We start from the raw sequence: 288,358 nt of genomic DNA on the forward strand, positions 1-288,358 counted from the left end.
GCCTATAATCCCAGCACTTTGGGAGGCCAAGACGGGAGAATCGCTTGAGCCCAGGAGTTCAAGACCAGCCTGGGCAACACAGTGGGACACTTTCTCTACAAAAAAATAAAAATAAAAAAATTAGCCTGGCGTGGTGGCTTGCATCTGTAGTCTCAGCTGCCTGAGAGGCTGAGAGGGAAGCTTTACTAGGACCCGGGAGGTCAAGGGTGCAGTGAGCCATGATTGTGTCACTGCACTCCAGGTTGAGCAAAAGTATGAGACCCTGCCTCAAAAAAATAATAATTACAGGCATGAGCCACCGCACCCAGCCAAAAAAAAGTAATATTTTAATAAAGTTCAGTTTAAATGGGTGTTCCAGGACCTGGAGGAGGGAGTGCCCCATAACAAGTTTTCTGATTCAGTGAAACTGGCTTTCTGGGCTGGGCGTGGTAACTCACGCCTGTAATCCCAGCACTTTGGGAGGCGGAGGCAGGAGGATCACGAGGTCAGGAGTTCGAGACCAGCGTGGCCAACATGGTGAATCCCCATCTCTACTAAAACTACAAAAAAATCAGCCAGGCATGGTGGCGGGCACCTATAATCCCAGCTACTTGGGAGGCTGAGGCAGGAGAATCGCTTGCACCCAGGAGGCAGAGGTTGCAGTGAGCTGAGATAGCACCATCGCACTCCAGCCTGGGTGACTGAATGAAACTCCAACTCAGAAAAAAAAAAAAAAAAAACTGGCTTCCTATTCACGTTTATTGAGAAGAGACCAGGGGAAAGAAGGCTGGGTGCAGGTGAGGACGCCTGCTTTCCAGCCCCCCATCTGCCTGTCCTGAATGGGCAGCCTCTTGTCTGAAACTGAGAGGGGGACGTCCAGGAGTTCCAAGAGTTGCACTGGGACTCCGTACCCATCGGTGGCCTGCCTCTGTGGCCCTCACCTGGCTCAAACCAAATCATTTGCTGCTAAGCCCCATTCCGTTTTTTGCCCAATTTCTAGTATGCATTTCTTTACTAAAGAATATAAAGTGAGAAGTTCTGCTGGTTGAAAAAGAAATTCCAGGCCAGGCACAGTAGCTCTCACCTGAAATCCCAACATTCGGAAGGCCGAGGCAGAAGGATCGCTTGAGGCCAGAAGTTCAAGACCAACCTGGGCAACATAGTGAAACAAAATATACAAAAACAAAAGTAAATTAAAAAAAAAAAAAAAATCCAAATACAACATGAAATAAAATGCCGTGTTGTAATTGGGAATGTGGAGCTTCCAAGGAATAGGAGATAACAGGCACTCTTCCTTTACTTTTTCTTTCTTTCTTTCTTTCTTTTTTTTTTTTTTGAGATAGAGTCTAGCTCTGTTGCCCAGGCTGGAGTGCAGTGGCGCGATCCTGGCTCATTGCAAGCTCTGCCTCCCGGGTTCACAGCATTCTCCTGCCTCAGCCTCCCGAGTAGCTGGGACTACATGCACCCGCCACCATGCCCGGCTAATTCTTTGTATTTTTAGTAGAGAAGGGGTTTCACCGTGTTAGCCAGGATGGTCTTGATCTCCTGACCTCATGATCCAACCACCTCGGCCTCCTAAAGTGCTAGGATTACTGGCGTGAGCCACTGCACCCAGCTGAAATTTTTTATATGTATAAAAGTAGCCAAGGTGGTACTTAGGGTGGAACAGTAGGATTTCAGCTGCCCCACAATGTTTACCAACACCCAGATTCATCCCAAACAGACACACAGCACTAATGAGAACAGCAGGGGCAAGCAATGCAGAGTGCAGCCTAGGAAGCCGTTCCAGCATGCTGGTTGCACCTTTGCTTCTCCTATACAGAAATTCTGGAACTGCCTTTTGGGGTGGGAAATAATGAGTTTTTGCATGCCTAAATTTTACTTCATTTTGTCCTCAACATCTACTAAGAAGCCATGGTTTTCTTCAGACAGTGGAATCTCTTTCTTTCTTTCCTTCCTTCCTTCCTTCCTTCCTTCCTTCCTTCCTTCCTTCCTTCCTTCCTTCCTTTCTTTTTTTTGAGACGGAGTTTCACTCTTATTGCCAAGGCTGGAGTGCAATGGCTCGATCCTGGCTCACCGCAACCTCCGCCTCCCAGGTTCAAGCGATTCTCCTGCCTCAGCCTCCTGAGTAGCTAATATTACAGGCATGCATCACCACACCCGACTGATTTTGTATTTTTTGTAGAGACAGGGTTGCTCCAGATTGGTCAGGCTGGTCTCGAACTCCCGACTTCAGGTGATCTCCCAGCCCCGGCCTCCCAAAATGCTGGGATTACAGGCATGAGCCACCACGCCTGGCCAAAGACAGTGGAATCCATTTCTTTTGAGGATAGTAGTTGGGGTTTCGCCCACTATAAACAGGACGCTGCCCATGCATATAAGAATGAGGAAATGAAAAAGGGCACAGCTGTGGCACAAGCAGCCTTGCAGTTTCTCTCCCCCTTCACTCCCTGCTTTGAGTTGCAGCCTTTTCTGCCTATTTCAACCATCCACAGGAAAGTGAGTGCCCTTTCTCCTCCAGCCCACCTGAGCCTCTACTGCTACTTCAATCTGGCGTGTTGCTTATTTACTGTTGAACATCTGTCACCTATTTCACAGGCATCTATGGAGGAACCAAATGAGTTCTTGGCCTCCCATTTTGAATCCAAAGCCCTGAACCCCAAATACTTTCTGTTTGTTTTTTGTTTGTTTGTTTTTGAGATGCAGTCTCGCTCTGTTGCCCAGGCTGGAGTGCAGTGGAGTGATCTCGGCTCACTGAAACCTCTGCCTCCTGGATTTCAGCGATTCTCCTGCCTCAGCCTCCTGAGTAGCTGAGACTATAGGCGTACGCCATCATACCTGTCTAATTTTTGTATTTTTTAGTAGAGACGGAGTTTCACCATATTGGCCAGGCTAGTCTCGAACTACTGACCACCTCAGCCTCCCAATGTGCTGGAATTACGACATGAGCCACTGCGCCTGGCCCTTCTGTTTTTTTATTTCTTAAGACATGGTCTCACTCTGTTGCACAAGCTAGAGTACAGTGGCATAAACACGGCTCACTGCAGCCTTGAACTCTAGGTCTCAAACGATCCTCTCACCTCAGTCTCCAGAGTAGCTGGGACTACAGTGTGTGCCACCACACCCAACTAATTGTTTTTAAATTAAATTAAATTTTTTTTAATAGAGACAGGGTCTCATTATATTGCTCAGGCTGGTCTTCAACTCCTGGACTCAAGTGATCCTCCTGCCTCTGCCTCCAAAGGTGCTGAGATTACAGGCATGAGCCACCACACCCAGCCCCTATCTAATTTTTTTATTTTTTGTAGTGATGGGGGGTGGTCTCCATATATTGCCCAGGTTGGTCTCAAACTAACTGAAGGGAGAGAGCCGGGAAGGCCAGCAGCATAGTGCTATACGGCATGTCCACAGACAGGTACAATAGATGCAAGGAGCCTCAAGGGCGTATAATAAAGTCACTAGGAAGGAATACATTTTGTTGTTGTTGTTGTTGTTTTTTGAAACGGAGTCTTGCTCTGTCTCCCAAGCTAGAGTGCAGTGGCATGATCTTAGCTCACTGCAAGCTCCACCTCCTGGGTTCATGCCTCAACCTCCTGAGTAGCTGGGACTACAGGCGCCCGCCACCACGCCTGGCTAGTTTTTTGTTAACCAGGATGGTCTCGATCTCCTGACCTTGTGATCCACCCGTCACGGCCTCCCAGAGTGTTGGGATTACAGGCGTGAGCCACCGTGCCCTGCCTGCATTTTGTTTTTTTTTGTTGTTGTTTCTTGTTTGTTTGTTTTTTGAGACAGAGTCTCCTCCTGTCGCCCAGGCTGAAGTGCAGTGGCGCGATCTCATCTCACTGTTAGCTCAGCCTCCCAGGTTCAAGGGGTTCTCCTGCCTCAGCCTCCTGAGTATCTGGGATTACAGGCGCCTGCCACCACGCCTGACTAATTTTTTGTATTTTTAGTAGAGATGGGGTTTCACCATGTTGGCCAGGCTGATCTTGAACTCCTGACCTCGTGATCTGCCCATCTTGGCCTCCCAAAGTACTGTGATTACAGGCGTGATCCACCACGCCCAGCAGGAATGCATTTTGATCATACATTCCCTTTGTTTTTAATATTAAATTTACACAATATAATTTTTTTTTTTTTTTTGAGACGGAGTCTTGCTCTGTCGCCCAGGCTGGAGTGCAGTGGCCGCATCTCAGCTCACTGCAAGCTCCGCCTCCTGGGTTCACGCCATTCTCCTGCCTCAGCCTCCGGAGTAGCTGGGACTACAGGCGCCTGCCACCTCGCCCGGCTAGTTTTTTGTATTTTTAGTAGAGACGGGGTTTCACCATGTTAGCCAGGATGGTCTTGATCTCCTGACCTTGTGATCCGCCCGTCTCGGCCTCCCAAAGTGCTGGGATTACAGGCTTGAGCCACCGCACCCGGCCTACACAATATAATTTTTTTTTTTTTTTTTTTTTTTTTTGAGACGGAGTCTTGCTCTGCTGCCCAGGCTGGAGTGCAGTGGCCGGCTCTCAGCTCACTGCAAGCTCCGCCTCCCGGGTTCACGCCATTCTCCTGTCTCAGCCTCCCGAGTAGCTGGGACTACAGGCGCCCGCCTCGTCGCCCGGCTAGTTTTTTGTATTTTTTAGTAGAGACGGGGTTTCACCGTATTAGCCAGGATGGTCTCGATCTCCTGACCTCATGATCCGCCCGTCTCGGCCTCCCAAAGTGCTGGGATTACAGGCTTGAGCCACCGCGCCCGGCCCCACAATATAATTTTTAATATTGACTGCGTTTCACAAAGCGCCTACAAAATTCCTGGAAATTTGTCCTTTGGCTTACGCTAGGGGCCCCAGCATATCCCTGAGATTGTTTAGCTGTTCTGATGATAGATGCATGAATGCTTTCCTGTTTGAGGCTATTATCAATAAAACCGTAATGAACATTTCTGTCCAAGTCTTTGCATGGATATATGATTGCAATCCTCTTTGGTACAATTTGCTGAGTGATAAGAGAGATGTGTAGTTTTTTTGTTGTTTGTTTTGGTTTTGTTTTGTTTTTTCAGATAGAGTCTCGCTCTGCTGCCCAGGCTGGAGTGCAGTTGCATGACATCAGCTCACTGCCAGCTCTGTCTCTTGGATGCAAGCAATTCTCCACCCTCAGCTTCCCGAGTAACTGGGATTACAGGTGCCCATGTTAATTTTTGTATTTTTATCAGAGATGGGGATTCACCATATTGGCCAGGCTGGTCTCGAATTTTTGACCTTTGTTTTAAGACAGAGACTTGCTTTGTCACCCAGGCTGGAGTGCAGTAGCACCATCACAGCTCACTGCAGTCTCCACCCCCTGGGCTTGACAATCCTCTCTCCTTACTCACCCCCTACCAGTAGCTGGGACTACAGAGTACAACACCACATCCAGCTAATTTTTGTTTTGTTTTTTGGAGACAGAGTCTCACTGTTCTGTGTCACCCAGGCTGGAGTGCAGTGATGTGATCTCGGCTCACTGCAACCTCTGCCTCTTGGATTCAAGCGATTCTTCTGCCTCAGCCTCCCCAGTAACTGGGACTACAGGCGCGTGGCACCACTCCTGGCTAATTTTTGTATTATTAGTAGAGATGGGTTTCACCATGTTGGCCAGGCTGGTCTCGAACTCCTGACCTCAGGTGTTCCACCCACCTCGGCCTCCCAAAGTGCTGGGATTACAGTTGTGAGTCGCCGCACCCAGCCTGTATTATTATTATTATTTTTTTGTAGAAACGGGGCTCTTGATATATTACCCAGGGTGATTTCAAACTCTTGGGCTCAAACAATCCGCCCACCTTGGTCTCCCAAAGTGTTGGAATTACAGGCTTACAGGCGTAAGACACTGCACCTGGCCAATGTTTGTTTGTTTATGTATTTTTTTAGAGACAGAGTCTCGCTCTGTCACCCAGGCTGGAGTGCAGTGGCGTGATCTTGGCTCACTACAACCTCTGCCTCCCGGGTTCAAGCGATGCTCCTGCCTCAGCCTCCTGAGTAGCTGGGATTACAGGTGGCCACCACAACGTCCAGCTAATTTTTGTATTTTTAGTAGAGACGAGGTTTCACCACGTTGGCCAGGCTGGTCTGGAACTCCTGACCTCAGGTGATCTGCACGCCTCCGCCTCCCAAACTGCTGGGATTACAGGCTTCAGCCACCACACCAGGCCGGATGTTTAGTTTCTTTATTTTTATTTTTATTTTTTTGAGACGGAGTCTTGCTCTGTCACCCAGGCTGGAGTGCAATGGCGCGATCTCAGCTCACTGCAAGCTTCGCCTCCCGGGTTCACGCCATTCTCCTGCCTCAGCCTCCCGAGTAGCTGGGACTACAGGCGCCCACCACTTCTCCTGCCGTCCCTCCCAGCTTCTCCCTCACCTCCCCTTTTCCCTAGTTTATAACACAGGAGAGAAGGGGGAAAGCAAAGTTGGAAAGAAACAAAAGTAAGATAAATAGCTAGATGACCTTGGTGTCACCACCTGGCCCTTGTGGTTAAAATAATAATAATAATAATAATAATAATAATAATAACAACAACAACAACAACAACAACCACTCCTGACCAAAACTACTGGTGTTATATGTAAATTCCAGACATTGTATGAGAAAGCACTATAAAACTTTTTGTTCTACTAGCTGATGTATGTAGCCCCAGTCACGTTCCTCACATTTACTTGACTTATCATGCCCTTTTCACGTGGACCCCTTAGAATTGTAAGCCCTTAAAAGGGCTAGGAATTTCTTTTTTGGGGAGCTCGGCTCTTAAGACGCGAGTCTGCCGACGCTCCTGGCCGAATAAAAAAACCTCTTCCTTCTTTAATCCAGTGTTTGAGGAGTTTTGTCTGCAGTTCGTCCTGCTGTAGGACAACAGGCACCTGCCACCACGCCCGGCTAATTTTTTTTTTTTTTTTTTTGTATTTTTAGTAGAGATGGGGTTTCACCGTGTTAGCCAGGATGGTCTCGATCTGACATCATGATCTGCCTGCCTCCTCTTCGGATGTTTCGTTTCATAAGAAATGATTACAACTTCATCCAAAGTGATTATACCATTTTATACTCCCATCAAAAATATATGATATTTTCTTCTTCTTCTTATTATTATTATTTTGAGACGGAGTCCCACTCTGTTGCCAGGCTGGGGTGCAGTGGCGTGATCTCGGCTCACTGCAACCTCTGTCTTCCGGGTTCAAGCGATTCTTCTGCCTCAGCCTCCCGAGTAGCTGGGACTATAGGCACGTGCCACCAGGCCTGCTTAATTTTTTTGTATTTTCAGTAGAGACGGGGTTTCACCGTGTTAGCCAGGATGGTCTCCATCTCCCGACCTCGTGATCCGCCCACCTCAGCCTCCAAAAGTGCTGGGATTACAGGTGTGAGCCACCACGCCTGGCTGAGATTTCTATTTTTTAATTTAATTTTAGAGTAGGTAATATATATATTCACATGGTGCAAAAATTAAAAAAAAAAAAACCCAAACATGGAAATTATCTTTCTCACCTCTGTCCCCTATCTGCTCAGGGCCCACTTTTTTTTCCCAGTCCTATCACAGATAACCGTTACTGGTAGATTTTTGTCTACTTTTTGGTATTTCTGTAAATATGACAATATTCTGTAAATGTAAATAAATACAGATATATTTTTTCATTTCTACCTTTTTACGTAACATTCTTACACGCAGTTTCATACTTGGTTTTTTTCATTGAAAAGTCTACCTTGGAGATATTTTCATTTCGGTACATACAAAGTTTCCCCATTTCTTTTTCAAGTTATACGCTATTTCACTGCATGATGAACCAGAGTTTACTCAGTCATTTCCCTAGGTGCAGACACTAGGGTTTGTTTCCAGTATTTTGCTACTATGCACAATGCTGCAATTAATAGGCGTGAACTCATTTCATTTCACACATCTATGAGTATCTCTGTAGGCAAACTGCCAGACGTGCAGTTGTTGAATAAAACATTGTGTATTCATTTTGACACACATCATCAGATGATCCCCTTTCCCATCCAGCAATGTCTGAGTGCCAGCTTCCTGGCAGCCTTATCAATAGCATTGTCAATTTTTTGGATGCTTGCCAATCACAGTGAACACTGCTGTCTCAAAGAGTTTTAACTTGCATTGGTCCTTATAGAAGTGAAATGGGATATTTTTCATATGACTAACAGCCAGGCTTAGTCCTTTGCTGTGAACTCTAATTTTTCCATTGGGTGGTAGGGCTTTTTGTTGTTGACTTCTGGAAGCTTTTGGAATATTAAAGAGATTAGCTTTGTCTATTACATGAGTTGGGACTATTTCTTCCTTGTTAATCATTTATCTTTTGACTTTGCTTATGGTGCTTTTTGCCGACCAAAGCTTTTGATAGTCATGACTTCTGGATTTCAAGTAATACGTAGAAAGGCCTTCTTTACTCCAATACTAAAAAGGAATTTCCCCATGTTTTCTTCTTGTCCTTTTATGATTCCATGGTTACACATTTATATCTTTTTTTCTTTTTTTTTTTTTTTGTGAGACGGATCTTGCTCTGTCGCCCAGGCTGGAGTGCAGCGGCACAATCTCAGCTCACTGCAACCTCCGCCTTCCGGATTCAAGAGATTCTCCTGCCTCAGACTGCTGAGCAGCTGGGATTACAGATGTGTGCCACCACCCCCAGCTAATTTTTGTATTTTTAGTAGAAACGCTTTTTCACTATGTTGGCCAGGCTGGTCTTGAACTCCTGACCTCGTGATCTGCCCACCTCGGCCTCCCATAGTGCTGGGATTACAGGCATGAGCCTCGGCGCCTGGCTGTTTTTATTTTATAAACGACTGAAAAAAGACCAGAGCCAGGCCTCCTCCCTTCCGTCACTAATCTTTATTGCAATAACTCCCTCCTTTGTCATCCTGTACCTAGCTCAGACCAGACGACACCCCAAACACAAACACTAAGACACACACCTCTTTAATATGAAATAATAAACATACCTCCCCCCGAGAGACCCCTTGAACTAATCAAACCATTGTAACTATATACTAAGCCTTACATAAAAATACTAACATTTGGCCGGGCGCAGTGGCTCACACCAGTAATCCCAGCACTTTGGGAGGCTGACGTGGGTGGCTGACCTGAGGTCAGGAGTTCGAGACTAACCTGACCAACATGGAGAAACCCCGTCTCTACCAATAACACAAAAATTAGCCAGGTGTGGTGGCGGGCGCCTGGAATCTCAGTTACTCGGGAGCCTGAGGAAAGGGAATCGCTTCAACCCGGGAGGCGGAGGTTGCAGTGAGCCAGATCGCGCCATTGCACTCCAGCCTGGGTGACAGAGCGAAACTCCGTCTCAAAAAAAAAAACTAACATTCTAGTACACCTTTCCTGAACTCTGTCTATATAAATGATTCCGCACTTCTACACTTGAAACTGACTTGCATTCTCTAAAATCTGCACTCCTGAGCGGGCGCCCGCAGCCTCAGCACTGGCAAAGGCTCCGTGATCCGAGCTCCGCCCCGCTCCGACCCCCGGGGGATATGCTCGACTCCCGGGTGCGGCCTGAGCGGCCCGCGCCCTGGCGTCCGGGCACACACAAGGGTTTCTGCGGCGCGGGTCTATCTCAAAATATAAATCAAATACTTTTTTCACAGAGAGTGAAAGCAAAAACTACAGCTACACCCGATCCGTTCGCCAACTGGGGCGAGCCCGCTCCGCGCGCCCCCGCGCTCGTCCATCCGGGCGTCTCGAGGGCGCCGGCGGGAGCGCGCACGCTGTGCAGTCACGTGCCTGGCGCGCCCCCGTCGCGGCGATCTCGGGCGGAAGTGAGGTAGACGACTCCGGTGGCTGCGCAGCGTCGGCGGGGAGCGCGGGCTGCGGAGAGGCGGGCCGGGCCAAGCGGAGCCGAGCTAGCGGGAGCGCGGCGCCGGGGAGGCGGCGGAGACGCGGGGCTCGGAGGGTCAGCCTCTTATCGTAGCCGGTCTCCTCGGCGCGCCCTCCCTCGTTTCGCCCCACGGCCAAGCCCGCCGCGGGCCGGCGTGCGCTGGTCACTGAGGCCCAGGTCGCCGCCGCGGCGCGGTGAGTGGGGGCGGGCGGCGGGCGACTGCGCGTCCAGGCCGGAAGTGCGGCGCTTTGTGCGGCCGTCTCGGGGCGGTGCCAAGGTCGGCCCGCGGCTCGGGGTCGCTTGGCGTCTGGACCGGCCTGGGGTGCGCTTTGTCCCGCGGGCAAGGCCGGGCGGGGGCCGGGGGCGGAGCTCGGCCGGACACGTACGCGGGCAGGTGCGGTCCTGGCGGCGCGGGCCTGCCGCCTAGGTGGCCGAGGTGGCTTCGCGGCGCGGGGCGTTCTCCTAAAGGTCGGGGTCACAGCCGTCAGGAATGCGAGCGTGAAACACGGGGGCAGAGCGCTGTGACAATAGTCATTTCCTACGTGTAACTACTCACTTTGTCTACCCACGAAGTAAAGATAATTTTTTTTTTTTTTTTTTTTTGCTTGGCGGAATCTGAGCGTTCTCTTTCCAGCTTGAAAAGGCACGATTTAAATTACAGGCTTTTAAGATTTCCTTCAGAAAGGACGTTTCGTGGCCCATCCTGGGTTAACTTTGAAAAAAGAGTGCAGTGCGCCTTTACGACGTCCACAAATAAGGGTATTTCTGTTTTATAGTGTTTGTAAACATGAAATTTGCATCTCATGGGCTGTTTGAGTTAATGTTTAATCATTAAAGTAAAACATAAGAATATTTTGCAGTGTTTTCGCATGCCAGGAAACTTTACAAATAAAAAGGTTTATATAGTTTCCACTCCTTAAACTTTCAGGTCATCCTTGTGTAATTTGAGATCAGTTTTCTCAAATACTGTGGATGAAAGATTCTAGATTAAATAAAACTTTTTGGTTTTGGCAATAACAGGAACACATTTTTAAGCTTTTGTAGATAAAGAAGGAGTGGGTTATTTTTGCTTTGACAGCCAAGATTTGAACAGTGTAAGGCTATTCTAATTTTGAAGCTAGTGTTGCAGAAATTGTGAAAATCTTGCTTCTCTTTGTCTTTACAAAGCCGGCTTACTTTGGTGGAGTGTTGGCATATGTTACTCATGTAACATTTTGGAATGTTTCTGAATACAAGAAAGCTTTAAAGTGAGTTAAAATTAGTTGTGATTTTGACTAAATGAAAGTTAAGGTCTGGTAGAAGGCGGCCTGTAGACTTTTAAGAGTTGGAGCCTGCTTTCTTTGGGTTCTCCTGGATGTTCCCTGTGCAGCATTCACTAGAAATGCCCAAGCAGGTAGTTCTCTTCTGACTCGTGCACTTAGGCGTAGTGCCTAAGTGTGTGTAAGTTAAGTGCCTGGAACCTAGAAGGCGGGAGTAAGCAGCGCAGGTCGTCTTATCAGATCTTAATATATTTGTTAGGAAATGAGAGCAGTGTAATGCTGTAGAAGTAGAGGATTAGAATTGAAAAAAATCTACAGTGCGTTTTAAAATGATTTTTTAATAGGTTCCGTAGTTTAAAGGGAAATTATACCAAAGTTGTCTTATTTAGACAGTTTTTTTTCCTGGATCAATTGAGCACGTTTTTTTTTTTTTTTTAGACGGAGTCACCCTCTGTCGCCCAGGCTGGAGTATAGTGGTGGGATCTCCTCTCACTTCAAGCTTCCCCTCCCAGATTCACGCCGTTCTCTTGCCTCAGCCTCCCAAGTAGCTGAGACTACAGGCGCCCGCCACAACGCCCGGCTCATTTTTTTGTATTTTTTTTAGTGGAGACGGGGTTTTACCGTGTTAGCCAGGATGGTCTTGATATCCTGACCTCATGATTTGCCCGCCTTGGCCTCCCAAAGTGCTGGGATTACAGGCATGAGCCACCGCGCCAGGCCAAGCACAATTTTAAAAGAACAGTACACCACTGTAACAGAGTAATACTTTTTTCGTGTCTTGTGTTCCAGTCTGTTAAGTCTGTCTGATTGTACTGTGTAGAAATACATGAATTTCTCCCAGTCAGATGCAGACCCAAACCTTGATAATGAAGGTAAAGTTTGGGGGAGAGTAGAGAACTTCTCTTTTCTCTCTCTTTTTTTTTTTGTGAGACAGAGTGCAATGGCGTGATCTCGACTCACTGCAGCCTCCTCCTCCCGGGCTCAAGGGATTCTCCTGTCTCAGCCTCCCGAGTAGTTGGGATTACAGGCACACACCACTGCGCCCAGCTAATTTTTGTATTTTTAGGAGAGACAGGGTTTTACCGTGTTACCCAGTCTGGTCTTGAACTGTTGACCTCAGGTGGTCCACCCACATTGGTCTCCCAAAGTGCTGGAGCCTCCGCCCCTGGCCTATATGCTCTTTTTATTTTATGTTATGTTATGTTATTTTATTTTATTTTGTTATTTTATGTTATGTTATTTTATTTTATTTTTTTGAGACAGTTTTGCTCTGTTGCCCAGGCTGGAGTGCAGTGGTGTGATCTCGGCTCACTGCAACCTTCTCCTCCCGGGTTAAAGTGATTCTCCTGCCTCAGCCTCCCAAATAGCTGAGATTACAGGCGCATGCCACCATGCCCAGGTAATGTTTGTGTTTTTAGTAGAGATGGGGTCTCAGCTCACTATGTTGGCCAGGCTGGTCTTGAACTTCTGACCTCAAGTGATCCACCCGCGTCGGCTTCCCAAAGTGCTGAGATTACAGATGTGAGCCACTGCATCCAGCCTCTTTTTTAAAAATGTATTTTTGGCCAGGCGTGGTGGCTCACCCCTGTAATCCCTGCACTTTGCGAGGCCAAGGCCAGCAGATCACGAGGTCAGGTGATCGAGAACATCCTGGCTAACACGGTGAAACCCTGTCTCTACAAAAAATACAAAAATATTAGCCGGGCGTGGTGGCGGGTGGCTGTAGTCCCAGCTACTTGGGAGGCTGAGGCAGGAGAATGGTGTGAACCCGGGAGGCGGAGCTTGCAGCAAGCTGAGATTGTGCCGTTGTACTCCAGCCTGGGCGACAGAGTGAGACTCCATCTCAAACAAACCAAAAACATATATATGATATATATATTAAATTTTTATAGGGATGGGAGTCTCACTATATTGCCCAGGCTCATCTCAAACTTCTGAGCTCAAGCAGTCCTGCTTCAGCTTCCCAAAGCACTGGTGTTACAGGCACTTGCCACCACATCTACAAGCTCTTGATGTCAGACATTACTGAGACTTTCCAATATTGGTGTTTCTGAGTATTATATCTTGTATATTGGTGTTTCTGAGAGTGAATTTAAACTTCTTGAAATTAGGTTTGTAGATATAAAATTTTAAAGGCCTCTTATTGTAGTATTTCATTCTTAGTGCTCTGTGTGGGAACTTTGTTTAGAGATGATATGTTTCCAAACTAGGAAAAAATAGTGTAGTGATAGGTCTGTCTTGTCTTTTTTTTTTTTTTTTTTTTTTGAGACAGAGCCTCACTGTTGCCCAGGCTGGAGTGCAGTGGCATGATCTTGGCTCACTGAAACCTCTGCCTCCTGGGTTCAAGTGATTCTCCTGCCTCAGCCTCCCAAGTAGGTGGGACTACAGGTATGTGCCACCAGGCCGGCTAAGTTTTGTATTTGTAGTAGAGACAGTGTTTTACCATGTTGGCCAGGCTGGTCTGGAACTCCTGACGTCGTAATCTGCCTGCCTTGGCCTCCCAAAGTGCTGGGATTACAGGCGTGAGCCACCGCGCCCAGCCAGGTCTTTCATTTTAAAGACAGACTTTTCTTCTGATTATTATTTGATTTTCAAGTTAGGAATTTTTGCTGTCATCTTTTTAAAAGTAATCTGACATTTGTCTATTCTAATGCAGGTGTCAAACCACCCATAGGAATTGTGACAGTTGAGTCATTTCAAATGGGAAACTAAAAATGTGGTAAGCTCGGCCCGGTGCGGTGGCTCACGCCTGTATTCCCAGCACTTTGAGAGGCCAAGACAGGCGGATCGCCTGAGGTTGGAAGTTCGAGACCAACCTGACTAACATGGAGAAACCCTGTCTCTACTAAAAGTACAGAATTAGCTGGGTATGGTGGCACGTGCCTGTAATCCCAGCTACTCAGGAGGCTGAGGCAGGAGAATCGCTTGAACCTGGGAGTCAAAGGTTGCAGTGAGCCAAGATCACGCCATTGCACTCCAGCCTGGGAAACGAAAGTGAAAACTCCGTCTCAAAAAAAAAAAGGTGGTAAGCTCTAGATCCAGCCTTGGGTTTGGGTTTCTTAGTCCACACCAAATCAGACTGGAAAGTTGGTGGTTACAGGAAGATTTTAGTGGCACTAAAATTTCAGGTAGATTGGTGATGATGTGTTTTTTCTTTAGTTTTGCGTTATGCAAAATTGAAAATGCAGCAATACAGTGCACAACCTTATATCCGACATCTTGATGTAAAGATTATTAGCATTTTGTTGTATTTGCTCTTTATAGAAATATTTTAAATCATAGATGTATCATTTTCAATTTTATGTACTTTATTGTGTCTCTACAAGTTTATGTATTTGTACATAATCACAGTACTGTTAACAGGCTTAAACATAATTGTTTCGTACCAGCTGATACCCAGTATTTAGTCGTGTCCCAGATATCTTTAAACTCTGTTTACAGTTGTTTCAGTCTAAATCAAGAGTCCAACCAAAATTCATCTATTGCCTTTATATCTAAGTCTATTTTAATCTAGAACTATCTAGCTTTCCTCCTCTCCCTCCCCTTTTCCCCCCCACTGTTGCCTTATTGAAGAAACTGGGTCATTTGTCCTTTGGAATGTCCCACTTTTGGGGTTTATCTGATTGCTTCATGGTGTCATTCAGCATATTTCCTCCTACTCCTGCCTTTCTTGTAAACTGCAAGTTAGATGTAAAGGTTCCATTTGATTTTTTTTGTTTTCTTCAGATGGAGTCTCGCTCTGTGGCCCCAGCTGGAGTGCAGTGGTGCGATTTCAGCTCACTGCAACCTCTACCTTCCAGGTTCAAGCATTCTCATGCCTCAGCCTCCCGAGTGGCTGGGATTACAGGTGTGTACCAACACACCCAGCTAATTTTTGTATTTTTAGCAGAGACGGGGTTTCGCCATGTTGCCCAAGCTGGTCTCGAACGCCTGGCCTCAAGCGATCCACCCTTGTCGGCCTCCCAAAGTGCTGGGATTGCGGGGATGTGCCACTGCAACTAGCTGAGTAGAGTTTTATTATTATTGTTCTAGGCTATAAGTCACGTCATTATGGAAGGAGAGCTTCCTAACATCCTTCAGTACTTCATTTGGATTTGCAGTTTTTGGCTGTTAGGAATAATGCTGTTACAAATGTTCACGTCCAACTGCAGGCGTAGCATGTGTTTTCACTTCTCTTGGGTATAGCCCTAGGAGTGGAATTGTGGGGTCATGTGCTAATTCTGTTTACCTGTGCGGCTCAGGAGCTTCCTTGCCTACCAGAGGGCGTCTCCACTCAGCCCATAGTTAAGGGTCTCCATCTGGTGGTTGTAACCTAAGCTGTGTCTCCACAATCATCTATTACTGATTCCCTACATAGAGCTTTTTTTTTTTTTTTTTTTTTTGTGAGGCGGAGTCTCGCTCTGTCGCCCAGGCTGGAGTGCAGTGGCGCGATCTCGGCTCACTGCAAGCTCCACCTCCTGGGTTCACGCCATTCTCCTGCCTCAGCCTCCCGAGTAGCTGGGACTACAGGCGCCCGCCACCACGCCCGGCTAATTTTTTGTATTTTTAGTAGAGACGGGGTTTCACCATGGTCTCGATCTCCTGACCTTGTGATCCGCCCGCCTCGGCCTCCCAAAGTGCTGGGATTACAGGCGTGAGCCACCACGCCCGGCCCCTACATAGAGCTTAAGCTCCAAACAAACTCAATTGCCTAATGTTCCTAAAATGCGTCTTGCTTTTTCTCATTTCTGTGGCTGATTTGTTCCTATCCGTTGTTGACTGGAAATGATGCCCTTTAATTATTATTATTTTTTGAGATGGAGTCTTGCTCCGTTGCCAGGCTGGAGTGCAGTGGCACAATCTCAGCTCACTGCACCCTCTGCCTCCCAGGTTCAAGTGATTCTCCTGCCTCAGCCTCCTGTGTAGCTGGGATTACAGGCACCTGCCAACACACCTGGCTAATTTTTGTTGTATTTTTAGTAGAGATGGGGTTTCACCATGTTGGCTAGACTGGTCTCCAACTCCTGACCTCAAGTGATCTTCCCAACTTGGCCTCCCAAAGTACTGGGATTACAGGCATGAGCCACTGTGCCGGCCTCATGCTGCCCTTTAATCAAGTTTTTCCTATTTCTTCCCTCCCCCATAGAATTTTTGCTCTCCCCTCTCAGCCCTCAGAACACTTTATTCTCTTGTGACTCTTAACATTTGTTGCCTTGTATCATACTTTTAGGCCGGGCGTGGTGACTCATGCCTGTAATCCCAACACTTTGGGAGGCCGAGGCGGGTGCATCACGAGGTCAGGAGATGGAGACCATCCTGGCTAACATGGTGAAACCCCGTCTCTACTAAAAATACAAAAAATTAGCTGGGTGTGGTGGTGGGCGCCTATAGTCCCAGCCACTCGGTAGGCTGAGGCAGGAGAATGGCGTGAACTTGGGAGGCAGAGCTTGCAGTGAGCCGAGATCCGGCCACTGCACTCCAGCCTGGGTGACAGAGCGAGACTCCGTCTGAAAAAAAAAAAGTATTTGTACTTTTAATTTTATGTGTATGTCTCCACTGTCCAGTACAATAGCTGTCACCTACATAGGACTATTGAAGTTAATTAAAGTAAAAATTCAGTTACCATATTTAGTACAGACACTTTTTTTTTTTTTTTGAGACAGAGTCTCGCTCTGTTACCCAGGCTGGAGTGCAGTGGCCGGATCTCAGCTCACTACAAGCTCTGCCCCCCGGGTTTACGCCATTCTCCTGCTTCAGCCTCCCGAGTAGCTGGGACTACAGGCGCCCACCACCACGCCCGGTTAATTTTTTGTATTTTTTTTTTTAGTAGAGATGGGGTTTCCCCATGTTAGTCAGGATGGTCTTGATCTCCTGACCTCGTGATCCGCCCGTCTCGGCTTCCCAAAGTACTGGGATTACAGGCTTGAGCCACGGCGCCCGGCCCAGACACGTTTTCATCTATGTTTTTGAGATAGGGTCTTGCTCCACTGTCTGAGGTATATGATTATAGCACACTGCAGCCTTGAACTCCCAGACTCAACTGATCTCAAATAGCTGGGACCACATGTGTGCACCACCACATCCAGCTAATCTTTTTACTTTTTGTAGAGACAGGGTCTTGCCATCTTGCCAGGGCTTGTTTCCATCTTTGTGAACAGTTCTGTTAGACATTGCTTTTCTAGATTGTAAAACTCAGAAGAGATTGTGACTTGCCCTTTTGTTTTATCTCTGGCCTTTGTGTAGTGCTTTGCTTATCTGGAATTCAATTAAGAAATAAAATTGGCCGGACGCGGTGGCTCAAGCCTGTAATCCCAGCACTTTGGGAGGCCGAGACGGGCGGATCACGAGGTCAGGAGATCGAGACCATCCTGGCTAACACGGTGAAACCCCGTCTCTACTAAAAAATACAAAAAACTAGCCGGGCGAGGTGGCGGGCGCTTGTAGTCCCAGCTATTCCGGAGGCTGAGGCAGGAGAATGGTGTAAACCCGGGAGGCGGAGCTTGCAGTGAGCTGAGATCCGGCCACTGCACTCCAGCCTGGGTGACAGAGCCAGACTCCGTCTCAAAAAAAAAAAAAAAAAAAGAAATAAAATTAACTCCTGGCACAGAAGAAAGAAATAACATTTGGGAAATACTTGCTTCTTGGGAGATGATAGTTGAAGCAGAGAAGTAGGTGAAATATTTGCAGACCTCCACAATTTCTTTGTTGCACATCTGCCAAGCATGGGTTAAAAGTACAGGGGAATAGGGATTGACAGTTGCTAGTTTGTTTATTCCTAAACTATAGAGTAAGACACACAAGTGATTCTCCTGCTTACCTGCTATGCCTTTGTATACTTGTTTTCTCCCTACTCTGAACTGTAGGCCTGCACTGTCCAGTATAGTAACCCCTAGCCACATGTGACTACTTACGTTGAAGTTAAATAAAGCTAAAAGATCCAGTCTCACACTAACCTTATTTTTCAGGTGCTCAGCACTCTTGGCAGGCGGCTCCTGTAGGGGACAGCACAGATAGAGAAGGATGTGGTCATTGTACAAAGTTTTGTTGGTCATTGCTGGTCAAGACCTATCACGTAGCTGTAGCTGTGAACGACATGACAATTTTGGCATTTGGCTTTGGTTTTGAAGCTTAAAAAAATTAGACAGTTCAGGTAATGAGTGTTTTAGTTACTAAAGTTGGCAGTTTATTCCTAATTTAATCCAGAACTTCCTGTTACAGAGGCTAAGGATGTGACCTAGTATTTTCTTCTTAGTACAGGATTGCTTGGTTGTGAGTATTCTAAATGAGTCAAATGAGCTGAAAATTTGAAGTGGTTTCTTTTTGTATTTTGTCTTTGTAATGGATTTTGACAGCTAGAGTGTTCTGAAAGGCATTTGTTTTTTAGAAAGTTGGTAGGTAGGTGCACCTATTTTGTACCAGGTGTTATTGATGCTGGAGACAATTGCCTTTAAGCAGAACCAGGTGCATGTTCCCTACTTGTTTTGGCTACATTCTAAATGGGAATGTGGAGAAGGCAGACCTAAAATGCACATTTTATGTTTTGTTACTCATTACCTATTTTTCAGAGATGGAAGCTTGCTATATTGCCCAGGCTGGTCTTGAACTCCTGGCCTCAAGTGATCCTCCCACAGTGCTGGGAATAACAGGCGTGAGCCATTGTACTCAGCCTAAAAATAGACTTTTTTTAGGTCTAGCAGTTTTAGGTTTACAGCAAAATTGAGCAGAAGGTAGAGATGTACAGCAAAATTGAGCAGAAGGTACAGAGAGTTCCCATATAGCCCCCTACCCCACACATGCTGTTTTAAATCTTAAAGATCATCTTAATCTTTATAACCACATGCATCAGTGAATGATTTACCAGATGAGAAATAGTGAAAGCTCACACTCTAATACACTGCATTTTTAGGCGGCCAGGGCGGGAGGATCACTGGAACTCAGGAGTTCAAGACCAGACTGAGCGACGGGGCGAGACTCTATCTCTACTAAAAATGAGCCAGATGTGGCGATGCACACCTGTAGTCCTGGCTACTCTGGATGCTGAGGTGGGAAGATCACTTAAGCTTGGGTGATCAAGTCTGAAGTGAGCTATGACTGACAGAGCGAGACCACGTTTAAAAAATAAATAAATGAAGTTAAATAATACACTGGATAAGATTCAGAGGAGCTTACTAGAGAGTTGAATGGGAATCAATTCCCAACAATACTTCTATTGGGGAAGGGATAGAGTCCTGGTTGTGGCTGTACAAGTTATTGAACTTGTCAGGAAAAAGAAATATTTATGGATGATAAAACATTGAATGGATTAATAGAGTTGCTGGGCTGTAACCAATTAGTCTTTATTAGGAAAAAAAATTTAACAAGTTTTTAAAGAAATACAGGAAACTGGCCGGGCGCGGTGGCTCAAGCCTGTAATCCCAGCACTTTGGGAGGCCGAGACGGGCGGATCACGAGGTCAGGAGATCGAGACCATCCTGGCGAACATGGTGAAACCTCATCTCTACTAAAAAATACAAAAAACTAGCCAGGCGAGGTGGCGGGCGCCTGTAGTCCCAGCTACTAGGGAGGCTGAGGCGGGAGAATGGCGTAAACCCGGGAGGCGGAGCTTGCAGTGAGCTGAGATCCGGCCACTGCACTCCAGCCTGGGCGACAGAGCGAGACTCCGTCTCAAAAAAAAAAAAAAAAAAAAAAAAAAAAAGAAATACAGGAAACTAGGAAACTAGTGTGGCATGGTGGCACACACCTGTAGTCCCATCTACTCAGGAAGCTGAGGTGGGTGGATCTCTTGGGCCCAGGAGTTTAAAACCAGCCTGGGCAACATGATGAAACCTCATCTCTATTAAAAAAACAAAACAAAACACAAAACTTAGCCAGGTATGGTGGCACCACACCTGTAGTCCCAGCTACTAGGGAGGCTGAGGTGGGATAATCACTTGAACCCAGGAGGTCAAGGTTGCAGTGAGCTGAGATTGTGCCACTGCACTCCAGCCTGGGCAACAGAGCAAGACCCTGTTTTGGGGTGGGGTAGGGGGCGGGGGAAGAAATACAGTCCCAGCACTGTGGGAGGCTGAGGTGGGCGGATCATGAGGTCAAGAGATGAGACTATCCTGGCTAACATGGTAAAACCCTGTCTCTACTAAAAATACAAAAGTTAGCTGGGTGTGGTGGCGCACGCTTGTAGTCCCAGCTATGTGGGAGGCTGAGGCAGGAGAATCACTTAAACCTGGGAGGTAGAGTTGCAGTGAGCTGAGATTGTGCCTCCAGCCTGACGACAGAGCGAGACTCCGTCTGGGAAAAAAAAAATAATAATAATAGTAAATAAATACAGGAAACTGCAAAAGGAACACTAAATCCGCTCCCATCTAGAGTCAGTGACTGTTCATATTTTTATATATTTCCTTTGAGACTTTTTTTCTGTTTGTGCAGGGATGCACATCTTTATACACATAGGTGTTTATTTGGGATCATACTGTGTAGTGCAGGATGCAGTGTAATACCCTACTTTGTTTTCACTTAACATTGTATTATTCTGTTTTTAAACATTTCTTGAAAAGCAGCTGCCTGATACTTGATGTCCTGGATATATCTTGGTTAACTATCCTCTGTTAGAAGAACATTTTGGTTACTTGTAGAATTTTCCGCTTATTTTTTTTGCGACAAAGTCTCGTTCTGTAGCCCACCTTGGAGTGCAGTGGCACGAGCTTGGCTCACTGCCATTTCTACCTCCTGGATTCAAGTGATTCTTGTGCCTCGGGCTCCCAGGTAGCTGGGATTACAGGTGTGTGTCACCACAGTTGGCTAATTTTTGTGTTGTTTTGTTTTTGTTTTGTTTTGTTTTTGAGATGGAGTCTTGCTCTGTAGCCAGGCTGGAGTGCAGTGGTGCAATCTTGGCACACTGCAACCTCCAACTACCTGGTTCAAGCGATTCTCCTGCCTTAGCCTCTTGAGTAGCTGGATTACAGGCGTGCACCACCACGCCCAGCTAGTTTTTGTATTTTTAGTAGAGATGGGTTTTCACCATGTTGGCCAGGATGGTCTTGATCTCCTGACCTAGTGATCCCTCCACCTCGGCCTCCCAAAGTGCTGAGATTACAGGCATGAGCTACCATGCCCGGCCAATTTTTGTATTTTTAGTAGAGGTGGGGTTTCACCATGTTGGCCAGGCTGGTCTCAAACTCCTGACCTCAGGTGATCTGCCCACCTCGGCCTCCCAAAGTGCTGGGATTACAGTTGTGCGCCACCGTACCTGGCCTTTCCCCTTGTTTTTAGTGAACATAGAGCTAACAATTTTTATTCCTTAGCTTCTGATGGACTGAGGAGAAGTGTGAAAAAAAGTTTATCATGCCCTGGTTTGGCACCCATTAGGACATTGAGTGTCCCTTTTTTGTTCTCTGCTGGTTGTGGACAGCGTGAATGTACTGTTTTATAAGCAGCACAGAGAAAGGACTCTAGCTGCCTGCTTTTTTGGGACTGGTACTAGAGAACAATCAGAGAGCAAAAGTGCTTGGCTAAATCGCCTTTTTTTTCTTTTAGTTTTTGCAATCATGAATCCTGTTTATAGTCCTGGATCTTCTGGGGTTCCCTATGCAAATGCCAAAGGAATTGGTTATCCAGGTAAGCAAATACAATTTTGTTTTCATTTTTGAACTTTGACTACTTGGTATATTTTCATGTCACTTTTTCTATTGACAAACGTAGCTCAAAGTGGCTTAGACAAGAAAGAAAATACCTGGAAGTAAAAAATCAAGTGGTAGGACTGGATTTGGTCAAAACTTGATCTAGTGGCTCCAGCAGTTGGGACCAGAATCTAGTTTCTCTACCTCCTGGTCTCAGCTTCACTTTCTCACTGTTAACTTAGTGTTGGTCACAGGTCCCATTCCTTCTCATTGTGGTCTCTGAAGTTCAGGCCCCTCCCAGTAGTCCCTCACTAAGAGCCTCTTTACCTTCACCCTACAGGAAAGCCCAATGGTGCTGCTTGTTCTTTATTCAAACCGGTTCTGGGCTTTGTTCTGATTAAACTCAGCGTCCATCCCTGGGCCACAAAGGGGAGTCTGCTGATTGACTTAGGCCTGATCCCCATCCCTTTGGTGGAGTCAGCTGGTCAAATATGGACTGCAAGTGAGGGTTGCAAGGAAATGGATATTGAGGGAACAAGAGCTGGTTGGTCAAAAATAATAAATGGTTGTTCGCTTTGGTGACTTTGCACAAGGAGTAGTTCTTTGTAATGATACAGCCTCAGTTTGGGTTTTGGTAATATGATAGAAGAGATAACCCCAAAACTTTGTTGCTGTAAGACTCTCAGAAAATGAAATAAAACATTTTACAAATGTATAACTGAACTTGCAGGAGGTAAGAGAGATAGCTGGGGTCAAACGTGAAAGCCCTGTGAAACTCAGCTCACCTGGCCTTTGAACTAATGTCCTGCCTGTCCTGGGGACATGTGCTATTTGTGGGTTTTAGCAACCCACGTGGGGGTAGAGATTGAGTCTTAGGACCCCTGCAACAGGGAATGGAAGTGAGACTTCTTATCAATCATTCTCGTCCCTCTGGAGAGGGATACTTCCCAGCAAAGAGATAGACTAAACAGTCTAGTCGTCCAGTGGCCCCATAAGGAAGTTTGTATGCTTGGGCTCTGAGAAGGGGGAGATCTTTACTAAGACTTTGTAAGCATTCGGAGATGTTTGGGGCTCTAGCTTGTGTTATACTCCCCAGGGGTTCGTTCAGAAGTTGAGAAATCAACATAAAAATAGTCTCCAGGCTTCCTTACTCCTGGAGCATCTGACAGCAGCGAATGCAGAACTGCTGTGGGGGCATATGTTCACAACCCAGGTTGCGTGGGCTTCCTGCAGGCAAAGTTCTGCCTGCTAGCATGGGATGCCTCCCATCAAGTAAGAGGCACCACCCGTGACAGACTGCAGGAGAAGAACCATCAGGTAGAAACTATGTCACACAGACAAATTTAGAAGAATTGTAGATAAAAAAGAAAGAATCAGAAACATAAGAGGGGAACAAGATGCTGGGAAAAAAGAACTAGCTGGAACTTTAAGAAATGAAACAAAATGGCATATGAACAAGTTTCAGGTTAATGTCAAGACAAAACACTTGTTAAGAGAGAACAAACCAGAATGCAACATAAGGAAAGGCAGGAAAACAACAGTAAAGAAACACTGGAGCTCTTCTCCGGAAGGACTGAGTAGAGAAACCGTAAGAAAAGGAGTGACAGGCCGGGCACGGTGGCTCACGCCTGTAATCCCAGCACTTTGGGAGGCCAAGGCGGGTAGATCACGAGGTCAGGAGATGGAGACCATCCTGGCTAACATGGTGAAACCCTGTCTTTACTAAAAATACAAAAACATTAGCCAGGCGTGGTGGCGGGAGCCAGTCGTCCCAGCTGCTCAGGAGGCTGAGGCAGGAGAATGGTGAGAACCCGGGAGGTGGAGCTTGCAGTGAGCAGAGATCGTGCCACTGCACTCCAGCCTGGGCAACAGAGCAAGACTCCGTCTCAAAAAAAAAGAAAAAAAGCAGTGACAGAATTTTCCAGAATTGATGAAAGATAATTTAGTGATGAGCTGTGTCAACACCAGTTTAAAGAGTATTTTAAATAGCTAAGGAGGATCCTGAGTGCAGCTGGAGCCAGAGGAATGGCCAAAACCAATGGCATTAGCACACCCTTATGGTTCTCATCAATACAATAAGACAAGGATTGCCTCTTGTAATCACCAGTTTTGTGCAAAGCTGTGAGGATGCTGAGGTATGTGCATTTTGCTCCTGCTGTTTGGTTAGTCAAAAGCAGGGATTGGTAAATTAGATAAAGGTCTAGATAAAAATATTTTACGCTTTGTGGATCATACCATCTCTGTCATCACAACCACTCAACTCTGCCTTCGTAGCACAAAAGCAGCTGTAGATAATACTGAGCATGTAAGGGCGTGCGTGTTCCAGTGAAACCGCGACAACAGGCAGTGTGCTGAAATTGCCCTGTGGGCTGTCATTTACTGACCGGTCAAGAGAATTGGAGTAAAACACTTTTTTAGGCTTTTTTAATTTTTGGTTTACAAAACACGTTTAAAGGAAGATTTCTGTAATTTTGAAACTTCACTGCCAAAAGCTAAGAAGATATGAGAAAGGAAAATGCTTTTATGCAACTTTGTACTCTTACTGGCTAATGGAGAGTCTGGTCTATAACTTTTCTTTTTGTTTACATTTAATGGAAAAAAGTAACTCTTCCTCAAAAGGCTTTCTTCCTTTTTATTTTTTTGAGATAGAGTTTCTCTGCCCGTGGCCAGCCTGTTCATTTAATTCTTCATTAACTTATAAAGAGTTCTTTTATAGCTGGGCGTGGTGGCTCATGCCTGTAATCCCAGTAATTTGAGAGGCCGGGGCAGGCGAATCACCTGAGGTCAGGAGTTGAAGACCAGCCTGGTCAACATAGTGAAACCCTGTCTCTACTAGAAATACAAAAAATTAGCCTGCCTTAGCCTCGGGAGGCTGAGGCAGGAGAATCGCTTGAACCTGGGATCGGAGGTTGCAGTGAGCCAAGATAGCATCGTCACACTCTAGGCAACAAAAGCGAAACTCTGTCTCAAAAAAAAAATTATTTTAGTATTCTTTTAGTGCTTATTATAAAGATTTTACCGCTTTTATTTTTATTTATTTATTTTTTGAGACAGTGTCACTCGACATCGCCCAGGCTGGAGTGCAGTAGCACGATCTCAGCTCACTGCAGCCTCCATCTCCTGGGTTCAAGTGATTCTTCCAGACTTTGTGCCGTGAAGTCAGATGAGGGTAACAGGACCTAGTGCGTGATACCCTTAGCACCCTTATTACTCTTGCTAAGTAATTACGTGATTGAGAGTTTGGAATGAAACTTCCAGAAATGTTGTAATTGAAGCTGGGCACTGTGGCTTACGCCTGTAATCCCAGCACTTTGGGAGGCCAAGGTAGGTGGATCATGAGGTCAGGAGTTCAAGACCAGCCTGGTCAACATGGTGAAACCCTGTCTCTACTAAAAATACAAAAATTAGCCGGGTGTGGTGGTAGACACCTGTAATCCCAGCTACTCAGAAGGCTGAGGCAGGAGAATTGCTTGAAACGGAGGTTGCAGTGAGCCGAGATCGTGTCACTGCACTCTAGCCTGGGCAACAAGAGTGAAACTCTGTCCCCCCCAAAATAAAAAATAAAATATGTAATTGTGACCTATCAAAATTCTGAGGGAAAGCCAGGCGCAGTTCTCACACCTGTAATCCCAGCGCTTTGGGAGGCTGAGGTGGGTGGATCACCTGAAGTCAGGAGTTTGAGACTAGCCTGGCTGATGTGATGAAACCCCGTCTCTACTAAAAATACAAAAATTAGGTGTGTTGGCATGCACCCGTAAGCTCCTCGGAAGGCTGAGGCAGGAGAATTGCTTGAACCTGGGAGACAGAGGTAGCAGTGAGCCAAGATCGTGCCATTGCACTCCAGCCTGGGTGACGAAAGTGAAACTCTGTCTCAAGAGACAACAACAAAAAACAAAGTTCTATGGGAAGAAGAGAACTAGAGACACACTGTTGGCCACACATAGTGCTCTCGGGGCTGCTTAAGTTAGTCTGTAGCATTCTGGGGACGAAGGTAAGAGCGATGGCTTTGCAGGAGCTCTGGTGATTGTGCGTCACTGCTTCAGTTGATGACATGAGATTGTTCTGTATTTTTCTTCAGCTGGTTTTCCCATGGGCTATGCAGCAGCAGCTCCTGCCTATTCTCCTAACATGTATCCTGGAGCGAATCCTACCTTCCAAACAGGTACGTGCTGGGTGATAAAATGCTTTGTTCATACAGCTGGGAGAGAAAGGTCAAGGGATGGATTTGAGAAGGGTGGGTATAGAATTAGGACTTGGTTGAGTTGATGTCTCAAGTTCATTAAATTAGCCTGTTGATAAGTGCAACAAAAGCTTAATTCTCACTGCACTGAAGCTTTATATGCTGTGTTTCTCATGTCCTCCCACAAGGCAAATCTGTAATCACTAGATTGTTAGAGTTAACTCTGCCAGAGCATCTGTTCGTGAAGTAGTATCACCTACTAGAAACTGAAGATTCTTGCCATCCTAACAGGTGGAATTTCCATGTTGATGTTTTTAGAGATAATTTTTATTTGACTACTTTAGCACTCTGATCATATTTTTTAAAAAATATTATTTTCCATGTAAGGTATATATGAATATTTTTAGATTTTAGAAATCACTGTTACTATTGAAAGTGGAATTGGTTTGGGTCTGAATCTTGAGGAGATTGGTTATTTAGTGGGATTTCCTCCTAGGAGCCTGCACTCTCCGGTGTTGGTTCCTTTTGGACTTTCTTCACCCGCAGCAGTGGTGGTGCACACTCTGATCTGAGGCTGTGGTGTGGCCTTAGTCCTGGGACTGCTGGGGCAGCTTTGTCCCTCACACTAGCTTCACACAGTTAACTCTGACAGAGGAGGACACAATAGCAGTGTCCTTTCCCCAAATTCTTCCAGTTTTGTGAATCGTAAAATTCTGCCTTTATGTTCTGTCCTTACATCCATCTCTTCCTTTCCATTTCCACTGTGACCACCCTTGTTCAGCCTGTAGTTCACAGCCTGAAAAAACCTTCCTGAATTGGTCATCATGCTCCCAAGCTTTCTCTCCCTGGTTAGTGTTCTTCCCATTTAAACCAGAGTGATGCTCCCAGGTGAATTTTTCTCAGTGGTTTCCCATGACTATAAGACACAGTTAGGCCAAGAGTCTCGACTTTCAGTCCCTGGCTGTTTGCCACATTGGCCCATTTTTTCCCTTTAGAGTGGTTTTCCTTTTGTGTTTTGCCTTGAAAGAACCATCCGTCTCGTAGTGTGTATCCGTAGTTCATTCCTTTTTCTTGTTAGGTAGTATTTTGTTGTATGGAAATAAATACTTCAGTTTGCTTATCCATGTACCATGTGATGAACGTTTGGGTTATTTGCAGTTTTGGGTTATTAGAAATGAAAATGCTGGCCGGGCGCGGTGGCTCAAGCCTGTAATCCCAGCACTTTGGGAGGCCGAGACGGGTGGATCACGAGGTCAGGAGATCGAGACCATCCTGGCTAACATGGTGAAACCCCGTCTCTGCTAAAAAAATACAAAAAAAAAAAAAACTAGCCGGGCGAGGTGGCGGGCGCCTGTAGTCCCAGATACTCCGGAGGCTGAGGCAGGAGAATGGCGTAAACCCAGGAGGCGGAGCTTGCAGTGAGCTGAGATCCGGCCACTGCACTCCAGCCCGGGCGACAGAGTGAGACTCCGTCTCAAAAAAAAAAAAGAAAATGCTGTTAATATTTATATGCAGTTTATTGTGTGAACATATGCTTTGATTTCTCTTGAGTAATAAATACAGAGGATTCGAGTGGCTGGTTGTTATGGCAGGTGTGTATTTAACTTTGTGAGGAACTGCCAAACTGTCTTCCAAAATGGTGGTACCATTTTACATTCCTGCCAGCAGTGTTGGTGAGTTGCAGTTCCTCCACATCCTTAACAACACTTGGTGTGGTCAGTCTTTTTAATTCTAGCCATTCTAGTGAATGTGTAGCGGTATCTTTTCATGTGCGTGTTTGCCTTCTATATGTCTTTGGTGAAGAATTTGTATACAGTTTTTACTGTATGTCGGTTACTGTTTTCTTATCGTTGAGTTTTGAGAGTTCTTACCAGATATATGCATGTTTTTTCCCAGTCTGTGGCTTTTTCATTCTTCTAACAGTGTCTTTCAAAGAGCAGAGGTTTTAAAAGTTTGGGCCAGGTGCGGTGGCTCACGTCTGTAATCCCAGCAATTTGGGAGGCCGAGGCGGGTGGATCACGAGGTCAGGAGTTTGAGACCAGCCTGGCCAACATGGTGGAACCCTGTCTCTACTAAAAATACAAAAATTAGCTGGGCTTGGAGGTGCGCTCCTGTAATCCCAGCTACTCAGGAGGCTGAGGCAGAAGAATTGCTTCAACCCAGGAGGCAGAGGTTGCAGTGAGCTGAGATCATGCCATTGCACTCCAGCCTGGGCGACAGGGTGAGACTCCATCTCAAAAAAAAAGTTTGATGAGGGTTAGTCGTTTTATGGATCATGCTTTTTGGTACCATACTTAACAAACTTGTGTAACTTGGCTGGGCGCAGTGGCTCACGGCTGTCATCCCAGCACTTTGGGAGGCCGAGGCCTGCTGATCATGAGGTCAGGAGATCGAGACCGTCCTGGCTAACACGGTGAAACCCCCTCTTTACTAAAAATACAAAAAATTAGCTGGGCATGGTGGTGGGCGCCTGTAGTTCCAGCTACTTGGGAGGCTGAGGCAGGAGCATGGTGAGAACCGGGGAGGCGGAGCTTGCAGTGAGCTGAGATCACGCCACTGCACTCCTGCCTGGTCTACAGGGTGGCGAGACTCTGTCTCAAAAAAGAAAAGAAAGAAACCTGTGTAACCTAACTTCACAAATATTTTCTTCTTTTTTCTTGTAGAAGTTTTACACTTGTAGGTTTTTCATTTATGTCTGTGACCCATTTGGAGTTAATTTTTGTGTGTGATGGTAGGAATGGATTGAAGTATCCTCGGCATACGTATGAATGTGGCATGTGATGATCATGCTGTAGACCACCATAACATAAGTTACTCTTTTGGGATTTTCAGAGGTAGCCCACTTTTACTCATATCTTCATGGAGGCACAAATCAGTGTGAAAATGTACTTAAAACTTTCAACTTTTTTATTTTATGAGAAGAACCTTGAGTTTATTTCAGGCTGACAAAGCTGTTCTTGCCAAAAATGTGCAGCACTGCCTCGCAGAGGCAGGATGGTGTTTGGAGGCCGAGTGCTGCTGACAACTTCCCGCCTTGGGTGCCTCTGGGGGCTACCCTGTGGAACATGTGCCACCCATCTCATTATTATTTTGGGACGAGGTCTTGCTCTGTCGCCCAGGCTGCAGTGCAGTGGTGCAATCACACCTCACTGCGCCCTCAACTTTCCAGGCTCAAGCAGTGCTCCTCCTTCAGCCTCCCGAGTAGCTGGGATTACAGGTGCACACCACCACACCCGGCTAATTTTTCTATTTTTTGTAGAGATGGGTCTCACTGTGTTGCCTAGACTGGTCCCAGACTCCTGGGCTTAAGTGATCCTCCTGCCTCAGCCTCCCAAAGTGCTGGGATATTATAGCCATGAGCTACCATGCCCAGCTTGTCACCCATCTTCTTGAACATCTCTCCTTTCTCATAGGGAGGTAAGGCCTGTGTTGTCCCTTTTCCAAGACTGCTCTCAAATTGTTCTGTAATCCAGAAGCAGGGACAGGCAGGTAGCAACTCCAGCTGCCCAAATGGCCTGCCTTGTTGAGAGGGGCATCCGCTGACGGGTGCCAGGCAGTTGTTGGGTGCCAGACTGCTGGCGCACCAGTGCCAGATCTTCTGGTCTTGTAGGAGAAGCTGTGAAATTGGTGAATGAAAAATACAAGGCAGCCAGGCACGGTGGTTCATGCCTGTAATCCTAGCACTTTGGGATGCCAAGGTGGGCAGATCACTTGAGGCCAGGAAATCAAGACCAGCCTGGCCAATATGGTGAGACCCCGTCTCTACTAAAAATACAAAAATTAGCCGAGTGTAGTGGCACACACTTGTAGTCCCAGCTGTTCGGAAGGCTGAGGCAGGAGAATCAGTTGAACCTGGGAGGCAGAGGTTGCAGTGAGCCAAGATCGCGCCACTGCACTCCAGCCTGGGTGACAGAGCGAGACTCTGTCTCAAAAATAAAAAAAAGAAAAAAGAAAGTCTTTCTGATGTCCCACAAGTGCTGTTGGCCATCTGACCTGAGTCTGGATCACAGCTGTGTGCCCATCTTTTTCTGGGATCCTCTCTGTTTTCATGTCTTAAGTGTTTGTTTTTAAGAAACGGGGGTCTTGTGATTTCACCCAAGGTGAAGTCCAGTGGTACAGTTACAGTGTTTTTCTGCTAAGTTCAGGGGATCTTCCCAACACAGCCTCCCAAACTGTTGGGATTACAGGCATAAACCACCATACCCAGCCTCATGTTTTGAATTTTTTAATTCCCTTTTCAGTGAGCCTATCCCTGTTTCTGGTGAGCAAACCAAAATTATCAGTATAAAAAATTTAAAAGAGAAGTTTTTCTCCCTTCCTGCTGCTTTCTCTCTCTCTCTCTCTCTTTGTGTGTGTGTGTGTGTGTGTGTGTGTGTGTGTGTGTGAGATAGGATCTCACTTTGTTGCCTAGGCTGCAGTGCAGTGGCATGAACTTGGCTCACGGCCAAATGATCCTCCTGCCCCAGCTTCCCAAGTACCTGGAACCTTAGGCACAAGTCACCCCACCTAGATAATTTTAAAAAAATTTTTGTAGAGATGGGGTCTCACTGTATTGCCCAGGCTGGTTTCAAATTCCTGAGTTCAAGCAATCTTCTCACCTTGACCTCCCAAAGTGTTGGGATTACAGGAGTGAGCCACTGTACCCGGCCCCTGCTGCTTTGTTGATCTGCCTCTTGGTTCTCTTGCCATCCAGTTTGTACCCAGTGTTGACTTGTGGTTTCAACGCTGTATATGTGGAGTTTGGCTTCCAGAGCACTTTTGTAATCCAAATGCCACATATTTCTTAGCCCTCTTCCAATTGTAACATAAGAGGAATCTGAGAACCTTGTGATGAGATGTCTTCTGCTGAAGAATTCTGTTTTTTGGAATCTGGAAATGGAGAAGGTGTCATTCATTTTGTCTGCCTGAACAAGGCTGTGTATGCACACATCAAGAGTGGTGATATGGTTTGGCTGTGTCCCCACCCACATCTCATCTTGAACTGTAGCTCCCATAATCCCCACGTGTCATTGGAGGGACCTGGTGGGAGGTAATTGAATCATGGGGGTGGATTTTTTCTGTGCTGTTCCCATGATACTAAGTCTCAAGAGATCTGATGGTTTTATAAAGGGCAGTTCCCCTGCACACGCTCTCTTGCCTGCCGCTGTGTAAGGTGTGCCTTTGCTCTTCCTTTGCCTTACACCATGATTGTGAGGCCTCCCAGCCATGTGGAACTGTGAGTCCATTAAACCTCTTTCCTTTATAAATTACCCAGTCTCGGGTATTACTTTATTAGTAGTGTGAGAATGAATTAATACAACTGGGCTGTCCATTTTTGGAATCAGAGCTTTGGTTTGTGGAGTTAGCTGGATGTGGCTTATACTCCTGGCTGTGTCACTCCCTGGGTAAGTTGTTTAACTTCACCTTTGGCATTGGAATAATGGATAAATAACTCCTTGATTTGTTACGGGAGGATTTCAGTGCCAAGCCTACGATCAGGCACAGATGTCAGCTGGGCCAGCACACTGAGGCCTCTGTTCTGCTCCCACTTAGAGTCACAGGGACCTATAACTAGTATTTGTAATGAGGATCTGAAATTGTCAAAACAGTCTGTTCTTTGTAATAAGCTCTACACACAAGGTGGTTTAGATATTTATTACATTAGCACTTATTTTAAATGATACAAATGTTGGCTGGGTGCCATGGCTCATGCCTGTAATCCCAGCACTTTGGGAGGCTGAGGCGGGCGGTTCACAAGGTCAAGAGATCGAGACCATCCTGGCTAACACGGTGAAACCCCGTCTCTACTAAAAATAAAAGAATTAGCCAGGTGTGGTCGCGGGCACCTGTAGTCCCAGCTACTTGGGAGGCTGAGGCAGGAGAATCACTTGAACCCGGGAGGCGGAGTGATTCTTCTGCCTCAGCCTCCTGAGAAACTGGAATTACAGGCGCTCTCCACCACGCTGGCTAATTTTTGTATTTTTAGTAGAGACGGGGTTTCTCCATGTGTGTCAGGCTGGTCTTGAACTCCTGACCTCAGGTGATCCACCCACCTAAGCCTCCCAAAGTGCTGGGATTACAGACATGAGCCCCCATGCCTGGCGTTTCTTTTCTTTTTGAACTCAGAATTATAGCCATAAAATGAAACCCTTGGTTTGTTTAAAAATTAAACTTCACGCATGGCAGCCAAGCAGGAGAGAATAGCCTTTGGAATATTAATAGGCTGTGAGATCTTGTTGAGCCTATTTCTTTCTGTCTTAAAGGTTTACATTCACTTAGGTGAAAGATTGCAGCGCTCCAAAAGGCTTTTTAAAATGAACAGTAGCAATTCCCTGCTCCCTTGTGGGAGCCCCCACATTTCACTCCCCATGGACACTCTAGCTCTTTAACTCTGTAAAGCTGCTTTTGTTCGTGATTTCCGTGCTTCCACATGACGTGTCTCTGCTGTTCTCTGCTTCTTTTCGTAAAGTGGCACTGCTTTACTGACTTCTCACTTTGCTGCCCCTACCTTCCTTCACAGGTCTGTTATTGTGGTCACATCAGCATTGTTGACAGCTCTGTCCTCTATGTGGCAATCCTGTTGTCCTGTGTGTGCTCTGTTGCAATTCCTTCTGCATCTACTGTGATTTCCCTGGAATTAATACTGTACTTACCTGGTGTGTTTGATTAGGTTTCTGTGACCATAGCATTAATTAAACCTCCAGCTACCCCCGATGTGTTGAGATCTCTTCTTAGCAATTTCCGATACCTGTGTGTTGTGTTTTCCTGGTGAGCTCTGAAGCCCTCCCTTCCTCTCTCTTACCTGGACTGGTTGTCCTCTGGGCCAGACCCTGGGGGGTCACTCTTCCTCATCATCCCAGGGCTTGCTTTTTCCTTTCCCTTCTGCCTGAGTTCTTTTCTTTTTTCCTAGTTTACTCTGGCTTTGGCGGGGGATTTTCTTCAGTAAGCACCTGGGAGAGTATGGAAAAGTCACAATTTTGAGCTTTTCCATGTCTGCAAACATTTTATTCTGCATGCACACTTGGTTGATCGTTTGTCTGGATATAGAATTCTAGAGTAGCAGTTATTTCCCCCCAGAATTTTCAGGAGGCCTTTGCTCAATAGCTTTCCAGCTTCCACCACTGCTGCTGAGAATTGGGATACCTTGTTGGTGCCTGATTAAGTGTAACATTGTTTTTTCTTTGCTACTCTGTAGGATTTTTGCCTCTAGTGTTCAGAAATTTCATGATGCTGTGTTTTGGTGCAGATCTTTTCTCCTCACATGTACTTTAGGCTTCTGAATTTTTAAAATTTTCTAAATAAATGTCTTTTTTACTCAAAAATTATTATAAAAATCTGTGTGGTACACAGTACTTTTGGAAACAAAAAATGACCTATTTAAATAAAAAGTTTCTGGTTCCCGAACAGTTGGCATTCTAAAGTCAGTGACCCTGTGCATGTCCTTCCTGAGGGCCCAGCCAGGGTCGTTCGCAGGTTTGGTAAAAGTGGAAGGAGGGAGCTTCTGCTCTTCTCGCCGCATGGCTTGCGTCAGCACAGACGGGCTTCTTGGGGAGGGAGAATCTGGAAAGCTGTTGTTTTGGAGAGACCTAGCACTGAATGAATTTGATATTTCAGGGGGCAGTGTATAGTTTTGGGTATGATGAGGTAATTGTGTATATTTGTTTATTTGAAGTTTGTGAAGTTCCTGTTGAATTACTATGGAGGGATATGGTGGACTTAGTGCTGAATGAAAAAAAAACTTAAGGAAGGTGACAAGCACACACTAAGTCTTTATTTTTAATTAAAATTTTGTTTTTACTTAGTTTTTAAAAATTTTTTAAATTATTGGTTTTTAGAGACAGGGTCTTGCTCAGTCGCCCAGGCTGGAGTGTGGTTGTACAATCATAGCTCACTGTAACCCAGAGTTGCTGGACTCAATGAGCGATCCTCCTGCCTTGGCCTCCTAGGTCGCTGAGACTACAGGTACACCGCACCATGCCTGGCTAATTTTTATTTTGTAGAGACGAGGTCTTGCTATGCTGCCCAGGCCAGTCTCAGAACTCTTGGAATCAGGTTATCTTCCCATCTTGGCCTCCTAAAGTGTTGAGATTACAGGTGTGCACCATAGCTCTTGGCCCCACACTAAGTCTTAAATTGATAGGGAGACCTGTTTGTCTTACTTGAAATGCACTTTTCTTAAATGCTGGCTAGAAAATGGTGTAACATTCATGCCTAAACCAAGACCAAAGTTTCCTGGTGAGCGTTAGAACATAGCCGCATAGTCATAAGAAAAAACAGTAAGATAATATATATTAAAAACCATTGGTCTGATTAGAAGTAGTTGACTTTTTTCAACATTTTATTGTAAAACATTTCCGATATCACAGAAAAGCTGCAGAAATTTCAGTGATCATCTGTATATGGATGCTAAGATTCTACGATTAAACTTTTTAAAGTCAACTTTTACAAGTAACATTTTACTTGTATCACACACACGTTACTCCATCCATCCTTCAGTCCATCTTAATTTTTGATGGTTTTCATTTCAGAGTAAGTTGTGGGCCTCAGTATACCTCACCTCAGTAACTTGAGCATGCACATCATTAATATTTGTTTAGTTCCTTTTTGGTTTTGGTTTTAAGTAAAATGTGCATGTGTGAAATGCACAGGTTTAGCATCCCATGCATTGCATGCTGAGTTGCATATGCATGCTTCCTTCTTGGAGCAGTCGCTCCTTTTGCTTCAGCAAAACCTGCATGTAAGGTAGGTGTTGTAAGACACCTTGGGTAGGCCGGATGCAGTGGATCACTTGAGATCAGGACTTTGAGACCAGCCTGGCCAACATGGGTGAATCCCGTCTCTACTAAAAACACAAAAATTAGCTGAGCATGGTGGTGCACGCTTGTAATCCCAGCTACTCGGGAGGCTGAGGTAGGAGAATCACTTGAACCTGGGAGGCAGAGATTGCAGTGAGCTGAGATCGCACCGCTGCACTCCCACCTGGGCAGCAGAGCGAAACTCCGTCTCAAAACAAAAACAAAAAAGACACCGTGGGTGATTGAATTGGGAAACCTAGGGCTAGCTGGAGGGATTTCTGCAGCGGGAGGCTTTCAGTAGAAGAAAAGGAAGACATCATAGGTGGGCCTCTCGACTGTGTGTCCTAAGGAAATGAAGCCTGAGAAAGGACTTCACCTTTTTTCAGTGGATGTGGTGGGCCAGATGAGCGCTTCTGACTCAGAGACTCCCTCTTTGGAGGGAGGTGTTCTCAGATTTTCCTTACTTTGATTTTATACTCTCTATTAGAGGTTCGTTCAGGTTGGCAGCTTGCATCTTCTCTTCACTCTGAGCTCTTTCTGCAGTTCGAACAGTGACGAAAAGGTCAAGGACTTTCTTATTAGCAATGTTGATGGATGTAGGTCGTGAGTTTATTGCTTGTTTTAACAACTTCTAACAGCTGTTCCTTTTTCTTCTCATTCTTTCTTTAGTGAATCAGTTATCAAATAGAACTGTAACTTCTTGTTGCACGTTGGCTGTATAGATTGAACATGTCCAGTGGCATGGTTTGACTGTTTTTTTTCCAGCCTATGCCTTACTGCCAGGCCATCTTCCAGATCAGCATCTTTCAGACTGCTATAGAACCCTTCTGCTGATGGCCTTTTTAAAGGCTGGGCAAAATTTTGTATTCTTCTTCTTCTTCTTCTTCTTCTTCTTCTTTTTTTTTTTTTTCTTGAGACAGGATCTCTCTCTGTTGCCCAGGCTGGAGTGCATTGGCGCAATCTCTGCTCACTACAACCTCCACCTCCCGGGTCCAGGTGATTCTCCCACCTCAGCTTCCCGAGTGGCTGGGACTACAGTCATGTGCCACCAAGCCTGGCTAACATTTGTATTTTTAGTAGAGACGGGGTTTCACCATGTTGGCCAGGCTGGTTTCAAACTCCCGACCTCAGGTGATCCACCCGCCTCAGCCTCCCATAGTGCTGGGATTACAGGCATGAGCCACTGTGCCTGACTATAATTCATCTTCTAGGGGTGCATTTGGGTATGGTGATCCATGGACCCTTCAGCTAGCTTCCTTACTGGTTCTTTTACCTCATACATGACTGTTATTTCCATGGAGATTTCTGGCTAGTGTACACTCTCTCAGTTGTGTGTCAGCATCTGAAAGTACTGTATACTCTTCACCTTGCGTATTTTTACTTTTTTTTAATTTTGGAGACAAGGTTTTGCCAGCTTGGCCAGGCTTGTCTCAACTCCTAGGCTCATGTGATACACCTGCCTCGGCCTCCCAAAGTGCTGGGATGGCAGGCGTGAGCCACCTTAATTATTATTAAAACAGTTAGCCAGGCACGGTGGCTCACACCTGTCATCCAGCACTTTGGGAGGCTGAGGTGGGTGGATCATGAGGTCAGGAGATCAAGACCATCCTGGCTAACACGGTGAAACCCAGTCTCTACCAACAACAAAAAAAAATTAGGCAGGCGTGGTGGCGGGTGCCTGTAGTTCCAGCTAGTTCGGAGGCTGAGGCAGGAGAATGGCGTGAACCTGGGAGGCGGAGCTTGCAGTGAGCAGAGATTGTGCCACTGCACTCCAGCCTGGGCGACAGAGTGAGACGGGTCTCAAAAAAAAAAAAAAAAAATTATGTATACCGAAAAGTCGAGCGGACAGTACAGTGAATGTCCACGGTACCCACCACCTAGATTCCCCGGTGATCTTTTCCCATATTTACCTTATGTAAGGATGAGTGTTGTGTGGTTTTTCTTTTCTTCTTGTGGAACCGATTCAGAATCTTTTGTGTCTTGTCCAGTAGACTTGAGTGGAGCCCTCCCTAACGTGAGTGAGGAGTGCTTCTGCATGCCCGCACTTAAAAACAGCAGTTCTCTAATTTTAAAAGTAGTTCAAATTTACATTTGCCCAGTTGTGCCCTAAGTTTTAAAAAACGTTTGAGCAGGACATGGTGGCTCACACCTGTAATCCCAGCACTTTTGGGAGGCCGAGGCGGGTGGATCACGAGGTCAGGAGGTAGAGACCATGGTGAAACCCCATCTCTCCTAAAAATACAAAAAAAATGAGCCAGGCATGGTGGTGGGTGCCTTTAGTCCCAGCTAGTCGGGAGGCTGGGGCAGGAGAATGGTGTGAACCTGGGAGGCAGAGCTTGCGGTGAGCTGAGGTCGTGCCACTGCACTCCAGTCTGGGCAACAAGAGCGAGACTCCATCAAAAAAAAAAAAAAAAATTCCTGCTCACACATCACCTGGCTTTAGCACAAGTACATGGGAATGTAATTCCCACCTACACATCACCTGGCTTCAGCAGTTACCAGCTTTTGCCTCATCTTTTTCATCTGGGCCCCTGCCACTTTCCTCTATATTATTTTGAATCAAATCTCAGATATTATGTTCGTCAGCTTTTTAAATATTATCTTTAAAGGATAAATAAGAACTGTGTTGGCCGGGCGCGGTGGCTCAAGCCTATAATCCCAGCACTTTGGGAGGCCGAGGTGGGCGGATCACAAGGTCAGGAGATCGAGACCATCCTGGCTAATACGATGAAACCCCGTCTCTTCTAAAAAATACAAAAAAAAAAAAAAAAAAAAAAAAACTAGCCGGGCGAGGTGGCGGGCGCCTGTAGTCCCAGCTACTCGGGAGGCTGAGGCAGGAGAATGGCGTGAACCCGGGAGGCGGAGCTTGCAGTGAGCTGAGATCCGGCCACTGCACTCCAGCTTGGGCGACAGAGTGAGACTCCGTCTCAAAAAAAAAAAAAAAAAAAGAACTGTGTCATTGTCACACCTAAAAAATATTTTTTTATTACTACCAAGATTGTAAACAGTGTTCGTATTTCCAGTTATCTGTCATGAATGTTTTTAGTTGTATGAAGAAAGGGAACCCGTGGGTTTGTTCATTTAAACGGTCGGAAGTTTGGAATGAGATTCCCAACTTGGAAGTCTAGCATCAGTTCTCAGGATGTGACACTCAGGGTAGCTCTGTGTTTTGGCACTTTTATAAAAAATTCTCATCTTGGTCAGATAAGAGTTTGTTGACTTCTAGGAGAATCTCTTTTCAGGCTAGTGGAAATACGAGGCAGAAACTGGGATTAAGCTGGACAGTGGGGATCCCATTCGGCAGTGTCCTCCTTTGGGTACAGCTGAAGGTTCCTGCTGGTGTCTGGCTGCTGCATGGCAGTGGGCAATGAAGGAGGTGTTGTGGCTGGGGGGAAGGGAGCCATCCAGGATGACCCTTGACCTCCTTCATCCCCACAGTTCTTTCATTTGAGACAGCCTTGCGCCCCCCCCCCGCCCCCCCGCCCCTCTCTGAGCTGACTCCTCATTGCTTGCCAAGACTGCATAAAATGTTGCTATGTTGGTGGTTTGTTTTCCTGTGATTTTTTTTCTCCCGAGGCCAAGCACCTTATGGAGAGGGCTGGATCTGTCCTGATCATCTCCGCTGTGACAGGGCATGGCCCCATGTTGATGGTGAATAGCCTCTCTGTGATGGTGTAATGCCTCAGTCACCATGACTAGTCACATGTGTGCACGCCTCACACCATGCTTCCTTTTTCCACTCCTTCCCTAAGTTAGCTAGTGACTTAGGGGGAATTGGACTGTCGCAGGTCTCTTCCTGGGAGTATCAGTACATGGCTAGACAAACACTACCTTTTCCTTTATAATTCTTTGATGGCGTTCACGCTACCTTTTTCTTTTTAATTAAAGAAAATGTTATACAACCTTGTTGTGGTGTAATTGACATACAACTAAGCGTACAGATTTAAAGCTTCAGTTTGATGAGTTTTAACATGTATACACCTGTGAAGCTTTCCTTTTCACTTTCCGTTTTTAGCCTTCTTAAAGACGAGAGGAGCAGCCAGAGAAGGGAACTCTGTAACTGCTCTTGTCTTGAAACTTGCTTTTCCAAATCCTAGTGGAAAATCTGTGTATTCTGCTTTCCTTTGGCTAAGCACCAGTATTAAAAGTTGTTGTATTCAAATTTTGGCAGTGTTTCTATTTACGGTTAACATCGCAGTGAGTGAATTTCAAAATATAGGGAGCCCTGGAGGAATCTTTTCTTTCTTCAGATGGAGACTAGCTGAGGTTGGGAGTTGCCTGGTTTGGGTCGAAGGGTCAGGACTCTGGATGCAGACAGATCTGGGTGTGAACACCCACTTTGCTGTGCAGGACAGGACCACCTATTGTTTGGCCTGCCGCAGATCTCGGCCGCAGCACCTCCCACTGTGAGACCTGGAAGGGCCTACAGGGGAGTCTGAGAAGGCTGACGCTGAGGCCTTCGTGTTACTTAATTGATACAGTGTGCAGTATTTAGGTGGAAAAGCCCAGACTTCACCACTGTGCAGTATATCCATGTCACAGAATTTCTCTGGCACCTGAACCAAAAGGCTCCAGACTGGTGAATTTCCTAGGGGGGCAGTCATTCTCTTTCCCTTTCAGATTAAAATATACAGACCAAGTACATATATATACAGGCTCACACCTGAAATCCCAGTACTTTGGGAGGCTGAGGCAGGAGGATCATTTGAGGTCAGGAGTTCGAGAGTATCCTGGCCAACATGGCAAAATCCCATCTCTACTAAAAATTACAAAAATTAGCTGGGTGTGGTGGCACATGCCTGCAGTCCCAGCTACTCGGGTGGCTGGGGCATGAGAATTGCTTGAACCCAGGAGGCAGAGGCTGCAGTGAGCTGAGATTGCACCACTACACTCCAGCCTAGGGAATAGAGCAAGACTCCATCTCAAAAAAACAAAAAAACAAAAAAACCACACGTACATATTGCTAAACACAGCCCAATTGTGTAAAATGTTTTAAAAATTATTTTTTATTATTACTATTTTTTTGAGACAGGATCTTACTTTGTTGCCCAGGCAGAATGCAGTGGCATAATTACAGCTCACTGCAGCCTTGACCTCTGGCTCAGGTGATCCAAAATTCTTTATACTCAGCTCATTTCTGAAAACTTGAGTATAATTTATGCACAAAACACCCACATATTAAGTGCTCGACTGGGTGGGTTTTGACAGTTGTACATGCCCATGGAACCACCACTCCAAATAAAACATGGAACACTTTGATCATCCGAGAAGGCTTTCTTCGCCCTCTCCCCTCTCTGATTTCCGTCACTGTAGGTAAGTTTCTTTGTTGTTAGGGAATAAATGGAATCGTTGCTATATGTGCCGTTCTGTTTCTGGCTTCTTTGGAAAGCTCAGCATGGTGTGAGATTCATCCATGTTTTTTCCTTTTGATTGCTGAGTCATGTTTATAGAGATATATCATGATTTATCCTTTCTCCAGTTGATGAAGATTTGCATTATTTCCCATTTTTGGCTATTAGAAATAAGATCGAACACTTTTACAAGTCTGTCGTGGACCTGTGTTTTCATTTTTCTAGGGGAAATATTTGGGAGTGGATTGCTGGATGTTGGGGGACGTGTGCCTGGCTTGCAAAGTTGTGCTGTCTGACACGGACAGCGTGTGAGTGCTCCACCCCTCCTGCTCTCACCCATGGGAATTTGAGATGCCATAAGCACTTGTATGGACGTTTGATTTACATAGTACAAGTTAGTCCTTTTCAGTGTACAGTTTGGTGTGTTTGGACAATCGTACACAGCTGTGTGGCCGCCACCACATTTGGGTAAATGCACTCTTTTGGAAAGGTTCTCGCTTGCCCCTCTGGCTCCTGCACCATTGCTGGGGTTTTGATGACTGTGGATTAGGTTGGTCTTTCCTAGAGCTTCTGTCAGTACATGCATCCAGCATGTGTCCCTGTATCTGGCTTCTTTGACATGGTGTGGCTTTGCGATTCATCCATGTGCTTATATGGATCAGCAGTTTGTCCCTTTGCTTGCTCAGTAGGATTTGTATGGATGCACCACAGTGTGTTTACCCATCTGTCTCCTGGTGGGCGTTTGGGCCATTGCCAGCTTTTGATCATTGTGAATATAGCTGCTGTGAACATAGCTGTCCAGAGACCCTCTCCCTCCCCAGAGACCAAACCCCTCTTCTCTGTTGGGATCAGGAAGGGACACCTAACTGCTTATTCAGCAAACTGAATCACTTTACTAGATCGGGCCTCTTTATCTGCTTCTGGAGGTGGGTTGGTGGCCAGCAGTTTGCAGGGCTTTGGGGAAGGGCTGTCTTGGTGCCAGCTGCTCCTCGCTGTTGGCTAAGAGTGCCTTCCTCTTGAGTCTGCTCAGTCATCCTCCACTTCAGCTTGCCAGGCTTTAGCATGCTGTCTTCTCTTCCGTTCTTGGTGAGTTTTATGTCTTTTTTCTCTTAATCTGCTTTATTGTCATTTTCATGTCATTTTATGTGGGGACAAAAGCAAGTATGTATGTTCAGCCTTCTCTCTTGACCCAGAGGGCTTTTTACCATAGAGTGCTTAGCCTGTCCTGGTGTTGGGCAAGCATCTCCTGTTTTTGCCGTAACAAACACCACTATGATGAGCAGGCTTACAGTGAGGTCTCTGTGCGTAGATCGATGTGTATTGCTTTCAGACAGGCTTCTAGAAGTGGAATTGTGGGATTAAAAGGCATATATACTTTGGATGCCAAATTTAGCGCCAGGAAGGCCATACCAATTTAAATTCCAGCAGGACAAGACAGTTTTATTTCCTGTCCTGTGTGAGCATTCCATCTGTAGAACGTTCTCCTTTGGTATTTTTTCCTCCTCCCCAACACCCTGCCGCCACACACACATGCATGCACAGACGCACACAAAGTAAGAAATGAAGTCAGAACTTAGTGGAGGAGAGTGGGGGCGGCAGTGGCAGCAGGCCTGGCGAGTTGCGTGGGGCTGACACGCAGCTTGGCTCCTCCCTGCATGTGTCTCTCCCTGTGCCTGGACCGGCTTGGGTGAACTCAGGCCATTGCCTTGTTTGTTCCAGGTTACACTCCTGGCACACCTTACAAAGTGTCCTGTTCCCCCACCAGCGGGGCTGTGCCGCCGTACTCCTCCTCCCCGAACCCCTACCAGACTGCTGTGTACCCCGTGCGAAGTGCCTACCCGCAGCAGAGCCCGTACGCACAGGTATGCTTTGGGTATACACTGTCGTGTGGGAAGGGTTGATACCAACTGAGCACTCATCCTTTGGCCCTGGGACCCTGTGTCAGTTGTCTGTCTTCTCCCCACAGCAAGGCACGTACTACACACAGCCGCTGTATGCAGCACCTCCTCATGTCATCCACCACACCACGGTGGTGCAGCCCAACGGCATGCCGGCAACGGTGTACCCTGCTCCCATCCCCCCTCCTAGAGGCAACGGGGTCACCATGGGCATGGTGGCTGGGACCACCATGGCCATGTCAGCAGGTAAGTCCTTGTTCCTGCAGTGTCTGCCTTGTGGTGTCCCATAGAGGTGGGGCAGGGGAGAGCTCACAAATCCTCTGACCCTTGGCTCTAGGTTTTCATAGCTATAGTTGTGTGGAAGGACAGAAGATTCTTTGGGGAAGAAACAGCAGGTTATCTTTTATTTTGCCCTCCTGAGTGACCTCTTGTGGAGGCCTCTCTGAATGTGATGGGCTCACTTTGTTGGTGAACTGAGCCATTTGGCAGTGCAGGATGTGTCCCCGTCTCCTCCCACCCCCATGACTATGTAAGACCTGAGCAGAAGGAGGACACTGTGTCCTGGGGTGGCTGGCCCTCTTCCTTTCCCTTGAGGGGAGCTTGTCTTTGAAGGTCATTTGTCTTCATGGGCATGTTTTCATGCGTCTAGGAGAGCTGGTCTTCCGTTGATAGAAGGAACAGCCGCCTATAGAAATCCTTCGGCATTCATCTGTTGTACTTTACTTCCCAAGGCCTCCTCTAAGAAAAATAAACCATGGAGATATGAGGCTCCTGTCTAGGATGGGCACATCTCTGTGGAAGCTCTGGGGGCTTGATCTGATGTCTAGGGATTGGGTGACCACCCAATCCATATGACCACCCATATGGATTCACTTCCTGGTCTGTGGGTCAGTATGGCCACCTTTAGGTCATGCCCACACAAAAGTGTACTGTTTTCTCCCTGTTTTTCTGGACTTGACTTCAGTGTAAGGAGGTTATGCCAGAGAGCAGCATTCTGGGATATTATGTGTGCTTCAACCTAGACTCTGATTTGGTTTTCCTCATACTTATCTGTCAAGTAACAGAAAACTGGGCATAGACAGAAACTGCTGGTTTGAGGCACAGGGAGGGAGGGCAGCGGGCACCGGGTTGGGTGTGGGCCAGGTGAGTGAAGGCCGCTGTGTTGGAGGTGCTGCTGGTCCATAAACGAACTCAGGTAGTTGCTGAGTTTCTGCAGTTGTAGGAAAAATAGATTTTTCTTAAAGCACTCAGAAGTTCATGTAGTTTAGAATCATCATTTCTTGTTTTATTTATTTATTTTTAATATTTCTTCAAGACAGGGTCTCACCCTGTTGGCCAGGATGGAGTGCAATGGTGTGATCTCAGCTCACTGCAACCTCCGCCTCCTGGGTTCAAATGATTCTCCCTCCTCACCCTTCCCAGTAGCTGGGACTACAGGCGCCCACCACCACACCCAGCTAATTTTTTTTGTACTTTTTGGTAGAGATGGGATTTCACCGTGTTGGCCAGGCTGGTCTTGAACTCCTGACCTCAGGTGATCCACCCGCCTCGGCCTCCCAGAGTGCTATGCTTACAGGCATGAGTCACTGTTCCCAGCCTCTTGTTTTTTATTTGTTTTTACCATCTTAACTTTTTTTGTTGTTGAGACAGGGTCTTGCCCTGTTGCCTAGGCTTGAGTGCAGTGCACTGTAGTCTGGAACTCTCAGGCTCAAGCCATCCTCCCAACTTAGCCTCCTGAGTAGCTGGGACTATGAGTGTGCTACCACACCTGGCTAATTTTACAACATTTTTTGTAGAGCTGGGAGCTCACTATGTTGCGTGGGCGCATCTCAAACTCCTGAGCTTAAGCTATTCTCCTGCCCCAGCCTCCCAGAGTACTGGGATTAGGTGATGTGAGCCCTGTGCCAAGCCCATCTTAACCGTTTTTAAGTACGGTGCAGTAGTGTTAAGTATATTCACATTGTTGTGAAACAGAGCTCCAGAACTTCTTTATCCTGCAAATCTGAAACTCCTGTACTTATTAAACGCTAACTCCCCATTCTACTTTCTTTCTGTCTCTGAATTTGACTAGGTATTTCATCTAAGTGGAATCATAAAATATTTGTCTTGTAGTGACTGGCTTCTTTCTTTTAGAATTATGTTCTTAAGGTTCACCTATATTGTAGTATGTGTCAGAATCTCCTTCCTTGTTAAGGCTGAATTATACTCATTTGTTTATCATCTGACGTATAAAAATTATTGGGTGTGCTTTATGAAGGGGACACACAAAAGACTTTTATGAACATATTGTCTGGAAGCTTGCTGTGTGGAGACAATTTTTGGGTGGAAGATTATCTAATGAGAGTCTGACAGTATCTGGGTCAAGACTATCCCTCTTCCTGTATACCTTTCTCCTTGCAAAGAGTCCAGGCTTGTGTGCGTGTTGGGCACTGCGGAGCTGTGCAGGAGGTCGGCCTCATGTCATGTGCTGCTCTTTCTTCCAGGTACCCTGCTGACTGCTCACTCCCCAACTCCTGTCGCCCCCCACCCAGTCACTGTGCCCACATACCGGGCCCCAGGAACACCCACTTACAGCTATGTGCCCCCTCAGTGGTGATCACCTGCAAATGTAAGTGACCAGTGAAGGCTGGGCCAGCCTTTGATGAAAGGGCATTTCCATGGGACAGTGGCACATTTACCATGTATTTAAGCACTAATGAGGAAAGTGTGCCTGACCCTGCATCCAGAGGCAATGCAGTGTTTAAATTTTTTGTTTTTATTGAGACATTACAGAGTAGAAGAAAGAAGGAACCATTGATTACCTGCTGTTGACACTGTCCGTGTTGAGCCTTCCCTGGAATGTGCTGTAACCCCCCACCTGCCTGCTGCAGGAAATAGGGCTCTAGTTGTAATTGGGGATCTCTGGGAAGGAAGTGAGAACCAGGTCCAGCAGTTTTGCCCATTGCTGCCCTTTCCGACCGTGGTGGACCTCGTCCTACTTGAGATTTTGGAGTAGCAGTGCTGGAACAGCTCTGTGTGACTGAGTGTCTGTCTTCCTTTCTGCAGGTTTGAGGACGGAGCTGTGCAGTCACATTATTGGGGATTCCACAGCTGGTGCTGCAGGCCTTGCGCCTCCAACCAGGACTTTCTTCTTAATGCTCTCGACACTTAGCTAAACACGACTATATCCCGGCCCAGCAGGCCCCAGCGCCGTTAGTCTCCAGCTGACTCTGTGGGTTGGTCTTAAAGCAAATTCTGTTTTGTGGACTGCCTGGCAATTTTTTAGCTAACTGTAATGATAAAAGGGAGTATTAATCTATTCTGAATCATATCTAGTTGAATGCATGTTTAAAAAAACAAACACAAAAAGCTTGCTCAATCTACCTGCAGTGACTGATGCAAAACCATCATATGCAAAATCCAAAGGAATGGAAACGTATTTTACAACTTGTATCACTAATGCACTGTTGTAATGTTCGCAAAGTCTTCAAGTTATAAGTGTTAAAGTGAATTTCTTCATAGAGCATCTGAAATATCTTAGATGATTCTTCAACCTTTTGGGGTTGATGTGGGTTGCCAGTTAGGGATGTGGACATTTTAGTTTTCAGCAACCTGTTTCTTTGGCACTGACTGAGGGAGTTGCGAGGTTTGTGAGAGGGTGGGGAAGCCACAGCTGCTTGGGCGCAGCCGGTTCATGGGCATCCCTTTGAGTGTAGGCTTGGTGGAGTCAGTGGGACAGGGATGTGCTTATAGCTCACCATGAAAGATCATAGTAGCGTGGCCAGTACAATTTGGGGCAACGGGGGTGGTTTCTGTGTCGGCAAAGCAGTTTCTCTGCTATCTAAATTTTCATTACAGTTCTCTTACAGAGAGACGATGTTTTTATGTATCTTTATTGGAAAAGTTCTATGTAAAACTAAATTATTTTCCTGGGATGGAAGAAATGTGAAAGAGAAACAGCCATGCTTGCAGGAGGTATTGTCCTCTGCTTTATTTAGCTTAGAAAATCATTCCATTTTTTTCCCCCTGGAGAAATGTTTGAATCAGTTGAAAACAGGTAGGCATTGCTGTTTTTCCCCTACAAAGGACAAAGGTTTCAGCTGTATGTTATGAAGAAAGTGGTATATTTAAGAATGACTTAAAAGGGAACAAAACTTTATTTAAAATTCCTCCAATTTCTTCTAGAAAGGCAGGGCCGTGGATATGTCTGGAAATGTAGAAACCTGTAGCTGCTACTGGGATCACCCACCTGATGGTGGTGACTGGTCTGCTGAGGCGGGCTGGAGGGGACGCTTAGAGATGGGGTGAGGGGGAGTCCAGTGTCTGTTGTCTGCGAGCTTCTCCTGCCATCTCTTTTGCAGCTGAGGGCCCTTGGCACGAAGCAAGCATGAACAGCAGAGAGGGCCAGGCAGTGCTGGAGTGTGTTTGCTTGCAGGGTTTATTGTGGGAGAGGAATTGGAGTTTAGAATCTGAACCTTGTACATAAGAAATCAAGAGGCTTCCCCCCACCCCGCCCCCAAAATATGCCCACCCTGTATCCATGAGAGTGCGTGTCTGTTCTCAGTGAGGGTCAGAGTCGGGGTGGGGGATGTAAGGCCTGGGTCCCTTTCAGTGGCTTCTGGGGAAGGAGCGTGCATCGTCTTCCCAGTGAGGTGGTGGTTGAGTGCTATGGGCTCTGGTGGGGAGGGGGCTCTGCTCCTCCTCTTTCGCTGGTATCTGGGTCAGGGCACTGGCGCCCAGTGAGGATGCCCACTAGCATTCTGCCCCAGTTGGTTGGTGGGGGGACACCTGACCACTGAGCCTTTGGTAACCTTATTTTTTATAGTAAGTACTCATACTTTTCTTTTTCACATCTTATTTTATAAGAAATTTAGGAATATTTTTGCATGGATCATTGTAAACAGCAGATTCTTGATTCCTGATGTCTATGAACATAGAATGTTTACTGAGAAGTACTTTCAAATGCTTCACGAGCGCTTACTCCGTCTTAGTGTCTGTGTGGGGGGCAGACGCTCGCCGCTAGTGTGTGTGTGTGTGTGTGTGGCAGATGCTCACCGCAGGCACGCGGTTTGGGCCCCTTACTGCAAGTCTCTGTTGCTAATTCCATCTGTTTAGTGGATGGTTGGCGGAATTAGTAGGTTCTAAGGGTTCCAGGGGTTCAGCTGACCAAGTAGCAGAGAAGTCTTTTTTCCCAATTGAGTGCTAATAGATTAGGATAAAATACTAACAATTTTAGTGTATGCTTTTGAAAAGGTCCACACAACAAAAATGGAAACATACACTCACAGCTCCTGTGAGGGCTGGAGTCTCGGGGTTCGGGAGGAGGGTAGAAGTTAACAGGCATCTCCTCAGGCTTGCTTGGGACTTGGCACACACAGGATGAGTGTTTTTACCAGCGCCGAATTAAATGGTGTTTTAAAGAGTGGGCAGCACCCCCCCACACGCCATTTACATCAGCTTCATAAACACTTTTCTTCCCCCCTATAACTTAACCTTTTTTCCCTTTTGTGAAGTTCAGAGGCTTTATGAAATAAGTTTGCACTGCACATCTGTGCAGAAATCTTTTTGACTTTGAAACTATCAGGACATCAGCTGTCAAATACAAAAGGTAAGAATCTGGACTTAGGGAATAGTCACAAAACTGTCATAGGTTGTAATTTTATCAACATTTGCTTCTAGTAAAATTAAAGTTAATTAAAAAATAGAACTTGGGTCAAAATTCTGTTACAGAGCTGCATAATTTGTCCCCAAGCGTATGGTGGAGCATTCTGAGAAATTTGCTTTTTGTGTGTTTGACATTCCTAATTTGGGAGTCCTTCAGCTGAGTTACTGTTCTTTTAGAAGTTGAGACAGGCAAGCAAAGGACTTCATTCATGTAAACATGGACATCATGATGGCTGTTTAAGAAATATTTGTTCTGCACCTTCTCCCCTGAGGCGTGGAAGTGTGTTCCATCATCTGTTAGCTGCTGCAGTTTCTCTGCTCATGGAAGTCTTGTTTGGATCTGTGCTGGGGGCTGAGCATTTAGTGTGAGCCAGTGACCCATGAACTTGCCGCTCTGAGAGCCAGAGTCAGTGCCAGTCATGGGAATGGGCATGAAGGCACTTCCAGAACCGTTTATCTCTCTCGTGAGCCATCTGTTAAGAACATTCTTCTTGGTGTGGTTTGTAGGCCTAGCTGTCGCTATTCCAGGAAACTGTCTTGAGTGCTATGCAAATGTGTTCACAGGAGATAGGGGTGGTCCTGAGCCTTGGGCTGGGTGCCTGGTCAGTGAGTGTCCTGCCCTTCCCCAGCTGGGCTCCTTCTGGTGGCATCATCTGACTGTGATGAATGAGGTCTAGAAAATAATTTGCATGTGTCTTGGGGACACAACAGTAACCAGAGGAAATACATTATTACAGCAACTTGCAGTGTCCTAATACCTGTCAGTGTTGGCCCCTGTAAGGGATGTAAGGCATCTGTGAGTACCAGTGAGTGCTGGTGAAAGGCCGCCAGGTACCAGTTATGTAAGTATTGGTGTCTGCTTTAAAAAAGGAGATCCAGCCTTCACCTGTCCTTTTTAAACATTTGAGAACAGTATTACTACTCGGAGCAGCTGGGCCCCCTTCACCTTACCCGACAGCTGACTGTTGGATGTGTCCATGGTCACCAGTTTGGCTGTTGCCCGGACAGGACAGGACCTGCAGTGGGCACGGCAGCAGGTGGCGGGGGTGTGGCTTGAGGTGGGCGGCAGCATCGGGTCCTCGTCTCTGGTGCTTTCTGCGAGAGTCTCTAAAGCAGAATATGGTTGGCCTGGGGGAAGGCAGAGCACGTATTTCCCCCCCCAGTACCTGTGCATTTGTAAGTCTTCCCTCTGGGCTTTCTGAAGGGCAGCAGACTCTTGAGTATACTGCAGAGGACATGCTCTATCAGTAGGTCATGAGGGCTCCAGGGGCTCAACTGACCAAGGAACACAGAAGTGGGGGGTGTGGCCATTTTGGGTAGGAAACTGCATGTTTTGGGAAGTTTGTGTCTTTCTCCTACTCCCCATTATTTGAAGAATACAGAGCCTGTAGGAATGGCCTTATTTTGGTCCACAGGACTAATGTGAAGTCACTGGGGAAGGGGAGACAGAGGAGGAGCGGCGTCTGTGTAGGGACCCCGGGCCTGCAGAAGGGCGGTGTGCTCCCAGGACTGGCATGACAGGTGTCTCCTCCTCACCACAGGCTGTGCCCATGAGTCCCTGTGCAGACCAGTGGGCAAGGCAGCTGGGGCCAGATCTCGGGCCAGCCGTTTGTGCTCCTGGCAGGGTTGCTGTGCTGGCCACATGGAGAGGACCCTTGAGAGCCTCATGGATTGTAACTAAAGAAGAAACGGTTCCTTTTTGTTTTTTTTTAATGATTTTTAAATACCATTTTTACACCGTTCTCTCGGTACTTTTTTTTAAGCGGAGTCAGCATTGTCTTCCAGTGTTAAAGGCATCCCTCACTTCTGCATTGAACTTACGTGTCCATGCCAAGGAATGGAATTTCCATCCTGAGCCAGTTCAATTAGGTGTCAATTGATACTATTTTAATTTTTTATGCAATCTGATGAGTAGATGAGCTCAGATTTAAAAATCTCAAAAGCACGTTTATTGTAACAAGAATTGTTATGTATTAATACTGCAGTTTTCAATAAAGATTGACTTGTGTTGCATATTGTGGTTTTCATGATTTCTCCATGTGGGTTTTGTCTAGAGGTAGCATGACTTGACTGGGAGGTGCTGGGGCTTCTCTCAAGTTGGGAGATTGCCAGGGGTTTTGAGAAGAAGGCCACCATGGCGTCGAGCCCCAGTGACCTTGGCAGTGCTGAAGAGTGTGGTGGAGGCAGCAGGTTGCAGGGGACCATTTTCCCAAGTGGGACAGGGAGGGAAGCAGCAGCATGCTCCCCTTCTGGCTTCTGTGGTCAGGGTCCTCCTGGGAAGACGTGTTCTTCATTTCATCAGGGATGCTGAGGCCCAGAAAGATGACTGACTACTCAGCCAGCAACTCATGTGGGCCAGCTCCAGTCAAACACAGGGAAGCAGTGGTTTCTGGGTCTATGAGTGCGAGGGAGGGCAGAGCTACCTGTATCCCCCACCAGCATGGCCTGGCCCTGCTCTCCTTCCCCATTGCTGCCAGCTCTACCTTAGCCTGTCTCCACTAAAGCCCTGAGGGTGTGATCTGCGACAGGTGAGCCCCCACCCCACCTTTAGAGGCTGCTGGGCTCATTCCTCCTCTTTAGGGAAAGGCCTAGGATAGTGATGGTTAACAGCCACAGGAAAATGCAGGCACACCCACAGAAAACGGGCTGGCAGCCAGGTTACTTTTCATAAATTTATTTACGAAATTAAATGTGGTTTCTGGCTTGGAGGAGGAGTAGTGCAAGAGTGACTGTCCATGCTGCTGAATCCTGTGGGCTCCGCGCCCGCTCACCAGGTACTGGCTCTGCTCCTGGCGCCCCTTGGCAGGACGGGGCCGCCTCTCCACACACCCGCTGCCTGGGCTGTGGGTCAGTCCTGCGTGCTGAGCCACAGAATTCAGTCTCGTATGGCTTCTCACGCTCACGAGGGTAAGGCAATCTTCTGTGTCATTAACAAGAATCAATTCTTTTTCTCCATTGTTAGAAAAACAAGATGACAGAATCCAAACAAAACCAGGAATGAGGTGGTTCTGGAGCCACCGCACAGCAGCAGGCAGACTGGCCACACTCCCAACTGGGAGTCTGCAGCCGACTGCACCGTCTTGTCCTTTCCACTACACACACACAAGTGAAGAGGGTGTCCGGCAGCCAGCGGTGTCTGGAGGGGCTGGGACGCGAAGGGCGGGCTCCGGGCCTGACACAAGGGTGTGGAATTCCTGGTTCCTGCCCTCCCAAGTGGCAAGCTGCCTGGCACCACTGGCTGGGCTGGGGACTTGGAAGGAGAACTAGAGGGCAGGGGGGCACAAGGCCTGGCATTGCAGGCCACAGAAGGTCAGAGAGTCCTGCCCAGAGGAAACGAGAAGAGGGAGGATTAGGTTTCCAGAGAAGAGGGTCCCAGGCAGGTAGCGCCTTCTCCCCAGCTGGGCCTGGGCTGAGCTGTGGTTTCCCCACTCCAGCACTGAGGCCCTGCACAGGTCCAGAGGGCGGATGGGGCCCAAGCTGCAGGGGGTGTGGTGCGTGCCGGGTCTGCCCCCTTGCTGGTCTCTTCACGGCACCAGCAACAGGGAAAAAAAAAAACAGAGGAGTACAGACCTGGCACGTCCTGGTGGTACAAGAACCTCCCCAGCCCAGCCCTGCTCACTTTCAAGCAGAGGAAAGCCAGGTGGAGTGGGCCTTGGGGACGAACAACGGGGCCACTGGCAGGAAGGCCCGGCAGGTGCCCTCAGGCGGGGACCACCTCACTTGCGGAAGGGCGCCAGCCGGCTGATGCTGTGCCAGAAGGTAGATGGCTTCCGCCTGGGCTCCGCCAGCACCAGGACCTGCTGCTGGAGCCGGCTGCTGGGCAGGGCTGGGTGCTTCTGGCGCATCAGGTAGCAGGGCCGGCCAACGGCTGAACAGGGAGAGACAGCAGAGGGTCATGGGTCCCCAGGGCAGAGTGCCCCCCCAGCTGTTGGGGGTAGCATGGGATCTGTCCCAGGGCTCTGCTTCCGAGCAGTTTTGCCACACGGGACTTGCTCCTGGAGAGCTGACCACATTAAGAGCCCAGGCTGCCAGGGGCCTCTGGCCTGGGCCTGGCCTCCTGCAGCAGCCTGAAGGGGGGTGGCCTGTGCAAAGGCATGGAATGTTTCAGGGGCATGGTTCTCTGTAGAAATGGGGAGATCAGCTCCATCCTTACCCTGACCCCAGATGCGTGTCAGGAAGGAGCCCTGCGGAAACAAGCATCATCCCCGATGGCCCTGATCTGGGGGAGCCAAGGTGTTGAGAGTAAGAATGTCAACCATATACTGAGCCAAGCTTCCCCAGTGGCCCCTTATATTACCAACCTTTGGGAACAAACAGCTTCAAACGGCAGGGGGTCCCCCTCAGGCCTGGTGGCTTGGCTTTGTGGGTCAGAGAAGGGAATGTGAGCAGGGTAAGGGCTGGGCAGCTGGGAAGGTGGGGCTGCTGTTCGCCTACCTTTGGGCTTCCCTGTGACCTGCTGTTTGCTGGCGTTCAGCATGGCCTGCTTCCTCTGCAGTTCAGTGATGGAGAAGCCTGAGGAAGGGGCACAGGTGAGGGCGCTGCCCCGGTCCTCCTTGCACTGCACTTCCCGGCCCCAGGTGCAGTTCTCTGCACATCTGCACCTTCCTGGTGCCCGGGGTCTCATCATGTCCTGGGCACTGAGTACTGGCCACAGCAGGGACTGTTCCCCATTCTGCAGTCAGCCTGCCTTGGCCAACCAGGGCAGAGGGCATGCTCTGGTGCCCTGTCCTGGCAGAAAACGAAGATCCCCGAGTCCTTCCTCTGCCTGCCCATCTCTCACCTTCACTCCGTGTCTAGTGGCTCTTCCACTGCAGTGGAGGCTCCTTCCCAGACCAAGAGCTGACCTGATCACTGTGGCGGGTCATGTGGCGTCCAGTGGACAGGAGGGAAGTTACAGTGGGGAGACGTCTGCACGCATGGGGCAGGGGAGGCTTCTGAGGCCAGTACCCACAGCCCACTCCGAGGCTCCCAGGCTTTTGCTGGCTGGAAAGGGGTCCCCCAGGTCCCAGCAACCCAGGGCACTGAGCAGGACCCCGTTCTATGGAGTGTGTGCACATGTGAGCGTGTGTAGTGAAGCAGCTCCCCAAAAGTCAGCAGACCCATGCCTTGGGGCCGAACTCGGAGGAACTGGATCATGGGGTACGGTCAGGTAACCCTGCCATTTGAGGTGATGAAGGCAAAGCCTTATGCTGACTGGGACCTAGAAGTGCCTGGAGCCTTGCTACAGCTTGCAGCCTGAGAGGGCTGAGTGGCGTCCTGACCGCCAGGCAGCCAGGCAGGCCGGAGTGCTGGTGGGCCCTGGGGGCGGGGCAAGGCCCAGCAGGGTCTCGTACCTGTCTCCTGGTCCAGCTGCACCTGCTCCCTCTCCCTGGCAAAGGCCTTGAGCCAGCGCTGCTTCTGCTCGGGCTTCCTGGTGCACAGCAGGTGGCTGTCCCCTGTGGCGCCACAGTGCAGCCGGAAGGCGTTCTTGATGCTCACATGGAGGTCTCTGTCCTTCCCGTCCTCCAGGTCCACCACCTCCAGGCCATCCATGTCCAGCCGGCCCTTGTAGTACAACACGTCGCGGCGCAGCAGGTCCTGCCAGATGCTGGCCTCAGCCCTGGCTGCTGAACCGCTCCCCTGACCATTTCATGGCCGCTCCCACCTCCTCTCCCCAGCCACAGGAGGGGCTGCTGGCGATGCCTCCACCTCCCCAGCAGATAGTGAGATCCTGAGGGCAGAGCAGGCCTGCTGCAGCCCACAGCCATGCTGAGCCATGAGTGGAGAGGCCTTGCTCCTTGAATGCGCAGGTACTGACTAGCCCGGGGTTGGCCCTGTCTTTGAAGTGGGGAGACTAAGACAGTGGCTCACACCACACGCAGGAAAGAGCACCCACGGACAAGGAGGGCTTCATGGACACGAGGCCACTGGACCATGTTTTGAAAGAGGAGCAGAAGCCAGCAGCGTAGAGGAAGCTGGGAGGTGGCTCGAGCAGGGGACTCCGGGGTTGGAGAGAGAGGATGTGGAGGTTTGCAGGGAGAGAAGAGGTTGCTTGAGGAGCAAGCAGCGGCCAGGTCAGGAAAGACCATGCTTTCAGCACCACTCAGCCTGGTCAGACTGTGAAAGCTGCCTGCTGCTCCTGGGCCACCAGGCTCACCTGCAGAGAGCCACCCCATCCCAGCCCCAAGGGTCTGGCCAGGCTCCCCGTGTATGGTCTGGCTGGCACCTGTCTTCTGGGCAGCTGCTCCCAGCCCTCAGCTCCCCTCCCTCCACTTGCTCAACTTGGGGCAGCAGGGCAGAGCAGCTCTGGTACCTTCTTACAGTAGATGAGCTGGTGGTCAAAGAGAAAGAACATTCTCTGCTGGCTCTTGGCTTGAGGCTGTGTAACTCGAGTCAGCTCCCCCGAGTAGATTAGTTCTGAGCTCCTGACCAAGAGATCTTCTCCCTGGGAAGATCCCAAGGAGAACCATGAGCCTAGCATACCCAACCGTGGGCTCCACTTCCTGCCCCCATCATGGGTGGGGCACCTTCCCCTGGTCTTGCCTGCAGCACCCACCTGGCCAGGCCACGGTGGGAGGGGAAGAGGTGGCACGTCTGGCCTGTGAGTTGGCTGTCCTGGCAAAATAGGAGCCGCCTGTCACCAGCGGCCTCTGGTGGCTCTTGGGCACTGGAAGTGTGGCTAATCCACGTTAGATGTGGTGTCAGTGTAAGATACACATTGATTTTGACGACTTCGTATGAAATAATGTAAAATCTTTCATTAGTGATATTTTAGTTGATTACAAGTTGAAATGCTATTTTGGAGATAAATGAAACCTTATTAAAATTAAATTCACTTGTTTCTTTTTTTCCCCTTTTAAAGATGGCTACTATGTAGTATACAATTCCACATGTGGCTCACATGCTGGTTTGATTGGACGGTGCTGCCCTAGAGAAGAATGAGGCGTCTGCGATTCACCTCCCAGGCCAGCCTTTGAGATCTCTAAGGAGGCCCCTTCCCAGTTAAATGCATTGAGTACCCGAAGGTCCATCATCCACCCTTGGGCTTCATACTTTTAGACTAAGCCCTGCCCTGGTCTCATTCCTCCTTGAAAATGCAAGCCCCCGCTGGGAGTGGTTGGCGGTGGCCTGTTTGGGATGAGTGACTCTGGAGGGCCCTGAGCCAGGGCTGGGCCTCACAACTGACTGCCCCTATTGCTCAGTCCCGCCCCAGGGCTTCTGATTCACTGTGTCCAGGGTGGGGCCATGGAATCTGTATTTTCATAATGTTCTGTGGCTGATACTGATTGATTTCCAGGCCATTTCTCTCCCTGATAGCTGGTGCCTGGTGGTGGCAGCACCCATGTGGGTAGGAAGCCCTCGGGAACAGATCAGGAGGTGGCAGATTGGCAGATGCAAGTGGGGGTGGGTGGAGGGGGACAGGAACATCATCATTAGTTCTAAGGCAAGATTGGCAGATGCAAGGGGAAACGTGCAAGTCAGACAAACAGAACCAGGAGGCTCTGATGGGTGGCGATGCATTTTTGGTCACGCTGTGTCGGGCCTGCAGCCTTCTGTTAGGAGTCCCAGAAGTGAACTAAAGCAGGGATCTGGCCTGTCCCATGAAGGCAGAGGAATAGAACACTTCTGAGGAACACCCTTCCTCTGTTGAGGGCTTCTCCTGGGCTGGCTGGCTGCTCATGGGAGGAGTTTCACATAGAAAAGAGGCCACCAGGTGCCAGAGACTGCTAGGGAAGGCCGCACTGAAGGTCCAGAGCCCACGCTGGGGACGGGCTTTCCCCCCATGGGCACCTGTTGCTAGCTCCCAGGAGCGCAGCTCCCTGCTTCAGCTCTCTTGTAGATTTCTCAGGGGCAAGCATGATTTTAAAGCAAGGGGCCAAGACCTCCTGGAATTTTCTGCACCCCCGGGCCCTCACCTCCCAGTCCTCTATGGCGCTCTGCCACTGAGCAATCTTGTCGATGTTCTCAAGTCTCCGCTTCCGCTCGTTGATGAGCTGAGCCACATTCTTCATGGCATGCAAGGCAGCTTCAACGTCCTTGAAGTCCCTGGGGCAGAACAGAGATGGAAGGCTGCTGCAGGCTGGAGGCAGAGAAAGGGTGAGGACCCCTGCAGCCCCCATGTGTGGAGCTGCTTTCCTCTGGGGCTATGCCCTCTGACCACATCCTACTGTCAGATACACAGCCCCTCTCTTCTCCATAAATGGCAGGCACAGAGCAGAGCTTAATATCCTATTGGCATCCTCTTCCCTCATTGCAAGGAGCTCATCAGAACAGGGCTAGTTTTCTGTGTGTTGCCCCAGAGCCTGCAGCAGTGCACAGCACATTGCTAATGCTCAAACTGGCTGACTGGAGGCATGCAGAGGCGTGGGCTGCCTCCCTGCCTCAGTGCCCTCCTACCTGTGCTGGGGGTGCGTGTATTTGAGCAGCTCGGCCAGCTGCAGAGGGTACTTGCAGATCTTCTGCACTGGAGTCAGCAGGAAGCCATCCAGGGAGATGTCAATCATTTTTTGCAGCAGCCGGCAGGCCTCGAAGAAGTAGACGTACTTGCTGAGCTTGGTGAGCCGGGAGAGTTCCACGCAGGCGTTGGGGTGGTTATTGCAGTACTCCGAGTAGATCTGGAAGTCGGCTTGCTGAGGAGCACAGCTGGACGTTAGCAGAGCTCTCTGCTGCTCCCCCAGGCAATCCAGCCGCATGTCTGGGAAGGGCAAGAGCCTCTACATTTCCTTCAGGAGCTGGGCTGGGGGCTAGAGGGAACCCAGGCTCTGTGTACCTATTTCCCTGGGGCATAAGTTACATGGAGTCACACCCAGGGGTGGGAATGGTGAGAATATGAGCAAGTGTCCCCGGCTGCACGTTAGCCTTCTGGGTGAAATCCATGATAACAAGGACGCGATAACAATGCCAAAAGCGGCGGTGGTAGGGGAGTGGGATGGGACAGGCATCCTCTGCTCACCCTCACTCGACTGCCCAAGAGGGCCAAAACAAGGCCCTTCTCTACCAGGTGAGGCTAGGTGTCCACTTAGAGCGGCCCAGTGAACCTTGGTAAATGCCAGCCAGCACCTGCCGCCTAAGCAAGCTGTAAATTCTGTGTGAGAAACCCCAGAGCTCACTGTGAACAGCCCCTGCGGCGCTCAGCCCTCCTATCGGTCAAAGCAAGTCCTTCCTGGGGGACGCCTCAGCTCTCTGCTCCCAGCAGGAGCGTTCCCTGACTTGGTTTCCCCACCCAGAAGTAGAGACCCTCCTAAAACTGTCCTGAAGGTGCAGGCGGCCAGGCCGATAGAGGCCTGGAGCCGGGGCCCAGGCGTTGTGATAGGTTTTGGGACCAGCCACCTGCCGCGGCCTCTGTGAGGGCAGCGCCCAGGGAGGGGCCGGGGGCTCACATGCTCCAGGAAGCAGGCACCCAGCTCGCTCAGGTGCGGGCGTTCGCGGTTGAACCTCTGCTCCAGGGCCTTCACGAAGGCCTTCTGGCAGCGGTAGATGTCCTCGATGTTCCCGAAGATGGTGCGCAGCTGCTCCTCGCTGAACATGTCTGCGCGCTTGCGGCACTGCCGGACGTAGCCCTGCGGGCGCCCGCGATCAGGCCTCCCCCGACTGGCCCCTGCCCCGTCCGGCCCCTGCGCCCACCCGCCGGTCGGGCCTCACCTCGCAGATGTCGCGCAGGTGCTTGATGTAGTCCCGCTCGGTGCTGAGAATCTCGTTGATGACGTTGGTCCGCATCTGGTCCTTGCTACTCTGCGCCTCTGCCCCGCCGGCCTCCGCCCCGCCGTCCCTGGCCCGAGGGGCCTCGTCGTCCGCGGGCTCGTCCTGGTTCACCCGCAGCTGCAGGCCACGCGCGACCGGTCAGTGCCCCGCATCCCTCGGAGCAGCGCCCCGCGCTCTGCGCCGCCGCGGCGAGAACCGGGTCTCGGAGCCCCGCAGGGTGCACGGGGCGCGGGGCGGAGGGCTGGCCGGCCAACTCCCCCCACCAAGCCGCCCACTCGAGTCCTGGACCCAGAGATGGCGGCTCCGACGCCCGCAGCCGCTGCCAGTGTGATCCGAACCCCGCTTTGGCCTCCTTCCTAGACCCTGCTTGTGCCCGGCACAGAGGCTGGAGCGCTCGCTGCAGTTCCTGAACCAGCGCCTGCCAATCCCCGCGGGCACAGGCAGGGGGATGGGTGGCGCGCCCCTGGCTGTCTAACCTGTAACTTGGGGAAAGGCTCGGGGTGCCGAGTGGACAGTTTCCCAGGGGGTCTGGGGCAGGAGGAGCATCTGAACACCAGGGCCTGAGACCTCCCCGCCGGGGGCCCTCAGCTTGGATGCCCTCAGCCAGGCCTTTTGGAGACTGCACCTGGATTCCTTCCTTGAAGACCGGAGACCCCCTTAGATGGAATCCGGGTCCCCTCTCTGCTATCTCCAGGGCTAATAACTTTACCGTGCCTCAACTTCCTCAGGTGTAAGTCATGGTTCCCACTCCCGGGGCTGTGTGTGAGGTGAGCAGTCCCCTATCAGGGCTCTTCAGGGCTTGGGAAATGTCTAGCATCTGGAGTTGTGGGGGTATCGCAGAGGGGTGCCTAGTGTCTGCACACACTCATTTCTGAACTGCTCTCCTCTCTGGTCGCCCAGGGCTCACCAGAAGAGGGGAGGGAGCAGGAGTAGTGGCTCTTGAGGAGGAGGAAGGTTGTGACACTGCGCCCCGACACCCACCACCCAGCGCTCTGCACCTTGGATGCCAGAGCTGTTGTGGGCTTGGATTTCTCTGCAGAACCAGGTAGCTTTTTATGGGCCCAACTTGGGAGAAGCTGAGGCTGGAACCATACCCGAACGAAGCTGGCTGGAAACCAGCCCTCGCAGTCAGCGGCCCGGCCCCACCACCACGCTCTGTTGGTGGCATCCATCACTTCGATGACATCCCCAGCTTTGAAACCCAGCTCCTGGTCGTCCATGGTGACATGGTCCCAGAGTGCTTCAGCGCAGACCACACTGCCATCGCTGATGAGCTGCCGAGAGAGCCACGGGCAGGCGGGTCAGTCGGGGTGGCTGCCTGGGCCTCCCTGCTCTCTGTCTCCACTCCCTCAGCAGCCCTAGGAAGAGGGGATTCTGACTCCTTTACAGAGGAGCAGACAAGGCTGCCTGTGACAGGAGCAGGGCTTTCCTGGGGCAGGGGCTGTGTTCTCGGCACGTCTAGATTATCAAGGCTCAGTGATGGAGCCAGAAGTGAACTGACCACAGAATCTGATCCTGTCGCTAGGACTGTCAACTGCTCCCTGTTAGTATTCCCAACCCAGCACTCCTGGGGGCTGCAAGGCTGTAGGAGGGAGGGGCTGAGGGCTGCAAGGCTGCAAGAAGGAGGGGCTGGGTGATGCAAGGCTCCAGGAGGGAGGGGCTGAGGGCTGCAAGGCTGTCGGAGGGAGGGGCTGGGCCCTACAAAGCTGCAGGAGGGAGGGGTTGAGGGCTGCAAGGCTGCAAGAAGGAGGGGCTGGGTGATGCAAGGCTGCAGGAGGGAGGGGCTGGGGAGGGGCTTGGGGTTGGTACCCTCCTGTGGGCTTCTTGTGGATGAGCATTGCCTGTGAGGTCAGCCACCAACCACAATGCCCCTTCATCCAGGTAGACAGTGCCCTGCCATTGGAGTGATTGGAGCTTGTTTGCTGTGTGTTGTTCAACACTTGCAGAACCAACCTCATGGCACCCCTGCTCCCACCCCAAGCCCCAGAGATGCCAACACCAGCTGATCAATGCCCCTTCTTAGAGCTCTAGGTCCCAAGCCCTGGGATCCTAAGTTTGAGTTATTCCAACCTCTTTCATTAATTTCCCAGGTTCCAGGAGAAGTAGGAACGTTTTGCAGCTGCTACCTCTGTGACAGGCACTTCGGGACTGCTCTTGTGCAGTGTTGCCCAGTCAACCACACTATACCTAGCTGACCATTCACATGCTTCTCTCTGTTCAAATAACCAGCATGGTGCCTTGCTCCAGAGTGGTGTGGACTGAGACATGGGAGCCACGCTCCCCTGCCCCTCCCAGGCAGCCCTCGCACGCCATGAGGCTCACCCCTGCTTTCTCCTAACATGGGATCTGTTTCTGCTCCCTGAATGATGAGCACTTCTAGGGCCTTAGGGGAGGAAAGGAGGAGTGGGCTGGGGCCTCACAGGAGGTGAGGTCCATGCCCCTCCCTGCTGGAACCAGGTGTTGGCACTGGCTGTCATAGCTGTGGGCCTGGCTAGGCGGTCGAGGATGGGAATGTCACAAATAGGCCCTCCTCTGAGCTGCCCCTATCCCAGGAGCTCTCCCTTCACTTCACTGGGTGCTCCCTAAGCACGGTGTGAATCCTCACCTCAACATGGAAACCAAGAGTGGGGCCAGTCCTGTGTTCCAGCTAAGAGGCCTCTGCCTGAGTGGGCAGGGTGAGGGCTGGGGCTGGCCACTGGAGCACTGAAGCCCCAGAGCCCATCGTGGGGTCCCAGGCACAGAGCCCTGGGTTATTCGTGGGGGCAGCAGGCCTCCACAGGGCCCCACTGCTCTCATTCCCAGCCACAAAGACCTTCTGCAGGTGGCCTCCAGATCATGAGCTGCCACTGCCACTCAGATGGGATAAGACAGGAGGACTCAGGTGACCACATGGTAGGAGCCTGCCTGCCATGGCGGGGAGCTGGCTCACCCCACTGAGGCCCTGAAGGATGAGGCCCCAGGGAAAGAAGGAAGCAGACACAGCGGCCTGGGGACGCCAGTGAGAACATGAGCTGTAGGTGACATGGCCCTGACCTGGGGTCTGTGACACAGGCTGTGAGGAAGTGACCCGACACACTCAACACGGCTCATTTTCCCATCGCTTCACTTCTCAGGAGGTTCCTGCCTGATATTAACCAGGTGAGGTGTCACCCTCTGTCCCTAGGTTCCCTTAAATGAGCCCTGAGCAAAAGCCTGGTGCCTCCATTCCCCTTTCCTTTATGCTGCCCGTCCCTGCAGGTGGAACTGGATCCTGCATAGGTGGCCTCCCACATAGCTGCCAGGGAAGGTCACCAGGCGTCGGGCAGGAGAAGAGCTTCACAGAGAGACCAGCTTCCAGGCACCATTAGGGACAAGCCCCACTTCTGTCCTGCCTAGTCACCTGGAAGACCTTGGGCAGGAGAGGAGGAGGTGTTAATTGCCTTTGTTGCACCCTGGCAGAGGGAGCGTGCCCTGAGCAAGCTCTCCCATCACCTGTGCCTCCCACCAATGTAAGGATCTCAGCCCCGGGTGGCAGAGCTTCTGCATCGCCTCATACTCGGGGGGTACTCTAATTTAGAGTTAGGAGGAATGTAAACTGTGTTGTCGCCAAGACAAAATGTGGCTCTGTGAGGTCAGAGACAGTTTTGTAGGACATCAGAGTCATGCTCCACCTCTCATGCCGCTGGGCTGGGTGCGTTTCTGGGCAGAGGCCCTTTTTGGTGCTGGTAGCCAAGCACCTGAGCCTGACACAAGCCAGGCAGGCCCAAGGGGCAAGGAGTCCAGGCTGCCTCTCTGCCTGCAGGAAGCAGAGACTGACTTTGAGACACAGCAGGGCTGTGAAACTGGCTGTTCTATTGCGGGGGAAGGTCCCAATGGAGGCGCACATTTGAGACTAAAACAGCCCAGGGCAGGGAGCGGGACCCCCTCCTGTGCGTCTGAGGTTCTGACCGCCTCCAGAAGAGCAGTGCTGCCACGCTCTGCCTCCAGCTGCTTCCTGTGACCGCCACTGCCCTCCCCACCCTGCCCACCTACCAGACGCGCAGGGTGGGGGCGGCTGTGAACACCCGCAGGCTGTGCAGCAGGGGTGGGGGCTTCAGAGGGCCCACGTGCAAGGGGGGCAGCTGGGGCTCTGCCCGTGGGGAGACTGACACCACGTATTTTAAGGCCTAAAACGGGAAAAACAACTGCAGGTAACATGCGCAGCGGTGCCCAGGCGTCTTCCACACACCTGAATCCACCCACAAAGATGCAAGCGCGGGTCGCTCACCCAGCGGTCACATGCACTCTGTTTCCAGACAAGCAGCCTGCGAGCCCCAGCTGAACCCGCATCCTCGGTTACACGCAGAGACGCGCCATTTTGGCCTCCCCCTCCCCCCGGAGCCCCCAGCCCCGACAAAGCACAGAGGACAGAAGGACCCTGTGACACACGTGCCACCACGCCCCTCAGGCACCCGCTCGGCGACACCCCCGGACCAGGCCCTGGTAGTGAGCACATGGGGTGGAAGGGAGGCCTCCCTCCGCGACCAGTGCGGAGGCCGCGGGTGGCAACGGCTGGAGGGCCGTCTCCCGCCACTCACCCGGCGCTGTCCCCCGCGGCGCCCTGCGTGGCCGCTCAGCGAAAGGCCAGTAGGAAGATCAGCACGACGTTGATGAGGACCAAGAGCGCCAGCACGGCGGAGACCACCACGCGCTGGGCGCCGGGGGGCAGGTTGCAGCGCAGCAGGGCACGCAGGGCGTTCCCGGGCGCCGCGGGGCCGCGCCGGGGCTGCGGGGCCCTCGCCATGGCGCCCGGCCTCCCGCTCCCTGCAGCCCCGAGATCCCGCCGCGCAGGCCGAGCAGGTGGCCCGCAGCGCCCGGGGAGAGGCGGGGCGCCTGCGCTCGCGGGCCTGGGGCTCCTCCTGAGAAGCCGGCGCCGTGCGCGCGGCGCCTCCCAGGCCCGGAGCCCTGGCAACCCTGGCAACCAAGCCGGCTGTGCGGGCGGGGGCGGCGGCGGCGGGCTCGAGAGGCTCGGAGGGGCCGCGGCGGCTCCGGCTTGCGCTGCGCTCCGCCCTTGGCACCTCCTTGGAAAGGGTCAGGAATCTCCACGCCGGCACAGCAGTCCTGGCCCTGGGCTGGTCAGTGGCACAGATGGCCACGCGGGCGCTCGGGGATGCGCCGGGACCTCCCCGTTTCAGAGATACAGAGGCTAAAACGCCTGGCACCCGCACCTTGGGGAGGGATGTGCCAGGGACTCTGATTCCTTACAAGGGTTGGCCGCAGCCCCCCACTTCACAGATGAGTAAACGCGGCTCTGAAAGGTCAGGGATTCTGCTCAGTCATAAAATCGCACAGGAATGCAGCAGGATTTAAACCCCGGTCGGAGCGATCCACGCTGAGGGGCTCCGCTTCACTGACCGCGGCGTCCGAGCAGCATTGTGCTCCTTTGGAAAAGCCAGGCGTCCAGGGCTTCCTCTGCCTCCACTCAACACAGCCTGCAACCTTAACCCTGTAGGTTTCAAAGCTCTTGTGCAAGAGCTCTCATTCTATCCCTTAGAATGACAGTTCAGGTACAGTCAGTGTGTTCTTCTGAGAGACAAGAAGACTGCAGGGGAGAGGGCTAAACACTCCGCTCAGTGCTGTGAATCCTGGAGCAAGAAAAGTCCCTGAAGGCCAGGGAGGGGCGCACAGTGGGAACGTGTGCAGAGACTGGTGTTCCCATGGGAGTGACTTTGTATGCTCTGATCTCTGTGTGTGGCCAGCTCTTGGCAACCCCTGGCAAGGATAGGTGAGTGTACCCTGAATGTCAGCATCCTGTTGAAGACTATCAAGCAGACAGGATGCCGTGTGTGTGTGCATGTGTACACAAGGGGTACCTGTGTGTGCATGTGCGTAGGTACCTCTGTGTAAGGGGATACATCTGTGTGTGGGGGGTTTCCATGCATGTGCACATGTACCCATGTGGGTGCCCACGTGTGCGCAGAGGAGCGTCAGGGATGGGTCCAGAGAGGCTGTGCGCCTCCCTCACATCAGAAGCTTCAGCCTGAGCCCATCTGTCTGCTGTACTGCTCCTGCCGAGTTCTTTAGAAAACGCTGGTCTCAAGGTTTGCTCCCCCAAGCTCTCAGGAGAATTGGGGGGGGGGGTCAGAAGACATCTAAAGTCTTGCTGGTACCCCCAAATCCCAGCACTCCTCTGGCAAGATGGTGATGTGTCCTCTCATGGGGTGTGGCTCAGAACCCCTCATGTGTGGAGGCTTCACTGTGCACCTGTGGTCTCTGAACCGCTGGCCACCCAGGGGGTACATGTCCTCTGGGCCCTGGGCACAGTGAGTCAGTGAGCTGGATGGCCAGCACAGGTACTGAGTGCTGGAGGGTCTATAGCAGCCTGCTCGCCACTGGGCCAGGCCTGGGCAGGCACGGTTTGGTTCTTCAGCCCTAGCTGGGTGCTGGGCACATCCTCTGCCCCACACACAACAGGGCAGCCTGGGGAGGACTGAAGGTGGCTGAAGCAGCCTTGACTGAGGACTGAGTAGGGTCCTTTTCCCTGCCCAGGGGCCCTCAGCCTCTATATCCCAGAGAGCTGGGTTTATGGCAGGAATGGCAATGGTAACAGCTTTCCTATGTGAGTTTCATGACCAAAAACCTAACAGAAAAACTTGAAGGCAGACAGGGTGCAGTAACTCACAGCTGTAATCCCAGCACTTTGCAAAGCCGAGGTGGACAGATCGCTTGAGCTCAGGAGTTCGAGACCAGCCTGGGCAACATAGTGAAACCCCATCTCTATAAAAGATACACATATTAGCCAGGAGTGGTGGCGTGTGCCTGTAGTCCCAGCTACGAGAAAGGCTAAGGTGGAAGGATCACTTGAGCCTGGGAGGTGAAGGTTGCAATGAGCCAAGATTAGGCCTCTGCACTCCAGCCTGGGTGACAGAGTGAGACCCTGTCTCAAAAAAAAAAAAAAAAAAAAGGAAAAGAAAAGAAAAAGCTTCAAGACAAATGCCTAGGCCCTTGAGGAGTTTGACAGACAGCTCCCGCCAGGGAGAGGAGTGTCCCCACTAGGCTGGTGGCAGGACTGATGTGCAAGCAGAAGGGAGACATAGGTGTCTGGTGCAGATGAGGGCTGAACCCCCAGTGCTGTGGCTTTGGGAGTACAAAGGGAAGAGGAAAGCCACTTTGGAGGGGCTGGCCAACAGGTGACCTTGCAACCCTGTGCAAAAGTGGCAGCAGTGGCCCCAAGGGACTGTGAGCTGCTCCTGCCTTGTCTCATGGAGCACCTAAGCCCGGCCTGTTGTCCAGCCTAATGAGGATGAGCACGAGGTATCTGCAGCACTGACAGCCATCAGCCTCCTCCCTGGGGCTCAGGAGGGGGAATAAGAGCCAGGTCAGGCCTGGGGAGGGATGTCCAGTGGTACGGGAACCCAGGGAAGACAAAGACACCTGGGGCAAGTCAGGGTGATTCCATGAGGCGTGGCCAAAAGCTGGCCTCATGTCCTATAGCATCCTCGGGGTATCTCACGGACAATGCCAGGAGAGCAAGGGCAGTGACCCTGCCCTGGGGACATCTGTCCCCAGGCCCAACCTGGCTCTTGTTTTCCCTCCTCAGCCCCACAAAGGAGCCTGATGCCTATCAGTGCCCCAGACACCTCGTGCTCATCCTCACCAGGCTGGAAGACAAGCTGGGCTTAGGCACTCCATGAGGTGGAGCAGGAGCAGCTCACAGGATGCTGCAAGACATGAGCCAGGGGACAGGCTGCCGCCCACAGGTGCCAGTGGGCAGTGGGAGACCCCAGACCTCCCCAGCAGGAGCCAGGCCATCCTCTCCCCTGGACACATCATGGCTCACACTTGCAGCACTGCCCACACGGTGGTGGGTGGTCACTCTCACCGACAGGCACTTCTGGCTTTAGCTTCGGAAAAAGTCCAGAGGACTTAGGATAGCCTCAGGCCTGACTGCAGGGGCGCAGTGCAGCCCAAGAGGGCCAACGGGGAGGGCGAGGAACTGGGCAGACAGGCCCAGGCCTGGGCCATGGCCTTGGGAGTAGGCCCTAGAGGGGCCAGTGCTGGAAGAAGAGAGTACACTCCTGGGTACTGAAGACAGTCAGCATCTGTGTTCCTTAATTTGCCTGGCAGGGACTGGACACTCACGCGGGGCAGGGCACAAGTAACTCAAGGAATGCAGAAGGAACGAGACATTGCACCTGTTTGCACATTCCTCCGGCCCATACGGGAAAACGCAGGGGCCCACACAGACACAGCCTGCGGGCAGCCCCCTGCAGGCAGGACCACGGCTTCCGCACAGGTGCATCCTAGGGCCTGGTGCCTCCCTGACACAAGTACTCACTACACACCTGTTACATGTATGTAACACACATCCACATCCTTTATGTACAGCACGTGCACACGCATCTGTTTGTGTATGCTTTATATGCTTTATGCTTATAAAGCTCAGTCCTCATGTACCTGGAAAGCAAACTGCCTTGCGGCTCTGCCCCAAGTGGGCCGCTCTCCAGGCCAGAGGGTTTGCGTTTGTTCTGCTTAGGAGATTGCAAGGTGGTTTCTCCTTCTGAGGGAGGCATCCGGCTAAATTGCGACCCTTTCTTGTTGACGCTGATGTCAAACATCTTAGATATTCCTCGTCCAAAGCATCTTAGAATGAACAACTTGTCAAGGAACTGAGAGCCCAAAAAGATAAGAAAGGGTCACAATTGAGCCCCTATATATTCTTAGGAAACAGAAGGGAATGTGTGATTTCAGGGCAAGCCGAATATTATTTAGTAAGGACTTTTCTCTGACACCTGTTGCTTTGCTCATCTCTAGATATTAAAGTCACACCAACCCCCAGCAAAGCTTCTGGCTGAGCCTGCGGGAGGGCTGCCCTGAAGGCCTGGGAACTGGCCTGTCACGGGACATTCACTGCTTATCTTTCCAGTTTCTGATGAGTGAGTCCACTTATTGCTTCCGGCGGCTCCGAACAGGCAGGCACCACCTTTTCTGAGTCTGCGGTGCAAGCCAGGCACAGCGAGGGCTCCAGCCTCACATCCGCTCACAAAACACAGAGATGGCCTTGCTGCAGTGCTGTGCTGGACCCAGAGAGGCCTCCAAGCCCAGGCCTGCCCTTCTTACTGCCTTTCTCAGGATCGCCTTTCTACATGAGGATCTGGAAGCACTGGTAGCCTTCATGAGGCATGTGGATGCCATCTGGGACAGGAGCCAGCCTCCCCAGCACCAGCCCGCGGCATCGCTGGAGACGGGCTCCCTCTGCCTGACTTCCTGCTCTCCTCTGTAAAGTGCTCTCCTCTTCCCCAGGGGGAAGGACACGCACCCTAAACGTTAAGGCATACCAGCAACACCCTGTCTGCTCAGCAACCTCCAACGCCAGGAGAGACCTCTGAACCCAAAGAACCAAACAGGCACTTACACAATCCAAATCTAAATTGCCCGACTTTCCCTCAGAAAGAACAGAACCTCATTTTGGGGTTTTTTTTTTTTCAGAGAAGTCCTGGCTCTTGGCCTTTGTCGGCCAAAGCATCTTAGAATGAACAACTTGTCAAGGAACTCAGAGCCCAAAAAAACACCTCCTTGCCAGCAGCAAGATGTGACAGTCCATAATTTTACCCTCAGGTAGGAGACACACAACTATGAAACGCAAACACAAGATCAACGCAGCCATAAGGCCAGCCCTGGAGTCCCCACCTCTCTGGAGTCCCTGAGTGCTTTGGTTGCGATGGTCATCCTTGTGGTTGGAGATGCACTGAGTGACAGCCCACCCTGCCGGGTGTGTGCAGTCAGTTGCTATCAGCCCTGCACAGCCTCATGCCATCTGGTGTCACAGCCATGTGAACCAGCTCAAACGGTCACTGCTCAGTGCTCCATGCCCTACATCTGACAGACCCCCTCGGGGTCCCCCTGCTGGGACCGAGCCCCAAGATGGAGGAGGCAGCCTGAGTCTTCCAGAAAAAGCACAACCGGCCAAGCGTGGTGGCTCACGCCTGTAATCCCAGCACTTTGGGAGGCCAAGGCAGGCAGATCACCTGAGCTCAAGAGTTTGAGATCAGCCTGGCGAATTTGGCGAAACTCCTTCTCTACTGAAAGTACAAAGATTAGCCGGGCATGGTGGCAGGCACCTGTAATCCCAGCTACTTGGGAGGCTGAGGCAGGAGAATCGCTTGAACCTGGGAGGCAGAGGTTGCAGTGAGCCAAGACCATCGTGCCACTGCACTCCAGTCTGGGCGACAAGAGTGGGACTCCATCACTTAAAAAAAAAAAAAAAAAGAAAAGCACAACTATTTCTTGTGAATTCTGCTTCAGGTGACATGATTTCAGAACATCTTCCATCCCAAATAGCTTACGAGAGTCACTTAAAGAGAAAGGTTTTGTCGGGAAAGCTTGTTTACATGTTTATTCTTTATGCATCATGGGTTTTGAGTAGCGCATTATTTAATGACCATTTTATTTGCATTTGCATTTGTATTTTTGAGATGGAGTCTCGCTCTGTTGCCCAGGCTGGAATGCAGTGGCACCATCTTGGCTCACTGCAACCTTTGCCTCCCAGACTTAAGCTATTCTCCTGCCTCAGCCTCCTAAGTAGCTGGGATTACAGGTGCCCACCACCATGCCTGGCTAACTTTTGTATTTTTAGTAGAGATGGGGTTTCACCGTGTTGGCCAGGGTGTTCTCGAACTCCTGATCTCAGGTGATCCAGCTGTCTCAGCCTCCCAAAGTGCTGAAATTACAGGCGACAGCCACCGTGCCTGGCCTTAATGACTGTTTTAAATCATCATCTAGAGCTGGGCCTCTGGGAGGAGTTCGTGGGCCTTTGATTCCACTCCTCTGTCCAGTGGGTAAGGAGGACACCACCCTCCTCACTGGCTTCTGAGAAGCCCCCCAGCTCATTCATTCACAGAAAAGTCTAACTCTTCCAAAATTGATCCCTTCTTAAGGAAAAACCTGAGTGCTATAAGATCCTGAGTTGTCAGAGTCCAGTTTTAATGAAGCAGAAACACACCAGTACCTCCTGACTGGAGAACACGGCATTTGCTATGGGCATGTGCTTGTGCTGGTCATCTGGTTACACTTCCATGACGTTCAACAACACCCTCCAGTTAAGTAAAAGAGGCTGAGAAAGTAGGAGGGTGAGTGAGAAAGAGGCGTGTTAAAGCATCACGATTTCGCTCTCATTGGGAATGCAAAGGGAGAACTCAGATGGGAACCAGTTTTGCCTGGATGAGGATTCTCACGGATTTCTTCTGCTTCAGTAGGAATAGCAAAAACACAGCAACTCGCATGCAGTTGTCATAGCAACAGCAATACTTCTGAACTCCTGTTGTCAGGAGAGAAAATAGTTTTTCCCTCGCCTTGTTCCCAGCCTGCCCAAATGGCTGGTTGCAGGGTCAGGGGCTGGAGTGACTGGAGAAGCCCTGACCTCCCTTCTACTAAGTAGGACTCCTCTGGCTGGGATGGCTCTTGGCAGCTGCTCACTAGGACAGCCCCATGAGGCGGACCAGCATGCTGGCATTGCATCTGCTCTGTGGGCCCCAGGAGGGCACAGGGAGTCCTGTGTTGGACAAACCGTGCTCTTGACACCACATCCCAAAGTGAGGACCACAGGCTGAAACTGCGCTGTGCATGGCCAACACCACTAGCATCTGCATGGAACGTGGACTGTGGGCATCTGGCTTGCATGAGCGTGCTGGAGTCCAGCTTGTAGCCCCAGCCTGTCCCTCCCTCTGCCCGCGCAGCCCTGACCCTACCTCATTGATAGCCAGCTGCTCACCACCCCCTCCAGGGTGGCTGTAGTGGTGGCCGGAGCTGTGCAGGTCATCATACAGGTCCTCCTCGCTCCCCACTTCATCAGCGCGGACAGCTGTGTCCAGAGCTCCATCAGGCATGGCTGGAAGGAGAGACAGCAGCTGGGCAAAGGGGGCTGGGCTGGGAGGGCTGAGGGGAGAACATGTGGAGAAGGAGCCCAGTGGGTTCAGGACAAACGCTCCTTCTGCAGGGGGAGGATGCAGGTTGCAGGGCTAGGTTCTCAAACCATCCTTGCCGCAAACATGTGGTCTGGGTGAAAGAATGCACCATCTCACTCACACCACCAACATTAGTCACCCATCACCCAGTCTACAGCAACTCGGCTGACAAGGGAACACAGTATTCACCATCACACAGCTCGAGAGCCCCTTAGGTTGTATTCAGTGACAAACCATTTTCCATTGTGTTGGCTACAGTATAGGCCCTTAGGAAAAATGTTAACATTTTGTTATCCAATATATATGTGTGTATTCAAAGAAAATATACAGTTCTGTACATGCAAATATGGTTTGAAATTTAATACAATGAACAGTCCTGGTACCCATTACTCTACTTAGGAAAAACACCAGAAACTTGACCTTCCACATCCTGTATACTCCACTGAGTCCCATTCCCATCTCCTTCCTGTAGAGATATTCAAGAGTTAGAACTTTTAATAAATTATTCCCATGCCTTTGTCTTAGCATTTAACTCTGTCAGTTATGCTAGGTTTTGACCTTGTCTAAAGGGAGCCAGCAAATCCACTCTTCTCTGGCTGGCTGTTTTTACTCAACTGTGTGTGTAGCTGTGATTGTTTCATTTTCACTGCTGCAGAGTCTTGTGTTGTACGAGTCTTTCACATTGTGTGTGTTGGCTGTAGTGCTGGAGCAGGGTATGTCCTGTGCTGTTGCAGTGGTGCTGCTGGACGGTGTCTGCACGCCTCCTGGGTGTGCGTCAGAGGGTTTCTCTAGGACATTGTTTCTCAACCCTGCTTTCGTGACAGCCCCGCTAAGGAGCACATTATTTTCCTAATCCCTCCCTGCCCCTATGAAATCAATATCACAAATGTATTGTGTATTGCTTATGCAATGTGGCATTCTGGAGAGCCATAAACCATCATAATAGCTAACATATTTGCCCAGTTGGGCAAAATCGTCACCCCTGGTGTGAATTCACACTGCTGAGTGTAGACGCCCAGGTGTGTGTGGCCCTGCTGGGTCCTAGGCACACCAAATAGTTTCCCAGAACCTGAAAGCGGTACAAGAATGTTCCATCCCTCCACATCCCAGCCAGTTCTTGAGATTGGCATTATGAGACATTTAAATTCTTGGGTCTAATGGGTATGAAATGGTATCTTACTCTGATTTTAATTGACATTTCAGATTACTAACGAGTTGACCTTTTATCTATGGGCCATTTATATTTCCCTTTAATGTGAAGTGTTTATGAGTTTTACCCATTTGTCTATTGAATTGCTTATCTTTAACATACCACTGACATAAAATATGTATGTATTCATGTATGTATGTATGTATACACACACATTCCTTCCCTCACTTCTAGATACCTCTGTCTCTCAGATGTGTCACAACTATCTCCTCCCAGTTTGTGGCTTGTTACTATTTTTAAGGGGCCTTTTGATGAACAGAAGTCCTTAATTTTAATATAGACAAATTTGTCAATCTAGTCCTATTTGGTGTATGTTTTCTGTGTCTAGGAAATTCTTTCCAACCTCAGTCATAATGATATTCTTCTCTGTTATCTTTTCATGTTTTATAGCTTTCTTTTGACACATATGCTGTTAATCCACCTGGAAATGATTTTTGTGGTATAGAGGTTGGAATCCAATTTCTTTCTTCTGTAAGGATAATCAATGGTCTCGGCACCATTCATGGAATGGGCAGTCCTTTCCCATGGACCTACAATGTCTGCTCTGTCCTTGAGTTTCTAGATAGTTGGGTCTGCATCTGGACTCTCTTCTTGCAAGAGGCACAATAATGGTCTCCAAAAGATGAAAAGATGGAATCTTCAGAGCCTGTGAATATGTTATGTTACGTGAGGAATTAAAGAGGAATTAAGGTTGCAGATGAAACCAGGGCTGCTAATCAGCTGACCTCAAAATAGGAAGATTATCTTGGATTATCCACTTGGGCCCAACACAGGTGAAAATATGAACTCTGAAGACTCATTTCAGGCACTTCCTCCTCCGTGAGAGTCATGTTATGACTCTTATCTTGTTCTCAGGGAGCTTGAGCAGACAACCCTCATGGCAGGAAACACATCCCTGTACACTGTGTTGGTCTGACTCCCCCCAGCTATACTCTGAGCTCCTTGAAAGCAGGAGCCATGACTTATTCGTTAATGTCAACGTTTAGGAAATGTTAAGTAAATAAATGAGTAAACAGATGGATGGAAGAAACAGATAAATGGTGATGAAACAGACAAAGAAACCGATGGAAGGATGAACACTTGAACAGATGGAAGCCGGGAGGATGACTGGGGTGGCAAATGGCAAGTTCCTCAAAGGTGGAGCCCAAAGGCCTGGCAGCGCCAACATCAGGAACACAGTTAAAACTCCACATGTGTCCCCAGAACTGACCTGGGATATGGTTTGGATTTGTGTCCCTGCCCAAATCTCATGTTGAATTAAAGGTGTGGCCTGGTGGGAGCTAACTGGATCATGGGGGCAGATTCCCCCCTTGCTGTTCTCGTGATAGTGGATGAGTTCTCATGAGATCTGATCGTTTAAAAGTGTGTGGCACTTGCCGCTTCACTCACTCTCTCCTGCTGCCATGTGGAGAAGGTGGTGCTTCCCCTTAGCCTTCTGCCATGATCTAAGTTTCCTGAGGCCTCCCTGTCATGCTTCCTGTGAAGCCTGTGGAACTCTGAGCCAATTAAACCTCTTTTTTTCAGATTACCCAGTCTCAGGTAATGTTTTATAGTACTGTGAGAATGGACTAATACACTCTGTCTCCGACCTGGAGGCAGTGGCCAGAGTCCAGCTTGCAAGCAGGAGCCAAGGGCCTTCTCCTAACCTTGTACATAGCTACAAGTCCCTCGGAACACTCATGATTTTTATTTCATTTTATGTTTAAAAACTTTTATTATGAAAAGTTTCAAAAGTGCACAAAAGGAGAAAAAATAGTATAAGGAACCCTATATATTCATTGTCCAGCTTCAACAATTCTCAACATGTGGCCACTTTTGTTTCATCATCTAATTCCACTCCCCACTAGATGGTTTTTAGGGCAAATCTAAGATACAATATAATTTCATCTGTAAACACCATAGCATATGTTTCTGAAACATAAGGATCCCATCTCTCTTTCTTTAAAAAACGTAACCACGATACACATCTAAAACAAACCAATCCATCAAAAGTTGTCAAATTGTCATACCTTCTCCCCTAGGGCCTTAAAATTCATTTTATTGGCTGGGTGCAGTGGCTTACGCCTGCAATCCCAGCACTTTGGGAGGCTGAGGTAGGCAGATCACGAGGTCAGGAGATCAAGACCAGCCTGGCCAGCATGGTGAAACCCTGTCTCTACTAAAAATACAAAAAATTAGGCAGGCATGGTGGCACACACCTGTAGTCCTAGCTACTTGGGAGGCTGAGGCAGGAGAACTGCTTGAACCCAACAGGCGGAGGTTGCAGTCAGCAGAGATTGCTCCACTGCACTCCAGCCTGGGCAACAGAGTGAGATTCTGTCTCAAAAAAACACCCAAAAAACAAAACAAAAAACCGTTTTATTGTGAAATGATTTTAGAGTCACAGGGTATACCACTATAGTACACAGGGCACTGTGCACTCTCCACCCAGTTTCCGTTAATGGTCTAGCTTTTGTAAGTCCAGTATGATCTCGCAGCCAAGAACCTGACGTTCGTACAATGTGTGTGCATAAGCGTATGGCACTGTCACCAGTGCAGATCTGCATAGCCACCACAGCAACCTGTACGTAGGCTTTTGAGGTTGGCTTTTTCACTCAGCCAAATGCCCTGCACTCTATCCCAGCTGCTATGTGTATTCATACTTCATTCCTTTTTACTGCTGAGTCATATTCCATGTCATTCCATGGCATTCCATGGCATTCCATGCCAGTGTTGGTTTAACCATTCACCTGTTTAAGGATATGTGGATTGTTTCCAACTATTGCTATTACGAATGCAGCTGCTATGATAATTCACGAGCAGGGGTTTGTGTGAACATGTTTTCATTTCTGTGAGATAAATGCCCAGGAGTGTAATTACTGGGTGAGACGGTAGTTGACTACTTAGTTTTTAAGAAACTGCCAAACTATTTTCCAGAGTGGCTGTGCCATTTTACATTCCTGTTACTCTCGATGTCTAAGAGTTCAGTTTCTCTGAATCTTCAGGAGTACTTGATATTGTCACTATTTTATATTTGAGGCATTCTGATAGGTGTGTAGTGATATCTCATCATGGTGTCAGTTTTCATTTCCTGAAAGGCTGATGATGTTGAACATCTTTTCATGTGCTTACTTGCCATATATCCTCTTTGGTGAAATATCTCATTATGTCTTTTGCCCCCCCCCCTTTTTTTTTTTGAGACAGAGTGTTGCTCTGTCACCCAGGCTGGAGTGCAGTGGCCTGATCTTGGCTCACTGTAAGCTCCGCCTCCTGGGTTCACGCCATTCTACTGCCTCAGCCTCCTGGGTAGCTGGGACTACAGGCGCCTGAAACCACGCCCGGCTAATTTTTTGTATTTTTACTAGAGACAGGGTTTCACTGTGTTAGCCAGGATGGTCTCCATCCTCATGATCTGCCCGCCTCGACCTCTCAAAGCGCTGGGATTATAGGCATGAGCTACTGCGGCCGGCCATCTTTTGCCCCCTTTTTTTTTTTTTTTTTAAGAGATGGTGTCTTGCTTTGTTGCCTGGGCTGGAGTGCAGGGGCACAATCATGGCTCACTGCAGCCTCAAACTCCTGAGCTCAAGGGATCCTCTCACCTCAACCTCCTGAGTAGCTGGTACTACAGGTTCACACCACCACACTCAGCTAATTTTCTGAAAAAATTTTCATAGAGACGGTGTTTCACTATGTTGCTCAGGCTAGTCATGAGCTCCTGGCCTCAAATGATCCTCCTGCCTCAGCATCCCAAAGTGCTGAGATTACAAGTGTAAGCCACCATGCCTTGCCCTCTTTTGCCTATTTACTAATCGGTGTTTTTTTTTGTTTGTTTGTTTGTTTTGAGACGGAGTCTCGCTCTGTCGCCCAGGCTGGAGTGCAGTGGCCGGATCTCAGCTCACTGCAAGTTCCGCCTCCCGGGTTTATGCCATTCTCCTGCCTCAGCCTCCCGAGTAGCTGGGACTACAGGCGCCTGCCACCTCGCCCGGCTAGTTTTTTGTATTTTTTAGTAGAGACGGGGTTTCACTGTGTTAGCCAGGATGGTCTTGATCTCCTGACCTCGTGATCTGCCCGTCTCGGCCTCCCAAAGTGCTGGGATTACAGGCTTGAGCCACCGCGCCCGGCCACTACTCGGTGTTTTAATGTTGAACTGTGAAAGTTCTTTTTTTTTTTTTTTTTTTTCCCAGACAGGGTCTCACCATGTTGCTCAGGCTGGTCTGGAACTCCTGGGCTCAAGTGATCCTCCCACCTCAGTTCCCCAGTAGCTGGGATCACAGGCTTGTGCTACCACATCTGGCTCTGAGAGTTCTTTATATATTTGAGTTATTTGTCAGGTATGAGGTTTGCGAGTATTTTCTCTCAGTCTGTAGCTTGTCTTTTCATTGCCTTAGCTAGAGTTTTCATAGTGCCAAAGTTTGAAATTGTTATAATGTTCAGTTTCTCAAATTTTCCTTTTATGAGTCATGCTTTTGGTGTCATGTCTAAGAACTCTTTGCCAAACCCTAGTTCTCAAGGATTTTCTCTTAATGTTTTCTTCTAAAAGTTTTACATGGAAATCTATAATTCATTTTGTGTATGGTTTTTTTTTTTTTTTTTGTATAATGTGTGAAGCTTAGGTCAAGGCTCATTTTCATCACCTATGGATGGTCTAATGGTATTATTTCTGGCATCATTTGTGAAAAGAGTATCATTTTTCCACTGAATTGCTTTTGTACCTTTGTAAAAAATCAAAAGTTTTGATGAGCAAAGTAAGGACATTACTACCTATTTTACAGAAATAAAAATGATTATAAGAGAATACCATGAACTGTTGTATGCTAACAAATTAAATAAACCAGATGAAATGGAAAATTTCTAGAAACACATAATATACCAAAACTGACTCAAGAAGAAATAGGAAATCAGAATAGATCTATAATTGGTAGAGAAATTGAAGACTAATAAAAAAATCGTCCAATAAAGAAAAGTCCAGGGCCAGATGGCTTCTACCATCTGGTGGTGAATTCTACCAAATATTTAAAGTATAATCAAACCAATTCTCCTCAAGTTCTTCCAAAAATATTAAAGAGGAAGGAATACTTCCCAACTCATTGTAACATCAGTATTGCTTTGATAATAAACCCAGACAAAGAAACTACAAGAAAACTATAGACTAATATCCCTTATGAATATAGATGCAAAAATCCTCAACAAAATACTAGGAAATGGAATTCAACAGCATATTGAAAGGATTATATATCAGGACCAAATGGAATTTATTTCTGGAATGCAAGGATGGGTCAATGTAGGAGAGCAAATCAATATAATATACTAAATTAACAGAATGAAGGAAAAATACATGATTATCTTCATCTATGCAGAAAAAGCATTGACCATGTTTTTGTGATAAAACATTCAATAAACTAGAAATAGAAGGAAAAGTCCTCAATGTGATAAAAGCCACATATGAAAATCTCACAGCTAACATCATAATCAATGATGGAAGATGGAAAGTTGTATCCCTAAGATGAGGAATGAGACGAGGATGCCTGCTTTCTCCACTTCTATTCAACATAGTACTGTAAGTCCTGGTGAGAGCAGTCAAGAAAAAGAAATAAAGGACATCCACATTGAAAAGGAAAAATAAAATTATCTGTTTGCAGATGACACCTTTTTATATGTAGCATACCTTAAAGAATCCACAATAAAATTATTAAAGCTAATAAAATTCATCAAAGCTACAGAATATAAATTAACACAAAAAATCAGTTTTATTTCTGTATATTTGCAGTGAGTAATCTGAAAAGGAAACTTTTAAAAATTTCATTACAATAGCATTAAAAAGAATAACATACTGGCAGGTCGTGGTGGCTCACACCTGTAATCCCAGCACTTTGGGAGGCCAAGGCAGGCGAATCACGAGGTCAGGAGATCGAGACCATCCTGGCTAACACGGTGAAACCCCGTCTCTACTAAAAATACAAAAAACTAGCCGGGCGAGGTGGCGGGCGCCTGTAGTCCCAGCTACTTGGGAGGCTGAGGCAGAAGAATGGCGTGAACCCGGAAGGCGGAGCTTGCAGTGAGCTGAGATCGCACCACTGCACTCCAGCCTGGGCGACAGAGCGAGACACCATCTCAAAAAACAAAAACAAAAACAAAAACAAAAAACCAGAGAATAAAAGACTTAGGAATAAACTTAACCAAGGAGGCCAAAGATACGTAGACTAAAAGCTACAAAACATTGCAGAAAAAAATGAAAGAAAATCTAAAAAAAAAAAAAAAAAAAAAAGACGTCCCATGTTTATAAATTGAAAGTCTTAATATTTTTAAGACGACAGTACCACCTAAAGCAATCTGCGTATTCAATACATTCCTATAAAAATCCAATGACTTTTTTTTTTCTGAGACAGAGTTTCACTCTTGTTGCCAGGCTGCAGTGCAATGGCGTGATCTCAGCTCACTGCAACCTCCGCCTCCTGGGTTCAAGTGATTCTCCTGCCTCAGCCTCCCAAGTAGCTGTGATTACAGGCATGTGCCACCACACCTGGATAATTTTGTATTTTTAGTAGAGACAGGATTTCTCCATGTTGGTAAGGCTGGTCTCGAACTCCTGACTTCAGGTGATCTGTCCACCTCAGCCTCCCAAAATGCTAGGATTACAGGTGTGAGCCACCGTACCCAGCCCCAATGGCATTTTTGTACACACATAGAAAAATTCATCATTAAAATTCATATGGAATCTCAAGGGATCCTGACTAGCCAAAATTATTTTGGAAAAAAAAAAAAAAAAAGTTGGAGGACCCACATTTCCTGATTTCAAAACTTACTTCAAAGTCACAATAATCAAATAATGTGGAAATGGCATAAGGATAGATACATAGTCCAATGGAACTGAATAGAGGATCCAGAAATAAACCCTCCCACATATGGTCAATTGATTTTCGACAAAGGTGCTAAGACCGTGAGGGAAAAGACAGTCTTTACAGCAAACAGTATTGGGAGGCTGGATATCCAAATGCAAAATAATGAAGTTAAACCGTTACCTAACACATATAAAAATTAACTCAAAATGGACAAAGGCCTAAATATAAGAGTTAAAACTATAAGACGCTTAGAAGAAAACAGGGGAAAGCTTTACAGCAGTGAATCTGTGAATAATTTCTTGGATATAAGACCAAAACCACAGGCAACAGGAAAAAAATAGATAAATTGAACTACATCAAAATTTAAATCTTTTGTGCATTAAAGGACAGTATCAAGAGAGAAAAGGCAACCCATGGAATGGAAGAAAATATCTGCAAATCATATATCTGATAGGGGAATAACATCCAGAAAATATTTTTGAAAACCTCCTACAACTTGAAAAACAAAACAAACAAAAACCTCAAAACCTAGCCCAACTCAAAAATAGGCAAAGGACTTGAATAGACATTTCTTCAAAGAAGACATACAAATGGTCAATAGCGTATAAATAAGGACATACGACATCACTCATCATCAGGGAAATGCAAATAAAAATCACGGTGGTATGCCAGTTCCTCCTTAGTACGGTCATTATAAAAACAACAACAACAAAATATAGAAATAACAATGGCATGTGGATTATACCACAATTGTTTAAACAACTGGTTGGTTGTACTTGTTTGGCACTATTTCTGCATCTTCTATTCTGTCCCATTGATCAATGTGTCCATCCTCCTCTCATACCAAATGATCTTGTTTTCTGTGGCTATAAAATAATTCTTGAAATTTGGTAGAGTGGTTCCTCTTACTTAATTCCTGTTTTTCAGAGATGTTTTAGCTATTCTTTTTTGTTTCTTCCCCTGGCCTCCTGTTTTAGCTATTCTTGTTCCTTTGCCTTTCCATATAAATTTTAGAATAATCTTGTCTATAGCTAGAAAAAAATCCTTCTGGGATTTTGATAGGAATTACATTAAACCTATGTATCAACCTGGAGACAACTGAAACCTTTGCTCTGTTGAGCCCTCCCATCCATGAACACAGAATCTCTCTCCATATTTACATCCTCTTTGATTTCTTTCAATTCTCCACTATTTTAAAGCAAGTCCCAGACATCATGTAATCTGATCTGTAAATAGCACAGTATATGTCTTAAAAGGCAAGGCATCTCTTTCCCTTCCTCTCCCTCTCTGTCTTGCTGCTACACTTTCTTTTCTGGGGTATTTTAAAAGCAATGGTCTCTCTAGGGGAATAAAACAGATTTCTTGTAGGAGTCACTACTTTTCTTGGCTTTTTAGTAGTCCCAGCTGGGGTCTCAGCAGTTCACAAAATGATTGCTCATCTAGCCAATTTGCAGCCTGGGAGAAAAGAAAAGCGAGTTTCAACATGAGTCTCCCGGTACTTTTACTCGTCATTCTACATTCCAGCTCCCAGAACAGGGTGTGGGATTGAGGAGGTGTTTCCTGAGGGTTTCAGAACTGCATGAACGAAGGTTGAGCAGGCATTCGTGGGAGAGGGAGTGAAGGTGAAGGTGTGCAAAGGACTTCGCGACTGAAGCCAGGAGACTCAGGCTCTGTGCAAACAGCCAGTGGGAGAGCCAGTCACTTGTCTGCTTAGAACGGGCTCAAACTCTCTTACAACGCAAGGCTACTTGCTTTGTGGGTCTCACACAGCTAATTCATAGGAAAGCGTTAAAGGATGGGACCATGGTGTCTGCAGGTGAATAAAGGAACAAAAACAACATGGCCCAGCAACACAAAGGCCAGTCTTGATTTTGGGTTTTAAATTTTTATATCAGAAGACAAGTCAGCAGTCTCTGATCCATTCTGAAATTCCAACAGTGTTTAGACAGCAGAGCAGCTAAGAGCTCTAGATTCTAGAGAAATGCTCAGTGAGGGTGCCTTTGCCTCTGATGAACAGCAGCCAAACAATTCTCTGCTTCCCCTTACAAGGGAAGGCAGGTAGCTCTGCCCACCCAGGGAGAGAGGCGGAGGAATGTCCTCCGAATGCATCTCTTTCCCATGCTGACCTACTGCCCTGGAAGTCAGTGGTTCTCAAAGTGTGGTCCCCAGACCAGAAGCAGCACTTAGGGAACTTGGTAGAGATGCAAATTCTTGAGACTCCTCCCCAGACCCACTAAATCAGAAACTCTGGGGTGGGGCCCCCAGGTTGTATCTGCATAGCCCTCTAGATGACCCTGGTGCCTGCTCAACTTTGAGATCTACTGCTGTCCATCAAAAGCCATTAACAAAGTGAGTACTGACTTACTGAGCTCTGCTCCAGCAAATGCAGGCAATGCAGTCTTTGACATGGCCTTGGGGCCCTTTGAGAAATTTCTCTAAAGAGTCTGGCATACGGTCTTGGAGTAGAAACAGGAATCTGGGCATGGGGGGCACTGGGTGGTGTGCAGGCGGCCCGGCTGTTCATCCAGCACCAAACAGTCAGGGGCTTCCAGTTTACATCTGTGCATTGGTTCACTGCTTTCTGAATTCAATCAAATGTATTTATCCAGAGTCCACTCGGTATATGCCACAGATACACGTGTTCTGAGGATGCAATGTGAAGAAGGTGTTGGGGGTCTGGCAGGAAAATAAGGGAGTTAAACAAATAATGTTGCATGGTGATGCTAGGAAACCACAGGCACAGGAGGTCCAACCAGGCCTGGGAGATCCCAGTGGGATCTTGGGAGGGGCTGGCGTAGCAACGGGGGTGAAGAGTGTTCCAGGAAACAGGGACAGCATCCAGCACCAGAAGCAAGAGGGTGGGGTTGCTCCCAGTCATGGAAGAACTGCAGAGTGGCTGGAGTAGAATGAGAAGCGGGAAGGAGGGTGAGAGGTGAGGCTCCCGGGGAGCCCTGGCATGCACGTGGTCCCTGCCCGAGCAAAACAGCAGGTGCGGCTCCCTGGTGGGTCTGCACTGCGGGACTGGGATATGTGTCCAGGTGTGGCCCCACGGGGGCCTCTCACTTCATCCTTGTGACATAAACAAGGAAGTCGAAATGATGTGTCCATTCTACAGATGAGGAAGCTGGGTCCCAAAGAAGTGAAGTTTCTCCACACAGCTCACAAGGAGCCAAACCTTGCCGGCCAGCCAGGTCACTGGGCTGTCTGCACTGGACTGAGGTTGTTTATATTTTTAGTAGAGACGGGGTTTCGCCATGTTAGCTAGGCTGGTCTTGAACTCCTGACCTCAGGTGATCTGCCCACCTTGGCCTCCCAAAGTGCTGGGATTACAGGCGTGAGCCACTTGCACCCAAGCCAGCTTTTGTTTTTTAAAAAGATTATTTTTGATAGACTTGAAAGAACAGCTTTAGATGTACAGAACAACTGGTCAGCCAGCACAAAGTTCCCAGGCACCCACAGCAGGGCTCCCCGACCATAAGGTCTCACGCTAGCAGGCACATTCATCACACGGATGGAGCAACACTGACTCTGATAGTCACTGATGTCCAGATTTTGTTCAGATGTCCTTAGTTTCTCCCAAATGGCCTTTTTCTGTTTCAGGATCCAATACTACATTTAGTCATCTCAGCTCCAGATTTTTAATTTTTAGGTTGTACAGAAGGCTCACTGAAAGCCTCAGCTTTGGAGACCTTTGTTCCTTTGGCAGCTGGAAACTTGGAGCCATCTACAGTCGCAAGCGCGAATGCACTCCGCTGTGGAGACCTGCCTCTGGCCCCTGCTGGGAGAAACTGAACTTCTCTCGGGCTCCTTCATCTCCCAGTTCTCTTCCTGGTGGGGGGAAAATAACTTTTTCTGAGAATGTACAACCCTCCTTCTGCTGTGTGTATGGCTCCAGCCTACCTGGGAGGCAGGTATCATTAGGTGCGCTGCACAGATATAGGCCCTGCAGCTCACACACACGTGAGACACACTGAGGTCTCTCAGGCAACCCGCAGCCAGGGCAGGGGAAAACTGAGCCCCGTCTCTCAATGCCCACCCCTCTCCACACCTTTCCTGCCCGGGGTCTCTAGCTGTTCTGCCTATACAAGGAGGACCCCTTGCTGCCTCTACCCTCCCTCCAAGGGCCCCTGGCTATTTGGTGCTGTCACGCCATCTCACTGAAGGTAAGAGGAGCCTTTAGCCAAGAAAAGCAGGGACTCCTACAAGAAATCTGTTTCAATCCCCACCTCAGGGAGACCACTGCTTTTAAAATACCAGGGAAGAAAGTGTGGCACAGAGAGATAGACCTTCTGTTTTAAGACATATACTATGCTATTTACAGATCAAATTACATGATGTCTGGGACTTGCTTTAAAATAATGGAGCACTAAAGGAAATCAAAGAGGATCTAAATATGGAGAGAGAGTCTGTGTTCATGGATGGGAGAGCTCAACAGGATAAAGATTTCAGTGGCTTCCAAATGGATGCATAGGTTTAGTGCAATTCCTATCAAAATCCCAGCGGGACTTTTTCTCACCTGGGAAATCAGTCAAAGGTCAGGTCTTCATGTACAAATAAGACTTTGTGGTCACAATTACTTTAAAAAGTAATTACACAAAACATGGCTGCATCATGCTTTAGCAGTAAGTGAAGCATGGTTTCTGACACATGGTGGCATTATGTCAGGCAAATGTGAGGTGCCAGGGATGTGAACAGCTGTTCCTCTAAGTTTAGGTTGCTGCAATATTCAGGTAATCATTTCATTCTTCACTGAACAGAACCAGTCTGCAACTCAACACTTTAGATCATAGACTTTTGGAGTACAAACCCAAGGAATGCAGTATCGTTACCAAATTACAAGTTTTGGCAAAATCAGTACAACACTGTATATAATATAATGAAGTTATGTCACATATTCTGTTAATGAAAATTTTCATTATTTTCACCCTAATGCTCTGCAATAAAATAAATCATGTCACGATTAACACTTTTCATTACAAAAATTATTTAAATAACAAACAAAACACCATCATTGTTAGTGGTAGATTATAGCTGAGCTAGTTATTTAAAACAAACGAGGCCAGGTGTGGCAGCTCATGCCTGTAATCCCAGCACTTTGGGAGGCCTAGGCGGGCGGGTCACTTGAGCTCAGGAGTTTGAGACCAGTCTGGCCAACACGGTGAAACCCCGTATCTACTAAAAATACAAAAATTAGCTGGGTGTGGCGGCAGGTGCCTGTAATCCCAGCTGCTTGGGAGGCTGAGGTAGGAAAATTGCTTTAATCCAGGAGGTGGAGGTTGCAGTGAGCCAAGATCACACCACTGCACTCCAGCCTGGGCAACAGAGCAAGACTCCGTCTCAAAATCAATCAATCAATCAATCAAAAATATCAAGACTTCTAAAATGGTACAGTTTCCCCCTTCTGCTGTGCAAGCCACTTAAGGTAAATGGATCAGGACAATCATGCTTGAGAAACTCTAACGTTTGAACTAACAGGGGTTGGGGATGTCGTTACCGGTTTTAGGTTGAAGTAACCATCTAAGCATTGTCAGGCCTTCAGCACACCATTTGGTCTTTTATGCTAGCTGGTCTCGATATCCAGCACACGATCTAGCTGACCACTTTGTTAGTAGACCTGTACTTCTCTTCAGTTTGGATTAAAATTCATGCAGATTTTCTTCAGCATATTATTTTAAAGAAGTGCCTAATAGATAATTACACCTTTTAAGTACAAATACAAATAAATCTATTGCCAGGTTGGTAAGAGCTGGGCACCTTACGTTGTATCTACTCCTGACAACCACGCCTCTATCCACAATGCAGTGTGCCCTGTGCCTCCTCCTCTGAAGCTGGCCATTCTTTGGGCTTGGCATGTAATATCTGAAGATGTCACGGTTGTCATTATTCCTAGGTAACTGCTGAGGTGAATCTTTTCACAGTAATTAGGGTTTCTTGAACCAGAATAGTTTTCCTGGATTTTGAAGGTGTGGTTTTTACATAAATCTCTCATCTCGTACGTGTAAAGAAAATATTGGTAGACTTCCTTTCCACTGTGCTCTCCACAGAGGCAATTGCTGAATGTCCTGGCACACAGCCGGGCGCGGTGGCTCATGCCTCTAATCCCAGCACTTTGGGAGGCCGAGGTGGGTGGATCACCTGAGGTCAGGAGTTCCAGACCAGCCTGGCCAACGTGGCAAAACCCCATTTCTACTAAAAGTACAAAAACTCACAGGGGTTGCTGGCATGTGCCTATAATCCCGGCTACTCAGGAGGCTGAGACATGAGAATCACTGTGACCCAGGAGGAGGAGGTTGCAGTGAGCCTAGATCGCACCACTGCACTCCAGCCTGGGCAAAAGAGCAAGGTCCATATTACCAAAAAAAAAAAAAAAAAAAAAGAAAAGAAAAGAAAAAAAAAAGGTTCTGGCACAAATGCCTTGGTTCTTGCTCTAGAAATATGTGATTTCACAGTGAAAGGCATCCCCACTCTGAGGCCTGTGGCTCACAACTTCAGTATCTTCTGTCTGACACGGCCAGGCTTGTGTTTACTTTTGGGTATTTGACATTTCTGCACTGTAGTCACTGAAAAGGCTTCCTATGGGTGGTCAAAGGAAGCTCTAGGCAAAGAAGTGACACCTGTCCCCTGCCACGCCAAGTGCCTCCTAGGCCCCTCTGCTGAGATGCATGATAAGCATCTCAAGGTTAATACGCCCCAAGGAGAACTCCTGATCACCCACCCAAACCTGCTCAGTCACAGGCATCCTGATCTCAGTAGCAGACAACTGCATTCTTTCAGTAGCTCAGAACAAAAATCTTGGCAAGGATAATTTTGGTTATCCTTGACACCTGTCGTTCTCTCAGTTCACATCCATATTTATCATCAAGTCTCTCAGCTAGCCCTACTTTATTATCCAGAATCCAACCACTTTTCATCTGTCCACCACCAACCTCCAGTGCAGGCCCCGTATCTGCCCCCCTCCGCCCCCGCACTTCACAGAGTGACACAAGAACCTCCAGCTGGTCTTCCCTCTGCACAATATCCAGAGTGGTCCTTGGTAAACTACAATAAATCACATCATTTCTCTGCCTGAGATCTGCCTCAAGTGACAAAGTCCTTACCACAGCGTCCAAAGCTTGCTGCCCATCTGGCCTCATTTCCTCTCTCTCCACCCCATCCCCGTCAGCTCCGATGGGCTCCTGACCAATCTCAGTTAACCAGTTTTGAGAGAAGCCACCAGGAACCACCAATGGGGGGATTGATAGCATGAAATGCTGTCCAAAGTGGCTGATACGGAAGCACATGCTTGAAGGCCTGACATTCACGGGAGCTTAAGTCCTAAAATATTGCTGGAAACATGCAGGCTTCCCAGAAATTGCATTTTTTTTTTCTCTTCTGCTACCATCCTTTTTCCTACCAACCTTGACACTGTCTATTCAAACGAATACATCCTTTAAGACAGATAAAACAAATTTGCTAAAGGCTACTTTTCTCCCTTTGTCAAATATTTCCCATAAAATTCCTAGGTATGGGCTTGAACACTGGTGAAACTTCGGAAAATCTGAGGGTGGGTGAAGGGGCTACGGTTGTGATAAAGGAGGCTGAAAAGGTCAGCTGTGCTAAAATGCCTGGACTATTTTGTTTTACTGTCAAGAAAATGTAATCTAAACCTTTTGGATTCAGGTTCAACAAACATTTTTGTTTATTTCTCTGTTGTGGAACTGTGTTATTTGACTTCATTTCACAGAAGAGAAATTGTGCAGCATGGAAAGGCTTTACCAGCTCAGAGAGAAAATGGCAGCAGAATTCAGACACAGCCCTAAGCCCTGTGGCTTCAAACCTGTGTAGTTTCCAACACACACACATCTGTGCTCTGATAATTGACCTATCTCTTTTTTCCTAAAACCATTAACTTGAAAATACCGTCCATTCTGGATCTGCTTTAAATACATCAACACGAGTTTGATTTCTAAAGTGGAAATACCTCTGCAACGCTAAGATGTAGAGCTCTGTAAGGACGCGGCTTTAGCTTCCCTTCATTATGTCCCACGTGCACAACAAAGTAGCTCCAGCCACAACAGAGACACTTGCTCTTCCTCACCCACAGCATCTAAAGCTTGCTGCCCACCTAACTTCATTTCCTCTCTCCACCCCACCCCCCCAGCTCTGGTGGGCTCCTGACCAATCTCAGTTAACCAGTTTTGAGGGAAGCGACCAGGAACCACCGATTAGTAGCATGCAGTGCTGTCCAAAGTGGCTGATACAGAAGCACATGCTGACGCTTCGACAGAGGCCATTAGGGTCATCCAAAACCTAATTTCACGTCAGAGAATGTAAAAAAAAATCCCTCTTAATCACTCAATGAATAAAATATTTATTTTATCTTAAGGGTTTCTAATAATAGTGGAATGGCTACTATCAAACTCCGTGCAGATATTTATACCCACTGGGAAAAAAGTACCAAAAAACTGCTATCTGATGGCACTGGAGAATGAACCAAAGCAGGCAGAACCACGGGAGTACTCCTGGCTGAGTTTCCTGCCCTTACAGCTTTCTGCCCCAAGGGTGGCTAAACACAGACAGACACCTGCAGTCACAGTGTCACTGAATGAACAGTTGGAACAAAGATTTTAGGGTGATCTCAGAAGCATCAATAAGGAGGACAATCTCAGAACAAAGAGCTACAGAGGGAAGTTATAGACAAAACTCTGTGTGGAGCTCTGCCCAAATCTCTGGCTGACCCCTGGACTCTGAAGGCATGGGGGATACTCCAAGCAGCCTAGCAGAGGCTACAAAACCTGAACGTAGAATGTGAAGTTTTAATTCAACCACATTACCTTCCTGCTAAAAGGTCGGAAAAACAAACAAACAAACAAAAAACCCCAAAAAACTCTTCAGAGAAACAACAGAATCCAAAGACTCTATAAACTATTCAATAGCCAAGATACAATCCAAATTTACTAGACATATGAAGAAAAGGAAAACGTGGCCAGTACCCAAGAGAAAAGTCAAGCAGTGGAAACCAGTGCTTAGGCAATGCAGGTGTCTGAAGTGATAGATACACTATTATAATAACGCTCAAAAATATACAGAAGCACATACTCCTAAAGCACGAAGAAATAGGAGATGGCAAAGAAATGGACACTACAACGAAGAATCAAATGGAAATTCCAGAACTGGAGAATATAGTATCAAAATAAACATATTTACTAAATGGGCTGAACTGCAGATTGGAAATACCAGAAGAAATAGCAGCTTGAAGACAGACCAATAGAAATGATCCAATTTGAAAAAGAGAAAAAAGGCCAGGCGCGGTGGCTCACACCTGTAATCCCAGCACTTTGGGAGGCCGAGGCAGGCGGATCACAAGGTCAGGAGATCAAGACCATCCTGGTTAACACGGTGAAACCCCATCTCTACTAAAAATGCAAAAAATTAGCCGGGCGTGGCGGCGGGCACATGTAGTCCCAGCTACTTGGGAGGCTGAGGCAGGAGAATGGTGTGAACCCGGAAGACGGAGCTTGCAGTGAGCCGAGATCGCACCACTGCACTCCAGCCTGGGCGACAGAGTGACACTCTGTCTCAAAAAAAAAAAAGAAAAAGAAAAAGAGAAAAAAGAGTTGGAAAATAATGAACAGCAACTTAGTGACTTGGGAAAATACTATGGCCTAACATACATGAGGAGAGAGTGAATGAAGCAGAAACAATTCTGAACACATAATGACTAACAATTTTACAAATGTGGTAAAAGAATAAATATACAGATTCAAGGAGATCACTGAATCCCAAGCAGAATACAGAGAAACATAACAAGACAGACCTTTGTTGAATGACAGTTGACTGTAATGAAAGACAGAGACAGTGTGACAACATCTTTGAATTGCTGAAAGAAAAAAACTGTCAACTCAGAATTCTACATCAACAAAAATATTTTGCAAGAATAAAAGTGAAATAAAGACATCTTCAGAAAAATGAAAGAAGGGGGTGCGCGTCCCTGGTGGTGACCCACAGGACACCACCACCACATCTGTCGTCCAAAAAAAGAAAAATGAAAGCTAAGAGAATCACTGACCAGCAGATGATTACTACAAAAAATGTTAAGTGAAGTTCCTCGGGCAGAAGTGAAATGACGACAAATGGAAATTCTAATCTTCAAGATGAAATGATAAGCACCAGAAGTGTTAAACTGCGGGTATGTATAACACACTATTTTAAAATTAATTTCTTTAAAAATATACAGCAATTTAAAGCAAAAATTATAACACTATATTGTGGGGTTTATAGTACATGTGGATGAGCATATAAATGACAGCTCTATCCATAAAACAAGAAAGGGATAAATGAAATTAGACACATGTAAGATTCTTACATTTTATATATAAAGTGGGAAATATTACTTTTAGTAGACTATGAAAAGCTAAAGATGTATACATATGTATATATAAAATCATCTTCAGAGCAACCATTACAAAATAACACAAAGGAATAGTGACAAGCCAATAATAAATTAAGATAGGATTTTTTTTAAAAAAAGAACCAATTCACCCAAAAGAAAACAGAAAAGGAGATAAAGAGTAACACAAAGAACATGTGACAGAGAAAGAGGAAAATGGCAAATGTAAGCCCAACTATATCAATAATCACATTAAAACTTAATGGACTAAATACTCCATTTAAAAGAAAGAGACTGTTGTGATGGTAACGTTCTATTTCTTGATCTGGATGTTGGTTGCACAAGAATATTCACTTTGTGAAAATTCATCAAAACGTACACTTATTATTGGTGCACTTTTAAGCATGCATATTATACTTCAGGAAAAATTTTACAAAGAACAAACATGTTGATCCAATTGTTTTACTTTTAAAGTTTTATCCTAAGAAAGCAAGTACTCAGAAAAGCACACAATACGTATTTACAAGTATACAGATTCCAACATTGATTCTAATAGAAAAACATTACAGACAAACAAATTGAACATTATTAGGGGACTACTAAAATTAAGGTGCATTTATATAATGAAACACCACGCAGCCAATTCAAAAGAGTAAGTTAGGGGCCGAGTGTGGTGGCTCACACTTGTAATCCCAACACTTTGGGAGCCTGAGGCGGGTAGATCACCTGAGGTCAGGAATTTGAGACTAGCCTGGCCAACATGGCAAAACCCTGTCTCTACTAAAAATACACAGATTAGCCAGGTGTGGTGGCGCGTGCCTGTAATCACAGCTACTTGGGAGGCTGAGGCATGAGAATCACTTGAACCCGGGAAGCGGAGGTTGCAGTGAACCGAGATCGCCACACTGCACTCCAGCCTGGGGGATAGAGTGAGACTCTGTCTCCAAAAAAAAAAAAAAAAATGAATAATTTAGCTTTATATTTATCAAAACTAAAGTCACTAAAAGCGTATTATTAAATTAAAAAGTAGCTTACAAACCAGGATGTAGAGTGTGATCTTATTTATGAAAAATAATAATAAGACAAACAATGAAAAGGCATAGATATACAAAAGGTTATGTGCCAAATAGTTAACAGTATCCATTTTGGGATGGTAGGATTTCAGGTGAATTTAACTCTAATTATTTTCTGTTATGTTGGATTTGCTAAGATGAATATATTATCTTCAGAATCAGAAAAAGCAACAAACACGTTTATATTTTAAAATAATATCTGTGAAGAATGAATAAAAAAATAGAGGAAAATATCCTAGCCTATAAAAAGTAAGAAGAGCTTAAAAACTTGAATGAAAAAGTAATAACTATGTATTGGAAGGTACCAGAAAGATATTAAAGAAAGAGGAAACTGCAGGGCTATGACGGAGGAGAGGAGAGACAGACAGGGGCATAAATTCAGCATTTGGACCACTTTCCCCTTAGGCATTGGCTGACTCCAATCACAAGGATGGAGAAGCTGAGGGGCTCCTTGGAATAGACAAAGAGACTGGGGACAGTCAGCGATCACAATGGTGCCCACCATCTACAGTGTAGACATCTTCCACATAAAGGACTGAGAACACAGTAAGTCCTTACATTAATGTTACTGTAGTCTCCATGACAAACATCTTTACTCTTTGCTGGATCCCTTCAATTAGAATTTCTTCTGCAAGTTCACTGCAATTTACTACACCCTGTGCCTTGTATTTTGGTGGAAGATGTATGTCATTTTGATAGTCTTGCCTCAATCTTAAGCCACAGGGCGACCAATTTGACTTACAGTCCACTTCCCAATCCCTTACAAGTACCCAGCTGTGTTCAGCGGGACCATCTGGGCTATTTTTAGCCCCATTTTATCCTTCAAACTTAGCCAATGACTTGGCATTTTGCTTCCTTTCTTGACTTGGACTTGGTCTTTCAGCCTCTCTTGAGACCAATCCCAGCACCTAGGTGTTAGTGGTTTGATGGGTGGCGTCACCCAATCTGCTCTTTGGTTAATAGTCCCACTCCCCAGTCCAAGCAAGACCAGAGGGATAGAGCACAGGACCCCAAAAGCATAAAAGATGCCTATGTAAGTGCCAAGATTCTACTCTGGAAGGATTTCCTGTTGGGAAAATGGTGGGAATCTAGCATTAAAATGCAAATTAGCTTCCCATTCCCTAACTGGTGAATAGTAGACAAATGGCTCCCTGAAAGCATTCCCTAATGGCTGACAGTCCCTCATCATCTACTCAGTGACTGACAGCCAGCCAGCTCCTGGGCCATACGACACCCACGGGCAGGGGTGCATATATTATTTTCCTATTGCTGCTGAAACAAATTACTCTGCATTTAGAGGCTTAATAGCACATACATTTGTTATCTCCGTTTCTGTAGGTCAAAAGGTCGGGCACAGTGTGGCTCAGTGGATTCTCTGCTTGGAGCCACAGAGAGTCTAAATTATGGTGTCATCAGGGCTGTGTCCCTTTCTGGAGGCTCTGCGGCCGAATCAACTTGCAGTCTCATTCAGATTACAGGCAGATGTAGTTCCAGAGGGCTGTCAACGGAGGTCCCCGGGTGGCTGAATTGCCTTGTGATGCCCAGGGGAGATAACCATCTTCCAAGGAGGACCAAGTGGTGGGGAACAGGTCTCCTCCCCACAATGGTGGGTTGAGTTCTTTGGCTTTCAGTCTCTCTTAGCTCCTCTCCTGGCTTCTTCCGCTGCTTTTAAGGGCTCATATGATTATGCTGGGTCTACCCAGATAGTCCAGAACAATCTCCTTACGTTAAGGTCAGCTGATTAGTGACCTCAGTCCTATCTGTGAAGTCCCTTGCAGGAAGTTCCCAGATTTGTGTCTGGCTAACCAGTGGGCAGAAGTTTTGGGAGCATCCTGAGAGTTCTGTCTACTACAGACACTCCTTCCAGACCTTTTGCCAGGAAGCTGCCCAGCACTGTGGGTCCCCGTGGTCCAGGGCGCATCTCCCTCCAGCGCCCACGCAGCCTGGCCCCTGGGGCGCTGGGCGCTCCCGCCCCTCCCCTTCCACCTGAGGGCACAGGCCAGCTCCCCTGCATCTTCTGCACACCGCGGAGTATGTGGCCAAGCCCCTGGGACTGGGAGGACTCGGGTGGCCTGGGAAGCATCCCCAGGGTCCCAGCTTTTCTTACCATATAGAAATCTCACTCACAGATCTCAGATGCAAGTAAATGGTGCCCGGAGACGCACTCCAACACAAAACAGGACTGGGCAGGCTCCCACATCAGGAGAAAGCTGGGACTTGGAGCCTCGTGGGAGCCTGCGGATGGCAGGGAGTGGCTGTTGTGGGACTGCCCTGCTGCTGGAGGGCAGCCCTGTGTGGACACCCCCATGTCATCAGTAGCTCACCGGGGAGGGCTCACCCTGACTGCGTGTCCTGATTCCTACCTGGATGTGAGGAACGAGGCCAAGCCCTCTTCAGGCTGATGTTGTATCCCTCACAGGACACAGTCAAGTCAATTCTGCCCCCAGAGCATGACAGAGATCAGCCCACTGCCAACTGCGGATGGCTTCTAGCCCCATCCCCTCCCCCTCTTGCCCCACAACTGCAAAATCAATGCAAACCCCAGGCAAGGGGTAGCAGGACTCTCACCCTGGCTCCCCCGTCACCACAATACAGCCCTCAGCCACACTCAGCCACCCAGAGCCCCTTTGCTGCAGCTGTTCCGGCTGGGCTGCAGTCTGCCCTGCTCTGACAGAAAGCCCCAGGGCACCAGCCACAAGCTTTCCACACCCTCCTGGTGTGTGTGTGGTGTTATCCTTCTCCACATCCAAACCAAACTCTGGAGGAGGGAATGGGGTTGCTCCTGTCCCTGCCATGGGGCAGCCACGAAGCCAGCTGAAGGCTATTTGCCCATGCCAGACACAGGAGTAAATAAAACAGCAGAGATGTGGCTGCCAGAAGAGCTCAACCAAAGTGTGTGTGTCCCCAGAGCAGACCATTCTTCATCCTCTCCATCATTCACAGAGATCTGGACCTGGGTTCTGTGAGGCTGCGCTACGAGACACCTCACGCCCTAGAGCGGGGGCTGAGGCTGGCAGGTGCTCACGGCCAGGTCAGGCCTGGAAGGACCGTTGAGGCCAGGCTGAGAGTGTGACAAGGAGGGCCGCACTCTGCCACCAAGTGGGCTTGGCCACCCACTCACCTCCCGGTGACTGTCTCCTTACTTTGGGGAAAAGACAATTAGGGAGTGGAAAGACTTCTGAATGTGGTTAAAAAACTGACAGAGAGGGCTGGGCGTGATGGCTCATGCCTGTAAACCCAGCACTTTGGGAGGCCAAGGCAGGCAGATCACGAGGTCAGGAGATCGAGACCATCCTGGCTCACACGGTGACACTCTGTCTCTACTAAAAATACAAAAAATTAGCCAGGCGTGGTGGTGGGCGCCTGTAGTCCCCGCTACTCAGGAGGCTGAGGCAGGAGAATGGTGTGAACCCAGGAGGCAGAGCTTGCAGTGAGCCGAGATCACGCCACTGCACTTCAGCCTGGGGGACAGAGTGAGACTCCATCTCAAAAAAAAAAAAACCCAAAACAAAACAAAACAAAACAAAAACACACAAACTAACAGAGATTCCTTGATTCCACAGGGATATGCAGGGCCTGCACCACACTGGCCCAGCTTCCTCCCTTTCTTTTCTTTCCCAGAGGTTGGTCTGGCGTCCCCAGGGTGTGCAGGGGCTCTGCGAAGGGACTGAAAATCCTTCTATCCTCATCTCTCCCCACCAAAGATGCTCCTTTGGCTGTTGAAGGCTTTGGATTTTTCTAAAAAGTCCTGTTTGGGTGAAAACTTGTGAGGGATCCCTATATAAATATTTCCAGGTCATTACCCAGTTACCCTAGTTAAGTTCTTTCTAATTAAGGCCATCGATTTCAGAAAAGCCTACTTCCCAGAAGACTGATCTGAAGTCATTAGCTGACTGACATATCTAGGCTATGTTGTCAGATGTCATCTTCGCCTTGGCATTTCTGCATTTCAGGCTCGGTCTAGCAACTGCCATCACATACTACCCAAAGCAAGGCAGACTAAATGAGATCAGAAAGGATTATCCCAATCTTAACAGGAGTGTCACTAAGACTGCAAGGTAGGCTGACCTCATGTACTGCGGGGCCATCCTCTTCCTCATTGACAGGCAAGTATGGACAGAGAAGCTTCCAGATTTTTACCCACCGGCCCACAGACAACTCAGCCTGGTGCTTCTGGGGACCCAGCAAATTGTGCCTTCCCATCAACTGGTGCTTAATGAGCATCTCTGCCTTGGACAGAACTCTGCTTAGAGAAGATGCAGGGAATACTGCAGAAATGAGGAAAGATGTGTCTCACCATCAAGAAGGAAGAAACGAATCCACCGAGTGGTCATCATGCACCAGAAGCATTCATGTAGATCATTTCACTTAATACAGAAACAGTGTGGAACAGGAATGGCCATTGTTTTATAAATCAGGAACTGAGGTGCTCTAGAGGGTGGTGTGTGTTATGGCATGACCAGGACTTCTGGGGACAGAGTGCATGTGGGACAGTCTTCCACTGCCCTGGCCTCGTCATGGCTCCGAGAGTTGATGCCTGAGGTAGAACAGCAAATGCCTCATCGTCAAGGCTGCTGTTACTAATGCTGTTGATACCAGAGGCACTGCGGGGCCCCCGAGAGCAGCCAGGGGCGCTGCGGGACCTCTGAGAGCAGGGATCTTTGCTTGTTGCCCTCTTGTCCCCACAGCCTCTATCCTAGTGTCTTGCATAAAATTGGGGTGCAAAAATATCTATTCAGCAAATGTAGTAATTAAAAGCCATCCCTGTTTATTCATTAAAATAGTTCCCCTTAGGTGACTACATACAAAACCATAGGGCTAGGGTGCTCATTCTACGAACTCAGAAGTATAAACCAACAATGTTGAAAAACTAATATAGGAAGTTCATTCAGACTGTCCGTTCCAGCAGAGGAGGCTGATTTTACAAAGAGCAGTGAGCTCTCCCCTGCCCTGGCCCCCACAGCTTTTTGAAAATTTTTATTTCTAATTTTGAGACCGAGTCTTGCTCTGTTGCCCAGGCTGGAGTGCAGTGGCGCGATCTCGGCTCACTGCAAGTTCGGCCTCCCGGGTTCTCGCGATTCTCCTGCCTCAGCCTCCCGAGTAGCTGGGACTACAGGCGCTGCCACCATGCTCAGCTAATTTTTTTTGTATTTCTAGTAGAGACGGAAGTTCACGGTGTTAGCCAGGATGGTCTCAATCTCCTGACCTCGAGATCCACCCACCTCGGCCTCTGACAGTGCTGGGACTACAGGCACCCGTCACCACGCCCGACTAATTTTTTTGTATTTTCAGTAGAGACGGGAGTTCACCGTGTTAGCCAGGATGGTCTCGATCTCCTGACCTCATCATCCGCCTGCCTTGGCCTCCGACAGTGCTGGGATTACAGGTGTGAGCCACCGTGCCCTGCCTCCCACAGTTTTTAAGTGTCTAACTCGAGGAGTAAAGAGATTAGCTACATATTAATCTTTTCAAAAATTATTTTAAGCATTAAAGTTTTTAAATTTTGAAACATTTTAAAGTCAGCAAGCTCCATGAAGACAGGGCATTGCATGCACCCTGTTCACCACTGTACTCCAAGCATCTGGAACCGAGCCCTGCAGCCAGTAGATTCTCAGTATTTGTTCAATAAATGTAAACTAAACATACAAAAAGGTACAGAAAATAGAAAAGAAAGTATCCCAGTGTAGCCATCCCAGAGATTAAACAAATGCCAGCATTTTGGCATATATGCTACTTATCTCCCAAAATATTACCAGTACAGCTGAAACCTCGCCCCTCATGTTGCACCCCCAGCTTCCTCTCCAGAGGCAAATTTGTGCTTAAATTGTTCTGTACTATTCTCACGCATTTTCCATAACCTTACTAAATATGCACATATCCTAAGGTGTACTGTTATGTACTATTGTGTCTTGTAGATTTACACAAATATGATCGTCCTACATGTATCCTTCTGAAGGCTGCTGTTTCCACATTTCTTGGGTATAACTTCGAAGCATCAGCACATAGCTGCCTGCTACGCGTACACGGAAGAGTTTATCTAGGACACAGAGAGAATCATGTTCGACTTTACTAGATATTGTCAAACTAACCTCTGAAGTATCTATATAAATTTAGACTCCCCGTTTATAAGAATTCTGGACCCTGTACATCCTCACCAATACTTGGCATTCACGCAACGTGGCTGCCAATGTGAAGGGTATGGAATGCTTTCTCTTGTTGCTTTTCTTTTTCTCTTGTTGCTTTTCCTGATTGGCAGTTAGGTGGAACATTTGTTCACGTATTCATTGATTATTCAGGTCATCTTCTAGGAACTGCCCATTGGCATCACATGCCCAGTGTTATGTTATTCATCTTCCTGTTATCCATCTTCAGCTCCTTTTTTTTTTTTTTGAGACAGAGTTTCACTCTGTCGCCCACGCTGGAGTGCAGTGGTGCAACCTTGGCTCACTGCAACTTCCGCCTCCTGGGTTCAAGAGCTTCTCTTGCCTCAGCCTCCCGAGTAACTGGGATTACAGGCATGCACTGCCACGCCCAGCTAAATTTTGTATTTTTGTAGAGATGGGGTTTTGCCATGTTGGCCAGGCTGGTCTCAAACTCCTGACTTCAAGTGATCTACTGTCTCGGCCTCCCAAAGTGCTGGGATCACAGGATGAGCCATTGTGCCTGGCCTCATCTTCAAGTCTTTTTTTTTTTTTTGAGATGGAGTCTCACTCTGTTGCCCAGGCTGGAGTACAACGGCATGATCTCAGCTCACTGCAACCTCCACCTCCTGGGTTCAAGCGATTCTCCTGTCTCAGCCTCCTGAGTAGCTGGGACTACAGGCGCGTGCTGCTGCACCAGGCTAATTTTTTGTATTTTAGTAGAGACAGGGTTTCACCACACTGGCCAGGCTGGTCTCGAACTCCTGACCTCAGGTGATCCACCCGCCTCGGCCTCCCAAAGTGCTAGGATTAGAGACGTGAGCCACCATGCCCGGCCAGATCTTCAGTTCTTAATATGCTCTTTACACCAATCCTTTGTCACTTGTAAGATATGGTAAATATATTTCCTAGTCTGTGACTTAGCCTACTAAGCCCACCACTACTCCTCAGTCTGCGAGAAGGCACACTGTTTACATAATTTTTTGAAGCACAGGTTTACATTTTAATGTTATCAAATTTATTAATCTTTTCCTTTATAGTGGGCTTTTTCTTTTGGATTTGTCTTTCTCTACTTATTTTAAAGCTTACATATTTTAAGCTTTATACATTTCCCTTGAATTATGACTGTGGCTTGCTTCAGTTTCCCATTCAATTCTAAATTTCTAAATCTGAAAACCTAGATAAAATAAGTCAACTTCTAAAAATGTACATAAAATGGTAAAATTGGCATAAGAGAAAATTTGAGTGAACAAACAAAGACTTAAGATATTAAATGGTGGCCGGGCGCGGTGGCTCAAGCCTGTAATCCCAGCACTTTGGGAGGCCGAGACGGGCGGATCACAAGGTCAGGAGATCGAGACCATCCTGGCTAACCCGGTGAAACCCTGTCTCTACTAAAAAATATAAAAAACTAGCCGGGCGAGGTGGCAGCGCCTGTAGTCCCAGCTACTTGGGAGGCTGAGGCAGGAGAATGGCGTGAACCCGGGAGGCGGAGCTTGCAGTGAGCTGAGATCCGGCCACTGCACTCCAGCCTGGGCGACAGAGCGAGACTCCATCTCAAAAAAAAAAAAAAAAAGAAAGAAAGAAATTAAATGGTAGTTGAAAAAACACCCTTCCCTGCCTAAATCTCTTGGCTCAGATGGTTTTGTACAGAGGCCATCACTCTTTGAAAGAATCATTCATTCACATCTTTACGAGTTGCTTCAGAAAACTGAAAAAGAACAAAACAATGTCCAACCTGAGGCTAGTGCAACCTTGATTCCAAAACAAGATAAAAGAAACGCAGCAAAAAAAGTCAGATTCCCATCTCACGTATGAAAGTAGATACAGGCCGGGTGCGGTGGCTCAACCCTGTAATCCCAGCACTTTGGGAGGCCGAGGCGGGCGGGTCACGAGGTCAGGAGATCGAGACCATCCTGGCTAACACGGTGAAACCCCGTCTCTACTAAAAAATACAAAAAAATTAGCCGGGCGAGGTGGCGGGCGCCTGTAGTCCCAGCTACTTGGGAGGCTGAGGCAGGAGAATGGCGCGAACCCAGGAGGCGGAGCTTGCAGTGAGCCGAGATCCGGCCACCGCACTCCAGCCTGGGCGACAAAGCGAGACTCCGTCTCAAAAAAAAAAAAAAAAAAAAAAAAAAGAAAGTAGATACAAAATCCTGAACAAAGTATTAGTGAATCAAATACAACAGTGCATTGAAAGTAATGTATCATACTTAAATAGGGGTTGATCCAGAAATTCAAGGTTGGGTCCCCATGAGATCAATGAAGTTCACCACAATGATACTCAAAAGGGGAAATAAATTATAAGACATTACAATGAGTGCTGAAAAAGCATCTTAAAAAATTTTAATGCTTCATTACAAGAAACACCTTTTAGCAAAAGAGAATTTTCTTCTTTTTTATCTTTTTATTTAAAACATTTAAAACATTTTATTATGGAAATTCCTAAATACAGGTAGTTCTGCTATAAGAGAATATGTTCTTTAAAAGCACTGTGCTGGCTGGGAGCAGTGGCTCACATCTGTAATCCCAACATTTTGGGAGGCCGAGGCAGGTGGATCACCTGAGGTCAAGAGTTCAAGACCAGCCTGGCCAACATGGTGAAACCCTGCCTCTACTAAAAATACAAACATTAGTGGTAAGTGTGGTGGTGTGCACCTGTGGTCCCAGCTACTCAGGAGGCTGAGGCAGGGGAATCGCTTGAACCCAAGAGGCAGAGGTTGCAGTGAGCCGAGATTGTGCCACTGCACTCCAGCCTGGGCGACAAGAGCAAAACTCCATCTCAAAAAACCAAAACAAAACAACAAAAAAGCACCATGCCATGTAAAATCATGCAACAAAAAACGCAAGATTTAGGAAAAATGGGGTTAGGGAAACAACACTCAAAATCTTGGTTAGTAACACATCCACAAAAAGATAGGAGTTTATTCAAAATGGTAGCACATTAAGAGAATGAAAAGAAAAGCCACAGACTGGGAGAGAAGATTTACAAAACACGTATGATAAAGACCTGGTATCAAAAATACACAAAGAACTCTTAAAACTAGATTATGGCCGGGCACGGTGGCTCAAGCCTGTAATCCCAGCACTTTGGGAGGCTAAGGTGGGTGGATCACGAGGTCAGGAGATTAAGACCATCCTGGCTAACACGGTGAAACCCCATCTCTACTAAAAATACCAAACAAATTAGCCGGGCATGGTGGCAGACGCCTGTAGTCCCAGCTACTGGGGAGGCAGAGGCAGGAGAATGGCATGAACCCAGCAGAATTGCAGTGAGCTGAGATCACACCACTGCACTCCAGCTGGGAGACAGAGCGAGACTCCATCTCAAAAACAAACAAACAAACACCTTAATTATAAGAAAACAACCCAATTAAAAAATGAGCCAAAGGTCTGAACAAACATCTTACCAAAGAAGATATACAGATATGTCATTAGGGAATTGGAAGTTAAAATAATAATGAGCCACCACTTCACAGCTATTAGAATGGTTACATCCAGAACACGGACAACCCCAATTGCTGGTGGGGATGTGGAACAGCAGGAGCTCTCATCCACGGCTGGTGGGAATGCAAAACGGTGCAGCCACTTTGGAACACAGTTTGTCAGTTTCTTATGAAACTAAATCTACTCTTACCATATGATCCAGCAATCACGCTCCTTGGTATTTACCCAAACCAGTCGAAAACATGTTCACACAAAACCTGTACACAAATGTTTATAGCAGCTTTATTCATTACTGCCAAACTTGAAAGCAACCAAGATGTCTTTCAGGAGGTGAATGGATAAACAAGCTGTGGTACATATACACAATGACAAATTATTCTGCAAGAGAGAAAGGAGTCATGGAGCGACGAAGCCATGAAAGACACAGACGAAGAGCAAGTGCATACTGGGAAGCGAGAGAAGCCCATCTGCAAAGGCTGCACACTGTGGGATTTCAACTACATGACGGAAGAGGCAAAACTATGAAGAATGGAAAAAATTATCAGTGGCCAAAGGTTCGGGGAGAATAGGTGGAGTGCAGGGGATTGTCAGGGCAGTGAAATTCCTCTGCATGGTACCGGATGGTAGACACCTGTCATTACACATTTGTCAAATCTCATAGGATGTAAACACACAGAGTGAACCCTAACCAACACACCAGACTAACCAAGATGTCAATAACTGGTGACAGGGCGAGGGGTTTATAGGAACACTCTGTACTCGCTGCTTCATTTTTCTATAAACCTAAAATTCCTTGAAAAAATAAAGTCCATTCATGTTAACAATGATAGCACAATTTTACACATGCTAAAAGGTTAGGAAATATATAAATACTACAAGTATAGCACTATGTGAAAAAGACTTGCGATTTGCATGTAGAAGTGGGTGTCAAAAGCTTATGAGTTAGTGGGAAGTGGTGGAAGAAGGGGTCTCTGAGGTCAGAGGCAAGCTGTGACTCCAGATGTGGTGGTGTGGCTCATGACACAGGGAATGTATCCACGTATAGCTAGCTGGACACTATCCCAGGTGTGCATCTGTGTGTTCCTATGCACCTCCACTCTTGGGGGAGGTGGGGGTGCTGTGTGTTCCTGCAGTTCCACTCGCTGGGGAGCTGGGAGGGCAATATTCTACATTAACAGGGGGCAGTATTCTGCATTCACCTGGTGTTTCTAGTGGATGAAATTGCACATAAGCTAACATGAAATTTGCATTATACTCAAACGGTTGCCTAAAACATCAATCATTTTGGAACAAATGTGAGTTTTCAAAACAAGCATTAAAGCAGAACAGGCCACATATGAAGGCAGAAAATACAGTCTGTGCGCTCATTACCAGCTTCAACCTTGCAGAATTAGGATTAGAACTGCTCAATACAGAAACTATCTTAACTTTGCAAAGGTTATTGCCAAAATCCGCAGCACACTCTGTGTGTAATGGAGAAAGTTAAGATGGGTTTGCTTCAAGACAGAAAACCAGAGAAGAATGCACGTGACGCCTGCTACTGTTTACCAGGAAGCCAGAGATCTTGCTTATGCTCTAAGTGAAGCAAAAGAAACAAGAGGTACCAGATTATAGGAGAAAAATTAAGTCGCAATTTAGAGATGACCTAATCATCTACCAATAAAAAAATACATAACAAAAGCATCGAACTATTAGAACTAGTAAGAAAGTGCAGATAGATGCTTTAAAGTATTTTTAAAATTACACCAGCAATAACAACCTGCTAAAAGGTTGCATTCATAATAGCAAAACAAGCTGAACAGTAAGACCCTTAAAATATCTAGAAATTAACCAAAAACTAACTCATAATTAATGACCTCCATAGAGAACATTTTGAATCTCTATAAAGAAAACAGAGAAAATCATATGAATAATTAGAGAAAGATTATATGCTCTCAGAGGCTCTCAGATAAGATAGCTTCAAAATGTTCATTATCTACCCACTGCTCTATAAATTTAATGCAAGCCTGACAAAAATGTAGTTAGAATTTTTGAGGAACTTGACAAACTAACTCTACAATATAAATGGAAAAAAGTAAATGACCATAAATAGGTGAGTCAGCTTTGAAAACGAAAAGCATCTTCAAAAATGGAACAAATTGGCAGAGTCAAAACAACAGCAATAAGATCAATAGGCTTTAGAGCAAGAAGAGCCAAAGGAAGGCACCAGTGAAACCTCACAGGAAGCTCGGGTCATGCACATATGGAAGCATAATCTTTGATAATGATGGCGCCACAAAGCCAGAGCGTAAGGAGCAGTGAGTGTTGGGAACACTGGACTACTGTGTGGGGAAAAGGAAGCTGGATCCCCATCAACACACACAAAAGTGGGCTCCTTATACGTGAATAGAAATGTGTAAAATTAAAAGTTCATAATAATATAAGATAAATAAAAGCAGTGATTTCTTTAGTAATACCACAAGGCAGAAGCCATAAACTGGCAATACTGATTGCTCGATTTTTATGCAGTAAAAGATAAGATGGCAGTTAGCTGACAGGCTGTGAGAATATATTTGCAATATTTATATCCAACAAAGGATAATATATTCAAAATATAAAAGGAGCTCTTGCAAATCAACAAAAAGAAACCCAAACAGAAAGATTATAATTGGAGAAATGCAAATTAAAATGATGACTTGTCAGTTTACATCCAATAGACTTGAAGAAAATTACAAAGTTGGAAGATCCCGGGTTTTGGTGGTGGTATGGGGGATGCAGGAAGTCTCACGCTGTTGGCGGAGTACACTGGTGCGCACATTCTGAAAAAGTCACTGGGTAGCATTTAATTAAAATAAATGCCGGTATTCTCTAAGGCCCAGCAATCTCTTCCTGGATAGGCATCTGCCAAAATTCTGACACAGTTTACAAAGGGACATTTACAATACTAGATTTGTTGTGGTACTGATTGTGGGAGTAGACAGTTGAAGGCAATCCAGGTGTTTATCACTGGAATAATTGGTAAAATGTGGTAGATGCACATCATGGACTAGAGAGAGGATCAAAGGACTGAATTATACACAGCAATAGAGGTCTTAAAGATGTAACGATAAGGGACTTCTGCTTTTGGTAATGGCAGTCTATAAAAAAATTCACCAGTGGATAAGAGTTAGAAAAACTAGACAAAATATAAAATACATGCACTTCAAGACACGAGATGGCTACTAAAATCCAAAGAACAACCAGGTTAGGACACGGAGGGAACAGGCACAGGCAGGTAGGCCGAGTGTGCAGGACTGCCTTCCCTGGGGAGCCAGGGTGCCTATTCCTGATGAAACAGAGGTATAGTTGAAAGGCTGAATAATACTTCTAATAACTTCAACGGGCTGGGGTGAGAGGAACTGGATGCAAGAGCCCCCCCAAGGGGTGACAGTGGAGGTCTCGCTTTGTGGTGGGATTCCACATGACTGCAAGCTAGGAGCATGGGCGAATTCTACATGGAGAGGCCCCTGCAGGACATGGCTCAGCTCTAAATAATTAGAAATTGGACTGAAGTAACCTTAACTGCTAGTTCTCAGAGCTCCTTGGCAGAAGCAAATATAAATCCTCTCTGGAGAAAGATAGTATCATCCTAAGCCAAAAATGACTGTCATAAAGTATTCTGCAAATACTTTGTTCATAACTAAATAAAATATAACCAAGCACATGTGGAGGAGAGGCAACATGCACGACAGGAGGGAGCTTCCATCGCTGCAGATCCACGAGAGGTCCAGATGATGGCGTCGCTAAACACAAACGTTAGCACTAGCACACTCGCGGGCTCACGGAGGTAGAAGGCAAGGTTGACTATCTCAATGGAGAAGTAAAAACTCCAGGAAAGAAACAAACGGAAGCTCTACAGTCAAAGTATTCAATAACTGGAATCGAACTCAAAGAATATGTTTAACAACATATTAGGTAGAGCTGAATAAAGAAGAGAGGTCAGACAAAGATTCAGAGTAAAGCAGAAAGAGACAAAAAGACAGCAAGGACAGAGGAGAAGGCAAGAGATGCCATACATTCATTCACAGAGAAGTTTCCATGTCATTACGGCCCCAACAGATGAGACAGGGAATGCTGCAAGCAATATTTGAAGAGAATGGCTGAGAATGTTCCAAAATAAGTGATAGACATCAAACCACTAATCCAAGAATCCCTATGAACCGTAAGCTGAGTAAAATTTAAAATCACCACATGTGGGCACATCTTTAAGACTGCTGAAACACCAGGCACAGATAACAGGCTGTGCGGAGCCCGAGGAGCAGTCAGGCTGACTCTAAAGTGCAGAAGTTAAGAACAGCTGATGTTTCAACAGAAGCAATGGAAATCAGAACACAATGTAATAGCATCTATAAAGAGTCCACTTCTATACCCAAAATTGAAGAAATTAAGGTAAAAACAAAAAAAAAGGCATGTTCAGATTAGAAGAAAACAAAAATAAAAACTGAAAGAATCCATCTCCAGAAAGAAAACACTCCAGAAAGAATCCATCTCCTTAAAGAAAACACTAGGCTTGTTTATCCTGGCAGAAAAGAGAAGCATCTCAGACAGGAAGGTGGAGATTAAGGAAGAAATGAAGAGTAATGAAGATGCAAGTATATGGGAAAACATAAATGAACATGAACTTTACAAAACAACAATGTCTTATTGGGCCAAAAAAAATGGAGAAAAAAATACACAGATAATTAAATCTATGAAAACAGTGGCCTGTAAGTCAGGAGGGTGTAAATGCATGGTCTGGGAAGATGTTAAAAGTCCTGATTTATGTTTGGCTTTTATAAGATCGGTCTGCCCACATGATTTAATTTCTACGATAAACACTAAAATAATAAAAAGAGTGTATACATTTCAAGCTAACAAAAGACTTAAAAACGGAAAAATATAAAATGGCCAAACCAGGAAAAACAAAAAAGGAGTAAAAAAGCAATTCAAAATACGGGGGACAAATGTAAAGATTATTAAGATGGAAGATTTAAACCCAAATATATTACTAATTGTGTTGCACATAAATGAACTAAATATTCCAATTAAAAGACAAAGGTTATTATCCTGGAATAAAAAATTTACTTACTTGCTGTTTATGAGACATATCTAAAGCCACAGAAAGGTTAAAAATAAAAGAACAGGTCAAGTGTGGTGGCTCAGGCCTGTAATCCCAGCACTTTGGGAGCCAGAGGCAGGTGGGTCACCTGAGGTCACGAGTTCAACACCAGCCTGGCCAACATGGTGAAACCCCATCTCTACCAAAAATACAAAAATTAGCCGGGTGTGCTGATGGGCACCTGTAGTCCATCTACTCAGGGGCATGAGGAAGGAGAATTGCTTGAACCTGGGAGGTGGAAGCTGCAGTAACCGCCAAGATCACATCATTGCACTCCAGCCTGGGTAACAGAGCAAGACTCCATCTCAAAAACAAAAAATAAAAATAAAAATAAATAAAAAATAAAAGAACAAAAAAAGATATGTCATACAGACTCTAGCCAAAACAATGCTAGCACAGCTGAATTTATATCAAGGTAGACTTTAAGGCAAAATGCATTACCAGAGAAAAAGAAAAATATTTAATAATGATAAAGGCTAATACAAAAGATAACAAAATCTAAATTTGTATGCTTCTATTAAGATAGCCTCTAAATATATAAAGCAAATAGAAAAAAATTAAAATCCTACTGAAAGATTTAGGCATACTCTCCTCAGCAACTGATAAAACAAAGACAGAGAGATTCGACCTAAATGAAATTCTGCACACAACAAAAGAAAATATGCATTCTTTTCAAGTACATATGAAACACTAAAATTATTGTGAATGTCAATGAAGTTTCAAAAGGGTTCAAAGGTTTGAAATCATACAGAATTTTTCTACATCCTAATACAAATAAGCCAGAAATGTTTTTAAAAGTTTATTAGAACATCTGTATGTAGAACATCTGTATACATTTGGAAATTAATATACTTCTCAGTAACTCATGGGTCAAAAAAGACATTTCAATGAAAATTAGAAAATATTCAAACTGAATGATAATTAAAATAATTAAAAACATGTTAGAATGTAACTTGAACTGCTTGAAGGAAAATATATAGCCTTAGGCTTGCATGGAAAAGAGGGAGGCCTTGATGTCTATTTTTGTTTTGTTTTGTTTTGTTTTTGAGACAGTCTGGCTCTGTCACCCAGACTGGAGTGCACTGGCACTATTCAGCTCAGTGCAACCTCCGTCTCCAGGGTTCAAGCGATTCTCCTGCCTCAGCGTCCCAAGTACTTGGGATTACAGATGTGCATCACCACACCTGGCTTATTTTTGTATTTTTAGTAGAGACAGGGTTTTGCCATGTTGGCCAGGCTGGTCTCGAACCCCTGGCCTCGTGTGATCTGCCCACCTCATCCTCCCAAAGTGCTGGCATTACAGGTGTGAACTATTGCATCCGGCCGAGGTCTGTATTTTAACCTCACTCTTGAATAAGACTTTATTTGGCTAAATAATTCTTAATACTTTCAAGTTGTTTCATTCTCTTCTGCTTGCACTGATACTGCTAATAAGCAGGTTTGCAGTCTAGTATCGTTCTTTGGTGGGTCATCTTCCCTGACCCATCCATCTCTCATCGCTTTAAATATTGTCTACTTGGTCTTTGGTGTTCTGCACCATCATGAGTGGCACATTGTTACTGTTGAAGATTCACATCTTTCATTCATTTTGGAAAGTCTGTATCCATTCATTTTCCAAATATTGTCTTAGTCTATTTTCTCCTTTTTGAACACCTGCTAGATACATAATTGTTTCTCAAATGCCCTGTGTCACTAAATAGGAACCAAATTTTTTCTTAATTTGTAAATTTCCCAATTTGCAGACTGTGTGAGTGGATGCAAATTTGAACCCTATATCCATCTGGGGTACATGTCTAAGATTTCAAATTCTCAAGGGGAGAATTTTTCCTTTACCCAAAATTCAGAGATAGTAAGAATTAAGTGGCCCAGGTGCGGTGGCTCACTCCTGTAATCCCAGAACTTTGGGAGGCCGAGGCGGGTGGATCACGAGGTCAGGAGATCGAGACCATCCTGGCTAACACGGTGAAACCTTGTCTCTACTAAAAATAACAAAAAATTGACTGGGCGTGGCGGCGGGCACCTGTAGTCCCAGCTACTGGGGAGGCTGAGGCAGGAGAATGGCGTGAACCCGGGAGGTGGAGCTTGCAGTGAGCCGAGCTCGCTGCACTCCAGCCTGCGCGACAGAGTGAGAATCCATCTCAAAAAAAAAAAAAAAGAATTAAAGGGAAAAACAACCCACTCTTCCACTGAGTTCCCGGAGGGTCTCTGGTTTGAGTTAGGTCTTTAGCTCCATCGCTAAGCCTTGCATGGGTCCCAATCCGTTCCCAAGTGGATAACAACTCCAGCTGCTGTGTTTCCCCCGCTGAATCTCCATCTCCTCCCTACTGGCTGCAGAATCAGACTAGTGATCCTCAACTCTCCTCGTGAGGGCCTCCCCCTTTGATTCCTACAAGTTTAGCTGTGCATTTCAGGTAACTTTTGTTGCTCTTTATCCAGCATAACTAGGGTTTTATAGCAGGAGAGTTTTTCAAGTCATCTTAGCTCACCATCTTGCAGAACTGGAAGCTGTAATTTCAGCCTTCCCAGTACACAAAATGCTATCCGAACTGCACCTTCCAGGGCTCTAAAACTCACCAAGAAGCTAGTAATAATAATAAAAAATCTATTTTAACAGACAAATCATGGAATCTTGCTGTGCTAAGTGTCAGACTGGTGAACTTTTCAACTCTTTTTTCTTTTTTACCAATACCCAAAACACTTATGTGTACAAATGCTTTAACACGTCTCTTCAAACTGTTTATAAGACATATTTTCCCCTCAGCTACAGAGATTTAAAAAGAGAAATGGAATTGAGTTCCGCAGAAAGAAACTTAATTTTGTACACTGTCGATTTTCATTAAAAAAGTAAAAATAATAAAACTGCTATTAAAAATTTGTTCAAAACTTTAGTTACTATCCAGGGATCATTACTTAAGTGGGCTAATTTCCTGTACCTTTTCCACCCTCACAGCTCCTGACCACAGTTCTCGATATTTGGAATGGTGACCTCAGGCTTACATCATAACCATCAGTGACGGTTCTTAGCAGAAGCTGGAGAAAGATTAAACAAGGATTAAGTATTCACTATGTGCCAAATACTGGACTAGGAGCTGTCCATTCAATATCTTCATTCATCGAGTATCATTAGTCCCATTTTAGAGGTGAGAAAATTCAGGCTCCTGATTAAATAACCTGCCCTGGTCCACACGGTTCATCAGGGCTAGAGTGAGGCCTGACCCCAGGTGAGTCCGACTGACTCTGAACCCCATGCTATGTCTACCCCACTGCAAAACCTTCTTCAGCATCTGCTATTTAATCAGCAAAGGAAAAAATTCAATCAATGTCTCTAGATTAAACTAAATAAAGGGGATAATAGATTGAAAGAGTTTAGGATGAAAACGTAAAAATGTCAAAGCTTTTGACTGCTTAGTCCTTGGCTACTCAGGATATTTTTCTCAACAGAATTAGCAATTCTCCCCCTGAAGAAGGTTGAGCTGTGTTCACATAACACCAGTTCATTTTATGTATAAAAACTTTTACTGAATCTGCCAGACTCTGAAAACTTATCTGAGCCAAAACCCGGGTCCCAAACAACTCTCAAGTCCAAAGCTGCAAGTGTGTATAGATCATAACACACAGCAGAGGTCAGGAAGCCCCAGGTGGGGATGCTGTGAGAGTGTGTGGGGAAAGACTTGCCATCCAGGCTGTGTGTGTCGGCAGAGGGGGGAAGGGGTCTGTTTATGGGGAGCAGTCTTCTACTGGCCTCTGAGGAGCAGCTATGTGAGTCACATCTGGAAGTGTGGCACTGTCTCCAGGGACCCTGGAGTCTTAGCTACGTGTTACCAGTTCCTTACCCAGCGTCCACAAAACTGTTTTTTCCTTTGCTTTTCTTGACTTTTAAATTCTGATAGAGATGGTCGCTGAAGAGCATCTGCTCGGTGCTCAGGCCAGTGCTAATGCGATGTCAGACACAGGGAGGGTCAAACACAGGCCCTACCGCCATAAAGTTGACAGAGACAAACCTAGCACTTCACCCCACACACAAATCATACCAGCAGAAGCACGGAAGGGAGGCTACGGGGTGATCTGAGCTATGACTAAATGCACGGAAAACAAAAATCTGGAAGGAAATAGAGTATGCTAAAATGGTACAAATTGATCTAACTGGGAAGAGAGGTGATGGGTAATCTTTTCCTATTCTGTTTTGACACTTGCTCTTTTTTCTTTTCAAAATCATAGTTGTGTGCAATGCTAAAAATATGAAATGCTTCTATCATTTTATAAGTATATGGTATATTTTCCTAACATAAACACACCAGCTCTAATAAGTCATTGAAAATAGAAGATAATCCTGTTTTAGAGATTCAAAGCACATGGTTAAAAAAACTACAGTCAAAATCTCATTCAAATTTATGTCAGAAACCTCCAAATTTATATACACTTTGATACACCAAAACCATTTCTGGAAGTTTGCCTTCAGAAAATAATTATGGAGGCCAGGTGCGGTGGCTTACACCTGTAATCCCAGCACTTTGGGAGGCAGACGCAGGCGGATCACCTGAGGTTAGGAGTTCAAGACCAGCCTGACCAACATGAAGAAACCCTGTCTCTACTGAAAATACAAAATTAGCCGGGCATGGTGGTACATGCCAGTAGTCCCAGCTATTCAGGAGGCTAAGGCAGGAGAATTGCTTGAACCTGGGAGGTGGAGGTTGCGGTGAACCGAGATCACGCCATTGCACTCCAGCCTGGGCAACAAGAGCGAAACTCCATCTCAAAAAAAAGAAAAAAAACAAAAGAAAATAATTATAATTATGGAATCTCTTTCTCTCTCTCTCTCTCTATATATATATATACACACACACATATATGTGGAGAAGAATACTCATTACAATGTGGCTTAAAATACTAGAAAATTAAAAACAACCTAGAGGATCAACAACAGTACATTGATTACAAATAGTATGACATATCCGTATGATGGACTAACATGTAGCCATGAAAATAATATTGTTGAGAAATATTTAGTGACATCCAGCGAATCCCACAATATATTATTAAGTACGGGAAAACAAGTCATGAAACAAAGCGTACACTATGAGCTCTACTTCATTCATAAAAAAAGCTTATACACAGAACCAAAGCTGGCCAATACACATCAAAATGTTCACAGCAATTGTTTCTGGGTTGGAGATTTGGAATGATTTTTTTGGTAAAATTTCCATAATCAGCATACATTACTTTGGTAATAACAAAAACCAGTAACGGTGAATTTTCAAAGTCTCCGAAACAGAGCCAACCTCCTTTCTTAGTGCCCACACATCACCACCTCATAGGGCATCCCAATCTCAGCCTGCTGAGGCAGACACTTTCTGGGACGCAGCACTCCTGCTCACACGTGGCTTGGAGCTGTGAGTCTGCTCCTCCAAGGCTGGCGAAGAGCTTCCCACCTGAACTGGCTCCTGTGAGCCTGGGGACACGGCTACGGAGGAGGGGACTGCCAGGCTCCCAGGGCACTCACTGGGCACAGACAGAGCCACCTGTCCACAGCAGACGCATCTGACCTGTTTTTCTGCCAGAGTCATTCGTTCCTTCCCTAAGTGTACTGAGCATTTACTGTCTGTGTGCCAGGCAGTAAATTAGGTGCATGACTTCCTTTAATCCTCATGAACACCCTCGGCATCATGTTATCATCCTGATTTTACGGATGAGAAGCCGGCCTTAGAGAATCAGGTCACCTGTCAGTCTGTCACAGTGAGTAGTACAGCTGGGGTCCAAGCCCAGTGTCTGTGTGGCTCCCAAGCCCAGCCTCCCTTACAGCACTCCAACAGCTCCCAAGACTTCTCTTAAAATAAACACAAAGATTAGATCTGATGCTTAGAGCATTAATCCATACCTCTCACCACATTCATATTCTGCTTTTTCCATGACAATCCCACAGCCGCCCTGGACTTGGCCTAGCTCACAGTGTCCACCGCTGGGGGTCTGCAGGCTGGTGGCCAGTGAGAGGGGATGCCAGCTGGACTTCCTGGGTCAGTGGGGACTTGGGGAACCGTCCTGTCTTACAAGAGGATTGTAAAATGCACCAGTCAGTACTTTGTAAAACGCACCAATCAGCAGGATTCTAAAAGTAGCCAATCACGGGGAGGACTGAAAAAAGGGCACTCTGATAGGACAGAAACAGAACATGGGCGGGGACAATAAGGGATAAAAGCTGGCCACCAGCAGCCAGCAGCTGCAACCCGGCTTGGGTCCTCTTCCACACGGTGGAAGCCTTGCCCTTTTGCTCTTTTGCTGCCCCTCACTCGTGCCATCTTTAAGAGCTGTTACACTCACCGCAAAGGTCTGCGGCTTCATTCTTGAAGTCAGTAAGACCACAAATCCACCGGCAGGAACCAACTCCGGACACACCAGGACCCCAGAGAGAAAGATGAACAAAATCCACCACTGTCTCCAGCACTTGGAGGGTCCTTCTGGAGCCTGGGAAGGCAGGGCAGCCTTCCTTCTCCCACAGCCAGCTCCCCACGACCTGCCCAGATGGTATGCGGTGCCAGGCGGTGCAGTGCTGGTCACAGCTCTGCTCCCTGGGCCTGCAGCAGGCAAGGCCTGTGCCTGCAGTGGCTCCTCCCCACCGTGGGGGTCCAGCACAGCTGTGCTCCCCAGCACTCAAGAGGCTGCTGCAGGACCACGGGCGACGCACAGAAAGGCCAACGTTGGCTTGCTGTGTAAGGATTCTCAATTCCCTGCAGATTTTCATGGCAAGATTGTGGTCCTCTGCCTTCATCTCCCTGGTGCAAACCACCTGGGATTGTGTGACCCAAGGCCCTCCTGCGGGTCTACGCAGCTTCAGAGCCTGCTAACATCCTGCCAAAAGCAGGAGAAAGAAGGCAGCCAGAGAAAGGGAGCTATTGGGAGAGCAGGGACTTGCAGACAATTATTAAGCGGCTTATTTCCCCCAAGTTATTATTTCTGTGTCTCACATCGGCTCCTTCAAAATCCTGCTTGCTTAGGGCGACTATTCGTTCTTCCTGCTGGGCCCACGTTGCTGCTGGTGGAGGGCCACAAGACCCGGCCGGTGGTCACCTCGGCTGCCCCTTATGGCCTCCTGTGTACAGAACAGCTGCAGTCTCACACCAGGCGGCGCAGACCCCTTTCCACCTGGCCAGCACTGGGCCTCTTCCCTGCTGAAGGCCCCAGTGCCCTCTGAGCTGCTTTCTAGCAATCTGTGTCCTCTGCTGCACGTGTATAAATAGCATCATTTTAACCAGACTAGCAGCTCCACAGGGAGGCCTCCCAGAACGTCTGTCTGGCTCAGTGGGGACTCAGCCTGTGCCTCTAGGCCAGGGCAGCCAGGATCCTCCCCTAGTGCAGACACGAGGCCCCTCCATGTGAACACACTGCTACATGCAACCTGGGGCCCTGGGCTGCCCAGACCAGCCAGAGCCCACAAAGAGGGACGCTGATGCAGAGAAAGGCAGTGAAACCACACACGATGCACACATGCAACACACCCTACACACACATGCTCGTGCAACACACAACATACACATGCAACACACACCATGCAAACACAATATACACATGCAACACGCTCTGTTTGCACACACAATATAGACACAACACATACAAAACACACCTTGCACACTACACACACAACATATATATAACACCATACACAACACAAAACATGCACACACAGCACACACATACTTGCTCAACACACACCACACACAACATACACATTGAGTACACACCACACACACACAACACAACATACAAAACACACCATGCATGTACAACACACACAACATATACACAACAAAAAACGCACACACAAAACACACATCATGCATGCACAACACATACACACCACACACCACACACCACATACACAAGACACTTGAAACCCACCCAATAGTCCCATAGACAGTTGTTTCTGCATAAACATAGAAATGGATCTTTCCGCTGTTAAAGTCTGAAACTTGTATTTGTTTGATGCAAGTTCCTTCCTCAAGAAAGGACTTTCAAGAAATATCAAAGAACTGACACTCATCAGATCACCACACCAGATGCCTCCTTGCCACCCCCTAGTTCCTGTTTTCCCACATACTGTTACTTTTCTTCCCTGCTGTTTAATCCCCTAGTTTTAGTCACTCAGGGAAATGGATTTGAGACTGAGCTCCCATTTCCTCGGCTGCAGCACCCGATTATAGCCTTCCTCCATGGCAATACTTGTCTCAGTCATTGGTTTTCTGTGTGGTGAGCAGCAGAACCTCGACAGAACCCCTGGTGTTTTGGTAACAGATTTTGGTTCCCTGACCAGGAATACGTTGTTTGTGGTTCTGCTGCCCTGGACCTGTGGTCTCAGAAGCCCTCCTAAGCTGCCTGCCCAATTTTGGCTGGACGTGAGTTTCCATCGCTCTCTGGCTTTGCCGCAGCTGGCCCCAACTGCATTCCTGATTGCCTCGGAAGAAGCCCCTTCCTAGAAGCACCTCTACATTCAAAATGGTGCGAGGTGCATGTCCTTGTGGGCCCGGATAGCAGGATCTGCTCCTCTCAGTTTGGGAAAATTTTAAAGGAATTTCCATTTGCATGTTAAACTAGCCCTGCAAAGAGCTTGAGAGGGGAGCACCCTGACTGTTTCAGTATGGATACTATTGGGGGTTTGTTTGTAATTGTGTGGTGTGGGGGCAAGTGTATGTCTTTTGTAGGTGCCAGACAGCAGGATCAGCTCCTCTCAATTTGGGAAACTCCTAAGTAATTTCTGTTTGAGAAATCAAAAGCCTAACCAAGGGAAAGAGGAAGCACCCCAACTGTTTCAGTTCAGACACTTGGGGCTTGTTTGTTGCAGCCGCAATTGGATTGTGTTCTGGCGACTGTTTGTGTGTGTTTGACATAGTCATGGGAAATCAGAATTTGGTAAACGATATTTTTTTTTTTTTTTTTTTTGAGACACAGCCTTGCTCTGTCGCCCAGGCTGGAGAGCAATGGTATGTGATCTCGGCTCACTGCAACCTCTGCCTCCCGGGTTCAAGCGATTCTCCTGCCTCAGCCTCCCGAGTAGCTGGGATTACAGGCGCAGGCCACTACACCCCGCAATTTTTGTATTTTTAATAGAGATAGGGTTTCACCATGTTTGCCAGGCTGGTCTTGAACTCCTGACCTCAGGTGATCTTGCCCACCTCAGCCTCCCAAAGTGCTGGTAGTACAGGCATGAGCCACTGCACCCAGCCATAAACTTCATATTCTTTTGCAATACTGTTTGGCCACAATATCGTTTGGAATCTGGAGTTTGCTGTAAAAGGGGAAAGTGGGATGGAGTTGCATGTACCCAGGTTTCTGTGCTGCTGTTCTAAGCAGGGTTGAATCTGGTTAGTATGTGGTGCTCTCCCTTGGTGCTGTTTGGCCACAATGTTCTTTGGAGTCTGGGGAGGTTTGGCCTTTGGAAATCAAACTGCTATGGAAACCACCCAAAATTTTGGTTCACAGCGTTCACTGGATTACCTACTGGGGCAAAAAAAGCATAACCATGTAAAACTAGTATGTTTGTATTGCTAGCTCATTGCTAGAACTCCAAGGTAAAAGCTATTGGATCTTTCTTTGTGTGTGTATGCATATCTATATGTGTTTATTTGTATGTACACTTATTGTTGTATGTTGTGTCTACCAAGTTGGCTCATAAATAAAAGAGCACTCATAAATTAAGGAAATAAGCCCAAGCAATTGTCAAGTTCATGTGACTTAAGTAAATCTTTACTAGCTTGCTTTAAAATTGTTGGTAAAATGAAAATAGGAATGTCTTCAGAATTGTCAGCATATATTTTTGTCTGGATTTTATATTTGTCTCTGGTGGATATTTTGAGATGTCAGGGTTTGGCATAGAAGGTTATAAAACTATAAAGCTAGCCAAAACAAAATGATCTTCATGCAGATTTTTTGATAAGACTATATTATTGGTTTAATGAAAACAGCTGAATCTTCTGAGTTATTAGTGACAATGCCCATGTAGTTAATTTTAAGGTTCCTATTTCAGTGAAAATCTGATATTCACAGATTATAAAATTGTTAGCAAAGAAATCACTAACTTTAAATGATGGTGTCTAATCTCTCAGTTTTCAGAAGGAATCTAGATAAACTGCTAAATATGAAGGGATAAATGTTTTAGGTAAACATTTTGTGTAATTTAAAATCTGAAAATTATTTTTGATGCTCATTAGATATATGGGTTGCTTTCAATTAAAAAAGCATTAAAGGCCGGGCGCAGTGGCTCACGCCTGTAATCCCAGCACTTTGGGAGGCCGAGAGGGGCGGATCATGAGGTCAGGAGATAGAGACCATCCTGGCTAACACGGTGAAACCCCGTCTCTACTAAAAAATACAAAAAACTAGCTGGGCGAGGTGGCGGTGCCTGTAGTCCCAGCTACCCGGGAGGCTGAGGCAGGAGAATGGTGTGAACCCGGGAGGCGGAGCTTGCAGTGAGCTGAGATCTGGCCACTGCACTCCAGCCTGGGTGACAGAGCGAGACTCTATCCGAAAAAAAAAAAAAGCATTATGATATAGGGAAATATGTTTCTGAAAATTGTGGAACTGTTCTGAACTATATAAATGCTCATATCTGATAGTTCAGGATTTCTTGCTTTTTAGGGTTTCACTAAAATTTGAGGTTACTAAGGATAAGGTATATAAATGTGCCAAAAGATGTGTTATTAGAAAAACAGTAATTTTGCCTAATTCAGAAGTTATCTAAAAGTTAGTTCAAATTACATCTTTAAAAAGGTTATTTATGAAACAAGGTAGTAGGAATCAGTAAGTAACGGAGAGAGATGTGAAAAACGTTGTGTATATGAAAATGTATTTTTGGTAAGGAAGGTTATGAAGAAAAGATAATTTTGTATGAGAAAGAATCTTGTATGGTCAATTCTTTTGGCCTAGAGTAAAATGTTAAGAAAGAAAAGAAGAAAGGAGGAGGAGGAGGAGGAGGAGAAGGAGGAGGGGAGGAGGAGGAGCAAGAGGAGGAGGCAAGAAAAGAAGGAAGAAAAAAATCTGGGACTGAACGGAAAGCCCAGGAATGTCATGGATAGTCTGTGTAAGTCATATGTAATTTTTTCGGTTTCAGGGTTTCTCTGTGTGTCTATCTTCAGGCACATACAGAAAAAATAGAAAGTTGAAAAAGTTTAGATAATAAAGTATTCTTTAAAACCTGATAGAGAATTGGAGAAATTTGGCTAATTAACATTTTCATAAAGCTCTCAGTCTTGATTAAAATAAAATAAATATTATAAAGAAATGCAGGCGGGGCGCAGTGGCTCATGTCTGTAATCCCAGCACTTTGGGAGGCCGAAGCAGGTGGATCACCTGAAGTCAGGAGTTCCAGACCAGCCTGCCCAACATGGTGAAACCCCGTTGCTACTGAAAATATAAAAACTAGCAGGGTGTGGTGGTGGGTGCCTGTAATCCCAGCTACTCAGGAGGCTGAGGCAAGAGAATTGCTTGAACCCAGGAGACGGAGGTTGCAGTGAGCCAACACGATGCCACTGCACTCCATCCTCGGTGACAGAGTAGGACTCCATCTCAAAAAAAAAATTATTGGCAGTTTGGCGATTCTTTTTTACTGTAGTTAAGCATGAAGCTGGATTTACTGTACATGTCTGCATTGCTTCACACTATGTTGTTTTGCATGGATAGTGCTGGCACTAGAGTACTTACTGGTCATGTGCCTAGAGTGAGTTTCTTGATTGCACAGGATATAAGGTAATATTGGTGGACTTAATGATACTGAATTGCGTTATCAGGAATAAAATATTCATTATGTGGGGTTTTCTCAGCTCTGGGTAACACAGTAGCCTCCAGGGTAACTGAGTGGGGGAAATGATGGGGGGGGGGGTCAGTTTCCTGTTTATTTGTTTTTACTTTCTTTTTCTTTTTGAGACGGAGTCTTGCTCTGCCGCTCAGGCTGGAGTGCAGTGGTGCGACCTCGCTCACTGCAACCTCTGCCTCCCAGGTTCCAACTATTCTCCTGCCTCAGCCTCCTGAGTAGCTGGGACTACAGGCACCCACCACCATGCCTGGCTATTTTTGTATTTTTAGTAGAAACGCGGTTTCACCATATTGGCCAAGCTGGTCTCGATCCCCTGACCTTGTGATCCGCCTGCCTCGGCCTCCCAAAGTGCTGGGATTCCAGGCGTGAGCCACCGCATCCGGCCTGTTTTCACTTCTAGTTTTCATTTGTTTGCTGTTCTCCTTTGGGTTTTGCTTGTGTATGCATAGACATAAAACTGATGGTTTTTTTAGTTTTTAGTAGAAGGCATTTATTTGGTTCTATGAATAATTATCTTGTTTCCTGTGCATTTCTAGCAAGTCATTATTTGTTCTATTGATCTAGAATTCCTAGGCTACCTTTGTTTGGTCTTCAGGAATTGACGGAACACAGCAGCCCTTTGAAATTTGGTTGGATTTGCTTGCCTCTAATGATCTAGAGAGCTATGCAAGTTTTAAGGTTCCCGGCCATAAGAAAAGGAAATAATAAAAGACTTAAGTTCTGAACAGAAATAGTATATTACATATTTTGTAATTTGGAAAAAGGTGAGAATAGAAATGTTTAAATGGTGTTTATATCCAAGGTAATTCAATTCAGCCAACAATCTTGAGTTGGTTTCAAATCTTTTCCTTTAGGTGGCGAAGAAAAACTGTGATATGGGTACATAGTTTTAATATGCAGGAAAGATTGACCTTATCCTTAAGGACATTATATTGAGTAGAATTTCTCTCAAACTAATTTAAAGTGACATTCACTTGGATTAAGTAGTAATTTTAAAAAAGTGATCTGTGATCTCAAGCTGTTTATCACTGATGGGCCTTCATGTATGTACCTGAAAACAAATTATGTGCAGATGCTGCACTGGTTTACAGATTTGAGTGGTGAAGGTTGCCTAACCAGTTGTCAGTACTGTATCTAGAAAGCAATCTTGGAAATGTGTATTGATGTGTTTTCAAAATAGTTGAAAAGAAATTGCTGTGTGCTTATTCTTACTTTCTCCTTGTTTTGTTGTATAGTATTTAAGTGAAGGATTATTTCTCATACGAAATTTCCAAAACTGATATTTGCATTTATCAATTTTTAATGATAGAGAAAAAATGTTAGTCTTACTTTGCTAAGTTTGGCATAGGACTTATAATTATTATTATTATTATTATTTTTGAGACACGGTCATACTCTGTCACCCAGGCTGGATGGCGTGATCTTGGCTCACTGCAACCTCTGCCCCTGGGCTCAAGTGATTCTCCTGCCTCAGCCTCCCAAGTAGCTGGGACCACAGGCACCCACTACCATGCTCAGATAATTTTTGTATTTTTAGTAGAGATGGGGTTTCACCATGTTGGCTAGGCTGGTCTCGAACTCCTGAGCTCAAGTGATCCACCCGCCTCGGCATCCCAAACTGCTGGGAAAACAAGCATGAGCCACCATGCCCATCCAGACTTACAACGTTTTTTATGTTTTTGGTCACAGTTCTGTTACTAGAATACTAGCAATTAGACATATGTGATGAGTAACCTACTTTAATACAGTGGTTTGAAGTGTTGCCAGCAGTAACTTCTAAACACCAATTACATTGTTTTAATTTGTAACATGTTAGAGAGAATGATAGGTATTAGGTCTTATTGTTTGAGAAAGTGAGTTTCCTCTCTATCAAAGAGCAAACATTTTAATATTATAACTTTCACTACCTGAATGACTATTTTATAGAAACTTATGATCCTATTTTGTGATATTGGGTGTCCGTCTGAAACCTTTGAAATCTGACAGATTTTCTAACAGCAAAATTTCAAGTATTTTTGTTTTAGATGAAGTCTTGCTTTGTTGCCCAGGCTGGAATGCAGTGGTGTGATCTTGGCTCACTGCAACCTGCACCTCCTGGGCTCAAGTCATTCTCCTGCCTCAGCCTCCTGAGTAGCTGAGATTACAGGCTCCCGCTACCATGTCCGGCAAATTTTGTAGTTTTAGTAGAGATGGGGTTTCACCATGTTGACTACGCTGCTCTTGAACTCCTGACTTCAGGTGATCTGCCCACCTCGGCCTCTCAAAGTGCTGGGATTACAGGCATTAGCCACCGCGCCTGGCCAATTTCAAGATTTTTTTTTTTTTTTTTGAGATGGAGTCTTGCACTGTTGCCCAGGCTGGAGTGCAGTAGCGCAATCTTGGCTCACTGCAGGCTCCACCTCCTGGGTTCACACCATCCTCCTGCCTCAGCCTCCTGAGTAGCTGGGACTACAGGCGCCTGCCACCATGTCCGGCTAATTTTTTTTTTTTTTCATACTTTTAGTAGAGACGGGGTTTCACCGTGTTGGCCAGGATGGTCTCAATCTCTCTGACCTCGTGATACGCCCGCCTCGGCCTCCCAAAGTGCTGGGATTACAGGTGTGAGCCACTACACCCGGCCGAATTTCAAGTTTTAAATTCAGCCTTTTTGACCTCAAACTAAACTTTTTGGATATTAGGTTTCCTGAAGTTCAAGAGAGACATATTGGGATTATTAGGTTTGTTATGTTAGAACCATGCAGGAAGCATTGTCAAATCTGAGGTGGTGTTTAGCTTCCTTCGAGTTACATTTATATAGATGTGTTCCTAACGTGTGTTCTAGGATTATATGAGATTCCTGAAATTCTGATATGCCTTAATATATGTTTTCAGTAATAGTTACGATTGTCATGTTAAATTGTTATATGCCACAGAAATAACTAAATTTTCCTGTCAACGGTGTCATTAACTATGGCTGTCTCAAGACTTTTGTCATCCACAATTGATGTTTTGCTTTGATCCTTCTAAAAAAAACTGGCTTAGAATTACCTACAGTCCAAGGCTTACTTCTTTGGAGGAGTTCTTGAAAAGGACCCGTGAGTGCAGGTTTCTGATAACTTTGGAGATTGTGCCATCGGATTAGAGAACTTCCACTGCATGAAATGAAAGGCTGATGTGTTCCTAAAGATTGCTAACCCAATATGAAGCAGAACAGAAGGTGACTGCATGGACTGAACTACTGGCAGACAGAAATAATTTTTTTTATGGCTTTTGTTGTTTGAAATATTGCTGATTCTTTTTGTTTTGTTTTCAGAGTCTGGAGACTCTTTTTCTGGAGTTATTTATAGCCTTGAAATATACTTCCAGTATATCGAGTATACTTTTGTAAACAGAATTTGAGTCATATTTCTCTGCCTAATTTCTCCAAAATTTGTAAACTATTTGTGAATATTCTTCATTCATGGCAATCTGTTTCTTTGCATGAAGACCACATGTTTTCTTTCGTAATGGGACACAATTGAAGGGACTGGTTATTTTCTCAGGGCTTTGACTGAAATGGTCTTGTGAGATGTTCCTGCAAAGCCAATGTGGGAGTCTATATGGACGGAGATTCTTGCTGCCCTTTGTGTGAGTAATCAGGCCAAGAATATGGGACTGAGGCTTATTATGCAGCTGGGTTGGTCCTGCTGTGATTTGTCTTTGGCAGAAGTGTGGACCAGAGAGAAATATTGTATGTCAGAAGAAAATTCTACATTAGATTAACCTTCGATGCCTGGGTGGCTACATGGTCAGCCATGGTATGGAGCTGCCTACAACACCCCTCCTCAGAATGAAGCACCCAGAAAGATCAATGACTAGATTCCTCATGATTGAGGAACCGATAAATAGAAAGGGGGGAATGAAACCAGCCCAAGGGTTCCATAGACAGTTGGCTTTTGGATAAATATAGAAATGGATCCTTTTGCTGTTAAAGTTTGAAACTTGTATTTGTTTGATGTGAGTTCCTTCCTCAGAAAAGGTCTCTCAGGAAGTGTCAAAGAACTGAAACTCACCAGATCACCATACCAGATGCCTCTTTGTCCCTCCCTAGTCCCTGTTTTCTCGCACACTGTTACATTTTTTCCCTGCTATATAAAGCCCTAGTTTTAGTTGGTCAGGGAGATGGATTTGAGACTGAGCTCCCATCTCCTTGGCTGCAGCACCTGATTAAAGCCTTCTTCCTTGGCAGTACTTGTTGTCTCAGTGATTGACTTTCTGTGTGGTGAGCAACAGAACCTAGACCAAACCCCTGGTGACACACACAAAACTCGCCATGCATGCACAACACACACAACATACACACATACACATGAAACACCACACACGCACAGGACACAAAAGACACGTTTGCACAATGCACACAGCACACACACCATACATGCACCACACGTGCAACATACACAAAAGACACAACACAGCACACACCATACACATTCAACACATATGCACCACATATACACAACATACAACACGTAACACACACAACACACAAAACTCACAACATACACATAACGTATACCACACATGCACAACATACACACGCAACACACCATACAACCACTATACAAAGCACACACAATATAAACACTACACACGCACAACATACACCACATACAAAACATCATAAACGCACCCCATACACAAAAAACACCACACACACAACATATGCAATGCAATATAGGCACCATACACTACACACACCACACACTAATGCACCTACTACAAACACACACTATGCATACTAACACACACCACACACTACAAATGCTGAGCATACACCACACACAAATCACACCACACAAAAACCACTCACATCACACCACAAACACAACACACAACACACAGAAGGAGCTAATTGTGTTAATCATTTTTTAGTTTTCTGTATTTACTGATGCTTTGACACCTTGGGGCCTTCCAGACCCTGGAGACTGCCCCGCGGAGGGTCAGCTAATTCTGAGAGACAGCAAACACCCACCCCAGAGCATGCTCTTTAGATGCAAACCACCAGGCCACAGCCCATACTCTCAAAACCTCCTCTGCTGGGCTCTCACCTGCTGAGCCACTGGGCCCCTACCTCAGTCCCCCCAGGCCCAAGTACCAGACAACTCGGGACAGCCCTCACTCCAGAGCCTGTGGAAATTATTCAGACCAGCCTGACCTATGCCTACCTGCCCCACTTTGCCTTGCCTTTCCCATGGAAGTGATAGTAAAGGCTCTTGCCCCCATTGCCCTGCTCCCTGCCTCCAGTCCCACCTGTGCCACCCAGAAGGCTGCACGTGGCATGCCCTGCACCCCACTTCTACAGAACTGTAAGTAGAACTGTAAGAACTGGAATGGCTTCCTTGACTGCCATTTCCATGTCTGTGTGTCTTACCACACATGATTAAAACAAATCCCTGTAACATTTTAAAACATGAACTACTCTGAGAGTGATCTCAACTCACTGTAGCCTCAGCCTCCCAGGGTCAAGCAATCCTCCCACCTCAGCCTCCCAAGTGGCTGGGACGACAGGTATGTGTCATCATGCCTGGCCTTTTTTTTTTTTTTTTTTGTAAGTAGAGACAAGGTTTTGCCATGTTGCCCAGCCTGGTCTCCTGAGCTCAAGGGATCTGCCCTACTCAGCCTCCCAAAGTGCTCAGGGGTTGCAGACATGAGCCACTGCACCCAGCAAGATTCTATCTTAATCAGCGTTTAAATCAGATGACTTCTGATAACGGACGACACCTTTGATATTTTGTGTTTCCAAAATCAAACACTAAATGATAACTTTTATACTAAAAATTGTCTTTGAGATTTCCCAGTAGGCTCCTGGAAATTAATAAATCATCTATTCTCTCACCTTGCAGAAAAAACAAGTGCTAGGAATATTTAAGTTTTGATATATAATATTGGATATGTTACTGCTGATGAGCTGCATGGGAAGAGCTGTCGAATCGGAGGAGATGCTGAGCCTTCTCTAGATATCCAAAAATGGTAAATATTTTGGAAATGTTATGCCTTATGGGAAGCTCCTGGAGAAGTGCCAGAGCATTCACTGTCCATGATGGGTTTCCACTTATCAGAGCCCTGGTGCTCCTCTGCCTGGTATCAAAGAGTAACTTGGAAGAAGTGCTAGTATGGGGCTAGCAGTCATAATTTCATTTATTTATTTACTGTTTTGAGACACAGTCCTGCTCTGTCGCCCAGGCTGAAGTGCAGTGGCACGATCTTGGCTCACTGCAGCCTCCACCTGCCGACTCAAGTGATCCTCCTGCTTCAGCTTCCCAAGTAGCTGGGATTACAGGCCTGCATCACCATGCCTGGCAAATTTTTGTATTTTTAGTAGAGACAGGCTTTCACTGTGTTGGTCAGGCTGGTCTTGAACTCCTGGCCTTATGTGATCCGCCTGCCTCAGCCTCCCAAAATGTTGGGATTACAGGCGTGAGCCACCGCATCCTGGCCTCATTTATTTTTAAAATGTTAGCTTGATTGCAACTTTACTTTTATTTGAATCCAGCTTCTTGTAGGCCAGCAGTTTTAATCGGGGGTTCACATCACTTACCTGTGGAGGTTTATTACTATACAGATGTTTAGAGCTTGCTCTAGACTTACTGAATCTCTTTATAGATATTCTTGGTATAATCTTTGTATATTCCAACTGTATGCTTGGTATATTCATTATATAACTTTGTCAGGATTATAATATGTTGTATCTGAAGATATTAAAGATTATGTTCATCCATTTCTGTAGTTAGGTGTAATGTTAACTATCTTCTTTGAAAGCAAGGTTAATCATTATGTAATTTTGTTGTCTAAAATGTGTTGATTGATTTTATCGTGTTTGTATATTGCAGAAACAATCACATTTCCTTGTCAGTTGCACTATCCTTAGTAGGATCTCTCGGCAGATCTTTCGCTTTTGAAAATCATCAGTGACACATTAACCACAGCCACTTTAAGTCTTTCACAGATAGTTTACAGAGAGGTTTTTGGTTTGTTCAGAAGCTTCAGCTACTAGGCTGAGCGCTTCTTCAACAAAGAAGACAGTCTCTTCTTTGGAAAGGACCCTGCCAGGAACTCTTGGGTGCAGGTTTCTGATGATGTTATGCCAACAACTTTGAGACGACAACAGAGGATTGAGTCAGGATTTCCAGAACTAGTTCTGAAGGCAGGTTCAAGAGACTGCAAACCCAAGACAGTGGAGCAAGGATTAATCACATAAAACCAAATGAACTAAGAAGATGACTGTGGCTCTTATTAGGAGCATTGTTGATATTTTAATGTTCTATTTTCTGGAATATAAGGATCCCCTTTTTCTTTTCTTTCAAGGTATCTTTAACTCATTAGTAGGCCTTTAGTAGACTATGCTCTTATAAACTGAAATGAAACATTTTTAAAGTGATATATTTTTCTCCTACCCAAGCCCTCAGAATTTGCAAACGCTTAACTGAGTATTCTTATCTTCGCAGCAATATAATTATTTCATAGGTTCAGTAAGAATCTGTCTTCCTTGTTAATAGGATATCTATTAGAAACATTAGTTACACAACCCGAGGTCTTGCCTGGAATGACTTATTTAAGAATGATGTTCACTTAATTAAATATAATCAGATACTTTAAGGTTGACTTTATGGAGCCGATGCTCATAAAGGCCTGTTGGAAAAACTAGGCTAGTACCTGGCTTATGGGGCCCCCAGCCTTACAGATTTTAGTAAGGAAAGTCACTTTCTGGCAGACCCAGGAACGTGAAAATATATTGGAAACGTCGAGAAGAGAGGAATTCACCAAAATGTCCAGGCACTGCAGTGAGGTCTGGTGGGGAGCTCTTGGCATGGCTGCCGCGCCTCAGATATATGATGTTTATAAACTGACTCTATACTGTTAAGATTTCAATCCTCCCAAAATTGATCTACAGATTCAACACAATCCATATCAAAACTCAAGAGGATATTTTATAGATACTGACAAGTTGATTCTTTTTTTTTTTTTTTTGAGACAGTCTCGCACTGTTGCCCACGCTGGAGGTAATGGCGCAATCTCGGTTCACTGCAACCTCTGCCTCCCAAGTTCAACCAATTCTCCTGCCTCAACCTCCTGAGTAGCTGGGATTACAGGCGCCCGCCACCATGCCCAGCTAATTTTTGTATTTTTAGTAGAGACGGGGTTTCACCATGTCCGTCAGGTTGGTCTCGAACTCCTGACTTTGTGATCTGCCCGCCTCAGCCTCCCAAAGTGCTGGGATTACAGGCATGAGCCACCACACCTGGCCAATATTGACAAGTTGGTTCTAAAATGTATATGAAAATGCAGAAAAGAATAACTAAAATAATGTTAAAAAAAGAAGAACAAAATTGGAGGACTCACATAACTGACTTAAAACTACAGTATGGAACAGAACAGAAATAGAAATAGACCGATACAAATATAGACTGTTGTTTTTTGACAAAGGCACAAAGGAAATTAATGGAGAAAAAAATAGTCTTGTTAACAAATGGCGCTACAAAAATTGGACAGGCATATGCAAAAAAAAAATGAACCTTCACTCTTATCTTGAACCTTAAAAAATTAACTTAACATAGATCATAGATCTAAGTATAAAATATAAAACTGTAAAACCTTCTAGAAGGATACAAACATAAAAGAAAATCTCTGTGACCTCAGGTTAGGTAAAAAGTTCCGAGATGTAACACCAAAAGTATGTTTTATAAGACAGAGAGATGAAAAATTGGATTCCGTCAAAATTACAAACTTTTGTTCTGCAAAAGACGCCATTAGCGAGTAAAATACAAGCCACAGACTAGAACAAATATTTGCAAATTACATATCTAACAAAGTACTTGCACTCAGAATATATAAAGAACTCTCCAAATACAACAACAAGAAAACAAACAATCCAATAACAATTATGTGGGTCTGGATGCTTCAGCAAAGAAGATATGCATATGCCAAACACCCATGAGAAGATGCTCAGCATTAGGAGTTGCCAGGAAAATGCAAATGAAAACCAAATGAGATACTACATACCTAATAGATGGCTTTTCCTTTCCTTTTCTCTTTTTTTTTTTTTTTTTTTTTTGAGACGCAGTCTCGCTCTGTCGCCCAGGCTGGAGTGCAGTGGCCGGATCTCAGCTCACTGCAAACTCCGCCTCCCGGGTTCACGCCATTCTCCTGCCTCAGCCTCCCGAGTAGCTGGGACTACCGGCGCCCGCCACCTCGTCCGGCTAGTTTTTTTGTATTTTTTAGTAGAGACGGGGTTTCACCGTGTTAGCCAGGATGGTCTCGATCTCCTGACCTCGTGATCCGCCCGTCTCGGCCTCCCAAAGTGCTGGGATTACAGGCTTAAGCCACTGCTCCCGGCCGCTTTTGTTTTTTTTTTTTTTTTTGAGATGGAGTTTCGCTCTTGTTGCCCAGGCTGAAATGCAATGATGCGATATTGGCTCACTGCTACCTCCGCCTCCCGGGTTCAAGTGATTCTCCTGCCTCAGCCTGCTGAGTGGCTGGGATTACAGGTGTGTGCCACCATGCCCAGCTAATTTTTGTAGTTTTAGTAGAGACGGGATTTTACCATGTTGGCCAGGCTGGTCTTGAACGCCTGACCCAGGTGATCTCCACCTACTTCAGCCTTCCAAAATGCTGAGATTCCAGGCATGAGCCACCATGCCCAGCCTAGAATGGCTTTTGAAAAACCTGGCAATACTAAGTGTTGGTGAGAATATATATCAAGGGGAACTGTAAAATGGTAAAGTTACTTTGAAAAAGTTGACAGTGTCTTATACAGTCAAACACGCACTTAGGTATTTACCCAAGAAAATGAAAACTTATGTCCATACAAGACTCACACACTAATGTTCACAGCAGCTTTATTTGTAACACCCTAAAAGTAGGAACAATCTAAATATCCTTCAGCTAGTGAATGGTTGACAAACTGTGATACATCCATTTGCTGAAATACTATTCAGCAACCAAGAGGGAAAAACCCAAGGATAAATGCAACAACATGAGGATGAATTTCAAGTACAATACATGATGTTAAAGAAGCCAGTCAAAGGGTAGCACGATAAGATTCCATTTTTATGGCATCATGGAAGAGGCAAATCCATAGGGATGGAGTCTAGATCAGCGAGGCACTGGAGGTTGGGGAAGGAGTGGACTACAAAGGGCTGTACTCATGTTCTGAGTACAAGGCAATAAAACCCTTCTATATTTTTATTATGGTGGGTAGTTACCTGCATGTATCTGTCAAACTCTAAGAATTGTACATCAAAAAGCATGCCTTTTACTGTATATGACTTTAAAAATAAACACAGATGGCCTCTGACATAACAATAGTTTGACATATGATTTTTGTTTTTTGAGATGGGGTCTCACTCTATTGCCCAGGCTGGAGTACAGTGGCACGATCTCGGCTCACTACAACCTCCGCCTCCCAGGTCCACACCATTCTCCTGCCTCAGCGTCCTGAATAGCTGGGACTACAGGTCCCCACTAGCATGCCCGGCTAATTTTTTTTGTATTTTTAGTAGAGATGGGGTTTCACCATGTTAGCCACGATGGTCGCTTGCTCTCCTGACCTCATGATCCGCCCGCCTCAGCCTCCCAAAATGCTGGGATTACAACATTTTGTGAGCCACTGTGCCTAGCCGACATATGATTTTTTGACTTTATGATGGTGCAAAAGTGGTACACATCAGTAAAAACTGTACTTCAAGTACCCATGCAACCATTCTGTTTTTCCACTTTTAGTACAGTATTACATGTGATATTCAACACTTTAGTATAAAATCAGCTTTGTGTCAGATGATTTTCCCAGCTGCAGGCTAATGTAAGTGTTGTGAGCACATTTAAGGTAGGCTGGGCTAAGCTATGACGTTCAGCAGGTTAGGCATACTAAATGCATTTTCTACACATGATCATCTCTAAGAGGGGAGAGCAGGCAAGCAAGCAAAGTAGCCACAAAAACTTTCTGCTTAAAACCTCTCCACAGCTCCAACTATCATGGATAGTTCATATTTCTTTTTTTTTTTTGAGACAGACTTGCTCTATGGCCCAGGCTGGAGTGCAATTGGCAGTCTCGGCTCACTGCAAACTCTGCCTCCTGGGTTCAAACAATTTTCCTGCCTCAGCCTCCCAAGTAGCTGGGACTACAGGCGCATGCCACCACACCCGGCTAATTTTTGTATTTTTAATAGAGACAGGGTTTCAGTATTTTGGCCAGGCTGGTCTCAAACTTCTGGCCTCGTGATCCGCCCGCCTTGGCCTCCTAAAGTGCTGGGATTACAGGCGTGAGTCACTGCACCTGGCCAATAGTTCGTATTTCTTAGCAGGGAGCTGCAGCCGGCCTGTCTCTAGCCTCACCTCTTGCAGTGCTCTTCATTTCATACTATTTGCAACTCCTGCAGACTGAAAGCATCCAATGCAGTACCCAGAACAGGGGCCCAGGGCACACAGGTTCCCTGCCTTCCTACATCCTTCTGCATTTGTTTATGTTAGTCCTGTCTCCCAAAAGCTTTTACCAAACTGTTCCTTACCAAGGCTAACTTGCAGGTCTTAGGCCTCAGGGAGCACTTCCTTCTGAATGGTTTCTCCGAACTATTTCCTTCCTGGCCTGCCCCTCATTATAGGTTGGGTCCTACTTTAAGCTTCCTCATCTGTGCAGTAAAGGCTTGGGGATGTTTAAACACTACAAATTCCAAAGGAAGAACTGGCCCTTGATTAGCTTCTAGGAGATCACCCTTAAGCCCTAGGAATATCCTGACTGATCAGAGTGACTTTGTGTATCTAGGGCCTTGGGCCATGCCAGATAATTTCCCCCAACAATATGATTTATGGTCAGGGGTGGGTGGGGGGCTTGAACTACGCTGTATTAGTCTGATCTTTGGAGAGGCTAGAGACTGAGCAACTAAGGTCAGCTTTCTGGGTGCTGCCTGCCTCAATGACCTCCAGTAAGAACCCTGAACACCAAGGCTTGGGGAACTCATCTGGTTGGCAATATTTCATAGGTGTCACATATTGAGGCAGACTGAATGAAGCATCGTCCACATGATTCCACAGGAGGGGACACCTGGAAGCTGGTGCCTGGGATCTCCTGGCCTCTCCTCTAAGTGCCCTTTGCCTTTATTGACTTCAGTCTGTACCCTGACACTAGAATAACTCAAAACCTCTGGTATAACCATGTTTTTGAGCTTCAGTCAGCACACTTAGCACGCATAATGGGGCATCACTGTCTGTCTCCCTGTGCTGTGATTTCTTTAAGGGCAAGAAATGTGTATGATTCATCTACCACCTCTAGAGCCTAGCACTGTGCCTGGAACACAACAGGTGTTAAATAAACGTCTGGCTGCAGGAGAGGCCTAGCCTGTGGGTGCTCCTGAACCGGATGCATGCTGCAGAGGCCTGGGGGCGGGGGGGATGTGGAAGCAGCATGGCTTCTCCACTAAGAAGGGATCCCATGACACTGACCATGGAAACGCAGGTGAACATGAAAACTGTCACCCCAGAAGCCCGAACTGGGAATTCGGCTTGTCAGATGACACATCCAGAACAGAAATTGTGAAAGCTTCAGCTGAGTACCGGCAGTGTGGCAGCACGGCTGATGGGCTGGAGGCTCCAGGGGCCCGAGGGGAGATGAGAACAGCGGGGCAGAAAGAAGAGCCACGGAAATTCCACCCTGTCAGCTACATTTCGTGTTCGGATTTTGCCTCAAAGGGAAGTCCTCTCCACAGCCAGATGAATGACATTTCGGTGGAAATGCCAACACAGAGCACTTAAAATTCAAGGAGTCTTTTGAAAGCAAGGCGAGTCTAGAGGTCCTGCCTGGATTCTCTGTCTACTGCTGTGTCCTGTGAGGAAGCCGCCACCCAGTCCCAAGCACTCACTTTTCAGATTCTTTCTGGGAACTCCAAAAATGTTTAGCGACAGGCCCCACTACAAAAATCACACAATAATCAAGCTGTGCTAAGGATCCCTGACTGGGAACTCTTCATCTTCCTTAAGAGAGAAACACAGTTCAGTTAAACACATGGGTCCTTTGTCTCAGTCGTTAGACTAGTCAAACAGAAACACAATGTGCCACCAATGGCGACTCAGTGGGGCACACCCCCCAGATCAATACCCCTGACTAGAGTCATGTCATTTTAGAGGTGATTAGCAAAGAGGTCAGACCTTTGCTTTTAATTTCTTTCCTTTGCAAATAGGAAAGCTGGCAGCCAGGAAAAAGCCATGGTTGTTGAATGAAAACAGTAACATCAGCAAGCGTGTGAGCAGGCAGGACTATTCCGACGCACCAGCCAGACCGGCATGCTGCCCGTCCTCGCTGGCACAGACTGGCTGAAAACCTAGCAAAGGGCCCCATCACGTTCCGCATACCCGGGCCTGAAGCTCTGCTCAGACACAGCCTCACCAGGTAACCTTGGGTAAGTTACCACACCTCTGAGCCTGTTTCAAATCCAGATTAGCAGGGAATACTGTGCCTGGCATGCAGGGAGTGCTCCCTTCCCTCCTCCCTTCAAGTTCTCCTCCTTCACCAGCCTTTTCCACAGATTTCCTCATCTGAACCACATATTCAAAGAGGATTATTTGAGTGCCTGTTTCCGCAATTCCTCCTGGGGACGGGAAATAGCTAGTGCCACTGTAGAAGAAGAGAGGCGAGTCTTAGGCACCACAGTTAATTCTGACCAGTTGAGAAGGACAGACAGCTTTTCACAGACTCAACCAGCTCTAAGGCATACACGGCAGTGTCTTTTTACACGTCAAGCATGGGTCACTGCTGATGCAGGTCCTATCAAACAAGGCAGGAAATGGGGGCAGAGAAGATGACGAGGTGACTTTAAATGTCTTCCTCAGTGCCTCTGTGGCTGGTTACTGACCAGCACTCCCGGGGTAGTGTGCTGCCTATGGACCTAGAGATACCCAGAGCCTATCCTCAGTGGTGCAGTGTCTGTGAGGGGCACAACATTCGTTTCTGGGTCTCACATCAACTCTGACTACATCACGTTGTTTTAAACCCTGCCCTGCCATTGCCAGGCAGCCACACATCCCTCAAAGAGCAACCTCCTAGGCCTCAGCTTTTACCCTGTCCTCCTTCCCCATCCCCTGCCCCCAACACACACTCTCTCTCTCTCCAGATCTTCATGCAAACATCGCTGTTATCTCTGAAAATCATCCAGGCTGCCTCTGTGTCCCTGGGTTGCCTAATAAACCAGGGAATCCCTGGATCTCAGGGCTGCCTAATAAACGAGGGTCTCTTCCATTTACATCTGTCTCACTGGTGCACTTACCCTGGGACAGAAGGAAGGAAGGAGGAGGTGTCCCCAGGAGGACTGAGGCCTCTGGAAAGGAAGGAAAACCGTCTAAGGAAAGGGGCAGGAGTCCTCTGCTAGTTTGCTTCAGGCTCCACTTAGGATATAATCTAGCTTGGGGTTCCCAAAATGGGTTCTATTTAAGCTCCAGAGAGGAGGGAAAGGACAGTTTCAAGGGAACCAGGATGTGATGGAATCAGAGCTGCAGAACAATGGAAAACTCTCAGTTGGAGGAGACATCAACAGCTGGATTATTCAACTTTTCTGAATTTCATGTGTACGTTTTGGGAGAGGGCAGATGAGTCACGGAGTGCTCAATGCAGAGGTCTGCATGTCCTTCACCTCCCTCTTCCAAACTCGCTGACTACAAAGTCCAAACCCTGAATCTGTCATTCCAGGTGCTCTCAACCCATCCAGAGCCGACCTTGCTCTATGCCTCCCCAACAAGGCCTGTGCTCCACATTCTGCCATCCCTATGGCCCTCTGCTCGTCTGCCTTTGATGCTCTGACCCCGACCTCAGAGTCTCATTCCACACCTAAGCGAGGCCCTGCAGCTTTCAGAGTGCACCTCCACCCCATGCAGAAGCAGACTGGGTGTATAACTCCCTCGTTTTCAGGCAGCAACTGTCTCCCTTGACAAACCCCACTGCAAAAGCTACCATATTTGAGAATGTTCACAAAAAGTGAAATATAAGGAATTCTGTCAGCAAATAACCAAGGGTAGGTGATCACCATTCATAAAACCACTCTTGACTTCCTTGCTCGATTAATATTTAGGAACAAAATCTTCTCTCAACCCAAATTCGGCCCTCCAGGTAGATTCGGGAGCACTACAGGGAGCACACGGTCCCAGGAGACACCAGAGCAATGCCAGGTCTGTAAAGTACGGTCTTGTTCAGAGGGCCCAAGACCAGCCCCCTCCGCTGGGAGCAGCAGTCCTGGGGTCAGGACCAAGCGCACTTACAGCCAGGTGGCGCAATCCGTTCCACCCTGGGGCCGCGGCCCTCTTCCATCCTCCCGGCTTTACAGAAGCTAAGCAGCTGCCTTAGGGAAAGCTAGACAGGTGAAATTGGTCCAGAACAGTTTGGGGAAAGGAACACAGCGCATCAGGCACCAAATTCTAGTCTCACCTTAATCACTCAGTTTCCCAGTTGACAATGCGCCCTGGTATGGGGGCCAACAAGGTCCCGGCTGTAACAAGTGGCCCACCGTAGACGTGGATCAGAGAGCCAGGTAGGGGGAATCAGAAGGAAACCAGAAAAAGAAAAGGAAGAGCAGGGCGAAGCAATGGGAAGGAAGGGACCAGGAGATGGAAACGACACGCAGAAAGTGAGGGAGAAGGAGAAGCAGGAGGAGAGGGTCGCAAGAGCACAGACCCGGGCGCGGGAGGGCGCGCGCGGCGCGGGGGCAGCGGCGCCCTTACCGGCGGTGGCCGAGCGCAGGCTCTCCAGGCTCCAGGAGCGGGACAGGGCGCCGCGCATGCCGCCGCGGCCACCACACACCACGCCGCTGCTGTCCGAGTCGGAGCCCGGGGACAGCCCGGCGCTGCTGCTGCTGCTAGTGCCGAGATCGCCACTCGTCTGCCCGCTGGACTCGCTGGGGCATTGCTGCGCCCGCATGCAGGCGGGCCCGAGCTCCAGCCACAGGCTCGGGGGAGGCTGGGCCGGGGGCGGCGGGGCGGCGGCCGCGGGGCTGCCAGGGGACGGGACGCGCGAGCCGGGGCCGAGGCCAGGGTCGCCGTCGGAGGGCGAGGGGCGTGCGGGCGGCCGCGCGGCGTCCTCAGCCCCATCCTCGTCGCCGCGCGGCCGCCGCTCGGGGCCCGCTGACATCATGGGGCTCCGTTAAGGAGGCTCTAGGCTGGCCCCAGGCTCGGGCTCTGCGGCCGCGGCGGCGGGGACCCTCTGCAGGCGCGGGGCGCCCGCGGCCGGGAGCAAGGCCAGACGCCCTCCGGGCAGGGTGCGGCGCGTCAGCTCGCTGCCCACTACTGGCCGCCCGGCCTGCGCAGAGCCCCGGCAGCGACCCCAGTGCGGGTCGCGGTCCCGGTCGGCACGCGCTCACGCACGCGCGCACGCAGGCCTGGAGCGGCGGCGGAGGCGGGCGCGGGCGGGGTCTCTGGGTCGCTCTCGGTGCCCGCAGGGCCGCGCCGCCGCCACCTGCGTCCGCACGCCTGTTAGGACAGGGCCATCCTGAGGAGGTGACGCCCAGGCGCGCGGCGGCGGCGGCGGCGGCGGTGGTGAGGAGGACTGGCGGGCGCCCACTTTTTCTTCGCAAGGATTCCAGCTCGGATTCCAGCTCCGACCGCTGGCAGCGCCTCCCACGCCATCCCGGGCGAGGATGCAAGCAGGTGGCCCCGCTAGCCCCCGGCAGACACCGGGCGGGCAGACCTGCAGCGCAGGCGGGGGAGCGCAGCGGCCCAGACACGCCCCTCATCTCCGCTCAGCCACGCGCCCTGTGAGCGGGAACCAGCCGCCGCCTGCGACCCCCGCAACAGCCCTGGCAGGAGCGCGCCCTTCCTGGGGCACACCCTGTGGCGATTAAGGGGCCGTGCAAAGTAGTCCATGCCAAACGATTTTAGAAAGCGTGTGGAAGAGTTCAGTGACTGGATTTTACAGTGCAAGAGTTCACACACGAAGATGGGGGCCATGAGGTGCAGGGCAAGGAGCCAGGAGTTACAGGTTTTTTCCGGAGTGTCTGTGCGAGGTGGGGGGTGGATAGGGAAGGGCATTACTATTTCATCTGCCCCTCCCAGACACACATAGGTTCTTGTACGTTCTTAAGAGTCCACCCAGAAGCTCCACACAAGGTGACAAGAAGTCAAAATATGAAATGCAAATGCGAATTGCAGGAGGTGAAGAACTGTGGGAGACTCGGTCTCCCTTTGGAGGTTGAGGGGCAGTCGTGATAGCGGCTAATCAGGGCTGCTGATGGCCTTCCCCTGACTGCCCACCCCCACCATGTGCACGGCATCATAGTTCCCCCAAAGCCCTTGGGGGCGGGTTCTAATGTAAGCAGCATATTGAGAGGGAGAGGATGAAATGAGAGGTGCATGCGTTGCTCCAGCACACCAGCTAGTATAGGGCGGGTGTTAGAAAACCCGGCATTTGGTGCTCTGTCCTCCACTGGAGTCCATTTCCTGTGGCCCATCTCCATCTGGAAGCTATATGTGCTCCAAGCTCTGTACCATAAGGGGTTCTGCAGCTTCATAGGCGCTGTCTCCTCTCCTTGTGAGACCTCTAGTATCTTGTCTATCTTGAGTATATGAATATCCGACCTAACAACCCAGGGGCGGGGGCAGTAGGCCACCACAGGACTATGTAGACTAGAAGCTCCATACATGCTTAAGGTAATAACCGGTGTTGCTGGGTGTTTAATTGGATGGGAATTGGGAGATGACTCAGATCATCACATCAAGGTCCCCTCCTCAGTTCCTCCAGCAAAGAGTACCTTTCCTGGTCACTTTATACCCAGCACGCAACCTTCCAGCCTCTGCTTCCATTTTTTTTTTTGAAACGGAATCTCGCTCTGTCGCCAGGCTGGAGTGCAGTGGCGCGATCTCGGCTCACTGCAACCTATGACTCCCTGGTTCAAGCGATTCTCCTGCCTCAGCCTCCCAAGTAGCTGGGAATACAGGCACGCGCCACCACGCCCAGCTAATTTTTGTATTTTTAGTAGAGACGGGGTTTCACCATGTTGGCCAGGATGGTCTTGATCTCTTGATCTCCTGACCTCGTGATCCGCCCGCCTCAGCCTCCCAAAGTGCTGGGATTACAGACATGAGCCACTGCACCCAGCCTGCTTCCATTCTTTCTTGTCCTTGGGAAGAGCAGTTCTCCCACTCCTCATTTCTCATGCAGGCTCTTCTGCATGGGGTCACCATCTGTGTCCTACAGCTGTCCTTCCAAGGTTGCAAGCTTAGCCCTGGTGGGTGGGGACAAGTGCTGGGGCCACTGCCAGAGTCCACTACCCCTCCCAGGCCATCAGCAAGTCTTGTGTGGTCTACCTCCAAAATAAATGTCCAAGTTGTCCATTTCTCTCTTACTCCACTGCTACCACCGCCATACTGTCCTTGGCGATAGTGTCAGTGTCACCCACTGAGCAGCCCAAGGGAGCTCTAAAATACACATAAATCACATCTTGCTCCGCTCCTGCGTCAATATCTTCAGAGGCTTCCCCTCACACTTCATAAGACCTGGGGGATGCTGCATGTTCTGCCTGACTTTCTCTTCCTTCTCCTCCTCCTGTCCCTCTCTCTGTCTCCTGCTGCCTGCACTTCTGCCACAGCCGCCACCTTGCTGCTGCTCCTTCTCACCTCAGGGCCTGGCACTTACTGCCCCTTTCACCTGGGATGCTCTTGGCTTTTCATGGCTTGGCTCCTTCTTGGTCTTCAGATCTCAGTGAATGTCCTTCCTCAGTGAGGCTTCACTGATTCCTTCCGAGAACTTATTCTGTCTGTCAGTGACTTGCTGCTTCTCCCCTGTCTGCTCCCTGCAGACCAGGTGTGCCATGAGGGCAGAGGGGCCTTACCCACCACCCCACCACTGTGTCCAGGGAGTACAGTGCACCTGCTGCAGGCTCTGTGCTGGGCAAGCAGCCCCTGGAGGAACGAGGGGGCTGGACCCAACGGTCAGCTGGGAAGGAGAGGGAGGATTCTCGCTGTCTCGGGTAAGGACTTTTAGGGGCCTGAGGTGTGCTGCTAAGTGGAGGGTGCCATGCCAGTGCGTAAAGATGGCTGTGGCCTGAGCAGGAGCCTGTGTGAGCCACTGTGTCAGCCAGAGAGCTGAGCCCCATGCTTTCACTGAGTCCATTTCCCTTTTTAATCTTCTGGAGACCTCAGGAAATTTGAATCAGGTCTCCTGCTCCTAGCTGTCCTGTGGGTAAGGGTAGAGTGTCCCCATTTCAACTCCAGTGTGGAAAGGGGATCCATGTTTCCTAAGACCCTGGGGGTGAGGACAGCTGAAATTAACACCATCAAAGGTGCTGGAGATCTCTGGGGACAAAGACTGGTGCAGGGAGACTTAGCTGCCGTCACCAGGGGAAGATTCCATCCCCAGAAAGCTTACAGACCCACTTCTGGTACTATTAAAAGACATGGGTGATCCCTTTACCATCACATGGTAGGTTTATAATCATAAATAATCATTTAGGTTCATTTACATATATTGTACATATACAGTCATGTGTTGTTGAACAAGCATATGTTCTGAGAAATGTGTTAGGTGATTTTCTTGTGCGATCATCATAGAGCATAACTTACACAGCCTAAATGTACAGCCTACTGCACACCTAGGCTACTTGGTAGAGCCTATTGCTCCTAGGCTGCAAACCTGTACAGCAGGTTACTATACTGACTACTGTAGGGTGGTAACACAATGGTAAGTATTCTTGTATCTAAAAAATCAAAACATAGGAAAGGCACAGTAAACATATGGTATAAAATATTAACATAGGAATGGTACACTTGTATGAGGGACTTAACATGAATACAGCTTGCAGGACTGGAATTTGTTCTATAAAGTTTATAAAGTCTACATAGTGTACTTCACATTCACTCATCACCTAGTGATTTTTTTTAGCTCCATTTTAACCTTAGGGGACCACCATTGTATATGCAATCTGTAATTGACCAAAATGCTGTTATATGGTACATGACTGTATATATATTGTGTGTATATGTACGCAACGTGTGTGAGTATGTATATACGAATTAATAATGCAGTGTCTTTATCAGAAAGGTCAGCACAGAAGGTTCAGTGTTTTTTGAGGCTGGCTTGATGATGTGAAGGTGGTCAATGAAATTCTACTCTACATGTAAAAACAGAAACAGAATGGGATCAAAGCTTATCTAAGTCTACAGACAGGCTTCTTCCCTGTCTCTCCTAATTAACCCTGCACTTCAGTTTCCACGACAGTGCTGGATGGAAAGAAGCCCAAGGCCAGAGTGATGTGGGTTCAATCCTGGGTTCAGTTCTGTCTCTTACTAGTTGTGACCTTGGGCAAATTACTTAATCTCCCTGTGTCTTCTCTCCTCATCCACAAATAGGAATACTGACAACTACTTTTGCAGGATTATTGTGAGGATTAAGTGAATGATGTGTAGATATGCAGCCGCACCTAGCAATGTCTGAAATATTAGCTGGCATTTATTAAGCATATACCAGATGTGAGATACTTGGCATATACTATTTAATCTCTACAACTTTATCTGATAGCTTTTATTTTAGCCCCATTTTGCCACTGAAATTAACTGAGGCTCAGAATAATCCAAGGTTATGCACCTGGGAAGTGGTGGAATTGGTTCCAGTGCTCGCCACTCATGCTTTGAACCACTGTGCAACCATTAATTCCCTTTCTCCCCACTCAGAGGATTCCCCAGGCACTTTGTGTTGGAATACCATCAATGTCCTTGGCAAATAACACTGTAAACCTTCTATATGCAGAACATCATGCTAGCTGCTGGGGATATAAGAAGGAAGTTTAAGAAATGTATCTAGCCCGGCCGGGCGTGGTGGCTCACGCCTGTAATCCCAGCACTTTGGGAGGCTGCGGTGGGTGGATCACAACGTCAGGAGATAGAGACCATCCTGGCTAACACAGTGAAACCCTGTCTCTACTAAAAATACAAAAAATTACCTGGGCAAGGTGGCGGGCACCTGTAGTCCCAGCTACTTGGGAGGTTGAGGCAGGAGAATGGCATGAACCCAGGAGGCGGAGCTTGCAGTGACCTGAGATCGCACCACTGCACTCCAGCCTGGGCAACAAAGCGAGACTCCGTCTCAAAAAAAAAAAGAAATATATCTAGACCAGGCGCGGTGGCTCATGCCTGTAATCCTGGCACTTTAGGAGGCCGAGGTGGGAGGATCACCTGAGGTCAGGAGTTCGAGATCAGCCTGGCCAACGTGGAGAAACCCCATCTCTACTAAAAATACAAAAATTAGCCTGGCTTGCTGGCGTGCGCCTGTAGTCCAGATACTCGGGAGGCTGAGGCAGGAGAATCACTTGAACTTGTGAGGCGGAGGTTGCAGTGAGCCAAGATCGTGCCACTGCACTCCAGCCTGGACAAGAGAGTAAGACTTCATCTCAAAAAAAAACCTATCTAGATATGCCATGAGCACAGCCATTCAACATCTGCTCTAAGACTCTCACTGAAATGACCAATACTAGAGAAAATGAGATTGACTTTTGCAGGACAGTGAGAGGAACTCCATTGACCTGCTCCTCAGTGAAACTGGTGAACACTGTTTTTAAAACAACCATTTAAAACATCTGACATCGTCCTGAAGAGTAAACAGTAAATAAAGAAACATCTATTCAAGGCTGGGCACAGTGCCTCACGCCTGTAACCCCAGCACTTTGGGAGGCCGAGTTGGGCAGATCACTTAAGGTCAGGAATTCAAGACCAGCCTGGCCAACATGGTGAAATCCCGTCTCTACTAAAAATACAAAAATTAGCCAGGCATGGTGGTGCATGCCTGTAATCCCAGCTACTTGGGAGGTTGAGGTGGGAGAATTGCTCCAACCAGGAGGGCAGAATTTGCAGTGAGCTGAGATTGTGCCACTACACTCCAGCCTGGGCAAAAGAGCAAGACTCTGTTGCCTCCCCCAGGCTCCCCAGCAAAAAAAAAAAAAAAAAAGAAACATCCCTTCAAGAAAATCAATGACAATTCAGTAAGAAAGGTGAGAATCTGTAGGGTTTTAACCAAGATCGTTCCCCTCTCCCCCTTTACAGCTCAGTGAGGCAGAGACTCCACTCTAGACTACAGCCAACACAGGGCTCCTTCTCCCCCCACCTCTCAGCCAGGGGATCTTTCTTCCCTGGAAGAGCAGGACAGGGGCATTTCTCATCCTGCCCCCAGCCACCTGTTGCTGAGGCTCAGTCAGGAAGCCTCCTGTTACTGGTGGGAGTGCTGAGCCGGGGTGACTTCCTTCTTTGACAAGCTGAGAATACTGAGAGGCTTGGATAGCCTTTCCCCCTGCTTCTAAGGTGGTAGTTCCATGCCAGGAGAGGCCAGCTGAGACGGCCTTACGCTACTGCTCTCCCTCCCCAAGGGCTGCGCAGAGCTTGCCACTGTCCCCACCCCAGAGCTCTGGCTCAAAGATTTTGCTTGGGGGAAGCAGGTTGTAAAACAGATAGCTCCTGATCTCTTCCTAAAGGAACTGGGCTCAGTTTGTAACAGAGCATGGAGAGGCTGAAACCTAAAGGTGCTTTAAAGAACAGTGGAGGTTGCCATTGAAAGGAAATGAGAGGAAATCTGTGGCTCTAATGGAGATATAGCCTGGACCCCACTAGTTTGTATGAGAGAACAGAGAATAAGGTAGCTGGGAGGAGCCCTTCTAGGATCAGAAGAAATACCAAACACTGACCTCGGAAAGTGATCCTTTCTGAAGTGTGCCAGAATTTGAGAGCTCGTAAAGCAATTTATGCCCCAGGACAATATTGAAAATAACAGAGCAATCAGCAGCCAATGAGTGGAGCTTAACAGGGTGGTGTGGTCAGAGAAATATAGAAGACAGCCCTAGTAAAGCCACTGTCATCCATGAGTGACTGTAGGCATACCCAGTGCTATATCTCCTTTAGGAGCAACATCAGAAGGTTAACCCCATGGGAAGGGAAACAGACTTTAATAAAATAAAACAGTTCATCTAGTCAGTAAATAAGCAAATAACAATAGCAAACAATAGCAAACCTAGTGGGGAAGTGGTTCTCAGAGTGGCTATAATATTATCTAAAATGTCCAGTTTCCAACCAAAAATTATGACATATGCAAAGGAACAGGAAAGTTTGACCCATACAATGGGGAAAAAAGCAGGTAATAGAAACTGCCTGTGAGAATGACTACATATCAGATTTACCAAGTCCAAAGTAGTAATTATAAACATATTCACAGAACTAAAGGAAACATGATTAAAAGACAAAAGATGTGATGACAATGTCTCATCAAAGAGAGACTATCAGTGAACATATTCAAAGTTTTAAAAGAAATTCTGGAGTTGAAAAGTACAATAACTGAAATAAAAAGTTCACTGGAAGGGCTCAACAGCAGGTTTGAACAGATGAAAGAAATAATTAGCAAACTTGAAGATAGATCGATAGAAATTACACAAGCCAAAGAACAGAGGGAAATCGATGAAAAAAATGAACAAAGCCTCAGAGAAGTGTAGGACACCATTAAGTGCACCAACATATATGTAATGGGAATATCAGAGAGAAAGGAGAAGGGGAAAATATTCAAAGAAACAATGGCTGAAACTTTCCAAATGTATTGAAAAACAATAACCTACACACCCAGGAAACTCAGTTATTTCCAAGTAAGATAATTCCAGAGATCCACAAAGACACATCATAGTAAAAATGCTGAAAGTAAAAGACAAGGGGTAACATATCCTAAAAGCCACGAGAGAAAAGCAGCAAACAACATATAACTTATCAAGCCTTCTTCAATATGATTAACAGTTGATTTCTTAGCAGAAACTCTAGAAGCCAGAAGACAGTGGGATAGTTTTGTTAAATGTGCTAAAAGGATTTTAAAATATTTATTTATTTATTTAAATTATACTTTAAGTTCTAAGGTACATGTGCACAACGTGCAGGTTTGTTACATATGTATACATGTGCCATGCTGGTGTGCTGCACCCATTAACTCATCATTTACATTAGGTATTTCTCCTAATGCTCTCTCTCCCCCTGTCCCCCACCCCATGACAGGCCTCCCTGTGTGATGTTCCCTGCCCTGTGTCCCAGTGTTCTCATTGTTCACTTCCCACCTATGAGTGAGAACATGTGGTGTTTGGTTTTCTGTCCTTGTGATAGTTTGCTCAGAATGATGGTTTCCAGCTTCATCCATGACCCTGCAAAGGACATTAACTAATCCTTTTTTATGGCTTCATAGTATTCCATGATGCATATGTGCCACATTTTCTTAATCCAGTCTATCACTGATGGACATTTGGGTCAGTTCCAAGTCTTTGCTATTGTGAATAGTGCTGCAAAAAATATACATGTGCATGTGTCTTTAGAGTAGCATGATTTATAATCCTTTGGGTATATACCCCATAATGGGATCGCTGGGTCAAATGGTATTTCTCGTTCTAGATCCTTGAGGAATTGCCACACTGTCTTCCACAATGGTTGAACTGGTTTACACTCCCACTAACAGTGTAAGTGCATTCCTATTTCTCCACATGCTCTCCAGCATCTGTTGTTTCCTGACTTTTTAATGATCGCCATTCTAACTGGTGTGAGATGGTATCTCATTGTGGTTTTGATTTGCATTTCTCTGATGACCAGTGATGATGAGCACTTTTTCATGTGTCTGTTGGCTGCATAAATGTCTTCTTTTGAGAAGTGTTTGTTCATATCCTTTGCCCACTTTTTGACGGGGTTTTTTTTTTTCTTGTAAATTTGTTTAAGTTCTTTGTAGGTTCTGGATATTAGCTCTTTGTCAGATGGGTAGATTGCAAAAATTTTCTCCCATTCTGTAGGTTGCCTATTCACTCTAATGGTAGTTTCTTTTGCTGTGCAGAAGCTCTTGAGTTTAATTAGATCTCATTTGTCTATTTTGGCTTTTGTTGCCATTGCTTTTGGTGTTTTAGTTGTGAAGTCCTTGCCCATGCCTATGTCCTGAATGGTATTGCCTAGGTTTTCTTCTAGGGCTTTTATGGTTTTAGGTCTAACATTTAAGTTTTAATCTACCTTGAATTAATTCTTGTATAAAGTGTAAGGAAAGGATCTAGTTTCAGCTTTCTACATATGGATAGCCAGTTTCCCCAACACCACTTATTAAATAGGGAATCCTTTCCCCATTTCTTGTTTTTGTCAAGTTTGTCAAAGATCGGATGGTTGTAGATGTGTGGTGTTATTTCCGAGGCCTCTGTTCTGTTCCATTTGTTTATATCCCTGTTTTGGTTCCAGTACCATGCTGTTTTGGTTACTGTAGACTTGTAGTATAGTTTGAAGTCAGGTAGCATGATGCCTCCAGTTTTGTACTTTTTGCTTAGGATTGTCTTGGCAATGCGGGCTCTTTTTTTGGTTCCATATGAACTTTAAAGTAGTTTTTTCCAATTCTGTGAAGAAAGTCATTGATAGCTTGATGGGGATGGCATCGAATCTATAAATTACCTTGGGCAGTATGGCCATTTTCATGATATTGATTCTTCCTATCCATGAGCATGGAATGTTCTTCCATTTGTTTGTGTCCTCTTATTTCGTTGAGCAGTGGTTTGTAGTTCTCCTTGAAGAGGTCCTTCACATCCCTTGTAAGTTGAATTCCTAGAAATTTTATTCTCTTTGAAGCAATTGTGAATGGGAGTTCACTCATGATTTGGCTGTTTGTCTGTTATTGGTGTATAGGAATGCTTGTGATTTTTGCACATTGATTTTGTATCCTGAGACTTTGCTGAAGTTGCTTATCAGCTTACGGAGATTTGGGGCTGAGATGATAGGGTTTTCTAAATATACAGTCATGTCATTTGCAAACAGGGACAATTTGACTTCCTCTTTTCCAAATTGAATACCCTTTATTTCTTTCTCTTGCCTGATTGCACTGGCCAGAAATTCCAACACTATGTTGAATAGGAGTGGTGAGAGAGGACATCCCTCTCTTGTGCCAGTTTTCAAAGGGAATGCTTCCAGTCTTTGCCCATTTAGTATGATATTGGCTGTGAGTTTGTCATAAATAGCTCTTATTATTTTGCGATACGTTCCATCAATACCTAGTTTATTAAGAGTTTTTAGCATGAAGGGCTGTTGAATTTTGTTGAAGGCCTGCTAAAAGGATTTTTTAAAAAGAAATCTTGACAACTAAGAATCCTTTATGCAGAAAGCTAACCTTTCAAAAATGAAGACTAAATAAGGATTTTCCCAGATAAATGAAACTGAGAAAATTTGTTGCTAGTAGACCTAACTTACAAGAAATACTAAAGGGAGTTCTTTAGACTGAAAGCAAGTGACCCCAGATGATAATATAAATCCACATGAATACAAAAAGGGTACTAGAAAAAGTAACTATGTAATTATAAAAAACACTATTCTTATTTTCTCCTTTCTTCTCTTAACAAGCAATTGTATAAAATAATATGTGTATAATGTATCATTGAGCATATAATATAAAAATGTAACATGTCAATAATAGCATAAAGGAGATAGATGAGAGAAAATCTGTAATAGGCTAAGAAAATGGTGACACATGTAGAGTAATCATTTTACTAATGCGCTTCTGGCTTTATGACATTGATAGGTATAATATGCATAACAATCATACACATGTAGAGTAATCATTTTACTAATGCGCTTCTGGCTTTATGACATTGATGGGTATAATATGCGTAACAATCATACCACACAAAAAGGGGGAAGGGAACAGAGCTATAAAGGAGTAATAGTTCTATATATGACTGGAATTAAGTTAGCATAAATCTGAAGTTGATGCTGGCAAGTTATAGATATACATGAAATGCTAAAGCTACCACTAAAAGCAAACCTTAAAAAATATAGCAAAAGAATCATTAATACAATTAAAATACTACATTAGAAAATATTCACTCAGTGAAAAAGAAAACAGTAAAGAAGGAATAGAGCAATAAAAAGGATGAGACAGAGAAAACAAGAAGTGAAGACATGCCATGAACTTGTGCCTATAGAAGATGGCAAATTTAATCAATAAATGTTATGTGTTCTGACTGCTCCAACAACCATCCATTCCTCTGTCTCTCTCCCTCTCCTTGGGCTTCCCTATTCACGAGACACAATATGGAAATTAGGCCAATTAATAACCCAGTAATGGCCTTTAAGTTTTCAAGTGAAAGGAAGAGTCACATATCTCTAAATCAAAAGCTAGAAATGATTCAGCTTAGTAAGGAAGGCATGTCAAAGCCAAGATGGCCCAGAAGCTAGGCCTCTCAAGCCAAACAGTTACCCAAGTCCTGAAAGTGAAGAAGTTCTTGTAGGAAATTAAAAGTGCTGCTCCAGTTAGCACATGAATGAGAAAGTGAAACAGCCTTTTTGCAATAGAAAGAAAGTTTTTGTGGTCTAGATAGACGATCAAAAAGGAGCCACAATACTCCTTTAAGCCAAGGCCTAACCCAGAGCAAGGCCCTAACTGTTTTCAATTGTATGACAGCTGAGAGAAGTGAGGACACCGTAAAAGAAAAGTCTAAACCTAGCAGAGGTTGGTTCCTGAGATTTAAGGAAAGAAGCCATCTCCATAGCACAGAAGTGCAAGGTAGTAGAAGTAATCCAATTGCTCATCAATGGATGAATAAATAAGCAAACTGTGGTGTATCCATACAATGGATTATTTGACCATAGAAAGAAATGAAGTACTGAAGTACATGTGACATGTGGATGAACCTTGAAAATATTATAAGTGAAAGAAGCCAGTCACAAGACCAGTTCCTACATGATTCCATCCATACACAAATCCAGGGTAGGGAATTTATAGGGACAGGAAGTAGATAAGTGGCTTCTTAGGGTGGTGGTGTGGGGTAATAGCTAAAGGTACAGAGCTTATTATAAGGTGCTAACAATGTTCTAAAATGGACTGTGGTGATGACCGCACGTATCTGTGAATATCCTGCCGCCGGACTGTATGTGGCTATAGCTCAACAAAGCTGTTTAAAAAATAGAAAGCATCCTTTACTAGTACTAGAGACTGATGAAGGGTGTTAGCCACAAGATACAACAAAGTGGTTTGAAGAAAGAGGTGACCGACAGCTTGTGAAATAACCATACCACCAGGTATTCCTGGTCAAACGCAGCCCACCCTTCCAAAGCCACAGGCACGGACTCTGGAGGCACCAGGGACTCTCAGAGTTGCACCTGGCCCTGCCGGCTCCACTGAGAGAGGTGCGGATGTGGTGGGGATTTATCTTGGGCACCGACTTGCCAGGGAGAGGTGGGCTGCTCCCACATCAGGCTGATTCTTAGCCACCCTTCCAAACGTGGAGAAGAAATTCTAGTGATGGGGAGGAGCTCCCTACCAGGACAGCGGACAGCTCCCCACAAGCCTTTAGGCACTGACTCACAGCATTCATCACAAGAAAGCCTCGCCTTCCTCATCCCACTTCAGCTGTGTTTGAAGGATATTAACAAGAACTGATAATAATCTCTGAAAGAACGTCACTTCCAGTGCTACTTAACAACACACCACTGCTCGGGGAGGACTGCTGTCCACACAGATGAGCAAATAAAGAAATTTCACCTATTAATAAAAAACCTCAAAAGAGACCAGGCGCGGTGGCTCACACCTGTAATTCCAGCACTTTGGGAAACTGAGGTGGGCAGATCATCTGAGGTCAGGAGTTTGAGACCAGCCTGGCCAACATGGCAAAACTCCATCTCTACTAAAAATACAATTATCTGGGCATGGTGTTGGGCACCTGTAATCCCAGCTACTTGGGGGCTGAGGCAGGAATTGCTTGAACCCAGGAAGCGGAGGTTGCAGTGAGCCGAGATTGATCATGCCACTGCACTCCAGCCTGGGTGACAGAGTGAGACTCCATCAAAAAACAAACAAACAAACCTCAAAAGAAGAGCAGATGAATTTGGAAATGAACTGAAATTTGGAAATAACGAGAAAACTTCACAAAAATCCCGATTTTCTGTTCTTCATGGCTTCAAAGGACATTGGAAGGATTGTTGCAGATTAAAAACATGATCACTGGATCACAAACTGCCAGTGAAGGCAATGAACACAGGTGAGGGAAAAACAAACAAACAGGAAAACAAAGTAGAAGATGAAATTGAGAAATTCTCACAGAACTGGGTAGAAAATGGATTAAAAAAAAAAAAAATGAGAATGATGAGAGGTTCCAGGGATAGAAACTAGAAATATCATCTCTGTAAAGTATGAATCCGACGAAGTCAGGCACAGATCAGCTGGAAGTGGATGCAGTAATTAAGAAAAGAAAAAGCTTTCCTAAGCTCAACTCCAGGCTAGTCCCTCCCATTATCCTTATGAAATAGGAAAACAGGAGCTATCACTCCTTTTTTGAAGAAAAAGGAATCTGATTACTTTCTTGCAGAATTTCTGAGAAAAAAAGAAAGAAAAAAAGAAAGAAAAAAGGAACCTGAGATAGCAGGAAATCGAGGGATGTGCTCAATTTCTCACCCTAGGATGAAGTGTGGCTACAGCCCTGATCTCTGACCTCCAGAGCAGTGCCCTTGGTGTGCAGACGTACTGGATGTCACTGGTGGCATGAAGATTTTAAAATTTCTTCTGCAATGAGCTCATCTGCCAATTATTTCAAGTGACACTGAAATAATAGGTAAACATGATTATGAAGCTCTGAATTGCAAGGAGGTACTGACTTGAAAGGCCAAAATCAGCTTTGAGGATTCTCTCTGGAAAAAGATTCCTCTCCCTGGTTACTGACCCTTTCACAAGATTCTAAATAACTCTATGACTTAATGAGGGGCTTATGCAAGAAACTGGGAGAGTTTGTTCAACAGTTGTCAAACACCTTTTCATAACTTTGCTTGTGAGTTTAAGATCACAACTGTACATGGGAAAGAATAAAGCTCCAATTCATAGTGCAACCTAAATACATCCATCTGCTGACAGGCAGCCACCATATCCACCAGCTAATCTGAGCAGCCAGCTCCCTCGGGACCAGCACCTCCAATGTGCTGAGTCAGACTCAGAGCTCAGCTAAGAGTCTGCATCAGAGCTGATTCCTTAGAAAGACATATGCCAAACTCCAGCATTCGGGGCCGACCGCCATGCACCGTCATCCTCTGCCTCACCACACTGGCTTTCTATGGGTCTTCGGCACTGACAGGACCCAACTACCAACAGCCTCCACTGCCAGCTCGCTCCTCCCAAGCCTGGACAAAGCACGCTGTTGACAGGTGTGGCTGTTTTGTTTTTCTAACTTTCTCAGGGCTTTGCCCTTGTTTAACTTTCTTCAACACCAGATTTGGCCCCTCCCTCCAGCAGCCATGAGCTTTTAGACTGTAAAGTCACCACCAAACACAATCTGCACCTGCTCAAGACCTGAGACCCCACATCTGTCCTTCCACCGGAAGACAGATGTGCCTTGAGCCGCACTCAGCATGTCCAGCCCTGCTGGGTTGGGTGTGAGGAAGGTAGCTGTTACACATAAAGAGGCCCCATCCTGGCTCTCACCTGTGGCCCAGTTCCCTTCTAACACAGAGAGCCAGGCCTTTTATGGACAGATATGTGATTTGAAGCTATTTGCTGTAGTTCGGAGAAACGGACTCATAGAGGCTGCCATAAAACTCAAGGAAGAGGCCATTATTTATCAGAAGGGGAAACACCCAAGTCCATCAGCTGATTGGAGACAGCTCTCTACATGATTCTGTCTCCTTGAAGTTATATATCCTACTGCGAGACGAAGGGACAGTTGGTAGTTCTCCTCAAAATTAACTGATGGAGCCAAGCTGGGGGACTCTAGGAATTCCGTTTTTATTTTTTTGAGGTGGAGTATCACTCTGTCGCCCAGGCTGGAGTGTAGTGGCATGATCTCAGCTCACTACAACCTCTGCCTCTCAGATTCGAGCGATTCTCCTGCCTCATCCCTCAGAGTAGCTGAGATTACAGGCATGCACCACCACAATGAGCTAATTTTTTTGTTTTGTTTTGTTTTTGAGACAGAGTTTCGCTCTTGTCACCCATCTTGGAGTGCAATGGTGTGATCTCGGCTCACTGCAACCTTTAGGGAGGTTCAAGCTATTCTCTTGCCTCAGCCTCCCAAGTAGCTGAGATTACAGGCATGCACCACCACACCCGGCTAATTTTGTATTTTAGTAGACATGGGGTGTCTCCATGATGGTCAGACTGGTCTCAAACTCCCGACCTCAGATGGTCCGCCTCCCTCTGCCTCTCAAAGTGCTGGGATTATAGGTGTGAACCACCACACCTGGCCTGTATTTTTAGTAGAGATGGGGTTTCACCATGTTGCCCAGGCTGGTCCTGAGCTCCTGACCTCAAGTGATCCGCCTGCTTCAGCCTCCAAAAGTGCTGGGATTACAGGCATGAGCCACTGTTCCTGGCCAATAATTCCCTTTCTTTGGATAGTAGGCACTCCTCCCTAACTGAAGGAAGGGGACAATTGTTTATCTCTCTCACCATCAAGCTACTTCTGCCAGACAAGTGGATACAGCTGCCAATAGCACTCACTTCTTGTCCTTCATGCCAAGATCCAGAGTACATAGCAAAAGAGAGAGGCGCGTAACTCACCAGTGCCAGGTATGTGCTCTGGCCAGCCCACGTGGTTCAGTCCCGTTGGAGCACTCTGGGAGAGTGGACGGCTTCTTCTAGGGAGATTCAAAGACTCTGGAGAGGTAATGATCGTCTTTCTCCAGCACTGAAAGAGAAGGAAAGAGGCAGAGGGCAAATGAAGAAAAGAAATGACAGCTGTCATTGCCACCCTGCAGTTTTTCTAATTGCTGAGGACTTTTCCTTGGGAACAGAGCACACAACCAAAATATGCACAGCTCCAGGACATACTTTCACATCAAAACTCACAAGAAAAACTTCACCTGGAGTCTACAGTGGGCAACCTATCTGGCCACATGGATAGGCTGTCATTCCATGGGTGAAGTCAGGATTGTGGAGAAGGTCTTCAGACTCCCAACTCTCCCTGAGCTGGTCAGCCACACAGCCTGATACTTCCCCAAAAGCACGACTGTTAGTTTTAGCTAAGGCATAGTCTTTTTGGAATGCTTCATTAAAATACAACTCACGAAATCCGTGACATCTCCTAATTATGAAACAGACACTGCCCTTCAGACAGTAAGGACCCACTGTTGGCTGTGGCTTTGGGACAACCAGGGAGGTGAGCCTTTTCTGTATCATCTCATTGTCCAGAGATAAACCTGACCCCTCTTGATTTTTTTTTCTACCTTATGAAGTTATTGTATTAACTTAAAAACTGTGGTATGTATTCAGATAAATGCTTGTTCCTTTACTTTTTGCTTTTGTATTCCTCATACTATTAAGCAAACAGTGCTTAGAAAATTCTTTTAGTGATTTCCAGAAACATCAATATACAAACAATGATAAAGATGGAGTGGCACACTTCACCCCATCCATTTGAACACAACTAAAAATCCTGGCTCCAGAGAGGATACAGTCTGAGGACTCTAGAGGCAAACAGCAGCAGGTAGACGGGAAGGAAACCAGAAGTCAAAGTAACACTGATCCTGTGATGAGTTTCTTGTTTTGTGGTTCCTGTGGTGTGCCCTGGTCTGAACTCAATACCAGCTTGAGACTGGGCATGGACATAAAGGACTCCAAAAGAAGACCTCTCAGATCTGAAGAGAGGGAAAAGGGTCCTTAAGGGCATGAGGGCATGAGGGATGTGTATTTTAGTGATGATTTCTCCCACCGTATTCCCCTAGGCAGTCTCATTATGGTAATGGCAGTGGTGGTCGTGCAGACATCTAAAATTCTGAGGGACAGGAATCCTCTCTGACCAGAGGAACTGTGGTACCAATGCATGGGAGAGAATCCCTGTTTCTTTTTTCTATCTCTGTCTCCCTGCCACTTGGTTTCAGAGGCAGACACAGTTGCCGCTTGGTTTCACATGGCAGAGAGGGAAAATGAAAGCTCCAGCTTTCCATCAAGAAAACTAGGAATGGAGAGCTCGTAGACACCAGGAGGTGCCTGGGAGAATGCCAAAAGGGTCTCAAGAAGAAGATCCCATAATCTTGTGTATGATCTCCCAGACTTAACCCCAAGCTGTACGAATGGATCTGACCCCAAACAGCATATAAGAGTCTTTGAGAACTGAACCATGGGGTAGAACATATTTCAGGCCCCACAGGGGCCACTGGGTAATCCACATTATCCAAATGGCACTGCAAACATCTTAAAACCTGAACTGACATAAGAAACAGCCACTGAAGACCAGTAAGAACTTGCAGCCTGAACTTAACTGGGTCAACTGCTTAACAAATTTAATAATCATTATTCTCCATAGGAACTAAACAAGGCCCAGAGTCTCATAACATAATCTTTAAGATGCCCAGGATACAATCCAAAATTACCTGACACACAAAGAACTATGAAATCTCAATAATTCTTAAGGGAAAAGATAGTCAACAATGGCAACACCAACATGACACAGTTGTTGGAATTATCAGAAAAAGACTTTAAAGCAGCTCTTATATCACCATGCTCTAAGAAGTAAGGGTGAACACTTTTGACATGAATGAAAAATAATAGCAGATAAATAGATAAAAGAATAAAATGGAGATGTTAGTACTGAAAAATATAATAACTAAAATAAAATCCAGGGGCAGAGTACAATTATAAAATGAGATGAAAAAGGAAAGAATCAGTAAGCATGTAAATAGCTCAACAGAAATTATCCAGTTGAAGAACAGAGAGAAAAGGCTGGGGGGAAAAAAATCCCCAGTAGAACTTCAGGGACCTGTGTGACAACAACAAAGGTCTAACACTCTGTCATCAGAGTTCCAGAAGGCGGAGAGAGTGGAGAGCAGAACAATATCAAGAATAATTTCTGAAAGCATCCCAAATACGATTCAAAACAGTAACTTACAGACCCAAGAGCTCAGCAAACTGCAAGCTGAAAAATCCAAGGAAATCAATGCCCAGAGACATCATAAACTGCTGAAAATTAGAGACAATGAAAAAACCTTAAAGCAGCTAGAAACCACAACAGATCATGCATAGGGGAATATTCATTTGCATGCAGATTTTTCAAGGAGGCCAGAAAGAAGTGGAAAAATATTTGTAAAGTGCTAAATCACTGTCAACCCAAAAATCTATATCCAGCAAAAGTATATTCAGGACTGAAGATAAAGTGAGAACATTATCACATGGAGAAAAACTAAGAGAAGTCATAGCCAGTATACCTGTTCTAAAGAAATGTTAAAGGAAGATCTTTATACAAAGGAAAATGATACCAGAGGGAAACTTCGAACTTCAGAAATGAAGGAAGAGCAACAGAAATAAGAAGAAGCTGGGTAAATATAACACACTATTTTTCTCCTAAGTTTTAAAAAATACTTGACAGTTAAACACAAAATTATAGTATTATCTAATGAGGTTTTCAATGTATGCAGATATAATATACATGATAACAACAACATAAAGGAGGAAGTTAAAGGAACCTATGGGATGCAAGATGTCTACGTTCCTTCCACTCGAAGTGGGAAAATACTAATTCTAACTAGATGGAAATGTTAAGGATGTATATTAATTCCTAGAATTATTTAAAAAAAAATATACAAAGAAATATAGTTAAAAGCTCAGTAAGTTGAAATGGAAAACTAAAAAATACCTAAATAATCCAAAAGGAAACAGCAATGAAAATCAAAGAATGGAAAATGAATGATAACATGGTAAACCTAAATCCAAACACATCAGTAAGTTTATTAAGTTTGAATACTCAAAGCACATTATCAGAAAAACAAATATTAAAATAATTAAGGGAAAAACAACATCTAACAATATGCTATCTACAAGAAACCGACTTTCAAAATAATGATAAAGGCAGGTAGAAAGTAAAAGGGTGAAAAATCATGACACACAAATACTAATCAAAAAAATGTGAATGGCTCTAGTAATATCAGACAAAACCAATTTCAGAGCAAGGAAAATTACCAGGGACACAGAAGAACATAACATAATAAGAGTGAATTCACCAAGAAGATATATAATCCTAGATGTCCATGCATCTAACCACAGACATTCAAAATATATGAAGCAAAAATTCAATTTAATTTAAAGAAGAAATGGAAAATTCACAATGATCTATTGCTGACTGGAAACTTCAACACTTTTATCACAGTAATCAATAGAACAAATAGACAAAAACAAGATAACACACAAAGTGAGCAACACCATCAACCAACTAGAAGTAACTGACGTTTGTAGACTATCCATCCAACAATAGCACAATACCCATTATTTTCAAGTGCACATGGAACATTCACCAAGAGAGGCTATATCCTTGGTGATAATCATAATAATGAAATAATAAAAAAAAAGTTTGAAAGTATGAAATCAAAGTATGTTTCTCTGATCACAATGGAATTAAACTATAAATCTGTAATAGAAAGGTAATTCTATTACTTTGCTTAAAAAGGAAATCCTAGTCTATTTAGAAATTAACACACTTCCAAAATTAAAAGTCCACTGTAGTCCAGTGACTGACAGTGACCTAGTGCTCTTATTCACTCAATATATGTGCTATTATTCCTGCTGTTCTAACCCTTGCATGTTACACCACATTATTACTTGCTTCTTTTCATACTTTTTTCAGAATTATACCTGGAGTTTACCTTTTTGTGTTTACACAAAAATATGGCTTATGTATATCTGAGTAGTTGAAACTAGTAGAAACTACCCAACCGGCTGGGCGCGGTGGCTCACACCTGTAATCCCAGCACTTTGGGAAGCCGAGGCGGGTGGATATTGAGGTCAGGAGATCGAGACCATCCTGGCTAACACGGTGAAACCCTGTCTCTACTAAAAATACAAAAAATTAACTGGGCTTGGTGGCGGGCTCCTGTAGTCCCAGCTACTCGGGAAGCTGATGCAGGAGAATGGTGTGAACCTGGCAAGCAGAGCTTGCAGTCAGCCGGTATCACGCCCCTGCACTCCAGCCTGGGCGACAGAGTAAGACTCTGTCTGAAAAAAAAAGAAAAGAAAAGAAACTACCACATCGTATTTGACTCAACTAGTCAAATATGGTCAACTAGCATATAATCTCTATTTTCTATTACATTATCAGAAATTATCTCTAGGCCTCCAAACCTTTTACAGTCAAAGAATCTTAGGCTTGGAATTCTCTCAGAATCTACTTTAATCCTGGTTAAAGGGAAACTGGACCCTGTACATGTATTCATGCAGGTCACATCACATTTTATTTTTTTTAATAGCCACTTAAGCTTGTGACTACAGTTGACTCTTACGCAACATGGGTTTGAACTGCATGGGTTTACTTATACATGGATTTTCTTCCACCTCTGCCACTTCTGAGACAACAAGACCAACTGCTCCTCTCCATCCTCCTCCTTAGCCTATGGAATGTGAAGATGATGAGGATGAAGACCTTTATGACAATCCACTTCCAGTGAACAAATAGTAAATATATTTTCTCTTCCCTCTGATTTTCTTAACATTTTCTGTTTCTCTAGCTTACTTTATTGCAACAATACTATATATACTACTTATAATATCTTACAACATACAAAACAAGTGTTAGACTGTTTATGTTATTAACAAGGCTTCTGGTCAACAGTAGGCTATTAATAGTTAAGCTTTTCAGGAGACAAAAATTATACATGACACTGAGCACGGTGGCTCACACATATAATCCCAGAACTTTGGGAGGCCGAGGCAGGCAGATCACCTGGGCTCAGGAGTTTGAGACCAGCCTGGCGAACATGGTGAAATCCTGTCTCTACTAAGAATACAAAAATTAGCCAGGCGTGGTGGCATGCACCTGTAATCCCAGCTACTAGGGAGGCTGAGGCAGGAGAATTGCTTGAACCCAGGAGGTGGGGGTTGCAGTGAGCTGAGATCATGCCACTGCACTCCAGCCTGGGGAACAGAGCAAGACTCCATCTCAAAAAAAAAAAAAAAAAAAAATTATAAATGGATTTTTGACTGTGTAGGTGGTTGGTACCCCTAACCCCTGCATGGTTTAAGGGCCAACTGAATACCTTTTGACAAAACGTTTTCTCAGGTCACTTCTCATAGGTGTTACTTAAACATTCTCTAAGTCTTCCCTTCTTGTTCTACAGAAAATTTGTCGTGCCATTTTTACGTTAAAAACCATGTTAAAAATTTATCATACCATTTTTACATTAAAAACCATATTAAAAATTTATCATGCCATTTTATGTTAAAAAGGCTGCCTGCTGCTTACAAAGTCAAGGTCTATTGGCAGGGAGCCCAGAGTTCTTCAAATATTGTTTTCTGACTACTGTAACAACTCTTGCCATCCATCTCTCTACCACCAGGCACCTGCCCGATACTTCCCTGACACTCTATGAATTCTCATACTACCGTACAAAGGTCAGGAGATTGAGACCATCCTGGCTAACATGGTGAAATCCTGTCTCTACTAAAAATACAAAAAATTAGCCAGGCATGGTGGCAGGCGCCTGTAGTCCCAGTCACTCGGGAGGCTGAGGCAGGAGAATGGTGTGAACCCAGGAGGCAGAGGTTGCAGTGATGTTGCTACCCCCTCTCTTTGAACTACGTTTCCCTGCTGAAACGTTATCCATTCTTAGGAAAGTGTCTCATTTTACGCAAAATCTTTCCTAACGTTCCATCTACACAGAATTACCCACCTCCTCCTCTCTGTTAACGGTATTTTGTTGATATCACTGTAGCACCTGTATTGTTGTATAATCACTATACAAACTTTAGCACCTGGAAGTGGGATACAGCTATAACAAACACCTACGAATTTGGAAGTGACTTTGGAATTGCGCAGTAGGCAGAGGCTGGAAGAAAAGAAATCAAAAGAATATACACTAGAAAGGAAGAAATAACTCCCCCCCCCCATTTTCAGGTGATATGGTTGCTTACATAGATAGTTTCAAATAATTTATTAAAAACAACTACCTTTGAACTAACAAATGAATTCAGCAGAGTCACAGGATACAGTATCAACACATATACTAAAAATCAGGCCGGGCGCGGTGGCTCAAGCCTGTAATCCCAGCACTTTGGGAGGCCGAGATAGGCGGATCACGAGGTCAGGAGATCGAGACCATCCTGGCTAACATGGTGAAACCCCGTCTCTACTAAAAATACAAAAAATTAGCCGGGCGAGGTGGTGGGTGCCTGTAGTCCCAGCTACTCGGGAGGCTGAGGCAGGAGAATGACCGGAACCCGGGAGGCGGAGCTTGTAGTGAGCCGAGATCACGCCACTGCACTCCAGCCTGGGCGACAGAGCGAGACTCCGTCTCAAAAAAAAAAAAAAAAATCAACTTGTGGAAAATGAAATTTAAAACGCAGTATTTGTAATACTTCCTAGGAAAATTAAATACAAAAGTATACATTTAAAAATGCATAGGATCTGCATGCAGGAAATTACAAAATTCTGACAAAAGAAGTTAAAGAAAACCTAAATAAATGAAAAGATATACCTGTATTCTTGTGTTGGGAGACAAAACATAATAAAGATGACAGTTTTCCATAAATTATAAGTTTTCTGCAGTCTCATCAGATTCTCAGCAAAGCATTTATAGACAAGACAAACTTACTTTAATATTTACTATTGGAGGAGCCAGCCATGGAAAGGGTAAAACAATGTTGAAAAAAAGAAATATAGTGGAAGGACGCCATCTAATCAACACGAATGCTCAGTACATAGCTATGAAGATCAAGACAGTGTGGCACTGGTGGAAGCATAGACACACGTGTCAACAGTACCAAACAGAGAGCCTAGAAACAGGCATAAGTATATCCAACTGATTTTTGGCAAAGGTGCAAAAGTAATCAATGAGGAATAATAACTCTTTTCAACAAGTGGTCCAACAGTATCCACAGGCAGAAAAAAAAAAAAGAAAGAAAAGAAAAAAAACTTCACCTAAATCCCACAACTTATGCAACCATAAGAAAGAATGAGATCATTCCCTTTTGCAGCAACATGGTTGCAACGGGAGGCCTTTATGCTAGGGAAACTGACACAGGAACAGACAACCAAATACTACATGTTGTCGTAAGTGGGAGATAAAGATTGAGTACATGTGGACACAAAGAAGACAACAAGAGATTCTGGGGCCTCCCTGGGGGTGGAGGGCAGGAGGAGGGTGAGGACTGAAAAACTACCCATCCAGTATTATACTTATTACCTGGGTGACAAAATAATCTGTACACCAAACCCTTACAACACGCAATTTGCCCATATAACAAACCTGCACATGTACCCCTGAACCTAAAAAAAAAGTCAAAAAAATGTAACTGGAAATCAATCACAAACTTAAATGTGAAAAGTACAATGATAAAACTTTAGAAAAAACAAGAAAATCTTTGAGACTTAGGGGTCACTGAAGAGTTTTTAGACATGACGCCAAACGCACATCCATAAATGGAAAAAACTGATTAACTAGACTTCAACGACATTTAAAAATTTGTTCTGTGAAGACCGTGGTAAGATGATGAAAACACAAGCTATACACTGGGTGATAATGTTTGTAAACCACATACTCAACAAAGGACTAATATCTGGAATATGAATATATATAATACACAGACACATACACATTCTGTCTCTCAAAGATCAACATTAAAAAAAATGCCTTACCTCTCAATTGTTTGGGCAGAGAAAAGGAAAAGGCTACCCAGTTAGAAAATGGATACAAGAATAGAAAAGGCAGTTCACCTAAACTGTTGTACCAATGGCAAATATGCAATGAAAGTATTTTCTACATTATTGCCCCTTAGAACCCAACCATTTCCAAAATGAGTTATCACTACACCGCTATTGCTATTATGGTAAAAATTTAAATATAGCAAAAAAAAAAAAAATGCTGATAAGAATGCTGAGAAACTGGATCATGCAAACTTTACCGGTGGGAAGGTAAAATGGTATAGCCCTCTGGAAAATAATGTGGCAGATTCTTATAAAACTAAACAGACAACTATCATATGACCCAACAATTGTACTCTTGGGTATTTACCCTAGAGAAAAGAAAACGTATGTTAATAAACATATTATTTATAATAGCCTAAACCTGGAACCCATCTAGATATCCTCCAACAGGTGAATGATTAAACAAGTCGCTGTACATCCAGGCCATGGAATACTGTCAGCAACATACATGCAGCCACTGTGTTGCCACATTATAACATTCAAGATGCCTAGTTTTCAACAAAAAATTATGATACAAAGAAACAAGAAAGTGGCGAGGTGCAGTGGCTCACACCTGTAATCCTAGCACTTTGGGAGGCTGAGGCAGGTGGATCACGAGGTCAGGAGATTGACACCATCCTGGCTAACATGGTGAAACCCCGTCTCTACTAAAAATACAAAAAATTAGCCGGGCGTGGTGGCGGGTGCCAATAGTCCCAGTTACTTGGGAGGCTAAGGCAGGCAGGAGAATGGTTTGAATCCAGGAGGTGAAGCTTGCAGTAAGCTGAGATTGCGCTACTCCACTCCAGCCTGGGCGACACAGTGAGACTCCGTCTCCAAAAAAAAAAGAAAGTATGGCCCACTCACAGAAAGAAAAGAAACGAACAAAAACCGTCCCTGAGAAAGCACAGGGTCTTACTAGACAAAGACTCTAATCAACTGTTTTAAATATGCTTAAAGAGCTAAGTGAAACAAAAACCACTAAAGGAACCAAAAGAATGATGTCTCATCAGATGGAATACCAATAAAGAGAAAGTATTAAAAAAACAGGTAAAAGTTCTGGAGTTGAAAAGTACAATAACTAAAATTCAATGTTACAACATGTCTCAGTAGGCAGAAAAAAGAATCAGTGGATTCTTTTTTTCTGTGGATGGCCAATTGAGATTGGATGGCCAACTAAGAGTTTCCAATATGAAGGAAAGAAGCATGAAGAAAATTAATAGAACCTAGGGCACCATCAAGCACACCAACATACCCATAATGGAATCTCAAAAGAAAGAGAGAAAGGCCAGACACGGTGGCTCACACCTGTAATCCCAGCACTTTGGGAGGTGAAGAGGGGCAGATCACCTGAGGTCAGAAGTTTGAGACCAGGCTCACCAACATGGAGGAACTCCATCTCTACTAAAAATAGAAAAAAAATTAGCCGGACCTGGTGGCGCATGCCTGTAATCCTAGCTACTTGGGAGGCTGAGACAGGAGAATCGCTTGAACTTAGGAGGTGGAGGTTGTGGTGAGCCAAGATGGCACCACTGCACTCCAGCCTGGGCAACAGGAGCGAAACTCCATCTCAAAAAAAAAAAAAAAGAAAGAAAGAAAAAAATTAGAAAGACTTTTTGAAGAAATAATTGCTGAAAATTCCTAAATTTGATAAAGTACATGAATCTACACATCCAAGAAGCTCAGTGAACTCAATGGTGGATAAACATAAAGACTCACACTGAGACGCATTGGAATAAAATAGCTGAAAACCAAAGACAAAAAGTGAATCTTGAAATCAACAATAGAGAAGTAATTCACCATGTACCAGGGATTCCGAATAGGATTAACAGCTGATTTCTCCTCAGAAACCAAGAAGGCCAGAGGCAGTGAGATGACACATATAAAAGAGGGAAAGAAAAAAAACGTTCAGCAAGAATTCTATATCTGGGAAAACCATACTTCAAAACTGAATGGAAAAATTATCCCATGCAAATAATAACCAAAAGAGAGCAGGAGTGTCTATACCAGCACCAGAGAAAATAGATTTTAAGTTGCAAACTGCTATAAAAACAAAGAAATACATTATAGATTGATTAAAAAGTCAGTTCATCAAGAAGACATAACAATTACAAACATAGGTACCTACCAACTGAGCAACAAAAATTGACAGAAATCATGTGAGAAAGAGACAGTTCTGCAATAATAGTTGGAGACTTCAACACCCTTTCAATAATAAATGGACATAAGGCCAATGAGGAAATACAGGTCTTGAACAATACTGTAAACCAATTAAAACTAATAGACATATACAGAACACTAAACCAAACAACAGAATACACATTCTTCTCAAGTACACATGGAACATTCTCCCGAAGAGACCATCAGTGAGACCAGAAAACAAATTTCAGTAAATTTTTTTTTTTTTTTTTGAGATGGAGTTTCACTCTTGTTGCCCAGGCTGGAGTGCAATGGCATGATCTTGGCTCACTGCAACCTCTGCCTCCCAGGCTCAAGCAATTCTCCTGCCTTAGCCTCTTGAGTAGCTGGGATTATAGGCACATACCACCACACCCAGCTAATTTTGTGTTTTTAGTAGAGACGGGGTTTTACCAGGTTGGTCAGGCTGGTCTCAAACTCCTGACCTCAAGTGATCCGCCTGCCTCAGCCTCCCAAAGTGCTGGAATTATGTGCATGAGCCACCGTGCCCGGCCAGTAAATTTTAAAAGACTGAATTCATACAAAGTATCTTTTCTGACTGCAATGTAATGAAACTAGACATCAATAGCAGAACTGGAAAATTCACAAATGTGTGGAAATTAATACAATATTAAACAGCCAGTGAGTCAAAGAAGAAATCATAAGATTTCACAGAAAAGAAGAAATCACAAAATTAGAAAATACTGTGAGATGAATGAAAACAAAAACACAACCTATCAAAACTTATGGATGCAGTGAAGGCTATGCTGAGAGGGAACTTTCTAGTTGTAAAAGCCTACATTAAAAAAGAATTTCTCTTACAAAGAGACTTAGACTCCCATACAATAATAATGGGAGACTTCAACACCCCACTGTCAACATTAGACAGATCAACGAGACAGAAAGTTAACAAGGATATCCAGGAATTGAACTCATCTCTGCACCAAGCGGACCTAATAGACATCTATAGAACTCTCCACTCCAAATAAACAGAATATACATTCTTCTCAGGATCACATCACACTTATTCCAAAATTGGCCACATAATTGGAAGTAAAGCACTCCTCAGCAAATGTAAAAGAACAGAAATTATAACAAACTGTCTCTTTTTTTTTAAACTGTCTCTCAGACCACAGTGCAATCAAACTAGAACTCATGACTAAGAAACTCAATCAAAACCGCTCAACTACATGGAAACTGAACAACCTGCTCCTGAATGACTACTGGGTACATAATGAAATGAAGGCAGAAATAAAGATGTTCTTTGAAACCAGTGAGAACGAAGATACAACATACCAGAATCTCTGGGACACATTTAAAGCAGTGTGTAGAGGGAAATTTATAACACTAAATGCCCACAAGAGAAATCTGGAAAGATCTAAAATTGACACTCTAACATCACAATTAAAAGAACTAGAGAAGCAAGAGCAAACACATTCAAAAGCTAGCAGAAGGCAAGAAATAACTAAGATCAGAGCAGAACTGAAGGAGATAGACACACAAAAAACCCTCCAAAAAATCAATGAATCCAGGAGTTGGTTTTTTGAAAAGATCAACAAAATTGATAGACCGCTAGCAAGACTAATAAAGAAGAAAAGAGAGAAGAATCAAATAGATGCAATAAAAAATGATAAAGGGGATATCACCACCAATCCCACAGAAATACAAACTACCATCAGAGAATACTATAAACACCTCTACACAAATAAACTAGAAAATCTAGAAGAAATGGATAATTTCCTGGACACATACAGTCTCTCAAGACTAAACCAGGAAGAAGCTGAATCCCTGAATAGACCAATAGCAGGCTCTGAAATTGAGGCAATAATTAATAGCCTACCAACCAAAAAAAGTCCAGGACCAGATGGATTCACAGCCGAATTCCACCAGAGATACAAGGAAGAGCTGGTACCATTCCTTCTGAAACTATTCCAATCAATAGAAAAAGAGGGAATCCTCCCTAACTCATTTGATGAGGCCAATATCATCTTGATACCAAAGCCTGGCAGAGACACAACAAAAAAAGAGAATTTTAGACCAATATCCCTGATGAACATCCATGCAAAAATCCTCAATAAAATACTGGCAAACCAAATCCAGCAGCACATCAAAAAGCTTATCCACCATGATCAAGTGAGCTTCATCCCTGGGATGCAAGGCTGGTTCAACATTCGCAAATCAATAAACGTAATCCAGCACATAAACAGAACCAAAGACAAAAACCACATGATTATCTCAATAGATGCAGAAAAGGCCTTTGACAAAATTCAACAGCCCTTCATGCTAAAAACTCTCAATAAATTCGGTATTGATGGAATGTATCTCAAAATAATAAGAGCTATTTATGACAGACCCACAGCCAATATCATACTGAATGGGCAAAAACTGGAAGCATTCCCTTTGAAAACTGGCACAAGACAGGGATGCCCTCTCTCACCACTCCTATTCAACATAGTGTTGGAAGTTCTGGCTAGGGCAATCAGGCAAGAAAAAGAAATAAAGGGTATTCAGTTAGGAAAAGAAGAAGTCAAATTGTCCCTGTTTGCAGATGACATGATTGTATATTTAGAAAACCCCATCATCTCAGCCCAAAATCTCCTTAAGCTGATAAGCACTTCAGCAAAGTCTCAGGATACAAAATTAATGTGCAAAAATCACAAGCATTCTTATACACCACTAACAGACAAACAGAGAGCCAAATCATGAATGAACTTCCATTCACAATTGCTTCAAAGAGAATAAAATACCTAGGAATTCAACTTTCAAGGGATGTAAAGGACCTCTTCAAGGAGAACTACAAACCACTGCTCAGTGAAATCAAAGAGGACACAAACAAATGGAAGAATATACCAAGCTCATGGATAGGAAGAATCAATATTGTGAAAATGGCCATACTGCCCAAGGTAATTCATAGATTCAATGCCATCCCCATTAAGCTACCAATGAGTTTCTTCACAGAATTGGAAAAAACTGCTCTAAAGTTCATATGGAACCAAAAAAGAGCCCGCATTGCCAAGACAATCCTAAGTCAAAAGAACAAAGCTGGAGGCATCATGCTACCTGACTTCAAACTATACTACAAGGCTACAGTAACCAAAACAGCATGGTGCTGGTACCAAAACAGAGATATAGACCAGTGGAACAGGACAGAGTCCTCAGAAATAATACCACACATCTACAGCCATCTGATCTTTGACAAACCTGACAAAAACAAGAAATGGGGAAAGGATTCCCTATTTAATAAATGGTGCTGGGAAAATTGGCTAGCCATAAGTAGAAAGCTGAAACTGAATCCTTTCCTTACTCCTTATACGAAAATTAATTCAAGATGGATTAGAGACTTAAATGTTAGACCTAATACCATAAAAACCCTAGAAGAAAACCTAGGTAATACCATTCAGGACATAGGCATGGGCAAGGACTTCATGTCTAAAACACCAAAAGCAACAGCAACAAAAGCCAAAATTGACAAATGGGATCTAATTAAACTGAAGAGCTTCTGCACAGCAAAAGAAACTACCATTAGAGTGAATAGGCAACCTACAGAATGGGAGAAAATTTTTGCAATCTACTCATCTGACAAAGGGCTAATATCCAGACCCTACAAAGAACTCAAACAAATTTACAAGAAAAAAACAAACAATCCCATCAAAAAGTGGGCAAAGGATATGAACAGACATTTCTCAAAAGAAGACATGCATACAGCCAACAGACACATGAAAAAATGCTCATCATCACTCACCATCAGAGAAATGCAAATCAAAACCACAATGAGATACCATCTCACACCAGTTAGAATGGCGATCATTAAAAAGTCAGGAAACAACAGGTGCTGGAGAGGATGTGGAGAAATAGGAACACTTTTACACTGTTGGTGGGATTGTAAACTAGTTCAACCATTATGGAAAACAGTATGGCGATTCCTCAAGGATCTAGAACTAGAAGTACCATATGACCCAGCCATCCCATTACTGGGTACATACCCAAAGGATTATAAATCATGCTGCTATAAAGACACATGCACACGTATGTTCATTGCGGCACTATTCACAATAGCAAAGACTTGGAATCAACCCAAATGTCCATCAGTGACAGACTGGATTAAGAAAATGTGGCACATATACACCATGGAATACTATGCAGCCATAAAAAAGGATGAGTTTGTGTCCTTTGTAGGGACATGGATGCAGCTGGAAACCATCATTCTCAGCAAACTATTGCAAGAACAGAAAACCAAATACCACATGTTCTCACTCATAGGTGGGAACTGAACAATGAGATCACTTGGACTTGGGAAGGGGAACATCACACACCGAAGCCTATTATGGGGAGGGGGGAGGGGGGAGGGATTGCACTGGGAGTTATACCTGATGTAAATGATGAGTTGATGGGTGCAGCACACCAACATGGCACAAGTATACATATGTAACAAACCTGCACGTTATGCACATGTACCCTAGAACTTAAAGTCTAATAATAAAAGGAAAATTTTTCTAAAATTTTATCACAGATGAGTGGATGGACTTGCTCTCTATGTAATACGAAATTAATCTATTTTATTAAAATTTAAAAGGACAAAAAAAAAAGAATTTCTCAAATCAACAGCCTAATTTTACACCTCAAATAACAAGAAAAAGAAGCACAAACTAATCCCAAAGCTAATACATGGAAGAAAATAATAAAGATGAAATTAGAGACACATTAAATATAGTAATAGAAAAACAACAGAGGCCAAGTGCAGTGGCTCAGGCCTGTAATCCCAGCACTTACGGAAGCTGAGGTGGGTGGACTGCTTGAGCCTAGGAGTTGGAGACCAACTTGGGCAACTTGATGAAACCCTGTTTCTACCAAAAATACCAAATACCAGTCTCATAACTCAGTCTCTAAATAAATAAACAAATAGATAGATAAAAAATTTAAAATGGAATAAAAATAAGAAAAATAATAGAGAAAATCAAGACAATCAAAAACAGATTCTATGAAAAGACTAACAAAATTGATAAACATTTAGCTACACTGAGAAAAAAAGAGAAAACAGAAATTACTAAAATTAGAAATGAGAGTGGAGGCATTATTACTGATGCTACAGAAATTTAAAAGGATTATAAGAAAACACTGTGGACAATTATTGTATATCAACAGGTTAGATAATATAGACAAAATGGAGACATTCTTAAGAAAAACACAAGCTATTAACACCAAAATGACTCAAGAAGAAATATAAACTTTGGCCGGGTGCAGTGGCTCATGCCTGTTATCCCAGCACTTTGGGAGGCAGAGGTGGGTGGATCACTTGAAGTAAAGAGTTCGAGACCAGCCTGGCCAACATGGTGAAACCCTGTCTCTACCAAAAAATATAAAAATTAGCCATGCATGGCAGTGCATGCCTGTAGTCCTAGGTACTCAGGAGGCTGAAGCAGTAGAATCGCTTGAACCCAAGAGGTGGAGGTTGCAGTGAGTCAAGATCATGCAGCTGCACTCTAGCCTGGGTGACAGAGCAAGACTCTGTCTCAAAACAAAACAAAACAAAAAGAAATATAAACTCTGAACAGATCTATGACAAGTAAAGAATTGTTTTTTCACCAACCTGATGCTAAAAGAAAAGAAAAAAGAATTGAATCAATAATCAGACACCCCGCAACAAAGAAAAGTCCAGGACCAGAAAGCTTCACTGGTGAACTCTACAAGACATTTAAAGAAGAATCTTTCTCAAATGCTTCCAAAAAACAGAAGAGGAGAGAGCACTTCCTAACTCATTCTGTAAGAACGGAATCACTCTGATACCAAAGCCAGACAAAAACATCACAAGAAAAGAAAAGTGCAGATCAATACATATTCAATGTAATATGCCACATTAATAGAGCAAAGAAAACATGCATGATTATCTCAGTCGATGCAGAAAAACCGTCATCAAAACTGATCACGCACGTAAAAAATCTAGCACCCTTTCATGATAAAAACACTAGAAATAGAAAGGAACTTCCTTAACATGATAAAATGGCATTTGTGAAAAACACACAGCTAACATCATACTCGATAGTGAAAAACTGAAGGCTTTAATCCTAAAACCAAAAAGAAAAGGATGCGCCAGTTCACCACTTCTGCTCAACATTGTTATGCAAGTTCTACCCAGAGCAAGTAGGGCAAAAAAGAGAAATCAAAGGCATCTAAACTGGAAAGGAAGTAAAATAATCTGCTTTTTACAAATGATGTAATATTATACATAGAAATTTCTAAAGAATACACAAAAATATTCTTATAGCTAATAAATGGATTCAGCAACTTTTCAGGATACAGGATCAATAAACAAAAATCAATTGTATTTTTATGCTCTAGCAATGGATAATCCCAAAATGAAGCTTAAAAAAAATTTCCATTTATGATGTCATCAAAAAGAATAAAATACTTAGGGAACATTTTAACCAAGGATGTGCAAGACTTTTTACAGTGAAAACCACAAAACTCTGCTGAAAGCAATTCAAGAACACCCCCCAAAAATGGAAAGACACCCAGTGTTCATGGATTTGAAGACTTAATATTATTAATATGGCACTACTCTCCCAAGTGATCTACAGATTGAATGCAATCCTATTCCCATGAAATCCCATGGGAATGAAATCCCAAGGGCCTTTATTCTTTATTTTTTTTTGCACAAATGGAAAATTAATTATAAGATTCATATGAAATTGCAAGGTCCAGCAAATAGCCAAAACAATTTTGAAAAAGAACAAAGAAGACTCTCACATTCCAATTTCAAAACTTATTGTAAAACTATGATAATCGAAACAATGTGGTACTTACATAAAGACAGACATATAAGCTAATAGGATAGAATTGAGCGTCAAAAATATACCCACACATCTAAGGTAATTTGACTTTTTTTTTTTTTTTTGAGACAGGGTCTCACTCTGTCGCCCAGGCTGGAGTGCAGTGGTGCAATCTTAGCTCACTGCAACCTCTGCCTCCCAGGTTCAAGCGATTCTCCCGCCTTAACCTCCTGAGTAGCTATGAGTACAGGCACGTGCCACCACACCTGGCTAATTTTAGTATTTTTAGTAGAGACAGGGTTTCACCATGTTGGCCAGGCTGGTGTCGAACTCCTGGCCTTAAGTGATCCACCACCTCGGCTTCCCCAAGTGCTGGGATTACAGATGTGAGCCATTATGCCTGGCGGGTAAGTTGAATTTTGACAAGGATGCCAAGACCATTCAGTGAGGGAAAGAATAGTCTCTTCAACACATGGTGTTTGGATAACTACATATCCACATGGGAAATGTAAAATTGGACATCTCATACCATACAAAAATTGAATCAAAATGGACCAAAGACCTAAATGTAAAAGCGAAAGGTATAAAACTCTTAGAGAAAAACAGAGGTAAATTTCATTACTTGGATTTGGCAATAGAGTCTTAGGTATGACATCAAATGCACAAGCAACAACAAAACAGGTAAAGTAGATTTCATCAAAATTAAGTGCTCACGGGTCGGGCACGGTGGCTCATGCCTGTAACCCCAGCACTTTGGGAGGCCGAGGCCGGTGGATCACTTGAGGTCAGGAGTTTGAAACTAGCCTGGCCAACATGGTGAAACTCCATCTTTACTAAAAATACAAAAATTATGTGGGCATGGTGGCAGGTGCCTGTAATCCCAGCTACTCAGGAATGGATGTACGGATGAACAAAGTGAGACAAGTACTGTATAATCACGTAATGAAATGTTACTTAGCCACACAAAGAAATGAAGTACTGATACGTGCTATGACATGGATGAAACATGACGCTAAGTGAAAAACGCCAGTCACAAAAGGTCACATATTATTTAATTCCATTTATATGAAAAATCCAGAATAGGAAGACCCATAGAGACAGGAAGCAGATGAGTATTTCCAGGGTCTGGGGAGGGGAAATGGGGAGTGACTATTTAATGGGAATAGGGTTTCCTTTAGGGGTGATGAAAATGCCTTGGAGTTGGACAGAGGTGGTGCTCGAAACATATAGCGAATGAATATACTAAATGCCAATGAATTCTTCACTTTAACATGGTTAATTCTACATGATGTGAATTTCACCTGTTTTAAAAAGTGAATCTTCAAGGATGAGGTGAGACTCAGAGATACGGACTTCACAAACACCTGATAATAAATATTGCTATTTATAAAGGGGAAAAACAAGAAACTCTTCTCAAAGATTGGGTAAAGGGTATGATGTCTACACCATTAATTAACTTTTTATAGGCTGTCGGTTTCATGCAAAAAATCATGTTGTCAAAGTGTCCTGGAGACAATATTGAATGGACAATGTAATGACTTTAGTTAATTTGGTTAAGATTGTAATATTGAAATGTTCTGTGCCTCTGTGAGTGGCAGAGCCAATGCTAGGGCAGTGTCTAATCGTGTTGGGCGCACAGTAGGCGCTCATTAAATGGCAGTCTTCTCCGCACTACTACCTTGCATGGAGCCAGCCACAGGCAGAGACATACTACAGAGAAGGAAGAGGGGGCCCTGGCTTCTGTGGCTCTGGGGAATGCGCTGCTCAGTGTCTCTCTTGCAGGCTCTAGACTGCAGTACTGGTGTGGCCCAGGCAGCATGCTGTAATCCAAGGGGGCCCAGGGTGACAAGTTACCTCACAGGAGAGTCACGCAAAAACTCAGGAAGCGACAGGCAGCTGCAGAGAGAAGAGGATACCAGACCAAGTCTGAGGACTCCTGGCCGGGAACAGCTTACCTTGACTCCATCTTTGTGCACTGCCCCTACATGCAGACTCCTTTCAACGTGGGCCTGCTTCTGCAACTTCTTTCTCTGTGTCTTCTCCAGCCACAGGTCATCCACACTGATGGGTGAGCGGTGAGGGATGCCCCTAGGCTGTGAAGGAGCTTCCCCGTGCACAGCCTCTGCAGAGATGCAGAGGAGGGCCCATGTCACCATCTCAGTGGTGAAGCAGGGCTTCTGGGCAGGCTCCATGTGGAAAGCCTTCTGAATGTGAGGGCAACTGGGCTTCTCACTTGCTGGTTCTTCCCAGGGCATGTGGTTCTGGAGAGCAGAGAGAATGGGCCGGGGGTCAGAGGTCAAAGGACATATCAACTGGGCACATACTGTCCTTCCTCTGCCCAGTTCCTTTTGGGTATAACACTATGTTTTGGTTAATTTTCAAAGTACAGAGTCCAGTGATATACTTTGTTCACAGTCATTTTGGAAAACGTGAAGATTAGGAACAAATCTTGTTTCTGTTAAAATGTCTACTTTGAAGAGTATTTTTTTTTTTAATTCAGTCTTCTATTTTGATCAAAGAATTAGGCCTTGAAAGTCATTACTGAACTTGGCATGCTCATTAGAAATACTTTTTAAAGGCCAGCAACTGGGGTAAAAGCTCCTGCTTAAACAACATCCCTTACGAACAGAACCGCAGCAGAAGCACACTTCCAGAGCCCAGTATCCCTTCGAGCTTAACTCCGATGCTCACTGAAATGTAGGCAAGGCTCCATTTCACCCATGATGCCACCACCATCACCGGTTGCCGTTACGCACCAGGCAACGTAAGGATTTCAAAATAAAATATGTCTCCACTAGCAGAATAGTTAGGCCTACGTTGGCATCACCAGCATCTCTGTTGTTTGGAATTTGCCACTGGGAGAAGAAATCCTTTTCTTCCCATGTGTTGTCCAAGTCTAACAACCCCCTATGCCCACCCCATGAACGTCTACTTCATAGCAGCAACCTCTGTGGAATGGCATCCCCAAACACTCTGTGTGTACTGTGTGCTAAAAACTAAGGTGAAATTTCTTTTAAATATTTCAAGAGTCTGCCTTAAAAATGTATCTATACTGAAGGACTAAGGAGGCTGGGTCTGATAAGGCAAAAGTTTGCTAATACGTTGCTCCTAGAAAAAAGGGTTGGCAAGAGCAGCCCTCACTGGAGACTATCACAGGGACTGACCTTTCAACCCAACACTCCACTCCAGTTGTACAGGAGACTGTTTTTGCTATAATTTATTACTGACATGTCAGTTGGAGAAAAGTGGGTATGCTTAATATTGGATCTCGGGTTTTTGCTTCTTAAATATCTCTTGCTGAACAGAATATGATGTTTATTTTGTAGGTAAGTATGTGGAAAATGAAGTTCTTATTTTAAATTAAGCTCCTGGATAGAGTTTATTTTTATGGTAGAAATTGTAGGGGGTCCTTATTCTGGAAGTGATTAGATGTACTTGAGAGATTATTTTGCATAAGAATTTTCTACAAGATTAGGATTTAATTATAGATTCTCTGCTTAATCTGAGGTATTCTAAAATTAAAAATGTATACATATGCATATGTATACAATGAAAGAGAGAGAGATGGAGGAAGAGAAATTGGATGGCTGGATAATTATTATATAATGGTTTTGGGGTACAGCCTGGGAATTAAGACTTTTTCTAGCTCTCCAGGTAATTCTCAGGTGCGGCCAAGGTTGCAAACCACTGATCTAATGTGTTTATTTGAGCTCCAAAATATTGCTCTACATTTGAAAACTATTTTCAGCTAGTTCTTTTTCCCCAAGTACCTTGTGGATCAGAAACAGCTGGTATCTCCTCCCTCAGAAACTCAGAGAACTTAAGCGACTTGCCTCAGAGCAAGTCCTTGCCCAGAGGCACCCAGCTGGATCCTCTGGGCTATGCAGCAACAGATAGACCATACTCCTGGGAATGGGTGAGAAGTGGATTTCCAAGCCCTGAGGGAATGGTTGGCAATTTGTGTCTAAAATGCCCTCCAGGGAATTCTGAGGCAAGGCTAGTCTGGAACTTACGGTACTAGAGAGACAGATAGATTAGAGGGAGGCAAGGAGCTCAGGCTGTCCTGGTGGTCCTCATGTGTTCTAGGGGAGAGGGCCAGAAAGCAGACTTTGGGGTGGGATAATCTGAGTTTGACTAAAGGAACTTTTGTCCTTCATTGTATTCCCAAAAGAGCAGCATTAAGAAATGATGAGACAATGGTAGATGAGAAAGTTCAAGAAAATCTGGAAAGGGTAAAGTAGATGTAGAAGGGGTAGATGGTGCTGCAGAGCACAGGAAGCTATCTAAAGAAATGCAGATGACTTGGAGTTCGCATGGAAGGAAGCAGGCAGAGGTTCTGGTTTAAAGTTTGTAAGTGTGACCCTCAGTTAAGGTCCCATTGCAGTCAGCCACATGACTGTGTATACTCCCCTTTTCATTTCTCCTACTCTCAAACTGCCAGCCAAGATCAAATTCGAGAGACTTATGGTCCTGAATAATTGAACAAGAATCTCCAGCTTGTGGGGACCACAGACTTACTGGTGAAAGCAGTGGAGAGGTTTGGGATGAAAACAGGATAACAAGAAAACCTGTGTGGTGAGCAGGGAGTGACTCAGCACCCTGCTTTAGTCTTTCCCAGTATAATCCTGTATCTCCTCAATAAGTGACTGGAGGATACCGCTCTGGAGAAACTGACCCACCTCAGAGAAGAGACCTCTAAACGTTGACTTATAAAATAAGCAATTTCTCTTTTAAAATCGCTTGACAGGAAAGCACACTAGCCGATTAGCTCCACACGTGCCCACATAATATCTAAACAGATATTTGGTGTCTTACTCTAAAATAAATATGAAATTCACCCAAAGATTGCTAGGCATTTAGGAAAAACCTTCAACACACTAAAATGACCAAAATAAACAAATGGGGGGAAAAAAAACTAAGAAAGAGAAAATGTAAAGAAGAAAACTTCAAAATAACTAAAATTAATAACCTGAAGAAGAAAAAGGACACTGAAATCATCAAATAAGAACAGTATGCTATTAAAAAAAAAACAAAACAGGAAACTTCCAATTCTGGACAAGATGGCATAGACACACTTCTCCCTGTTCATTTCACTAAGCACAGCTAAAAACGTAAGACATTATATATAAAACAAAGATATGAAAACAAAGACATCTGAATGGTGGAGAGAAGAAAGTAGACCAGCTAGGGATCATAAAATACAACAAGGAATGACACACCAGGGAGTTCCCTAGGTTTTCTTTTGCCACATATATACCACTCATACATGCTTCCTATATGGATGCTGAACAATCTTGCTGGAGCTATCACTAGGTCCAGACAGAAAAGTTCCAACAGAAGCCTGCATTCTCTAGCTAAAGGACCAGCCTAGCAAGACAGAAAACTTTTAGACAAATGCTCTACTCAAGCCAAACATTAGGTAAAAACCATGCAACATGCCCCTGTCTCCCTCACACCCCAGCAAAGCCTGAGTGAAGAACTCCCAACCTCACCTGTAATGGGTCACATATGTCCCCGAGCCAAGTGGTGTGACAGAAGGCTAATGGGAAAGCCTGAACTTTCTTCCCCTGCCAGTGTCAGTGAGGCCCTCCGCCATGGTGTCTGTGAAGACAATGTGTGTGAAGCCAGTCTTCCATCCTCTACCTGGTGTCAGTGAGGCGTTCCTCCCCTGCCCTGCTGGAGTAATGTAGGAGAAGGCCAGATAAAGAGCCAGCACCTTCACCACCAGCTAGCATTCACAAGGCCTCCTGATTCCACTGATAGAGCAGGCATATCACCATCTTGGACAAGCATTGCCATTCTAAAGTCCACCTTGATCAAAAACTGCCTAAAATCTAAAGGGCATCAGCCTAATGGCTAAGATCAGCATGACCATAAACCACAAATAACGTCTCTGACCAGAAACATTCCAAACCCCTCCCCAACCAGAGACATTCCAACCCCAAGATACCCTCTCCTCCAGCCAGAGAGATGTCAGCCCCAAGATAACCTCCCCTCCAACCAGAGACATTCCAACCCCACCATAAACTTCCCCCCCAACAGAAATATTCCAAGCCTGTGATAAGCTCTCTCACCAATACATACTCTTAATCTGTAAGAGAGAGTGCTCCTGACCAAAATCAGCCAGAAGCCCCTCTCAGGTTTATTTCCCAAAATAAACTTGTCTTTGACTGTTGAGCCACTTTTTGTGTTGTGTTTCTTTCTTCTTTCTTTAACTCTTACACCATGCTATCGGTGCAAGCTTGGTGTAAAATCTTAACTCTCATCCCTGCCCATTAGTAAATGAAACACCCACCCTTGCATAGGGTGTCAATAGAGGCCAATAAAGGAATGTAGAGTTTCACCCAAACCTGGCAGTAATGAGGTAGTGCCCACCTTCCCACACCAGAGTGGAGTCAGAGGTGGTTTTCCAAAACAAGATTTAAATAAGATACAAAGACTCAAAATGCACTCCCCAAAATACCCAGAATAAAATAGAAACTCATTAATCATAATAAGAATAGGGAAAATCTCAACTTGAATAAAAAAGAGAGTCGACAGACACCAGCACTGAGAAGACACAAGGTGCAGGAATTATCAAACAAAGATTTTAAAGCAGCCATCATAAAAATGCTTCAATAAGCAATACAAATACTCTTGAAACAAATGAAAAATATAACAGCTCAGAAAATGGGAAATCTTAGCAAAGAAATATAATATATAAAGAATATCTAAGTGGAAATTACAGAATTGAAAAATATAATAACTGAAATAAAAAGTTCAGTGGAGGGGCCTACAGGAGAATGGAGAGGATAAGAGGATCAGTGAAAACCTGTAGATGGAAGAAACAGAATTATACAATCTGAACAACAGAGAGAAAACAGACCGAAGAAAGAAAGAAAACCAAACAAATAGAGCATCATAGACCTGTGAGACTGCCAAGAAAGATCAAACACTAGATAACTGGAGTCCAAAAGAGAGAGGAGAAAGTGGGTTGGGGTAAAAAAGCATTTAAAGAAATTATGCTCAGAATTTCCTAAATTTGATCAAAGATATAAACCCATAGATTTAAGAAGCTGTGCAAAGTTCACATAGTATAAATCCAAAGAAATCCACATGGAGAAGAAGCATAAGCAAACTTCTGAAATCTAAGGACAAATAAAAATTATTGAGAGCAGTGAGAGGGAAAAAAGACACCTTCCTTAGAAAAACATTTTAAAAGGCATCAGACACCTGAAGGCCAGAAGGAAGTGACATAAAACTTTTCAAGTGTCACTTTTCAAGAAAATAACTATTAACTTAGAATCTTTTATCCAGTGAAAATATTCTTCAGTAATGAAGGGAAAATTGAGACCTTCTCAAAGAAAGGAAGAATGAGAGAATTTATTGCCTACAGAGCTACCCTTAAAGAATGGCTAAAGGAAGTTCTTGCATTAATTTTTAAATAAACTGTGATATTTAGGTTAAAATTTTCCTTTTTTTGCTTTGGATGTCCAAATGCTCCAGCATTGTTTGTCGAAAAGACTATCCATTGAATTGATTTTGCACCTAAAAATTGTGGGTATATTTGTGTGGGTCTATTTCTGTGTTCTCTATTCTTTTCCATTACTCTATGTAATTTTCCCTCCCCCAATACTACATGGTCTTGATTACTTCAGGTAATAAGTATGAATTAATATCAAATATTGATTCCCCTCACTTGATTTTTCTTTCTCAAAGTTGTTTTAACTATTTTAGGGCATGTATCTCTCCATACAAATTTCAGATTATAAACAGATTTTAAAGGCCAGAAAATGTTCATTCTCTCTCTCTCTCTCTCTCTCTCTCACACACACACACACACACACACACACTTAGAACTCCTAAGCAGAAACAGTATGTTGGAATCTTGCCACCAAAGTTGGAAAGGCTGTGGCTGGTGGACAGGAAAGCTATCCAGCATTCATTCCATAAAGTGGATATTACACCCAGCAGAGACCTAGGAAATCACCTGGTCCAATCCGTGACAGACAAGGACACTGGGCCCCAGTATGGTCTTAATCCAAGGCTCACAGTCAGGTCAGAGTGAGTATTAAGACACCCACAGGAGTTCTGAATTTCCAGTCTCCTCTCATTCCTCTTGCCCAGCCACAGCTATTTCTGTCCTGCTCTCTCTTAGTCTTGGTGTCCTTCCTAAGCCCCTTCAGCCAGGGGCATGATCCTGTATGCATGCCTTCAGCAGACGTTGGAGCCTGCTTCCTCTGGAATCAAAGGTTCTCTGCCCCCAAACCTGAAATCCCAGAGGAAAGAAATCTCTAAATGCAAACAGCACCAGAGGACTGCCTCATGCTGGTCTGCATCACACACACACACACAGAAATACCCCACGGTCGGAGTGGATCACAAGGTCAGGAGTTCGAGACCAGCCCGGCCAACATAGGGAAACCCCATCTCTACTAAAATTACAAAAAATTAGCTGGGTGTGGTGGCGGGCGCCTGTAATCCCAGCTACTTGGGAGGCTGAGGCAAAAGGATCACTTGAACCCAGGAGGCAGAAGTTGCAGTGAGCCAAGATCACACCACTGCCCACAACAGTGTGAGACTCAGTGTCAAAAAAAAAAAAAAAAAAAAAAAGGAAATATGCTATGTTCTCACAGGTGGGAGGTGACACTGTGGAGGGTTAAATTCTATAGCATCAATCCTATCAAGACTGCGGCTAAAGCGTCAGGCACCAATGGGGATGGCAACACCGAGGGGTTTCCTCCATGTTACTAACATATGAGGCTGGACCTTACAGGGCTCTACGGCTTCCTCATCACTCGAGACTTGGTTCAAATGTCAGACCCAAAATCTCCAAGCCAAGGGTGCCCCTCCATCAAACCTCTCAACTCTCTTTCCCATTTCCTTTTATCTGAAATGATCTTACTTGCTCACTAATTTATTGACTGCTGCATGCTGTCCTGTTGTGAGGACGGACATCCTGCTGTATTATTCAGTACAGTGTCTGCTGAATTCAGAACATTGCCCACCCACAAGTGGCACTCAGTGAGCTCATTTTATCGACTTGATGACCACATGAGAGGAACTGGTAGACTGGTCAGCAATGCTTACTGTACAGCTACAGTGATTAGGGTACTGCGTCAGTAGAAGGATGGACAAACAGACAAATGGAACCCAAATGCCAGTTATAGGCATCTCAGAGACCTACATGTCATAAGCAAGACCGTGAAAGTTTTTAAGAAGGTAGTTTAAAGGATTCTCTTCATGACCTTGGGGTAGAGAAAAGATGGATACACTTGACAACATTAAAATTGAGAATTTCTGTTCATCAAAAGATATCATTATGGCCAGGCGCGATGGCTCACACCTGTAATCCCAACCCTTTGGGAGGCTGAAGTGGGTGGATCACTGGAGCTCACAAGTTTGAGACTACCCTGGCCAATATGGCAAAACCCGTCTCTACTAAAAATACAAAAATTAGCTGGGTGTGGTGGCTTGTGCCTATAGTCCCAGCTACTTGGGAGGCTGAGGTGGGAGAATTGCTTGAACCTGGGAAGTGGAAGTTGCAGTGAGCCAAGATCACGCCACTGCACTCCAGCCTGGGCAAGACTCCATCTCAAAAAAAAAAAAAAAAAAAGATACCATTAAAGAGGGAAAAGACAAGCCACATGAAATCGGAAATATTTGTGGCACATTAACCAACAATGCAATTCTATCCAGAATCAGTAAGAGAAAGACAACCTCAAAACAAATGGATGACAGACTAGGAGAGACATGTCCCACAAGAGAGTGAGAAAAAAATTATCTGAAGAATATGAGCCCTTTAAATGATCAGGCCCAAACCCAAAAGGCATTTAAGACGTAATATCTCACTCCCCCTTCAGCTACCTAGCTACCTCTTAGAGCCATTTGCTATGTGGACTCTAGACTAACTCACTCCAAGTAGCCACAAAATGCCACATACCTTATAGTTCAACAAGGTATAGCCAGTCACCACTGGTTTACTTCCATAAACCAGTGAGAATTCCTAATAAACAACCTTTGTACTCACTCCCTCTCCTGATTCCTCCTTCTTTTCTTTAAAAAATTTGAGCTTCTCTTTTGTTCTCTGGAGCACTCTCCAAGGCAACCTGGAAGTGTGTCCCGGGCTGCAGTCCTCAACTTCAGTGCTGGATAAACTCTTTTTTTTTTTTTTTTTTGAGACAGAGTTTCACTCTTGTTGCCCAGGTTGGAGTGCAATGGCACAATCTCGGTTCACTGCAACCTCCACCTCCCTGGTCCAAGCGATTCTCCTGCCTCAGCCTCCCAAGTAGCTGGGATTACAGGCCATGCCAGGCTGACTTTTGTATTTTTAGTAGAGACAGGGTTTCTCCATGTTGGTCAACCTGGTCTCAAACTCCTGACCTCAGGTGATCCCCCTGCCTCAGCCTCCCAAAGTGCTGGGATTACAGGCTTGAGCCACTGTGCCTGGCCTGAATAAACTCTTTTTAAACTAGATTCCAATCTTTTTGATTATTTTAGTTTGACAAGGGTATCCAGAGTGTCAAAGAGCACATAAAAAGTTCCTTAGGCCAGGTGCAGTGGCTCATGCCTGTAATCCCAGCACTTTGGGAGGCCGAGGCGGGTGGATCACTCGACCTCAGGAGTTCAGGACCAGCCCAACCAACACGATAAAACCCCATCTCTACTAAAAATACAAAAATTAGCTGAGCATGGTGGCAGGCGCCTATAGTCCCAGCTACTCGGGAGGCTGAGGCAGGAGAATTGCTTGAACCCGGGAGGCAGAGGTTACAGTGAGCTGAGATCACACCACTGCACTCCAGCCTGGGTGACAGAGGAGGACTCGGTCTCAAAAAACAAAAACAAAAACTAAAGTTCCCTAGCCTCTTCAGACATCAGGAAAACGAAAACTAAAAATCACAGTGAGATTCTGCTACACACCTAGCAGAATGGCTAAAATTAAAAAGGCTGACAGTATCAACCAAATGTGAATGAGGACACAGAGCAAAGCATACTCCTAATGAGAGAGTGTAATTTGATGCAATCACTTTGGAAAAATAATTTGAGTATTTAGTAAGACTAAAGATATTCATCCCCCAAGGACACCCCTAAAATGCACCCCACAGAAATACACATGCATGTGCAGCAGGCCCCTGACCCAAATGTTCACAGCAGCTCCCAACAGGGCACAACCCCCAAGTGCATCAGCAGCTGACTGAGAAAGACAGTGTATTCCGATGATTCAGAGCAACTCGGCATGATGATGAGAGAGCTGTAGGTTCGTAGCACAGGAAGATTGTTTCCTGTTTTTTGTTTTTTGAGACCAAGTCTCGCTCTGTTGCCCAAGCTGGAGTACAATGGCGCGATCTCGGCTCACTGCAAGCTCCGCCTCCTGGGTGCACGCCATTCTCCTGCCTCAGCTGGGACTACAGGCACCTGCCACCATGCCCGGCTAATTTTTTGTATTTTCAGTAGAGATGGGATTTCACCGTGTTAGCCAGGATGGTCTCGATCTCCTGACCTCGTGATCCGCCGGCCTTGGCCTCCCAAAGAGCCGGGATGACAGGTGTGAGCCACCGCACCCAGTCCACAGGATGATTCTTAATTAGAACAGGGGTAAGGCAGACACCAAATAGACTGAGTAAGGTTTAAAGGAATGTGTAAGGTTTTGATTATATAAACCTCGAAATAGGCAAGCCCCCACACCCATGGTAATAAAGTAGTAACATGATAATGAAATGCAAGTGAACATCATGAGATGGGGCATAGTGGGTAGGGCAGGGAGGAGGAAGAAAGGTGGCAGGAAGGGGGCAGGGTGGGGGGTGTGGTGCTTCATGACCTGGTGGCAGTCATCCGGTGTGTGTTGACAATATATAGCTACACGTTTATGCATTATGCTGTTCTGTAAGACTTCTCTATTTCACGACTTTGAAAAGCTTCAAAGAAACTGCAGGATGTAAAATCACATAAAATTGAGATCTCTATACACGATAATATCACAGCCGTGTTAAATATATAAAACTTGTTTGTGGAAGAAATCTAGAAGTAAACAACAAAATATTAAGAATGGTTGTTTTAAAAGATTGGGATAAGAGAACTGCTGCTCCTTAATACCGTTGTGCAGGGAAGAAGTGGGAATAACTGAATTCCTTGCAAATTACTCTGACCATCAGATCCTGCTCTCCCAGGAATGCCCGCAAGATGGCACAGTCATTTCTACAAGGGGAGTTTCATATTCCACCACCATCCAGGGTTCTACCAGACAGAGGGAGCCTTTCCAGCCTTTGCTTCCCTTCCCGTTCCCTATGTACCTGCTGTTCTGTCTGTGGTCTGATGTGCAGTGTACTAGGCCTTCCTCTTCTCCAGTAAGGAGTGAAATGGAAAGAGGAATAGGAGCTCACATTTATGGGACACCTGCTTCACGCCTGGCCCTTTGCTGAATCCTTTCTACTCATCATCTCAATTACTGTTTGTTAAAACCCATGCAGGCTCCAACTGGGGCAACAAGGTGAGACTCCATCACTACAAAAAATTAAAAAATTATCTGGGTGTGGTGGCGCACGCCTGGGGGCTCAGCAACTTGGGAGGCTGAGGCAGGAAGATTGCTTGAGCCTGGGAGATCAACTGCAGTGAGCTGTGATCTCATCACCATATTCCAGCCTGGGAGACACAGCAAGACCCTGAATCAAACAAAATAAACAAAAAACAAATAGAAAGGCACACACACACACACAAAAAAAACCCCAACAAACCAAGCAGGCTGTCCAGGTGTGTGCCTGAGGCCCAATGCACCTGCTCCAACCCATGCACAATGCCAAGTGAGCACAGGGATCACTTCCAGGAATATCTGCCTTCCAGTATGTGCTTTTGCACCATGTATGTGTGTGCATGTGTGTGTATACAGTGTGTATACATAGACACATACAGACATATATGTATCACTTTTTTTTTTTTTTTTGAGACAGAGTCTTGCTTTGTTGCCCAGGCTGGAGTGCAGTGGCATGGCTCACTGCAACCTTTGCCTCCCGGATTCAAGTGATTCTCCTGCCTTAGCCTCCCAAGTAGCTGGGATTACAGGCACCCACCACCAGGCACAGCTAATTTTTGTATTTTTAGTAGAGACGGAGTTTCACGACGTTGGCCAGGCTGGTCTCGAACTCCTGACCTCAGGTGATCCGCTCACTTCAGCCTCCCAAAGTGCTGAGATTACAGGTGTGAGCCACCGCACCTGGCTTATATCACTATTAAATCAGGCTTGTTAATTCAAATACTGTAAAATCTTTTTTTGACCACTTGATTTAACTCTGAGTTGCCTAACACTAAAATGTCTTTTGACTTTTAAATCAAGTTCTGTATGTATTTTCAGGTAATCAAAAATATAAAAGGGCAATAAGCAACGAAGTTGGAGGGGTGTGAGGAAATGGGCACTCAGATACTGCTGTTGAGTGTCGATTGCCAGTCATTTCAGAAGTAATCTGGGAGCTATTAAAATACCCCTACCCTTTGTGCAATCCCACTTTTATATCCAACAGAAATAAAAGCATCAATATCTAAGGACACATGCTCAAGGGTGCTGCCGCAGCATTATTTAGAAAGATCCCAAACTAGAGATTACCTCAGCGCCAATCAGTAGAAGAACCATTAAAGGAAACAGCATGGCCCTACTCTGAACTATTATGCAACTTCTTTTTTTTTTTTTTTTTTTTTTTGAGACGGAGTCTCGCTCTGTCGCCCAAGCTGGAGTGCAGTGGCCAGATCTCAGCTCACTGCAAGCTCCGCCTCGCGGGTTCACGCCATTCTCCTGCCTCAGCCTCCCGAGGAGCTGGGACTACAGACACCCGCCACCTCGCCCGGCTAGTTTTTTGTATTTTTTAGTAGAGACGGGGTTTCACCGTGTTAGCCAGGATGGTCTCGATCTCCTGACCTTGTGATCCGCCCGCCTCGGCCTCCCAAAGTGCTGGGATTACAGGCTTGAGCCATCGCACCCGGCCTATTATGCAACTTCTAAACACAGCCATGAATATGAGGCGCTGGAGGGCTGTACCTGCCGTATGAAGCAAGCAAGAAAGGCGCAGAGTAATGTGTATGTCTGACCATGCAGTGTAACTCCCTCTCCCCAAACTGCCCCACAAACCCTGTGTGAGAACACAATGAAAGATGAGACACCTTAGTATACGGCAGTGTTTCCTTGCACGGAGTGGGATTAGACGGTTTTGGGGAGAGGCCTTTTCCTTTCTACATCTGTATTGTTTGGCTTTGTTTTCAAACTTTAGTAGTAACAGTAACGAAAAAAAGGACCCCCCAAAAAACAAAACAAAAAAATCCTTTCATGTTTAACTGTGTAGAGATGCAGAAACAGGCTGAGGAGGTGAAGCCCCTTCCCGCTGGTAGTGATCCTATTTGAATGTATGCTGTCCACTCAGCCTTGTCAGATGCTCTGCTGGGAAACCCCTTCTCGCCCAGCTCTGCCCCTCTTAGCTTGGCCTGGAGGCGCTCTGCCAGCACCTCCTATGTCGCCTTCCCAGCCGTGCAGCCCGTGAGCCCGGGGGTGGCTGACATCTGCCTGCAGGCAGAGGGGAGAGCCCGAGAGGCCACCGCACCACCGCGTGGGGTGGCTGTGGCCTGTGCTCCCCGGCTCTGGCCGTGCGGGAGACGTGACATCTCTTGGTCTAAAGAAGCGAAGGGAGCCTTACTTTTTACTTTTTGCAGTCTCCAGGGCACTCTCTTTCTGTAACTTCCAGAAAAGCTCCCTCATTCCAAAGGCAGCTGGGATGAGAAATCCCACCCTTGTCTGCTCCTTCCTGTGTCTGACCCTGCTAACCTATCCTGGACAGAAGCGGTCACTTTCGGGGAGAGACCATCTTACTGCACTAAGCATTTCAGAAGCACCAACAATTCCTGTCTCTTTATACGAAATAAGTTCAGCTGGATCAAATTCTAAATACGATAAAATAAAAGCCATTAAAGTACTAGAAGACAACATGAGGAATTTTTTTAAATGCCACAGTGGAGAAGGACTAAGTTTAACACAAAAGCCTACACAGACCATTCAGTAGAAAATGGTCAGTGCCGGATGAGACGGGTGGATCACGAGGTCAGGAGTTCAAGACCAGCCTGGCCAAGATGGTGAAACCCCGTCTCTACTAAAAATACAAAAATTAGCCAGGCGTGGTGGCGGGTGCCTGTAATCCAAGCTACTCCTGAGGCTGAGACAGAGAATTGCTGGAACCCGGGAGGCCCAGGTTACAGTGAGCCGAGATGGAGCGACTGCACTCCAGCGTTGGCCACGGGGCGAGACTCCATCTCAAAAAAAAAAAAAAGAAAAGAAAATGGGCAGTGCCTAGGGAGCAGGCAGTTCATACAAAAGAAAATTCAAATGGCTTGAAATTAAAGAAAAACACAAAATGAAATGATGAAATGCCAATTCCGGCTTGTTAGCTTGGTAATGTTCAAGAAGCTGGTCACACGCCGTGTTCACTAGGGGAGGGGGCGGTTGGGGGGGCTGGGAGTGTAATGGGGGCAATTTTGGCCTGGTCTTCCTACTTGAATCTCCCCTCACTTAGGAAGATTCCCGCCTGCTCCCCTCCTCTTGCCTGAGGAGGTCAGGAAAGGCTTGGTGCGATTCAGATACTCACCTCACTCCTAGGAAGGTCCCTGAGCCAGGGCGCTGTGCCTAAGCCGCGTGGACTCGGGCCTCCTTCCCTGCTCTCTTCCTTCTGCTCATCCTGGTTTAGCGTCTGCAGAGAAAGCAGGAGACTGGTCCGGCCCTTGGGAATCTTGGGTCTTTCAGGGTCCCCTGAACTGCTGTCCACGTAGCTGTAGCTTCCAAGAGAAACCATGGAGACGGCGCTACCCCTCCCGGGGTAGTGGAGACCCGTCCGCTGAGCATTAGGCCTGGGACTCAGGGGCTTGGGGCTCGTGGGTCTGCAGGGCGTCCCGGGGTTTTCATATGCCAGGCAGCTGGCAGAGCTGGAAGGGAGGGTGTGCGCGATGCCAGCCTGCTGGGCCCGAGAGCTGCCGGGGGACACCAGCCAGGACTTTTCAGGAAAGATACCTGAAGGTAAGTACCTACCGCCTTCCTGGGCGGCTGTGCACTTGATGGTCGGTTCACTTTTCCTCCTGCATTCTGGAGAAACTAAACTGGAGGGCAAAGCTGTGGGGGCAAGTGGGGGTGCCCAGTGATCGCTAAAAACATAGCCCTCTTTGTCCTCCGCCCGTTCCTCACAGTGGCTGTCGGTCTCTGCTGGGGAACGAATTCCGGGTCCTAGCAGCGGTGTCACTAGGGCGGGCTTTTTGGGGCTTTCGGTGTCTTTGCTTTTCAGAAAGGCCCGCCAGGAACCCTGGCGCAGCCTGCTCTTCTCCTTCTCGCCCTTGGGAGAACCTAGGGAACGTTCATGGGTGTTCTCTTTCTCTAAAACGATTGACTCAAAAAAGTTTGAAAAGGTCTTATGAGCCAAGGCCAACCTTGCCCTGAGCTTTTTCTCCGTTGTTTTGAGTCTCTTTGCGTTGCAGTTCTCGGAGGAAGGCCCTCGGCTACCAAGGTTCCCTGCAGTCCCCACGTGCCCGGCTCCTGCCGGCCCTGCGGTCCTGTCGCCTGCAGCCTGCGGGGCAAATTCGGGCCAGGTGCTAGCGTCCCCGTGGTGCAGAGGCGGCGCCTCCCAGCGCACGGCCCTGGGCGGATTCTCCGGGGGGAGCCCCTCGGGGCCTGAAGAACCCCCGCTGCGGCCCTCGGTGGTCGGGGCCGGGTCCCCCTCTGAGCTCTCAGCGGCCAAGGGCCTGCCCCTCCTGAAGGAGGTCACCTTGGAAAACGTCGGGCGCTTCCCAGGTGCCTGCCCAGCCTTGCGGAGCCCGCGTGGCGGCTGGGGCGGCTCCGAGGTGGGGATGCGGGGGCGCTGGCCCGGGGCTGCTGCAGCGCCGCCCTCCGCGGCCGCCCCGGCACCAGGCTCCCCGGGCCCGGAGCTCTGGCTCTCCCCACGCAGTGTCCCTCCCGGGGGCGCCTCTGTGCCTGGCTTCTCTTCCGAAGCAGCTCGGGGAACCAGCACGCTCCCAAGCTCTGCGGCCTGGGCCATCTGAAGCGCCCCATCGCCAGCTCGCTGTATGGGGGCTGCCGGCAGCTCACACTCATTACCGGCTGGTGTTTTCCCCGGAGCGGGAGACTCACAGGCGGTCTCGCCAGTGCTCAGGGGAGATTCCCGTCTTTCCTTAGGAAAGTGAGGGGGCAGTGTTTCTGGAACAGGCCCCGCATTGCTCCTGGCGGCCTGAAGACCTTTCTGCTCCACAGCCACAATGAGGAGGGCGCCCCTGCCCCTGGAGGCCTCACCGCCTGCTTTGGGCTCCAGCTGCTGGCCCACGGCACCCCCAGGCCCCTGTTCACCCTCCTCAGCCCCAGGGCCGCAGTGAGACACCGTGGCTGCCTTGAATTCTGAAAGACCTTGCAAAGCCTGTTCCCTGTAGTTGGGGTCTAGAACCATGGCCTCTTCAGCTGCCTTTGAAGTGTCTATTGCGCTTGATTTCTGGGTGGTCTCAGGGGCATCTGAACTGTCACTCACTTCCAAGCAGCCCGCCAAGTCTCCACTCCACACCTGGGTCCCCTGACTGCTAGGCTGCCGTGTGAACTTGGCCGTGGTCGGTGACTTGCTTTCCACCCCGAGCACATACTTTGATGTGAAATTACTGGTTTGGTTTCCTGCCTTGACAGAAATGCCCCAGAGGTGCTTCTGTGTCTCTCTCTCATCAGCAGCTCTTGGTGCGAGTTGGGTGCCTTGGGGTTCCTGGGTTCTGCTTTCTGGGCTTTGCTCCGACTTGTACTCAGCGGGCTCAGGCACTTCCTCCGCACTGAGCTTCACCAACTCTGACGTGAGGCATGAAGCCACCAGACATGACCTGGATTCCTGTCTTAACTGGTTTTCCCCCAGGAGATCTGCAGAAGGAGTGTCCTGAGAGGCCCTTTGCAAGCGCAACCCATTGGGCTCGCAGGGACCCTGCAGATGCCGAGCCCCACTTTGAAAAGCAGGAAGCGGACCAGCCAGCGGGGTGGGTGTGGGGGAAAGGGTGTTCTGTGTTCTTGGATCTCGTTCATTTTCTTCCTCTTCCTTCACACAGGTCCCAGACTTCACAACATTTGGTCCCATGGGATCCTCGGGGCACTCTGAGGAAAACCCTGCTATGGAATGGGCCCTGACCGGTGCCCTCATGTGCCCACAGTCGTGTCTGGGGGATGCCCTATTCTTGTCACCAATAGTTCCTGGGGCACTATGATGACGCTTGGTGTGTAGAAGGCAAGATGTTCTCAAAGGAGGCCGGCAGGGAACATCCAAGTGGGGTTGGGACCAGAGCAGTTCTGTGTCCCCTGCAAGGCTTAGAGTACTTTCCCTCTTTGTCCCGGTCCCCAGAGGGGCTATGCTGTCCACTGGGCCTCTGCTAGGTGGCACAAGTGCCCTGGCCCTGTTGTGGATATGTGGCCAACTCCGACCCAGTTCACAGCACCACAGAAGGAAGGGCCAGACCACTGGGATGCCCAGATAGCTCTCAGACCTGGATTTCTGAAGAGAAACAGCGGAGAGCCCTCTGAGGTCTTGAACAGCCACCCCCCATTCTGGCTCCGGACCGCTGCTGTCTGTGGCCCTCTGGAAGCAGCACCCTGTGTGTCGGGGAGCCCCTGCCAGCAGTCTCTCTCGCTCCAGGCTCGTCGCGCAGTCCCAGAGGTGTCCTGCCTCCTGTTCTCCAGCAACGGTGGCAAAGGCTCGCCACCCATTTTTGCAAGAGTCGTCCTTTAAGCCAGGGGACAAATCAAGTTCTTCCTTTGCATGAAGCCTAGGAACACTGGTCAAATGCTGCTCTTGAGGGAGTCCAGTTCCTGAGACATCAGGGTATTCCCAAGGCACTTCTATGTCTACAGGGGTACCTCTCAGAGGGTGGAAGACTCCCCTCGGGGGTTCCCCAGACAAGGACTCTGAGTCGGAGGCACTTTCAAAGGGGTCAGTTTTTGTGTCTGATCCAGTTTCACTCTGCTGGGACAGTGTTTCAGAATCATCGCAGTCTGTCTGCTGGCTCCATCCCTGTTCCACTTGTTCCGCAGGGGATGTGGGGAGCTGGTTATCTTCAATCTCACCTTCACCTGGCAAGTGTGCACCTGGCTCTGGAGTCTGGGAGGACAAGAAGAGAGGAGTCAGAGACAAGGCCTTGAGGACATCTGTGCACATGTTTACACCATGCCTGCCTTCGCCAGGAGGAGGAAGGCTCAGAAACGGCTCATCAGTTCCCCAGGTGCCCCTAGGAAGGGAGGTAAGTAGGAAGGGTTGCCTTTTATCAACATGGAAAACAAGTGATGAGGCCAAACCCAATCAGCAGGGAGAAAAGGCAGCACATTCTTAAAACAACCCCATTAAAAATCAGAACAGGCCGGGCGCGGTGGCTCAAGCCTGTAATCCCAGCACTTTGGGAGGCCGAGACGGGCGGATCACGAGGTCAGGAGATCGAGACCATCCTGGCTAACATGGTGAAACCCCGTCTCTACTAAAAAATACAAAAAACTAGCCGGGCGAGGTGGCGGGCGCCTGTAGTCCCAGCTACTTGGGAGGCTGAGGCAGGAGAATGGCGTAAACCCGGGAGGCGGAGCTTGCAGTGAGCTGAGATCCGGCCACTGCACTCCAGCCTGGGCGACAGAGCGAGACTCCGTCTCAAAAAAAAAAAAAAAAAAAAAAAAAAAAAAAAAAAAAAAAAAAAAAATCAGAACAAGACCAACACGCATGTGCGTTTATGTAGGTATAAATACGTTGCATAAGTCATGGCGAAAAGCATACCCTGCCTAACATTTTCAGCAAGAAGAAACCAATTAATAGGTTTGCATGGTTTGTTCTTCTGTAACCAACTGGTGTAAAGTCAATGCCCTTGCATTGAAGAAGTGTTTTCTGAGTTTGGTTTGTTAGAGCAAAAAAACCCAAAAAGAACAGCAACAACAAAAATGAGAATGATTGCAGTGGCAAACACATTTTGGGAGGTTATAAAGCTTTGAAGACAAGAAGAAAAATAGAGAACTGCAAGTATTTCCTTCTCTCGTTACACATTTCTTAAACTACTTATTGAGATATACATTTTCAAGCATCCATTTAAAACGCACCGATCTATGAGATTTGAAAACTGTGTACATTCCTGTAACTACCATGGTGATAAAAATCTAGACTGTTGCCATTTCCCCAAAAAGGCCCTGCCCTCCACAGTCAATCCCTGCTTCCCTCCAACTCCTCACAATGACCTGCTTTCTGCCACACAGTCTTGCTTTGTCTTTTCTGGAGTTTCAGATAAACAAATGATACAGTAGCCACCCTAATCCACAGGGGATATGTCCCAAGAGCCCCAGCGGATGCCTGAACCACTCCCCCCGAGTACCGAACCCTATCTGTATTGTTTCTTCCTCTACATGCATACCTATGACAAAGTATAAGCTACGAATTAGGCACAGTAAAAAAATTAACAAAATAGAGCAATTCTAACAATAGACTGTAACAAAAGTTATGTGAAGTGGTCTCTCTCTCTCAAAATATCTTATTGCACTGTACTCACCTATTTTCGGACTACAGTTGACCTCAGGTAACTGAAACCTTGGATGAGGGGGGACTACTGCATGTTCTTTTGGGTGTGGCTTCCTTCCCTTAGGCATCATGGCTATAGCATGTCTCAGTGCATACAATGACTTGAACTCTGACCAACTGCTGTGCACACCAGTCGATGCACAAACTCCCCAAAGTTCCCCCAGGCCCAGAGCTGGCCAAGCACTCAGCCCCATTTCTTACGAAGGCTCCTTGACACAAGCTTTGTACAGAAGCCATTCGCCCCACCGGCCCCTCCCAGGCATGGTTTCCCAGGACTTGTCATAAGGGCGTTCTCAAAGTAAAATTGCTTTTAATTCTTAACTGAGAGAAGGAAAACAAACAAACACCCAAAGCCAGTGCTGTGTGAGGCTCTTAAGGGGCAGGGTAGGACATGAGGAATAACATGATCCTGCAGTTTCAATTAAGTTGCAAAGCAGAAGGCGTTCGGAATAGAAAAGGAAAAGGAAACATTAAAAATCAAACCATTTGGGAAGGAGGGCTGTGTGGTTGTTACAGGACGTCCCAGAGGAGAGAAGTGAAGGAACCAGGGGTCTGTTGCAGGAACTGTCTCCGGCCGCTGCCTCCGTGGGGCCAGGCGCCCCGACTGTATGGCAGGGCCAGACGCTTTCAGCATGCCTACCTCCCACGGCAAGGAGAGGACCAGAGCACGCCCGGACAAGCACAGAGAACTGTGCAACTGCAAATGGGTGCTGTCATTAACCATTGAACTGAGAAGGTTGCTGAGGCTGGGCAGGGTGCTCAGCTCAGTGACGTCTGGCCTGCAGGGCACCTGTGGCCCCTCATCTCACCAAACTGGCTAAGACAGGAAGAACTCATCGGAGGGACACTGGAGCCATCCTCAGCATTGACATAGCTTGGTGTCACCTTCCAGACTCACGCAGGCATCACTGCTTACACGCGCAGACACAGAGAATCCCAAGTCCCTAGTTCCAAATGACTAACGATCAGGACCCTGGTGACGAGAATGCCAGTTGGCTCGCTTCTGCCCTCCCTGCCCAGCATCACTGCCCAGGACACTACCTGTGAGGCAGGGCCTGGCGTCTTGCGCTAGGGGGAGGGTCCAGCCTTTGTCTGAGTTCCAAGTATTTTGGCAAGAGGCCTCCTTCAGTCTCAATGAAAACAAAAACCTTTGGGGGAAAATAGTCTAAGATAACTCTTCCAGGTAACAGAGCTGGTGCGGTCTGTGCAGCTGCACTGGAAGAGCAGGTTTGATTGATTGAAGTGTACAGATACTGAAATTCAACAAGTACATTAAAAACCACATTTGATTTGACTGAATATTACATTCTAATCTTATGAAGACTTTCTTCCTGAGTTGATTCAGGAGTGATCCCCACATAATTTCTCAGCATAAAGTGATGTAAGTCCAGGGTTATGTCCTGGGAACGGCCTGGGGCTGGAATCTGGAGCAAACAAGTATTCTTTCTGCGGAGGCTCAGGGTTTTTACAGGGGTGGGAGTGGGTTAAATTTGAAAGTCTGAAGCAGGCAGGCTCCATTTGGCCACAGGCCTGGCACTTCCTGTCTTATTCTATAACTAGATGAGGCTTTAGGGCAAGATGTTGAGCCTGTCTCCTGTAAGAAACAGCTGCAGTGAGTGTTCCACAGCGGGGTAAACTGCTGACTACCAGCCCATCAGGAGGGGAGGATGGTGTTGACGGGCAGGTCCCACATCCCACCTCCTACTCCTCCTGACCTCACCGCTTCCCTGCCTGCTACCCCGACATTGGCCGAAACCTCCAGTGGAGCTAGCCTCTCCTGGGCTATCCTCTGCCCTCTGCAAACTCCTCAGTAACATGGCTTACATTTAATCTGCACAATTCCTTATGGCTCATTCACTTTTTAGAGAATATTAGTATGTGAGGACACAGTGTCCCTTCTAAAAACCACTAGGTTTAATCGGTGGTATGTCCATTATCTTGACAATTCTAATTTTTTAAATAACCTCATTATAATTTCCTCTTTGACCTGTGGCTTAGAAGTATGTTAGTTATCTTTTTGTTTCTGATTTCTATGTAATGACACTGTCATCGAACAGTCGTCTGTGTGATACTGATTTTTTGAAGTTAGTTGAGACTGGCTTTATGATGTAGTACACGGTCCTATGTTGGAGATGAGCCATGGCTGTTGGAAAGGATGGTGAATTCTCTAATGGGTCGGTGCAGTGTTAAGGGATCATTAGATTAGCCTTGTTGACTGTTTAAATCCTCAGTAGTCTTACTAGTTTTTCCTCTGTGATTAGGAGCAGTGTGTGGAAACCTCCCACTATCCTAGTGGATTTGTCAAGTTCCTCTTTTAATTCTGTTACAGTTCAGCCTTATATGAGCAGGTGCATAAACAAGTTCAGAATCGTTCCTGTGAGTCACTTCTTTATTACCAATGGTAATAAAGGCTTTTACTTTCTTATCCCTAAGAAAGACTTTTCCTTTAAAGGCCATCCTCTGATATTAATACACTCACACTGGCATTCTTTTGGTTAGTCTTTGCCAACCATGTATTTTTTCCATTCTTTTATTTTCAATCTCTCAATGTTCCTTAGGTGTGCTTTTCGTAACATATAGCTGGACTTTCCAAATTCAATCTTTCTTATTATTATACCTTTTTTTATTATTACACCTTAAGTTCTGAGGATACATGTGCAGAATGTGCAGTTTTGTTCCATAGGTATACACATGCCATGGTAGTTTGCTGCACCCATCAACCCGTCATCTATGTTAGGTATTTCTCCTAATGCTATCCCTCCTGTAGTCCCCCGCCCACCCCCTCAAAGGCCCTGCTTTCAGTCACTTTTTTTTTTTTTTGAGACAGAGTCTCTCTTTGTTACCCAGGCTGGAGTGCAGTGGCATGATCTAGGCTCACTGCAAGCTCCGCCTCCCATGTTTACTTACACCGTTCTTCTGCCTCAGCCTCCCGAGAAGCTGGGACTATAGGCACCCACCATCATGCCTGGCTAATTTTTTGTATTTTTAGTAGAGATGGGGTTTCACTGTGTTAGACAGGATGGTGTCAATCTCCTGACCTCGTGGTCCGCCTGCCTCAGCCTCCCAAAGTGCTGGGATTACAGGTGTGAGCCACCGCGCCCGGCCTCAGTCACTTTTAACCAGCGTGTGGCTCATGAGTGTTTCTGTGATTGCCGCTCTCTCTGGGGTTCTACCTCCCACTGAATTCCATACTTTTTGAACTCTCCCTTCTTTTCTCGTCCTGGGAATTTCTTGTGTATGTGTGAACTCAACTAAAGATTGTTTAGGATGACATGTTTTACTTCTAGGTTTAGCTTTTGTTGTGAGGAGCTTTTTGGGAAATGTGTAGTGGGCCATGATTCTGGAATCAGAAGTTCTGGACACTGCTCCCACAGTCTGGCCGCCACCCCGCCGAGCCCCAAATCAGCCAACAGAGGAGCCCGTGACACTGCCAAATTCAAGGTTCTTTATTTTGTTTTTATTACTATTTACTTTTTTACAACTTTACTGATGTGTAATTGTCATAAAAAAGCCACATATATTTCAAGTGTACAAGTTTTGACACACATCTGTGAAACCATGACCACCATCAATATGACGACCATTGATCTCTCTCCCTTCTGCCTCTCCTCATTCCTCCCTCAACACCCTCTCCGTCCCCAGGCAACCTTTATCTGCTTTTCGCCTTTTCTAGAATTTCATATAAATGGACCCATGCTGTATGTATTCTTTGCATCTGGCCTTTCCCACTTGGCATGATTATTCTGAAATGCGCCCGTGTTGTTGCGTGTGTCAGGAATCCATTCCTTCTATTGCTGACCCATGTTCCACAGTACGGCTATAAGGCAATTTGTTCTCTCTTCACCCGCGGATGGACATTTGGGTTGTTCCCAATTTCCGGCTTCTCACAGAAAGCTGCAGTGAACATCCATGTACAGGTCTTTATACGGACATGAGCTTTCATTTCTCCTGGATACATACCGAGGAGTGGGATGATGCTGTACCAGATACACAGGGTAGGGGCATGCGTTCAACTGCTCAAGAACCTGCTCTCCATTCCCTTCCTCACTCCCCACAATGTCTGAGGTCCCGCTGCTCCACAGCCTCCCCAGCACCTGGTACCACCAGCCTTGTTCCTGTTACCCCTCCCAGTGACTGTGAAGCAGTATCTCCTTGCGATCTGGATGTGCACTTCCCTCAGGGCATATGATGTTGAGCATCTTTTCACATGTTTTTTCCATCTATACATCTTTTTTGGTGATGTATCTTCATGTCTTTTGCCTATTTTTAAAAACTGGGTTGTGTTCTTACTATTGAGTTTTAAGGCTTCTTTGTATATCTTATATAAGTCTTTTGTCAGATACATGTTTTCCAAATAGTTTCTTCCAGTCTATGGCTTGCCTTTTCATTTTATTACCAAGGTCTTTTAAAAAGCAAAACATTTTTACTTTATTTTATTATTATTATTTTTTAGATGGAGTCTCACACTGTCGTCCAGGCTGGAGTGCAGTGGCACAATCTCAGCTCACTGCAAACTCCACCTCCCAGGTTCAAGTGATTCTCCTGCCTCAGCCTCCCAAGTAGCTGGGATGACAGGCGCCCGCCACCATGCCTGGCTAATTTTTTATATTTTTAGTAGAGACAAGGTTTCACTATGTTGGCCAGGCTGGTCTCAAATTCCTGACTTCGTGATCTACCCGCCTCAGCCTCCCAAAGTGCTGGGATTACAGGCATGAGCCACCGTGCCCGGCCAAAAACGTTTTTATTTTGATGATGTCCAGTTCACTGGTTTTTGTAGGTCAATTTTGTGTGCTGAATTAAACTTTTCCCAACCTAAGGTCACTAAGATTTTTCCTATTGTTTCTCCCAGACTACAGTAAGAAGAATAATGCCCCCCTGCCCGCCCAACTCCGACAAACATATTCATGCCCTAATCCCTAGAACCTGTGAATGTTACCTTTAATGGCAAAAAGGATTTTGCACATGTGATTATGCAAAGGATCTTGAGGATGAAATTATCCCGGATTTTCGGGATGGCTCCTTACAAAGGAAAACCGAGGCCAGAGAGTCAGCGTAGAAGATGTGATGATGGGAGCAGAAGCTGGAGAGATTCCAGGAAGGGATGAAAGCCGAGGAATGTGGGCAGGAACATGCCCAGGGGCTGGAAAGGCACCCATCCATCCTCCCTAGAGCCTCCAGAAGGAACCAGCCCCACGATGCCTGGATTTCAGCCCAACTTCCTGACCCCCAGAACTGTAAGATGATAAACGTGTGTTGTTTGGAGTCAGAGTTTATGGAAATTTGTTATGGCAGCCACAGGGAACATACAGACCAACATTCTTCTTGACTCCAGTTTATCTCCTTCCCGAAACTCTCCTCTTAGGGTTTCAGCAGACCTCTTACTCCTGGTTTTATTTCCTGGATGGTGGCTTCTCTGTCTCCATTTCTTGGTCTCCCCTGAATGCTGGTGTCAACGTTCTCCTTTCCTTCCCAACTCACTTGCCCTTCCCTGATCAACTCCCCCACCCTCACAGTCTCAACTGCGCGACATGAAGATGACTCCCGAGCCTTTGTCTCCAGTGTTGTCCCCCTCCTGGGCCAGACCACGTGTAGCACAGATACGTACAAGAAGGATGTCGAGATCTTTCCCCCTCACAAACCCACTCCTCTGCTGGCGTGAATTCTGAGGAGTGCTACTATAGTGACTAGAAACATGGGAAGTCATCTCCTATCCCTCCTTTTCCATCTTTTCCCACTTCTAATTTGTATCTATTGATTCTACTAAAACAGAAGCTACGCGAGGGCAGGGATTTTGGATGTTTCTGCTCAGCAGTTTCCCCAGTCCCTGATATGATCCGACACATAGTAAACATTCACCACAAATGTGTTGACTATTCATTAAATGATCCTAACTGTGTAGCATCGTTTTTATCTCCACCAACCCCCATTCTTACCTCCCTGCCTTTGCTGAAGTCCCCCGGCTCTGCCTGGATGCAGCAGAGAGCCCCAGCATCCTGACCTTTGTCTCCTCTAAGCCCTGCTCACACTGGGGACTGTCAGTTTCTAAAACAAAACCTGAAACTGAGCACATCCCTCTGCTGACTGTTTATTTGCTTATTGCCCTCCGACCTCAGGGTAACGTCCAGACTTCATGAAGCCCTGCTCTGGTCTGGGTCTTACTCTCCAAGCTCACCTCTCCTGCCCCAGCCCCAGCACTGAGCCCTTCCCGCCCCTGGCAGCCACACCTGCACAGGCTTGTGTACCTCTGCTCAGGTGACCCCTCCAGCTGATGAATGGCTATGCATCTGGGTAGACTTGGGTCACCCTGAGGCTTCACATGCCTATTCCAAACCTACCCCTAGCTGTAAAATTGCGTACTCGCTCCTTCCAGGTCTCACTGTACCCTACATAGATGTCCTTCACAGTGCCTAAAAGGTTTTATGGTGAGAGTCCATTGATGCACTCATCATCTCTATCAGAATGAGCTCAGAGTCTTGCAGATGGAGAGATTGGTCTGAAACATCTCTCTCTACGTTGCCAGCTGAGAGTCCAGGGTAAGTTCTAATAAAATTGTTGTAGAACATACAGCTGAATGAAATATTTAAATTGTAAAGCATTTTAAAAGCTTCCTTTAGGAACTCATTCCGAATGCTGGATAAGTGTGCTGAACTTCTGGAACTAAACAGCCAGTTATACAACTGGACAGCTCCTCAGAACGATTTCTCACGTTCTGAAAGGGTCAGCTGCACTTTCTCCAAATAAGGATTTTTCTTCCTATGTTCCTTTTAGGACAAGAGCAGTCCAGGCTATGGCGCTATGTTAAATTATTTCATCTGCAGGGACTAACTTGCTGTTTTCCATTTTCGTCTAACAGTGGTAATTGATAGCAATACTAGCATGAAGGGTGAGGATCATGTAACATAGACCCGTGCTGTTGGAAGTCCTGGCCAGAGCTGTCAGGCAAGAGAAAGAAATAAATGGGATCCAAATAGGAAGGTAAACTTTCTCTCTTCATAGATGACGTGATTCGTTTTTATTTTTATTTTTTGAGATGGGAGTCTGGCTCTTTTGCCCAGGCTGGAGTGCAGTGCAGCAATCTCAGCTCACAGCAAGCTCCGCCTCCCGGGTTCACGCCATTCTCCTGTCTTAGCCTCCCGAGTAGCTGGGACTACAGGTGCCCGCCACCACGCCTGGCTAATTTTTTTGTATTTTTAGTAGAGATGGGGTTTCACCGTGTTAGCCAGGCGGTCTCAATCTCCTGACCTCGTGATCCACCCACCTTGGCCTCCCAAAGTGCTGGGATTACAGGCGTGAGCCACCGCGCCCAGCCAGATGACGTGATTCTTATGCCTAGAAAATCCCACAGTCTCTCCCCAAAGGCTCTTAGAACTGATAAACAACTTCAGCAAAGTTTCAGGATGCAAAATCAATGCAGAAAAACCAGTAGCATTTCTATAAACTGACAATGTCTAAACTGAGAGTCAAATCAAATGGGATCAAAGAATGTGATCACATTCAAAACACCACAAAAAGAATACAATACCTAGGAATACAGCTAACCTGGGAGACAAAAGATGTATACAATGAGAATTACAAAATACTGCTGAAAAAAATCAGAGATGACACAAATGGAAAAACATTCCATGCTCATGGATAGGAAGTGTATCATAAAACTAAACATATGATCAAGCAAACCCACTTTTAGATACTTACCAAAGTGAACTGAAAAACTATGGTCACACAAAAGCCAGTATGTAATTTTTTTTTTTTTTTTTGGAGACAGAGTCTTGCTCTGTCTCCCAGGCTGGAGTGCAGTGGCACGATCTCGGCTCACTGCAACCTCCGCCCTCCCAGGTTCAAGCAATTCTCCTGCCTCAGCCTCCCGAGTAGCTGGGACTATAGGCACATGCCATCACGCCTGGCTAATTTTTTGTACTTTTAGTAGAAACGGGGTTTCGCCATGTTAGCCAAGATGGTCTCGATCTCCTGACCTCGTGATCTGCCCACCTTGGCTTCCCAAAGTGCTGGGATTACAGGCATGGGCCACCGCGCCTGGCCTCAATATATACATTTTTATAGCTAGAACACTGTCATAATCTCCACAAACAGAAAACAACCCAGATATCCTTCAATAGTTGAATGGAGAAACAAATTAACCACGCGTCCGTGCAATAATACAACTTAGCAATAAAAAGGGACAAACCAGGTGCGGTGACTCCCGCCTGTAATCCCAGCACTTTGGGAGGCCGAGGCGGGTGGATCACGAGGTCAGGAGATCAAGACCATCCTGGCCAACACGGTGAAACCCCGTCTCTACTAAAAATACAAAAACAATTAGCCGGGCATGGTGGTGGGTGCCTGTAGTCCCAGCTACTGGGGAGGCTGAGGCAGGAGAATGGCGTGAACCTGGGAGGCGGAGCTTGCAGTGAGCCAAGATCACGCCTCTGCACTCCAGCCTGGGCGACCGAGTGAGACCGCCTCAAATAAATAAATAAAAATAAATAAATAAGGGACAAAGTAACTTGGAAGGACCATAAGTGCATTTTGCTAAGTGAAAGAAGCCAAACTCAAAAGGCTGCATATCATATGATCCATTTATATGGCATTTTGGAAAAGGCAAAGCTACAGGGATGGTAAACAGATCAAGGGTTTCCAAGGGCTGGGGACTGGGGACTGGAGGATGATTTGACTACTAAAGGGCAACATGAGGGAAATTTTTAAGTGATCAAACTGCTCTGTGGTATAAACTTACCAAAATCTACTGAACTACATACCACCAGAAGTACATTTTACTGAATACAAATTAAACCCACCCATACCCACACCCACACCAGAACATTAGGGGAACCCAAGATGGACTATAGACTGTGACAAATGACTCCAGTTGCACTCCAAATTAATGATGTAGCCATGCTGAGAGGGGTAGGAAATAAAGGAGCTGACCTAAGTGACTTCAGAGAATGATGTGCTGACTGAATACTGAGAGGCTAAAGACAAAAAGGACTTTATACACACACAGCACTTGAGTTGCTACATTTCTCACAGAGTTCTACGTTAGCAATCTGAAACGATTTTACATGTTTACCAGGGCTGTTTTGCCATGTTGGCCAGTCTGGTCTCTAAATACCTTGTGGATCATGAGAACCAGGTTTCTTACCATCAGAAAAAGAAGTTACAAATAAAGGCTTAAGGCTAGAATGAATCCTGTGGTGCTGGGTTGGAGTTGGAGATAACAGATATCAGGTAACTCACACTTAAAAGTACATACATTTTTATATTTGTATATGAATCCATGCACAAATGCTTTCACACACACAGACCAATAGGTAGATAATGAAACAACATAAATATGTGTATATATATGGATTAATATATGCAACATATGTTTATCTGCCCTGTCTGCAGGGAGAGCTAAAATCAGCGTCACCACAGTGGCTATGAACACACTTCAAACCCAAATCTTGGTTTCTAAATACCCTTCTATAAAAGAACCCAGGTTCTCCTGGAAGAAGTGGCTGATTCCCAGGACTGGGCAAGGGCAAGCAGAAGGTGAGCCTGGAGCACACTGTGGTGCCAAAAAATACAGAAGTGTTCAAGAATTAAAAATAAGGATGGGAGCTCCTGAAGGGCACAGAAGCCGACTGAAAAGAGCTCTTGACAGCTAGTAAGCGAACAGTCTGAGTAACAGCATAAATAACCATAGGATTGGATTATAATCCAAAGAAGAAAGTAATTGTCTATAAACCCATACTGATACAAGTAAGTGACTGAAAACAGTAGTCCCTCCTTATCTGTGGGGGATGTGTTCCAAGACCCCCAGTGAGTGCCTGAAACTGCAGATAATATTGAATCCTATATACACTATATTTCCTGTACATACATATATACCTATGATAAAAGTTTAATTTATAGATTAGGTACAGTAAGACATGAATAAAATAACTAGTGATAAAGAGTAATTATAATATCCTGTAATAACAATTATGTGACTGTGGTCTCTTTCTATCCCTCTCAAAATATCTTACTGTATTATACTCATCTGTTTTAGGACCAGGGTTGACCTTGGGTGACTGAAACTGCAGAAAATAAAAGAGTGGAAAAGAGGGAGCTGCTCTAAACGCAAAATGGGGGAGAAAACTCTTCCTTACAGAAGAATTCCAATGAATAAATATTGAAAAACTGAGGGAAACAGAGAGTCACCATGAGAAATCCACAGTAAGAGTTCCTGCAGGGAAGATGTACTAATGAATGCTAAATTATGATAGTCATTAAAAGGTCATACACTGACCAGGTAATCTCACTTGGGAGATTCTAACTTAAGCAAAGATTCAGCAATGTGACATGTTCATTGAAGTGTTCTTTGCAAGAAAAAAAAAAAAGGATAAATGACTTTTGCTCAACACTAGGAAAATGATTCAGCAAATTAAACTATATACACAAAATGGAAAATTAAACAGCCATTAAAATCTTAATTTATAAGGGCTACTTAGAAAAGAAAATACAAAATGTGCGATAGATAATTTTGTGTATTCTATAATTAAAGAGCATTTACAGCAATATTAAAAAACATTGAAATAGGCCGGGCGCGGTGGCTCAAGCCTGTAATCCCAGCACTTTGGGAGGCCGAAATGGGTGGATCATGAGGTCAGGAGATCGAGACCATCCTGGCTAACACGGTAAAACCCCGTCTCTACTAAAAAATACAAAAAAAAAAAAAAAGCCGGGTGAGGTGGCGGGCGCCTGCAGTCCCAGCTACTCGGGAGGCTGAGGCAGGAGAATGGCATAGACCCGGGAGGTGGAGCTTGCAGTGAGCTGAGATCCAGCCACTGCACTCCAGCCTGGGCGACAGAGCGAGACTCCGTCTCAAAAAAAAAAAAAAAAAAAAAAAAAAAAAAAAAAAAAAATTGAAATAAAGAAACAATAAATAAAACTTTTTATTTGTTTGTTTGAGACAGAATCTCGCTCTGTTGCTTAGGCTGGAGTGCAGTGGCATGATCTTAGCTCACTGCAACCTCTGCCTCTCATGTTCAAGCAATTCTCATGCCTCAGCCTCCCCAGTAGCTGGAATTACAGGCAAGTGCCACCACACCTGGCTAATGTTTGTATTTTTAGTAGAGACAGGGTTTCGCCATGTTGGCCAGGCTGGTCTCAAATTCTTGGCCTCAAGTGATCCACCCACCTTGGCCCCGCAAAGTGCTGGGATTACAGGCATGAGCCACCATGCCTGGCCAGTGTTTTTGTTATAGTCAAGATTGTTCCTCTCCTCTAATTGCCACATAAAGCAGTTAAATTATCTTCACAATTTAAAAATATTTGGAAAAAAGTTGGGCTTCCTTTTATATACATATAAATTGCAAGTCATTCTGTCAGGAATTCCAACAAACCACCAGTTCCAGAAGGGGCCATGGCAATCACTTCTTTGTAGTCCCTACAAAGTTTAGGTGCAAGTTCTGATGTACAGAAGAATCTCAATGTTTGGATCCTGATTGTCAGTATTCCTCACTGTCATATCAAATGGATGGAGTCCTTTTTCCTCTTCAAGTGACAACTTCTATTTCATCAGTGGGGAACCTGCACTTCTAGCCCCACCTGGCAGTAATGAGGCGGTGCTCCCCTTCCCCCAGAGCAGGGTCAGAAGAGGCCCACTAAGTCTCAATACTTAAATAAGGTCCCGAGCCCCATAATATAACACCCACACTGTGCAGAATAAATAGAAAATTACTCCTCATATCAAGAAGCAGAAAAATCTCTATTTGGATGACAGAAGGCAATCAACAGAGGCCAACACCAAGACAGCAGAGAGATGCACCAGTCAGGACAGCTGTTCCTAAAGCAGCCAGGAATAACATTTGCTGGTGGGGCCGTGGAGAAAATGGAGCTCTTACACACTGTGGTGGGAATGCAAATGAGTTCAGCCCCTGTGCAGAGCGGTTTGGAGATTTCTCAAACAACTAAAAACAGACCCACCATTTGACCCAGGTATCTCACTGCAGGTTATCTACCCAAAGGAAAATAAATTATTATATCAAAAAGACAATCCTGCACTTCTATGTAGTGCTATTCACAATAGCAAAGACATGGAATCAACCTAGGTGCCCACCAGTGGTGGACTGGATAAAGAAAATGTGGTACATAAACGCCACGGAGAACTATGCATCCATAAAAAAGAACAAAATCAAATCTTTTGCAGTACATGGATGGAGCTAGATGCCATGATCCTAAGTGAATTAATGCAGAAACAGAAAACTGAATATTTCATGTTCTCACTTATAAGTGGGAGCTAAACATTAGGTACACAAAGGCACAATCATGAGAATAATAAACATTTCGGGGGGAGCAAGGGTTGAAAACTACCTATTGGGTACCATGTTCGCTACTTGGGCAACAGAATCAGTAGAAGCCCAAACCTCTGCATCATGCAACATGTAACCCATCTGTACATGTATAGCTTAGATCTTAAAAAAAAAGTCAGCCGGGTGTGGTGGCTCATGCCTGTAATCCCAGCACTTTGGGAGGCCAAGGCAGGTGGATCACGAGGTCAAGAGATCAAGAGTGGCAGTGGCAGAGACATACAGAGTGGGAAGCCCACCAGCACTGGGTAATTGGAGAACAGGCCAGGGAAAGTGCTCTCTATCCTGTGGGTCAGGATTCCCTCCTGACATCACCAACAGAGATCAAAAGAAGGCCCAAGCAGAAGAAAGAAGCCCACCAGGATAGCATTGCAAATGCTCAGAAAACTAAACTGTCACTGGAATTGTAGCCATCAAAATAGACTAGAGCTACATGCTAAATCTAAATAGGGTAAATGCTTGCTATAATATAAGATCTAAATAGGGTCAAGAGTCTTTTAACATAAGATCCAGAATGTCTACACTATGACTAAAAATCACTCGTCACACCCAGAATCATCAAAATCACAACCTGAATGAGAGAAAATAATCCATTGATCCCAACACTGAGAAGAACCAGACAGAACAACCTGACAAAGATTTTGAAGCAGCCACCAGAAAACCGCTTCAATAAGTAATTATCAATATCCTTGAAACAAATGAAAAAATACAAAGCTTCAAAAAAGACATTATAAAAAAGAAGCAAACAGAAATCATAGAATTGAAAAGCATGATGATGGAAACAAAACTGAATGAATGGATTTGACAGCAGAATGGAGGGCACAGAAGACACAATCAGTGACCTTAAGGACAAGCCAATGATTTCTGAATACCAGAGAGAAAACAGACCGAAAAAAAAATGATCACAGCCTCAAGGACATTTAAAGCAGAGGAGAAACGGGGAAGGACTGAAACAGGTACTCAACAAACAGTGGCTGAATTCTCCCAAAATCTAGAAAAGAACATAGACCATAGATTCAAAAAGCTGAATGAACTCTAAATAAGATAAACCCAAAGAAATTCTTGCCAAAATACATCATAATTAAGTTTCTGAAAATTAAAATCAAAGAAAAAAAATATTTTTTTAATTCTTTTTTTTTTTTTTTAAGACAGAGCGTCACTTTTGCTGCCCAGGCTGGAGTGGAGTGGTGTGAAATTGGCTCACTGCAACCTCCGCCCCCCTGGAGTTCAAATGATTCTCCTGTCTCAGCCTCCCAAGTAGTTGAGATAACCCGGCTAATTTTTGTACTTTTAGTAGAGATGGGGTTTCATCATCTTGGCCAGGCTGGTCTTGAACTCTTGACCTCATGATCCACTCTCCTCGGCCTCCCAAACTGCTGGGATTACAGGGGTGAGCCACCACGTCCGACCAGAAAAAAAATCTTAAAAGCAACCAGAGAGAAGGCATTATCTACTGAGGACCAGCCATTCAAATGACAGCTTTTCTCATCTGAAACCACAAAGGTCAGAAGAAAGTGGTACATTTTTCAAGTGCTGTAAAAAGAACATTCAGTTTTGAATTCAATATACAGTGAAACGAATCATCAGTGATGAAAGGGAAATCAACATTATCTCAGATGAAGGAAAACTAAAGGAATTTGTGGTGAGAAGACCTACTCTCAAAGAGTGGCCAATGCAACTCTCCAACAGGAAGAAAGGAATTAAGGGAGAAGACCTGGAACTTCAGAAAGGAAAGAACATAGAACAGGCAAAAAAAGAAATGAGTATAACACACTGTCCTGTCTTGGTGAGTTTCTTAAAGCATAGTTGATGGTTGAAGCAAAAATTATAACATGGTTTGTGCCAGTTCTCAGTCTACACAGAGGGAACACTGGAAACAATTATATTTTAAAAGAGGATGAGGCTGGGCGTGTTGCTTCATGCCTGTAATCCCAGCACTTTGGGAGGCAGAGGCGGGTGGATCATGAGGTCAGGAGCTCAAGACTAGCCTGGCCAACATAGTGAAATATTTTCTACGAAAAATACCAAAATTAGCTGGGTACGGTGGCACGCACCTGTAGTCTCAGCTACTTGCGAGGCTAAGGCAGCAGAATCGCTTGAACCCGGGAGGCAGAGGTTGCAGTGAACTGAGACCTTGCCATTGCGCTCCAGCCTGGGTGACAGAGCGAGACTCCATCTCAAAAAAAAAAAAAGAAAAGAAAAAAAAAAGGATGATAAAGGGAGCTAATAGAAATAAGGCTTCAATGCTCCAGTAGAAGCAATAAAATGTCTATGTCGGGGGTGGTTATTAGTCACATGTATACATTGTAATACCCAAAACAACCACTAAGAAAACTACATAAACATATATACTCAAAAACAGGATAAGTAAGATTAAATCCTACAAAATTAAATCCTTCAAGTAATTATCAGGAAAGCAAGAAAAGAGAAACATAGGAACAAAAAACAAAACAGAGGAGACAAACAGAAAACAAATAAAGTAGCAGGCTTAAGTTCTAACATATCAATAATAGTTTTAAATGGAAGTAATCTCTAAATACACCATTGAAAGACAGATTGGCATACTGGATCAAAAAAACATGATCTAACTTTACGCTGTCTAGCAAAAAGCTCATTTCAAACATAGCTTAAAATTTTTAACACAGGTTAAAAGTTAAGAGATGGAAAAAGATATCACGCTAACATTAATTTCTTTTTAAATAGCAGGAGTGGCAGGAAGACAAAGCGACCTTCAAACTAACTAACAAACAAAATTACCAGGGGCAAACAATGAAATTTAATGAGAAAAGAATCAATCTAACAGAAAGATCTAACAATCTTAAAATATGTATACACCAAACAAGAGTTTCAAACTACATAAAACAAAAATGGATGGAGCTCAAAAAAGAAATAGAAAAACCCACAGTTATAGTTGGGGACCATCAGCAATTGATAGGACTACTAGACAGATTATTAGCAAACACAGAGAACAACTAAATAACATAATCCGGCCAGGCGCGGTGGCTCAAGCCCACTCAACAGCAGCAGAATATACATTTTTTTAACGTGCGTGAAGCATTCACAGAAATAAATCCCCTGGGTCACAAAACAAACCTCAACAAATTTAACACAAGTGATACCATACAGAGTGTGTTCTCTGATTGTATCAGAATCAAACAGGAAATCAATGACAGAAAAACAACAAGAAAATGCTCTAACAGTTGGAAATTAAATAACATATTTTCCATAGTGGAAATTAAATAACACATTTTCCATAGTTCAAAGAGGAAGTCTCAAGGGAAGTTTTAAAAATACACAGAATTGAACGAAAACTAAAATGCAGCATATGTAAAGCTAAGGCTATGCTTAGAGGGAAATTCATAGCACTAGACTGTAACAGAGGAAAAGTCTTAAATCTATAATCTCAATCACTACTTTAAGAAAGTAGGAAGAATAACAAAAAATTAGCTGGGCCATGGTGGTGGGCACCTGTAGTCCCAGCTAGTTGGGAGGCTCAGGCAGGAGAATGGCGTGAAACTGGGAGGGAAACTTGCAGTGAGCCGAGATCGCACCATTGCACTCCAGCCTGGGCAACACAGCGTGACTCTGTCTCAAAAAAAAAGAAAAAAAAGAAAAAGAAAGTAGGAAAAACAAGAACAAAATAAACCCAAATCAAGGAGAAGAAAATAATAAATATAAAAACAGAAATCAATGAAATTAGAAATAGGACAATGGAAAAATTCAATGAAACAAAAACCAGCTGATTAACATCCAGCAAAATCAACAAAGATAAAATGAGACACGTATAAAAACCAATTTCCAGCATGAAACAGGATATCATGATACATCCTGCAATTACTAAAGGGAATACTACAAACACCATTATGTTCACATATTCAATAACACAGAAGAAATGAGCTAATTCCTAAAATGACACAAATTACCGAAATACAGCCAAGATTAAATAACCTCAATAGTCCTTTAACCATTAAGGAAATTTTTATTTTAAAGCTCCTGAAAAAGATTTTTAGGTCCAGATAGTTTCACTGGAGAGTTCTACCAAACATTCAAAAATAAAGAAGAGGAGGGAACACTTCCCATCTTATTTCCTGAGACCAATATTACCTTGTTATCAAACCAAAGAAAGTACCAAAAACGAAAACTATAGACTAATACCTCTCATGAACTTAGATACAAAAATCCTCAACAAAATCTTAGCAAATAAAGCTCAGCAATATATAAAAAGAATTACATATCATAACCAAGCGGGATTTATTCCAGGTATGCAAAGCTGGTTCAACTTTGGAAAAGCAGTCAAGATAATGCAAAATATTACCAAGCTAGGAAAAAAAGAGAGTAGGTTCATATCAACTGATGGAGAAAACCATTTCACAAAGTCCAATACCACCCACTCATGATGAAAACTCTCAGCAGGATAGGAACAGCGAAGAGTGACTTCAACTGGATTCCCCTGGCAAGATCTGGCAGGGGTGCAGGGTGCAGGAGGAATTACACGAAGGAATTACCCATTCTCTGCCCCACCTTACTCTAATTATAAGGATCATCAGATGAGCTTCCCAAAGGCTTCCTCTCACCTGCTTAGAGCCTTTGGTGGCTCTCCCATCTGCCTTCCAGTGCCCCTTGTCCCTCTGGCTCCCTGAAGTCCACAGGTCAAGAGTACGAAACCACTGCACAGCAGACACACGTGCTGTCCCTTCTGCCCAGGCTGTCCCCCTTCCCAGTCCTGCTCATTATTTCAGGCTCAACTTATTCTTCCTCCAGGAAACTGCCCTGGCTTCAGCGAGGGAGGCCTCCTGAGCGCCGCACAGTGCTGTGTGTTCACTCGTCTGCGGCATTCATTAGACTGTGTTACAATTGCTCGTGATCAATTCTTATTCCCCCATGATACGGGAAGGCACGGGCACTGAGGTGGGCAGAATTTCGGCCCCCATGACCTTCACCTCCTGGTATTAAAATAAAGAGAGGATCCTGGCTGGGCTGGATGTAATCACATGCTTAGAAGCAGAAGAGGAAGGCAGTGAGATGTGGCAGAAGCCAGGCATTCCCAGGTGTCAAAGAGCTTGCTGGCTGTGAGCTGGAGGGGCTACATGCAAAACTGATGCTACAATAGAGTTCCATGCGTAGGCAAGAAGCTGGGAATATGAGCTGCATGCCTGTTTGGGAGTGGGCTGGGGACCTTCCTGGGGCCCCCCTATCAAACCGAACCCCTGGTGTGCTGCAGCCAGGCCATCAAATGCTGTCCACAGACACTGCAATCCGTCTGTCACTGGCTCCACCAGCTGTGCAAGTGTGTGAGCTGCAGGGCCTTCCTTTCCAGTGCTTGTGACCCTGGCTTAGTCCTGAGAAAGGTGTGGGCTTACTTAGTCTGTCTTCTCATCTGCCTGTCATTGTGTTCGCACCCACCGCCTTCTCACAGGTGTGTCCTGGCTGCTCGCAGGACCCTGAATGTGTGTCTGCCCAGAGCACTTCACGGCCTCTGGGAACCCAGGCCTTCCTTTCTCTCTCCTCCTCTCGGGAACCTAGCAGTGCTGCTGCCTCGGCAAGCCCTCCCAGTCCAGATTCACTATGATGTACTCCTTTCTGCATTGTAAAATTTACTCGTTCACTGCCTCATGCTGAGTCTCTGTTCCATGCCAGGCCCTGTGCTTGGCATTAGAGACATGCAGAAACATGCAGGGTCAAATCGCATCTCCATAGGGACACCCTGACTTGGAGAAGTAACATAACTGCTCACTCACCCTGATCCCCCCGTGGAAGGCTTCCCACTTCTTCACCGCCCGACCTGAGTGCAGGATTTTATTTTATTTTTTTGAGACGGAGTCTTGCTCTGTTGCCCAGGCTGGAGTGCAGTGGCCGGATCCCAGCTCACTGCAAGCTTCGCCTCCCGGGTTCACGCCATTCTCCTGCCTCAGCCTCCCGAGTAGCTGGGACCACAGGCACCCACCACCGTGCCCGGCTAGTTTTTTGCATTTTTTAGTAGAGATGGGGTTTCACTGTGTTAGCCAGGATGGTCTCGATCTCCTGACCTCGTGATCCGCCCATCTCGGCCTCCCAAAGTGCTGGGATTACAGGCTTGAGCCACCACGCCCAGCCAAGTGCAGGATTTTAAATGGTGCATGTGAACGCAGCAGTGCCCGGCACATTGTCAGCCTGCTGCACAGGGTTGGCTGCAACCATTCTACCCTCACACTCAAGAGAGATTCAGGTCTGTTGGGCTCCTGCAGAGAGGGCTCTAGCCTGGGGGCATGTTTGTGCTCAAGGCACAGGGAGGAAATGTGGATAACAGGAAACAACTGCTCTACATAGAAAAGAAAATGCATTTTTCCTATTTACAAATTTCAATATTAATCTCAGCACACACATGCATAACCCTGTACTCTGCCTGTACTTGTATATTTCTTCTGGCACCTTCACCATGTGTTAATAGGAAGGTTCGTTTTGTTGCTTAAACCTAAAAAGCAAACATAGTTTCTGTTGCCCGACATTGCCAATCTGCAGCCTTCACGTTCATTACCTCTTTTGACCTTCCCAATTGCTTTGTGTATTACCCTCACCCCCAGTGCTGAATCAGTAGCACGATGGTATTATAGAAAAATGAAAAGACTTTTCTGGAAGAGTCGCCACCCAGTCGTGTGTCTGTGGGTCAGGGACCTGACCCGCCTAAACCTCAGCTTCCTCATCTTGAGATGGAAGAGAGCACACAGTATTACGCGTCTCTATGAGTTCAACCAAACAGCAGGAGTAAAATGCAGGCAAGTAGTGGGCATTGAACAAATACCGGATCCTTTCCTCTTTTAGTTTCAAACTCACAAACGGAAGTGGTCAGAACTCAAACCCACACCCTCTGCCTCAGGGCTTGTGGCCCTCGCACTGCTCCAGGTTGGCCCTGGTCTCCTGCCAGGCCCCACATTACCCCCTGGAAGCCAGTCCTTGGTGTTGGTAGGGCAGTGCTCACCGCTGGCAGACTAGACTGTGCGTGGGAAGCACCTACGAATTCGCTGAGCTCCGTGGAAGCACAGGGCCTGCCACAGGTGCATGGATTCTCTCAAGACCCCAGAATCCACAGGCCCATCATGAGTCCCCAAGGAGGCACTAACATTTCCAGAGCTGCAGCCAACAGCTCCAGCCTACCCAGGACCTGGGCCTTCACTTATCCACACACTGCTTGTCTGTTGTTTCATGGGAGGCAAGGCCATGCACATTTTACTGAGTGTGCTGTTGGTTAAAAAACAAAACCACGTCCACTGACAGACAGGAGTGTGCTGCAAGGGGAATGTCACTATTCCACTAGCATTAGGGAACCAGGAGCTAGCATTTATGCTTTCACTGCAGGTGCCTGGGGCCTAAGATTCCTTTTTTTCTTTTTTTGAGACGGAGTCTCACTCTGTTGCCCAGGCTGGAGTGCAGTGGCCGGATCTCAGCTCACTGCAAGCTCCACCTCCCGGGTTTTTTATGCCATTCTCCTGCCTCAGCCTCGCGAGTAGCTGGGATTACAGGCGCCCACCACCACGCCTGGCTAGTTTTTTGTATTTTTTTAGTAGAGACGGGGTTTCACCGTGTTAGCCAGGATGGTCTCGATCTCCTGACCTCGTGATCCTCCCGTCTCGGCCTCCCAAAGTGCTGGGATTACAGGCTTGAGCCACCGCACCCGGCCTAGATTCCTCTTTCACTGAACCTCGCAGGAACTAGTTCCCTTCCCTTCCCCAGCCTGGTGATCCAGTCGGCAGACTAACAATAACTTAGTAGCGACCACATGCCTGGCATTTTACCTTATTTAATCCTCACCCCTGGATGATGATGCTCACTATTCCCACACAGACTCAGCTGCCATAGAACGACTGGAGAACCCCCAATGTGAGCAGTGTGGCCATGCTGCTCTGAGACACGGACCCTGCTCTTCAGGATGCCTGCAGCCCAGGTCTCAGAGGCCTGCTTCTTCCTGGCTCTTCTAGGCCAGCCATGGTCCTCTTTGTTTGCCAAATATAAGTGACAGTGGTTCTGAAATATTACTTATAGCAAGAAATGTGAAAATTACTGGTAGAGGAAATAGAAAGAAAATGGGCTCAGCTCCACGCTCTGCAGCTTACTCACTGTTGTACAGTTAGCCATCCTCTCTGGGCCTCACGTTTCATCTGCAAAATGGGATAGCCATTCTCATCTCATATTGCTGTTGGGAGGATTCAATTAGGTGCCCAGAACATAGTGGACTACTGCAGTGAATGGCGATGTCCTTCCCAGGTCTGCAGGCAGTCCACACGCTGTAGGCTCAGAACAGTTACATGGCATGGCAGCCCTGAGCTGTTGCTGCCCTGAGAATGGTTTCCACTTGGACCACAACAAATAGGAGTCTCTCCCTGTCTACCCCACACAGAAACCCTCCCATTCACCAGCATGGATGCCTCCAAGATAATGTAAGTACTTACAAGAATATGGCATTACAAGTATTCTAGTACAACAGAAAGAACAAAACTTCATGTATTAACATTTATGTAAGAGGTTCCACATGTTGTACAGTGCCTTAGATTAAAAAATCAAAAAGACTATCTAAAAATCAAGACCTGGCAATTTAATGCAAAAAGAATAACAGTCTTTTCAACAAATAATACTGGAACTATAACCATATGCAAAAGCTACAAAATACCAAAAAAATAAAAATAAAAATAAACCCCACCAAATCCCCAAAACCCCCACATCACACCATACATAAAATTAACTCAAAATAGATAATACACCTAAGTGTTAGGACTAAACCATAACACTCATATAAATAAATATAGAATAAAAGCTCCATGATCTTGGATTAAACACAAAAGATTCAAAAAGCTCAAACCATGAAAGCAAAAAGTGAAAATCGAACTTCATACAAATTAAAGGCTCTTCCTGTTTAGAAAACACTGTTAAGGAGAAAGCAAGCCACAAGTTGGGAGAAAGGATTTGAAAAAATATGTATCTGCCAGGGAATCATATCTAGACTATGTAACAAACTCTTATCTAGACATATCTAGACTATGTAACAAACTCAGTAATAAGAAGATGAACAACCCAATAAAAGCATGGGCCAAATTTTGAACCAACACTTAACCAGAAAAGATGTACAGGTGGCAAATAAGCACATGAAGTGATGCTCAGAAACACTAGTCATTAGGGAAATAGACATGAAAACCACCATGAGAATTGCTGAAACCCAAAAAGCTAAGGATACCAAGTGAGGCAGGACACAGAGTGACTGCAGTCCTGCCCTCAGCTGGTGGGTGTCTGGAAGAACGGAGGCAAGATGGCGCAGTTCCCGGTTCTTCACTGTCAACTTTCCCGCGCCTGGGAGAGACACGGGTCAACTTTCCCGCGCCCGGGAGAGACACGGGTCGACTGCCCAGGCGCAACCCGACCTCCGAGGGAGAAAAACCGGAACCCGCCTAGCTGCGCCTACCGCCCCGCCCCCGACCCGCCTATGTCCCGCCCACTGCCCACCCACTCCCGGGCCCAGGACATAAAAGCCGCTCCTGGCGGGCGAGCGGAGCGAACTTCCTCGGCCCCTCCTTGTAAGCGGGACCCAGGAACCTCGTCCGAGAATGCTGGAGCGAACTTCCTTGGCCCCTCCTCCTTCCCGGGACCCAGGAACCTCGTCGGAGAATGCCGGTGCGAACTTCCTTGGCCCCTGCTCCTGTGCGGACCTAGGAACCTCGCCTGAGAATGCCGGAGCGACTTCGTCGGCCTCCACAGCGGGAGACCAATGAACCTCACTCCCTCCTTCACATTAGCTTGTAAATAAAGTTTTTTTGCCTTGCCTACTTGCCTTTTCTCTGGCATTTGCTCTGGGGGTCGCATTAAAGCAAATCAGTGGGAACATACTACCATGTGACCCAGCAATTCTGCTCCTAGATGTTTACCCAAAGAAGTGAAACCTATGTTCACACAAAGATTTGTAAGCAGATGCTCATAGCAGAGGCAGTCATAATAGACAAACCAGTCACAACCCAAACGCCCATGGTTGGCGCATGGTAAACACGTGGCAAGGAACCACGGGCCACTCCTCAGTCATGGAAAAGGAGTGGGCTGCTCACACGCACAACACCATGGTGAGGTCTCAAGGCACCGTGCCACCTGAAAGCAGCCACACACCAAAGGTCACACTCTGCACGATCTCATTTCCATAGGGCTCCAGAACCAAGGGAAACCCAGAGTGGCGAGTGGTGGAGCAGTGGGCATTGGGCAGGGAGGGGAGCAGAGCAAGGGCTGTTTTAAGTAACAGAAAAGTTCTTTTGGTGATTGTGGGGATAGTTACACAACTATACACATGTGTCAAACTCATCAAACTGTTCAGTTCAAAGTGAATTCTGCTGTATGTAAACTCAATCTACATAAAGCCAATGAAGAAAAAAATATCCATGATGTAATCTCTGTAAGATAACCAGGAGAGGAGCCACAGAAGAAACTAATGGAGGAGGACATGTCCCCTGAACAACTGCATAAGCCTGGCCACGCCTAGATTGCCTAGAGGATGGGGACTGCCCAACCTCCCGCCACAGGAGGAGAGGCCACGCCAGGAGCCACAGACTGGGGACAGAGGAAGAAGGAGCAGAAAAATCCTGATTCCTAGTGTTAAGGAGTCTCACTAGTTTTTCCTTTCCAAAAAAAGTTGCTTTTCTAAAAGAGTAGAAAGGCAATAGATGTTTTGTTATGCAGCAAACACAAATGCGGAAGGATGTGAAATAACAGTAAAGTCTCTCCACCCTTCCCTGCCCCAGTCCTGCCTCCGTGGCAGGGCCACACCCTCGCCTGCACTGCTCCCATTTGGCAGGATTCCTGTCCAGGTGTCTCCGTGCTTGCTTACTGAGAAAGGACCCAAAGCGACTACTGGATTTAGTTAGCAACCCAAGGGCTCAGAATGCATTCAGCAGTCCTTGTCTTCTTGATGAAACCTCACATCGAAGGTTCTCCAGGGCCTCTGTCTGTAGTGAACATCACCTTCCTGACCATGTATTTGTGAACAGCAGGCAGTGGCTGTGGTCAGGCAGTGGTGAGGCCCATGAACATGGGCGAGCGCATCCCGAATGTCTTCCGTCTTCCTTCTGTGCTTCTGTTTAGTTCATTGAAAATTTAGTTCAGGTCAATAAACAGCTTCTACAGAAAGAAATCCTGTCCATGGCAAACTGGTGCTATGTCCACCGCGTGAAAGCCACAGACTCAGGTTCAAACTTCTGAAACTATACCCACTGACAGCTGTACCCACAGACGGTCTGGGCATCTGCAGTGACAAGTGCCTCCTTACGCCCCTTCTGGCTGGGCTGATTCAAGGGGTAGGGGACCGGGACCATATCTGATGGATCAAAACAGAGGCTTGGGCTCTCTTCCTTGTTCAAGTCCATTCTTGCTCTGTGGACTATCCTGAAGGCAAAGTAGGGAAGAGTTTCTTGCCTGCCTCCCACCCTGCCCGGCCACGTGGCTAAGGCGCATGGAGCAGCTCAGCACCCCCGCACCTACAGCCATGCTCGGCTCCCAGCACCACACCCCAACAAAGCAGAGAAGGGTCATGGCAGGCACAGGATAAACGATTGGAAAACAGGCCAAGGCAGTTGACAGTCAGGTGGCATTTACTCATTCTCCATAATTCAATGATTCATTCAAACATTGTTTACGGGACACCTACTGTGTACCAGGTGCTGTGCTAGGTAATGATGATGTGGAGATAAGAGGCCCCAGAGAGGGCAGCACAGGAGGGGGCTCGGACAAGGAGGCAGAGAGTAATACCGTTTCCTGGGGCCTCCCCTCCCAGGTGAGCCAGGGCAGGCAGGAGAGGCTCTCTGGAGGCAGGGAGGCGGGGAACTGAACTTGGGAAGATGAGCAGAAAGAGAAGGTACAGTGGACAGAATACGTGGTGCTAAGGACATGCTCGCAAGAGAAACCTGGCATGAAATCACCAGTGGACAGTGTCCTGGGAATGACCAGGAAAGGTGAGATTAAGGCTTGACAGGCAGGCAGGAACCAGGTGCAGGGGCTTTGCACGCCACACTCGGGGGTCTGGCTTCGACCTGCAAGCTGCTGCCTGGGAAGCCTCTGTCCCATAAACAGGAAAGTAAATCAACGCCTTTCTGAGGGAGAGTGTCCTCTGGTGGGAGTGTGGAAATGGACATTCAGAAGGTGGGGACGGGGAAGCCCTTGTGGACCCCAGGTGTGGGAGGGTGGCTGCTGGAGGGGTGCCCCGAGCTGCACCCTGAACGGCAGCAGAACCTGCACAGCCACGAAGAGGAGAAGGAGCTGGGAGTCCAGGAGAGGGGTCCAGGGACAGACGTGCAGCGGCGAGCAGGGCTCTGTGTGTGGTTTGTTGGGAGCAAGGAGGGCTAACCTGGCTCTGGAATGGGCTCCACCCTGGCTGTGGGCTCCACCCTGGCTGCAGTCCTCAGCTTGCCGGTAAGCTGTGCGCTCTTGGGCAAGGGCTCCTAAGTACATGAACGAGAAAGGGCTGTGGTCAGTGACCTTTGTTTTACACTTGGGGTGCAGGCTTGGTGAGGCCTGAGTCACAGTCATCCCAGCAAACTGTTGAACCCAAGAAGGGAGGTCATCGGACCCCGATTTATAGCCAGTTGGTAAGAAGCACAGGTCACAATCTGTGGAAGCACAGGTCACAATCTGGGGCTTGTGATTGGGTCTGAAGTGGGGGCAGCCTTGTGGGACTGGGCTCTTTAACTTGTAAGATGTGTCGCTAACTACAGGTAGGTTGTGTCAGAAATGAGTTAAACTGGACACCCAGTCAGTGTCTGCTGGAGAATTGCTTGTGTGAGGGGAACTCTCCACATCTAGTCACAGAAGTGCTCTGAGTGCCTTGTGAGAGCAGCAAGAGACAAACACTCTTCCTGCTGAGCCTTAAGACCACTAGGTCAAGGCTGAGTGCTCTGAAGAAATAGTATTCAAATAAGCATTGCCACATTTACATCAATTCTCTTTAGATATTAACGTAAGGGCTGGTGCGGCAGCTCATGCCTGTAATCCCAGCTGAGGTAGGAGGACCACTTGCACCCAGGCAACACAGCAAGACCCTGTCTCTATAAAATTTTTTAAAATGAAAAAAAAAAAAAAAAAAAAAAGCAGTTGGCAAACTGTAGTCCCTGAGCCAAATCCAGTTGCCACCTGTTTCTGTAAGTAACGTTTTACTGGAACACAGCCATGCCCCTTCATCTGTGTGTTATTGGTGGCTGCTTTGAGTTCTGCGATGGACTGAATTGCACCTCCTCCTCCAACTCCTGTGTCAAAGCCCCAATACCCAATGTGACTGCATTTGGAGACAGAGCCTTTAAGGAGGTAATGACAGTTGTATGAGATCATAAGCATGAGGCCCTCATCTGATGGAACTGGTGTCCTGGTAAGAAGAGACACCAGGGACCTGCATGCACAGAAGTAACATCATGTGAGGATGCAATCAGAAGGCAGCCGTCTGCAAGCCAGGGAAAGGGCCCCCGCTAGAAACCAGCCCTGCCAGCAGATCTTGGATTTCCAGCTTTCAGAACTGTGAGCAAATAAATTTCTGTTGTTTACACCACCCAGTTTGTGGTATTTAGTTGTTATGGCAGGTGAGCTGACTAAGACAGGCTACAATGACAGAGTACAGTAGCTGTGAATAGCCACACAGTCAGCAGAGCCTAAGGTACTTATTATCTGGCCCTTCACAGAAGTTGGCCAACCCGACCCGTGATCTAAATGTTCATAGCTAGATACTGGGTAAACATTCAACAGGCAAATACGGCTCAAATGAGTTTAATTGTATTGCTATTTTAGCCATTTATTAATTATTAATATACATGTATATTTGGACCCCAGCTGTATACCCAAAACAGTGAATCAGGCAGTCGCTAAATATCTGCTGAATCTTGTCCTGGTTACTATAGTCAGGGGATGTATCGGAGACAGCCCCTGCCCTCAAGGAGCCCACGGTGAGTCAGAGACTTAAATCTTAGTTTCATAAAAGCTTCCTGTTCCATAATCAGTGAGTCTGCCTCTTTTCTACACTGGATGCTGTGGAGAGGGCTCTGTGAGGCACAGCCAAACTCACTATAGATTCTGAGCAAGGATCAACGCCTCTCTCTGCCTCAGAGCTCTCAGGTTCTCAGAGCTTCTACTTCAAGCTGAAGGAAGATGGTAGAAAAGAAGTAAAAGACCCACAGACAAGCATCTCTGGGTTCTCATCTCTTTGAGAGACCTAATGATACTGCATGGCCCTGAGGATTAAAGGAGATAATAAATGCAAAGTGCCTGAAATGAAAACAAATATGTTTACTATGTTTTAAAAAAAGACAAGGTTAAGTATCTATAGGGAACAGGAAAACTAGACAGAACTCCTAAAAATTAAAATTCCTAAAAATGTAAACTCCAATAAAAGGCTTAGAAACTCAACAGATAGCTTTAACGGCAAATCAGACACAGCTAAAGAGAAATTTAGTGAATTATAAAATAGGTTAAAAGAAATTTACAAAATATAACACAGAAAGGTAAAATGATGGATTTTTTTTTTTTTTTTTTTTTAGACGGAGTCTCGCTCTATCACCCAGGCTGGAGTGTAGTTGTGTGATCTTGGATCACTGCAACCATAGCCTCCCGGTTTCAAGCAATTCTCCTGCCTCAGCCTCCCAAGTACCGGGAACTATAGGCACCTGCCACCACACCTGGATAATTTTTGTATTTTTAGTAGAGACGGGGTTTCACCATGTTGGTCAGGCTAGTCTCGAATTCCTGATCTCAACTGATCCACCCGCCTTGGACTCCCCCACAGTACTGGGATTACAGGCATGAGCCACCGTGCCTGACCAAAATGATGAAAATTGTGGAAGAGAAGAGACAGGAAGGATATAAAGTGAGATGGTTTAATATCAGCTTAAACTGGAGGTCTCAAAGGAGAAGAAGAGATGACAAAGACACAATATCTGAAGAATTAATGGCTGACAATGTTGTAAAGAAGACATTCCTATATTTAAGAAGTCCAATAAATCTCAAGCTGAATAAGGAAAGTGGGAAATCTACTCCTAAACAAACCAGTGAAACCAAAAACTCCAAAGAAGGCTGTAGAGGTATCTTAAATTCAGCCAGAGGAGGAAAAAATGCTCTTATCCGTCTAACTTGCAAAGATTTGGACTGATAACAGCTTCATTAGAAGCCAGAAAACAGTAGAATGAAATCTCAATACGCTAAAAGGAAGTAGCAGCCAAACCAGAATTATATATTTGCAGTGAAAATACCATTCAATAGTAAGTACTTTTTTTTTTTTTTTTTGAGCCGGAGTCTCACTCTGTCACCTGGGCTGGAAAGCAGTGGCTCCATCTCAGTTCACTGCAACCTCCGCCTCCCGGGTTCAAGTGATTCTCCTGCCTCAGCCTCCTGAGTGGCTGGGATTACAGGCATCCTCCACTACGCCTGGCTAATTTTTTGTATTTTTAGGAGAGACGGGGTTTCACCATGTTGGCCAGGCTGGTCTCGAACTCATGACCTCATGATTCGCCCGCCTTGGCCTCCCCAAGTGCTGGGATTACAGGTTTGAGCCACCATGCCCGATCTCTAAGTACATTTAAGAAGCAAAAACCTGAGAAAATTCACCCACAGTAGCCTCTCACTGAGGCAAATCTAAAGGATGAATTTCAGACAGAAGGAGAGCAATCCTAGATGGAAGAAAGAATGAATGGCAAGGGAAGCAGTTAATAAGTGATTAAATAAATATGCACATGGACTACATAAAATAACAACATCTAGGACCATTTAAAAAAGAAAACATAGATGTGAAATACAAGACAAGAGTACTGCAGAAGTCAGTAAAGGTCTGAGGTTAAAATGTTCTGAGACCATTATATTACCCATGAGAAAGGTAAAGGAGTTTATTCTCTGTATAATTCGATAAGTTAAATATGTGTATTGTAAGTCTTGGACAATATTAAAGAATACAGACAGACATATAATTTTTTTTTTTTTTTTTTGAGATGGAGTTTTGTTCTTGTTGCTCAGGCTGGAGTGCAATGGCATGATCTCCGCTCACTGCAACCTCTGCCTCCTGGGTTCAAGTAATTCTCCAGCCTCGGCCTCCCAAGTAGCTGGGATTACAGGTGCCTACCACCACGCCTGGCTAAATTTTTTTTTTTGTATTTTTAGTAGAGACGGGGTTTCACCATGTTGGCCAGGCTGCTCTGGAGCTCCTGACCTCAGGTGATCCACCTGCCTCAGTCTCCCAGAGTGCTGGGATTACAGGCGTGAGCCACCGCGCCTGGCCGACAGACATATAATTTCTAAACAAGTAGAGGAAAATATTGTAATGTTTACCAAATTTAAAGGATTGGAATCATTGAGAATATGTTTTCTGATCCAATGCAATTAAGCTAGAAATCAATAGCAGAGGATCATCCCTAAATATCTGGAAACAAAGAAACACTTTACAATAACCAATAGACTGAAAAAGGAGTATCAACAGAAAGCAGGTAATAGTTTGAACTAAATGATTTTAAAAATACCACAACCGAAAATTAGTGGGATGCAGATGAAACATTATTTAAGGGAACAATTTATAGCCTGAAATACTAGACTAGAAAGCCTCAGCATGAATAAGCTAAGCATTTTTTTTTTATTTGAGACAGAGTCTCGCTCAGCCAGGCTGTAGTGCAATGGCACGATCTCAGCTTACTGCAATCACCATCTCCCATGTTTAAGCAATTCTCCTGCCTCAGACTCCAGAGTAGCTGGGATTACAGGCACCTGCCATCATGCCCCGCTAATTTTTGTTTTTTTTTTTTTTTTTTTTTTTGAGAAGGAGTCTCGCTCTGTCACCCAGGCTGGAGTGCAGTGGCCAGATCTCAGCTCACTGCAAACTCCACCTCCCGGGTTTACGCCATTCTCCTGCCTCAGCCTCTTTACGCCATTCTCCTGCCTCAGCCTCCCCAGTAGCTGGGACTACAGGCGCCCACCACCTCGCCCGGCTAGTTTTTTTTTATTTTTTTTAGTAGAGACGGGGTTTCACCGTGTTAGCCAGGATGGTCTCGATCTCCTGACCTCGTGATCCGCCCGCCTCGGCCTCCCAAAGTGCTGGGATTACAGGCTTGAGCCACCGCGCCCGGCTAATTTTTGTATATTAGTAGAGACAGGGTTTCACCTGGCCAGGTTGGTCTTGAACTGATCTCAGGTGATCCGCCCACCTTGGCCTCCCAAAGTGCTAGGATTACAAGTGTGAGCCACTGCACCCAGCCTGCTAAGCATTTTTTTTAAAAGAAGTTAGAAGATAGAAAAATAGAAAATAAAGCCAAACCAAGTAAAAGAAGGAATACAGCAAAGCTAACAGCAACATTAATACAAAAGAAATTCAATATATAACAGAGAGGATCAACAAAACCAACAGGTTTTTAAAAGATGAATAAAAATCATGGTAGAACACCTGGGAAGCTGCACACACCTGCCTCCTCCCATTTCCAGGCACACGGCATGATGCTGGTCCAGCTCTCCCTGACAGACCATGTCCCTGGACTCAGGTCTAGTCCATGAAACTGAGCGAGAGTGAATTCGGCCCCAGCCCACGAAATCCTGCCGGCGTGGTCCTCTGTCCTCCTTCCCAGCATAGTGGAGGCAAAGGACCCGTCCTGGAGACCACATGGTGAGGATGGCCGGGTCAACCACAGAAATGGCCTGGGTTCCTGAACTATCACTCGGAGAAAAGCTACTGCTGGTTAGAAAGGCTCATTCAGAGAAATAAACTGCGAAAATGGACACTGTTGTCATTTTGTTGTTGTTCTCAGAAACCAAGAACTCCTTAACGAATATATCCACAAACCTCAAAAGACTGAACAAGGAAAAAGCAAACACATACGTAACTAATAGAGGAATGGAAAAAAAGCAGGTATCATGACGAATATTGCACACATTAAAAGAGACTAATAAAAGGGCTTATGATATCAATTAATGTGAGCAGTTAGATGAAATGGATAAATTCTCACAAAATTATAATTTAACAAAACTAGACTCAATAGTGTTAAGTGTCAATTCTCCTCATATCTGATCTGCAGATTCAGTACAATCCAAATCAAAATTCCAGCAGACTTTTTTTTTTTTTTTTTGAGAGACAGGGTCTTGTTCGATCACCCAGGCTGGAGTGCAGGAGCATGATCATGGCTCATTATAGCCTTGACCTCCCGGGCTCACCCCATCCTCCTGCCTAAGCCTCCCAAGTAGCTGGGACTTCAGACACATGCCACCAGGCCTAGCTCCAGCAGCCTTTTTGTAGAAATTTTAATGTGATTCTAAAATTTATATGGAAATGCAAATATCTAGCTAAAACAACCTTTAAAAAGAAGAACAACATTGGGACACTACACCGCCTGATTTCAAGACTTCAAAGACTATAAAGCCATGGTAATCAAGAGAGTGTGGCATTGGTGCAAGGATACTAACTAGATTAATGGAGCCAAAGAGAGACCGAAATTAATCCACACGAGCCTACAAATAGATTGCTTTGTTGGTGCCACAGTCATCACTGGGGAAAGGACACTCTTTTCAACAAACGGTGCTGGACACATTGTATATGCATCTACAAAAAAAATAACTTACCAAAAGTGACTCAAGAAGAAATAGAAATTATGACCAACAACCATTAAAGGAATTGAATTATTACTAAATTTTTTTCCACAAAGGAAACTTCGTTAGCAATTTTTACCAGATATTGAAGGAACAAATCATCCAATCTTATAAAAATCTTTCGGAATTTTTTTCAGAAAGTAACACTTGTCAATTCATTTTATAAGGTTAATACCTCCTTGATCTTAAAACGCGGCAAAAACAGCAATAAGAAAGAAAAATTACAGACTAATCTCATCTGAGACAGAAATCTAAAACAAAGTATCATCAAATCCAATCCAGCAACATAGTAAGAATAAAATAAATAAGGGCCAAATTGGGTAAACACCAAGAAGGCAAAGTTGATTAAATATAAGAAAACCAATGAATATAATTTCCCATAGTCACAGATTTAAAAGATATCTCAGCACACCAAGAGGTCCAGAAAAAGCCTTGATAAAATTGAACATGTGATCACAACAGACTGGGAAGGGGTTTCTAGGGGCTTCCAGAGTGCTGGGTGTGAACTGTCTCTTGATTCACAGTGTGATTATGTGGGTATTTGCTTTATAACTCTGTTAAACTGTACACGTCTCATGCAGTTATGAGTGTATTAAACTACAAAATAACAGAAGAAAAGGCCGGGCGTGGTGGCTCACGCCTGTAGTCCCAGCACTTTGGGAGGCCGAGGTGGGTGGATCACTAGGTCAGGAGTTCCAGACCAGCCTGGCCAACATGGTGAAACCCCCGTCTCTACTAAAAATACAAAAAAATGAGCAGGGTGTGGTGGCGGGCCCCTGTAGTCCCAGCTGCTCGGGAGGCTGAGGCAGAAGAATCGCTTGAACCTGGGAGGCAGAGGTTGCAGTGAGCCGAGACTGCACAATTGCATTCCAGCCTGGGTGATGGTGCAAGACTCCATCCAAAAAAAAAAGAAGAAGAAAAAAGAGAAACACTGCTATGGTTTGAATATGCACCCCCCCCCCCCCCCGCACCAAAAGCATGTGTGGGAAACGTAGCTGCCACTGTAACAGTACTAAGGTGAGACCTTTAAGATGTGATTGGACCATGAGGGCTCTTTCCTCTTGAATGAATTAATGCTATCATCTTGGGAGCAGGTTCCTTACAAGAGTAAAACTTTGGCTCCCTCTTGCTCTCTCTCTCGCTCAGTCTTGCCTTTCTGCTATAGGGTGATGCAGTAAGAAGGTCCTTCCCAGATGCCAGCCCCCTGATTTTGGACTTCCCAGAACTGTGAGCTAATAAATTTCTGTTCATTACAAATGACCAAGTCTTGAGTATTCTGTTAGAGCAGCAGAAAATGGACTAAGACAGGCAGATAAAGAGAGAGAGGGGGAAGTATTAGGAACATACCAAGCTGCAAAGATGTTAGTTCTTTTGTCCTTTGCTTCCTGTTCCATTCATATCACCATAGGTGATGCAATCCTGTTTCCAACCCGGTTGACCTTCCTCTTAACCATGGACAAGACTGCCCCTCAGAGCAGGCCGTGATGCAAAAGTAAACATGACGACAGTGCCTTCAAAGATCTGACACATGCCCAAGCTCAGAGCCACTCCAGTGAAGGGAGATGAGACAGTAGAAAGGCTGACAATATTTGAGAGCTGACATGCATTAAACAGAAGTGATGTGGTACCAGGGAGAAAGGTGGAAGTATGGAGTAGATTAGTAATGGCATCATAAACTTGAATGCCTTCAAACTACATACTTTCAAATATGGTACCTCTTTTCATTCTCTACTACAGCCCTGTAAGGTAATAGATTTTGTCTTCATTTACTGATGAAGAAGCTGGAGGGGCCTAGAGAGGCCTGATTAGCACAGGCCCTGAAGAGTCTGTAATCAGCACTGTTCTACGGCGTACGATTCCAGGAGGCAGCAGGGTCCCGCCTCAAGGGCCACCAGCAACATTCTGCTAGTCCTTCAACCGTATTTCTCTAACTCGGCTGCCACTCAGGAGCACTTCCATATATTGCTTTGTATCATGGTTATTTGTTATCGCTTTCTAAATGTTTTACTTCTGCCAGCAGAGGATGAGCGCTCAGAACAGGTGTTGCAACTTGCCCTTTAGCCCTCAGAGTATTAAAAATCATGCCAGCCACCATGTATCAGGTGTGCTGCTGCTAATAACGCCAGCTACCACTGTTGAGTGCTTTTTATTGTAATTGCAGTCCTCTGAGATAGGCATTAGAATCATCTTCATCTTACAAAACAAACCACTGAGACATAGAGAATTTAAGCAGCTTCGACAATGTTACATAGCTAGAAAATGGCAAAACTAGTTAGCTAACAATTATAATCTGCTTCCAGGGTGTGTACTCTTTAACCATTAAACTATAGTGTGTGTGTGCAAGTGTATATGTGCGTCTGTGTGCATGCATGTGTGTGCACGTGTGTGTGTGTGTATAAATTGAGTTTCTGTGAATGTTCTTCTGCCTATTCAGATGCTGTTACTGATACATCCCCAGGCTCAGCTTATTTCCTGCCTCCTTCAAAAGCCTTTCCTAACTATTTGGTGAAATCATTACACCCTTTTTGGAATTTCCACACACTTCTTGCCATCACAACATACAATAACTTTGCATAAAATCAGTAGGAGGATCAATAATGTTGACAAAGATGATGTTGGTGATGACAACAGTTAATATTAATGGAGCACTGCATTATTCCATGAACCTTACATGAACTCACTCATTTAATGCTCAAGTACCCTGAAAAGATACCTATTATTCCATATTTTATAGACGAGGAGGCTGAAGCTCAGGAGGCTGAGGAATTCACACACAGTCACACAGATAGTGACAGACCCCAGTTTCCAGCCTAGGCCATCTGCCTGCAGACACCAGGAGGCAGGAGACTGGTGTCCTAAGGCCTCTTGGAAGACCAGTGTGCCCACTACTGCATCACAGGGTGCTCCACCCATGTGCCATCATTCACTGCAGCCCTGCCGGTCCCGCCCACTGCCCTTGCAGACATGTGCGGGCCCTGCCCCTGGCTCTGTGACTGGGCCAGGTCCAGGCGACTCCATTCCTGCCTCTGGTTTCCCAGGTCCCAGCTACTAAGTCAACACCATGCAGGACATTTAGAAAAGTGTTGTAAATAACAGAACATGGTATTTTTAGTGGGGAAGGGAAGGAAAAGAAAGATGAGGAAAAGAGACATCTGAGAAGTCGATCTGTTTTTGAGTTGAGCTTTTTTACTCTGAAATAAAAATGTGCTTATTCATACAGCAAACAGTGAGCACACTGCTCCGGCCTTCCACAGAAGAGGGAACTCTGGCACCCCAGGGACCTCAGGGCCCTGCCATTGCTCAGGGAAGGGCTGCTCACCCAGCACACTCGGTCTCAGCAGGGAAGTAGGAAAGCGGCCTGGCATGGAGGCCCCGTGCCCACTGGCCAACCTCTTAGTCTGGTGTGAGAAGATGCTGTGGGTCCACCCGGTCAGTTCAACAAATCCTCACTGGCTGCCCCCTACATCCAAGTGCCATCAGAGAGGGCATAGAGGTTCTGGCATCTCGTTTCTTGAAAAACCCTCAACTTCTCAATGGTATCCTGGAAAATAACTCATAGGGATGAGAGGTGGAAAGGGGACAGGAGACATGTCACCACCAAACGTGGGGAGAGGCAGTCAGCTATGAAACCTCGGGCAGAAAGGAGAGCCAGAAGTCTTTTCAAACAGGCAGAAAAGAAATCAAAATAAAAACAGGAGCTAAAATGACAAAAAAGCAAACGTCCTAGACAAGGTGTCCAGCCCTGTGTCCCTTTCCCTCGGGGGACCAGGTCATTTGTGGATGGGGAGGATCTGCTTGACGGGGTGCAAACTGAGGCCCCCGCCCCGGCCCTCCTGCCTACCCCTGCAGACATTTCATTTTCTGTGTTCTTTTAAATGAGAGCATCTCCAAGACAGGGTGCAGGTGAAGTCCCCTGTGCCTGTGTTTGCACTAGTTTGTGGCGCTTTGCTTTAATCAGTAACCTCAGCGAGCAGAAACAGGGTTTGGACTTCAGGCTTGCGAAGGACTGAAGGCTTCTGTCCCTCCCCCAAGTTCATACGTTGAAATCCTAACTTCCAGGGTGAGGGTGTTGAGAGGAGACTGTTGGGAGGTGGTTAGGTCATGAAGGGGTTGCCCTCAGGAGTGGGATTAGTGCCCTTATGCAAAAAGCCACCGGAAAGCTGGCTTGCCCCTCCCACCACGTGAGGACAGTGAAAGGGTGGCCTTCTGCAGCCTGGAAGGGAGCCCTCCCTGGAACCTGACCATGGACGTCCAGCCTTTAAAGCTGGGAGAAATAGATGTCTGCTGTGTAAGCCACCCACCCAGCCAGCCCGGGCTGACTCAGACAAGGCCTGCGGGCAGGAAGCAGGAAGGAACTGGTCTCCTGGGCCCAGCCTAGCCACGGGCAAGCACACCTGTTGCTTCACGAATGATTTCCTCTCTGTCCAGGACCTCCCTAGACTCTTTCTCACAGACAAACAACCCCTACCTTTTGTGAAAGGAGCTGAGAATAGCTGAGACAAATGGGAAAGCAGGCTTGGGGATTTGTTTGCAGGCCCATCCCTGCCTGAGGCTGTCAGTGCCCAGGCTCTCTTCCCGTCTGGCCATTCTCAATGTCCTGTTCACACGGGTGTTTTTGACTGCTGCGCCCCAGCCCCTCTTGATTATCCCAAGCCCTGCCTGTGGCTCTGTGCCAATCACCCAAACAGACCAGAGAGGGGGTACTTGTTTTGCCAGCCAGCTCGGCCTGGGCCTCCAACCACCCCCTTTTGGCTGAGGCGGTTCTCCTACACACCTGCTGCAACCAGACCAGTCACTCCCCGCCCAGTACCCCAGCTGCCCAGTACCCCAGCCTGTGGTCCTTACTGGCTGCACGCGGCGTCACCGTCTGCTCTGGACTGCCATCTCGCCCACGCTAGGGCTGCCCTCCAGGATGGTCCTCCAGCACGTCTGAGCCACAGTGAATGCTCCCTCCTCACAGCTCCCGAAGCATTCACTTTAGCAAAACCTTGTGCACCTGTGGAGGATGGCCTCAAAACGAGCTCATGCACAGCTGTAGTCTCTTGGTGATAACGCCCACCAGCAAAGCCAGAAGCCCGAGGTCTCAAGTCACTTGGCCCTTGAATGTCATATATTTGGACTGTGCCATCTACAACCGCTCTTACTACAGTTACGTACTGAGCCCTAGATCACACTCCTTAGCCCTTGAAGTTTTTAGTTTCCAACTCACTGTCATCTCTCCCCCAACATAATCTTACCCTAAACCTTGGCAATTTCAACATCCTGCCAGATAGTTATTTGTGTCAAGCTCTGTGTTGAGTGCTTTACAAATAATGTCTCATTTGCAGGGCACAGTGGCTCGTGCCTGTAATCTCAGCACTTTGGGGTGGATCACCTGAGGCCAGGTGCCCGAGACCAGCCTGGCCAACATGGTGAAACCCATCTTTACTAAATTACAAAAATTAGCTAGGCATGGTGGTGCACGTAGTCCCAGCTACTGGGAGGCTGAGACAGGAGAATCTTTTCAACTCGGGAGGCAGAGGTTGTAGTGAGTCAAGATGGTGCCACTGCACTCCAGCCTGGGCGACAGAGCAAGACTCCGTCTCAACAACAACAAAAAACAAATAATGTTTCATTTAATCTTCACAATTCATTTCTTAAAGAAGGAAAGAGACTTAGAGAAAACATGCAATTTGCTGAATCCCATGCTGTTATTTAGCAGTAAAGCTATGATTCAAACCATGCTGCGCATATTATGAGTCTGTGTTCTTGACTGCTGGGCTGTGTTGCCTTCCATTAAAAAAAAAAAAAAAAATGTGGCAGGGTGCTCATACCTGTAATCCCAGCACTTTGGGAGGTCAAGGCAGATGACTGCTGAAACCCAGGAGTTCAAGACCAGCTTGGGCAATATAGTGAAACCTTGTCTCTACAAAAATTTAAAACTTAGCTGGATGCAGTGGCACACACCTATAGTCCCAACTAATCAGGGGGCTGGGACAGGAGGATCACTAGAGTCCAGGAGCTCAAGGCTGCAGTGAGCTATGATCTTGCCACTGCACGGCAGCCTGACTGACAGAGTGAAACCGCTTCTCAAACAAAAACAAAAACGAAAACAAAAGCCTATCTTTTGTGAAAGGAGCTGAGAACAGCAAAGACAAATGGGAAAGAGAGGTTGGGAATTTCTCTGCACTTCTATCCCTGTCCCCAGCCTCCTTCCGTATCTCCAATTCAAGCTACTCCTTTTATTATTAGTTAACTTCTTTGATTATGGTGAAACTTGTGGGGATATGAGGACTCCTATCCTCTGGGAAGGCAGCACCGGTTTTTCAGATGGACATAGGTATAAATCCCCATTCCACCATCAGTCAGCTGGGTAACCTTGGTAATGACACCATCTTCCTAAGCCTCCACTTCTGAGGCAGCAGGGGGTTGTGCAGAAGAGCACAGGCCGTGGGATCAGCCCGCCTGGACCCAAATCCCAGATCTCCACCAGCCATGACCCTGGGCAAATCAGGTAAGTCTCCAGCTTCCCCCTGCCGAGAGGCTGCACAGGCTGTTGTGAGGAGTAAATGACATTGAGTGCTTACAGCCTCCAAGCTCTGCATGAGTATGGCTCCCAGTACTAAGACATGGACTCAACCCAAGGAAGGGCCATCAGTGGCAAACAAAGAGAGAAAACGTGGTATGTACATGCATGGAATATTATTCAGCCTTAAAAAGGAAGAGTGTCATCTGTACCAGCTACTCAGGAGGCTGAGGCAAGAGAAGCCCTTGAGCCCAGATGTTCAAGGCTGCAGTGAGCTAAGACTGTGCCACTGCACTTCAGTCTGGGAGACAGAATGAGATCTTGTCTTAAAAAAATTTAAAAAATAGGACAGGCACGGTGACTCACGCCTGTAATCTCAGCACTTTGGGAGGCCAAGGCGGGCGGATCACGAGGTCAGGAGATTGAGACCATCCTGGCTAACACGGTGAAACCCCATCTCGACTAAAAATACAAAAAATAGCTGGGCGTGGTGGCAGGCGCCTGTAGTCCCAGCTACTCAGGAAGCTGAGGCAGGAAAATGGCATGAACCCAGGAGGCGGAGTTTGCAGTGAGGCAAGATCACGCCACCGTACTCCAGCCTGGGTGACAGTGCAAGACTCCGTCTCAAAATAATAATAATAATAAGAAAGAGAAAGAAAGAAAGAAAGAAAAGAAAGAAAGAAAGAAAGAAAGAAAGAAAGAAAGAAAGAAAGAAAGAAAGAAAGAAAGAAAGAAAGAAAGAAAGAAAGAAAGAAAGAAAGAAAGAAAGAAAGGAAGGAAGGAAGGAAAATCCTGTCATTTGCAACAACAAGGATGAACCTGGAGGACATTATGCAAGTAAAATAAAGCAGAAGTGGAAAGACAAATACTGCATGATCACACTCAGATATGGAAATTAAAAAATTCACCTCATAGAAACAAGGAGTGAAATGATGGTGACCAGGGGCTGGGGTGTGGGGACTGGGGAAGTTGCTCTAAAGACACAAAATTTTAATTAGACAAGAGGAATAAGTTCAAGAGATCTATTGTATATCATGGTGACTATAGTTAATAATGATATATTATACTTGAAAATTACTAAAAGGGTAGATTTTGACAGTTCTCACCAAAAAAAACTAAGTTATGTGGGGTAATGCATATGTTAGTTGGCTTGATTTAGCCATTCCACAATGTATACATATATCAAAACATCATGTTGTATACCATATGATTTTTATCTGTCGATTTTTAAAGAAAAAAATCTCCTGTAAATGAGACATATCTTCCATACAGAAGAATTCCAAATTAATACATAATTAAAAAGATCTGCACACAATATTTGCTCAATAACTTGACTGACAGGATATGAAGATCAGATCAGTTAGTGTCCCTAAGCAACTGGTTCCTGGAAAATGTAGCTTCTTCCCTCAATCCCTCCCTCCTGGACTCACTACCATGGGCCCCCACCTGTGCTGTGCTCAGCCATGCCTGCTTCTTTGCTCCTCCGCGGTGCTCCGACACGCCGCTGAGCCTCTGCCTGAGCCGTAGCCTCTACCTGGACATCCCTTCCTCTCCCATGTTGCCTTGCCTGGGCATCCATTAATGATCTATCCAAAAACTACTTCCTCTCTTATGTGCCCCCATGATGCCCAAAAAATGGCCAGGCACCCCTTTGTACTGCCAGAGCAATGTGTACGCCTCTGCTGTGAACACAATACATCACAGCTGCGAACAGTCCGTCAGTATCTGGAGCATGGGGACCATATTTCATTTCTCTTTGTGTCATTAGTCCCAACTGTGTTTCCTGGAATGCACTGAACTCCATTTAATTTGATTGAAAATGCAAAGGAATGAAGCCAGCGTTGAGAGAGGCAATCACCATGGCCCTGAGCATCCCGGCACATACGTACCAGGAAAGCCAAGAATACACAGCCTGGTTCCATCCCTACTCATTGCTCAGGGTCGTGTTTGCAGCAAGCAACCCTGAGGGATGAGGTAATGTCTCCTTCCAGAACAAAGAGCAGGCTTGCCATAAAGGAAGGGACTGTCCTTAGCTGTGACACAAACCCACGGCTCACACAGCATCCACTTGGGCCCTCTGTGCTGGCTCTGGCTCTGTGTCCTACAGAAGGCAGGAACTGTCACAAACAGGACGCTCTTTCTGGCCTGTGAGTAATAAAGTCCTTTGTTTCTGAGCCAGGAATCTCATGTCTTCTGACAGCATCCATGAAACAGTGACAGGATAATTTACTATCTCAGAGGCCAGCAAACTACAATTTGTCAACCAAATCTAGCCCATGATCTATTTTTGTACAGCCTGTGAGCTAAGAATGATTTTCGTGTTTTGAATGGGTTGTAAAAAAAGATAAAGAATACATGACAGAGACCTTATACTGCCTACAAACCCTAAAGTATTTACGATTTTGTCTTAAATTTTTGCCAACCCCTGTACTATCTTTTAAGGAGAGTAAAGGTAATCTGAGTCTCTGACAATCCAACTCTCCACTTAACTTTCTGAGAGGAGGAGTGCCATCATCTCCTCCTAATGTTTCCATAGTACCAAGCACAGGGCTGTATACTGGACGAGGCTCAAACAAGACTAAAGCACCCCCTAATTCATTCAACACAGATTCTGTGCCTGGTGTTGTTTCAGGAACTGGTGATACACTGGTCAAAGCAAACAGTCAAAATTCCCAACCCCATGGCACTGACATTCTAACAGAAGTGATGAATTATAAAAATTACATGTCAGATAGTGGTGAGTGGTGTGGAGAAAACAAAAAAGAATAAGGGAGATATGTTGTTCCAAGGTTTGGCTGGTTGAGTTGGATAGTGGTGGCTCATATTTTACGCAAGATAGAGAAGGACCCCTGAGAAGGTGGCATGATTATTTATATATTTATTCTTTTGAGACAGGGTCTCGGGCTGTCACCCAGGCTGCATTGCAGTGGTGCCATCATAGCTCACTGCAGCCTTGGCCTACTGGGTTCAAGCGATCCTTCCACCTCAGCCTCCCAAGGAGCTGGAACTAGAGGCAAGTGTACCACCATTCAGGGATCCAGGAGGCATGATTGGGCAAAAGCCAATGCCTGTTTAGGATAGCTAAGCCTTAGAAGCCTGGCGATCTGGAGAAGTGAATGAAAAGCACGTCCCACGATAACTATGTGAAGCAATGCACGTGCGAATTAGCTCAAGTTAGGCTTTCCACAACACATGTACATTTCAAAACAACATGTTGTGTACACTAAATACATACCATATTTATTCATTAATTAAAATAATACATCTTAAAATAAATGATTTTTTTTTTTTAAAAAAAGCACATCCCCTCTCCACTTTCCACCCCATGGTACTCTAAGCTGTGTACTCACTTGAGCTGGACCCATTCTGGAATCCCTGCGTCCCCCTTGCCCTGGCAGCACCGCTTCTACACAGCTCCCTGGGAGCCAGAGGGCACGCACTGAGAGCAGGTTGGAGCCAGTGTGTTCTGAGGACCCCATCCCCACCATGGAGGGCTTCCTCATAATCTTACTTTGGCACTAAAAGCCCCAAGTTAGGAATCACTGTACCTAGACCCTTTTATTTTACTCTATCAAATACATACTAATTCTCTGCCCTGACACACATGACTGCATATATTCACGCATATCTAAAAACAACAAATAAGATCCGCATACACGTAAGAGCTGCTGAGCCTCTACTTCAGGAGAAAGGATGACCTTGAAAGATCACAGGCTTTGGAATCATCCAGAGCTGGGTCCACATCCCTCCTTCCCCTCCAGTTAGCTGGGTGAGTTACGTTAACTCTCTTAGATTTTGTTTGCTCATCTTTGAGTGGGAGTTAATAATACCCATCTCTTTAAAAAGATGATCATACAAAGTACCTAGCACACAGTCAGTCCCACAGAAAGCGTTCTGTAAGTGCTGGCATCTCCGTAAACTGGGGCCGGAGTCCTCCATCCACTCAGCAGCATTCACATGGCGCTCCTACTGCCTGTCAGGCAGCCCCTCCAAACCCTAAGACTGCCTGTGCCTCCAGGAGACTGGAGAGCAAGACAGACAGCAAACAAGCCATGGCGATCCAGGACACATGGAGGGAATCACCGGCGGGGTGAGGACATGGGAATAACCTACCCTATGAGCGGCTGAACCAACTAGAAGGTAAGGCTCCTGGCTGGAGAAAAAGCCGACATTTCAGGCAGAGGTGACATGTTAAGGAAAGGCTGGAGGCATGTGCCACGCAGTGAAGCGCCGTGATGGGAGTTACAGGAAGGGAGAGGGAGTCGAAGAAGAAGGCGCTGAAGTTAAATGGCCTTGTCTGCCACACTAGGGAAGCTGGACTGGTGTTAAAGACTGGCTTCCATATGGAGACATAACTTGAGTGGGCATGACTGGAGATCACAAAATGTGTTAGGAGGCTGCCCAGAAGCAAGTGTGGGAGCCAGGAAGGAGAGAAATGAGACTGAGTTTGATCCACTGTGGAGTATCTTGGTAGGAGCTATGGGTTAAGTGTGTCCCCCAGAATTCGTGCCTTGGAAATTTGATCCCCAGCATGGCAGTGTTGGGAGGTGGTGAGACCTAAGAAGTGATTTGATCGTAGGGAGGGATTAATGCTGCTCTAGAGAGACTCGGTTAATTCTCCTGGGAATGAGTGAGTTCTTGCGGGACTGAATTCGTTGCCATGAGAGCTGGTTGTTAGAAAGTGGGGTCACGATTTCACAATTGCTGCTTCCCCTTCCACTTCTCCACCAGCTGATGATACAGAAAGGGACTCTCACCAGAAGCCAAGCAGACGTGGCGGTCTGATCTTGCACTTCCCAGCCTCCAGAACCATGAAGCAAAATAAACCTCTTTAAAAATTACCCAGTCTCAGGTATTCAGTTATAGAAACAGAAAACTGACTTAGACAGTAGGTATCCAGGAGGTGGGCAGATGGAAAAGAGTGATATCTGGCCTGGAGACTGACATGGGGCCGATCTGTAGATAAAGCCGTGCAGTGACATAATCTAGAGTTTGTATGTGGAGGAACAAGAGAACAAGGCTGATGGAAAAGCCCTAAGGGACAGCTACAAGACAGAAGAAATAGAGCCCATGAAAGGCAAAGAATACAAAGGGAACAAGGGAGAAGGAAAATCAGCACATTTTCTAATTTTAAAGTCATCTTCCAAAGGAATGATGTCAGCAAAATAGCAGACTAGAGAACTCCAACAGAAACATCAAAAAACTAATCAGAGTTGCCAGAACCAACTTTGTAGGAGGCCTGGAAAACAACCAAAGCTTATGGCAATCACACGGCACATGCACAACTTGGATGAGTCTCTAGAGAATAATGCTGAGCAAAGAAATTCAAACCCAAAATGGTACATACTGTATGTATCCATTTTACACTATTCTTGAAATGAAAAAATTATAGAAATGGACAGCAGATCTGTGGGTTGTCAGTGGTTAAAGATGGGGAGGTGGCAGTGGCTATGAAAGAACAGCATGAGCAATGCTATGGTGACAGAAATGTTCCATGAGACTGTCCCTGTCAAGATTCTGGGTGTGAGACTGTGCTAAGTTTTGCAAGATGCTACCAGTGGGGGGAACGGTAAAGGGTACATGATAGATCTCTGCATTATTTCTTAGAACTGCTTGTGAGTCTATAATTATCTCCTAAAAAAGTTTAACTTAATTATGAAAGCAGTCGTATTCCTACCCACTAGCCGAGTCCTCAGAGTACCCTTTAAGGAATTTTGAGCAGATTTTGTTTATTTGTCATGCAAGGAAGAAAAGGTGCAGAGACATGATCCCTCCAAGGCCACACAGGCAGAGGTGTGCTGAGCACATACCTGGGGGACCTGAGGAGGGCCCGGCCATGTCAGTAGCATGACTTGGGAACAGAAGGCTCCTCAGCTCCCCACCAACGTGCTCCCACCAGGATTCCTGGGACTTGTTTGCCCAACACCTGAGGAGGAAACAAGAGGACAAACTGTTGGTATAGCCACTTTGTGGTTTGTCTACTAAAAAGGAGAAAGAACAGAATGCAACAGAGCCGCCAAACATCGGCAGGGACTAAGCCTCCGTTTTTGCTCATGGGCAGATCCTCCAGCGTGAGGTGACTCATTGGGGCAGAACAGTCGGTAAGCTGCTCCTAAAACGAGAGTTAAAAGCTACTTCTTTTAATCAGTGAAAGAAAAACCAGGGCTGAATTGAGCTGCTGGGCCCAGGATGGCTAAGGCAGAGACAAACAAAAACATCCACATCCCTCCTGAATCTGGAGAGTCAGCCAGTTTCGAAGCACCCAGGGCTTTCACCAACCCAGGAAAGTGTTAGATGCAATCTGTCCAGCAGGGGGCATCAAGGAACCCCAAATAGCTGTCACTTCACTGCACAGCGGCCTGGATGAAATCAGGTTGACCAGGGAACTTAGGGGTGCCTGGAAATCCAAGGCAGTGTAGCCTGCGTCAACCCCCACCCCCGCAAAGTGTTCATCACCCACCTAGCCCCAGGATCACTCGATCTGGCTTCTGAAAGGCGGCTTGGTATTCTAAAAAGAAGCCACTAACTGGAATTAGATAGATATCCTACTTAGTTCTGTCATTAGTTAGCTAAGTAAAAAGTGGGTCTTTTCTTTTTTTTTGAGATGGAGTTTCGCTCCTGTCTCCCAGGCTGGAGTGCAATGGCGCCGTCTTGGCTCACTGCAACCTCTACTTCCCGGGTTCAAGCGATTCTCCTGCCTCAGCCTCCTAGTAGCTGGGATTACAGGTGCCTGCCACCATTCCCAGCTAATTTTTGTGGGGGTTTCACCATGTTGGCCAGGCGGGTCTCAAACTCCTGACCTCAGGTGATCCACCCGCCTCGGCCTCCCAAAGTCCTAGGATTACAGGTGTGAACCACCACGCCCAGCCTATTTTCATCCTTCATGAGATAGGAGTAATGCCAGTGACAGTATTTGTTGAAGCTTTGCCACAGGCCAGCCTTACGACAACCATATGAGGTGTACATTGTATCGTCATTTGACAGATAATGAAGACACAGCACAAGTGGCTTTTCCCAGTCACACTGGTTAGGGAGTGGAGGGTTTGAATCCGGGCACTTTGGCTCCAGAGCCTGTGTGTGCCCATTCCCCTGGAGACTGGGGAAGGCAGCAGAAGAGCACAAGTGCCCACAGCCTTGGCCACCTGACTCAGAGGCTTGCAGCCTTGCGGCCTCTAAAGGTGTGCTCTACAGGCGAACACCCTGAGCCTTTGCATGCGTGCCCCAGGTAAGCATGTGGATGGCACAGGCATGCATGCCCTGGGCCAGCTGCAGGCAGGGCTGGCTCCACACAGGCAGGTGACCATGAGACCTGACCTCAGCCCCCAAACTGCACCAAGGCCCTGTGAGGCGCCGCTGCTCCTGGCTGACACATACGGATATTGTGTCCTGGCCCATTCTTCTTCTCTGCTCCTTTGTATTGCCTCCCTTGCAACCCATAATCCCGAAACAACAGGGAAATTCTTCCCTTTGCTGAGGATCTGGCAGGAAAACAGTTTTCTTTCCAGTGACTCCATTAGAAACCCCATTAAAAGCCCTACAGAAGTCAGACAAAAGAACTTGCCAGCAGTAAGATTTGCGATTGTACCCAGTGGTCATGGGGACGGGACACACAATTGGCGTGATTCAGCTCAAAGGAGGAGATGCGGAGGAGGGCTGGAGATGGCAGAAAGCTAAGCCCCAGAAAGGGGCCTGCCCAGGGGGCCTGGGCAGGGGGCCTGGAGGGACCCTGCTTTGGATAGAAGTACCTGGGGCTGCAGTAGCCACCAGGGCAGGCTTTCCCACGACAGCCTCAATTTCAAATGTTCATCTGCTGTCAGTCGCACGCTCCTGGTGCCTTCTGGAATCAGGGTAGGCTTTGCGGCAGGGATCAGGATCGGGTCGCACCTGACACAGGGCCCATGTCGCTCACACACCCTCTCTGCCAGCTCCCCGAAGCTTGAGCCCTGTGTTTTGATAACAAGCAGAGGAAGAACTAATCCGCTTTACCAACATGGCCAACTGCTAGAAATAGGCTTTAACTCATTTTTAAAAGGTTAAGCCTTTTAAAGGCTCCTTCCCAGCAGAGGAAGGAGCTAACAGTTTGTTCCCAGCTGGGCCGATCGCCTGCCCTGATGTGAATGGCGCCACGGTGCTGTGAGGCCCTGTTGCTCCATTTTGCAGATGCTCAGCTGGTATTCTGCTAGGCTGAGTGCTCACCTGAGGCTCACGGTTGACAGGCATGCGCCAAGATGATCATGACGCTGGACGGGCTCCCACACCTGCCCTATTCCGTGGATCTTTATTTGCGGGGAAGAATTAACCTCAAAACCAGGGAGATGAGGTCTCTCCATTTTTCCTTCTCCACTGGCAAGAGTAAGAAAAAGTGCTTGATTTTTCATTAATGAGGGGTCAGAAGGTGTCTAGCATCAGGGAGAGTGGACCTGAGTTTCCCAGGTTGCTGGCATGAAGCATCTCTTGAAATAGTGTCCACAGGATTTAGAAGACAACAAATGAAGGGATCAGTAATCAGATGATTTTGGAAATGCTATAAAGTTAAGTAGATTTTTTTCTCCTATAAACTTCTGAAAGTGTGTGTGTGTGTGTGTGTGTGTGTGTGTACATATACATATTTTTTTTTTTTTGAGATGGAGTTTTGCTCTTGCCACCCAGGCTGGAGTACAATGGCTCAATCTTGGCTCACCACAACCTCTGCCTCCCTGGTTCAATCAATTATCCTGCCTCAGCCTCCCGAGTAGCTGGGATTACAGGTGCCCAACACCACGCCTGGCTAATTTTTAGTAGACACGAGGTTTCACCATGTTGGCCAGGCTGGTCTCGAACTCCTGACCTCAGGTGATCCTCCCGCCTCGGCCTCCCAAAGTGCTGGGATTAAAGGCATGAGCTGCTGCACACAGCCTCTTTGAAAGTCTCTGTATATTAATGGGCATTTAAAAGCTCTAGGTGTAGGAAGCTGAGGTTTAGAAAAATCCGTTATCCAGGCCATTGTGGGGTTGATAGAGTTGACCTGCACCCCAGCTCAGCGACCCTCAGGCAGGGCCCCTTTATGCCCCCCAGAGGCTTTCATGGGTAAAGTGAAGTGACTGTCAAAGCTTGTCTCCCACTGACTCCCATGACCGCAGACATGCTTCTAGGGAGCCCCTGAGCACACTCTGATGCTCACCACGGCTTACCTAGCACCAGCCACTTCCTCTGCAAGCCTCAGTTCCTGGCTGACGGCACTTAGATCTAGGAGAGGTGAGGAGGCAGGAGACCTGGAACACCTGCCCCACCCCGCCCTGCACCTAGCCAAGAGTCAGCCAGCTTTGAGCTCCTCTGGGAAGCCTTCCCTGCTTTCCCTTCTCTGTCACCAACCCCCACGTCTGGCTGGGTGACCGTCTGTTACTCAGACAGTCACTCCGGCTCCAGGTTACTCCACTTCCAGGTTACTCTGGCTCATCTTGACCATAGCCCTGTAAGAAATTAGATACCTGGCACATAAGGAGCACCCTCAAAGTGAGTTCTCTTCCCCTCCCCAGGGATGGAAGACCTTGGTTTCCACCCTGGCTTCATCCCTGACTGTTGGTGATGGGGCAGCTGTTTCATTCTTTCACCCTCACTCACTTCAAGGTGCGTGGTTCTGAGAAGGTCGTACGGGAATGGGTGCAGGAAAATGAAGGCCGTTCAAATACAAAGCCTCAAAGGCAAGTAACAGGGCTGAAGGCCCCTTCTCTGTCCCCTCTCCTGGGCAGTGTCCTGGCAGCTGGGGACCCTGCAGGGCTCCCCTCAGCTGAGCCGTCCCCAGCCCTGCCCCTGCACACTTCATGCCCACTCCTGCTTTTCCATCTCAGCATGCCCGTTGCTCCATATGAAACGTACCCCACTCCTGATACCCAGTCCTACCAAAGGGCCTACCCTGCTCCCCAGGGCTAGGTCCCATCTCGTCCATTCGGCTGTGTCCTTGCACCTTCAGCCAACACTCACCAACCCTGGGCTGGGGAGGAGGTGCCACGAGAGGGAAAAGCAACAATATCCACGGAAGAAACAGCGGGCAGAAACTCCTCCTGCTCTCTCTGTGGCCAGACAAATTTTTGTAAGTCTCAAATATGACAGGTGCCTCCCCTCGTCCAGCAGCGTCTTTCTAGGAGGCCATGCGGGGGATGACAGCAGAGGCTGAATATTGTTCTCAGTGGCAGGGAGACTTCAGCAAATGTACCCAGAAAGGCAGATAAAGGAGCTTTTCAGCAGTTGCCAGAGCCAGCCTGAGAGCTCAGTGGGTCCTACCGGCCACACCAGGTTCCACGGAGGGGGCCTTGTTCAGCACCCCATGTGTGCACACAGCAAGGGTCCAAGAACAGCTCTGCTCCCAGTCTGAGCCTCTGGCCTCCAAAGTTAACACCGAAAACACAAAACCATTCTCCACCTTTTCCTTTCAGGGTTTCCGGTGGTCTCAGTAAGAGGCGGCCGTTCCCCAGGGCTGCCCGTGACTGCTGCCTGCGCTCCCCTGCCTCACTAGCTTCCTTCCACACCCTCTCTTCTCTCTAACTGCAGAGGTCATTGTTCCCCAGCAGCTTCTACACTCCTTCGAATTCTAGACACAGTCCCTGAGTCATCTCATGCCATCACAAATCAAGCACTGCTTATGTGCTGGGCACAACCAAAGAGCTATCGCCAGCTGCCTCCCCAGACTCAGGGGCCTCACTACTCACCAAGATTCCCTGTTTATCTCAGGGGTAACTCCCTCTTCAGTCAGTGACAGCACCAGCGACCCAGCTGACGAAGGCAGAGACCTGGAGCCCTGCGAGACTTCCTCCCTCACCCATTCCACATCTATCCGGCTCCAAGTCCTGCGGGTTACAGCTCCTCAGTGCTCTCTCCCATCCTCACACCACTGCCCTGCTGTACCTTCCGTCACCAGCACAGATCACTTCTCAGCTTCCCAACCACTCGGCAGGCCTTCACCCTTACTCCTCCTGCTCTCTCTGTGGCCAGACAGATCTTTCTAAGCCTCAAATATGACAGGTGCATCACATCACTCCCTCCAATCAAAATCTGTGAAATGCCCTCTTGGTAGGCTGAGTAAGGACCCCCAAGATGTCCATGTCTTAAGCCCAAGAACCTGTGACTGTTGCCTTTTAGGGCAAAAAGGATGGGGCTGAGGTCATGAAGTGCCTCAGATGGGGAGATTACCCAGATTATCCAGGTGGTCCCGACATGATCACCGGAAGGTGATGTGATGCTGGAACCAGAGAATGAAGTGACGCCTTTAAGAATGGGGGGCCATAAGCCAAGGAATGTAGGTGGCAACTGGAAGCTGGAAAAGGCAGGAAGCAGACTCTCTGGAGCTTCCGGAACGAAGCAGCGCACAGGCACCTTGGCTCGAGCCCAGTGAGGCTGGCTTTGGGCTTCTGTTCCCCAGCTGTAACGCACTGGCTGTGTTTTAAGTCATAATATTTGTACTAGCTTGTTGCAGCAGCTACAGGAAAGTCATACTTTCCCCATAAAATTGCAACAAAATCTGACCACCCTAGAATGTTTGCAAGTCCTACTTCCTGCGTTACCTGGCCTCTCCTTGTTTTGCCTTTTCCTTGGATGTTCTGCTGCCCACAGTGACCCGACGGTATGAAATCCTTAGCTTGTGTTCCCTAAAGACACCATGCTTTCTCCCACCTCGGACCGCAGCTGGTCTCTGCACCTGGAACACCTGCCTCACCCCACCTTCCCGCACCCAGCCAAAAGTCAGCCAGGTTTGAGCTCCCCTGCGAAAGCTTCCTTCCTTTCCCTTCTCTGCCACCAACGTCAACCCCCATGTCCGGCTGGGTGACTGCTGCTTCCACGTTACTTCATCTTGACCATAGCCTTTTAAGAAATTATTTCAGGCTGGGCACGGTGGCTCAAGCCTGTAATCCCAGCACTTTGGGAGGCCGAGACGGGCGGATCATGAGGTCAGGAGATCGAGACCATCCTGGCTAACACGGTGAAACCCCGTCTCTGCTAAAAAATACAAAAAACTAGCCGGGCGTGGTGGGGGCACCTGTAGTCCCAGCTACTCGGGAGGCTGAGGCAGGAGAATGGCATGAACCCGGGAGGCGGAGCTTGCAGTGAGCCGAGATCCGGCCACTCCACTCCAGCCTGGGCAACAGAGTGAGACTCCATCTCACAAAAAAAAAAAAAAAAGAAATTATTCCATAAGGAAAAGACGTCCAGGGGCTCCAGTCCCAGGTTCAGACAGTAAAAGCACATCCACCCTTGGCCGGGCGCGGTGGCTCACATCTATAATCCCAGCACTTTGGGAGGCCAAGGCAGGCAGATCATCAGGTCAGGAGATCGAGATCGAGATCGAGACCATCCTGGCTAACACAGGGAAACCCCATCTCTACTAAAAATAAAAAAAGAATTAGCCATGCGCGGTGGCGGGCACCTGTAATCCCAGCTACACGGGAGGCTGAGGCAGGAGAATGGCGTGAGCCCGGGAGGGGGAGCTTGCAGTGAGCTGAGATCGCGCCACTGCACTCCTGCCTGGGTGACTCCATCTCAAAAAAAAAAAAAAAAAAGCACATCCACCCTGCTCCCACAGCGTTGAAGCCAAGACATGGTGCAGGGGGCAGCTGCCTGAGGACCCTGCAGAGGAAACAGCAGCCATGGGACCGGGGAGAAGGCTGGAACATGAAGGACACTGAGGCAAGTTCCTCATCTTATCTTTGGTAGCTCCTGATCTGGAAGTGGGCACGAGGGCACAGACAAGAAAGCCCTGGGGAAGACAGTACAGGCTTGAAGAGGAGGAAAAGGGCCTCACGACACTCGGAAAGAGGGAGAAATTGCCTGTTGATTTATTTCCTTTCTCCATTCTCTTATGTCCCAAGGAAAGCCACAACTGAAATTAGAAAATATTTTGAACTGAATGAAAATGAAAATACAATATATTGGCCAGGCGCAGTCTCTCACATCTGTAATCTCAGCACTTTGGGAGGCCGAGGCGGGCGGATCACGAGGTCAGGAGTTCAAGACCAGCCTTGCCAACGTGGTGAAACCCCCTCTCTACTAAAAATACAAAAATTAGGCGGGTGTGGTGGTGGGCACCTGTAATCCCAGCTACTTGGGAGGCTGAGGCAGGAGAATCACTTGAACCTGGGAGGCGGAGGTTGCAGTGAGCCAAGATCGTACCACTGCACTCCAGACTGATGACAGAGCAACATTCCATCTCAAGGAAAAAAAAAAAAAAAAAAGCTAATATATTAAAAGGAGCCATCATTATAGATACCATGGATATCTAGAAGATAGCAGGGACATTATGAACAGCTCTATACCCTCCAATTTGATAATGTAGACAAAATGGATCAATTCCTTGAAAGGCACAAGGATACAGAACTGGTACCTATATTCACACAGGAGAAACATAATTCAGGAAGGCCTATATCTATTAAAGGAATTGAATCAATAATTAGCATTCAACAACAGAAAGCACTAGGCCCAGATGGTTTCACAAATGAATTCTACCAAACATTGACGGGACAAATGGTAACAATTCTTTGCAGTCTATTCCAGAAAACAGAAGTAGAGAGAACGCTTCCTAACTCATCCGAGGAGGCCAGCATTACAAAATCAGAAAAGGATATTACAAGAAAGAAAAACTACAGACCAACTGCTCTCATAAACACAGATGCAAAAATCCTCAACTGAATTCTAGCAGATGGAATCCACCAATGTATCAAAAGAATTACACACCATGACCAAGTGGAATGTATCCCAGGTATGCAAGGCTGGTTCAAAAATCAATTAACATAATCCATCACGTCAACAGCCTAGAAAAGAGAAATCACAGACCAACCAATAGACGCAGAAAGAGTATCTGGCAGAATTCAACACACCTATGTGATAAAAACCCTCAGCAAGCTAAGGATACAAGGAGACGTCCTTACCTTGATAAACAACATCTACAGAAAACCCACAGCTAACATCATGCTTCCTAGTGAGAAGTCCCTTTGCCACATAACATAGCATGGAAGTAGCACCAGAGGACTAAGGTCATGGGGGCCAAAATCCTGCCTGCCATATGCATTTTCTTTTCTTTTTTTTTCCAGATGGAGTTTCACTCTTGTCACCCAGGCTGCAGTGCAGAAGTGCAATCTTGGCGCACTGCAACCTCTGCTTCCCGGGTCCAAGCAATTCTCCTGCCTCAGTCTCCAAAGTAGCTGGGATTACAGATCCATGCCACCACACCTAGCTATTTTATTTTAAAAAAATTTTTTTGGTCTCTAGAGATATGGCCTTGCTATGCTGCCCGGGTCTGTCTCATACTCTTGGCCTTAAGCAATCCTTTCACCTCAGCCTCCCAAAGTACTGGGATTACAGGTGTGAGCAACTGAGTCCGGCCAGATGCAGGTTTTTATTCAACCCTAAAGAAAGTTTCCCTGTTCAGGTTCCTGGACCTAACTTAGCAACACATGAAGAAAAGGCCCAGGATTTAAGTCCACAGTAGAATGTGGCAGTCAAAACAGCTAATTCTGTCATGCAATGTGTCAACTAACACGCATCGCTCAGGAGAATGGGGTGTGAGTCTCCTGCTCCTCTGGGCTGGTCAGACACCAGGGACCCCACCTCAGTCTGAGGCCCACACTCAAGTAAAGGACTGACAGACTTGATCACAGTCTGCGATCAAGAGCCTGCTAGATGCAGAATGATTTAAGAACTGAGCTTGTTTGACCCCAAGGGAAAAGAAAAGATGACTGGAGGAAAAAAGAAACAACAAAACGCCTGTCTTTGACTTTATTCACCATCACGTGGAAACAAACTAGACTTTTTCTGCGAGGATCAGAAAAGAGAAAGATGAGCAGTCGACAGCAGCGCAGCGGGTCCTGAGTGTGGGATCTGGAACGTGATTGTGGCACATCACTTCATACCTACTGACCAGGTCCGTCCATCTGGAAAACAACCATGATGACTAGGAGGAGGAGGTGACACAACCTGCCTCATGTGGGAGGAACAGCCTGAGAGGATGTTTCCGAGGCTCAGCACCGTTCTGGCAATAACTGCACCGTCAGTGCTGAGAGTATTATTAACAGGAGAGAGATTTCCATTTAATACAAGGCATGACTTTCCAGCAACTGGGCTGTACCACATCTCCCGGGTTACCCCAGAAGGCACGCAAGGAGGCTGCAAAGGGGAGCACTTGGAAAATACCGGACACGAGGCTGCCATAGTCCCTCATGCGCACAGTTCTCCAAATCCCTGTCCTTGGTCTGCCTGTCTTGGAAAGCCCACGGCAGTTTCCTCCCTCTTCTGAGACGCCTGTTATGACTACTCCAGCCCTCCCTAAATTCTTTAAAAATGTGAACTCTGGTTGTAGATTTCATAACCAAATCCTTGCTTATGTAGCAAGTCCCTCCTCTGAGGACAGGCAGCACAACCTCACTGGCATCACTGTATCCGCTTTGCATACAACAAAAACCTTCAGGAAGCACTGGCTGGTTGGCTGGCTCCGCTCCCTGAACACACAGCCATGTGCGTCTCCATCAAAGGAAAGGTGCTTCAGACAGCTGCCATCACTCACACGCTGTTTAAAAAGTATTTGTTGAGCTATAATTCACATACCATACCAATTACCCACTTAAAGTAGACAATAGCATGTTTTTAAATAAATTCAGAGTTGTGCAACCGTCACCACAATCTACTCTTAGAACATGTTTGTTCTAATACTTGCTGTATTTTTTTTTTTTTTATTTTGTTTTTGTTTTGCGACAGTCTGGCTCTGTCGCCCAGACTGGAGTGCAGTGGCACGATCTCAGCTCACTACAACTTCTACCTCCTGGGTTCAAGCAATTCTCCTGCCTCAGCCTCCCGAGTAGCTGAGACTACAGGGGTGCACCACCACGTCCGGCTAATTTCTCGTATTTTAGTAGAGAAGGGGCTTCACCAGGTTGGCGAGGCTGGTCTTGAACTCCTGACCTCAAGTGATCCACCTGCTTCGGCCTCCCAGAGTGCTGGGGTTACAGGCGTGAGCCACGGCGCCCAGCCGAAACCCACACTTCTTAACATTTATTCCCCATTCCCCTCCAACACTTCACCCCTCACCCCACCCCAGGCAACTACCAACTGATTTTCTGTCTCTACAGACCTGTTGATCCTGGGTATTTCCTATAAATGGAATCATGCAATATGTCGTTGTTTGTGGCTGGCTCCTGTGACTAGGCATAATTTTTTTTTTTCTTTGAGACAGAGTCTCACTCTGTCGTCCAGGCTGGACTGCAGTGGCGCGATCTCGGCTCACTGCAAGCTCCGCTTCCCGGGTTCACGCCATTCTCCCACCTCAGCCTCCGGAGTAGCTGGGACTACAGGCCCCCGCCACCACGCCCGGCTAATTTCTTTTAGTATTTTTAGTAGAGACGGGGTTTCACCGTGTTAGCCAGGATGGTCTCGATCTCCTGACCTCATGATCTGCCCGCCTTGGCCTCCCAAAGTGCTGGGATTACAGGCTTGACCCACTGTGCCCGGCCGACTAGGCATAATTATTTCGAGATTCGTCTATGTTACCGCATGTGTCAGTAACTCACTCTTGCTGCTGAGCAGTATTCCACCCCATGGATATGCCATAATTTGTTAATCCTCTCAACTGCTGATAAAGATTTAAGTTGTTCACGATTTTGAACTACTATAAACAGAGTTGCGTATTTGTGTCCAAGTCTTTGTGCGGATGTATCTTTCATTTCTCTCAGATAAATGCACAGGAGTAGAATTGCTGGGTCATGTGGTAACTCTACGTTTAACATTCTGAAGAACTACCAAATTCCAAAGCGGATGCACCACTTTACAATCCTACCAGAAATGTGTGAGGGTCCCAGCTTCTCCATATCCTTGACAACACTTGCTGTATTTTTTATTAGTCATGTTGATGGGGCTGACGTGGTAGCTCCCTGTGGTTTTCATCTGCATTTCCCTAATGACTAAGATGTGGAAGAAATTTGTATGTGTTTATTGGCCATTTGTATACCTTTGTTGGAGAAGCGTCTATTGAAATCCTTTTCTATGTTTAATTTTTATTAATTCAGGTTCTCTCATGAGGGTGCATAATCCTTTGCCTACTTTTATTTTTTATTTATTTTTAATTTTTATTTCCACAGGTTTAGGGGAACAGGTGGTGTTTGGTTCCATGAATAAGTTCTTTAGTGATGATTTCTGAGATCTTGGTGCACCCATCACCCGAGCAGTGTACACTATACCCATTTACAGTCTTTTACCCCTCATCCCTCTCCCACCCTTTCCCCCGAGTCCATAAAGTCCATCATACCATTCTTACGCCTTTCTTTACCCACTTTTAAATTCGGGCATTTGTGTTTTTATTATTGAGTTGTACAGATTTTTGTTTTGTTTTTACTTTTTTTTTGAGATGGGGTCTTGCTAGGTTGCCCAGGCTGGTCTCAAACTCCTAGGCTCAAGTGATCTTCCTGCCTTGGCCTCTCCAAGTACTGGGATTACAAGCATGAGCCACCACACTTGGCCTGTAAGGATCGTTTATTATTTTCTGGATACAAATTCTTTATCAGACACATGATTTTATTTGAACCTTTTTTTTTTTTTGAGACAGACTGCTGCTCTGTTGCCTGGGCTGGAGTGCAGTGGCACAATCTCAGCTCACTGCAACCTCCACCTCCTTGGGTTCAAGCAATTCTCCTGCCTCAGCCTCCTGAGTAGCTGGGACTACAGGCATGTGCCACTACGCCTAGCTAATTTTTGTATTTTTAGTAGAGATGGGGTTTCACCATGTTAGCCAGGCTGGTCTCGATCTCCTAACCTCGTGATCTGCCTGGCTCGGCCTCCCAAAGTGCTGGGATTACAGGCGTGAGCCACCATGCCAGGCCTGGGGGCTGGTTTTATGGTCCAGCACATGGACTGTATTTTTTTTCTTTTGAGACAGAGTCTCACTCTGTTGCCAGGCTGGAGTGCAGTGACACGATCTCAGCTCACAGCAACCTCCGCCTCCTGGGTTCAAGTGATTCTCCAGTCTCAGCCTCCCAAGTAGCTGGGATTACAGGCACGTGCCACCACGTCCAGCTAATTTTTTGTATTTTTAGTAGAGATGGGGTTTCACCAGGTTGGCCAGGATGATCTTGATCTCCTGATCCATCTACCTCGGCCTCCCAAAGTGCTGGGATTACAGGCATGAGCCACCACACCTGGCCCTTGGACTATATTTCATATGCAATTGAGAAAAATGTGTATTCTACTTCTGTTTGGTGGAGCATCCTACAGATGTCTGTTAGGTCTAAATCATTTGTAGTGCCGTTCAAGTCTTCCGATTTTCCGCCTAATTGCTCTATCAATGAACAGAAGAGTGATATCCAAATATTGTTGTTACATTGTTTCTCCCATCAATTCTGCCTGCTTTGGCTTCATGTATTTTGGGTTCTGTTAGTAGGTGCATGTACGGTTATAATTGTTATATTGTCTGGAGAGATCTAAACATTTTTTCTTTTCTTTTTTTTTTTTTTTTTTGAGATGGAGTCTCGCTCTGTCACCCAGGCTGGAGTGCAGTGGCCGGATCTCAGCTCACTGCAAGCTCCACCTCCCGGGTTTACGCCATTCTCCTGCCTCAGCCTCCCAAGTAGCTGGGACTACAGGCACCACCACCTCGCCCGGCTAGTTTTTTTTGTATTTTTTAGTAGAGACGGGGTTTCACCGTGTTAGCCAGGATGGTCTCGATCTCCTGACCTCGTGATCCGCCCATCTCGGTCTCCCAAAGTGCTGGAATTACAGGCTTGAGCCACCGCGCCCGGCCGAGATCTAAACTTTACTCATTCTAAAATATCCCTCTTTATCTGTGGTAAAACTTTTGTTTTAAAATTTCTTTAGGCTGATATTTGTATAGCTACTTCAGCTCATGCAGTTCTCATGGCATGTTTCTCCACCCTTAACATTCAACATATTTGCATCTTTGAATCTAAAGTATCTCCTGGCCAAGTGTGGTGGGTCACCCCTGTAGTCCCAGCACTTTGGGAGGCTGAGGTGGGTGGATCACCTGAGTTCGGGAGTTCAAGACCAGTCTGACCAACATGGAGAAACCCTGTCTCTACTAAAAAAGAAAAATATAAAATGAGCCGGGCATGGTGGCGCATGCCTGTAATCTCAGCTACTCGGGAGGCTAAGGCAGGAGAATTGCTTGAACCCAGGAGGCAGAGGTTGCAATAAGCCAAGACTGCATCATTGCACTCCAGCCTCAACAACAAGAGCGAAACTCCATCTCAAATAAATAAATAAAATAAATTTTAAAAATTAAGTATCTCCTATGAAAAGATATAGTTAGATCTTTTTTTTTTTTTTTAAAGAAAAAATTCATTCTGACAGTCTCTGCCTTAGTTTGGGTTGTTTAACGCATTATTGGCATGGTTACATTTATATCTGCAGTTTTGATTTTTGTTAATTTTTATCTGTTTTGTCTTTTTGTACCACTGTTCCTCCTTTTGCATTTAGTGAATACGTTCCAGTGTGACAGTTTAATCTTTTGATGCTTTTTTACTATGTAAGTTCTTTTCTTAGTGCTTGCTCTAGGGCTTACAATATTCATCTTAGCTTGGAAAATCTACTTCAGATTTATACTATTTAATTCTAGTCAGATATAGAAACTTTAATATAGAGCTACTCTCTTCTTTGTGTGTGTGCACTACTAATGTTCCACATATTGTGTTTCCATATGTTACAAATGGATCAATACACTGCTTTACATAATCTTATGTCTTTTTTAAGGAGATGAAAGTATATATTAGACTGGGTGCGGTGGCTCAAGCCTGTAATCCCAGCACTTTGGGAGGCCGAGACGGGCGGATCACGAGGTCAGGAGATCAAGACCATCCTGGCTAACATGGTGAAACCCCGTCTCTACTAAAAACGCAAGAAACTAGCCGGGTGTGGTGGCGGCGCCTGTGGTCCCAGCTACTCGGGAGGCTGAGGCAGGAGAATGGCAGGAACCCCGGGGGCGGAGCTTGCAGTGAGCGGAGATCCGGCCACTGCACTCCAGCCTGGGCCACAGAGTGAGGCTCTGCCTCAAAAAAAAAAAAAAAAGAAAGTATATATTTATAGAGTTTATTACGTTAACATTTTAATTTCCTATTTCTGATTCTCTTTATTTACTTTCATTGATTTGGGTTGCCACCTGCTAAGCTCCACTGCAGCTCTGTTCCCAATCACCTCTGCGCTTTTACTCTGAAGCTTTTTACATTTCTATATGCTGTAGGTCCACCAATACAATGATATATGGTATTACATTTCTATATGCTGTAGGTCCACCAATACAATAATATATGGTATTACATTTCTATATGCTGTAGGTCCACCAATACAATGATATATGGTATTACGTTTCTATATGCTGTAGGTCCACCAATACAATGATATATGGTATTACGTTTCTATATGCTGTAGGTCCACCAATACAATGATATATGGTATTACGTTTCTATATGCTGTAGGTCCACCAATACAATGATATATGGTATTACATTTCTATATGCTGTAGGTCCACCAATACAATGATATATGGATTATTTTCTGCAATCACTTTCTGTCAACAGTTAAGAGAATTAAGAAAAAAATATGCAATTGCACTATCTTTTCTAATTACCTAAATAATTACCTTTACTGGCAATGTCTGTTTAATCATGTAGATTTGAATTATTCTCTGGTGTCACTTGCTCTCAGTCTGAGGAATTTCCTTTAGTATTTCTTGCAAGGCAAATCTGCTAGCAACAAATTATTTCCATTTTCTTCTATCTGGGAATTATTTTATTCTACCTTCTCCTCTCCTTTTATTCCCATTATATGTATGTTGGTGCACTTAATAGTGTCTAACATTTCCGAGTCTTTGCTCACTTTTCTTCATTCTTCTTTTTGTCCGTTCTTCAAGTTACATAATCTCTATTCATTAAGTTCATTGATTTTTCTGCCAGCTCAAATCTACTGTTCAGCCTCTCTGGTGAATTTTTCATTTGGTTAATTGTTATATTTTCCGTATCTTTAACAATATTATGTACTTGAAGAGACACTGCTATCACACCTTCCTTGAATTCTTTATGCATGGCTTCCTTTAGTTCTTTGAACCTAGTTATAACAGCTGCTTCAAAGTCTTAGTCTGCCGAGGCCACCAATGACACCCCTTCAACAAGATGTTTCTATGGCTTCCTTTCTTCCCTGTATACGGGTCACACTTTCCTATTTCTTTGCATGTCTTTTATTTTTTGTTTTGTTGTTGAAAACTGGACATTTCAGATAACATTATAGCAATTTTGATACTAATACTTGTCCTGTGGGTTGTTGATATCATTGTGGTTGTTTGATTGGTCGATTTGTTTATTTGTTTAAACTTCTGGTTGTCCAGGTTTTTGTTTTTTCTTAAAGTAAGCAATAAAGATTTATCTCAGCCGGCTTAGATTATTCCAACTGCACATTTCATAGAAAACACTGGCTATGGATTGGCTCCTGAGAGATCATCTCTGAGGTCTTAGGATATCCTGCCTGCTTTTGTCTGCCTGAGGCCCTGGGGGACTGGAGTCTGAAGAGTCAAGTTCAGTCATGCAAATATGTATGCCTATATGACTGACCCCGGTAAAACCCTGGGCACCACGGCTTGGGGAGCTTTCTGGGTTGTCATACTTCACATGGGTTGTCACACATTGTTGCTGAAGATTAAGCACTGCATGCCACTTCCTGGGAGGGGACACCTGGAAGCTTGCAGCTGGTTTCTCCTGGACTCCACCCTCTGTACCTCTTCCCTCTGCTGACTTAAATCTGTATCTTTTCACTGTAATAAACCATAACCATGAGTATAACAGCTTTCAGAGTTATACTCATGGCCCTGGATTGTCAAGCCTGAGAGTCGTCTTCGTGACCCCTGACTCATGAACCTACCAGCTTCCTCTTAGTTGCTTTCCACTAAGAGCTGCACTGTTTTTGGCAGTACCCTTAAGGCATGGAGTTCTCCAACTTTTCGTTTCAAGTAAGAAGTCAGACTCCTCCAGCAAAGCTGCACGGCCTGCCTTTCCCCCGGGCAGAAGCCCTGCGTCAGAACACAGAGCCGGGTGTGGGGGCCTGCTTTTCCCGATAACATCCCCACTCTACCAGTGGACACTGGTTGGCTGGCAGTCCCTGGTCTTCCTGTCTCGCCCCTCCTGTCATGGAACATCCATCTTGTGAGTGAGATGAGATAGGGGTCACTGGGGCCCCAGCATCCCAGCCTGCTGTGCCTGGAGTAGGCCTCGACCCTATAGTGTGGGTTGGATGTGGAAGTGATCCCAGACTTCTCAGCAGCACCTGCCACTAACAGAGCTTCTGCAACATGGAGCTGGGGATGAGAATGCCAGCAGCCTGACCCTCCTGGGGCTCAGCCAAAGTACCTCTGATAGCTCAGCTATCAGAGGACAGGAGTGAGAGCCCCGTCTTCTTGGCCGTACCTGCTTGGGTAGAGCTTCCCCAGGTGTGCCCACCCCACTTCCTAGGAAGAGGTGGGGTGTGATGACCTCAGGTTTCTAGAGCCAGGCTCCAAAGAATAAATGTGTGTTATTTGCCCTCCCTGCCAAAGCATGGGCTCCAGGACAGGGGTCTCAGCCTGTGCCACTGCTGATTCCCAAGCACCAAGGACAGGATTTGGCCTACAATTATAACACTTGAATGTTCCTTACAGCTATGACATAATTAATCACTCTGTGGATTTTATTAACCATTTTGTGCAGGTATGCTATAATTTTTTTATCTACCGTTTCTCTTTCACTGGTCATGTTTCTTGGCTTCCCAAGATATCTCCACACACATCATCAGATTTTATTCTCACAGTGACCCTGTGAGGTGAACAGGACAGGACATTTCCATTTGACAGACAAGACGACTACATACTTGCATGACTGAACTTAACTATTCAGACTCCAGTCCCCCAGGGCCTCAGGCAGACAAAACCAGGCAGGATATCCTAAGACCTCAGAGATGATCTCTATCCTACAGGCTAAGTAACCTGCCCAGAATCTCACAGCAAGGTATAGGCAAGACTGAGACCAGCCTGTAGGTCTGACTGTCCATCCTTCAAGGCTGACTAAGCTCACTATAGTATCTCTGTGGCCTGCATCCTCCAGCTCACCTCTTGACCCACACTGTAGGGCCCCACCATTCCTGGGATGATGGCAGGGCTTGCGTGGTTTTCCCATAACACTGGACGCAAGCAAGGCTGCTGCTCACATGCTGTGTCCTGGTGCTGTGCCCACTCCCACCAGAGAGGGGCAGACCTCACCATGGGTCCACAGGAGAGCCAAAGACAACGGGAGACATTGCTTTTCCTGGACACTGATGGGCACAGGCACCAGAACCACGTGCAGCCCATGGCTGGCTCAGCAGCTCATCCCCAGGGACACACAGGAGGCCCAGGCCTGCCCAGCGGAGACATGCCCTTCCCTCACAGCGCCTGTGAAACAGGTGGGTGAAGACTGGCCGTGTGCTTTGCAGAGTGGCCCGTGATCGAGGTTCAGAAAGGAAGGGAGAGGTGCCTTGTCTAGACCTTGTCTAGAAGATGCCTTGTCTAGACCTCACCTGGACTCAGGAAGTCTGAAAAACAACTCTGTGAAGCTGGCAGGATGTTCCAGGCAAGAAGGCAGAGACCAGCCAAGCGATGTTCCCAGAGAGGCTCTCCTACATCAGGCTTGGGGCTCCCTCCTCCACCTGCTACTCTGAATTTTCTACCATCAGGATCCATCACTGGCCACGTGCACAGTAACAGACACTGTGAATCATCATGCAGATCCCCTGGCAGACCTCTAATTGGGCCTTGGGATAGGTGTGGGGATTCCAGAGTCCCTTACGGTGCCATATGAAGGCCGAGCAGGACTGTGGAAATGGCCCCCTGGAACCCAAAGCACAAAAGATGCATGGCCTTGGTGTTGGACGCACCCTGCTGACCCTTGGTGCTGGTGCCAGGCTGCTGGAAGGAGATTCCTCCCAGCTGCCCAGGTGGCAGGCCCCACCCAGGGCGATTAGTGTACTCTGAGCCTCCAGAGGGGCAGCCAGCTGCTGTCAAGCTTCCAGCTGCCAAGGCTGCCCTCGTCTCACTCAGCCCTTTTCTGTCTGCTCCTGGGCTCTGGGCTCACAGAGGACAACCCTGAGGAGAGGCGCCTCCTGTGTGTGCCGGCTGGACACTCAGCACAAGCTGCGTCTCACTGTCTCCCCATTGCAGCTCTCCACCGCCCACAGGAGGCGATGGGGCTCAGGCCCACCCCAGTCCTGCTTGGCTTTCAGACCTCTCTCCCATCCTGCGGTCTCCTCCTGAGACTCTCGGAGTTCTGCACACCGTGCTCGCTCCCGGATGTTGGCCTCCGTGCAGGGCATCCCACCTTCTGGGTCAGGCTCCCCCCACCCACCCCACAGTCAGTTTTGTCCGGGGACTCCTCCGGCTCACAGTCCCCCTCTACCCCCGCCAGCTCACAGTTTGGCCCGAGGGCTCCCCCTCCCCACAGTCAGTCTCATCAAGGCATTGCTTCATCTGCGCAGCCTCCTTGGAGGTCCTGAAGGCAGACCAGCGCCCCGATGTTGTGCCTTGTGCCTGTGCCCTGCCTGACACCACGCTGTGGTCTGGTATCACCTGTCCATCCTCTCAGCTCCCCGAGACTCTCGTTTCCCCTTTGACAGGGTTGAGAGTTTCCTTTCCTGGGCTCCCCACACCAGCCATGCCCTGGTGATATCTCTCACTGCACAGACGATTGCTGGGGGCCGGCCCACCTGTCTCCGCCACTAGACCCATGGGCTCGTCAGAAGGGAGGGCCTGCCTGAGCCTCTGCATCCCCAGCCCCACGCAGGGCGTGCTGTGGAGCAGGTGCTCAGCCAGTTCTTGAAAGAATAAAAGCTGTGGGGTTGGAATGGTTCATCTCCCCCACTGTAAAAATAACATCTGGAACAATAAAATTGCTACGGATAAAGTGCCGCCGTGTGCCCTGTGCCTTTTAGACATTATTTAATCCTAACGTGAGGCGGGTCTGATTGCCTGTATTCTCCAGGTAAAGAAACTGAAGTTCAGGACAGTTAAGCACCAACCTAGCAGGTGGCAGCATTTGAATTTGGACCCGGTCTCCAGCTTCTACAAACATTCACTCATGGTATTTCATTTGGGCCGTACACAAGCCCGGAGAGACTGGCAGAGCAGGTCAACACCCCTGTATTTCCTGCTGGCTGTGTCCACGGAGGCCCTGGGAGGTTCGGAACCTTGTTCCAGCTCACAGATGAGCTGAGGACAGCAGCAGTCAGAAGGATCACAGTGGCCAAGAGCCGTGTCATTACCCTTCTTCTTCGTGTGGCCCACAAAGTGTCGAGCTCTGCCCTGCTGCTTTGCAGACAGACTGGAGCCCCCCAGCCTGTCCACCCCACCCTCTGGGATAGAGACCATGTGCAGCCACCCACTCAGGCCCAGAGCACCTGCACGGTGGGTGAAGGGCAGGCCTCGGCAGTGCAGCAAACTCCCCAACCCGCAAGAACCACGCCAGGTTCTGGCCGAGAGCACGTTCTCACCCCACTCCCAGCTGCCTGTCTCATAGGAAGATGTGAGCTTCCTTCCCCTGAGAAGACACAACAGCCTGAGCACCAGCGCTGCACGGCTGATGGATGCGAACCAGGGCTGCTGCGGAGCTGGCGCCTGCACCCTCCTGACAGTTGGCACCACCGACAGATGCATCCAGATTAGTGTCCTCTCTGCCCCGCATTCCCAGGTCACAGCTGCCTGGCTGCCAGGGCAGGAAAGGCACATGCTGGCCTCTGGCAGGTCCTATCCCAACCACCCTTTTCAAAGTGCAGGCACTTCTCTGCTGCACAGCGGTCAGGACTCCGGTGTTCACAGCACAGAAAGCTGGTGGACTCATGTCCCGCCTGCCCTCCCACAGCTCTGTAAGGGGACCCAGCAGGGTGGTTTTTTGGTGGTGCAGCAGAATGAACTCACCCCAAGGAGCTGAGTGAACGGCCCGAAGTTGGAACTAGGGGGCTGCCCAGGCTACACCGAGGGCCTGAAGCCCCTCAGGCCTTCGTGGGACAGAAGCCTCTCCCTCTGACGATGCCCCACAGAAGCGCACGCATGACAGAGACCCAGTAGCCTCAGCTGCCATCCGAGAGGGTCTTGTTGGAAAGACTGCACCGTGGCAGGGGGTTTGATGCTGACTCCCGCTTCCCCTTCCCGTGTGGCTCTGCTCACCTCCACGTGCACCTCAGTCCCCTGTCTACCGAGGGAGGCCCCATCACGAGGGCATTTGAAGGTAGGGACGTGGGGTAGGGACACCACCCTGTGGCCCACTGTACCCCTGCTTGGGGCGCTATAGCCCCCACACTCTGCCCTACTTCCCACGGGCTATGTGCCCACCTTGTGGACACAGACAGCCCACCTGGGGGAACCTGTGTCCTTGTGGCGGGAAGTGTTGGGCAACGTGGAATTGGGAGTCCCAGCAGCAGCCGTGTGGATGCTGACTGTGGGTGACGGACAGCTGGAGAGGCTCCCAGAACTGGGCTCATGGAGGGAGCAGAGCAGAGCCAGCTCCCAGAAAGCCCCTGGCCACGGGCAGCAGCAGCTGCGTAGGCAGACTTGGGACACGGGTATCACCAGAAACACCCACTCTTCACAGTACCCTGAGAGGAGACCCCTCTACATGAAGGGTACCAGAGACACAGCAGTGGCCAACGGCTCCTCCTTCCTCAGCTACAGACAGGCCTGATCCCACACACTTCCCAAGTGAGAGGCTGCCCCCTCCCTGGGGCACTGGCCCAGCTGCTCCTGCGAGTCCCTCTGAGGATGCCCCAGAAACGTGGGCTGCTTTGAGAACCCCCATGGGGCCAGGAGGCCAACCCAGCAGTAGGGAAGCCTCCCAGTGGGGTGAGGGCTTGGGACCTCCCTGAGATGCCACACGCTGGCCCCAGACCACACGTGCAGTTACAGCGTCCTGTTTCCTGCTTGCAAAGATGGCACTCAGTCAAGGAGAGCTTTTGAGGGGGAAGAAAAAATCAGTATGTTAAATGTACACATCAATTATAAATGCATTTTCATTTCAAAAGTGTTATACTGTTTTTTTAAAAAGTGTATCCTAGGCTGGGCAAGGTGGCTCACACCTGTAATCCCAACACTTTGGGAGGCTAAGGTGGGCAGATCCCTTGAGGTCATGAGTTTGAGACCAGCCTGGATAACATGGTGAAACCCTGTCTCTACTAAAAATACAAAAATTAGCTGGACATGGTGGTGTGCACCTGTAATTCCAGCTACTCAGGAGGTTGAGGCAGGAGAATCACTTGAACCTGGGAGGAGGAGGTTGCAGTGAGCTGCGATCATGCCACTGCACTCCAGCCTGGGCAACAGAGCAAGACTCCATCTCAGAAAAAAGAAAAAAAAAAGTGTATCCTAGATCACGGAAAGGAGGTATGTGACAGTGGTCCCTCTGCTCAGAGATTGAGGGTCTCCTCCTTCAAGTTCCAAGGCAGACAGGCAGCCTGGGCCAGCCTGTGGGGTGTCCCCCAGGAGCAGAGTGGCTGCCATGCCCTACCTCACAGGCCAAGGCACTGGGACCCCAGGCAAGGCTGTCTCTTAGGGGAGCAAAGGGGGTGACCCTCCCCATAGGGCACAGAAAATTTCCCTGCATCCTAAAACCTCCCCAACCCTGCCTGCATCTCTCTCCCCCTCTGACATGATGTTAAACACCCAACAAAACAGGGTGTTCTCGCCCCAACGTGCCCCAGCTTTTTCATCACTCTCCCATTACTCTTCAGGGAGCTCCGGGAGGTGGGCACATTGAGAAACAAACTGAAGCTGGGACACTGAGAGGGGTCACGGAGCCAGAACCCAGTCTCCACATCCCAAGGGAGGGTGGGAAGAGGTGCTCTCGACTGGGGCTGGGGACCCAAGGAGGAGGGAGACAGCAGGGGAGTCCCCACCAACTGTTCTCTCCTCCTCTGCCATTGGGGGGGTGCACAGGTGGGCAGTGCCCCCAACTAGCTTGGCTGGCATGGAGGGTCTGAGGTGCCCAGGGCTCACTCAACCTCTCCAAGACACAGCTCCCATTCTGTCCGCCACCCTCCAGCTCCAGGACCGGGGCCAGTGCCTGGCACCTCTCCTTCAGGGCCCACCACCCGTGAGCCTCACTGCCCCACCCAGGCCTGTCTCCTGTGCCCTGTCTCCCTGTCCCACTGACACTGACAACCAAGCATGTCCCCTTGGGGCCTGGTCTCCCTGCAGACCGGGAGCCAAGCATCATGTGACTGGAACCCTCACTAAAACATGCACAGAGCCCCAGCTCCACTGAAAGCTCCAAGCCGGCACCGGAGGGAGGAAGAGACAGGATCACTCAGGTGCTGTCCTCAGGATCTGGGGATTAGGAGCACAAGCCTCCCTGCCGTCCACTGGTTCCTGGGCCCTGGGAATGCCAGGCAGGAGGTGCCTGCACACCCACATGGGGAGGGTTTCCAGCGCCAGCGCTCAGAGCCTTCCCTGAATTCTCAAAGGCTGCCAACCTTTACTACCAGGAGGGCTCAGAAGCCCCTGTCCAGGGCCTGCAGGTACGTCTTGCTCATGGCCTGACCTCCCCGGCACCCAGCATGCGCCTGGACTCTAACAAGACTAGGTAAGTGCTGTGTGGGAATAAAAACACTGGACTTGGGGGTCGAGTCGGTATGCTGGGGCAGCGCACAGGGTGGTTCAGACGTGATCCTGGCCTGAGGCCCTGCTGCCCCATAGGGTAGGCGGGAGCAGCCCAGAGCGCATCTCTCCACAGGCCTGCTGCAGCCCCTCTGAGGTCGGGAAGCCTCACCCTTCAGGCCAACGCCACCCACCCTGTGCAGATGGCCTGCTCCCACCCTGGAGACTGGCCACGGCCCACCCTCCCTACCCACCTGGGCAGAGGCCCCGTGTCCCTGATGGCTTTCCTTCCTCTCCTCTGGAAGAGCCCCTGCAACCACATGGCTCCCTCACACCCGCGGCCTCCACTCAGCTGGTCAGCTTCACCCACAGACAGACCCCAGCCCAGTGGCCCAGCTCCAATCCCATACACTCCTGAGGCTCAGACCTAGCCTCTCAGAGGGGCTGTGGGGAGGGTCAGGGCACACAGGCCCTCATGCCAGGGGCAGTGGAGCCAGCACAGGGATGGGCACACTGGCTGTGCTGGCAGATTGGTCTTCAGGGCCGCCTTCCATGCCTGACTCACGCCCAGGTGGAGGTCTCACGTTCTCTAGGCCAGCACTGTTCCTGTGAAGCCTCGTCTGATGTTTTCTAAAATCTAGAACTCAGAGAGAAAGGGGACCTGGGTGGACCCGGGGAAGGACGGGACACCGAATGTGCCCCTGCTTCAGGGGGTCAGGCCCTCGGAGCCAAGCGTGGGGGTGGAAAAGCAGCCGAGGCCACAGCTTTGAGCACTCAAGGTTTGCAGGTAAAAAGGAACATTCCACAAATGTCAGCACACGTGACTGTCACAGCCATCTTACAGAGATGGACCCCATCCCTGTTTGACAGATACGAAAACTGAGGGATAAATGATTAAGTCACACCAAATTTGCACAGTGATGATCTTTTGGTGCCTCCAAGTCTGAGGTGGTGACTGAAACCTCCCGTCTTCCAGATGCCTCTGGGTACCCGTGAGGTCTCAATCACTTCCCCGGCCTCCTCTGCACTGAGGCACTCATACTCCAGCTGAAAAGCAGATTCAAGAGGAAGCAGGAGGCCGGGCGCGGTGGCTCACGCCTGTAATCCCAGCACTTTGGGAGGCCGAGGTGGGCGAATCACGAGGTCAGGAGATTGAGACCATCCTGGCTAACACGGTGAAACCCCGTCTCTACTAAAGACACACAAAAAAAATTAGCCGGGCATGGTGGCGGGCGCCCATAGTCCCAGCTACTCAGGAGGCTGAGGCAGGAAAATGGCATCAACCTGGGAGGTGGAGCTTGCAGTGAGCCGAGATTGTGCCACTGCACTCCAATCTGGGCGACAGAGCGAGACTCTGTCTCAAAAAAAAAAAAAAAAAGAGGAAGCAGGAGACATCTCTGGTTACTAACATCACCCAGTTTGTCAGATTAAGCTCAGGCACTGGGCAGTGTCCGGAAAGGCCAGATTCCTGGGAGGGGAAGGGTAGCCTGCTTCTGGAGGGCGCAGTGGCTTTTGGGCAGGGTGTCCAGCAGGGGCGAGGCTGGGAAAGAGCCTCAGAGTCGCCTTGACCAGACTCAGTGTGTCAGGAATCCACACGGGGCTCTTAGCCCGCGTACATCAGAATTACACCCAGGCTTTCCCTAAAAGACCTGCTCAGGCCTCCTCTGGAGAATCAAATCTGGGGTCCGGAGGGCTTGGCACATGTCTATGGATACGGTGGAGACACACCCTGCTTCTCCTGCTAAACATACCGGTGTCCCGGAACTCAAACCCCCGGGCCCCACGACTCCCACCTTATGACGGATCAGCGAAGCAGCAGCCTCTCTGGACTGATGTCTGAGCACAGACAAACCTGCATTGCCCCGACCACAGAAGCCCCATCAATGCCCTGCACCACCTGCCTGAGTGTCCCAGCTGCCCGGCTGTTCAGCTCTGGCCTGGCTTCCTTCCTACTTCTGCTAAAGACAGACCCCTGACCCTAAAGCTGCCCCCGCACCTCCTGAGGGCATCCATCCTAGCAAAGTCCAGCTTCCGCAAGCCCCTCTCACCAGGCCCGAATCCTGCCCTAAGTCCCTTCTCTCTCGCCGTCCCATGTCGCTCTCCCCACGTGCACCTCCCCACGGCGAGCCCCCGCGGGCAGTCCCTGCACAAGTTGAGCCAATGAGCTACCCCCAACCTGCCAAGACGTTCTTTCCTTTTTCACTTAACCGGAGCCCTTTTCTGTCTTCGGCAATCAAGATCCTTCACTAGTAAAGAAACTGGTACAAGGACCCCTGCTGGTAAGAGATCTGCAGGAAGGTGGGGAGGAGGGCTGGGACTGGGGATTTCACCTGGTTGAAGCCAAAAGCCGTGGAAATACATTACCAGTGTGGAAGATGGAGAACTCCGACATCCCACTGCCTGCATGGCCAGCCCCTAAATAAATTATAAATGGTGGCCAAATGACTACTGGGTGCTTTGGCGGGGAAACAGCTCTTGCTACAAAATCCAAATGAAAGGCATGAAGAATCCAAGGACTGCCGGGTGCGCTTGCTGCTTCTAACTGCCCTGTACAGCTTCAAGTGAGGCAATAACACACTCTTCCTAGCAGGGCCTCTCTACCACTACATAAAGTACAAGTATCTCTTCTTTCCTATAGCCACCGGCCTGAGATATCCCTGAACCAAAAGCAGTCTGACTCCACCAATCTGCAGACTGGCGCATTACACAGCCAGAAGGATGTGTTGTTTCCTTGCTCCTTGAGTGACAGTCAGGGTACAGTTTGGGAAAGAGGGGGACCCTCACCTTAGGCATGGGGAGGCACTGGGGGCTCACAACCCCATTGAACCCTTGCTCCTCTCTGGCTGCTTCAGAGCAGCCTCTCTGTTATGCCCTCCCCAGCAAGTCACCCGGCTCTGCTCATACCCACCCTGGCCCCTTTCCCTGCCTCCAGGCCAAAGAGCAGAGTCAGATCCCAGCATGGCCAGGGGAACCAATCACAAGTAAAACCATCAAGGAAAAGAATTATGCTTCAGCGAATGAGGACTGTGCCACCATACACCAGCGAAAAACAGGGAGAACAGTGAGAACGGGTTTGGAGCATCCCCAACCCTGGGGGAAGAGCATCACCCCAGGCCAGGGGAATGTGCAGCTGCAGGTGCTGCACCCACCACGCTGGAGTCAAGAGCCAGCAGGTGAGCTGTTGGTCCCCTGAATCCTCAGCTTGACAGCGGCCCCACAAAGTGAAACTGAAAAGCCAGAATGCCTTGAAGGAATCAGAATCCAAGAATCTGAGGGGATACAGTGCTGGTGGAGACCGACCAAGAGCAACCTGCACAGCATCCCTAACCATGTCTCCAGGGCAGCCAAAAAGACCTGCGCCAGCCCAAAGCACCAAGAAACACTTAGGAAGGGGAGCGCCAACCGCTTGGAATATTGCCACAGACATCGTTCTCTGTCAGCTGGAGATGATCATGGGAGACCTTCCCATTGGTGGAAATTCTACAGATGAGAACAGTGAGGCACGACAGAGGATGGGAGGAAGCACTCAGGTGCTGGCAGCCAGAGGAACACCAGGATGTTCTCACGCTCCTTGGCACTGATGACTCACCCATGGCACTGCTAGGACTGAAATCGACAGGTAATGCCAATAGGGTCCTATTTGATGTGTGTACTACTTAATAGAAATGTGGGGGAAAAAACTTTTTAGGCCTGGCGCAGTGGCTCACACCTGTAATCCCAGCACTTCGGGAGGCCAAGGCGGGCAGATCACGAGGTCAGGAGTTCGAGACCAGCCTGGCCAGCATAGAGAAATCCCGTCTCTACTAAAAATACAAAAAATTAACTGGACATGGTGGTGCGTGCCTGTAATCCCACCTACTTAGGAGGCTGAGGCAGGAGAATTGCTTGAACCTGGGAGGCGGAGGTTGCCGTGAGCTATCACACCACTACATTCCAGCCTGGGCGACAGAGCGAGACTCTGTCTCAAACAAACAAACAATCACTTTTTAAAACTAGGTCTGGTAGGCAGGAGTCTACCATGAGTGCCTAAAACAACATCTGGCGCATAGTAGGTGTTCAACAAATATTTGCTGAATAAACTCCATTGCCGCTTGCCCAATTCCTAGATTTTGCTTAATAGACCCCAAACTCCTTGAGTTCTGGGGAGGCTGGTCACCTGCGTAACAGCACAGGTGTATGCTGTGAACCTTCCAGAGCCTTCCAGACACAGAAGTACCTGGACCTCCTGGCACCACTGAGGGCTGGTTCTGAGCTGACACTGTTTCTGGCAGCCCAGGATGTCTCCACAGCCTGCCACCAGGAGTGAGGCTTGCCAGAGGCAGTGGCACGCAGGCCATGACGAGAGCTGTGCCCTGCGTCCACCTCGTGGCAGCCCACTGGGATCCCAAACCTGTCCTGTGACAATTTCCCTAGCTCCTGAGTGCTCAGGTGACACACACATGCCAGTGCGTGGCAAGAACTCCATCGTGGCTTCCTGAGCCATGGTGTGGAGGCGTCTATGGTGGGAAAGACTGCCTGGATGGCTCTGCAACACCCTCCCCTCCAAAACTGTGGCTCATAAGCAACACTTCATCTCTGGAGAAGGAGAAACCACCAGCACCCAAGGCAGAAAATGCAGCTGCATCCCCGCTTAACCTGCCAGGTAGGCTTGTGCAGGAGACACGGGGCCTTGAAGATGCAGCGGACGGCTATGGGCTCAATCAAGTGGATTCTCTCAACAGCTGTGCTGTCCTACTTATGACCCCCCCCCAATGGACTGAACCTGTCACAATCCTTGGCATAGTACAGAGCCACTGACTGGATGAAAACTGTCTCTGTGTGTGTGCACCTGTATGTACACCTGTGTGTCTGCGTGTGTGCCTGTGTGTCTGTGTGTGTGCCCATGTGCACCTACGTGTGCCTCTGTATGCCTGTGTGTGTTCCTGTGTGTGTTTCCTGCTGCAGTACTCAGGAATCCATGGAAGTGGGTTCACTTCCCTGTCATGGGGCACAGCATCCCACCTTCACGACTTGTCTTGGCTCAATGATTCTGTGCCACAGTTTAGCCAACAACGACCTTGACCTTTCTCTCCCGAGGACCTCATGCGGGTCTTCTGCACACTACTAGGTCTTGGAGGAAACCAAGTAGCAAAGCACCCTAAGTGTCAGGACATACGTGTACCAGAGTGTAGGACACACATTCTATGAAAACACAGGGACCTGCCACTTCAGTGACAGCTCCAGGCAGGCAGCAGGGGTGTCCAGCTGTCTAGAACATTTTGAAATACCCCCTCGAAAGTCGAAGTCATGCTTGGCACACATGATGCTGGGAGGGCCTCTGGATTTTTGAGACAACATATTTTCCTCTTGGGTGTGCTGCTCCTCTGACTCATTTGCTGGGTGACCCCCAAGGCGGTACACCTGTGTGGGCCCCTGGCAGGTGCAGGCTCTCCGAGTGGTCTGCCTGCACGGGGAGGGACTCTGCCACACGGCTGTCATGCCCCATGGATCCCACGGTGCCCAACGTGCTCAAGCAGATCTGTATGCTGTGTACAGTCTGCACCAAGTGCCACCAGAAGTCACACCTGGGGCCTTGGGGTCCTCTTCCTGGGCTTGGTGGAGACTTGCTGCATCTCAGCTAACAGAGTCTGACTGGGAGACCCGGACAATCTGAGGTTCCCAGGATGAAGTGGGCCTTTTCTGGCCCAGTCCAGCACCCATCATCAGAGGAACCTCACAGGACCAATCCCTGGGGACACTAGGAGGCAACAGGCAGTGACTCAAGCACGTAGCTCCCCTGCCCACCCCACAGCCTGTGTCCTCACGGGGTATTCCTTAAGACCGATGTCCGAGAGGAATAAGTATGAACTACGCTGTCGGTGGCTCGGCAAGCCACACTCACACGGCCAGAAGTGGACTGCTGTGGCAGTCAGAGCCCCTCCCATGTGGACAGCAGAAAGGAGACTCTGAGGGGCACAGCTGATCTCTCTGTGGTGTGCATGGGGAGGCCTCAGGTGTCTCAGGACCTACAGGGACCTGAGGCAGACACAGGGCAGAAAGTATGGAAAGTCCTCTCTGAATAGATGGGGAACTGGAGGACGGTGTGTCTCTGCAATACTTTCCCAGGAGCCTCCCGGGCAGCAGCAGGCAAGGTGGCTGCCCAGAGATGTCCAGCAGCTTCTCCTCCAGCCACACTCTGCCTGCTCCTAGAGCTTCTGGGGCCAGTTGGGTGACTCAGAGTCTGCCCAGGCATCTCAGATTCTGTCCAGCCACCTTCCCCTCACCTGGGCAACTCCTTGCCACCCTTGCTGTGGGTGCAGCAGAACCAAGGTCCAGGGCTCACCATTTCATAAACACACTCACATTTCCTTATTTCCTTCCTTCCTTCCTTCCTTCTTTCCTTCCTTCCTTCCCTCCCTCCCTTCCCCCTTTCTTTCCTTCCTCCCTTTTTTCTTTTTCTCTTCTTTTGAGATGGAGTCTTGCTCTGTCACCCAGGCTGGAGTGCAGTGGTGCTAACTTGGCTCACTGTAACCTCTGTCTCCCGGGTTCAAGCAATTCTCCTGCCTCAGACTCCCAAGTAGCTGGGATTACAGGTGCCCACTACCAGGCCCAGCTAATTTTTATATTTTTAGTAGAGATGGGGTTTCAACATGTTGGCCAGGCTGGTCTCGAACTCCTGACCTCAGGGAATCCACCCCCGACTCCACCTCCCAAAGTGCTGAGATACAGGCATGAGCCACTGCACTGGCCCACACTCACATTTTCTAATAAAACCTTCACACTAACCCTGAAAGGTGTGGAGGGCGTGGAATCATCACCCACATCTTTCAAAAACAAAGACCCAGGTGGTTATGTGACTGTCCCAAGATTGTACACCTCCTCAATGACAGCGTCAGCATTTGAAGGGAGTCTGAGCTCTTCCAAGCCATCTCCTGCACTCACCAGCACAGGTTCCTGAAAGGCCGCCTTCCGGGCTGTCGGGTCCTCTCCACTCTTGATGCCTGTATCACTTCATTATCGCTGGGGGTGGGAGCTGATGCCAGGCCCTCAGAGGGGCTGAGGGCAGGGCTCCTGCAGGTCTGTCCTGGGTCACCTGGCTTCCCGCCCCTTTCACCAGAGCTCTCAGGGCCACAGAACTCCGACCCCAATCTCCAGTCTTCAACTCTGGGAGAAGGTGACTGCACAGCCAACTAGGGCGCCCTCCCGCCCCTCCCACCCCAACAGCCCCACACAGGTCTGCCTCCCTCTGGACCTGCAGCTGAGAGCTGGCGGCTCTTCCCCGCCTGGCCTTTCATCCAGTTGCTCCCGCAGTCGGAGGCCAGCACCACCGGCGTCGCGACCGCCCTCCCGCTGGCTCACCTGGGGAGGTGGGGCTTGGCAACCTGTGGCCGGCCACCCCTGACAGTGCCCCGGAGCCCCCTGCCCACTTTGGGGTTCCTGTGGGGGCAGCGAGGTGGAGGCGTCGCAACTGAGTAGGTCCCGATGGTGAGCGGACCCGGAAATCGGGCCAGAGAGGTGGCACCCCGAGCAGGAGCCCAACAGTCCCGACCCCAGTTCCAGCTCCTTGTCGCTGCTGCGCCCTCACGTACACTCAGCTCGGGGAATAACACAACAGCAACCACTTCTCCGGCACCCACTGGGCCGGCACCAGCCCTCCTTCCCGAGACAGGCGGTACTGCTCCAAGCGGCAGAGGCTCCGAGTGCCCCGCGCGCCCAGGCCGGTCCCGGCGGAGGCTCCGAGTGCCCCGCGCGCCCAGGCCGGTCCCGCCGGAGGCTCCGAGTGCCCCGCGCGCCCAGGCCGGTCCCGGCGGAGGCTCCGAGTGCCCCGCGCGCCCAGGCCGGTCCCGGCGGAGGCTCCGAGTGCCCCGCGCGCCCAGGCCGGTCCCGGCGGAGGCTCCGAGTGCCCCGCGCGCCCAGGCCGGTCCCGGCGGAGGCTCCGAGTGCCCCGCGCGCCCAATCCGGTCCCGGCGGAGGCTCCGAGTGCCCCGCGCGCCCAGGCCGGTCCAGGCGCTCGCCCTTGCCCTCTCAGGGGCTCGCCCCGGGCCGCCGTCCCCACCGCCCCCAACGGAGCCCCCTCCTTCCCCGCGCTCGAGGCGGCCCCACTTCGCAGGACGCCGCCTCCGGTCTGCAGGTTGGAAAGTTGGGAGCGGCGTGGAGCCGCGAGGGTATCCCCACCCACCGGGTGCCCAGGGGACGGCCCGGGGCGCAGCGGCCAGCGCGGGCTGTGCTCCTCCCCACCCGCGCAGGGCGCCGCGAGCCCGACCGCAAGTCCCGGACGCTGGCTCTCACCTTGAAGAAGCTCCGGAGGAAGTGCACGACGCTGAGCATGGTGGCCGCCGGGGCGCCCGGAGCCCGGCCGCAGCACTACGCGCCTCCCAGCGCCCCCGAGCCGGCTCCACCGACGCCACCCCCGCGCCCCGCCCTAGGGTCCGCCCCGGCGCCCGCGCTGGGACGCTCCGCCCCCGCAAACCTGGCCACTTGAGGCGCGTGAGGGTCTTTGAGCGCGTCCCGGCTCCTGCCCCGCCCGCCCCCGGGCTTTGGTCACCCGCGGGACTGGGCACGCACAGACACACGGCAGAGCTGGCCACAGACCCGGCCCAGGGGCCCCCGGCATCGTCCCGCCCAGCCTGGGAGCCCAGGAGTGTTTTCTCAGAGAGAAAGCAGCAGGCGTCTTGCGCATTTGCACGTCTCCAATTTGGCGCGCGTTTCCTCGGCCCGCCCTCCGCACCGGAGATTCAGGTGCCTCCGCCCTTCTGGGGGCAGGGGCGGCCTCTCTGCTGAGTTGTGATTTTCAAGCTCGGAGAACTTTCAGAGCTCAGTCCGCCCAGCTTCTTGTTTACCAATTGTGGAAACGGAGACCCAGAGAGGCTCCGCAGCGCGCCCGCACTCACACACCTGCTGGGGACAAGTGTGGACTAGGATAGCTGGGACCGAAGTCTTGGCTTCCAGCTCCCTCTTGTCTCCCACCTACCTTTCCAGGTATGTCCTGCAGATAGGATGTAAGTGAATACTCACACCCATAACCATTCAGGAGCGCAGCTTTCTGCTAAGGTGCAAAGGGAAAGCCTCGCTGCTTTCTTTGCAGGGGTTAAGGAGGCGGGGCCTGCCCAGGAAACACTAACCAGCCCTAGGACGGCACTATTTTAAAATCAGAAGAAAAAAACTGAGTATAATAAAATAATAATGAGTCTAGCCTGGAGTGTATTCATCTTTATATGAATGCAGTTGTAAACTCTAATTTTAAATGTTTTATTTTATGCAGGAAGAGGCCCACGAAGGTTAAGACCCCAGGGCCCTTGTGCACCATACTGCAGCCCTGTTCCGTCCACCATTTCTGGGATCGGCGCCCCACAGAGGGAGGGCATCTGCCCAGACTGGCTTTTTGCACCCTGGCTCAAGCCTTGCACCCACGCCCAAGTCCTAGCCGCACTGAACGCTATGCCTGGTCAGCAGTGCGTGTCCAGGTGCTGGCAGTGTGTGTATTTTCCCTACACCCAACCTGTCTCTGCCTCTCCCCAGGCCCTCAGAGCAGCCAGGCCAGGGCGAGAAGCTTGGGAGATAGATACCCAGAGAAGGCACTGTGGGGCCATCTGAAGATCTTGCGTCCCCTGTCCCACTTTTTGTCACCCAGGGTCCATGACTGTGCCAGAAGCACGTCCCTGAGGCCCATGGTGGTGGGAGGAGGGTGTGGGATTGGGATCTGGCCACCTGGCCGTGCTGCACACCAATTGTGTAATCACGATCATCTGCTCTAAACACGTATCTTTAACATTCGAAAGGAATGACGGTCTGGTGGGGTTGCCATGGAGAGTACGTGAGAAATTAAACCTCACAGGTGCTCAGCAAAAGTTAATCCCCTCTTCTTTGAAGGCTTAAAGCGCTAATCCCCTGGAGGGTCCGGTGAAAATACACAACCCCTGGCCACAGGTTCCATTGTTATCTGGACTCCTCTGTCTGACCAATGGACAGCCCTGGACCTGGGTTCTCAGACCTGAATCAGAACCACGTAGAGGGCATCATAGAGCTTAGGCTGCTGCCCCCCACCGCTGCCACCCTGGCACAGGATCTGGGGTGGGGCCTGAGGATTTGCATTTTAACATGTTTCCAAGTGACCCTGAAGCTGCTGGCACCGGGACCACACTTAGAGAACCCCTGGTTCAGGCTCTGGGGCCTGGGCCAGCCTCCCTGTGTAGCAGAGGATCGGACCCCAGGTTGCAGCATAACCGTCACGGGGGCTCCATTCATCAGGCATCTGCTGTGTCCCCGCATGCCCAGATCCCTGTCACAGCGCAACCTCCCTGGAGAAATGACATCCAATGCTCGAGGGGAAATAAGTCAAAGGTAGTTTATGTCTGTCTTTTCCTTCTGGCGAACACGGTTTTAGGAGGATTTTAATGTACTGTGGTGTGCTTTCTTTTGCCATTATTAAAAATAAGAAAGGCCTGTTTGATGCGCTGGAGGGTTTGTACAATAGGGTTTCTAGTCAGTGGAGCTTCCCATGTTTAAATATGACCTCGACTTCATGTCTGCCACATATGGCAATTAAACAGGTTCAGCAGCATAGAGGGGGTGAAGTGAGTGGTAGGAGAGAAAAACATTGCAGCAGGTGCCAAGTGGCAGAGAGAGTGTGGGCACAGGGTGGACTGATGGAGCTTACAGGGGCCTGAGCTTTCCTCGCTGGGCAGCCTGGGCCACTCGCTTCACTTCGCTGACCCAGGGACCACAGGCTCACATATAGACAGACCTACACTACCAACTAGGGCCTGAGTCACAGAAGACAGAAATTTCCCCTGGCTACTCAAGCAGGAAAGGGAGTTTTGCAAGAATATGGAGTAAGGCGTAGGCAGGTGGAGGTGTGTTGGCCCAGGAAACAAGCAGCCAGCCAGCCACGACAGCAGTGGCAGCCAGAGCTCACCAGACAGACTACCCACTAAGGAGGCGGGGGCTGGTGCCTCTCCCTGAAGCGTTGCTCATAGACTCTGGCCTCCTATAATCTCTGCCAACAATCCCTGGGTCCCTGGTCCTTGACCAGCTCCAAAGATGTAAAGTCCAGGACCACCCACGTGTTGCTGTCTGACTGCTGGGGGAGCCTTTGTGAGAAGGGCATGAGCCTTCAGCTAGCCTGCTGGGAAGCCGGCCTGCTTGTACAGCTGTCACAGGTGAGGGACAGAGATCAGGGACACGTTGGAAACAGAATCTTAAAAGAGCTCCTCAGGTCAGAAAACTGGGCTGACCCTAAAGATGGCATTCTCCGGGGTGAATGTATAGTGCTGAGTTCAGACCAAGTGATCCTGACAGTGGGCAGCGCCTGCAGAGAGCCAGCTCGGACAGTCAGGGAGGGGTAGTGGCAGGTAGTCAGCCACAGACAGGCACGGGGACGCTGGTGTTCCCTCTAGGCTGGACCCAGGAGGAGGCAATGCCCAGGAGAGGGGCTGCAGGAGAGGGGCTCCACTGCCTCCTCCCCAGCTCTTCAAGTTACATTCCCTCCCTCCATTCCTCCGTTCCTCCCTCCCTGCCTCTCTCTCTCTCTCTCTTTTCTTTTCTTTTCTTTCTTTTCTTTCTTGCCTCACTCTGTTGCCCAGGCTGGAGTGTAGTGGCACCACCTCACCTCACTGCAATGTCCACCTCCCAGGTTCAAGCAATTCTCCTGCCTCAGCCTCCCCAGTAGCTGGGATTACAGGCATCGACCACCATGACCAGCTAATTTTTTTGTTTTTTGTTTTTTGTTTTTTGTTTTTTTTGAAACGGAGTCTCGCTCTGTCGCCCGGGCTGGAGTTCAGTGGTGCAATCTCGGCTCACTGCCAGCTCCACCTCCCAGGTTCTCGCCATTCTCCTGCCCCAGCCTCCCGAGTAGGTGGGACTACAGGTACCCGCCACCACGCCCAGCTAATTTTTTTGTATTTTTAGTAGAGACGGGGTTTCACTGTGTTAGCCAGGATGGTCTCATCTCCTGATCTCGTGATCTGCCAGTCTCAGCCTCCCAAGTGCTGGGATTACAGGCTTGAGCCACCACGCCCAGCCTTTTGTATTTTTAATAGAGACGGGGTTTCACCATGTTGGCCAAGCTGGTTTTGAACTCCTGACCTCGAGTGATCCACCCGCCTCGGCCTCCCAAAGTGCTAGGATTACAGGTGTGAACCACCGTGCCTGGCCTTGCGTTACATTTTCATGGGGACTTGGGACAATCGGAAGTGCGTCCACGGCACTTGCAGGCTGGTGATCTTGAAATGATCGCGTGTGGGAGAGGCGTGGGCTTCCTTTAAGGGCTGGGAGAGCCAGGACAGGGGTGCTTTGTGCTGTGACATAAGGAAGCTCCCCTACCAGGATAGACAGAACAGCTACCAAAGAGGCAGAGCCAGGCAGGGGCCACAGGCCTGTGAAGGTCTCAGCACAGCCCCCAGGAGAGTCAGACTTGCTGCAAGCAGAACCCATGGCTCTGCAGTTCCAGGAGAACAGTTTGTGCCCCTTGCCCCACTGCCTGCTGGCTGCCCCCCCAAAAGGACCAGAGGATCAGAGTAGCCCCACTCCAGACGGGGCACGGGCACCATGCTGTCGCCATCTGCTGCCCCTCTTTCCATCTTTCCATCTGACTTCCTGCGTGGCCCAGCATCCGGGCTGCCTAGGGCCGAGGGAGACCTGGAGAGCCATCGAAAACAACAACTGGCAGCATGTGGGCATGCGTTTGGCACGCACAGAAACACGGAACAGACAGGGAGCGGGAGGTGGGCAGAGCTGCCTGTATTTCTCTTACTCCCCGAGGAAATTGGGGTTCAAAGGGGTAAAGCACCTTGTGTGTTGGCCCCCGGAGTGAAGCAGGAGGGGCCAGCCTCCAGGAGGACCGGCACAGTTGGGTCAGGGACAGGGGAGCCGAGAGTGCAGGGCGCAGTCAGGACCTGGGATGGCCAAGCAGCGTGAGGTGAGCCCAGAGCCCCAAGGTCTCTGAGATGCTGCACAGAGGGGCATTGAAAGGAGCCAGGATTTGAGGAGGAGAAGGGAGGAGGAGGGGGAGGAAGGCTCTTGTGCAGACCTGAGGTGTGGGGAGGGGATGTTCATTGACCCCCCCAACTCTCCCCCGCAGGACTCTGGTCAGGCGCCACCCTGGAGGCAGCAGCGGGAGGAAGGTCTAATGGGGATCCGTGAGGGTGATGCCTTCAGGGAGCTCTGCTGTACACCTGTTACTGCTCACCCTCAATCACACCTCTGGGGCCTGGGAGCTGCTGGGGACACATTGACTGGAAGGGGCTTGGGGGCACAAGGAGTGAGAGCCAGAGAAGGGTGGGGCAGCCCAGGGATTGGCAGAGCTGGCCTCAAAAGCTACTAGTCCCACTGAGATTCAAGTACCCCTGCCTCTTCCCCAAGTCACAGACAGAGTGAAGACAGAGGCAGGACTCAAGGCCAGAGCCCAGGCACTGCCCTCCTTCCCTGACTAGAGTGTATTCCTGGCAGGGTGGCCTGGAAGGGAGCCCCCTAGCACACCAGCTGACCTACTTCTGCCTGGACGGAGAAGCCAGTCCTACATCACTCAACCTGAACACGGGGGAGGCAGGGGAAGAGGCAGGAGGGTCCTCCTATGACCAGGACCACACCCAGGGCCCGTGCTGCGGCGAGGACCCCTGCCTCATTGTGCCCCTGCTCCCCCCATCTGCACGTGGACAGGACTGAGGTTGCCCCGTGGAAGGACCGTGGAGGCTCCAGGCTGGGAGGAAGTGGAAGGTCCCAGAGCCTCCGAGCCTGGCTCTGCCGCCTAATGCTGGAGCAAGTCACCTGACCCTCCTGGCCTCAGTGTTCTCATCTGTGAAGGGGGCTGATGATAGTGCCAGCTCTCAAAGCCGTTGTCTGTGTCACCCTTGGCCTTCAGTGTCATGGTCGTGAAACTCACTCACCCCTGACCTCGATGAGAGGGCCAGGTATGTTTATCAGCACTTTTGGAATAATGATCCTCCCCTCCCATGGTGACTGTGAGGGGCGTGAGTGTGGCCAGCGTGCAGCTGAGAAAACAGATGTGAGCCCTCTCGCTTAGGAAGGGAAGGTGGGACCGGCAGGCAGGACTCCCCGTGGGCACCTGTTGAGGGGCCTCACCAGGCTGCATGGCCTCAAGGGTAGGGATCAGGGCTGCTTTCATTGACTCATCTACCGTGTATCGTTATTTCCAATCAACTCAATACAGCATTCATTTGAATAATGTTTCAGGCATTGATAACAGTCTGCTTTACCTGCCCTCAGAGGACTGTTGGAAATAAATCAACAAACAGAAAATTACAAGATAGGTTAAGTGCTGTTAAGGTGAAACGTTCAGGGCCGAGGGAGGGAAGAATGACCTGAGTGGCCGGGGAAGTCCCCACTGAGCCCTTGAGGCTGAGAGGCATGGGGAGGTCCAGGGAAAGAGGGTCCTTGTAGGGGTTAAGTGCAAAGGCCCTGGGGCCACAGCAAGTTTAGAGAGGCAGAAAACTCGCATACATGGCTGCACTGTAGGGAACACAGATGAAGGTAGGGGAGACGGGGTAGAAGCCAGGGTGGGGCAGAGCAAGAGTGTCCTGGAAGCGGGGAAGGAATGTGGAGGACCCTAAGGGCTGTGGGAGGCCTCTGAGCTGGCCGGGGAGGAAGTAGAACTTTTATTTATTTATTTATTTATTTATTTAGAGATGGAATCTCACTCTGTCGCCCAGGCTGGAGTGCAGTGGCGTGATCTTGGCTCAGTGTAAACTCTGCCTCCCGGGTTCACACCATTCTCCTGCCTCAGCCTCCCGAGTAGCTGGGACTACAGGCGCCCGCCACCATGCCCGGCTAAATTTTTGTATTTTTTTGTATTTTTAGCAGAGACGGGGTTTCACTGTGTTAGCCAGGATAGTCTCGATCTCCTGACCTCGTGATTCACCCGCCTCGGCCTCCCAAAGTGCTGGGATTACAGGTGTGAGCCACCACACCCCGCCAGGAAGCAGAACTTTGGAGACCCATCAGGAGGCCTTGGGGGAGAGGGCGGTGGTGGGAGTGACCACGGGACTGAGGTGCATTTTGAATGAGGTCCCTTTAACAGGAAATGCTGATGGATTGGGTGTGGGGTGTGGGGTTTGGGAAAGGGAGGACCCAGTTTTTGTTTTTGTTTTTTTTGAGACAGAGTCTCGCTCTGTCGCCCAGGCTGGAGTGCAGTGGCACGATCTTGGCTCACTGCAACCTCGCCTCCCAGGTTCAGGTGATTATCCTGCCTTAGCCTTCTGAGTAGCTGGGACTACAGGCATGTGCCACCACGCCTGGCTAATTTTTTATTTTTAGTAGAGACAGGGTTTAAACATGTTGGCCAGGCTTTTCTCAAACTCCTGACCTCAGTTGATCCGCCTGCCTCAGCCTCCCAAAGCGCTGGAATTACAGGTGTGAGCCACCACACCCGACCTGGTTTTTTTTTTTTTCTGATTCAGTAGAGGGTGGTAGTGCAGGTAGATGGAAGGAGCCCCGGAGAAGGCGCTCTTGGGTGGCATGGGGACAAGAACTCAGTTTTGGACATGTGAAGTTTGGGGTGCCTATGCTGTGTCCAGTCCCAGGGTACTCAGAGGGCACACGAGCAGGCACTCTGCCGTCATGGAACTCGAAGTCTGGTGGGCAGATTGGGGATAGGGATCAGGAAGTGTGTGGGGCTGGGGGCCCAGTGGCTGTGTGGAAGGCCTGTGAGCCTCGCCCTGCGTCCAGGCCCAGCACACAGGAGGATTTGGTATCAGCTCAGCCTTAGGGAACTTGAGGTCCCCTCCTGGCCGACATGCCCCATGCACATGGCCCTGATTCTTGCCCCTCTGAAGGTGCTCACTGCTATGGGACGCCACACCGGCCTTGCTGTTCTCTCTCCTGGAATGTTCTCTGCCCCCTTCCACCTCTGCTCCCCTGTGTCAAAGCAAGCCTCTGCTCAGCCTCCAGGCTCAGCTCTAGCCCCCCCGCGAGATGGGGCTTTGCCTGCCCTGAGGAGGGACCCTCTGTTTTGGTCCACAGGAGCCCTGCGCCCCACCCTGCACTGACTCAGCTGCCTCTCAAAGGGCTGGGCTTCCTGGGTGTGGAGTAGGCCTGAGTCATGGATGTGCAGGCCCCGCATCTGTTCCTGGCCCGAGGCTTTAGGGCAGGTGGATGCTGACATCAGGGAGCACCAGGAGCAGCACTCTGGCTCCTGCAATAAGCAAGGCCATCTGTAATGAGGCCCCACTTGCCACAGAGGAGCCCTCAGAGCTCACAAGTCCTCAGAAACCCTGTTTAGGAGGAGCAGGGGCCACCATGGGCACAGGGAGGTCTGGTGCCAGGAGGAGGAAGGAGCTGCATCAGAGAAACACTTGAATCCATCTTGCAAGCGCTCTTTGAAAGTGTCTTACAAGTGCTGCCTAGGAACGTGTCTTTCGGATGCAGACAGCTGCACGAGCCCTTCAACCTGACCCACTGAGGCACAGAGGCCTGCAGCAGTGACAGCCGACTCCCACACCGCCTCACCCACCCCACCATCCGCCCTGCACCGATCCCAGCCCCCACTGCATCAATCATCACCTGACCAGAAGGGGTCCCATGGTGTAATGGCTGGCACTCTGGACTCTGAATCATCGCCTGACCCCCAGGTGGGCGTCATTGTCTGTAAACACACCCAAATGACAGGCTGAGCTCCCTGGGCCTGGGCACCTCCCCTGGCACAATGGAGGCCTCCCACTCCATTATCAGACATGTTCTGAATCAGGCCCTTTGGCAGACAAATATTCAAGCCAACCCCTGAATAAACAGGAGCCACATCTGCTCTTCCCTCAGACGGCTCCCAGTCAGACAGGAGGCAAACACCCTGCAGGGGCCCGGAGGCCTTTCTAGAGGAGGGGGCCTGCCCCCACAGATGCTCGAAGTGACACAGATGCACACAGTGTGCCACACATGCAGGACATACCCCCTTCCCCAGCCCCCTGGCCTGCACGTTTGGTATTTCCAGATTTCTAGGAACTGATGGCTCTGTGCATCCTGAGCCAGTCCAGCTCCGAGCCTCGAAGACATCCTGGTGGGAGGCAGTCAGAAGCTCTGCCCCTGAGGCCTTCTCACGCCCACCTTCAGTCAAACTTGCTTCTGCTGAGGAACCTGGCGTGTCTTCCTTCTGGGCAGGGGTCACATCTGAGAGCACGGGAGCTGTGCCTGCCCCCCAGGAATGTGGCTCTGGGTAGAATTGCAGGCTCAGGGACCTGGGGTAGGAGAGCGCTGACTGTACCCACACAGACATGGTCACTGGGGCTCTGGGGAAAGCTGGGCCAGGCCCTGCTGCAGGGACGACCACACTTCCCAAAGGGCTGGAAAGCCATGCCCAGCGGGAGGCCATGCTCTAGCTCCCTTGGGCAGGGCTGGCTGCAAGGAGGGTGAAGTCGGGTGCCCAGAGAAGAGAAGGGCTCAGCACCAGCACAACCAGCTCGGCACATTAATACACACTCCTCTCCCACTTCTCCCCAGTCCTGAAAAAACCTCAAACGAGCCTCTGTGCAGCTCCCTGAGGTCATGACTCACGAACCATGTTCGGTGCAGGGAAAAGAAAAGCATCCGTAGTCTCTGGCCAGCACCGCAGACTGTTCAAAGAGAAAGAAAACAAGGAATGCAAAAGAAGAAAGGAGGAAAAAGACAGAACCAGCAGAGTCTTTATTTGGGAACAATGGGGACCTTCTTTTCTGTCTTTGCTGTGGGAACCCCCCAGCCAGGAGCAGAGTGGGGGCATCTCAGGGAGCCCCCACATCTTTGCCTCCACCCTCACCCCCTACCCAGAGAAGTCACTGGGGGTCAGGACAGTGGAGGAGGAGCCACGAGGGACAAGGCCAGGTCTGGTGGGGAGGGGTTGCAGGCATGCCAGGGCTGCAGGAAGGACCCTGGGAGCTCAGCTGAGGGAGATGTGCCTCTTTGGGGGCTGCCTGCGGCGGTTGGGAGATGGGGTTCGCAGTAGCCTGGTGTCCAGGACCCTTTCCCTCAGCCTTCCTTGCCCCTCCTACCAACCAGTCAGGCTGGGAATACCCTGCTTTCTGCCCCAGCTCCTGCAGCAGGGGCTGCTGTGGGATGTCTGGGTCCCAGGTGACTTTTAGCAAGGAGAGAGGACCACAGCTAAGGGCGGACAGGTGAGGACGTGTTCCTGGGAGCTAGCCTTTGAGTCAAGGTCTGACCATGACGAGGAGTCAGTGACAGCAGGACTGTCCCTTGGGTGCAGAAAGGAGCTGGCCACAGGGGCGCTAAAAGATGTGGGCTCTGAGGCCTGACCAGCACTGGCTGTGGGGCTCAAGGAAAGTGACTGACCCTTCTGTGCCTCGGTTTACTCACCTATAAAACAGGGCAGCCATGTACCTGCCTTCTGGGCTGCTGTAAGCCCAACCAGGTGAACACGTGTGGGGGCTGCGGCAGGAGCTGCAGTGGCTCAATTCAGCCTCTCCTCCGGGGCCTGGGCGGAGTGAGTGTGGATGAAAGAGTTAAAGGCAGTCAGCTTTGTCTACGGCCACACCGCCCTGAAGGTGCCGGATCTGGTCTGATCACGGAACACAGTCAGCTTTGACACCCAACTTGCTGCCAGTGGCCACCTCTGGGGAGAGGCTCTTCCCTGCACATACCTTTGTGTGTCTGCGTTCACTCATTACTGCTTTTATGATAAGTGACACCAGTACGAGGAAGTGGGACCTCCTGCTGGCAGTGCAGGATTGTCGCAGCTCATGACTGGTCCTGGGCTTCTCCCAGGGACCTGCTCACCTTCTTCCTTCCATCCAGAATCCTCAGCAGCCCTCCGATGGGAGTGATAATGATAAGAGGATTTATTAAAACCTGGGCTTGGGGTGCTTCCTGTCTCCTGTTGCTGAAGTGAGGCTCAGAGCGTGAGCAGGTGAGACGAGGAACGTGTGGCTCACGTCACTGAGACATCAGCATCATTTTGCACAATGCTGTGTCTGCGCTGTCCCTAAGTTATCAGCTACCCCTGCCGAGCAGGTTGCTCCAGGGAAAACGACATGCCCTCCATGCCTGTGCATCCTACACCTGTGCCAGGCAGGCTGTGACACAAAGCCAGGGTGATAGTGAGGGTGGAGCGGTCCTGGGGGCCTCTAGGGTGCAGCAGCAACAGAAACGGAGCCCGACTGTGAGGCAGGGCCCCTGAGGAGAGACCGAGAGCACATCAGAGTCCCGGCTCACGGGAGGGGACCCTAAAGGGGGACACAGGGGCAGCAGGCCAGCCTGGGAGCCAGGGCCAGGCTGGGGTGGGGAGAGGATGGCTAGGCCGGAAGGCGCCAGTCTCCAGGGTGACGCTGGTCTCAAAGCAAGAGGCCATAATGGGCTTTTGTGTGCAGCAGATGGGGGGAGTATGTTCCCAGGGGAGAAAGGGGTGGAGGCAGGAGCTGACGGCAGGAAAGAAAGGGCCATAAAACATGGCAGGGATGCCCTCCTCGCACCCTCACTAGGCAACAAATGGCTTTTACCCCAGACCTAGGCTGGGGGCTACATGCTCTGAATAGGGGACTGGCTGCGGGCTCTGGGGCCTGAGAGAAGCACCCCATTGGGGTGGAGCAGGTTTGCAGGCCTGCAGCCTTGTTCCCATGGCAGGACCTTCTCCCGCCCAGGTGAGAAGCAGAAGACGCCAGGTGTAGTAGGAGGGAAGAGTGATTCGGAGCCAGAAGCCCAGTTTTCTGAGTGCAGCCTCCTCCTGCACTGTGGCCTCCCAGGCCGTGAAGTCTGTGAATTCTGTGTCCCATCTCAGGGGCAGGCTTGGCTCTGAAGGGGGCATTGGTTCTTGGGGGGTGGCCCTGCCTGGCCCTGGCCACACCCGCCTGTGTTTCAAGGTGAGGCCACTCAGGGTGGGTGAGGGCCCCTTTGACGGGCAGACGGCGTGAGGGAGGGCCTCTTTTGAGGGGAACCCTGCAGCGAGGCGGTGTCCTGCATGCTGGGCCTGGTGCCCACACACACCTGCTTTCTGAAAAAGAGGCTGAGGAGCCTGTGGGGAGGAGGTGAGGACCCCTCAGAAATCTCCAGGATTTCTCTCAGACCCCAGCGAAAGGCTTGTGCTGGGCCAGCCTTTGTGGGCTGGGGATCCCAGCCCCATCTCCCTTGTAGGACAGGCTGCAGGCTGAGCCGGAGCTCAGTGCTTTGGTGCAAAACCTGGGCAGGGGATGGGCAGGCAGCCCTACAGCATGGCCCACCCACCACGAGGTGACCCCTGAACATTGCACCCGGACAAGCTCCATCCTGTGGCCCATGCCAGCCTGCGGGACGGACACTGGGTCCCTGTGCTTGGGAGCCAGGCCAAGGCAGCTCTGAGCAATGGGATATGCAGGGAGAAATCAGTTTGCAGACCTGTGGTGCCTGGCTCCTGGCCACTGTGACTGTGTGCCTGTGTGAGACGCCTTTACAGAGGGCACAGTGTGTGCGTGTGTGTGTGTGTGTGTGGTGTGCGTGTGTGAATCACTCCTGCTTACACACAAAACCTCAGAGCGCCAGCAAAACAAAAAGACTGAATGAGGTCCATCCCACGGGGGGCACTTGAGAGCCTTTGGGTCTCGGTGACTCATCTCCTACAGGCAGCAGGAGAAAAAGAGATTGAGGCGTTTCCGCACAGTGTGTGTTTACGTCATTGTGAATCAATGATCTTCCACGTGAAACATCAAAATTTTCTTTTTTTGAGACGGAGTCTCGCTCTGTCGCCCAGGCTGGAGTGCAGTGGCGTAATCTCCGTTCACTGCAAGCTCCGCCTCCCAGGTTCACGCCATTCTCCTGCCTCAGCCTCCCGAGTAGCTGGGACTACAGGCACCCGCCACTACACCCGGCTAATTTTTTGTATTTATTAGAGATGGGGTGTCACCGTGTTAGCCAGGATGGTCTCGATCTCCTGACCTCGTGATCCACCCGCTTCAGCCTCCCAAAGTGCTGGGATTAGCCACCGTGCCCGGCCCACAATTTTCAAAATAGGAATCAGTTTAGCAGACGTGTGTGAGTTCACAAGAACCTTTAGGTTTTCACTGAAGAAACAGTCCTGGTGGATGGGCTGTAGCTGCCCAGGATGTCTCGTTCTGTGTGTGTGTGCAGGCCCTGTGGGCAACGTGGGGTACCGGCTGCAGAGTGCACTAAGCTGGGACAGCTAGGTGCTGGCTGGCCCCGTGGGCCTTCTGACGGCTGCTTTCCAGGGGCCCAGATGCATGGGTTCCCACTGTAGGCCAGGGACAGAGTAGCACTTCACCTGCATCAGTGGCCCATTTCAGAGATGAGGAGACAGAGGCTCAGAAGTTACCCCCTCCAACATGTCAGGATTCAAACTGCATGAAGAGAGGTGTTTTTGAATCCAAGGTGGGGCAGTCATGGGGATCTCTCAAGGGGCAGCCAGGTCACTGAGGCATTGGTGTGGCTGTGTGTGTGGCCGTGGGGGAGTGCAGTTGGGACTGAGTGGTTGGAGGGAAGGCCCAGGGCATGTCCCTGCCCGAGTACAGGAACGTGCTGGGCAGGCGGGGACTGCAGAGCCAGGGCCAGCGTGTGCTTGTGACTCTAAGTTCCCCTCACCTGGGACCTGGGACCACAGGCCTTCCACACGGTCTCAGAAGGTTCCTTGGGGAACTGGGGGATTGAATGGGCGTTGTGAGTGAACGTGAAGCGGCGACTCTGGGCCTGACAGTGCCGGCTGCTCTCTTGGCCACCCTCCCCAGATGTACTGTGCCGGGTGTATTAAGTCCGCAAAGCCAGGAAATGGCAGAGCCAGGACTTCCCCGGGCCCAGGGTTACCCCAAAGGCTCATAATGTGGTGCCGGAGACCAAGGGGAGTGACACCATCTCAGGCACTGGGAGCATCACAGCGAGGGGCAGGTGACACGGACCTGGCAAAACAAGACAGAGAGAGCTAAGGAGAGGCCGGCCCAGCTCCCCACACAGATGTTGCCTGGAAACGAGGTGAGAAACTCCATGACCCAGCAGGAGGAATTCCGGCCCCTGCGCAGGAAGCTCAGAGCCAGAGGGGCCACAAAGGGGGTGGCCTTCTCTGCTCCCTCGCAGCCAGATCCCAGTGTCTTCCAGGGGAGGGCAGCCCTAGTGGTCTGTCCACCCAAAGCCTGCTCCAGGCTGGCTGTCAGCAAATCCTGCCCAAGTGTTGGCTGCCGGCTTTCAGGGCTGCCCCACGGCCACCTGCTACTCTCATCCTCATTGGCAGCTGCAGCCTCCAGGGATTCCACACCTTCCCCAGCACACAGATTCCAGGAGTACTAACTCTCCACATGAGGCAGCCTGGCCATCCCTCCCCAGGCTCTCCCTGGCCCTGAGAGTAAATCCCTTCCTCGATCCCACCCCCAAACTCCGCGTGCCTGCCCTGCAGGTGCAGCAGCGCCTCACAGGGGCAGACACCCGAGAACACCATGCAGCTGGGAGGACACGTCTTCATCTCCTTGGATAGGCAGGTGGGCCAGACCCACCCTGAGCTGAGGCCTGAAGGTGCAGGAGAACAGAGCTGCCCTGGGGTGGAGGGGAGGCCGCTCCTCAGAGCAGCACAGCCCAGGTAGGTCAGGGTCCTGCAGAGTCAGCTGGCATCCCGCTGAGGCCTGGATGCTGACAGACCAGCAGGGCATGCAGGCCGAGGGCACCCATGCCTGTGGTTGAGACCCCTCAGCGTAGACGGCTTTCCTCCAGTTGGAATCTGAGCCACCGCTGGGAGCCAGGGCTTGCCAAGGGCGGAGCCCTGCTTAGATGGGTGGGCTGCATCAGAGTGTGTACACACTCACAGGCAGGGTGCACGCGCCTCATCACCCTAACCCAGGACACTGTGGGAGGTGCGAGTTATTAACTCAGGGACCTCAGGTGCCAACTGAGTGTGCTGGGACCAGGGCGCCTGGCCCCCGCTTATAGACCTTCGCTTGGCATCTGTTAACTGTTAGTTAACAAATAATCTCAACGGTGATCTAGGACATTTAATTTTCCAACAATAGCAGGGGAGTTCCTCCCCACCGCTCTCCCTCTCTCCCTTCTTCCCTGCTGACTTGAGGCCCCAGCTCAAGGAGAGCAAAGACACCAGCCTCGCGCTTGATGATGACCCTGTCTGGCTAACGGTCACCTGTTAGCGAGTAGCCCATGTCCACATGTGAACAGGCACAAGCACACACACTTCCAGCCCCACAGGCTCCTGTGCACAGGGGACCCAGCCCCTCTCTGATGTGCAGGGTCACCCTCCCTGGGGGCCGCCCTGCTGAGGTTTGGGGGCAACGCGGGTGTGTCTGCCCCAGCAAGAGCTGGTGTCTCTCCCGGCCCTCCTCATGCACCCTCCCTGACCCCTCCCTCTGTATACTCTAGTTTCCCCACCACTCCCCGTGGTTGATTTAACCTATGGCTGCCAGAACAGGGCACAGCCCCAGGTAGCAAAAGCAATGGGTTCAGGGCACCAGCCACATACCTCAAAAACCTGCCTCCCCAGGGCAGCATTTCAAGCTGCAGAGAACAGTTGTTCAGAACAGCTGTCTTCTTGGGCAGTGGGCGTTGGGAAGCTCACATTTATCCTGGACTTCACCTTGTGCATCAGGCCTCATGTTTCAACTCAGAGCCACAGGCCTTTCATAACCCATTCTGGGGAAGGAAAGAGCCACTGAATTGAAAGTCAGTTCTTTTACAAGCAAGAGTCTTTTTCACCTGGTCCAGTGTGAGGTCGTCAAGAGCCAGGCATTTCATTTCTCTCCATTTGTTCATTGTCATTTCACTTCACTTGGTGATGTTAAGAGCTTGGACTCTTCATATGATGTCATATCATATATCATATCATATCATATCATATATCATATATCATATCATATCATATCAATCAAAGCCCAGCTCTGACATATATTTACTGTGTGATCTGGAGCAAATTGCTTAACCTCTCTGAGCTTCAGTTGCCTTACCTATGAAATAAGAATAATAGCAATACCTACCTTATAGGGCTGTTGTGAGGGCTAAAATAGACAATGAATTTAAAGTACAAGTTCCATGCAGAATCTTAAAAATCAAACTCATAGTAACAGAGAGTAGAACAGTGGTTTCTAGAGGCTGGAGTGGGGGACATGAGGAGATGTTGGTCAGAGCTACAAACTTGCAGTCATAGGATGAGTAACTTCTGGGGATGTAAGGTACAGCATGGTGACTCCAGCTAATGACAATGTATTGTTTACTTGAAATGGACTAAGAGCATAGATCTTACATGTTCTCACCACAAAAAAAGGGTGCCTGTGAGGCAGTGGACATGTTCATTGTCTGATTGTGGTCACTAGTTCCCTGTGTATGTGTGGATCAAATCATCACATCGTACATCTTAAATGTACACACTTTTATTGATGAATTACACCTCAGTTGAGCTGGGAGAAAAAGACAAGCCCTGCCCATGCTGACCACACTATTGCTCAATTTCATCTGATGTGACCGTCTCTTCCCCAGTTCCCGACCGCCGTCCTACCCGCCGTACGCTCAGATGGACCCCCAAATCGCTCAGGCGGCTCTCTCCAAGGGCTGGGATGGAGATATATATATATACCTAAAGATAATCACGGGCCCCAGGTGCAGGTCAGCTCGAAGGAGTCCACCCTGGCCCCGCTGTGCCTCCTTGGGGAGCCCCTTCCCTGGGCCGCAGAGGAGGTGCCTCCCCAGCCTCTGAGGACGCATGCTGGGCCCCACGCTGGAAGGGCTTTGTCTGAGGGCTCTGGAAGCAAATTTGTCATCGCCAGTGGTGGCTCCAGGCCACATTCTTTCTCCTGCTAAGGAAAGTTGGCATCCAACTGTGGTGTTTTCTTTCACCCAGCACAGCCTGTTCGTTCTGCAGCTCTGGGAGGAACATCGTATTTTCTGCATGGGGCCTGTGTTTCTGTGAGTGCACAGAGGAAAGGGACAGGATGATTTCACTCCCCTAGTCTAGCTGTGATTCGGTTTCCTCAGCATTTTACCCAACTGAGCACTATGGGTGGGGCCTGGATGTCTCTTACAGGCAGCAACCTGCAGCAGCTCGCAGCAGGAACCCGCCCTCTGCTGGGAGCAGCACATGGAGATGGTCAGAATGGCCGAGCTGCAGGCCCACTGCCATGCCACGCTGCTCTGACCCATTGGGTGGCTGAAGACCAACCCCAGCGTGGGACTGGCTGGCCAGGTGTCGGGATGCCCAGGTCTCCCGGCTCTGTGCCTATGGGCCCCCAGACCCTCCCTCCAGCTCTGGTCTGTGTCTGCCAGGGTAGCGAGAAGCTGCGGTATCCCGGCTGGGCCTGGGGCTGGCGAGCTAGGGTGGCTGGAAGGAGGTGGAGCTACGGGCAGCCTTCTTGCTCTGGTTGCTACTTAACCCTTAGCTTTCCTATGGCCTTGCGGGCAGAGACCCAGTCACCTAACTATGAGGGCTTCCACATTTTTTGCATGGAGTGGATGCCTGTTGTTTCTGGGCCAGTCATACACTCTCATGAGTTATTTCTCTCCATCTCCCCCGCATGCTGCCCACCAGTACTTGTTTACACCCTGTGGAAAGCACTGTGAGGACCACCAGAGGGCAGGCAAGCAGAAGAGGGCCAGGGCCCTACTGGCAAGGACTGAGTCTAGAGGGAGGGAAGCAGCGAAGCACATCTTAAAGACCCTTGAAAACCTTCCCCCTCATGTGTTCCACTCAGCCCAGACAGACTCGAAGTTGGGCAGCTTTACTTAGCTTACAGAAGAGGGGACCAGGCACTAGAAGTCCTGGCACAGCTGGGGAGACCTGGCCTAGAGGAGGCAAGCACAGGGGAAGTGGCGCCCAGCAGCTCTGCCCACTCAGAGGGTGCTCAAAAGGGAGCCAGGCGGGGCAGCAGGCCTGGGCTGACAGCGGGCGGGTCACCCTGGTGAGGTGGAGGAAAGGTTTCAGGGACAGCAGGCTCCCTGGCACTGCCCTGGTTTCCCAACAGTGTCTTTTCCTAGAGTTCTGAGCTGGGAGGTGAGCTGCGCTCACTGGAGGCCTCACAGACGGGACCTCTTCCCCTTCATTTTCAGGCCAACACCCAGGAAGGCCAAGGCCAGCAGGGCCTCTCATGGCCCCCAACAAAAGCCAGCTGTGCTATCTCCACGGGAACAGGCTTAGAACAAGAGTGGGGGTCCACTGTCCTCAACCCTGATCCTCAGCTTGGGGCACTCCACTCCCAGCAGCTGCTGCCAGCTCAGGAGACATCATGGGGTTGTGCACACACCCCAGTCCCAGAAGAGCTCTGGGTGGTGTGGGGCACTCAGACCTTCACCAGGGTCAGCCCTGCACAGGACGGACTCAAAGAGGAAATGCTTCCTTCCCCATGCACTCTCCTGTCCACATCCTCCTGTGCTCGAGCCACCTTGGTTCCTGCCTCAGGACCTTTGCACCTGCTGTTCCTTCTGCTGAATGATCTGCCCTCAAATCACTGCAGGGCTGTCTCTTTCTTGCCATTCAGGACCCAACTCAAATGCCTGGGCCTTTCCCGGACACCCTGTCTAAGCCCCTCCTGCATTGTCTTTGTCCTTCTCTATCACAATGCACTATCTTTCTACACAGCACTTAGCAGTATCTGGGATTATCACATAGATTTGTACTATTTCAAGCAGCCTACAAAGTATAATTAATACTATTAATATAACAAACATCCACTTACCCATCACCCGGCTTTGTCAAATCTTTGTGTCATTTGCCCTCTTTGCTTCAGAGGTTTTTCTTTAAAGAAATAAAACATGGGCCGGGTGCAGTGGCTCACGCCTGTAATCCCAGCGCTTTGGGAGGCCGAGGCGGGCGAATCACGAGGTCAGGAGATCAAGGCCATCCTGGCTAACACGGTGAAACCCCGTCTCTACTAAAAAATACAAAACAAAATTAGCCAGGCATGGTGGCGGCGCCTGTAGTCCCAGCTACTTGGGAGGCTGAGGCAGGAGAATGCCATGAACCCGGGAGGCGGAGGTTGCAGTGAGCCACAATCGCACCACTGCACTCCAGCCTGGGCAACAGAGTGAGACTCTGTCTCAAAAAACAAAACCAAGAAAAAAAAGAAAGAAAGAAAGAAAACATGGGCCGAGTGTGGTGACTCACGCCTGTAATCCCAGCACTTTGGGGTACTGAGGCTGGCAGATCACCTGAGCTCAGGAGTTTGAGTTTGAGGCAACATGGTGAAACCCTATCTCTACTAAAACACAAAAAATTAGCCAGACATGGTGGTGTGAGCCTGTAATCCTAGCTATTTGGGAGGCTGAGGCATGAGACTCGCTTGAGCCTGAGAGGCAGAGATTGCGGTGAGCCAAGATCGCACCACTGCATTCCAGCCTGAGCGACAGAGTGAGACTGACTCACAAAAAAAAAAAAAAGAAAAAAGAAAAGAAAAGAGAAAGAAAGAAAGAAAGAGAGGGAGGGAGGGAGGGAGGGAGGAAGGAAGGAAGGAAGGAAGGAAGGAAGGAAGGAAGGAAGGAAGGAAGGAAGGCCAGCCAGGCACCGTGGCTCAGGCCTGTAATCCCAGCACTTTGGGAGGCCGAGGTGGGTGGATCACGAGGTTAGGAGTTTAAGACCAACATGGTGGAACCCCATCTCTACTAAAAAAAAGTTCAAAAGTAGCCAGGCGTGGTGGCGCGTGCCTGTAATCCCAGCTACTTGGGAGACTGAGGCAGGAGAATCTCTTGAACCCAGGAGGTGGAGGTTGCAGTGAGCAAGATGGCGCCACTGCACTCCAGCGCGGGTGACAGAGGGAGACTCCATCTCAAAAAAAAGCAAGCAGGGAGGGAGGGAGGGAGGGAGGGAGGATGGAAGGAAGGAAGGAAGGAAGGAAGGAAGGAAGGAAGGAAGGAAGGAAGGAAGGAAGGAAGGGAAAAAAATGAATAGAGGTGAATTAAGTCCCTGCCCGCCATAACCCCTTCCTAATCTTATTTCCCTCCCTCCCATTCCTTTCCCTGCAGAAGTAAACATATTCTGAATTTTGGTCTGGTATTTCCAATCCTCTCCTGTGAGCTGGGAGTAAAATTGCCCAGCTTGGCAGTTGTCTGAGCTGAGTGGAAATGCATGTATGAGGTGTAAGGCATTCATAAGTGTATTCCTTATGGACATACTTAGTCCATAGAAAGGCATAGTGTTGTTTTGGAGGTGTTTTAAAATCTATACACAGTTTCATTCTCTAATTATAATTCTGCCACTTAGGACTTAGGTTTTTATTCAGTATTTTGTGCTTGAGATTCATTCAGGTGAATGATTGTAGCCCTAGCTCATTTAATTTTTTTTTTTTTTTTTTTTTTTTTTTTTTTTTGAGACGGAGTCTTGCTCTGTCACCCACGCTGGAGTGCAGTGGCCGGATCTCATCTCAGCTCACTGCAAGCTCCGCCTTCCAGGTTCACGCCATTCTCCTGCCTCAGCCTCCGGAGTAGCTGGGACTACAGGCGCCTGCCACCACGCCTGGCTAGTTTTTTGTATTTTTTAGTAGAGACGGGGTTTCACCGTGTTAGCCAGGAGGGTCTCCATCTCCTGACCTCGTGATCCGCCCGCCTCGGCCTCCCAAAGTGCTGGGATTACAGGCTTGAGCCACCGCGCCCGGCCGCTCATTTAATTTTTGCTATCCTATAACATTTTATTTCAGTGACATATAATAATTTGTTTATCTTTCCTCCCACTGATAGAAATTTACATTGTTTCTAATTCTTTGGTCCACAAACATTGCTTATTTGTTATTTCCTTCTACGTGAGATTTAGTCTGGGAAAAGATCTATTAGTGACATTACTAATCATGTTTATGTATGTTTTTAAATTTACTGTTGTTACCAAATGGCTCATCTAAGTGATGGTGACCAATTATAGTCCCAGGTGTGGCAAATGAGAGTCCCTGTTGCTCCACAATTGCTGTCGACCTCAGTTCAAATGGAATGCTTTTTAATATTCGCCCTGCAGACAGATGCTATGTGGCATTCTGTTAAATCTGCATTTGCAAGGTTACTAGTGGGTTAATCATGTTTCCTGTGTTTATTAGCTGGTCTAGTTTCATTTTTGCACATTGTTCTAGTGGAGTGTTTGTTTGTTTTTCTGATTTATAGCCATTACATATTATGGGTAATTTCACTGCCAGTTTTTTGTATTGCAAATATGTAGTCCCAGTTTGCAGCTTGTTTTCTCTTTCTTCTTGAGTCAATTTTGGTAATTTTAATATTTCTAAACAATTATCCATGTCATCTACCTTTATAAAATTATTGCTGCTAGGCCAGGCGTGGTGGCTCACGCCTGTAATCCTAGCACTTTGGGGGACCGGGGCGGGGGGATCACGAGGTCAGGAGATCAAGACCATCCTGGCAAACACGATGAAACCCCGTCTCCACTAAAAATACAAAAAAATTAGCCGGGCGTGGTGGCGGGTGCCTGTGGTCCCAGCTACTCGGGAGGCGGAGCTTACAGTGAGCTGAGATCCCGCCACTGCACTCCCACCTGGGCAACAGAGGAAGACTCTATCTCAAAAAAAAAAAAGATTGTTGCTGCTAATGTTAATCATAGTATTCTCTCATTCTCCCATGAGTTGTTTTTTCCCCCTTCCCCCCTCCCTCTTCCCCCCTTCCCCCTCCCCTCTCCTCCCCCTCTCCTCTCCTCCCCCTCCCCTTCCCCCTCCCCTCTCCTCCCCCTCCCCTCTCCTCCCCCTCCCCTCTCCTCCCCCTCCCCTCTCCTCCCCCTCCCTTCCCCCTCCCCTCTTCCCTCCCTTCTCCCCTTCTCCCCCTCCCCCTCTCCCTTCCCTCCCTCCACTCCCCCCTTCCCCAGCCCCTTCTTCCCCCGCCCCTTCCCTCCCCCACCCCTTCCCCCACCTCCAACCCCTCCCTTTGCCCCCTTCTTCTCCTCCCCCCTTCCCCCGCTCCTCCCCCCCTTTCAGGCGACCTTGGTGGCTTTTCTTCGCTCCAAGATTCGTTTCTGGACCTGAAATTCTAGCAGTTTCCATATTTTCTTAAAAGAATATTCTGTCCAAATACTAACTTTCATAATGGGATTCCAAAAAGGTCTCTTCCTGGCTCCAAGACAAGCCAGATTTTGTTCCTGTAACAGAGATAGAGGCTCTGGGCACCACCGCAGGTACCAGGAAAACAACAGCCTCTGCCCTCGGAAGAGGGTGCGGAAGCGCCTGGGAGAGGGGTCCCCGTTGCAAAGAAAAGGCAGTCATGGGAGAATGTTCAGTCACCGCACAAAGGTGGCCCCGGGGCCGCCCGCACTCACGGATGGCTTCTGCACCTGTGTTTCCTTGCCAAGAAAACAGCAGAAGTAACAGTCCTGGCCTGGTGCTGTCGGTGCTGATGAATGAGTGACTCTCAGGTGCTTAGGCCGGGGCTGCAGAGTGTTTGCTGTCACTGCCGCTTCTGTCCAGAGGCAGGAGGCTGAGCCTGGGAAAGTTCACGAACTTGCCCAGGATCCCACAGAGTGACGGGAGCCGGATGTATTGGGGCCCTGACTGCAGGCACGGGATCTCCCATCCCTGGAGGACCTGAGCTGAGCTGGTGCCTTGCGTGGCTAACACATGAAAGCTGAGCAGGTGCTCCTGGGAGAAGAACCTTATCTCCATCTCTACCGTGTTTTTGCCTGAAGAGGCTTGAATGTTTGAAGGCAGCCACCCCATCTCCCTGGAGATGCCCCCTTCCCAGGGACCATGCCGGCCTCTCTCCCCTGACCACGCCTTCTGTCAAGAGGCTTCCAGTCTTTGTGACACGCCTGAGAGCTGATCTTCAACCACACTTCCCTAAACTGAACATGACTATGAACGTGAGCTCTCAGCAGCGCAGAGCACTATGCTGTAGTCGTGCATCTTAGGGATCATTTGTGTTCTTGCTACCAAGAGGCATCTGTTCCAGCAGCCGTGCTTGGTTTCCCTGTGATGGGAACAGTGGGGACGCCCCTCTGCTACCCCTGGGTCCTGTGCGGTCACAGGCTGGAATCCATTTGAGCGACGCCTATTCAATTGTGGCTTTTTTCTTCCCAGAACACACCGTTAAGCCACCTCCAGCCTCGTTTGGGATGACGTCAGAAGAAAATGAATGAAGGAAACGTGCGAGTTCATACTTGTTTCTTTTGCTGTCTTATTGCAACCTGTAGAAGCTAGTCTTCTGTTTTATTCATTTGTTTTCAAACTTTTGTTGCAACTTTGCATTTCCACCTGAGAGGAGATATTCACAAGGTTGGTATGCAAAAGTAGCTTTCTGAGATCAGACACAAGGCCTGTGAGAAGCCGAGCAGCAGCCTAGAACTCCGTACACCGTCATCCCTGGGCACCAAGAGGAGGTTAGGGTTGGAGGTAATCCCAAGAATCGCGTTTGCATGGACTGGATAGGTGTGGTATTGAGATTGAAGGTGAAACATTAAAAACGTCCGGCCACTGGTTATACTTGGCAACTTGGAAGTGTGCATTTATCTCTGTTTCTCCAAACTGTGCTAACATGTCAATGACTGTAAGTCCACAGCACAGGAGAAGTCAAGTAGAGGAATTTGTGATTCATCATTTAGCAAAATAGAGAAAGCCAAGATGAAGACAAGGGGGACAGCCGTGGGTGCTGTACATGTGGAGCCTGGAGAACGGTGTCCAGGAAGCAGGTGGCCACCTCTCCCCGTCTTCCCAACCATGTGTGTTATCTGGAGAAATTAAACCGGGGAGGCTCCAGATCTGGGGGTGGTACTGAAAACAGAGGCCCCAGGTCAGAGTACACATGTGGAGAAAACAGCCCAGCCCAGAGGTATGAATGTGCCTGTGTTTGGTTATGAAGCAGGAGAGGAGAGGACTCTTCAGGCAAATGAAACAGCCCCGATGAAGCCCTCCTGGGGGAGAGATTTGGTCGTGTGCCCCCATGAGAAGAAAAACCTGGTTTATAGCATAAAAGATTATCGAGGGAGAAAAGAAAGGAATAGATATTACAACCTGGCTTGCAGCTCCTCCCGTGGGAATGAAGAAAAGATTACCAAAGAAGAGAAAGGAATGGATATTACGTAAAGATTATAGCATCAGAATGACGTTTCACTTCTCACCAATAATGGAAATGAAAGGCAATGAATAGAAGTAACTTTCATCTAGAAGTCCATATCCAGGAGAAAGACCCAGTCTCACTGGGGTAGACAGAAAAGCACTTTCGGACACGCAGGGCCCCCAAGTGTTCCTTCTCGCCTGTCCTTTCTGAAGCACTTGAGGTGCTCCTTTAGGATGGGAGAGTGGGGAGAGGAGGGGCGTCAAGGGGCTGAGAACAAGTGACCAACATAGTGAGCAGCATGGCCAGTGGGAAGAAAGGCACGGCCCAGTGACGGTAGCACGTCGGGGATCGGGGCGGGGCTCCAAGAGGATTTCCAGGAAAATCAAACAGAGATTCTCACCAGGTTATCAGTGTTTGATCCTGGGCGAGAAAGTGTGGGAAAGAGTTTTTCAGTTCTGCGGAAGAACTGTGAAAGGGTTGGCAATAGGTACATTGAAAGCCAGGATAATGGAAAATAGATAAAAAGTATTAACTCCAGAATCATTGAAAAGCGTAAGAGAGGACAGTATTTGTAGCGCACTGCAGACCCTGACGTGGTGACCACAGTGGTGTAAGGGGAGGTGTCTAAAGGACAATTCAGGAAGTCATGTGGTAAGTCCATGTTTATGAACGTAAGTGCCAGGTGACTACTGTTTTTCACGTGAGACTTGATAACACTCTTTGATTTCCTAAAATGCATCTGTTTGATAAAAAGGTAATTGAAGATCGTTTTTAAAAGATCATTTGTAGATGATGACTGCAAGAGGTTGGTAGCAGCAGTTTGTTCCTCAGGAACTGATGGTGATTTGGATGCTGCTGAAAGAAGAGCATGTGAGACTTAACAAAATGACAGGATGGCGGAACTGTGGCGCGGTAGGGGAGTGGTGGCGGGGTGTGGGGGAGCGGTGGCAGGGTGGGGGGGCGGTGGCGGGGTGTGGGGGGGTGGTGGCGGGGTGTGGGGGACAGTGGCGGGGTGTGGAGCTGTGCTTCACTTAGTTCTGAATTCACCAGCCTGACACGTAGGGTCTGCACACGCACCATCAAAAGCTGACGTGCAGAAACCATGTGAGTAAGAGGAATATGAAGTCCACAGAATCTACAGCTGTCATAAGGGCCCATCATGGAAAACCAGGGACTAAATATTTCTTTTGTTAACTTAAAACTTTATTTCTAGTTTACTTTCAATCAAATATTACTGATCCATTTCTGAAGAAGCATCTATTAGTGATTGGTGCTCAGTCTCAGAGCAGTTCTTCACAGAACTGTGATGATGACGTCCTCCCCGTGGTCTCGGAGCAGTTCTTCACGGATCTGTGAGGATGACGTCCTTTCCGTGGTCTCAGAGTAGTTCTTCACGGAACTGTGAGGATGACGTAGGATGACATCCTTTCTGTAGTATCAGAACCGTTCACAGAGCTGTGAGGATGACACTCTTCCCGTGGTCTCAGAGCAGTTCTTCGTGGAACTGTGACGATGACATCTTTCCCGTGGTCTCAGAGCAGTTCTTTGTGGAACTGTGAGGATGACGTCCTTCACGTGGACTCAGAGCAGTTCTTCGTGGAATGTGAGGATGACGTCCTTTCTGTGGTTTCAGAGCCGTTCACAGAGCTGTGGGGATGCCATTTTTCCCATGGTATCAGAGCAGCTCTTCATGGAACCATGATGATGATGTCCTTCCTTGGGGGACTTAGTTTCGTCTAGTTGTGTTCCTTGCCACCCTGTTGTTACCTGAGTATAACCAGTACTGTGACAGGTGGATTCACATCAGTGTTTTGACCAATACCATTGAATCGTTTTATCTGACCACATTAACGTTTTTTGTAATTCACCAAATAATTGTAATTCATAGTCGAATATAATCTGTTAACACTTGGCATCAAATGGAGCAAGTTTCCAGAGAGTAATCTGGAATAGCAAAGCTGGACGTTCATGGTATGTCCTGGTTACCTGAATTCTACTGTTAAGTTATCCTGTAAGATTTGTTTTAAAAATTGCTTTAATGATAACTTTTAAATTTTCTTAAGAACTTATACAACCCATTCTGTATATTTATTACATGAAAGGTCATAACTTGAGTCTATGTCTTGGGCCCTGTTTCTCTAACTCCCAGGAATTCAGTTGCAACCTGTGGCTGAGTTTGTGTCTCTCCCTGCCTGTCAGTGGACCCCTGTGCTATGAGAGGGGCCTTGGTGGCGTCCAGGCAGGAGGGGTCTCCCCGGCTGTGGGAGAGCTTCCCCCTCAGTCCTGGCCCTCCTGCCTGTGGGCTCTGAGTGCCACCATGCCCAGTCCCGTGGGTAGCTCTGGCTTTGCTGTGGGGATGGAGGGAATGATTTGCTAGAGTCCACTGAGCACAGCCACACCTCACTGCTGTTTTCCCTGAAATCCAGGGGTGGACCAAGCTTTGCTGCAAGAACACTGGGCTCCTGTCACTCCTTCCTCTGCCTCTCGCTACCACCGCCGAAAGTCTTCAGGGTCACGAGATGAGCGCTATCGGTCAGGTAAGCGTGGGGTGGGGTGTGACAATACGTCCATCTGCTGCCTGTGCCAGGAGGGTGCCTGTGCCCAGCCACTGGGCGAGGCAGAAGCGCGGTGGGTGTGGGCCTCCAGCTTTCTGTGCAGACACACCGTACTGGGAGACCCCAGTGTCTGGTAAATAGCTGTTCACGTGGTTTCCAAGCCCACGTTGTCTACTATTCAGAATTTCATACTAATTAAAAAGATTATAATCTCTTGCCAAATTTTTCTCATTTTTAGGCGTCACTGTTAAATAACTTTTTAATCGTGGTTGCTAGCATAGTTTTTTCTTCTCCTTACCCTCAGTGATTTGTTTTCCAGGTCTACTTTTCTAAACAGAAACGAAAACCACACATTGTCATGTGTTTCCTGTTTGTTTTTCCTCCGTGTTTTACGATATCATCTGCACAGGGCTGTCTGGAGCCCGAGTTGCCACTGCCACCTGGGCGTGGCCAGCTGAAATTTCATTAATTTAGCAACAGAAAACTTAGGCTGTCGGGCACCTGTAGTTCCAGCTACTCAGCAGGCTGAGGCAGGAGAAATGCTTGAACCTGGGAGGTGGAGGTTGCAGTGAGCCGAGATCACGCTACTGCACCCCAGCCCAGAGACAGGGGAAAACTCCATCTCAAAAACAACAAAAACTCAGGCTGTGATTGACGTTGGAATTACTCTGAGTTTTTCCAACATGTAGGTTAAAGTTGTTCTTTAAAAGAAAATTACCTGTGAATTCTTGTGTAGTTCCCAGGGCATGGGTGAGGGCAAGGGGTTGGTCGCTGGTGATGGACCTGATTCGTGAATCCCTTTGTTTTTCAAATGCCCTTCACCGGCGTTCTCATGTTGTTCTCACAACGTGACCCATGAGTGGGTCCGTAGATGCTTTCTGGGAGCCAGAGATTAAAGCATAGAATCTTCACAATTTACCTGGTCTTCTGTTTTACTGTAGCTAACCTGGCACTTAGAGCATAAGACAAAGTACTTTCTACTCTTCCTTCCCCTGTCTGCAGGCAGAGGAGCCTCCTCTATGATTGCCAACACCACCGGCCCATGGTGGGGGTTCTGCCAAATCATTATCAATTTCTCACTTAAAGCCCAAGGACTCTTTGGTTAGCTTGTGATAAATTATGCAATGCCTGGGACTCGACCTTTGGCCCAGGGCAAGTGCAGAAATGCTGACCAAGCCCCTAGGCCTGGACTCAGGGACTCTAAGAAACTGCTTGGTGCTCTACATCACCGTGGCTGGGCTGGTATATCAGGTGCAACACAGAGTTCCCTTTACTTTCCCCGCTGCTTTTCTCAAACAGAAGAAGTCTTTGACTGTAGCTACCACAGCTGGAAATGTGCTGAGTCACACCTGAAGTTGGCAGTTCTCAGAGCCCAGTGCCCACGGTGTATTGCCTGGGTATCACTGTTTTTATTCTGGGTACAGGGGTTCTTTAGTCAGCAGGTGAGGAATTCTGCCAGGTCTTTACTGACGTGGCAGCACTGAGTTTAATGTTAAGTCCCCCAGTCACTGTGCTCTCCCTCTCCCAAATTCACAGGTTTCTCTGTGTTGTGTGGCTGCTGCTGGGTGGGGGAGTGGTGTTGTGAGCACTCCCTTAGCTGCTCTGGCTGCTGTCTCAGGAGGCCCCATTCTCCCCACCCTCCACATGCCACTGGCTCCGAGCCCAGCTAGGAGTATGACTTGCCTAATAATTGAAGTCCTTGTGGCCTAGACTGCCCCTTCAGTTCTCTTAAGGTCCAATAGGACGTCAACTCATGACAGCAAGGCTTGTAAAGACTCAAGCTCCCAACACTGAGATGGGAGATTTTCCTCCTGCTAGGGCCGGTCCAAGTGCTCCCTCTTTTGGCAGATGTCAGCTGAGTACAGTCTGGTTCTGCTTTTCACTGTGACAGGGTAGTACTGGGTTTATTGCAAAGCCTCACAACCTGTGCTCTCCCTCTCCCAAACATACAGTCTCTGCACCATGTGGCCACTATTGGTGGTTGAAAAAGAGGTGGCATCTGTGCTTCTAGACTGTCGTTTGTCTTCTCCGATGTCTCTTTCAGTGACATGAGGTTAATGCCAGGTACTGTGATTGTTCACCCAGTTTTTGGTCCCTTTGACCACTGCTTCTTGAATGCAGTGAATTGTGAAAATTTGGTGCTTTTGTGTGGGAGACAAGGGTGTAGGCTTCTATTCTGCCCCTTACTCTGTCTCTACCTTAAATTTTTTAGATTCAAGGAGTACGTTTTCAGGTTTTTTATGTGGATATATTGCGTGATGCTGAGTTATGTGGGATATTGTTGATCCCATCACCAAGGAAGTGAGCATATATTTTGGGATATAATTGATCCCATCACCAAGGAAGTGAGCATAGCACCCATAGTTTCTCACCCCCTGCCCTCCTCCTTCCCTCCTTCATCTAGTAGTTCTCAGTGTCTATTGCTGACATATTTATATTCATGAGTACACCATGTTCAGATCCCGCTTACAGGCAAGAACACGTGGTATTTGGTTTTCTGTTCCTGTATTAATTTCCTTAGGATAATGGCCTCCAGACGTATCCATAGTGCTGCACAGGACATGATTGTATTCTTTTTAATGTGTGCATAGTATCTTATGGTGTATATGTGGCACATATTTCAATCCAGTTTATTGATTCACACACAAGTTAATTCCATGCCTTCCCTGTTGTGAATAGCAATATAATGAATATACAAGTGCATGTGGGGCTTCTTTTTGTAGAATTTTAAATTTTCTTTTGGATATATACTCAGTAATGGAATTGCTGGTTGAATGGTACTTCTGTTTTAGATTCTTTGAAAAATCTCCAAACTGCTTTTCACAGCGGCTGAACTCATTTACATTCTCACCAACAGTGTGTAAGCATTTCATTTTCTCTGAAGTCTAACCAGAATTCGTTATTTTTTTACTTTTTAATAGTAGCCATTCTGACTAATATGAGATGGCATCTCACATCGATTTGCATTTCTCTGATGATTAGTGATGTTGAACATGAGGAAAACAACCCCATGAAAACATTGACAAGGGACATAAGCAGACACTTCTCAAAAGAAGACGGGCCGGGCACAGTGGCTCATGCCTGTAATCCCAGCACTTTGGGAGGCCGAGACGAGCTGATCACGAGGTCAGGAGATCAAGACCATCCTGGCCAACATCCGAGGTCAGGAGATCAAGACCATCCTGGCCAACACGGTGAAACCCCGTCTCTACTAAAAGTACAAAAAATTAGCTGGGTGTGGTGGCGGGTGCCTGTAGTCCCAGTTACTAGGGAGGCTGAGGCAGCAGAATGGCGTGAACCCGGGAGGCGGAGCTTGCAGTGAGCTGAGATCTGGCCACTGCACTCCAGCCTGGGCCACTGAGCCAGACTCTGTCTCAAAAAAAAAAAAGTTTATCCTTTAAATATTTCATAATGTATCTCATTAAAAAAATTCTTATACAGTATTTATCATAAGTCAGACGTGCTAAGAAATGTACAAATATTAATTCATGGGATGAAGGACCCATTTGAGGTCAATTTTAATGTTTTCCCATCCTGCCATTGTAAAGTTGATATACTGGCCAGATGTCTTGCTGGAAGGACAGGGAAGTCCCTGGTAATAATGATTATTATTACATATATACTCAGGTTCCATGGCCTCTAACTTGTATCCATGAAACCCTGCATGATTGTTACAGGAAATTTATTTGTCACTGTTTGCTGTAGAAAATTTGTCAGCTCCCTCCAAGGCAACAACTGTGTTTGCCTCCGGAAATTGAGTTTGCTCAGCGT

General features: G+C 47.4%; 2 protein-coding genes and 1 non-coding gene across 5 annotated transcripts; 2 read left to right on the forward strand and 1 right to left on the reverse strand.

Moving 5' to 3' along the window:
* Nucleotides 1-9,769: 9,769 nt before the first annotated feature.
* FAM168B (family with sequence similarity 168 member B) lies at nucleotides 9,770-49,528 on the forward strand. 3 transcript variants are annotated; one of them, XM_030916293.1, is made up of 7 exons: nucleotides 9,770-10,012; nucleotides 21,587-21,667; nucleotides 25,748-25,831; nucleotides 41,694-41,836; nucleotides 41,941-42,118; nucleotides 44,356-44,480; nucleotides 44,918-49,528. In XM_030916293.1, the coding sequence occupies exons 2-6, from the start codon at nucleotides 21,598-21,600 to the stop codon at nucleotides 44,466-44,468; spliced, it is 588 nt and encodes a 195-aa protein (XP_030772153.1). In that variant the 5' UTR covers nucleotides 9,770-10,012; nucleotides 21,587-21,597; the 3' UTR covers nucleotides 44,469-44,480; nucleotides 44,918-49,528. The 3 variants fall into 3 exon arrangements, with proteins under 3 accessions (XP_030772153.1, XP_030772154.1, XP_010376987.1); XM_030916294.1 differs by lacking the exon at nucleotides 9,770-10,012 and adding an exon at nucleotides 10,137-10,286; XM_010378685.2 differs by lacking the exon at nucleotides 9,770-10,012 and adding an exon at nucleotides 10,480-10,577.
* A 645-nt stretch (nucleotides 49,529-50,173) lies between these two features.
* Nucleotides 50,174-184,767, reverse strand: ARHGEF4 (Rho guanine nucleotide exchange factor 4). Its single transcript, XM_030916854.1, has 14 exons — nucleotides 184,658-184,767; nucleotides 179,219-182,728; nucleotides 165,581-165,886; nucleotides 146,577-146,703; nucleotides 68,902-69,041; nucleotides 58,291-58,470; nucleotides 57,137-57,313; nucleotides 56,875-57,054; nucleotides 55,892-56,124; nucleotides 55,411-55,540; nucleotides 53,808-53,939; nucleotides 52,849-53,092; nucleotides 51,950-52,027; nucleotides 50,174-51,383 (listed from the first exon to the last, which is right to left on the reverse strand). The coding sequence occupies exons 1-14, from the start codon at nucleotides 184,658-184,660 to the stop codon at nucleotides 51,232-51,234; spliced, it is 5,592 nt and encodes a 1,863-aa protein (XP_030772714.1). The 5' UTR covers nucleotides 184,661-184,767; the 3' UTR covers nucleotides 50,174-51,231.
* LOC115893368 lies at nucleotides 166,677-166,806 on the forward strand. The gene has a single exon (XR_004053380.1).
* Nucleotides 184,768-288,358: the final 103,591 nt, after the last annotated feature.

The sequence above is a fragment of the Rhinopithecus roxellana genome, chromosome 14 (genome assembly GCF_007565055.1).
Source record: "Rhinopithecus roxellana isolate Shanxi Qingling chromosome 14, ASM756505v1, whole genome shotgun sequence".
NCBI classification, from domain to species: domain Eukaryota; kingdom Metazoa; phylum Chordata; class Mammalia; order Primates; family Cercopithecidae; genus Rhinopithecus; species Rhinopithecus roxellana.

Coding starts and splice junctions, on each gene's coding strand:
- ARHGEF4 (XM_030916854.1), bottom strand. Junction 69,042..146,576: donor AGAGCACATACCTGGCACTG/GTGAGTTACGCG, acceptor CTCTCCTTCCAG/CCATGCCTGATGGAGCTCTG. Junction 55,541..55,891: donor TACACGCACCCCCAGCACAG/GTAGGAGGGCAC, acceptor GTTCTGCCCCAG/GGACTTCAAGGACGTTGAAG.
- FAM168B (XM_030916293.1), top strand. CDS start 21,598: ATGAATCCTGTTTATAGTCCTGGATCTTCTGGGGTTCCCTATGCAAAT. Junction 21,668..25,747: donor CAAAGGAATTGGTTATCCAG/GTAAGCAAATAC, acceptor ATTTTTCTTCAG/CTGGTTTTCCCATGGGCTAT. Junction 25,832..41,693: donor GAATCCTACCTTCCAAACAG/GTACGTGCTGGG, acceptor TGTTTGTTCCAG/GTTACACTCCTGGCACACCT.